Below are 288,358 nucleotides of genomic sequence, written 5' to 3' on the forward strand. Positions count from 1 at the left end.
AGAGCTACCTAATTTCAATAGCTCACATTGTTTGGAAATTATGGGAACATTCTTTTTTATCAATTTAAAAGCTCAAAGGCCGCTTTACACACATCGATATCGCTAGCGATCTCATTAGCGATGTGACATGCCCAGATTGTTGCTACGATTTGACGAAATTGCTCATAGGTCATTTTGTAGCAGTTACACGTACCCATCTCACAAACGACGCTACATCGTTCAGTGATATATTGTTTGACCAAGGCGGTCGTGTGAACACTGTAACACAGCATTCCTCCTCACGTTTCCGGCAACGACAGAGGCGTATAATTGTCCATAGCATACACCCTGGACGGAGGAGGTGTGGAGAATTGCTGGTAATGACACGCCCGCGTCGCTGATGACGGACGCACTAACAATGTTGTTCGTCGTTGGCAGGGTGTCAAACGTAGCAATATGTCTGCTGCGTTCGAAACGCCGAACAATATTTTGAAACTGAACGTGTCAACGATTTTCCCTATTTTTAAGATCGTTCGGAGTCGCTCGTATGTGTCACACGCAACGACGTCGCTAACGACGACGGAAGTGCGTCACGAAAACCGTGACCCCGACGACATATCATTAGATAAATCGTAGCGTGCAACGGGGCCTTTAGATATAATTGTACATCAGATACAAACTTTCTTAAATAGGGTGGTGTCATGTTTGATTTATTGAAAATCTAGCAACCCAGATGAATGATGGGGTATGCATTTTTGACACAAAAGTTCGCAGTCACTCAATTTGACTGCAGACTTTTAAATCCTCACATTGTGCACAGCGCATGCTGTCAGTATTCTTGGTGCCAGTGGCAAAACCAGGCAGTCATGTGACCGCAGGTATGCGATATGCATACTCTCGGCCACAATCCGACTAGACGTGCACAGTTTCGCTTAATACTACCTTCAATCCAGCCTGCCTTTAATGCAAAAAGTAAAATCATGCACCTACATTAGCATATTCTTCAAACCCATCCTTTGTTAAAGTGCATTGTATCAGACTTATCCAAAAATACATTCAGAATGGTTGAACAGTTTAATCTATTAGTTCAAAGTAAAATGTGTGGCTTAGAATATGTGGACTGCACAACAAGACTATATAAACAGTGGTCAAATGATAAAAAAGGATTTATTTTACAAAATATATCCAGACATGCAGCCTGCTGGCAAAACTCCCAATTTTCTGGCTTTCCTGTTGTTCCAATTGACCAAACCCTGACGTCAAATCCCTACAAGCTAAAGACTCTCAAACTAAGAGAAATGCATTGAATTTTTAAACAGAATATTATGGCCTGGTTAATATGAGACAAAAAGCAAGAAAAACCCAGCTTACCGTATTGTTGAAATACAGGAATAAACCACAGGATTCGCAAGGAAAATGCCCTGGCCAGGGCTGCAAAGCTTTTTGGTTAATGGATTTATAAGGAACCTGTCAGAACCCTAAATACTATTAACGTGCAGATATGTGGTTTATCTGGTTAATAGAACTCGGACGCTGTACGGCCACTGCATTGAGAGCCCCACTGCCGGGAGGAAATGAAATTAATTAATGCATTCAGGCTTTCAGTCATAGTGAGTGGCAGTAGGTCAGCGCATAGTGAGTGGCAGTAGATCAGCGCATAGTGAGTGGCAGTAGGTCAGTGCATAGTGAGTGGCAGTAGGTCAGCGCATAGTGAGTGGCAGTAGGTCAGCGCATAGTGAGTGGCAATAGGTCAGCGCATAGTGAGTGGCAATAGGTCAGCGCATAGTGAGTGGCAGTAGGTCAGCGCATAGTGAGTGGCAGTAGGTCAGTGCATAGTGAGTGGCAGTAGGTCAGAGCATAGTGAGTGGCAGTAGGTCAGCGCATAGTGAGTAGTAGTAGGTCAGTGCATAGTGAGTGGCAGTAGGTCAGAGCATAGTGAGTGCAGTAGGTCAGAGCATAGTGAGTGGCAGTAGGTCAGAGCATAGTGAGTGGCAGTAGGTCAGAGCATAGTGAGTGGCAGTAGGTCAGAGCATAGTGAGTGGCAGTAGGTCAGCGCATAGTGAGTGGCAGTAGGTCAGCGCATAGTGAGTGGCAATAGGTCAGCGCATAGTGAGTGGCAGTAGGTCAGGCATAGTGAGTGGCAGTAGGTCAGCGCATAGTGAGTGGCAGTAGGTCAGGCATAGTGAGTGGCAGTAGGTCAGCGCATAGTGAGTGGCAATAGGTCAGCGCATAGTGAGTGGCAGTAGGTCAGGCATAGTGAGTGGCAGTAGGTCAGCGCATAGTGAGTGGCAATAGGTCAGCGCATAGTGAGTGGCAGTAAGTCAGTGCATAGTGAGTGGCAGTAGGTCAGCGCATAGTGAGTGGCAGTAGGTCCATATAAATATCTGTTTCCACATTGGAGACCCTGCCAAAGAAAATCCCATAACTGGAAAAAAAACCCTTTTTTCTAATATGAGAATAAGGGAATTATTAGAATTCAGTATTACAATGAATTATTAAGTGTAGAGTTAAGAAAAATGTATTTACAGTCCACACTACCCAGTACAGAGTGAATCAAAATTTGATTCAGATTCCTTTTGCCGGATTTGACCTAAACATTTAATAAAATTTAGAATAAATCGCAAATTTTAAGAATATGTTAATTATACGGAAAATAAAAAGTTGAACCCCTTAAAAGCTCCCCCTAGTGGTGGCTGCAGATGTCCAGAATGTAAACTTTACCCTCTACATCGGTAAAGTCCAAAGATACACCATGTGGTTTTTATATCCATACATCTAAGCAGTGCTCGTGTATACAAATATTTACTCCTCTTCAGTTCTTAAGAACGAATATGCGTTAGCCAAGAAGATTAGATGACATTATTAGTTTATAAATAATTAATAGCAATTAGCAGTAATTATAATATTTTCATACAAAATGTTATCAGTTAAAAATGCAATTAATCTCAATGTATCTCAGGGCTGATTATTTAAGATTACCTCAACATGACAGCAAAACGGAGCTCTTAACTGATACGATGGCCTATTTTCACCACATGGCAGAGATTAATGAAGTTCTAATGTTTTATTCATTCAGAGGAAAAGCTGCAGATCTCCCGGTGATAAGACGTGATGTGATGAAGAAACGTCACAATGTCAGAACTTCAGGGCTCCATATGTTAGGATAACAGTTTCGACTTTCTCCGTATAATGATGTCAATCTTCTACACTTTATTCACTGCTTTGGTCCCGAAAAACATTTTGGAATCTATTTTAGTTTGTAAATGTTAAATTAGTAAATTTTGTGGCTTTATTTTTTAGACTATTGAAGAAAATAAATCTCACAGTAACCACTAATATACATTGGCCCTGATTCATCAAGACTGGGATTTTGCACCTAAGGGCACTTTGCACAATACGACATCGCAGCTGCGATGTCGGTGGGGTCAAATTGAAATTGACGCACATCCGGCGTCGCACGCGATATTGTAGTGTGTAAAGCCTTTTTGATAAGATTAACGAGCGCAAAATCGTCGTAATCGTATCATCGGTGTAGCGTTGGTCATTTCCATAATTTGGAAATGACCGATGTTACGATGTTGTTCCTCGTTCCAGCGGCATCACACATCGCTGTGTGTGTGAAGCCGCAGGAGCGAGGAATATCTCCTACCTGCGTCCTGCGGCTCACACCAGCTATGCGGAAGGAAGGTGGTGGGCGGGATGTTTACGTCCCGCTCATCTCCGCCCCTCCGCTTCTAGTGGCCGCCTGCCGTGTGACGTCGCTATTACGCCGCATGACCCGCCCCTTAATAAGGAGGCGGGTCGCCAGCCAGCGCGACGTCGCAGGGCAGGTGAGTGCATGTGAAGCTGGCGTAGCGATACTGTTCGCTACGCCAACTATCACCATGATATCGCAGCTGCGACGGGGGCGGGGACTGTCGCGCTCGGCATCGCAAGCATCGGCTTGCGATGTCGTAGTATGCAAAGTGCTCCTAAGTCTTCATGAAGGATGCAACTCTTAATTTTGTGCATCTTTCAACTGTAAGAATTGTACTCAAATCAAGAACTGGAGAACACTTTTGTTAGCTGTACACGCCCACACCCCTTTGACTACACTTTACCCAAATTTTAAAAACAGGAATTAGTCATGCCGGATTGGTGTATCAGTCTCTACAAGGAAAAAAGTTTTCCCTTTAGAGCCCACTATAGCTTCACATAAAGCCAGATCAGATCTCATTCTCTGCACTGACGAGGAGCAATCACCCCGAAATGTGTCTGCAAATTGAGGCTCCGATCTTGTAGAAATCCTAAGTCATATGACAAGCCTTGTTAAAGGGTCACTTTTGACTTTTAGGATTGCTACTTCCAATAGCTGGTGTTCGGTTTGTCTACTTTCTCCCTGAAGAAACAATTTGTAGAAAAATATAAAAACTCGCAAAAGGTTAACGAGTCACAATACACAAGTAATTCCTGTTTTCTACAGCTTGTGTGCTTTTGTGTCCCGCTTGATAGACAGTTTGCCGTTTTCGGCTATAGAATAGTGATGGGCAATCTGGCTCTTTTTGGTGATCCAGCTCACATGGCTCCGTTCACCAAAAAGAACCAGCTCTTTCGGAACCTAAATGGATCTCTATTAAATTTGAGTTCACTCCAGGTGATGTTAGCACAATCAAAACCCCGTCCACCTGTAACTGGCCAATTAAAATGTAGAATGGGCGGGTTTCGTTCAGGTGGGTGAGGTATAAATGAATAAATATTATTATAATATTATTATGTTTTGGGCTCGAATCACCAGAATCACCGGGACTATAGGATGGACAAGGATGGAGAAGGATGGAAGCACTATCATGTTGCCTTCTCTAAAGACAAGGCCGCCCAGTCACAACGCACTTACGATCACCAATTGGAGCAGAGGGGGCGCGGAAAAGGCAATGTAGATGCATGCCTATGTTACTAATCAAGATTTGAATCGTGTTATGTGACAGGGTCCCAGCGACCACCGTATCGTTGCTGTGTTGTTGGGAAGATCTGACTGTTTGACAGCTCACTAGCGACCCTGTAGCGTCGTATCGTGGTTGGAATAGCTGGTACTTTGTTTAGTTAGACAGTGCCCTTACTCTGTGCCGGTGATAGGTCTAACACCCTTAACAAGTCTCCAGTGCAAGCAGTCGACTTGTATTCATCTCTCCCTTGAGTAATCTGTAGATAAATTATTGGTTAATTTCCCCCATGTTATTCCTAATATGTCCTTTAGACCTTAGTGGGATTGACTAAGCACTCATCCCATCCATTCCCTACCTGGGGCCTATTTCAGGGTCAGCCAGGGTCAGATATCCGGCTTGGCGTATAGGTGTGGAACCTATCTAGGGTGGTGAGGGAAGCCAGGGACCAGCAGTAGGCTTGGCCAGGGGTCACCATCTCCCCCTTCACTAGACACAGGGTTTCCCTTCCCTTGGTACTTCACCGTACCTAGTGTGACATTTTGTGTGTAGAATGATGCAGAGTCATCTCACTAATATTAGAGGTAAAGCTTTAATGATAACGCTAATGTATGGCTGAAGGCTTACAAATAAATAATACACATTGCCAGATATAATTTACTCAAAACAATCTGTAAAATAGGAACTGATGGCAAAAACCTATTTAAAGTAAATAAGTCACCAGTATTCACAATACAAACTGCTTAAATATTTTAGACCTGATGAGGCTGATGTACTTACTTTGAAAATCCAGGTCAGACTGGCTGTATAATCCTGATATTAAAAGAAGTCCAGATAAAACTCATCTTAAAAGCAGTGAAGAATATTGGTGCAGTGTGCACTCATACTATAGCGGCAGAGGAAAACAACTGCACTCTCACGACTTCTTTGGATATTTCAGAAAAGATTTTTGCTCGTGTAACAAGCACAATATTGAGGTGAGGGGACATAGGTGATAGAGAAGGAAACGTTTCCACCTGTCCATGGTATTTAAAAGAAAGTGTATAAAAGTAAAATCAAATAAAGTAGCTGGAAAAGGTAAACTGAAATGTAAGATACTTCTTTTATAGAGAAAACTCTGTTCAAGCTAAGAATATATCATTTACTGTAAACTGTTTTCATTCCTATTTCAGAAACCTCCCTGCCCCCAATTTCTCTACTTTAAAGGGATTTTCTGGGACTTTATTTTCCCTATGGGGCTAAGAACATACCGGCAGATAGTTGCTAATGTGATAATCTTTTCGAGGTCAGAGCAGTCACGGACCGCTCATGTGGATGATTCTCCTGCTTCCTTTGACCTCACGTCAACAGAGCAGTTCCTTCTCTTCTGCTCTGCTCTACTGACAGGGCGTCTCCGCCGATGTCATACTGATTGACTGTCAGCTGTGACCTGCCTAACTGCTGGAAGCCAACTCAATCACTATAACATGAGCAATGATGCCTTATCCACAGAGCAGAGTAGAAGAGAAAGATCTGCTATGTAGACGTGAGGTCAAAGGAACCAGGAGAATTGCCGCCTAAGTTGGGAAAGATGTCGCAGGGCAGAACAAGCAAATGTTATCAACTATTTACTCACAGAATCTACCTTAATTTAAATTTTTAAAACAATTCTTTATTCTATATACCTTAAAAACACCAAAAAAACCCTATCCCACACCATAAGCAAATAAACACAAACAAAAAATAGCAATGGACTCTATGACGCCACAATTAATGAACTCGTTTTTTCAAGAGTCATATGGAAAATTATTGTGGCGACTGTCTATTATGGGGCAAAAATACTACATGCACCCTAAACCAGTTCTATCCACTACTTGTCAATGGAGATATAACTTACGTTACACGCACCCTTGGGTTCAACTGGTGCCCCCATTCCATGATGGCTATCCCTCGGAAGCTGCCCCTAATCTCCCTCACTATTTTAGATTTGGGTAGATGAGATCAATAGGTATAAATAATAGTTCACAATAATAGTCACTTATCTTAGATGTATTCACGGCAGCCTCTCCACACTGATTTCATTGGTATATTGGTATACAGTTATACCCAGGCCTTCCATAGACACTATCCAAAAAGAGTCCAAAAACACCCGAAAATCCTTTATTTGAAATAAATGACAAAAAAACCCCCACCCTCTTTCACCACTTTATTCAAGTCCCCAAATACCACTCCAGGTCCGACGTAATCCACAGAGGTCCCACGACGCTCTTAGCTCTGCTACATCAGAAGCTGACAGAGATCGGCCACAGACCACGACCGCTCTCTGTGAGCTCCCCGCAGCGACTGAAGTGAGTCGCGCTATCAGTGAGGACGTCACTCAGGGTACCCGTGGCCACAGATCTCAGCGGGGGGACTTCTGCTGTGGCCGTGGGTAACCTCAGTGACGGCACTGCTGATCGCGCAGATCACTTCTGTCACTCAGGGGATTTGCGGTCACCGGTGAGTCCTTCACCGGTGACTGAAAATCAGGCCATGACACACAGACAGAGCTGCGGGATGACAATGAAGTCTGGTGAAGTTCATCCGACTTCATTCTGATCCCGCGGGTCTGTCTGTGTCTGCTGTCAGCGGCCATTCAGCTCTGCTACATGGCTCTGTCTGTGTCTGCTGTCAGCGGCTATTCAGCTCTGCTACATGGCTCTGTCTGTGTCTGCTGTCAGCGGGCATGTAGCAGAGCTGAATGGCAGATGACATAGTTGCTGAGAATAAAAACGAATCCCATACGGATCACACATGGATTGCACATGGACTACAATCATGAGAAAAATCACAGAATCGCATTGCTGTTGCATTGCACACGGATCAACACTCGGACAGAGCTCATGCTACTTTCTAGCATGAGACTCGGTCCGATTTTACACTCGCAAGTGTGATTCCAACCTTAGAGACTTTCCAGCGATCCCGGCCAGGTCGAGATCGCTGGTGGGATCGCTAGAAGGTCTCAGTGTGTAAAGGGGCCTTAAGGTACGAAGAATAAAGAATTGTTTTAAAAATTTAAAGCAAGGTAAATTCTGTGAGTAAATATTGATATACTGCCTTGTTATAACATTTTTGAAGTCTGTGTATAAAAATGTTATCAACCACCTGCCAGTAAGTTCTTAGGCCCCTAGGAAAACAAAGTCTTGGATAACCCCTTTAACTTCTGTATCCTCAATGTTGAAAAGATTTACATGTGAACGATCTAAGTAGATATTTCCATAATCTGAATTTGTATAAACCGTAAACTGTAGGTTCAGATGTCCTAGAAAGTCTAGTCGATAAATTATTAATTGGACTAAATAATCTATTAGCTGCTGCCTGTGGGAAACAAGTTTTAAGAATTTTTCATTCCCTACATTACAGGCATTTGCTGACCTTTAGAAGTTGTGTGTCCTGACAGTTTGGTCATTAACAATGAAATAAACCCCATTGCTGCTGTGCATATTATACTGTATGTGTCTTTTATATACAGCACTGGTAGTGTAATTGTTAATGCAATGATTTTCCTTGTTCTTTTATGGAACGTGCAAATGTAGAGTCAGACTGAAAGTAGCAAAACCACAAAAGAACTCACATAAAAACAAGAAGTAATGAAACGATCTTGAAACAGACAAGAATATGTTTTTTTGTGAAATGGTCACAGTGTAAATGTGATCTTATTAAAGCATGTATACTAATTTATGCTCCGGCTCATTCTTATTTAGCATCTTTTGTACTTTGTTAAAATAGGAGCACAGTCCCCCTCTCTGAGCTAGAAATTTAGATTCCTATGGATAAGTGGCTTCAGTTGGGCCCCCGTCATGCACTGCCCTTGTTCACATTGATGTCACTGACACAAGGTAGGGTTTTAATATTTAAGATAGGATAGGTGTCATGAGTGTGTCCCGCTCTGGGGACACCTATAGCGAGTCTGGGACCATAAGGTCACAACGCCTTATTAGGCGCAGGTTTATAACTTGAATTTGAGTGAATTCAATTCTTTAAGCGCTGCAGGGGTTAAGGACTGTTTTTTATTTGACTGTCCTTTGTAGCCTTCATCTCAGGTGCAGCTTTATGACCATTCACTTTTGCTATAAAAAGTCACGTGTCTTACCATCTGACGCCTGTTATAGAATCTCATTCTTATGCTAACCACTTTGGAAATAGCTGAGGAGTTGTGACAGTTGCAGCTGTTGTGTTTAGCTGCACTGGAGGAGCTTGGAGTGTTTTCCATTTTGTGTCTCTCTTCCCTCTCATTGTCTCCCTTACCCTTGTGTTGTACTATTGCAGTGGTTAGACTAGTGTTCTCACCAGCCTTTTCACTACACAGGGTGAATTCAGGGCAAGCAAGGGCCTAGGCACATCACGGTGACGGGGGGTAGGAGGGAAAAGAACTCATATAGGGATGTTCGGGAGAGCAGGCTTTAGACTCAGGTGAGTTGGAGGTGGTCCACAAGGGCCTTTCTTCTATACTGTTCACATTTTTAGCTTTTATTGCGCTGCACGCTGAGTGTTCCGGCATGACATTAGGACAGTCCCAGCTGTATACACCTTGTTGCGGTGGGATGGCTTTTTGATCAAACAAGAATATGTGTGAAACCTTAGATTCCTCAAAGTTCTCCTTGTAGTCTGATGATAACTTTAGATGTCATTGTTAGTCTCTCATGCAGTTCTCCTCAGGTCATCACCTGGAATGGCTTTGAATGAACAAATATGCCTCGTCAAGAATTTTTCTGTGGATGGTCACAAGCCTTAAGTGTTTGCCACCATCAGGTGTATTTTACAGAGGCCATGGTGGTACAAATCTCCGTACAACTATGAGCTTATACAACAAATACCCTACAGCCATCATATAGCACAGACAAAAGGGGAAGATACCATATTGTAGTTTCATCCTAATAGATTATATCACAATTCCCATATAGACGGATGTTATGGAATATACTCCAAAGTTAAACTATAAAACTTGTGTAAAACACGTATAGGAGACTCATTCAATTGTAAAAATATTAAATTTTATTATAAATCAACCCGGGTTGAAGGATACTCACCTACCCACCTCTGAACTGCCACTGATAGGCCCTTAGCTTGTACACTATGGGTAAGCCTGAAAACTGTTGTTCTATAGCATGACTGTTTAACCACATGGTGCTCTCCCATTATACTGCACTGGCTGTTTATATACTCTTTATTACTCATTACTTGGGATCATGATGGGTTAAATTTGTGTGGTTCTTTGATGGGTGGGTGTGTAAAGAATCCACCTTACCTCATATCTATATTATATGGAAAATGAATTTTATCCTTTATGGTTGATTTATAATAAAATTTAATAATTTTACAATTGAATGAGTCTCCTATACGTGTTTTACACGAGTTTTATAAATACCCTACAGCCAATGTCATTGTGAACTATCGTCAGTGTACAGAAGAACAAGGAGACTAAAGCTCGCAGTTGGAGATGGTGAAGCAGCAAGCTGAAGTGGACCCACTGGACCACAGGAAGACCCTGGGCCTACCCTAACGTGGAGTAGAGGACCGAGAATGTGACAGCTGACCCCCAGGACAGGTGTGGACACAGGAGCAGATAGGACTGGGTCTCAAGTGCAGACAGGGACCACCAGGGTGGCTCAAATTAGACAGCACAGGCAGGACAGACAGGCAGTCTCTAGCATCAAGAGGGCAGGACAGACAGGCAGAGTCACTAGCAAGGCAGATGGCACAGCCAGGATGGACAGGCAGAGTCATGAACAAGGCAGATGGCATGGCCAGGGCGGACACAGTCAATATTATAAACAAGGCAGGCCGGACTGGGAGCAGATACACGCAGGACAGGACTAGAACCAGGTGCCAACAGGCAGGACGGGCTGGGACCAACTAAAGGTCAGGACAGGACTGGAACCATGTGCCAACATTTAGGACAGGCTGGGACCAGGTACAGGCAGGTGCAGAATTGGACCCAGGTGCAAACAGGAACAGGACTGGACCCAGGTGCAAACAAGCAGGATTAGCTACAGAGACCTAGAAATGATGATATGGCCACTGTATAGCCTTTATCTGAACATCATCCAGTCTGTCTCAGATTACATTAAGAGACTGAAGTTTTTTCAAAAGTCTACATCCACGGAAGATCTGTGGTTAGGTCTTCAAGAAGTCTGGAATAACCTCCCTGCTGACTTCCTTCAAAAACTCTGTGTACAAGTGTAAATAAATATAGAAGAACTGATATACCTATTTTGAAGGCAAATTGGATATCACCCCAAATATTGATTTAGATTGCATTTTTTATGATAAAAAAAAAAAGAGAAAACTATGAAATCTATTATTTTTTAGCACTAATTTGAATTGGTTCTCCTTATTCTGGTATTTGGTGAGGGTCTCTGGGTAGGGAAAAAAAGGTGGGTGGTAATGCAAGACATTGTCATTTTTTTCCCTTTGTTTTTTTAATGTTCTTAAAAAAAAAAAAAAAGGTCAACTTTTTATTGATTCGGGCGATTCTTTCTTTTTTTTCCTATTCATTCACTCCGGGATACCTTCCACGAAAATCTGGTGCTTTAGCAGATGTTGGATCTGTGACAATATTGTCACATTTAGTGGACTGATGGTTTTTTTTTTCGTTTCTCATGGTAGGGATCACAAATAACACATTTTCTGGCAATTCTCCTTTAACGTTCGGTGACCTGCTATAAACACATATGCTGCATTTCTATCCTCATTAAGCTGCCATTTGGGGGTTTGTTTTCTTTTATTCGCTGTATATTCTGGTATTTAAAACTTCACACATCCAACTAGAGTCGGTTTCATGGGATACAATCATCAAAGTAATCTTTCAGGCCAGAAGAACACATTCTGGAATGCAACTCTTAGCGACATTGAACACACAGATATAAAAGCGATTCTTTGGTTTTGGGCAAATTAAACATTTTTATATTGTTTATGCTTTGAAAAGTGTAACAGCTTCAGGGAATAGTTCTGCAGAGAGAAATACAATTGTCAGTGAAGGACAGAAAAACTAAAACATAAAATAATGTGTCAGATACCACAAGGAAAAAAATGTGGTGAGAATTTTCTCCGCATTCTCTTGCTTGAAGAGGGCAGTGCCATTAGGCTGAGGTCAAACGGTGACTACTGCGTGTCCTCGCATGACACTAGGCACACGATCGCAGCACAGCGGGAGCCGAAGGTCATGTGACTGTGGTCAGATTGTGCGATCAGACCACAGCTGCAGAGGGGAGGGCTGACGCTGCGGAAGAGAGGGAGGGATTTATCTCTCTATCTCCTCCGTTGTCGGCTGATGCGAGAATCGCACTGCTCTCGCGGTACACCGTTATAACGCGAGAGCAGTGATATTTCTCTCGCCCCATAGACTTGCATGGGTGCGAGTGGAACAGGATCGCATTCCACTTGCAGGATGCTGAGATTGTGTTCTCGGTCCAACTAGGACTGAGAAAATAATCGCTTCTGGGAGCAGGCCCAGAGAGTAATATTGGTCCGAGTAGTACGCGATTTTTTATCGCATTCAACGAACACCATTTTTCTCGCCATGTTTTCTAGGCCTTAGAGAATACCTCTGCCACAAAGTTGTGTGCAATATTTAGGTAGGTGGTATGTGTCACAATTAATCCATCATTTAGAGGTGGCAATTGGCCCCCTTACCTCCTGGGCCCCTTTGTGGCTGCAGTTTGCCCCAATGATATGTCTGCCCCTGTGTCACATCCACATGCATGTCAAGACCCAAGGTTTCCAATCAGTACATTGCCCGTTACACTGTCTACTGCTTCCTTCTACTCAAGGTACATTGTGATGTGTGACGGGTTCCTTCTCCCATATCAACACAATCAACAGAGCGAGAGATGGATGAACAATCCAAAGCATATTTATTCCATGCAATACAGAATGGCCATCAAATAATCCACCACACAGAGGGTAAAGTTGTCCAGTAATGGCATAAATGTCCACGGGGATGAGTCACAATCCTCCAGCAGTCCTTTTCCAGGCAAATGGGGATTTCTCAACGGCTCTCTGGGGTGCTACCTTCTCCCCCCAGAGGATTAATCCTTCTCTCTTCTCCTACCCAGGCTGACTGACCAATTCTTCAGGTAAGCAGAGAGTTTAGGCGGATCCCAGGCCCCAGCTTTCCGTAGACCTAGGGACAGGAACACTACAGGGGGCGATTACCTACAGACAATAAAATATACACACAAGCAATACAGAAAATGGACAGTGAACCACGCCTAAAATACAAACCTACACAACCCCCCATATTCCACCATCACAACCTCTCCCTACTACTTAACAAGTGAGTATGCCATGAGGTCTACACAGACCTTTGGGTACCTCACTTAAGTCAATGGTAATGTAGAGAAGGAAAGTCGGGCACTGCCGCTATGCTTCCATGCAGTGGAGCCGTACTCACGGTTCAGGAGTGTTCAGCTGTTTTTCTGGACTTCATGATTTCCTGAGCTAATGAAGCCAAACCAAGTGGTGCTCAGCAGACAGTGTGAACAAATTCCAATGGTCCAAAAGAGAAAAGCGGCAGCTCACGAGGTAAGTGGCCAAACAACTTTATTCTGCGGTCGCAGACAAGCTCAGGAACAGTGGGGAGAAGAGGGGTGCAGGGACGCGGAGCGGACGACAGCCTGTTTCGCGCTGTGGATAGCGCTTTGACAAGTCAAATTGAATTGAATGAATTGAAAATAAACAATTTCTTGTCCTTGGGTTACCACAACTCTTAGGAGTTTCCAATATGCTGGATGTATGGGCATGTGATAATAGGCATCCTATAGGTTGATGGTTGCCATGACAAAATCTCTGCCTATTAGCAGGACTGTGGATCTTATAGATTCCATTTTAAACCTTCTGATACGATGATTTAGGCGTTTTAAGTTTATGATGATTCCTAAGGTCCAACTTTTTTTATATATCAAAAATAGGTAGAATAATGGCTCTTGCTCTGTTCTATTTTTGGAAACGAAAAAATTACTCCTGGTGCCTGCTGGTCTTGGAGCCCTGGGATTAAGATCTTCTGTAGTCTTAGAGACAGCAGGGATGATACTTAAAGGGGATTGGAGGAGAACTCAATTTTTGACCCCTCTCTGACAGATTTTAGAATTCTCTGATTTGAAGATATATTCTGCCAATGAATTCTGCCTCCTACTTATTTGGAGTAATTTTAGGTTTTTGATTCTGAAAAATATGTCTTTCCTCTTTGGGGTTAGGCCAGTAACCTGACTTGCCTTTTCCTCTGTACTGCGGGGTCTGAGCCTGTGACAACCAAAGCAATCTTCTCTTGAAGATTTTTGGTTCAGGAACCAACTCCTGCTTTCACCAACAGAACATCTAGAGCTGAACCAAACACGTTCTCCATTGAACCAGATAGAGCAAAGTTTAGACTTCGATACAATTTCTCCACTACACCTTTCAACCAAGGATCTCCTTGTGGTATTTGATAAGACTGAAGATCTTGATGCAATCCTCACCAATTCTGCTGAAGCATCTGCTAGCAATCTAGTTGCCTTCGGAAAGGAAGAGGCACTGAGGCTAGCAGGACTTCTCTAGGGGTGCCACCACTGATATGATGTTCCAGCTACTGCAACCAATGGAACATGGTTATAGGGGGAAACAATTTTTTTTTTTTTCAGAAAGGCCGCAGAGGTCCCCAAAACGTCAACAAACAATCCATCTTTCGATCAAGCGGGTCCTTGAGTTTAGAGAAATATTCAAACGGTAGTTTTCTTAGTTTTCTTTGGTACTTTAGCCACCTGTATATCTCCTTTAGGAATATCTGTCCAACATTTGACTATATCCCCATCTAATGGGAATCTATCCTTTAGTTTTCCTGGGATGTTTGGATGTTTCTCTGGGAACTCCTACTCATCCAGAATTGAACTTTGTATATTATAATGAAGAGGAAAAATCATCTTTCTTCTTGACCTCCGAACATTTCATCCTGGATTGTACGAGTCACTTTTTCCTCTTCTACATCCATTGTATCTCTCACCGCTGATAAGCGCTCCTCCATGTTTTCTGTAGAATAATAGAATTTATCATCTTGGTATAAACTCACAATCGGTGCAAGTTCCCCTTCTTCCAGGCATTCCTCAGGGATGGATACCCTGCTTTTTGCTCCTCATGGTGCCACAGTAAAGGATTGAGAGAAGGAAGCTAGGGAAGATTGAACCTCATGATGCACCATTCCTCTAACATCTTGAATAAGGGAGGGATGCTCCTCTAACAATTTTTCCGTACACTGCTGACAAAGGCTTTTCATAAGAAGAGCTTTTTATTACAAATGGCACATTTGCAATTTGCAGTCTTATCATTAACCTTTCGAGCAGGGTAATTGTCCTATAAGGAAGTGGGAGATGACATGAGACCGCATCCTGTACCTAAGTGGAACCTGCCAATACCATCATTACCTACCGGGCATGGGTTCGCGCTGGGCTCTGAAGATGCAGCTCTAAGGAAAGATACACTTTAAATATTAGAACCTCAGTCCTACCTAAAGGGGTCTTCAGTCAGGGTCAGCTATAGTCCAGAGATCTCCTCCATATGCATGGGTCTCATTGTGATTTAGTGTCTAGATGCAGGACAGGTGTTCCACAATTAAACACTCCCCATGTTATCCTATGGGACATGGGGAGTGCTGTGTCCATGCTGCGGTATGTACGGCTGCGGATGTCCCGCAGCCACACGTAACTGCTGGTCAATTATTCCTGCGGAAAGGAAATATCTGGGAATTCCTGGCCCTCCACTCTGGAAATAGAGGTCGAGACTTCCGCAGGTAAGTCGCACGAATGTCCGCAGGTTTACCGCAGATATTTCGCTGGAATCCTGCAGCTATGTATAGCTGCAGATTCTGGGGAGCTGCTGCGGGAAATTTGCGGACATACCTGCGGATATATCCACGAGTACATTGTCCCGTGGGCACATAGCCTTAGGGAAAAAAAAATACTGAGAATGGAGTGACTATATAACCTCTTTGTGTTTCCTATCCTAATTAGGATGGGGAGGCAACCTCCTGTGGTGCTTTTGCAAAAGGAATCAGAGAAATAACACATTCTCAAGGTGATGCTGATGTACTGAAACAAGGACTGTTTGAAAATTGCCAATCTTTCAAAATTTTTGCTAAATTTCCAATCTTTTCACAAATAAAAACACATTTTAACACCCTACATTTCAGAAAAACAAAGTACGTCTCATAAAACAAAAACAGTCTCTGAATCAAGGCAATATGATGAAGCATTGCAGAATTATTACTACCATACATAAAATGATACTGGTCAAAATTGAAAAATTTGGCCTAGTGAGAAAGATGAAAAAACTGTCAGGAAGACGTTGAATGTTAGGTTATGTTTTTAATTGCCTAACTCTATAATTTAATATATCCAGAGCAGTCTACTCCATCCTAGGAAGCTGAATAGGAGTTTATAAATAAAGTGAAAAAATAAAAAGTTGAGTCTATAAATATCAATTTCAGAAATGATATTATGTAGTCAAAGGAAACATCTATGCACTAAGAATCTCCCGCTTGCACAGTGCGATAAATATAACTAGGACAGGTTCTGGAATCTCGGCAATAGGTTTTAGTCTGCAGAGCAGAAGTCTAATCATCCGTGGAGATGGAATTTCTGAACACGTCTCATTCTAAAAAGAGAATTCCCGTTTCTAATCTCATTTTTTGCATTGGGGGCAGAGGAGATTAAGAATCTTCATTTCCTAGGTGTAATAGAAAAAGAGTTATCTGTAAATGTTTTACTGTTGAGCAGGAATATAGTGATAAATAACTGAACTGGTAACTCCAATATGGACTCACACCTGTCCTTCATGGTGTGTGGTATTGCTCTATGGAGGTGAATGGCGCTGAGCTGAAAAATAGGGCGCAAATCCTGTTGTACCTGCAGTGATCATGACTGCGATCTCACATCTACTTTGGGACATCAGTCTATAATGGAAGCAACATAACGCTCTCCTGGATCAGTAATGCAAAAGAGACCAGTGGTGCTTAAAGGGAACCTGTCCCCAGGTTTTTCCCTTATGAGCTGCGATCACCACCAGTGAGCCCCTATATACAGCATTCCAGAATACTGTATATAAGAGCCCAGGTTGCTCTGTAAAACGTAAAAAACCACCTTTATTATACTCATCTAGGAGGGCGGTCCAATGGATGTCGCTGCTCTTGGTCTGGCACCTCCTATCTTACTTCCATCGAATGTCCTCCTTTTCAGCCCAGTGGGGATAACGAGTCCTACGTCATCCACACAGGCCGGCATTGCTCTCCTGCGCATGTGCACTTTGATCTTCCTGCTGAGGGCAGATCAATGTATTGTAGTGGCAAAGTGCAGGCAGACTTTGACCTTTCCTCACGCCTGCGCATTATAGTACTTTGATCTGCCCTCAGCAGACAGATCAAAGTGCGCCTGTGCAGGACCACAATGCCGGCCTGTGTGGGTGACGTAGGATACCTCATCCACACTGGGCTGAGAAGAAGGGGGACGGCGAACTCAGCAGAGAGGAGGCGCCAGATTGGAGATCAGTGACACCCATCAGATCACTCCCTGGGTGAGTATTAAAAAGGTGTTTTTTACGTTATACACAGCGGCCTGGGCTCTTATATACAGTATTCTGGAATGGCGTATATAAGAGCTCACTGGTGGTGGCCACAGCTTATAAGGAAAAAACCTGGTGACAGGTTCCCTTTAACAGACCAGCCTGACAAAAACAGGTTTTTGCCTTGTCATGCCTATGTTTTGATCTCCAGCCATTCAAAATGAGTCTGCAACAGAGGTTTTGAAATAGAAAATAGATCCGGGAAGACCCAAAGTTTTTCATCTGGTGGTTCTTCTATGGTGAGGACGTTGATTCAAGCACCACACAGTGGATCAGTCACCACCACTCCGACAGAAGCCAAATGTCCCTTTGCGTTGATGTTGATTTTTTTTGCTTTCATACATGATAAGAGGATATATCATATATCCTGCCTCTCAGAAACAGCGCCACCCTTATCAATAGCCTGAGTCTCATATTGCAGCCCTGTTCAGGTGAACTACAATGCCAGACACCGTTCATACAGAATAATAGAGCGGTTTATGGGTTTTTTTGAGACAAAATTGTATGACTCCATTCATCATTTCTGAAAAAGCAGTCTATATTATATATAGCAGTCTATATAGTATATTGTTTCTGTTTCACCCTTACATGTGCATATTTCAAAAAATAAAATTTCCATGAAATTATCCGGGCGTATGGTCGTTTGTCCTCTCTATGTACTCTGTTAATAATTTGCGACTAGCCCTTATTAGTCCTAATCTGCACAATGGTAGTTTGTTGTATATATATCTACTAATCCTATGTACCTTTATGTACCGGGTAGGAGTATATCATATACCATGTGGAGTTGGTTGTTGGTAATTATTTATATGATGGAATACATCAAAAATGGTTATGTGATCGATAATCACTCAAGATGCAGCGACGACACTGGAAGTCAACAGAAGAATAGTTATGAGAAAATCAACAATAAAGTCACTGGACAAGTGTCACTCTAGGTAAGGGGAAGTACCAAGCAAAGTGTGAAAGGGAAGGTGGTGATCCCTGATCAAACCTACCGCTGGTCCCTGGGGTCCTTCACCACCCTAGATCGGCTCAGCGCATAGGTGTGGAACCTTATACCTGACCCTAGGTATCCCAACTGCAAACACACTAGAAGACATAAAGAGCACACACAGGGGAGAAAAGGCATGAACTACTTATCCACAGATGACACAGGTAGAAGTTCAGCAAAGTTTTCAGCCAGAATACCACAAAGGAGTACAAGCCACCTGCTTGTAACCAAGGGTTGTAGGGACTGAAAAATATCACCAGCACTAGTCCAAAGGAAGGAAGGGGTATTTAAATAGCAAGAGAATGCTGATGGTAAGCCGCTGGGTGAAAGGCGAGCTCCTGCTAAGTCCAAATGGGGGAGTGATGAATCCAGCAGGAAAGCTATCTATACCAATGAATACTGACAGCAGGAACAATGGAAAGTCAGGGAGCATCCTGCGCAGCCAAATTCTGTGATCTTCTATGGCCAAAACCCACATGACTGTCACATGTGACCACAAGGTGTTCAAATCGAGGAATATTTCACTGGTGACAAAGACACAGTTTGTACAGTCTGGCCTTTTCCACAGTAACATATGGATGCGAAACCTGGACGATAAAGAAACAAGACAGAAGAAGCATGTACACCTATGACATGTTGTGCTGGAGAAGGATGTTATCAATACCATGGATGGCAAAAAAACCAAAAACAAAGCAATTATAGAACAAAATCAAGCCAGACATGTGACTCGAAGTAAGGATCACCAAGCTATGACTTGCCTAATTTGGACACATCAAATAGTGTAGCTCCCGGGGGGGGGCAGAGGGTGCCGCCCAGCAGCCGGAAGAGCGCTACCGTTAACTATATCGGCAAGCACATTGCGTCGACATAGTTAACCTCTGCGGCAGTGCTGAGGAGGCACAATTTCCCTGCACTGCTACTGATGACAGCCCACATGCAGTACTTCAGCGTCCCAGCGTAGTGACGTCATCGCAAAGCACTGAGACTCTTATGTCTTGGGCGCGCATTGTCCTGCTCGCACTGCACTGCTCAAGACCAGCTGGAGCAGATGAGTATATGATTTTTTTTTTTTAATGCAGAACGGGGGACATATATACCAAGGATGTGGGCCCATATATACCAGCATGGGGTCCAGGCTGGGAGCCCATATATACCACCACAGGGCCTAGGCTAATATCCAGGATGGCCGTTCTCCAGGACCAACGTCTCCCCTTTTGGCCATCTTGGTTGTCCTTATTCTGAAGCAGAGTTGCATGATGCGTCTACATCATACACACAGGACGGCATTGAGGTCCTGCGCAGGCACACTTTGAGTATCGTAGTGCACCTGCGCAGGACCGGCGAGTGTGTATGATGTAGACGTGTTATGCACCGCGTGAGTATTATAAAGTGTTTTTTTATGTTCTACACAGAGGCATGTGCTCTTACATACAGCATATTAGAATGCTGTATATAAGAGCCCAGTGGTGGTGGCCGCAGCTTATAGGCCGAAAAAGTGGTGACAGGTTCCTTTTAAAATCCGAATGTAGCTTACCAGGGGATGGTGAAGAGAGGTCACAGGAGGCAGGTGCAATGCTGTGTGGCTCTGTGCAGTGCTGCTCTGTGCGGAGGGTGCTGAGGCACGACCATTCTGAAGATGTCGGCAGTGAGGGCTTCAAATAATGGTGGCTTGAGTCGGCACGTGCACAGATAGAGCTCTTGACTCAAACTCTCATCTGCGCACACGTTGACAATGGCCACCATTTCTTTGAAGCCTGCACCGCCGACATCTTCAGAATGGCCCGTGCCTAATCGCCTGCTGCACAGAGCACCTTGGTACAGAGCAGCACCGCACAAAGCAGAGCCACGCCGCACTGTGCCGGCACAGAGCAGCCCCCGCACAGAGCAGCCCCCGTACAGAGCAGCCCCCGCACAGAGCAGAGCCCCGCCGCACAGCGCCGGCACAGAGCAGCCCCCGTACAGAGCAGCCCCAGTACAGAGCAGCCCCAGTACAGAGCAGCCCCAGTACAGAGCAGCCCCAGTACATAGTATCATAGTTTTTAAGGTTGAAGGGAGACTCTAAGTCCATCTAGTTCAACCCGTAGCCTAACATGTTGATCCAGAGGAAGGCAAAAAAACCCCAATGTGGCAAACAAGTTCCAATGGGGAAAAAATTTCCTTCCTGACTCCACATCCGGCAATCAGACTAGTTCCCTGGATCAATACCCTGTCATAAAATCTAATATACATAACTGGTAATATTAAATTTTTCAAGAAAGGCGTCCAGGCTCTGCTTAAATGTTAGTAGTGAATCACTCATTACAACATCATGCGGCAGAGAGTTCCATAGTCTCACTGCTCGTACAGTAAAGAATCCTCGTCTGTGATTGTGATTAAACCTTCTTTCCTCAAGACGTAGCGGATGCCCCCGTGTTCCAGTCGCAGGCCTAGGTGTAAAAAGATCTTTGGAAAGGTCTCTGTACTGTCCCCTCATATATTTATACATTGTGATTAGATCCCCCCTAAGCCTTCGTTTTTCCAAACTAAATAACCCCAAGTTTGATAACCTGTCTTGGTATTGCAGCCCACCCATTCCTCTAATAATCTTGGTCGCTCTTCTCTGCACCCTCTCCAGTTCAGCTATGTCCTTCTTATATATCGGTGACCAGAATTGTACACAGTATTCTAAGTGCGGTCGCACTAGTGACTTGTACAGAGGTAGAACTATATATTTTTTTCATGAACACATACCTCTTTTAATACATCCCATTATTTTATTAGCCCTGGCAGCAGCTGCCTGACACTGTCCACTAAAGTGAAGTTTACCATCCACCCATACACCCAAGTCTTTTTCTGTGTCTGTTTTACCCAGTGTTCTACAATTAAGTACATAATCATAAATGTTATTTCCTCTACCCAAGTGCATGACCTTACATTTATCTACATTAAACTTCAATTGCCACTTCTCAGCCCAATCCTCCAATTTACATAAATCTCCCTGTAATATAAAATTATCCTCCTCTGTATTGATTACCCTGCAGAGTTTAGTATCATCTGCAAATATTGAAATTCTACTCCGCATGCCCCCAACAAGGTCATTTATAAATATGTTGAAAAGAAGCGGGCCCAATACTGACCCCTGTGGTACCCCACTATGAACTGAGACCCAGTCCGAGTACGTACCATTAATGACCACCCTTTGTTTCCTATCACTGAGCCAGTTTTTAACCCAGTTACACATATTTTCCCCTATCCCCATTATTCTCATTTTATGTACCAACCTTTTGTGTGGCACCGTATCAAAAGCTTTTGAAAAGTCCATATACACAACATCCACTGCATTTCCCTGGTCCAGGCTTGAACTTACCTCTTCATAGAAGCTGATCAAATTAGCTTGACAGGATCGATCCCTCATAAATCCATGTTGATACTCGGTCATAAGGTTATTTTTCTTGAGATACTCCAGTATAGCATCTCTCAAGAAACCCTCAAGGATTTTACTAACCGTAGAGGTTAAACTTACCGGCCTATAATTTCCCGGCTCAGTTTTTGTCCCCTTTTTGAATATTGGCACCACATTTGCTATGCGCCAGTCCTGCGGTACCGACCCTGTTATTAAGGAATCTGAGAAGATTAAAAATAATGGTCTATCTATCACAGAACTCAATTCCTGTAGTACTCTGGGGTGTATGCCATCCGGGCCCGGAGATTTGTCAACCTTAGTGATTTCGAGGCGGCGGCGTACTTCCTGCTGGGTTAAGCAGGTAATATTCAAGGGTGAATTTATGGTATCACTGGTCATGTCATCTTCCATGGCATTTTCTTGTATAAAAACCGTAGAAAAAAAGTCATTCAGCAGGTTGGCTTTACCCTCATCCCCTTCCACCATTTCACCAAGACTATTTTTAAGGGGGCCAACACTATCGCTTTTCAGTTTTTTACTGTTTATGTAGTTAAAGAATATTTTAGGATTATTTTTACTTTCTCTCGCAATGAGTCTCTCTGTCTCAAACTTAGCTAACTTAATTTGCTTTTTACATATTTTATTTAATTTTCTATAATTATATAATGCCTCATCACTACCTACCCTCTTTAATTCTTTTAAGGCTTTCTGTTTTTCTTTTATTGCTTCCCTTACAGCTCTATTTAGCCATAGGGGTTTCCTTCTAGTTCTAGCATGTTTGTTCCCATAGGGTATATTTTCTGCACAAGCCCTATTCAGGATGCTCATAAAAGTCTCCCATTTGCTTTGTGTACTTTTATTACTTAGTACATCATCCCAGTTTATTGCACTAAGATCATCTCTCAACCGTTTAAAATTTGCTTTCCTGAAGTTAAGTGTCCTTGTAGCCCCTCTACTATACATCTTACTAAAGAATACATGAAAACTTATTATTTTGTGATCACTATTCCCCAAGTAACCCCCAACTTGTATATTTGATATGCGGTCTGGCCTATTGGTTAGTACAAGGTCTAGTAGTGCTCCCCCTCTTGTGGGGTCCTGTACCATTTGTGAAAGGTAATTATCTTTCATTGTTATCAAAAATCTATTTCCTTTGCTGGAACTGCAAGTTTCTGTTCCCCAATTTATATCAGGATAGTTAAAGTCCCCCATAATAATTACCTCTCCGAGACTCGCTGCTTTATCAATTTGCTTTATGAGGAGATTCTCTACCTCTTCCATAATATTCGGCGTCTTATAACACACCCCTGCTTATACAGAGCACACCCCTGCTTATACAGAGCAGCCCCGCACAAAGCAGAGCAGCCCCGCACAAAGCAGAGCCACTCCGCACAGCGCCGGCACAGAGCAGCCCCCGTACAGAGCAGTCCCCGTACAGAGCAGCGCCGCACAGTCCTGGCACAGAGCACAGCGCCGCTGCACGCAGTGAGTATCAGGGCCCCCTTAGCACTGCCCGCAGCATCGCCGTATTATGAAACGGAACTAATTTTTTTTTACCTTTTTTAATCTGGTGCGCCTTATAAAACGAAAAATACGGTATGTGTATAGTTCAACATAAAAAATTTGCTGATCTATTTCCTTTATACCTATATTATCATTAGAACAAGAAAAAAAAAGCAAGAATTTTAAATATTTGTGATTATTAAAATGATGCTACAAACTTTTATTTACAAATTTATTAAAATAATTTTACACTTTTTTTTTCCCCCTTCAGTTTTCAGATCACACTTAAAATAAAATGTGCCCAGTGTATATACTGAGCAACAAACACACCTACCAAAACATCGATATAATACATTTATTTATTGCACAGATGCTACTCCTTTGTTTTTGTGAAATCAAAGGGCTTCCACCACTGTGCAAACTGTAACACCTTCTTCCTCTGATCATCAAAGTTCTCCCGCACAGCCTTCCTCCAGACTCTGGGCTCCAGATCCAACATGCCACCGATGATTTCCTACAAGACACAAACATGTTATCATAAACCGCTAAGCTGTTGACATCCAACTTCAACAAGAACAGCCATCGTTAGACAAGCGGGAGATCTAGCGGTGCGATCACTCACTGATCAGCCATTAGAAAACATTAAAGGGGTGGTCCAAAGTAATTCTCCTCTTAAATCCCTATCCATTTAGTTCCGTAATCTAAGCTATTTTCTAATACATTTAAAGAGGTATTCCCATCTCCAAGATCCTATCCTAATATGTAATAGGAAAAGTAATAATAATATTAGCAAATACCTCCAATTAGATATGTAGTATAGTTCTCCTGATATAGCCATGTCTCTTACCTCATGTGCAGGGCATTGCAGTTAACCTCTCTATGGTTATGTCCACTCATATAGTGACAGTTAGTCGCTTGTGGTTGTTACCAAGACTATAAACTCTTGCTAAATGTTCACAACCAATAGAATATGAAAGCCTGAGAAATGTTCTGTGGTCATGAAGACATAGATACCTTGCCAAAGTAATGTGGGAACTTGTTATGATCTTCAATGATGTGTGCAAAGCCTCCTTGTAGTCCGAAATCCACTGAGAAATACGGCAAACCTTTTGGAACCTTAAAAAAAAAATTATAAAAAAAAACAGTTGTGTGATGATCTTAGATGCAGGGCTACAAAGGCCTTATATGATTGCTGAGAGAAAAAGATTTAAGAGTGATATTTTATTTAATAATTGGTATTAAAGTAGACAGTTGATAATGATATATTTACACACACACACACACACAATATATATATATATATATATATATATATATATATATATATATATGTATATATATATATATATATATATATATATATATATATATATACATATACATACACAAATATACAGTGTGTCCACCCATATCCTGTCCACCGACATTAACTTGAGAGCGGCGGCAGCTATAGGAATAGAAGTGGTGTCTAGGTATAGTAAAGTATCCATGTGCTACGCAATGAAACCACCTATAGCGCCACCTGGTGGAAAACAACGGAGTTAGCATTTTTATCTCGAAAACGGAACAAGATAGAAAAAAAAGTGAATTACAAAGTTGCAGGGCATCATCAATTCAATACGAATCGACACCTCGCATACAGAAATGCTATGATATGAAACCCATGACCCCTCCCCCAAAAACATTGCATGCTGGTCACGCATATGGCGCTCATTTAACTTGATGCTCAAAGTGGCCCCCGTCAGCTGCAATGCACATCTGGACTCTGGACAGCATACTGTATCTTGCTGCACACTGTGCAATATGGTGGGTGACACGTTTGCACAAGCATCTGTGATACGTCGTCGTAGGTCCTGCAATGCTGGTGGAGGGGTCGCATACACCAGTTGTTTGATGTGACCTCACAGAAAGAAGTCCAATGGGGTCTGGTCAGGTGAGCATGGAGGCCAGTCCACACAGCCACCATACCCAATGACTTGTAGGAAGGTCTCCATGAGGTATTGCTTCACATCCGCAGCCTTGTGAGTTTTACACGTTCTAATCATAGCATTTCTGTATGCAAGGTGTCGATTTGTATTGAATTGATGATGCCCTACAACTTTGTAATTCACTTTTTTTTCTTTATCTCGTTCCGTTTGAGATAAAAATGCTAACTCCATTGTTTTCCACCAGGTGGCACTAAAGGTGGCTTCATTGCATAGTGCATGGCTACTTTACTATACCTAGACACCACTTCTTTGCCTATAGCTGCCGCCGTTCTCAAGTTAATGGCGGTGGACAGGATATGGGTGGACACCAAGCCCGGACTGACCATAGGGCAATTCTAGCAAATGCCAGATGGGCCGGTGCCTGTAGTGGGCCGCTGTATCTGCAGTTGCCGCCGCGCTTCTCAGCAGTGTGTGCATGCCGGGCACACTAGCTGCAGCAGGACCAGGAGGCAGTGCGCTGTGCCAGCCCTGCTGTGTGATAGTGTGCCCAACATGCACACACTGCTGAGGAGCGCGGCGGTGGCGGTACTGGTAACCACAGCTTCCTCCTTCTTCCTATTCAAATGTATTTGCGTCTTTCAGACGTAAATACATTTGAACAGTGCGCCGGGACTGAGCCCCGCCCCCGACGTGCAGCAAAGTGATCAGATCAGCGCCTTGCTGAGTTCATCACAGTGCTGCGGGCGCCACACTGGATACATCAGGCAGCGGTAAGCGCTCCATGGAGGAGCGGAAGATGAAAGCTTTAATTAATGGGGATGAGTTGGGCGGGGCTGAGGACACATAACGAGGAACATTTGTGAAGGAACACAGCTTAGCAGAGGGAGAGTACTGTATTCCGAGGGAGGGGGAGGCAGGAGTGTGTAGTGATGGGGTAGTGTCATTTGTGTGTGTAGTGGGTGATGGGGGGTGCATTGTATTATGTCTGGGGAGGGGGTAATGGAGGGTGCATTGTATTGTGTGTGGGGGGAGGGGATAATGGGGGGTGCATTGTATTTCTGTGTGCGTGTAGAGGGTGATGGGGGGTGCATTGTATTTGTGTGTATGTGTAGGTGGTAATGGAGGGTGCATTGTATTGTGTCTGTGGGGGAGAGGGGTAATGGAGGGTGCATTGTATTGTGTGTGTGTGTGTGTTTGTGTAGGAGTAATGGGTGTGCATTGTATTGTGTGTGTGTGTGTGTGTGTGTGTGTGTGTGTAGGGGGAATGAGGGTGCATTGTAGTGTGTGTGTGTGTGTTGGGGGGGATACAAAAGAGCAGATATATAAATAAATATTAATAAAAAAAATAGGCAATATGGGGGAATATTATGGAGAGGGGCAGTGTGGGGGTATATTAAAAAGAGAACAGTGTGGAGGGGACATAATGGAGAGAAGCTGTGTATGGGATCATTATGGAAGGAGGCAGCGTGGGGGTATATTAAGGAGAGAGGCAGTGTGGGAGGTAGTTTGGAAAAGGGCAGTGGGGGGGGATATTTTGTGAAGGAAGCACAGCAATTATTTATTCAGGGGCACAGCATGGGAGATATTTATATTTATGGGGCAGTATAATGATACTTTTATTTTTAAAGGTGCTGTGTGGGGAAGAGCTGCTGAAGAATAAAGAGGGAGGGCTTCAGAGACGAGCGGTGGGCACAAAACCTCATCATGGCGTCTACTGCGTGGATACAAAAAGGATGGGAACGACTCAGAAGATGTCACCTATAAAGGTACCTGGGTATAAATGATTATTTGTGATACTGCCTGCGTCTTATCAGTATTGTGATTCCTGTATGGTCTGCAGTCTGATAACAACAACTCCTAGCATCTCCTTACCATTGTTAAGGACAAGCTGGGAGTTGTAGATTGCGGCATATTCCGAGCCTTCCCATTGATCTGCATTGTAAAATACAGAATATTTTCCGAGTGGAAAACACCAGAAGAATGGAGCGGTCACTTTTTTAATCACTTGGTGGTTTTAGAAACCTGAAGTGAGTAAAAGATGCTCATAAGCCTGAACCTGGGAACAGCGAGTAGATGGATATGGTCATTCGAGTGTTTTTTTTTCATAGTGGTTTCCATGGTGGGATATGCCCCCAAAAAATGTCATTGCACATTCCCTAAGTGGTATGCACCCAAAATTATCACCAGTGAAAGTTACAGCTTCCCTGATCACCTATCTGTAGAATAGGTTATCAATATTAGTTCAGGGGTTCTGATTTTGTATCCCTGCCCATCAGCTATATGACGAGGCCACAGCATTATTTGGAGAGCAGCATCCTCTTCATTATCTGCGAGACCCAGCTCTGTAGGAAAATAGCGGCTTCACCAGATTCTGCAACTAAGAGCAATAAATAGGCCTGAGCTGTAATACTGGACACAGCCGTGACTGCATGTTATATGGTCGTGTTACACAATCTATAAGTGCACAAAGATGTTACACATTCACCACGCGAAAAGTGGCCTGTGCACCGCCAAATGCCAGGGCTGAATTTTAGTCCCAGCCCGGCCCTGGTGGACACTGTGTGTGTGTCTGTGTCTATATATATATATATATATATATATATATATACACACATAGCATATTATATATATATATATATATATATATATATATATATATACATACATATATATATATATATAATATGCTATATATATATATATATATATATATATATATATATATATATATATATAATATGCTATATATATATATATATATATATATATATATATAATATGCTATATATATATATATATATATATATATATATATATATATATATATGTAGGCAAATCTAGTGACAGGTTCTCCTTAAAATATAGTAGGGCAAAAAATAAATCTAGCAGTGTTAAATCCCATAACACATTGTGAGCCATCATACCGTCCCTCACATCTATAAATACTTCTTTTATTTCAGCGAGACTATGGAACGAATGGCTGATGACATGTGAACAGGGAACAAAAAACTCCATATGGTGTCATCTAAAAGGTGAAGAGGTCTCTGAACTCGGGCAGATTAGGAATAAATAAATAAGAAGGCTCAATTCAATCCGGAGCTGGGGAATATTCTTCTTCTTTAATAAGCCACATCAGATCTATCCCTTTTATGTTATTTATAGTCGGAAAAAGAGATCAAAGTAGAGACCTGAGAAAAGACCTTTGAAACCTACGACATTTACTAGTAAGAATTATAAATACATCCTTTTGATCATTTGATCATTTAAAATTTTTCACTTTTTCTTCTATTACTTTAAAAACAAGCTAAAGCCTGACTTACAGTTTAATGTCTTACATTGCTTTACTGGATATAGAAGTGTCTTGCAAGCTGTGAGTGTGTTAAAGATGATTAGCATCAACCTGGCTTCCTGCATGGGCAGCCATCATTTCAGTAAGTACGGTAGCGGTACACAAAGTTTGATCCCTCTCAATTAATCTGTGCCTTCAGAGAGCCTTTTAAATGCTGCTAAAGGAACACAGTACAGACCAAACGTTTCGACACACCTTCTCATTCAAAAGTGTGCAAAAGAGTAATCAAAGCAAAAGGTGGCTACTTTGAAGAACCTAGAATATAAGACATATTTTCAGTTGTTTCACACTTTTTTGTTAAGTATTTCATTCCACATGTTTTAATTCATAGTTTTGATGCCTTCAATGTGAATCTACAATTTTTAGAGTCACGAAAATAAAGAAAACTCTTTGAATGAGAAGGTGTGTCCAAACTTTTGGTCTGTACTGTAGATATATAAATAAAAGATGACCGTGTTGTGGTTACTGGGTTTGCATTGGCAAATACATAAGCTAAATATCTCTTTTTAGCATATTCCTGTAGCAGAAATGCAATGTCAGAGTTCCCTTATTCACTGTTAGCATTTTAGAGTGCAGCTGAATGTATTTTTGTAGTTATATTGTGCTTGCACCTGGCACCTGTTCACACCTTTTGGATGTGTGGGTCAGACTTTTTGATATATATGATTATGTGGCAGATTTGGGGAAAACTTGTATTAGGGTAAGAACGCACTTTGCTTTTTACCTGCTTTTTTGCTGCTTTTTCAACTGCAGCGTTTAATGCCAAAATGGATGTGTTCTGCTTTTCAAGCAAAGTCTATGGGAATTTGGTTTTCTAAACCCCACTATGCAGTTCAAACTGCAGCCTTTTTGTTGCAGAACTTTGGTCAAAAACTCAGCTTTGCAGTGCAAAACCCAAATGGCAAAAACAATTGACATGTCAAAAGGCTGCAGTTTGAACAGCATAGTGCGGTTTAGAAAACCAAATTCCCATAGGCTTTGCTTGAAAAGCAGAACACATCCATTTTGGCATTAAACGCTGCAGTTGAAAAAGCAGGTAAAAAGCAATGTGCGTTCTTACCCTAACTGATTCCCTTTACTTTTTCCCTGCTGAGGTAGTGAGACATTTAGCTAAACTAGCTTTAAAGTCACCCCTCCATTAGATGCGACAATCACAGCACTTTACCCGGCTCTTCCCGAATTGCCCTGGTGCGGTGGCAATCGAGGGAATAAGGGGTTAATTGCAGCTTATAGCTGCGTCTAAGCCCTAGATTGGTAATGGCAGGCGTCTATGAGACACCACCCATCACCAATCTGTAATAAGTGACAAGAAAAACACAAACACCAAAAAAATCATTTATTTGAAATAAAATACAAAAAGCCCCCTCTTTCACCACTTTATTAACCCCCAACACCCTGCAGGTCCGACGTAATCCACACGAGGTCCCACGACGATTCAGCTCTGCTACATCTGAAGATCACAGCGAGCGGCCATAGAAAAGGACAGCCCGCTGTGAGCTCCAAAGAATAAATGAGCCGCAAGATCAGCGGTCACCTCACTCAGCTGATTCCCGGTCACAACTGGCGATACCTGTGGCCATAAATAGCCTGAGTGAGGTCGCCGCTGAATGAGCGGCTCACTCATTCTCTACGCTAGACCCGCAAACTAAGTCTGTGATTGGTTGCAGTCAGATGCTGGGGGCGTGTCTGACTGCAACCAATCACAGATGAAAGCAGTACATATGTAATGAGCGGGGAGCTGGAGGAGCTGTGGAGCGTACAGCCGCGCCAGTGATTCGGTAAAGATACCACGCTTGGGGGGGGCGTGGCCAGCAGGCAGCATGAGCGGTCGCATTTGAGAGCAGCTCCGCAGTCCAATGCTGATATATACTATTAATCCTGCCGAAATTGGTGCCTAAATACACCTCCGGATTACCTGTGGTGCAGTGAGCATCCAGATCGGTATCATGAGCAGAGGTTGCAGCGCAACGGCGGCTGAGAAGCTGAAGAAGTTTGCTCGGGACTCCCAGCAAGATGGCGCCGGCAAGCAGGCAGAGCGGGAATTCAGTGAGGCGGAGAGGGAGGAGAGCATGGAGGCCGGATCCAAGGAATCCCAGGAGCTAACCTTACAGCAGGTTACGTCGCAGTTACTTGCAGCGATCCAGGATTCAAAAGTGTCTCTGACAGGCAAGATCGAGGAGGTTAAGGTTGATGTGGGTCTCCTCTGGCTGGACTTGCAAAACCTGAGAGAGCGGGTAAAGGAGACCGAGCAGCGAATCTCCACGCTGGAAGACAACGCAAGAGCGACGCCGGGCAGACTGTCCTCTCTGGAAAGCGCGGCAAATAACTGGGCGCAGAGGGCTGATGATCTGGAAAATCGCCTGCGTCGCAATAATTTCAGAATTCTGGGGATGCCGGAGAGGGCAGAAGGGAGCGACCCATGTAAGTTCATGGAAAAGTGGCTCTCCGAAACTCTCCCTGATGCGACGCTGTCGGCGGCATTCGCTATAGAAAGAGCTCACCGGGTACCGGCCAGACCTCCTCCTCCGGGAGCGCAGCCTAGACCTCTCCTGGCCCGACTTTTGAGCAGCAGAGATAGAGATGCGATCCTCGGTGCGGCGCGGCGCAAGGGCCCGATTTTACACAACAACGCCACCATATTGATCTTCCCTGATTTCTCGGCGTCGCTCCAGAAAACGAGGGCATCCTTCATCCAGGTGAAAAAACGCCTCAGAGAGCATCATATTGCTTACTCCCATGATCTTTCCAGCCCGTCTCAGAGTGGTCCATCAAGAGCGATCCCTGTTTTTCACTTCTCCTGTGGAAGCGGATGACTGGATCAATACATTGAAGAGAAAACGCTGATGCGTCATGGTCACGGGCGCTGCCTGATGGGTCGCGGTTGTGATGGCGTCGCGGTTCTGATTCACTTATTTCATCCTATCCGGAGCAAGGTCGGTGATGCAACTCCAATCCTTGGGACGTTGTGTTTGAAATCACTGTTGAGATCGCTTCAGGATCATCCTACGTAGGTACTCTGCGTCCCTCGATTCTGAAGGCGCGAAAGATTCCTGTTTGTTTTATCCCTCCTGGCATGCGAGTGGAGCGGGACCGCAATTGCGTTCACGTCTTGATCTTATGTTCCCTGTTGGTTGAGAAGCTAATGATCTTATCCGGAGGCGCAGGTGCGCCTGTGGTCTTCCCAGAGGCATGAGAGTTTTCCGGATGTGTCCATTATTGGTTCCCCATTGAACCAGCCTCCGGGTTTGGCCCTCGTCGGAGGCGGATGGCTTGGGGCCGCGCCTTCGTATGGGACGGCTGCTGCGTTCTCCGGGATCGTTGCTTAGCCCGGTCTGTGCTCCGGATTACTCGTCGCTGATGGGGCCGGACCGAGGTGACACCGGACGGGACATAGGTTAGACCGCTGTTGCGACGCTCTGAACTCCTCCATGCGATCTTGTTTTATCCTATACCTTTTTGGATCCAAATTGGAACTGTACTTTGGGTTCGCAGTATTTGGCAACGCACTCCAGTTCATAATGTTGAATTCTGCTCTATTACTGCTATATTAAGTTTATGAGGTTACCATGTGTTATAATATCCTAAGTCTAAGATTACCTGCCAATCCTCCTCATCTGCTTCACACTCCCACCTCTTCTTCCCCTCTAACCCTCTATCAGTTTATTCCTCATTCCCTTTCATATCGCCCCCCTACCTCCTCATTGTTCTTTTTCCCCCCCTTTCCTCAGCCCCCCCCACTCTCTCTCCTTCTCATATCTCTATATTCCTCCTCTTGCCCCGCTTTATTTCCTATGCTAATCTCTCCCCTTTTCTCTCTTTTCTTCTACCCTATCTCTCTTTCTTTCTCTTTACCTCTTTTTTTTTTTTTTCTCTTCTTCTCTTTTTCTCTTCTTCTCTTTTCCTCCTCTTCTCCTTGTTCTCTATCCTCTTCTCTCTCTTTCTCTCTTACTTCTTTTCCATTTATTCTTGGTCCCTTCACTTATGCGTGATTAAAGGCTTAAGCTGCAGGGTAATTCATCTATTGGACTGCAGGAGGAGAAGCTCAAGTCCTTGTTTGAGGACACCCCCATACCAAGTACACCATCTAGCCACGTTGGTTCACCCTAGTCGTTGCTAGGGAAAATTTCTCCTGGTCGCACTACTGGACTAGTTTTGTCGGTTGTGTGTGCGCAACCGACAATTTGTATTTAAGGGTACGGTTACCCAAGTTCTACTGTAGGTTAAGTTTTTGATATCTTTCTAGCAATTCAGCAAGTGGCATCTCTCCATGGCTTTAAGCTTGATGACATGGAATGTTAGAGGACTGGGCACGTCCAGGAAACGGGCGGCAGTATTTGCTCATATCAAAAAATCCAAAGCTCAGATTGTGTGTTTACAAGAGACCCATTTATTGTTGGATACCACTAGAGTGCTTCAAAAGCCTTGGGTTCAATGGTCAGCTCACTCTGTTCATTCATCATATTCTAGGGGAGTATCGGTACTGGTCCACAAAGCATTGCGGTGGGATCCGGGTAAAATTTTAAAGGATACTGATGGGAGGTATGTGTTTATCCAGGCTCACATCGATGGGGTCATGATAGTGGTCTTAGCCATATACATCCCCCCTGCAATGGGAATCTCGATTCTATATGAGGCGGCTAAGTTTGCCTCACAATTCCCACAAGCCTTAGTGCTCTGCATGGGGGACTTTAATCTGATTAATAACACGGGACTGGATAGATTTAACACCCGACAGGTCCCGATCTCCCCCACGATACAGACTAGATTGAGTATGTTCTTACAGGAAGTGGGATGGTACGATATGTGGCGTTTTTTTAACCCAGTACTGAGAGAATATACATGTTATACTCCAGGGAAAAACTCATTATCTCGAATTGATTACATCTGTGGAAATGAAAGAGTCTGCGCCCATGTACAATCGGTCTGTCATTTGCCTAGATCAGTATCAGATCACTCTCCGGTATTTGTAGGCATTAAATGGGAAGGATGTAAATCTCATAAATTGTCAAGGAAAATTAACCCTTGGTGGCTGTCACTCTTTGGTGCCAATGACAGGATTCCTGATCAGCTTGGGGCATATACGGAAATGAACTCCGTGGAAGAGAATCACTCGGCTTATTGGGACGCGTTTAAGGCGTATCTGAGGGGATGCTGTCACTCCTCTATTTCCTATATCAAGAAACAGGCGGCCAGGGAGGAGGAGGATCTGGCCACCCAAAATAGAGTGCTTGAACATAGATTCACCTCGGACCCCTCTGAGGAAAACAGATCTCAGTGGCTTCAGGCTGGGAGGAAATATCTATTGTATCTGCAAGACAAGGCTAAGAGGCATGTATTCTTCACGAGCCAGAGGTATTTTGAGCAAGGGAACCAATCCAGTAGCTTACTGGCGTTCCTGGTGCGTCAATCCAATAAGCTCACCTGCTGTCCTCAAGATCAGAGACCCTCGTGGAGGAACAGTTACTTCCGTTAATGGTATATTGGAGGTATTTTTGGACTTCTACAGGAACCTGTATGAGTCCAGGCTGACCGTGTCAATGGAGGAGATTGCTGAGTACTTACGAGATCTGGAGTTTCCCAGGTTGACTTTGGCTCAGAGATCGGCCTTGGATGAGCCCATTAGTATGGAAGAGATGGTGGAGGCGATAAAGACCCTCAATAAGGGTAAGGCGTCTGGGCCAGACGGACTCCCGATTGAGATCTTTGACAAATATCAGGGGGAGCTGACCCCAGCCCTCCTGGAAACGATTGAAGCCTCGTTCCGCAAGGGTCGGTTGCCTGATTCCTTTTATGAGGCAACCATTGTCCTGCTATTGAAACCAGATAAGGACCCATTGGATTGTGGCTCGTACAGACCGATCTCTTTGCTGAACTCTGATTACAAAATTCTTACCAAAATTCTAGCAACTAGACTCAATAAAGTGGTCTCCTCTATAGTACATGAGGATCAGTCTGGATTCATCCCGGGTAGGAGTACCTCGGATAATCTGAGGAGGGCGCAGGTGATCTTACAGATGGGCACCAAGTTAGAGGAGGATTGGGCTCTGGTCTCCCTGGATGCAGCCAAAGCCTTCGACTCTATAGAATGGCCATACCTACTGGAGGTGCTGCGGGCATTTGGTTTCGGCAACGAATTTATCAGATGGATAGAGATCATATATAAAGCTCCATCTGCTAATATTCAGGTGGGTGGTGGTGTGTCGCAAACTTTCCCTTTGGGGAGGGGAACCAGACAGGGATGTCCCCTATCCCCTCTTCTGTTCGCTCTTGCCATGGAACCGCTGGCGGTGCGCATTCGGGCGGACCCAGTCTACCGGGGGGTGAGACGTAGTAAGGGAGATGAACGGTTATCTTTTTACGCAGACGACTTGTTACTGTTTGCATCTGATCCGGATTCCTCCATTCCTAGAGCCGTGCAATTGATTGATCGATTTGGGGAGTTCTCCGGTCTGTCAATAAACTGGTCAAAATCGTACCTTCTCTTTCTGTCTCGGAACAGAGAGGAGCTGGCGCACGAACACATATGCAGGGTCCCGGTGGTGGATCATTTCAAATATCTTGGAATTATACTGACAGGAAGTCCTGCGGAGATGATAGCGAGAAATATAGCCCCCTTACTAGCGTACTTCGGGGAGAAATTTAATAGATGGAGCCAACTCCCACTATCAGTGGCGGGAAGGATTAATCTCCTTAAAATGATAGTGCAACCAAAGTGTCTTTATATTACCCAGCATGTATTTGTACAGATTCCTCGCTCTTTCTTCCGGTCCCTGGAATCTTTAATGATTACCTTTGTCTGGGGCTCGTCCAGATCAAGGGTCCAATTGGCCAAATTACAAAGACCCAAGGATATGGGGGGTATGGCCCTCCCTGACCTTTATATGTATTATCTGGCCGGACAAATGAAATACTTGGGGCCATGGACACTTCCCCGGGTTGGGGGTTCTCCGGAGGGACTCCTGGCAGAGTTCACAGGTGTGGACCTCCTCTGGCCGTTACTGATGGATCACAGGAGGGCCCCTGAGGGTCGTGTCCTCCCGATACACAAATTGGGGGCCAGGATCTGGAAAGAGGCTAAAGCCGTATTTGAATTTTGTGATGTACCAACTGAGACGCCCTTATGGGATAACTTGGACCTTCCACATTTTTGTGGGTTGCCGGGGTTTGGTGAATGGAGGAATCGCGGAATAATCTCCCTGGGATCACTGGTCCGGGATGGTGAACTCCGCCCCTTTGCGCAACTGCGGACAGAATTCGACTTGCCGGAAGCTCATGGGTTTCAGTATCTCCAGATTAGGCACGCCTTTCGAGCTCAGTTCTCTGGCCGTGGGGTTAGATTCTCTTCCTTCCCAGTCATTGGAATTATTAGATCACAAGGCCCTGGTGGTCTTGTTTCCAAATTATACTCCTCCCTCATTCGGGCCAAGGCCATGAATAATCCTCTTTCTGTCCGTGAGAGGTGGAGTGCCAGGATCCCTGACATTGATGATGTAGTATGGGACGACATTGTTGAGTCCCACACGTTGGTCTCTCCTGCTGTTAACAATAGACTGATCCAATTATATATAATACACCAAAGTTATATTACTCCCCAGAGACTGAACAAAATGAAAAAACTGAATAACTCGGTGGGGATGGGCTGTCCGAGATGCGGGAGAGACGGTGCTGATTTCTGGCACATGATATGGGATTGCCGGGTCATTCTCTCCTATTGGAGGGAGATTGTAACGACTCTTTCCGCCATATTTCAAAAAGCGGTTGCTATGTGCCCAGTCCTGTGTCTATTTGGGGTGGTAGATGTACACTCCTGGTCCCATGATGAGAATCTATTAATTAAGAAGGTTCTTTTTCTGGCCCGGAAGGGCATTATACTAAATTGGATGAGCACTCATCCTCCAACTAGAGCCTCTTGGATTGCATTGGTAAATGCTATAATCCCGTCTGAACAATTTGTTTATAAGACAAGAGGCTCTTCAATTAAATTTGACAAAATTTGGGGTAGATGGATGAGGTCGCCCTTGACTGGCGGATCTCCTGGTTCTCTTGCTGATAACCTACAATCAGTATTATCGCAGCCAGTAGTGCTCCGGTAGACAAAGAGGAGACACATGTGATTCATGATACGCTGCCTTGAGTTGGATGTGCCTCGCGAGCTAACACCTTTGCTAAGTTTGATGCTCTATGGATATGCTGAGAGTAATGGATGCTGATTTGATTGTTGATACTTTATTATCCTGATGACTAACCAGTTTACATGTACTCTCTGTCTTACTGTACAACTTGCTGATTTATTCTTTAATGTAATGTTTTACTTAACTTTCAATAAAACGAGTTTAAAAAAAAAAGATACCACGCTTGCGCCAATCCCCGAACAAGAAAATGAAACGGGAGGGCACCACCCCTAAGTGGGATCTCCTAGGTACAAAACAACATGTGGGAACAAAAAAGAAAGAAGAGTGTACCTAAAAAATTGGGATCACCACAGAATATAAATACAACCTGATATTTTATTGATGCAAAGTAAACCACACATAATAAACACAATACAAAACACAATGCACAGTAACACCTCTAAAAACCTTTAAAACCAATGACAAAAAATGAAACAAAGGGACTTACTCAGTATGCAATAAATAGAAAAATTCAATGATTAGAAACTCAGTCCATGCATGATAATGTCACCCTTAGTCCCTGAATATATAAAAGAGGGTCCAGTCACATATCCCTGAAAGGCATATAGAAAATAGTGCCAAAAACTAATGATTGAAATATACACTGAATGCAAGAAATGCCAACACTTGCTAGAGAAATCACTTGGTTGAGCTGATCATCACACAAAAAAACCCCCCAAAAAATCAACAACAAATTGGTGTGGTTCAAAGTGTGCCAGGCACTATGATGCAACCATATAGCAAGATAACCTGGCCTTCCTCTCTCTCACCTGACCCTGTAGGGATCCTGGAAAGGGAAGGGGAAGGAGGGGGGAAGGGGAAGGGGAAGGAGAAGGAAGGGGGGGAAGGGGAAGGAGAGGGGGGGGAAGGGGAAGGAGGGGGGGAAGGGGAAGGAGGGGGGGAAGGGGAAGGAGGGGGGGAAGGGGAAGGAGAGGGGAAAGAGGGGGTGAAGGGGAAGGAGAGGGGAAAGAGGGGGGAAGGGGAAGGAGGGGGGGAGGGGAAGGAGAGGGGAAAGAGGGGGGAAGGGGAAGGAGGGGGAAGGGGAAGGAGGGGGAAGGGGAAGGAGGGGGAAGGGGAAGGAGGGGGAAGGGGAAGGAGGGGGAAGGGGAAGGAGGGGGGAAGGGGAAGGAGAAGGAAGGGGGGGAAGGGGAAGGAGAGGGGGGAAGGGGAAGGAGGGGGGAAGGGGAAGGAGGGGGGAAGGGGAAGGAGAGGGGGGGAAGGGGAAGGAGGGGGGGGAGGGGAAGGGGAAGGAGGGGGGGGAAGGGGAAGGAGAGAGGAAAGAGGGGGTGAAGGGGAAGGAGAGGGGAAAGAGAGGGGAAGGAGGGGGGAAGGGAAGGAGAGGGGAAGGGGAAGGAGAGGGGAAGGGGAAGGAGAGGGGAAGGAGAGGGGAAGGGGAGGGGAAGGAGGGAGGAAGGGAAAGGAGTGGGGGGGAAGGGGAAAAGGAGGCAAGAAGGAGAAGGAATTCTCCACAATTAAAGAAAACCTCCCGAGTCTGAGTGCAATCGGACGGATCAGACATGTGCTATCCAAGGCAGGACAGGGTAGGATGGATGGACCTGGAGTGAGTCACAGCCCCACGCGTATCGCCACCTGTGGTGGCTTTCTCAAGGGCAGAGAGTAGTGGCAACAAAACACATGTGGGTGCCATTAAATAATCATGATTAAAAGGTATATACATCACCTGTGAGCAGCTGCTGATGGAGATGGAGCCAGGAGAGCACATGATTAATGAAGCGCCTCTCCATGCTGACAAAGTGAAGATATGCAAAGGTCTAGACAACATCCGACTCTCCATCAGAGCGCCTGCGTGGGGAAAATGACCACATAGGAACACTCACTGAGGCTAACAGAGGTGTAGGGAATTGTGGGAGTAATATTGACTTTCCCCTTCGTGAGTAGATTAGCACGCACGATGGGATACTGCACAGAACCGGTCGTCAAGATAACACCAAGTGATAGTGATGATAATGTCTAAACAAAATCCGACGCTCAGTCAGAGCGCCTGCATGGGAAAAAAAAACAAGCACATGGGGGCACCCACCGATGAGAGGCAGAGGTACAGGGAATTGTGGGAGTGATGTTGATACGGCCCTAAATTTGTAAATCCCCCTATCCCCAGCACCATTTAAGTGCCGGTCAGATACCCTGGAACAGTTCTGGGCCTAACCGGGTTTTTTACTAACCCGGTTAGACCCGCTGATCTATCAAAATATAAAATTAATAAACAATATATTAAATGCCAGAATAAGAAATTGAAATTCTAAAATTGCTGCCAGGACATCCTACAATAAAATGCAAATGAAAAAAAAAGTTATCAAAATGACAATTGTACCTCAAAACGAGATCCATAAAAATAGTTTATTTCCCCACATTTGTAAAATGTTCTTTATGGCAGACTACAGACTATAGCAGTGGTGTGAAAAAGTGATTGCCCCCTTCCTGATTTCTTTTTCTTTTTAATGTTTGTCACACTTAAATGTTTCAGATCACTAAACAAATTTAGATATTAGACAAAGATAACACAAGTAATCACAAAATGCAGTTTATAAATGAAGTTCAAAATAAATCCAAACCAACAGGGATCTTTGGGAAAAAGTGATTGCACTCCCTTTTAAAACATAAATTAATTGTGGTTTATCACATCTTGGGAAGCCGGCCTCAAGTTCCCTAGCCACACCAGCCCGATTACTGCCTCACCTGTTCTCAATAAAGAAATCACTTAAATAGGAACTGCCTGAGAAAGTGAAGTAGACCAAAAGATCCTCAAAACTCTTGACATCATGCCAGCATTCAAAGGAATTTGGGAACAAATGAAAAAAAAAATGTTATTGAGATCTATCAGTTTGGAAAAGGTTATAAAGCCATTTCTAAAGCTTTGGGACTCCAGCAAACCACAAGGAGAGCCATTATCCACAAGTGGCAAACCTTCCCAAGAGTGGCCAGCTGACCAAAATTACCATAAGAGAGCAGCGATGACTCAGAGTTCACAAAAGACCCCACAACAATATCCAAAGAACTGCCAGTCTCATTTGCCTGAGTTCATGACTCCACCATAAGAAAGAGACTGGGTAAAAATGTCTTGAGTTCCAAGACGAAAACCACTGAGCAAAAAGAACATAAAAGCTCATCTCAATGTTACCAGAAAACATCTTGATGATCCCCAAGACTTTTGGAAGAATACTCTGTGGACTAATGAGACAAAAGTTGAACTTTTTTGAATGTGTATGCCCTATTACAACTGGCGTAGAAGTTACACAGCATTTGAGAAAAGGAACTTCATACCGATAGTGAAATATGCTGGTGGTAGTGTGATGGTCTGGGGCTGTTTTGTTGCTTCAGGACCTGGAAGACTGTGTGTAAAATTGAACCATGAATTTTGCAGTCTACCAAAAAATTCTGAAGGAGAATGTCCGGCCATCTGTTAATGACCTTAGGCTGGAGCGCACTTGAGTTATGAAGCAGGACAATGATCCAAAACACACCAGTAAGTCCACCTCTGAATGGCTTAAGAAAAACAAAATTAAGACTTTGGAGTGGCCTAGTCAAAGTCCTGACCTTGATCCATTTGAGATGCTATAGCATGACCTTAAAAGGGTAATGCTCAGAAACCCTCTAATGTGGCTGAATTACAACAATTCTGCAAAGATGAGTGGGCCAAAATTCCTCAAGAACATTGTAAAAGACTCTTTGCCCAGTTTTAGGGCTTTTTCACACAGGGCCCTGTAGGTTTGAATTTATTTTTCCCTTAATAATAATAAAGACCTTTATTTATACACTGTATTTTGTGTTTACTTGTGTTATCCTTGTCATAGATTTAATTTTGCTTGGTGATCTGAAACAATTAAGTGTGACAAACATGCAAAAGAATAAAAAATCAGGAAGGGGGCAAAAAATGTTTTCTAACCACTGTATTTCACCTGCCGGAGTCAGATCGCCTCCGTTTTCGTAGTGTCTGTTGGAGGCAGGGCCTATATGTCTTAAGGAGCTTTTTGATTTGGTTTTTTCAGATTGATGTCTCTGTGTAATAGAGTGTAATTGTGCACCCTGTGTCACCCATGTAGCGATGGCGAGTATAGGCTGTTGTTATTCAGCCCGTATCCTCTCATGTTTGTGTGACCGGACTAATGTACCTTGACACTGACGGTAGTTAGGTACTAGGGCGGAAGTCCATAAGCCATCTAGCTCTTGCCCGCCGCCCCGCATGACGTCTGGGTGCATGGAGCAGATGTTAAAAGGATACGTATCTTCAGGACAGATAAGTATAACCATGTCATGTACCAGTTCTCCCAACACTCCACCTATACTGCTTTCCTGGGGGTGGTGGTTGCCAGTGAATGGCTCCAGGGGAAAGGGGGACGATTATTGTGTAGGGGCCAGTTGCTGCTCATGGCTGTTCTACTTGCCCATCTGAACTCCCCTTGGCCTAAGATGGTTAGCGTTGGTCAGGTCAGGGGGCTAGAGTGGGAACATGCCATGCAGCATCCTGTGTATCCTTGGATATCTCGCACTCTCTCTCTCCGGGCCAGTTGCTAATTATGGCTGTTCTACTTATCCATCTGAACTCCCCTTGGCATGAGATGGTTGGAGTTGGTAAGGTCGGTGAGCTGGATTGGGACCATGCCATACGGCATCCAGTGCAACCGTGGATGTCTCTCTCTTTCTCTCTGTGGGCTGGTTGCTGATGAAGGCTGTTCTACTTACCCATCTGAACTCCCCCTTAGCCTGAGATGGTTGGGGTTGGTCAGATCGGTGGGCTGGAGTGGGACTGTGCCATGTGGCATATTATGTATCCATGGAAGTCTCTCTCATTCTCTATGAGGGCCAGATGGTAGAAGGGCAGACTAACCAAAAATGTATTTGGCCATTTGGAGCAGTCAGAAAATCGGTGAGCTGATTATTTCCAGTCAATCATCGGGCAGGATATTTCCAGGCAGTCAGCAGCCATGTTACTCCTGACCTATCAATGTGGCCATTTTTTTCTTCTAATCACCGGCGGTGTCTCTGCACGCTGGTTTTATGCCCCTCTTTCTCCACCCCTTCCTCCTTACGGTGCATCAGTTTGTAGATGGTGTGGGACACAAAAGCACTTTGGCGTCTTCCTCCTTGTAGCATAGGAGGCTGCCATTGGGAACAGATTCCAGCAATGTGAATGTGATAGGCTGTTGGCTACTGGAGGCTGAGACTTAACACTAAGAGTTTTGTGTCACGGTTTAATGGCCTAGTTGTCAAATCATTAATGGACTTGCTACATAATTTTATTCTGGCTGCAAGCAACAACCACTACCGGGAGATAACGGCAAACATAAATATGCAGCCAGTATAGATTCCCATATTAACTATATACATCTGTATGTGTTGAGCTCCCCCTGGTGGTGCCTGCAGGTACCCATTATGAATGTTTCACAAAATTTTTAAAAAAGCAATGCAGAGCCCCAACCCAACATAGAGCCCTGAGCAGGGACATATTATGCCTGCAAAATTTGACAACAAAAACAACAAAAAACACAACGACAAAAAAACACAAACCAAAAACAAACCCTTAGGCCATGTGCCCACGGGAGCTTTATGCTGCGGAGTTTGCCGCGGAAAACCTGCGGATTTATCTGGATTTTCCAGATAAATCCGCAGGTTCTAGCATGTACAGGCACTCCCCATGTTACCCTATGGGACATGGGGAGTGTCTGTGTCCACGCTGCGGAAAGTGCGGCTGCGGAATCTCCTGCGGAGATCCCTCAGCCTCACCTAACTGCATGTCAATTATTCATGCGGATTTACTTGCGGAGATCCCGGCCCTCCGCTATGGAGATAGAGGCCGGGACGTCCGCAGGTAAATCGCGTGAAACTCCGCATGTTTCCCGCAGCTATTCCGCTGGAAACTCGCAACTAAAAATAGCTGCGGATGCCGGCGGGCAGCTGCGGGAAACATGCGGCCGTACCTGCAAATATATCCGCAGGTACGAGCGTCCCGTGGGCACATGGCCTTGGAAGGTCCCAGAAATTAATACAAAAAAACATGACTATAAGCAAATAATACATAAAATGTCCAGTGATTTATTGATTTGTCATGGAGATATGAGTGATTAACCTATAAAGTATTATACAAGAAATATGAAAGAAATAGATTAAAGTATAAAACTTTGTCTTTGTGAGACGCTGACATTAAATCTGACATTCAAAATGTCACCGAGAGCCCATGGGCTGCTCCAGACATAGTGTGAGATTTGTCATTATATGAAAAGCTACATCTGCAGACAGCTCGACCTCCACAGAAAAGGCGTCTAATGGGCATGAGTGGATAAAGCCAGGCTGGACGTCTACGGCAGATGAATGTCGCGGCATTACCGGCGGATCGCTCCACGGCCTATGTAGATGATGGATGGCATTACTGAAAAACACTGTAATCTATCCTCAGAAATCATCAGATCTCGTATAATCTCGTCAGAGAAAAAAAGGGAGAGAATTACTCTTTGCTCTGAAAATTTCATACAAATTGGAATTAGAGGTAATCTCAAAAGTAGGATAACGATCATCAGAGGAAAATACAGCAAAGCAAGAGGACTGAGAAGTAATACAAAATATAGCATTAAAATGGGGGAAAACAGAGTGCAGGTAGACAGATAGACAAAGTGGCGTTAAAAACGTATTCCCACCCAGTGGACTTTTTCACTTAAACACAAATTGAAATTTATATAATTAGGATTTTATGTGATATACTAACACTAAGTAGCAGGTATTTGTGAAGTGTAAATTAAATTATACACGGTTTTCTAGATATTTGAAAAATATAAATCTGAAAATTGTGATGTGCATTTCTGTTTAGCCTTTCTTGAGTACCGTAGTTATTTTGCAGGACCACCTTTTGCTGCAATAAGTCTTGAGAAATGTCTCTACCAGCTTTGCACATCTAGAGGCTAATATTTTTGCCCATTCTTCGTTGCTAAATAGCTCTAGCTCAGTAAGATTGGATGGAAACTGTTAACAGTCTCGTCACAGATTCTTAATGGGATTTAGGTCTTGACTTTGACTGTGTCATTCACACACTTGAATATGCTTTGATCTAAACCATCCCATTGTAGCTTTGGGGGTACATCTAGGGTCATTGACCTGCTGGGAGGTTAACCTACACTCCAGTCTCAACACTTTTGCAGGCTCTAACAGGATTTCTTCCAGGACTGCCCTGTATTTAGCTCCATACATCTTTCCAACAACTCTGATCAGCTTCCCTGCCCCTGCTGAAGAAAAGTCTCCCCACAGCATGATGCTGCCACAGTCATGTGTGATGGTGGGGATGGTGTTTTCATGCTAATATGCAGTGTTAGTTTTCCATTATTTTCCATTTTGCATTTGTATGAGTTCAACATTGGCCTTATCGGACCAGAGCACCTTTTTCAACATGCTGTGTCCCCTACATGGCATGTGTAAGAAGGTGCTCTGTTCAGATGAGACTATTACTTTTGGTCTAAATAAAAAAATGTTATGTGTAATGGAAAACTAATACTGCACATTATCCTGAAAACACCATCTCCACAGTCACACGTGGTGGTAGCAGCATCATTCTGTGGAGAGGCTTTTCTTCAGCAGGGGCAGGGAAGCTGGTTAGAGTTAATGGGGACATGGATGGTGCTAAATACAGGGTAATCCTGGAAGAATGCCTTTTAGAGGCTACAAAAGACATGAGCTTGGACCCCAGGTTAACTTTCTAGCAGGACAACGACCCTAAAGCCCGCTTTACACGCTTCAATATATCTCACAATCCGTCGTTGGGGTCAAGTTGTAAGTGACGCACATCCGGCATCGTTCGTGACGTATTTGCGTGTGACACCTACGTGCGATCAAGATTGAACGCAAATACGGTGATCGCATACACGTCGTTTATTCCTCATACATTGGACGTTTCGTTGTACGAACCTAGTCAATTGAAACGTGTGACATCCCTCATACGATTTTGATGTCTGAGGCTATGTGCGCAGGTGTGCGCTCTGCACCGCAGCTTATAAAAGGTCCGCTTCAGAGCGCAGCTGAAAAGCTGCGTTCTAAAGCGCCTCACAATGTCTGTCATTCACTAATCTCTGTCAGTCGGTCACTATCTCTGGCCCTCTCTTTCTGTCCATGTCAGTCTATCCCTCTTACCCCCTTCTCTCATACTCACCGATCCCCGGCGCTGCACGGCATTCACACTGCTCCGGCGGCTTTTACTATTTTGAAAAAGCCAGCCGCTCATTAAACAATCTCGTATTCCCTGCTTTCCCCGCCCACCGGCGCCTATGATTGGTTGCAGTGAGACACGCCCCCACGCTGAGTGACCGATGTCTCACTGCACCCAATCACAGCAGCCGGTGGGTGTGTCTATACTGTGCAGTGAAATAAATAATTAAATAATTGAAAAAAACGGCGTGCGGTCCCCCCCAATTTTAAAACCAGTCAGATAAAGCCATACGGCTGAAGGCTGGTATTCTCAGGATGGGGAGCTCCACGTTATGGGGAGCCCCCCAGCCTAACAATATCAGCCAGCAGCCGCCCAGAATTGCCGCATACACCTCCGCTCCTGTCAGCTCCACGCAGCTAATGAAGGGAATAGCGCGATCAGCTGAGCTGTCACTGAGGTTACCCGCGGCCACCGCTGGATCCAGTGTCAGCGGGTAACCTCAGTGACCGCTCAGCTACTCACCTCAGTTGCTGTGTGGAGCTGACAGGAGCGGCGGTGTCTTCTGCAGCTCCAGTCACCTCCATGCAGCAGAGCTGGATGCGACGCCGGACCATCCTGGATTACGCCGGACATGGAGGGCTTTTTCGGGCTTATTAAAGTGGTGAACCAGGGTATATGTTTGTGTTTTTTTATTTCTAATAAAGGATTTTTCAGGTGTGTGTGTGTTTATTTACTGTCACTTACAGATTAATCATGGAAAGTATCTCGTGGAGACGCCTGACATGATTAATCTAGGAGTTATTGGCAGCTATGGGCTGCCAATAACTCCTTATTACCCCGCCAACGCACCAGGGCAAATCGGGAAGAGCCGGGTACAGTCCCAGAACTGTCGCATCTAATGTATGCGGCAATTCTGGGCAGCTGCTGACTGATATTGTTAGGCTGGGGGGCTCCCCATAACGTGGAGCTCCCCATCCTCAGAATACCAGCCTTCAGCTGTATGGCTTTATCTGGCTGGTTTTAAAATTGGGGGGGACCGCTCGCCGTTTTTTTTAATTATTTAATTATTTATTTCACTACACAGTATAGACACGCCCACTCGCTGCTGTGATTGGGTGCAGTGAGACACCTGTCACTCAGCGTGGGGGCGTGTCTCACTGCAACCAATCATAGGCGCCGGTGGGTGGGGAAAGCAGGGAATACGAGATTGTTTAATGACCGGCCGGCTTTTTCAAAATAGTAAAAGCCGCCGGAGCAGTGTGAATGCCGTGCAGCACCGCGCCGGAGATCGGGGATCGGTGAGTATATGAGAGAGGGCTGCTCAATTAAGTTACTCAGGAGTTTAGCGGTCACCGGTGAGTCCTTCACGGGTGACCGTTAATCAGGATGCGACACAGACAGAGCCGCAGCATGACAATGAAGTCGGGTGAAGTTCACCCGAGTTCATTCTGATCGTGTGGCTGTGTCTGTTGCCATTAAGCTCTGCTACATGGCTGTCTGTGTCTGCTGTCAGCGGCCATGTAGCAGAGCTGAATGGCAGATGACATAGTAAAAACACATCCCTACACATTACACACGCTTGGCAAGTCAATAAATTAAAAAAAAAAAAGGGTGCCCAATGCATACGTCACAGAACACATGATCTAAAGGCTCGCACACAAAATTGATCAATTTAACATAGACTACTAACGCATGTGTGACAGCAAATAAACGACCTACGTGCGATCTCATTAGATCACATATGCGATCTGGGCGTGTCACATCGCAAACGTGATTGCACAACAAATTGCAACGTGTAAAGCTGGCTTTAGCCATACTGCCAAAGCCACAATGAATAGTTTAGATCAGTGTTCCCCAACTGCAGATCTCAGGAGCCACCAACAGTGCATATTTTCAGGATTTCCTTAGTATTGCCAGGATTTGGAATCATCACCTGTGATTAAATTAGCACCTGTGCAATAGTAAGGAAATCCTGACAACATGCACTGTTGGTAACTTTTGAGTTCTGGAGTTGAGGAACACTGCTTTTGATCAAAGAATATTCCTGTGTGTAAATGACCCCTATCACAGTCCAGATGGAAATCCCATTGAGAATCTATGAAAAGACTTGAAAATTGCTTGTTCACAGACGTCCAATCTCGCTGAGCTAGAGCCATTTTTGAAAAGAATGGGCAAAAATTACAGCCTCTAGTTGTGAAAAGCTGGTAGAGACATCCTTAAAAGACTTGCAGCAGTAATTACAGCAAAAGGTGGTCCCAAAAAGTATTGACTTGGGGGGGCTGAATATAAATGCACATCACAATATCCAAATTTCTGGTTTTAAAATATTTAGAAAACCCCGTATCATTTCCTTTACTCTTCTTGAATACTTGTTACTTAGTGTTAGTATATCAGATAAAATCCCAATAAAAGACATCTAAGTTTGTGTGTGTAACGTGAAAAGAAATGTGGAAAATTTCACAGGGTATGAATACTATATCAAAGAGCAGTAGATAGATAGATATGGCTCCAACATCCTAATCATTGATTTCAGGATTTCCATTGATTGCCATCGCCCCTGGTGTATAACATCCAGCCCCCCCCCCCACACACACACACCTTGTCGTCTGCCTTTACTAACTTGTGACAGAATGGGTAGTGGTGCGGAGCTCACCGATACCAGCGTGGTCCTGAAATAGGAACCACCGGTGTAACAAGTCATGACACTTCTTCCCTCAAGAGAAGAAGCCATGTAGAGTTTTGAAAAACGTATTAGTAAGATACATTTTATGATATAGGACGATATATCATGTGGGAATGACTGAATGAGGTCTCACGGTTTTCATAAGTGTTATGGAGAGGATTCTCTGACTTTCTCCTGCTCGCTTACCATCTATCATCCTTCTTCTGACTCTTAATACATTTAATCAGGCCTTACCGTGCTTCTGCTTGACACCATTTCACTGATCCTGGTGTCTTCATACTCTAAATTAACCGTGATCTGACCCCTCTCGTCTCCCCCACCTTGGAAGCGACCTGCAGTAATCAGCTTATCCGCTCTTTCCGCATGGCTGTATTCTTTTGATGGAAATTATTTTTAAGGAAAAAGTCATCACTCGGACAGGATTATTATCTAATCTAATTATAGTGGAATCATTTCCAAAATGTATTCATGGAGCGGCCCGAGACTGGGCAACCTCTGCCCATAAACCCGCTCAACAGTATTACAAACACCTATATTCTGCATTAGTGATTGAACCCACAGTTTCTTTCTAATCTCTTTTTCATATTGTCTGACTGTAATTTCTTTGTATTTTCTGTAGCTCTGCAGTCAAGGGGACCAAATGAAACCTGTAGTCTGGAGATGGGCCACTGACATACTCTGCGAGCTGTGTAGAGATCATGGTGCAGGGAGGGGGGAGGAGGCGAGGGGAGCTGTGACCATGATATATTCTAAAGGCCCCGTTACACATAGCGATGCCGTTAGCGAGATAGCTGGAACATCCCAGGTTTTGTGACGCAACAGCAACCTCACTGGCGATCTCGCTATGTGCGACACATAGCAGCGACCGGTCCCCCGCTGTGATATCGCAGATTGGACCTGAACATCCTGGTTCATTTTCTGATCGTTCGTGTCCTGCTGGGCAGCATGCATCGCTGTGTTTGACGACATAACAACGACGAGAAACCTCGTTGGCACGCCTGGGTGGAAACACTACGCCTCTATTGAGGTCTGAGTCATCAGAATAGTTGGTGACAGAGTCCCAACGACCGCCGAGGTCGTTGTACGGATCGCCTTATAGTTGCTGTGTCGTTAATTAGATCTACCTGTTTGCCAGCTCACTCGCCACCAGGTAGCGACGTACCAGCGATCCTGACCAGGTCGTATTGTTGTTAGGATCGCTGGAATGTAGCTACGTGTAACGGGACCCTAAAAGGTGGATCCTTTGCTATCTTTATATAGGTGATATCTTTCATTGTAATCCTGCCTGTGATGACAATGAATCTGCGGAGACATGATCTCTACAGAACAAAAAGTTTAAGGCTATACTGAGGCTCCATGTGGAAACGGCAAGATTTCCTTTTCTAGATACAGATACTTGAAGGTCCATGTGCATTGGTTAGGAGAGGAGAGCATTCACAGTGGCTGACACAATAAGGCGTAAATGAGCATTTCTGTGCAGTCATGAACAGCACAGCATGAATGTACAAAGTAACTCTGCTACAGCTGTAGGTCGATCATAGAAAAATGGAATAAAAACTTACTGAAGTTCTTTTCTACAACACAATTATTTTAAGGCTTATAGATGTCATAGATGAGGAAAGAGTCTTCCGGCACAAGGTCATAATTAAATTGTTGGGTGAATTTGGTGAGGAAGGGTCCAGGACCTCAACCTCTTCGGGATGAACTAGAACGGAGATTGTGAGCTCGGCCTCTCCTCAGCACTAGTGTCTGACCTCACAAATTCTATTCAGGACGATGGGGTAAAAATCTTGTAGTAATCCTTCCCAGAAGCGTGGGACCCGTTATAGCTGCAAAGTGAGATGCAACGCCATATTAATGCCTATGGATGTATTGTGTTTCTCCAAAAATAAAGACACTGTCTTATATTATTTTTTGCCCTGAAAAATGCCCTAAGGCTTATTTTTGGGGAAACACGGGATGGGGTAAGTTTACCCCTAAAAAATGGAAGACACCCCCTAGGAGAATCATACTTACTAGTGATGAGCGAGTATGCTTGTTACTACTCGGTACTCGCACGAGTATCAATGTACTCGGGCTACTCGGCGGGGACCGAGTAATCTCGCGATACTCGTGCTGTACTCGTGGTCTTCATGTTGGCGCTCTTTTTACAGCCATCCCTTATGCAGGGATTGGCTGGCAGACCACTGCAATGCCACAGCCCTGTTGTGGAATTGCAGTGATTGGCCAGCCCGCACAGCGTGACCGTGCCTTTAGCCCGACACTTCCCCGCTCGGCTACGGCCCCTCCCGCACTCCACTCCGCGTGTATATATATATGCACGCTTACACACACACGCACGTTTTTTTTTTTAATTTACAGTTTTATGGTTTCTACATGCTGCCGGGGGTCATTTCAGAATAATACTCGGGTCTCCCATAGGATAACATTGGGCTCGGTGCTCGGGCCGAGTACACGAGTATTTTGAGATGCTCGGCCCGAGCCTCGAGCTCCCGAGCATTTTAGTACTCGCTCATCACTAATACTTACCAGACACCGGACCCCTGCGTCGCTCGCAGATCCTCCTGCGATCCACAGCGTGCACCCCCAACAGGTCCTTGTGTGCTACACAGTGGTACTCCCCTGCTTCCGGCCGGTACACACACACACACACACACACACGTCAGATCGCAGGAATATCATATATATACACAAACACACAGAACCATCCGGTGATACTGTGCTGATTCCGGCCAGCAGCACTGTGGAACATGAGGACCTTCGATGGAACACATGGAGGACCTGTGGTGGAACACAGGTCCTCGATGCGTTCCACTGCATCCCAGATACCCGAAGCAGTATGGTATCATTCGGGGAGTGTGTGTGTATGCATTCCACCGCAGGTCCTTTGTGTGTTCAACAGCGTCCCGTTCGAGGGTCTAGTGAGTAAGATTGCAAGGTCTTCTGTCTTCTTTCTTTTGGGCGTGTCTGCTTTCTTTAATGAAGAGGCCTGCTGGATTCTTTAACTATTTTAGCTGCATGGACATTTCATTATTGAATCATAACTAGGGCTTATTTTCGAGGTAGGGCTTATATTTAAGCTTTACTCTGAGAAGACAGAAAATTCCTACTAGGGCTTATGTTTAGGGTAGGGTTTATTTTCGACGAAACACGGTAGGACAGGAGGGCAGAAAAGCCACATGTGCTAATGAAGCCCACACTTTATCTACTAATGGAGTGCTGGCTCTCTATATTTTTATATATCGGATGGATTATGGGATTAGTAGTCCAGGAGGTTTGCACCATTAGTTTGTTTCCATTTACTGTATTTTTTTTGCTGCTTCAATTACTGGATAGACAGATAGATAGGAGTATATAAAGACATTAAATACGTGTGCACTGTACAGACATAACCTATATGATAGAAATACACTTGCACACACAGATATGACATGGGAGCAGCATATTCGTTCTTCACGCACTTGGAGACATTCCGTCAATGTTCGAGAAGCTTTTCATTCACTCTTGGGATGGAAAAAAAATTTCACTGAAATGATTTTCGCTCCCGGCATAATTAATGTGATAAAAATGAGAGCATGCTGTGCATATTTATTAATGCTGTGCATAAATTACAACGCTAGGCGCATAAGTAGATGTAGCAGATCTATTCCCCGACCTCCTGGTATTCAGATCATGAAATACCAGCACACCAAGGAAAAGACGTCCCCCCGGACGGCACATGGAAAGGTCACTTTTAGACTGTCTTCTACTATCATGTGGGAGATCCTGGGACAATGTTCCTGCTCAGTATTCGTGGTTATTGAGCCACCTGGGCCACAGGACCTTGAAGTCGGGTAATATAGAACAGCAAATAAATAAATGTTAGCGTAGAGCACCCTAATAATCTGAAAAATAGCTGGGTGCACCGGGCCATGAAGCAACCTGCCAAACTGAATGACAGCATCTGGGATTGGTATCTCAACTTTCTAGCTCACATACGGTCTGTATTCTTGGTGGACTTGGGTACCCAGAGACTTAATTTTAGGATCCTTAGTGGAGAGAAGTGTTAAGGTTAAAACTACAGATCTGAGTGTAACAGTAGACAAAGCGTTAAGGTTTCATCTTCCCGCTTCAGTCTTCCACTCATTGTAGTGATATGTGGGATAGAAAGGAACATGTCGGAATCACTTTATGGCAGCAGAAGTCCCTAGGATCAGCAGAGCGGTTCGGGAGAGTTCAGTCTGCTTTTTCAGATAAAAGATGAGGGAGTCTATGCAGGGAATATCTCATGTGCTCCACAGTTGTAATGCTGCTTAGCTTAGAAATAGTCATGGCTTTAGAGACTTTGGATCGTGGATTGAATGGTTTTATTAAAGGGGTAATCTGTACTTGATATCAATGGGGTTTGATGCCACCACGGCTCCAGATATTGTGTGCCCGTGACCGGTATCATGCACCTATGCTACTCATTCTGCTTGTTTCCATATAGGAGGAGCATGTGGCCGGTGATGCCACATGTACAGGTATCTGCTGACTCACTGCACAAGCGCGACGTATCAAAAGCACCAGACTTACGCACACTTTGCGTCCCCAACCCTGTGCACCATCGATGTGTAGGTAATTAGAGTCTAATTACCCCTTTAAGCAATGTTGAACTGAAATTGGCTACATAATGCATCATAACCTTAGACTACGCAAGCATGGAGTAGTACATTTTTTCTCAAATGAAGTCACAGAGTCTTTGGTTGTCAATTTGAAGAAAGGTGATGACAATTACGTAAAAGATACCAGCCCACTTGTGCCAAACTGAGAAAAGTGTCACCATCACCAGCCTAATCCCTACAGGCTTGAGCCAAGCACAACCGTTCAAAGCATCGGAGAAGCTGCTGAGGTTTCATTAATAGGGTATCTGGAAATACGAGACTATGGGTTCCTACAGGCCTAGCTCAACTCAAAGGAGAGATTTGTGCATATTAACTGGGATTGATGGGAACAGGGAAGGAGCAAAGAACTGAATGGGAGAACAAGGAAAGTTTAGATGAGTGGAGATCAAAATAATTGTACATTGGTCACACATTATGTTTCTGTCACATTAAATTTTACACAAACGTCGTCAACTGTCATGGCGGCATTGGGCTCAGTTCAGATTGCAGATTCTGACACTCCACCCAATGGTTTCTCTGGTGTCTGGGATCAACACAAGCAGACTCAGGCGTCGACGTGATGTGTGCCGATTTAAAGGCAGGCAAGCAAGAGTTAATCTCTGCTGGTATGCAAGCTCCTTTGGTCACATGTTGTGGGGAGACCTATCATATATGCCCCCCTCCTATTTATGCTGGTTGAAACCTCACACTCATTCCAGCTATAGTTTATTGTAAGTTGGTCTGTGAGGTGTGGTGTCACAGACTTCGTGGTGAAAGTTGTTCTCAATGCTTGGTGCGGTTGTGTAGTTTACCCCCTGTTATTTTGTAGCTGCCTTCCTGATCTCATTTTTCCTCCTGAACCTCTTATTCTCTTTACCTTTTTGTGTGCGTGCGGTGTGACAGAGTTTTGGCTTTCTCTGGTCTGTCTTTATCTGTGAGGTTTCATCACACTCCTGAGGACAGGGATATCATAGGGTCCCTTAAGCTTGAGGGACAAGTTTCGAGCCTCAGTTTCTCACTATACCATAGTCATTGTGTTGGTTTCCTGGATGCGATTTTTGTAGAGTGGGTTTCAGCTCTTTATTTGGGGCCCCAAACTTACTTGGTATACCATTCAATCACCAACTGGACCATACATGACTTCTTCAAGAGGTACATAACTACTTCTGTTCCAGAGTCAAATCTAACCCGCCAACACTAGATTCATTCTGGAAGCAGGTTGTGACTTTGTGTCATCAGTTCAGTGTAGCACCTCCACCCTCCATGTGTGCACTGCCTCAGATGATGATAGTTGACATTGTGGACCCTACAAATAGGGTCATGGTGGACACTACTGACTGATGAGAGATTAATAAGACTCGCGAGCTACTTACTGATCGTCGAACATCCTTCATAGACAGGTCTATAAGCTTCTTATTCATGGACCATTCCTCATCTGATTCCAGAATTGCTTTCTGTACCAAAAACAGAAACCTTGGTCATCAATGTGGAATGCATTGACTTAAAAGAAAATGGCAAAAACAAACTCCCAAAGTGTTCAGAACAAAGCTTTGTACCCCCTACTTTCGATGTTACAGCATGGTTTCTACATTTTAGCAGCTTATGGCTATGATTGTCACCATTAGACATGTTAACCGAATCAGGAGTTTATTAGCAGCTCCTTCGAAGGTGGGGAAAAAAAACCCAAAAAACTAAAAACCGCTAAAAAGTTAATACTAAAGGGGGCTTCACACGCAGCGATATCGCTAGCGAGCGTACCCGCCCTCGTCATTTGTGTGTCATGGGCAAATCGCTGCCCGTGACGCACAATATCGTTAGGAGCCGTCACACGGACTTACCTGCCTAGCAACGTCGCTGTGGCCGGCAAACCGCCTCCTTTCTAAGGGGGCGGTTTGTGCGGCGTCACAGCGGTGTCACTAAGCGGCCGCCCAATAGAAGCGGAGGGGTGGAGATGAGCGGCAGTAACATCCCGCCCACCTCCTTCCTTCCTCATTGCCGGCGGCCGCAGGTAAGCTGTATTTTGTCGTTCCCGAGGTGTCACACATAGCAATATGTGCTGCCACGGGAATGACGAACAACCTGCGTCCTAAACAATGAACGATTTTTTGAAATTGAACAACGTGTCAACAATGGCCCATTTGGTGAATATTTTCTATCGTTAACGGCCGCTCGTTGGTGTCACACACAATGACGTCGCTAACGATGCCGGATGTGGTCATGGAATCTGTGACCCCGGCGATATATCGTTAGATACGTCGTTGCATGTAACAGGGCCTTAACACGAAGCATTAAGACACAAAATGCAAAAAGCTGGGGAGTATACAGATTTTCTTCAATTTTAATTAGATTTCCTTTTGCACAAAGGAACATGTAGGATGAGGTTTGTGATGAGGTTATACTAGATATATATTACTTTTATCATTTTTATGCTTTATACTTTTCGTATTCCATCGAAAGACAAGATCTATGTATCACCATCTGATACCAAGAACTTTAAATAGCAAGTACTGCTCATGTCACCAGCCAGATATAAAAGAACATCATCTCACATGAAGTCTACGGAATAACACGAGTGGCGGTAAAGGAGCAGGCACGAAGGCCAGCAAGTGTCAAGAGTAAATGTTGTGTCGGCTGTTTTTTGCCTAATGAAATCTCCCCCGGGCTCGGTGTCATTTCAGTGAATGTGTTTCTGGACACTCGGTGACAATTGCTTATTCCGAGTTCCATTTGCAATGTACTTCACCTCTGCGGCAGAACATATCGAGGTGTGATTTATGTCTGCAATAACCTCCTATAAATCTGGGATAATGAGTTTCTACTAGGTGTGCAGGAAATCCCTCCATATGCCGAGCTGTTGACTGAATGAAAAGATGTGATCTTTACGCCGCTCGTTACAAGACTTCATATTACTTCAGGATTTCGTATGGGCTAAAGTTTAATTTTTTATGCTGAAGACTGGAAAATTCAATATTCATATATGGAACAGAAAATTTTCGATTATTGTTTTGGTTTTATTTTTTTACATATTTCTATAAAACTGTAGAAAACTAATACAAAAACTTGTTAAAACAAATCTGGGAATGGCAGACTGGAGAGGAGGCATCGTTCACAGAGAAATTATAGTTGAGTGGTCAGTTTACATTAATCTGGTCTAGCAAAAAAAAAAAAACAAAAACAAAAAACCTGATGCCCAATTAATTTAAGGTTGAGATCTGTCTTGAATAATATTACGCCTGACACAAGTAAGTCCAGTAAGTAATATAGGAGAGTGAAGGAAGAAGAAAAAAGAAAGAAAGAAAGAAGAAAGAGAAAGAAGAAGGAGGAGGGGGAAGAAGAAAGAGAAAGAAGAAGGAGGAGGGGGAAGAAGAAAGAGAAAGAAGAAGGAGGAGGGGGAAGAAGAAACAGAAAGAAGGAGGAGGGGGAAGAAGAAAGAGAAAGAAGGAGGAGGGGGAAGAAGAAAGAGAAAGAAGAAGAAAGAAGAAGAAAGAAGAAGAAAGAAGAAGAAAGAGAAAGAAGAAGGAGGAGGGGGAAGAAGAAAGAGAAAGAAGAAGGAGGAGGGGGAAGAAGAAAGAGAAAGAAGAAGGAGGAGGGGGAAGAAGAAAGAGAAAGAAGAAGGAGGAGGGGGAAGAAGAAAGAGAAAGAAGAAGAAAGAAGAAGAAGAAAGAAGAAAGAAGAAGAAAGAAGAAAGAAGAAGAAGAAAGAAGAAGAAGAAAGAAGAAGAAGAAGAAGAAAGAAGAAGAAAGAAGAAGAAGAAGTAGAAAGAAGAAGAAGAAGAAGAAGAAGAAGAAGAAGAAAATAGAAAGAAGTAGAAGAAGAAGAAGAAGAAGAAGAAGAAGAAGAAAGAAGTAGAAAGAAGAAGAGGAAAAGGAAGAAGAAGAGGAAAAAGAAAGAAGAAGAGGAAGAAGAAGAGAGAAGAAGAAGAAAGAAGTAGAAAGAAGAAGAGGAAAAGGAAGAAGAAAGAAGAAGAGGAAGAAGAGGAAGAAGAAGAATAAGAAGAAGAAAGGAGAAAGGAGGAAGAAGGAGGAAGAAGGAGGAAGAAGGAGGAAGAAGGAGGAGGAGGAAGAAGGAGGAGGAAGAAGGAGGAGGAAGAAGGAGGAGGAAGAAGGAGGAGGAAGAAGGAGGAGGAAGAAGGAGGAGGAAGAAGGAGGAGGAAGAAGGAGGAGGAAGAAGGAGGAAGAAGGAGGAAGAAAGAGGAAGAAAGAGGAAGAAAGAGGAAGAAAGAGGAAGAAAGAGGAAGAAAGAGGAAGAAAGAGGAAGAAAGAGGAAGAAAGAGGAAGAAAGAAGAAGAAGGAGGAAGAAGGAGGAAGAAGAAGGAAGAAAAAGGAAGAAGAAGGAAGAAGAAGGAAGAAGAAGGAGGAAGGGGAGGAGGAGGATGAAACAAGAAGAAGCATCATGAAAAAGATGATAGAACCAGAAGAATGCAGAAGAAAAAAGGAAGAACAAAGTTCAAATTATTTTCACGATTTTACTTCATTTTGAATAATGTAGATTTTTGGTACTAACTGTAAAATCTGTTTCTCTTTAGTCTTCATTGGGGGACACAGAACCTTGGGCTAGTCTGCAGCCACCTGGAGGCTGACACTAAATATTACATAAAAAAATTGTTTCCTCCCCAGCAGACTATACCTTGTATGAAGAGGAAGAGAAAAAGAAAATAAAAAAATTATAGTAATTTGTTAAGGAAAGAACAACATAAATACACGCTATACCGGCAATCAAGGGAGGGAGCTCTGTCCCCCAATGAAGATTAACGAAAAAAAGATTTTAAGGTGAGTATCGAAAAAGTACAATTCTCGGTTGCTTCATTGGGAGACAGAGAACCATGGGACATCCCAAATCTGTACCTAGGGTGGAAAAAATAAAGTAAACATTCTGTTAGCACCACAGAACTTACAGGAAGAACTCAAGCGGACACCTGAGCCACACCTGCCTACCAAAACCTTCCTGCCCAAACTTGCATCTCCCGAAGCAAAGATGTGGATCATGTGAAATTCTGAAAATGTTTGAACTGATGCCCAGGAAGCTCCCACAGCACACGTAGAATATGCCCTGATGAGAAAGGGGGGCGCCCTATTCTTTGAATTATAAGACCGAAAAATGGCTGTCCTAATCCAACATGCAATAGCCGCTTTTGAGGTGGTTTGTCCCCCAATAGGATCATTGAGCAGGCCAAATAAAAAAACAGTTCACCTAAATGGGGAGGTGGACAATTAGTAGCACCGTACGGCCCAGACCACATCCAGACTGTGCAGTCTTTTTTCCACTGGGTGAGACGGAGCAGGGAAGGCAAGACAATGACTTCATTAAGATGAAAAGCAAAAAGAACCTTTGGAAGGTAAATCGGACGCGACCTCAGCACTACTTTATTATTGGAAAGAATGAGGTAAGAAGCATGGCAAGAAAAGGCTGCCAGTTCTGAAACCCTTCTGATGGAAGTAATGACTATAAAGAAAGCTAACTTTTAGAACAGTAGAAGCACCAAAATCTCCTTGATGGGCTCAAAAAGGGGGAAACTGAAGAGCCTCCAAAACCAGGTTAAGATCCCAGGACTCAAAAGGTGGCAAAATAAGGAGGCTTAATATGTGTCACACCCTGGAGAAAAGTCTTGATCTGTGGATTCACTGCTAAGTTCCTAAGTTCCTAAGAATGGACCCTGGGATAAAAGGTCTGGGCATGCCAGAAGGGGCTATGGAACACAGCCCAGAAGATTGAGGACATCCAAATACCAAGCCCTTCGAGGTCAATCTGGGGCTACTAAAATGACTGGAATCTCCTCTCCTCTAACCTTCTTGAGAAACCTGGGAAGAAGAGGTTGTGGTGGAAAGACATATGGCAGCAACAACTGGGACCAGGGAATCACTAGAGCGTCAGCCCCGACCGCCTGAGGGATCGGAGTTCTTGCATCAAATTTCGGAACCTTGCGGTTTAGCTTGGATGCCATTAGATTGGTGTCTAGAATGCCCCAACGCTAAAAGATTTGATCAAACACCGCCTGATGAAGAACTCATTCTCCTGGATCTATTCGCTGTGACATAGAAAGTCTGCCACCCAATTGTCTACATAGGAAATGTGAACCGCTGAGATCAGAGGAATCTTACTTTCTGTCCAATCTAGGTTCCTTGCTACCTGCATCATGACTAACTCACTCCTTGTTCCACTCTGACGGTTAATATAGGCCACCGCTGTGGCAGTGTCTGACTGGACCCTGATTGGAAATCCTAGAAGTAGCTGTTGCCAATAGAGAACAGCTCGATGAATCCCTTGGAGCTCCAGAATGTTTATTGGGAGAAGTCTCTCCTGACTGTTCCATGTTCCCTGGGCTGAAAAACGATGAAATACTGTCCCTTATTCTGTGAGACTGGCAACCAAAGTCAGAACCTGGCACTGAATGGCTCAGAAGAAGCAATCCCAAATAAGAAGGGAAGCGGTTAACCACCACCTGAGGGGTTGAATGAAACTGACCGAATGGGACAGCCTCGAAGGCCACCACCATTTGTCCCAAGACCGTCATGCAAAGCCAGAGAGAACATGTGCCTAGACACCGCAAGATCCAGGTGGAGGACTGATGAGCTAGTCTCTTCTCACTTGGGAGAAATTACAGTGGTCGAGTCTTTCCTAGGGTTTAGACTGCTGTAAATAAACTCCCATCATATCCCTCAACTTTTCAACCTGATAAGGGCATAACACTGATTCCGCACTGTAGCCAGAGTATGATCGCACTGCGGAAGGCCCTCCAAACGAAAAGGAAAAGCCACTGATAGTATATACAGAGAAGGATAAGAGGAAGTAACCCACTGACACTTAGATCGCAGCCAGGACCTACCGAACAGATGAGAAATCACTGGAGGGTCTGATTCACTAGCAGAAGCGGCCAGAACTCCTGGGACTGCCGACGTCATCGGAAAACGTGGCATAATGGTAACCAGTGTCTTTGACACCCTGGTTAGTACAGTGACCTCCTGAGTCAGATCACGAGCCCAGACAGGAGGTGACATTCTGCTCAGAAAATAGAGGACCCAAATCGACATCTGAAAGGGAGGGGGAGGTGTACAGACAGCACAATAAAGTATAGATTGGCTGGTAGCAAACTTGCTGCCGTCCTACACACAGCACAAGCCTAATAGTAAGCAGTGCGGGTTGGGCTGGAGGGTGTCCTCTCTTCACTCTGACGTCTGAAAAACAGAAGGAGCGACATAAGTGGAAAACACACAAGACCGGAGAGCAGAAAGAAACGCCATTGGAGGCCCAAAAAGTCACCTCCCAGATGGGAACAGCCTACACGGTTCGAGGTACGATGAGAAAGCACTCTAATGATGTGTCAGAGCCAGCCGCTAAATCCACCCTGAGGTCTCCTGCAGATGAGAGGAATGTACCCGAGTGTTGCCAGCGTCCACGCCCAAAAACTTGTAAGAGAAAGATGCGCAGCGGAAGAGCGGACTAAAGGGGATGTTACATGCAGCGATATCGCTGGTGAAAGCACCCGCCCCTGTCGCTTGTGCGTCACGGGCATATCGCTGCCTGTGGCGCACAAAATCGTCTGGACCCGTCACACGGACTTACCTGCTTAGCGACATCGCTGTTTCCCGGCGAACCGCCTCCTTTCTAAAGGGGCGTTTCGTTCGGCGCCACAGCGGCGTCACTAAGCGGCCGCCCAATAGAAGTGGAGGGGCGGAGAAGAGCGGGACGCAACATCCTGCCCACCTCCTTCCTTCCTCATTGTGGGCGGCCGCAGGTAAACTGTACTTCGTCGTTCCCGAGGTGTCACACGTAGCGATGTGTGCTGCCTCGGGAACGACGAACAACCTGCGAGCTCAACAATGATTTTTTGAAAAGGAACGACGTGTCAACGATGGACGATAAGGTGAGTATTTACCATCGTTAACAGTCGCACCTTGCTGTCACACGCAACGACGTCGCTAACGATGCCGGATATGCGTCACGGAATCCGTGACCCCGGCGATATATCGTTAGATACGTCGTTGCGTGTAACGGGGCCTTAGGAGGAGCAACTCAGATAGGAGCCTGCCCCGGAATGCCCAGCTACATCAGGTGACCAAGCGGTGCTCTGATTGGACAGAAGCGCCGAGGTGACTGATGGACGAAAACCACACCCCCAGCCTGGGAAAGTGATCACCCAAACTGGCAAGAGAGAAACCGCGGTAATGCTGACTACTGCGCAACCCTCTCCTTCACTCCTGGGGCTCCCCACCAGAACGCCCCGCTAACAGACAGCGGTGGTACTCTGGACATCAAAGGGAAGGAAGGAACGAGACACGACAGGGTAATACTTTACCTGTCCTGAAGGTCGAGTGGGCAGGAGCCAGCTGGCATATAGACCTCCACCCTATACCTAACTTCATGTCAAGTACTTCAGTCATGCCAAAACCTACACAAGAGGACACAGACTGTACTCTCTGTTGCTAAGTGTGTGAAACAGATCGTATGGTTACAATCTGATACCCAAAACGGGTAACACCTAACCTAGTATCAACAGCAAACCTTTCCTCCAAATGACACTAGAAAAAACGGAGGAGGCCGGTGGCTAGCAGACAAGGCATAGCCTGTTGGGAAGGAGACAATTTATTCTGGGTCATACTAGTGTCAGCCTACAGGTGGAGGCAGACTATCCCATGGTTTTGTGTCCCCCAATAAAGGGACAGAGAAATAGCATTTTTACTGACTTTCCCATATATTCCAAGAGTCATAGAACATAAAGGAGATCAATATGTGAAAATTAAATGATAGCTATGCAATACATATGGGTAGTACACCTTGGTGGATGTGATCACAGAGGATCATAACACTGGGGGACACTGTACTGAGATAGTCTTTTCTCCCCAATATAATCAGCTCATAGTTACCATAAGTTTGCATGGTTCTAAAGTAATGAAATATTTGAGGTTTACCCACCTTGAAATAAATGGGTGCCATGTCTCCAATTTCCTTCGGCAGGGGGATACATTCATAGACCAGATGAAAGCGTTTTTTCAGGTTTATGTTTGTTTCAAGAAAGACACAATCCAGTCCTTTATCGGCAAACAGCTTGACCAATGTTTTACGGAACATCTAGAACGATAAGGTCAAATAAACATTAGTAAAGTCCTCTACTGGAGAGAGACAACATTTAAAAAAAACAGGATTTAAAGGGAATCTGTCAATAGTTTTTTTTCTATACAATCAGAGCAGCATGATGTAGGGGCTGAGAAGCTGATTCTAGGGATGAGTCACTTGCAGGGCTGCTTGCTGTAATTTTGATACAATCAATGTTTTCTCTGTGGCAGAACTACCAATTCTCTGGTTGCTGATCACTGTACAACCCCGCCCCCACCACTGATTGGCAGCTTTCTGTCAATGTATATTTGTACACAGAAAGCTGCCAATCACTGGTGGGGGCAGGGTTGTACAGCAATCAGCAACCAGAGAACTGGTAGTTCTGCCACAGAGAAAACAGGGATTGTATCAAAATGACAGCAAGCAGCCTAACAAGTGACTCATCCCTGGAATCAGCTCCCGGGAAGGGGAGGTTTCTAGAACGAGTTGACTAGAAGGCCTGTTGTGAGACTCTCCTGCTGATAAAACACTGATTTAGTTGAAATAGCAAGACACAGTCAAGTAAATGACACCTTATTGTAATCAGTATCTATGCCACTACTTCATACTGCTCTCAGCTTATGGAGCAAAAACCTGCTGACAAATACCCTTTAAGGTAGGAGTTATATATCAATAGTGAGGGACATACGGAATGAGCTAGGGATTACTATGGGTATGAAAACTACAGCTGAATTAATGCATAGTGACAAAAAGGACATGGGTGCATCAGACGGTGTGCTTCCAGCAAGATCTGCTTTATCTTTTCCATAAATATAAATACTACCAAGTAGTGCACAGATACAGCAGCATTGGCATATATTTAGCACGCAATACTCCTATCCAGTGCTCAAATATAACTGAGGTTATGGGCAAATTTCCACATTTGCCACACCTCAACGCTGCCTGGGCCTCCAGTTTTGCAAAGAAGTGGTCTAAGTGTTGTTTGTACATACTGAACCATAACAATAACCTAGATATAAAACATATAGAAAGCATATACAGAGCACACTAGAGATGAAGTTACTAAATCATGAACATTCTGGATGCCTAAAAATTACATGTAGCATATTCCAAAAATAATCCAGACGACACAGAAGAGGATATGAATGTATAACAATGGGTGTCCTCATCAGGCTGTGTGTCCTTTAATTGGATCAATGTTAGGATTATGGATACTTTATAGACTTGTCGGGTTTTTCTCACGCTTGTCAACTAAATCTATGATAATACAGACTACATCACCTGGATTTCATTCCATATGTCTTCATCCAGCAGCGTCGTTGCAGTGTAGTGCTGTAAGGGAACGATCAGACAATGTCCCTCTGTGAGCGAAAGGTGGTTGGGAAGACACAAATATACCTAAAAGAAATAACCAAAAATATAAGAAAAATCATGGCGCAATGGGTCTTAAGAGAACGTACACAGATGAAATGTCATTTTATAGGTCCACCAAGTGCCGTGATATGCATAAAAGGTTTAAAGTAAAAAAGAAACATGACAAATCAATTCACAAAAGCTTTTATGGGTCTTGTAAAATCTTGTAGAGTCACAATGAACCACACCAGCACTGGCCCAGCCAGGAGTGCACTGTGCAATCCTGCCCAAACCCATGATGTGCCATAGCAATCCACACTCGGCTCCAAGCGCAGGATTAAAGGGATTCAGTCAGCAGGTTTTTGCTATGTAATCTGAACACTGCATGCTGTACGGGTTAACACAGTGATTTCAGCTGTGTGCCTCTTATCACAAAGTGTGTTTTTGTTTACTTGCAATTTTAGTTTAAGCTTCAGTAGCTTTATGGACTGAGGAGCACGTGAGCTCAAGTCCGACTCCGACCCCTTTTGGATCAGCAGCTTCTGTCTATAGAAATGTATACCAAAAGCCTGGTGTGGGGGGTGGCAGCTTTTTAAGATCTGCTGCTTTGCTAAAACTAAAATCTTTGATTGTGTCCAAATAGCTGCACCCAGCAATCTAAGTGATACATCTTTGGATTCATGGTCTCTTTGACTACATCATGCTGCTCTCAGATGAGGTAGAAAAAACCTACTGACAGATACCCTTTAAGGCCGGAATCACACTTGCATGTGACTAGCTCGACAATCGAGTCGCATCACCAGGCACAGCCTGCCGCTCTCTGGACGTGAGTAAGCAGCTGCACAGAAATATATACACTCATGCCGTGCCGGGTGATGCAACTCGATCGTCGCATGAGTCACACACAAGTGGTTAACCCAAATTGCAGTTTACAGGCCAAGTTCTTGTTAGCTCTTTTTGTGATTTATTATGTTTTACTTTGGTTGTCTGAGCTTCATAAATCCTGACGACTCCTATGTGGACATCTGTCCCACCTCATAAGCTATGAGCTGTAGACTCATATCTGTCCAGCCCAGTATTTTAATATGTTTTATGGCCCACTGTTTGAGATTATACTTCAAAGAGTTAGCTTACCTTAAGACCCAAGGAGAGAGGAGGGCATTTCAATAATTAACCTATTTCTATTTCAGCACCCCAGTTAATAAATACGCTTTATAGACCCAACTACTATTTACATAAAATACTATCTGAAATTGAAATGCAAATAATGAAAAAAGAAAATATAGTAGGCAACAAAAAAGGAAAACGCCTGTGATTAAGAAAAGAAATGGACGTGCAATCGCATTTCGATGTGTTTGTTTTTTTTACAGGAGATGCAGTATTGGTGCAGGAATTTGGTGTATAAATTTCAGCACCAAATCTGTATCTCTTGGCAAAAAACACGCGGTTTTCTGTCACGAGATAAAGGTCTCATTGAACTGAATGAGTTCACCTGAGGTGAGTTTACCTGCGGTCACAGGTGCAGTACTGTGGAAACCTCCAGCTGTGACCCCAGATAAACTCAGTGATGTCACCACTGACAGCTGTGGCTCAGTGTGTGTGTGTGCCTGAAGCACAGCGAGCGGTCATGTTCTGCAATATACCTGCGCGCTGCGATTTCAGTACGTAGCAGAGTCGGAATCATTGTGGGACCTCATGTGGATTACGTCGGACCTGGGTGTTTGGTGGGATAATAAATTGGAGAAAGAGGGTGTTTTTTTGTATTTTATATAAAATATAGGATTTTTTTGTGTGTGTTTATTACTTTATACTTAACAGGATTAGTAATTGGGGGGGTCCCAAAGATGCCTCCCATTACTTATCTAGGGCTTAGTGGCAGCTGTGACTGTCATTAACCCTTTATATTACCCTGAATGCCAACGCAGGAGGGCAATCGGGATAAGCAGAGTAAAGTGTCGGGATTTTCGCATCTAATGGATGCGATAATTCTGGGCAGCTGAAGGCTGCTATTTTTAGGCTGGGGGGTCTCAATAACCATGGGCCTACCCAGCCTGAGAATACCAGCCTCCAGCTGTCAGCTTTATCATGGCTGGGTATCAAAATTGGGGGGGGTGCAAACCACACACCGTTAAAATAAATAAAAACAAAAAAAAATGAAATGAATTCAAAAAGCTCCATATAGGGTCCCTCTTATTTTGATTCACAACCAAAATAAGCAGAAAGCTGGGGGGCTGCAGCCTGTAGCCGTATGTTTTATCTGTGCGGTGTATCACAATATGGGAGGACCCTACGCTATTTTATTTATTTCTTTTAACCCCACTATAGGAATGAATACAGTGTGTGTGATTCCATCCAATCACATACGCTTACACAAGGTGGAGACGCAAATCAGAGTCGTCGGGGCTGACGGTGGGTGGGGGATGCAGTAAATATATATGAGAGTTAATGATCAGACCCGGAAGTAGTGCTACAGCTGCGCAGAAGGTCGGCAAGTATAACGCTTCTGCCAGATTCTTTGCCTTAGGCCTAAGCCACACGGCATGAAAATCGGAGTGAGTGGAGTGCGATAAAACATTGCATTCGACTCGGACCAATATTACCCTATGTGCCAGCACCCATGAGCGATTATTTTCTCAGCCCTAATCGGACTGAGAAAACAATCGCAGCATGCTGAGGGGGGAATGCGATCCTTGTTTCTCTCGGACCCATTCAAGTCTATGGGGAGAGAGAAATATCGCACTGCACTCGCAGTACACCGGTGTAACGTGAGTGCAGAGTAAGAATGGCAATAGCCAGTCCAACTGCTTTTAAACGGGGAATTGTATTGTGATTGAGACGGACTGTGAACAAGGGTGTCCCCGAAACGCGTCTTGTCCATTTTATTGGATTTTAATGGATCAATAGAATTCGTTTTTTTATGAAGATTCTGTGCCGGATTCCTGAATTTTTGGGTTCTGACATACAGTATATAGTTATCTCCACTCTAAAAAAGGGGGACTTTTCCCAGGATGTGACTATTTCCGTGCCACCATCGCTGCAGACACAGTCATTATCGTGCAAGGCCTTTGAACACCACGTCAGTTTTCATCCTCCCGACGCTCCATGCTGGTTAGATTGCTAGTTCTGAATTTCATTGTACAGCAATTTCATGCTAACCTGATTCACTCCTAGGCTCTCAGCTACAAACTAATCTCGCTGTAATCTGATGGAAAGAAGAAGCGTCATCCTTTGACTTTACTACTTTGTAAATAACCTTTCATTTCTCTGGGGAAAAACTGGTGCACAACGCATTTCACAGTCATCAATGAGCCTTTTTAAGGTTTATCGAGAAGAAGCTACATGGGTTTTAGGAAAAACTTATTAGTAAAATTGATTTTAGGATAACTAAATATGGCCTCATGGTTTTCATAAGTGTTCCGATTAGGATTCTCCGACTTTTTCCTGCTCGCTTAACTTCTCCGTCTATAAACCATCTCAATACAATATACCCATATTGTGTTCCTGATGAAACATAGATCGTGAAATACATTTCTTTCTAATCCTTTATTTTCTCATTGTAGATTTTATATTTATTGGATTTGCTTTAAAGATAATTTGTCGAAAGACTTTTACAATCACATCAAAGGCCGAGACCCCAATTCCAACGATATGTCGCTTACTGGGCTGCTTGCTATAGAGTTTTGATAAAATCTCCATTTCCTCTGCTGATCTTTCAGTTCTCTGAACACTGAGCTCTGTATAACCCTGCCCACACCACTGATTGGCAGGTTTGTTTATACACTCTGCATAGGCAGAAAGATGCCAATCAGTGGTGGGGGCATGGTTATACAGTGATTTTATCAAAACTACAGAAAGCAGCTCAGTAAGTGATATATTGATGGAATCGGGGTCTCTGTCTCTACATCATACTGCTCTCAAATTAGGTTTCAGAAGTTTTTTTAGGCTGAAGGTAGACATAAGTCAATTGAATTCAATCAATTAGTTAACATGTTGGTTCAGAGTAAGGAAAAAAAAAAAAATCAAGAGGCACATGCTAATTGTCTCATATTAGGGAAAAAATCCTTCCCTTGTTCTTCAATGCTGCTCTACATTTGGTTGTTCTTTAAAGCGCTGAATATCCACGCCAGCTATCAGTTGATTGGCAGCAGCTGCCGATCAAAAAGCTGCTCATTTTACAAACTTTACTTGCTCGTGTTTCAAAACCTATACATCCGAGCTGACAACTAAAGGTATGTATAGAATCAGCATGATACTGCCAGTATAGTACACACCAATTTTAATAAGAATTAGAGAATTCAACTGTTAATAGACCGAAAACTGATTACTCTAAAAACAATTTTTATTTATAAACATTAAAATTATAAGTTCAAGCTATATCTCATTGTATGTAGCTATATCGGTCAGTGAACACACATCCAGTCGTGCAGAGCTAGATATACTCTAAGGGGATATCAGACTAGGGAGATTTAGGATAGCCCAGTGAGGTTCTTTTTGATAGAAATCGTAATATCAACTAAGATGTTAAAAAATGGCCAGGTCATAGATCCCTAGTCCTTCACCTTCCTGGCCGCGGAGGTAAACACCATAATGTTTCAGGCGCCCCCGCTCCTCGTCGGCTATCCCTAGTAGGCCCTAGAACTGCCTGTGTGTCAATAATTGACCTAAAGCCCAGAAAGTGTGGTTAGTGCTGAAGTCAGGATTATTCAATCACACTAGGTGCATAGTCAATATGCTAATTAGTATTAAATATATTAGTTGGTCATAGGGGAAATCCCCATACAGAGTAGTTGTAAAAAATGCTCCCCTCAGATGCACTCTAATGGGTGAGAGGGAGTACACAGGTAGCTGTCAAAAATCCGTTACCCAGTGCAGATGACCAACTGCATTAAAGTGGACCTGTAAGAATTAAATCCCAGTAGGGTAATACATGTTGTGGAAAAAATGCCACAAAAGGCAAACATACAAAATCATAATATCCTCTTCATCGGGGCTACACCGGACGAAGGTTGCGACGTGTTGGAAACTGACTCTGACCTTAATGATGTGTATTTAGCTTTATATAAAGCTAGTGAAACTCAATATCTCATTTAGGCCTTTGGGATTGACCGTGTCTAGGAGAAAGGTCCATCTTGCCTCCCTTTGTAAGATTTTCCGGTCCCAGTTACCCCTCCTAACCGGCTTGGGCACTACTTCAATCACCTGAAATCTAATTGAATTAAGATTACCTTGATGTTGTTCGACTACATGCCTAGCTATCGGTGTATCGCGTTTGTGGGAGATGTCCCCCAGATGTTCTCCTATTCGTACCCGTAGCTGTCGCTTCGTCTTGCCTATGTAGCTGAGGGGGCATGTACAGGTACATCTATACACAACTTCTTCCGTACGACAATTCGCAAAGTCCCTAATTTGAAAAATTCTTCCTGTGTGTAAATTGGCAAAGGTCTTGTTTTGATCAATATAGGGACAAAAGCTACATGAGCCGCATTTAAAAGTGCCCACAGGTTTACGATCCAACCATGTACCACTGGATTTTTTTGGAAGGAAATGGCTATGGACCACATGGTCCTTGATAGTTCTCCCTCTCCGATAAGTGATACTCGGATGTGGTGTGACAAAGTCTCTGATATCCGGATCTGCCCTCAGGATATCCCAGTGACGCCTGAATATATTCATAATTTGGTCGTTCTGATCGTCAAATGATCCAATGAGCCTAGTGATTGAATCAGACGTCATCCTGGTTCGGGGTACCAGTAGATCCGTCCTATTGGTGTCATGTGCGGCTTCAAATGCTGTCTCTAGGACAACATTGGGGTATCCCCTGTCTCTAAACCTACCCTTGAGTTGTTCGGCCTGATGATGAAAATCACGTAGGGAGGAACAGTTCCTTCTTAACTGAAGGAACTGTCCCTTCGGTATACCTCTACGTAGTGCCTTGGGGTGGTGGCTCTCCCATCTGAGGAGGCTATTCGTGGCCGTTGGTTTACGAAATATCGTCCCAAGTGAGCCATCCTCATTTATATTGATGGATATATCAAGGAAGTTCAGCCTCTTACCCCCTATTTCAAAGGTAAATTTGAGGCCCAGGGTGTTGTTATTCAAATGTGTCACAAAGTTTTCAAAGGACTTATCATCCCCCGTCCAGAGGACGAGGATGTCATCTATGTATCGCCCCCAATAGGTGATATGGGGGCTCCAGATGACATCCCCGTCCCCAAAGACCACCTTATCCTCCCACCAGCCCAGGAATGCATTAGCATACGTGGGGGCACATGGGCTCCCCATTGCTGTGCCCCTGAGCTGGTGGTAGAACTTGTTGTTAAAGGTGAAGTAATTATGGGTCAGAACAAACGTTAGTAATTTGATGATAAACTGGTTATGTCCCCTGAATTGTATACCCCTGGTGTCCAAATAGTAGCACACTGCTTCCAGTCCCTTCTCATGCGGAATACAGCTATAAAGCTGCTCCACGTCGATAGAGGCCAAAATTGTACCTGGTCCAAGGTGTATGCCTTCCAGTTTACACAGCAAATCCATTGTATCCCTAATATGGGATGGTTGTGCAATAACGAAGGATCGTAACACCTGGTCGAGGTAGATGCTTGGATTTTGTCCTAGGGCATCAATCCCGGCGACTATTGGGCGTCCCCTCAGGGGATATAGCCCCTTGTGGATCTTTGGTACAGAATAAAACGTTGCAATCACTGGAAATTTAGGGTATAGAAAGTCCATTTCATCCTTAGATATCAAAGAGTTGTCAAAGGCCTCATTAATAATTGCCTTTGTGGCATTTTTTCCACAACATGTATTACCCTACTGGGATTTAATTCTTACAGGTCCACTTTAATGCAGTTGGTCATCTGCACTGGGTAACGGATTTTTGACAGCTACCTGTGTACTCCCTCTCACCCATTAAAGTGCATCTGAGGGGAGCATTTTTTACAACTACTCTGTATGGGGATTTCCCCTATGACCAACTAATATATTTAATACTAATTAGCATATTGACTATGCACCTAGTGTGATTGAATAATCCTGACTTCAGCACTAACCACACTTTCTGGGCTTTAGGTCAATTATTGACACACAGGCAGTTCTAGGGCCTACTAGGGATAGCCGACGAGGAGCGGGGGCGCCCGATACATTATGGTGTTTACCTCCGCGGCCAGGAAGGTGAAGGACTAGGGATCTACCTCAACCAGGTGTTACGATCCTTCGTTATTGCACAACCATCCCATATGAGGGATACAATGGATTTGCTGTGTAAACTGGAAGGCATACACCTTGGACCAGGTACAATTTTGGCCTCTATCGACGTGGAGCAGCTTTATAGCTGTATTCCGCATGAGAAGGGACTGGAAGCAGTGCGCTACTATTTGGACACCAGGGGTATACAATTCAGGGGAACATAACCAGTTTATCATCAAATTACTAACGTTTGTTCTGACCCATAATTACTTCACCTTTAACAACAAGTTCTACCACCAGCTCAGGGGCACAGCAATCGGGAGCCCATGTGCCCCCACGTATGCTAATGCGTTCCTGGGCTGGTGGGAGGATAAGGTGGTCTTTGGGGACGGGGATGTCATCTGGAGCCCCCATATCACCTATTGGGGGCGATACATAGATGACATCCTCGTCTTCTGGACGGGGGATGATAAGTCCTTTGAAAACTTTGTGACACATTTGAATAACAACACCCTGGGCCTCAAATTTACCTTTGAAATAGGGGGTAAGAGGCTGAACTTCCTTGATATTATCCATCAATATAAATGAGGATGGCTCACTTGGGACGATATTTCGTAAACCAACGGCCACGAATAGCCTCCTCAGATGGGAGAGCCACCACCACCCAAGGCACTACGTAGAGGTATACCGAAGGGACAGTTCCTTCGGTTAAGAAGGAACTGTTCCTCCCTACGTGATTTTCATCATCAGGCCGAACAACTCAAGGGTAGATTTAGAGACAGGGGATACCCCAATGTTGTCCTAGAGACAGCATTTGAAGCCGCACATGACACCAATAGGACGGATCTACTGGTACCCCGAACCAGGATGACGTCTGATTCAATCACTAGGCTCAATGGATCATTTTGACGATCAGAACGACCAAATTATGAATATATTCAGACATCACTGGGATATCCTGAGGGCAGATCCGGATATCAGAGACTTTGTCACACCACATCCGAGTATCACTTATCGGAGAGGGAGAACTATCAAGGACCATGTGGTCCATAGCCATTTCCTTCCAAAAAAATCCAGTGGTACATGGTTGGATCGTAAACCTGTGGGCACTTTTAAATGCGGCTCATGTAGCTTTTGTCCCTATATTGATCAAAACAAGACTTTTGCCAATTTACACACAGGAAGAATTTTTCAAATTAGGGACTTTGCGAATTGTCGTACGGAAGGAGTTGTGTATAGATGTACCTGTACATGCCCCCTCTCAGCTACATAGGCAAGACGAAGCGACAGCTACGGGTACGAATAGGAGAACATCTGGGGGAACATCTCCCACGAACGCGATACACCGATAGCTAGGCATGTAGTCGAACAACATCAAGGTAATCTTAATTCAATTAGATTTCAGGTGATTGAAGTAGTGCCCAAGCCAGTTTAGGAGGGGTAACTGGGACCAGAAAATCTTACAAAGGGAGGCAAGATGGACCTTTCTCCTAAACACGGTCAATCCCAAACGCCTAAATGAGATATTGAGTTTCACTAGCTTTATATAAAGCTAAATACACATCATTAAGGTCAGAGTCAGTTTCCAACACGTCGCAACCTTCGTCCGGTGTAGCCCCGATGAAGAGGATATTATGATTTTGTATGTTTGCCTTTTGTGGCATTTTTTCTACAATATGTATTACCCTACTGGGATTTAATTCTTACAGGTCCACTTTAATGCAGTTGGTCATCTGCACTGGGTAACGGATTTTTGACAGCTACCTGTGTACTCCCTTCTCACCCATTAGAGTGCATCTGAGGGGAGCATTTTTTACAACTACTCTGTATGGGGATTTCCCCTATGACCAACTAATATATTTAATACTAATTAGCATATTGACTATGCACCTAGTGTGATTGAATAATCCTGACTTCAGCACTAACCACACTTTCTGGGCTTTAGGTCAATTATTGACACACAGGCAGTTCTAGGGCCTACTAGGGATAGCCGACGAGGAGCGGGGGCGCCCGAAACATTATGGTGTTTACCTCCGCGGCCAGGAAGGTGAAGGACTAGGGATCTATGACCTGGCCATTTTTTAACATCTTAGTTGATATTACGATTTCTATCAAAAAGAACCTCACTGGGCTATCCTTAATCTCCCTAGTCTGATATCCCCTTAGAGTATATCTAGCTCTGCACGACTGGATGTGTGTTCACTGACCGATATAGCTACATACAATGAGATATAGCTTGAACTTATAATTTTAATGTTTATAAATAAAAATTATTTTTAGAGTAATCAGTTTTCGGTCTACTGCCAGTATAGCACTGGCTTTAGGTCAGAGGTCTCAAACACGCGGCCCCTCAGGCTGCTTCGTGCGGCCCCCTGGCACGTGCCCCTGTTGACTATCGCGGCCGGTGCAGGGGCCACAGCCACTGTCTGCGCTTTATGTCAGATGGATGTTTTGCCGCCGCTGCGCTCTCAGAGTCCAGCGCTCTGTGCACAACTATTCCTCCAATGGAAACTGCCTGACCTCATCTGCTTACCTCTGATTGGCGGACGGCTAAAGCTGCATTGGAAACGTTGTGCACAGAGCGCTCGACTCTGCGCGCGCAGCGCCGGCAAAACATTCATCTGAGATAAATCGCTAACAGTGGATACTGCCTGTGCAGCGGCCGTGATAGTCAACGGGGGGCACGGGCCCACAGACAGCAAGAAGCAGAGATGAGGCAGCCGCGGGAACGCAGGAGAGGTGAGAAGAATGTTTTTTGTTTTTTTGTGTGGGTATGTGAAGAACAGCACATTAATCCTTTAGTGACTCATGACGTACTGGGTACGTCATGGATCATGTGAGGTTAATCCCCGCCCCCTGCCGTGGGCAGGCCGCGGCGATCCGCGCACATATCAGCTGATCTCAACAGCTGACATGTGTGTCTGCTAGTTGCAAGTGGAATCACTTCCACCTGCGACTATTAATCCCTTACATCTCGCTGCCAAAACCTGGCAGCGAAATGTATATGCGCGCAGCCAATATGACGACCTACCCCGCCCACATCGGAAGTCACGTGGCGTTCTCACGTGACTTCCGGTGGTTGCCATGGTAGCACAGGGTCATGTGATGACGCCTGTAGCTAACATGAGTTACTTTCTCTCAGTGTCGCCATAGTGCCAGCACTGAGCGTAAAGCAGCGTATCTGCAGATCTCGGCTGTGTAGCTGTGATCTGGAGATATGGAAGAGCAATCAGATTGCTGATCCTTATGGTCCCGTAAGAGACCTAGTAAAATAAAAAAAAAATTAAAAAAGTTTTAAAAAATTAAAAAAATTAAAAAAAAAACCTTAAAGTTCAAATTCAATTTTCAGCCCATTGAAAATTAAAGGGTGAAAAAATAAAAAATATACACACATTTGGTATCGCCGCGTTCAGAAACGCTCGATTAAAATATAAAATCAATTAATCTGATCGGTAAATGGCGTAGCGGCAAAAAAATTCCAAATGCCAAAATTAAGTTTTTTCGTCGACACAAATTTTGCGCAAAATGCAATAACTGGCGATCAAAGTGTAGCATCTGCTCAAAATGGTACCATTAAAAATATCAGCTCAAGATGCAAAAAATAAGCCATCACTGAGCCATAGATCCAGAAAAATGAGAACGCTACGGGTTTCGGAAAATGGCGCAAAACGTGCGCCACTTTTTTTGGACAAACTTGTGATTTTTTAACCCCTTAGATACAAGTAAAGCTATTCATGTTTGATGTCTACAAACTCGCACTGACCTCAGACATCACAGCGACACATCAGTTTTACCATATAGTGAACAAAAGGAATAAAATATCCCAAAAACTATTGTGCGATCACACTTTTTTTGCAGTTTTTCCACACTTGAAATTTTTTTTTGCCATTTACCAGTACACTGTATGGTAAAATGTATGGTTTCATTTAAAACTACAACTCGTCCCACAAAAAAAACAAGCCCTTAAATGGCAAAATTGAAGAAAAATAAAAAAGTTACGGCTCTTGTAAGAAAGAGAAAAAAAAAACAAAACGGAAAAATGCAAAATGCCCAGGGGGATATAACTACAAGCAGCGGACCAGGAAAGGGCACATTACTACAAGAAGAGGACCTGCATAGGCAGATTAGTAAAAGGAGACAGTGATGGGACACAATACTACAGGATGGGCACATTACTATAGGATAGGGACAAGGTGGGCACATTACTATAGGATGGGGACAAGGTGAGCACATTACTATAGGATGGGGACAAGGTGAGCACATTACTATAGGATGGGGACAAGGCTGGGGACATTACTATAGGATGGAGAGACAAGGTGGGCACATTACTATAGGATGGGGACAAGGTGGGCACATTACTATAGGATGGGGACATTACTATAGGATTGGCACCTTACTATTAGATGGGAACATTACTACAGGATGGGGACAAAAATGGGCACATTATTACAAGATGGGGACAAAGATGGGCACATTACTATAGGATGGAGACATTACTATAGGATGGGGACTAGGATGGGCACGGTACTACAGGATAGGGACATTACTACAAGGGGACAAGGATGGGGAACATTACTATAGGATGGGGACAAGGTGGGCACATTACTATAGAATGGGGACATTACTATAGGATGTGCTCTTTACTATAGAATGGGGACATTACTACAGGATGCGGACAAACATGGGCACATTATTATAGGATGGGGACATTACTATAGGATGGGCACAGTACTACAGGATAGGGACATTACTACAAGGGGACAAGTATGGGGAACATTACTATAAGATGGGGACAAGGATGGAAACATTACTACAGGATGGGCACATTACTATAGTATGGGGACAAAGATGGGGACATTACTATAGGATGGGGACAAGGTTGGGCACATTACTACAAGATGGGGACAAGGATGGGGCACAATACTACAAGGGGAAAAGGATGGGCACATGACAACAAGATAGGGAACATTACTAAAAGATGTTGGCCAAAATTACTATATGGTGCTAATTGTAACACTATTAGTTATAAAGAAAGGGATAAAATGTTTAAAAAAAATAAAACAATTAAAAATAAGGCATGACTTTTTTTTTTAGCATCAAAAACATTTGTTTTTGTTTTTTATATATTTAAACAAAGAATGTACTTGTTTGCTATAATAAACAAGTGAAAAATGTTCAAAATCAGTGATCCAAAGGTGTGTAAAAAAACAAACAAACTATGGTACCACTAAAAATGTCACTTTGTCCTGCAAAGAATGCGGCTCCCCAAATTATTATTTTTCCTTTCGTCACGACAGCACCCACGAGAGAGGGATCCGCCCCCTTCAGGACAGGAAACCTACAGATAAAAAGGGGCGGTCCCCCTCCCTCATCAGTTGGTTTCCTGTCCTGCAGGGATCGGAACCTACAGTACCTGGGTCCAGTTGAGTCCGTGCGGTCTCCAAGGGAACGGCGGAGCTCAGGATCCAGAAGCACGGTCGGTGGAGCTCCCCTCGTGGACTCTGTCCTCCGGTGCACCTCGTCCTCTTTCTCCTGGTCCGGCTTTGCCTCCAGGGATATGACGCCTGCAGCAGAGCGTGCTTCTACCGGAACGTGTGCGCGGCGGGGGGGGGCCCTGCCGCGTCGGCGCACGCTCCCTGCTGCAGTGACCCGGAAGTGTATACGAGAGCGCTTCCGGGGGAGCGGCCGGGAAGGTTCCTGGTGAAGCCCGTGGTCCCCTCCATCCTGGCCGGACGCGGCGGTGATGGTGAGTTGCTATGGCGGTTGGGCCGGAGCCTCTCCCTGACGCGTGCCTGCGTCTTCACAGCTGCACGGCGTGTGCACGCGGGAGGGGGTGTCCTGGGCCTGCCGCGTCCGCGTTCTGTCTTCTCGACGGTAGCCCGGCAGTGCTCCTGCTTCTGCGGATCGGGGGGGCTCGGCTGTGGATCTCTGCCAGCCCTCTTCCCCCTGCCCTTCTGTCCGGGGTCGGTCCCTTTCTGGGACGGCCCCTCTGCCGTCAGCGTCCCACATGCTGTGGAATTCCTGGCCGCCTCTGTTCTCTGTGGAAGGCGTCCTGGTGGTGTCTGCACTGGGGTGTGCGCTGGGGTGCCCTCTTGGTCTGCGCTCGGTGGCCTCTGTGCCCTCCTGGCCTCTGTGAGCTTCTGGGCCCCTGTGGACTCCTGGCCTCGGTGGCCTCCTGGCCTCGGTGGACTCCTGGCCCCTGTGGACTCCTGGCCCCTGTGGACTCCTGGCCCCTGTGGACTCCTGTGGCCTTCTGTGGCCTCCTGTGGCCTTCTGTGGCCTCCTGGCCTCTGTGGCCTCCTGTGGCCTTCTGTGGCCTCCTGTGGCCTTCTGTGGCCTCCTGTGGCCTTCTGTGGCCTCCTGGCCCCTGTGGACTCCTGGCCCCTGTGGACTCCTGGCCCCTGTGGACTCCTGGCCTCTGTGGCCTCCGGGCCTCTTGGCTTCTGTGGCCTCCGGGCCTCTTGGCTTCTGTGGCCTCCGGGCCTCTTGGCTTCTGTGGCCTCCGGGCCTCTTGGCTTCTGTGGCCTCCGGGCCTCTTGGCTTCTGTGGCCTCCGGGCCTCTTGGCTTCTGTGGCCTTTGGGCTTCTGTGGCTTCTGGGCCTCTTGGCTTCTGTGGCCCCTGGGCCTCTTGGCTTCTGTGGCCTCTGGGCTTCTGTGGCCTCTCGCCTCCTGGCTTCTGTGGCCTCCTGGCTTCTGTGGCCTCTGGGCCTCCTGGCTTCTGTGGCCTCTGGGCCTCCTGGCTTCTGTGGCCTCTGGGCCTCCTGGCTTCTGTGGCCTCTGTGGCCTCTGGGCCTCCTGGCTTCTGTGGCCTCCGGGCCTCTTGGCTTCTGTGGCCTTTGGGCTTCTGTGGCTTCTGGGCCTCTTGGCTTCTGTGGCCCCTGGGCCTCTTGGCTTCTGTGGCCTCTGGGCTTCTGTGGCCTCTCGCCTCCTGGCTTCTGTGGCCTCCTGGCTTCTGTGGCCTCTGGGCCTCCTGGCTTCTGTGGCCTCTGGGCCTCCTGGCTTCTGTGGCCTCTGGGCCTCCTGGCTTCTGTGGCCTCTGGGCCTCCTGGCTTCTGTGGCCTCTGGGCCTGTTGGCCTCTGGGCCTGTTGGCCTCGGTGCCGCTTGGCCTCTGTGCCGCTTGGCCTCGGTGCCTCCGGGCTTCTGTGCTTCGGGGCCCCGGTCCTCTGTGCCTCCTGGCCTCGTGCTTCTTGGCCTCGTGCTTCCTGGCCTCGTGCTTCCTGGCCTCGTGCTTCTTGGCCTCGTGCTTCCTGGCCTCGTGCTCCGGGCCTCGTGATTCCTGGCCTTGTGCTTCCTGGCCTCGTGCCTCTATCCCTCTGTTCCTCCTGGCCTCGGGCCTCTGTGCCTCCTGGCCTCGGGCCTCTGCGCCTCCTGGCCTCGGGCCTCTGTGCCTCCTGGCCTCGGGCCTCTGTGCCTCCTGGCCTCGGGCCTCTGTGCCTCCTGGCCTCGGGCCTCTCTGCCTCCTGGCCTCGGGCTTCTCTCCCTCCTGGCCTTGGTGCCTCCTGGCCTCGGTGCCTCCTGGCCTCGGGCCTCTGTGCCTTGTGCTTCCTGGCCACGTGCCTCTGTTGCCTCCTGGTCTCGTGTCTCCGGCCTCTGTGCTTCCAGGTCTCGTGCTTCCTGGCCTCTGTGCTTCCGGGCCTCGGGCCTCTGTGCCTCCTGGCCTCGGGCCTCTCTGCCTCCTGGCCTCTGGCTTCTCTCCCTCCTGGCCTTGGTGCCTCCTGGCCTCGGTGCCTCCTGCCTAGGTGCCTCCTGGCCTCGGGCCTCTGTGCCTTGTGCTTCCTGGCCACGTGCCTTTGTTGCCTCCTGGTCTCGTGTCTCCGGCCTCTGTGCTTCCAGGTCTTGTGCTTCCTGGCCTCTGTGCTTCCGGGCCTCCTGGCCTCTGTGCTTCCTTGCCTCCTGACCTCCGGCCTTCCTGGTCTCTGGGCCTCCTGGCCTTTGTGGCCTCTGTGGCTTCTTGACCTCTGTGGCTTCCTGGCCTCTGGACCTCCCGGCCTTGGGCCTCCGGACCCTGTGCCTCTGTGCCTCCTGCTTCTGTACCTCCTGGCCTCGGGCCTCTGTGCCTCCTGCCCTCTGTGTTTCCTGGCCTCCTGCCCTCTGTGCCTTCTGCCCTCTGTGGCTCTTGGCCTCTGTGCCTCTTGGCCTCTGTGCCTCTTGGCCTCTGTGCCTCTGTGCCTCTTGGCCTCTGTGCCTCTTGGCCTCTGGCAGTCTGGGCCTCTGGCCCTCTGTGCCTCTGGCCCTCTGTGCCTCTGGCCCTCTGTGCCTCTGGCCCTCTGTGCCTCTGGCCCTCTGTGCGTCTGGCCCTCTGTGCGTCTGGCCCTCTGTGCGTCTGGCCCTCTGTGCGTCTGGCCCTCTGTGCGTCTGGCCCTCTGTGCGTCTGGCCCTCTGTGCGTCTGGCCCTCTGTGCGTCTGGCCCTCTGTGCGTCTGGCCCTCTGTGCGTCTGGCCCTCTGTGCGTCTGGCCCTCTGTGCGTCTGGCCCTCTGTGCGTCTGTACCTCTTGGCCTCTGTGCCTCTTGGCCCCTGTGCCTCTTGGCCTCGGGGCCTCTGTGACTCTTGGCCTTTGGACCGCGGGGGCCTGTGTTCTGGTCTTCCGCCTCTGCCGCCTTGCGCCTCCCTGGCCTTGCGCCGGGCCTGGCGCCTCGGGCTTCATGCTTCGCTTCTGGTGTTCCTTGCTGCTCCCTTCTGGCCCTGCCGTCCCTGGTTCTCTCTCCTGGGTGCCGTGCTTGTTCGAGCGCCCCAAGGTTCTTCCGTCCCGGCCAGCCCTCCTGTCACGGAGTCCCTTCCTTCCCCCCGCGTCACGGAACTCCCCTTGCCGGTGTGTTTTTTGTCGGGGCGTTGCTGCCTTCCCGTCCTTGCTGCGCTGTAGGCCGCCAGTCCCGCACCCAACCTTGTGGTCGGCTGTGGATGCTCTTCCTGCCCTCCCTTCCTACCTCCTCATCTGCTGTATTCCGTTGTCCTCTGTTCTGCCGTTCTCCTGTCGGGAAGGGTTATGGGTCTCTCGGTCGGTCCCCTCCGGGTGCCTGTTTCTGCCCTGGGCGCCTGTTTAAATCCCGTCTTGCGGGTTCTGAGGAGTTGTGCGCTTCCTTCCGGCTGGGGGCCGCTGCCAGCCGGTCCGTATACCGGCTCTCCTCCCTGGGGTCTTGCTCTAGGGTTGGGCGCCCTACCCTTTGCGCCCTTCGAGCCCCTCTCTGTCATGTGCTCTTTCTCCCTTCCTTACTTTCGCGTCCTTGATTGGGGGGGCGCTGTGTCCCCCCCCCTGGGTCGCTCGGCGGCCCCTTGGCGGCTGGATGGGTCTTTTTTTTGTCTTTCAGGGTTCCGGCTGTGCTCCTCTGGTGTCGTGCCGTCTCTTGCCCCGATGGCTGTGGGCTACTGTTTCCCTCGCGTCTGTGGTGCAGCCTGTTCTCCTGTCATCCTCGGTGACGGATCGTTCTCCTGGGAGGTGGCCTCCTACTTGGTGGCTGTGGCGGATGTCTCCTCGACGGTTTTGTAAGGCTGTGACCTGGTCTTCTCCTTCCACTTTTCCGGGCTCTGCCGGCTGGCCTTTGGTTCTTCCACTGACCTTCCATTTGGCAGCTTGGCTCTTCACGTGGTTATCCCCGCCCTCAGTGTCTTCTCTCTAAGTCTCTCGTGGGTGCTGTCGTGACGAAAGGAAAAGACTATATTACGTACCGGTAATGGGATTTTCCTGAGTCCACGACAACACCCTTTACACCCCTGCCCTTTCTTTGTTTGTTTTTTCTCACGCTTCGGTGTCCTGGGATTGGTCTGTGTTATTTACTAATTCTTTGGCGGTTCCTCTCCCGGTCTCTGCAACCAACTGATGAGGGAGGGGGACCGCCCCTTTTTATCTGTAGGTTTCCTGTCCTGAAGGGGGCGGATCCCTCTCTCGTGGGTGCTGTCGTGGATTCAGGAAAATCCCATTACCGGTACGTAATATAGTCTTTTTTTCCTCAGTGCGGCCATACACCCAGCCGAGTTTGAGACCCCTACTTTAGGTTATATAGGTAAATCCTGGTGACAGGTACACTTTAAGGCTGCGTGCCCACTATCAGGGTTCACAGCGTTTTGGACGCAGCATATTTTCGATACATCCAAAATGCTAAGTTGTACAGTATAAGCACAATGGAAGGATTTCTAGAAATCCCATGCCCACTGTGCTTGTTTTCCAGCAATATAAACTGACCTGCGGAGCGGCTTCCTGTCCTGTCAATTTATTGCTGTGGAACCATGAGTGTTCTTCATAGAGAGGACAGACAGAAAGTCGTGACAGTATGGTTGGCGGTAATCAATTGTGGAACTACTGGTCTCAGCAGACTTGATAGCAACATCATTGGATGAAATACACAAGACATTGGAAGAGGATGGTTTCGACATAATACTTCTCTATAGATCATACATCACACACATATGCAGTTTAAAGGGCATTTGTCACAAAAATGTTATTACCTCATCTGAGAGCAGCATTATATAGGAAAAGTTACCCTGATTCCAGCGATGTGTCACTTAGATTACTGGGTGCAGCAGATATTAAAATTTCTAGATGTAACAGCGCTCAGAAAGCTAGTCAAACCCCACACCACAGCTCTATTGAGAGTGAGCTGCTTATCAGTGCTGGGGGTGTGGTTGGACTAGGTGTCAAGCAGGAAGCTAGTCTGGGCAGTGATAATCTCCAGCTGATAAAATAATCATTGTACTGAGACAACAGCACACAGCCTAACAAGTGACAAATCCCTGAAATCAGTGTCTCAACTCCTATCTCAGAATATATAGCGAAAACCTGCAGACAAAATCCCTTTAACATCTAATAACTGGACAACTACTCCCATATCTTTAGCACCAGTTCTGATAACTATTCTTTATTCTCTCTTGTTTATACAAGGACATGCTAGAAATTGTAGCTTTGCAAATGCAAAATGTTCAGAATTATTATTTTTTTATTTTTTTTAATCCTCATATCTTGAGATCCCCATTAACGAGTAATATGATGATGCGCAAATTAGAACTTAATAAAATTGGTGACTCCGATTATGGATTTGCCAAAAAATAATTAAAAAGAGCAATCAGTACAGCGACAATATTCAAAGTATCTGCAGGATTAATTACGTTATACGGGATGTGGGGACCCCCGCTGTCTCCGTAGCACAAGTCATGGAAAGCTGGTGCCAGCGCACCTGTCAAAGAGACAGCTCTAATACTGCACATATTGTACCACAATCCATGTGACCGGTGACAAAACATGGATGTCTGTATGATTTCAGCACTGGCGTCGGGCGAGAAGTGACATTTCACCAGACGTAACCTGGCAATATAATTACATTATCAGAAGACAGGACAGCAGCCATGCAAGATCCTCAGGGCATGACGACACCTGCGTCCACATCTCAGGATCACACGGCACAAAAAATCAGATTGAACGCTTGGTTCTAATAGGAATTCAAGGAATTCAACTCTAAACCTGGAAAATTAAATATCCTACATGGAGCATAATTGCAGCTTCTTTTTTTTTTGTCTGCACCAAAAACAACAGTGCTGGCCGAAAAAAAACACACTGGTTACAAAACGTGCGGTTTTGGACATGTTTATATAATAATAATAATGACTTATAATTGTGAGATTAAAATGGGTTTGATGACCCCAAGCTGTAACATATGTAATCGGTTAGGATCAGGCTGTTGGAGCCATCACCAGCTGTTAGGGGTACTTTGCACACTACGACATCGCAAGCCAATGGTAGCGATGCCGAGCGCGATAGTCCCCCCCCCCCCCCGTCGCAGCTGCGATATCATGTAATTCCTGGCGTAGCGAACATTATCACTACGGCAGCGTCACTCGCACTTACCTGCCCTGCGACGTCACTCTGGCCGGCGACCCACCTCCTTCCTAAGGGGGCGGGTCGTGCGGCGTCACAGCAACGTCACACGGCAGGCGGCCAATAGAAGCAGAGGGGCGAAAATGAGTGGGACGTAAACATCCCGCCCATCTCCTTCCTTCTCATAGCAGCCGGGATGCAAGTGAGGCGATGTTCCTCGCTCCTGCGGCTTCATACACAGCAATGTGTGCTGCCGCAGGAACGAGGAACAACATCGTACCTGTCGCTGTAGCGAAATTATGGAAATGACCGGCACTACACCGATCACACAATTTCGACACTTTTGCGCTCGTTAATTGTAGTAAAAAGGATTCACATACTCAGATATCGACAACGACGCCGGATGTGCGTCACTTTCGATTTGACCCCACCGACATCGCAGCTGCGATGTCGTAGTGTGCAAAGTACCCCTTAGAATCAAGCTCTGTATCAAATTTTTCCTATGCAAAGTTTCACTCCTGAATGCTGAACAGATCTGCACTGGAGGTCTAGCACATCACTGCGGGAGGGGTTAAAAAATTGAGGGGGCGCTGTGCTTAAAGGGAACCAACCAGCAGGATTTTCATATATAAAGTAAAGCCAGTTCTATACAGGCTCTAGGAGGCTGAATGTAAGCAGAGCTTTTGTTCTGAGATTGGATGTTTTATTTCAGAAATATGTGCAAGTTCCAGCAATGCACTGCTATTTGATTGACAGGTGCAACAGGAAGGGAATATGTGGGTCAAGTTATCTATTCCCGCGCTTGTCTGCCTGCCTGTCGCCATTATAGATGTTAATTCCGGTGCAGTCAGACAGACAAGGGCAGGAATAGTACGCTGGAACCCCATATGTCGTGAAAACCTACTGTTTGGGAGGACAGCAGAACTTGAAAGGGAAGGAGCACAACTTGACTTTTGGAAAGCAAAATTGGCTGGAATCGATAGACACAGTGTCACAATTGGAAAGCCTCTGATGTGCCTAATGTAGAGCCCGGTCAGGCAACCCCACAAACTCCTGCTCCCAGGCTGCGGCGGGAGCGCCGCTCTCCTCACCCGCCTGCCAGTTCCATGCGTCCAGTTCTTGCCTCGAATTCCTCTTGCTTCCAGGGCGCACGCAGGCCATCTGGGAGTGAACGTAAGGTGTGTGCATGGCCCCACCCCCTTTCTTAAAGGGGCCGGCGTTCCATTACATGGAAGTGATCCTTGAGGTTAGCTATTACTCTGAAGGTATTTAAGCCTTCTATTTAGGCACCTGAGCAACGTTGCCTATCATTAGTGTTTTGCTAGCTCTCAGGTCCCATACGTGTTACTGTGTCTGACCCTGCGCCCTTGTATTTTGTACCAGTGACTCGTTATTGCTAACTTGTGTCTCTTTCCAGCACCTGTTACCATCTCTACCTCCATGCTGCCATGTTTGAGCTACTATCCCCATACTGCCACATCTAAGCTACTATCGCCGTGCTGTCACGTCCAAGCCTGCACCTCCGTGCTGCCACATCTGAGCACACTTGTATTGGACATCAGTGACTCACCAGTCCGTCAAAGCTTACTACACTGGCACTGGCTGCAGTGCATTTAGGCCCCCTGGGGCTGCACCCAACAATCCCTGTATAGGGGTTAGCTCCAGGTTAGCTACTACCAAGGGGAGTTCGGTGTACAGCCCAGTGGGTCCCACTCCTGGACGCTCGCTGCCCCTCGACGACCCTAACCACTTGAAACCTACCATACGTCATCCCATTTTGGAAACTGCACTCCTCAATGAATTTAATTAGATATGTGGTGAGCATCTTGAACCCACAGGTGCTTAACAGAATTTTATAATGTTGAGCACTAAAAATAAAAAAATACATTTTGCTTCAACCCCAAATGTTTTCATTTTTATAATTGTAACATTACAAAATGGACCACAAATAATTTGTTGTGCAATTTCTCCTGAGCACACCAATACCCCATATGTGGTGGAAAACTACTGTTTGGATGCACGGCAGGGCTCGGAAGGGAAAACGCATTTTTTGAATTTTGGAAGAATGGAGAGCAAATCCAGCGAGCAGGCAAAATGGTTTAGTATATAAAAATACTTAATTTTCAAATCTTCATTAAAAATTCATACAAAAATTGTATATGTGCAGCATTAGCGGTCTGACAAGAGGTGCAGCTGTTCTAATCAAAAATGTTGTGACCTTGAAGAAGGCTTTCAGAAAGCCAAAACGCGTCGTCACGTTAGACATCTACCCCTCGTCAGACCGCAACCTACCCTACCTATGCCCTCTGGTCCGCTAATGATCTTAGACCAACATTCTCCATACTCCGAACCTGCGCCTGTGCCAATTTTTCCTTGTGGTTTTGGTTTCCATTTTATGCACGTTTCATAAATTTTGTGGAAAACAAAACATTTTTTTTCGTTTTTGACCTGTTTTATGATTTTTAGCGCAAAAGGTCAATTGTATCTAAACTGCCTAAATATATCTAAAAGATACATTGGCTTGACGGGAATCTGTTCGCAGGCTTTTGCTATGTAATCTGAGGACAGTATGAGGTAGTGCTGAGACACAGATTTCAGGGATGTGTCACTTATTAGGCTGTGCGCTGCTTCTTCAATTCAATAAGTGTTTAATCAGCAGGAAATTATCACTGCTGGACTACAGCTCACGTGCCTACTAGACCGACCACCACCCCAGCTCACTGTCACTGTACACAACTGTGGTGTGGGCGGAGTTAGCTTTTTCAGCTCTGCTACATGCTACACCTAAAACTCTGATTGTGTCACAACTGCTGCAGCCAGTAATCTAAGTGATACATGACTGGAATCAGGGTTTCTTTCTACATTATGGTGCGCTCAGATGACGTAGCAAAAACCCAGTGACAGATTCCCTTTAAGAAGCTTTCATGTAAAAATCAGAAAACTAACAAAACAAGATAAAACACTAAGAGGGGCAAATCCATTGATTAATTTGTCGCAAATCAAAAAGTGACTAATTGAGAACTATTCATGCTAAAAAACTGACAGTAAGGCAAAGATGAACCGAGCCTAAAGGGGAGACACCCTTTGTCCTACCTTGTCCTATCTTGCATTTTCTGATAGTATTGAGATATTCCTCTATATTTTCTTGTGCTCTATTAGGAGATTTCTCTGCTATTTGGTTTTGGCAAGATTTATACTATTATATAGTTAAGGAATTTAGGTGCCTAAGGGGCCCTTGGTTTATATGGTGGTGTAAATTTTTATGTAATACTGTATGGTTTTAATTATGCACTAATAAAATTTTATAATTTTTATTCATTGAGTGCCATATATTGTCAAGCACTTTTTCTCCCTTGTCTGTTGTCATTGCTTGGCAACTGTGCACCCTTATATCCATTATCACTACTATTGCGGCTGTGCATCCTCCCTCTTTTGCTCGTACCCTTTAAGCCCGGGGCCACACAGGGACTAATGCGATCCTTGCATGACACTCGGGCCAGCGCTGAGGAGGGGAGGGTCGGTGAAGAGGAGGGGAGGGCCGGTGCTATAGAGGGGAGGGAGGGATTTCTCTCCCTCTCTCCTCCGTTGTCGGCTATTGCCATTCTCACGGTACACCGGTGTACCGCGAGTGCAGTGGGATCTTTCTCTCGCCCCATACACTTGAATGGGTGCGAGAGAAATAATGATCGCATTGCACCCACAGCATGCTGCGACTATTTTCTCGGTCCGATTGGGGCCGAGAAAATAATTGCTCATGGGTACTGACACAGAGTAATATTGGTCCGAGTGGAATGCGATGTTTCATCACATTCCACTTGCTCTGGTTTTTATGCCGTGTGTCTTAGGCCTAACTTTCCTGAAAATTGCAGTCTACAACTTCAGTTGCAACAGCCTCCAGGTCCTAGCGACAGATGCTACTTAATATATGACCAGTATTTGATCAGTTTACAAGAGCCGCTCTAATATTTATCCTTGTCAGTAAAAGGTCATTATTCCAAAACACTGGTCCAAAATGAACATGACTCCTCATATCCTCTCCGCCGGCCCCCTGCTTATAGGAGAGATTGTTTTCATATGCTAAACAGAGAAATCCATGTTATGTGCTCCGGCAAACGGGGCTTGTTTAGCAAATGTGGTGAGACAATCCCCTGGTGTCCTGATATTTACACTGGAGAAGAATAGATTACATTAAGATGTCTTTTCTCTGACTCATCTGTTCCTGTGTATTGTCTTTTTGCCGGTTGGCAGCCTCGCTAGGTTCCCAGGCTAAGTCTGCAAAACTTCTCTTGCTCAAACTAGCCCAGAAAAAATAATATAATATATTACATATACATAGAGCAAAAATATAAAACACAACAGTTTTGGGTTTTGCTCCCATGTTTCATAAGCTGAACTTAAAGATCTAAGACTTTTTCTATCTCTCAAATATTGTTCACAAATTTGTCTAAATCTGTTATTGAGCTCTTCTCTTTTGCCGAGATAATCCATCCACCTCACAGGTGCGACATATCAAGATGCTGATTAGGCAGCGTGATTATTACACAGGTGTGCCTTAGGCTGGCCACAATTAAATGTGCAGTTTGATCACACAGCACAATGCCACAGATATCACAGGTTTTGAGGGAGCGTGCAATTTGGCTGCTGACTGCAGGAATGTCCACCAGAGCTGTTGTCCATGAATTGAACGTTTGTCTACTATAAGTTGTCTCCAAAGACATTTTAGAGAGTGTAGCAGAACATCCAACCGGCCTCACAACCGCAGACCACGTGTAACCGCACCAGCCCAGGACCTCCACATCCAGCATCTTCACCTCCAAGATCATCTGAGACCGGCCTCCCGGACAGCGGCTGCAACAATCGGTGCAAAACCAGAGAATTTCTACACAAACTGTCAGAACTGTCTTGGGGAAGCTCCTCTGCTGCTCCTCATCCTCAGCGGGGGTCTCCACCTGACTGTAGGTCATCGTCCTACCCGACTTGAGTGGGTAAATGCTCACATTCGATGTTGTCTGGCACGTTGGAGAGGTTTTCTCTTCACAGATGAATCCTGGTTTTCACTGTACAGGGCAGAGGGCAGACTGAGTGTATGGCTTTCTGTGGGTGAGCAGTTTGATGATGTCAACATTGTGAATCCATTGGCTGTGGGGTTATGGTTTGGGCAGGGGTATGTTATGGACAATGAACACAGGTGCATTTTATTGATGCCACTTTGGATCCACAGAGATATCGTGATGAGATTGTTGTGCCTCATCCACGACCATCACCTCATATTGCAGTATGATGCACGGCGCCATGTTACAAGGATCTTTGCATAATTCCACAAAGCTACAAACAACCCAGTTCTTGGATGGCCGCATACTCACCGGACAGGTCACTCATTGAGCATGTTTGGGATGCTCTGGATCGGAGTATACGACAGTGTGTTCAAGTTCCTGCCAATATCCAGCAACTTCACAGCTACTGAAGAGGAGAGGACCAACATCCCACAGGCCACAATCAACAACCTGATCGACTCTATGCGAAGGAGATGTGTTGCACTACTTAAGGCAAATGGTGGTCGCCACAGATACTGACTGGTTTTCTGACCCCCTTAAAACTATAAAACTGCACATTATAGAGTGGCCTTTTATTTGGCCAGCCTAAGGCACACCTGTGCAATAATCCTGCTGTCAAATCAGATATGTGGTGCTGAAGAATAACACAATGCCCTACACAACCATGTGCCTTTTCTCGGCATGTAGAGTACGTTCCCATGGGAATTATTGGCTCCAGAAAAACAGTGTCAAAATTCGGTGCGGATTTCTTGATGGAGATGCTGAGGATTTGTAGCACATTACTTCCTGTGACATTATGTGTCAATTTCTATAGGGGATTTTACACTGTCCTGCAGTGAATTAAACATCTACAGTGCTGGTTAATTGGCGCTGAGGTGTTTCTCCGCAGCGTGTATGAGTTTTTTTTCAAAATGTCATCTGCCATGCTGCTACACTAACAAATATTGATATATTACCGCAAAATTAAAAAAAAAAAAAATGGAAAGCCGGTGTGCATACGCCCCTAAGGAAACACTGCTAGAAGTCCCATTTGTGATACCTGCGACTGGGGGTAAATCATCACCTCTCACCTTCACGCCTATAGCAATGATCAGATGCTTCGGCAGTTCAGCGTTATCAAAGCAGAAAGGGCATTTCTCCATTCTGGCGGCCAGTCTCCGGTGCTCGGCAATGGCTTGTTGCCTTTCTCTCTCCTCTTCCTCGTTTGCTCGCTCCTTCTTTGCTGCTTTTGAGACAAACATGTCATCCAGGGTGTAGTAATCCTGGTCAGTCTTCTCTCTGAGCTGTGAAAACAAAAATCTCCAACAATTTAGTTCCACAAAGCTGAAATAATTTTTTCCTTTGAAGCTGTGAATATTTTCAATCAAGGTGTGAACCGGCAACATTAGATCTCCAAGTAGAATTCGTAACGATTATGTTCCAGATAATCACATGTGTTAGGATCATATTTATTTTATTAAAGAACTCAGTTTTCATCAAATAAATAAGCCACAGGTACCTTATTCTGGATATACAGATTTATGTGGAAGTAAGCAGAGTTCACCGGCTCCATTCACCAGGTAATAACCCAGTAAGCAGAGCTCACCGGCTCCATTCACCAGGAAATATCCCAGTAAGCAGAGCTCACCGGCTTCATCCACCAGGTAATAACCCAGTAAGCAGAGCTCACCGGCTCCGTCCACCAGGTAAAAGCCCAGTAAGCAGAGCTCACTGGCTCCGTCCATCAGGTAATAGCCCAGTAAGCAGAGCTCACCGGCTCCGTGCACCAGGTAATAGCCCAGTAAGCAGAGCTCACCGACTCCATCCACCAGGTAATAGACCAGTAAGCAGAGCTCACCGGCTCCGTCCACCAGGTAAAAGCCCAGTAAGCAGAGCTCACCGTCTCCGTCCATGAGGTAATAGCCCAGTAAGCAGAGCTCACCGGCTCCGTGCACCAGGTAATAGCCCAGTAAGCAGAGCTCACCGACTCCATCCACCAGGTAATAGCCCAGTAAGCAGAGCTCACCGGCTCCGTCCACCAGGTAATAGCCCAGTAAGCAGAGCTCACCGCTTCCATCCATGAGGTAATAACCCAGTAAGCAGATCTCACTGGCTCTGTCCACGAGGTAATAACCCAGTAAGCAGATCTCACTGGCTCTGTCCACCAGGTAATAGTCCAGTAAGCAGAGCTCACAGGCTCCGTCCACCAGGAAATAGCCCAGTAAGCAGAGCTCACCGGCTCCATCTGCCAGGTAATAGCCCAGTAAGCAGAGCTCACCGACTCCGTCCACCAGGTAAAAGCCCAGTAAGCAGAGCTCACCGTCTCCGTCCATCAGGTAATAGCCCAGTAAGCAGAGCTCACCGGCTCTGCCCACCAGGTAATAGCCCAGTAAGCAGAGCTCACCTGCTACATACACCAGGTAATAACCCAGTAAGCAGAGCTCACTGGCTCCGTCCATCAGGTAATAGCCCAGTAAGCAGAGCTCACCGGCTCCGTGCACCAGGTAATAGCCCAGTAAGCAGAGCTCACCGACTCCATCCACCAGGTAATAGACCAGTAAGCAGAGCTCACCGGCTCCGTCCACCAGGTAAAAGCCCAGTAAGCAGAGCTCACCGTCTCCGTCCATCAGGTAATAGCCCAGTAAGCAGAGCTCACCGGCTCCGTGCACCAGGTAATAGCCCAGTAAGCAGAGCTCACCGACTCCATCCACCAGGTAATAGCCCAGTAAGCAGAGCTCACCGGCTCCGTCCACCAGGTAATAGCCCAGTAAGCAGAGCTCACCGCTTCCATCCATGAGGTAATAACCCAGTAAGCAGATCTCACTGGCTCTGTCCACGAGGTAATAACCCAGTAAGCAGATCTCACTGGCTCTGTCCACCAGGTAATAGTCCAGTAAGCAGAGCTCACAGGCTCCGTCCACCAGGAAATAGCCCAGTAAGCAGAGCTCACCGGCTCCATCTGCCAGGTAATAGCCCAGTAAGCAGAGCTCACCGACTCCGTCCACCAGGTAAAAGCCCAGTAAGCAGAGCTCACCGTCTCCGTCCATCAGGTAATAGCCCAGTAAGCAGAGCTCACCGGCTCTGCCCACCAGGTAATAGCCCAGTAAGCAGAGCTCACCTGCTACATACACCAGGTAATAACCCAGTACTGGTAGAAAAAAAAAGTCCAGCTCATCCCAAAGACCGCTCCAATTGTCGGCAGTAAGAAGCACGAGATCCCGCTTCTGCTCAGCGTCAGGCACAGATGAGAAAAATGAAGTGATCCAGCTTCCACGATACTTGAATAAAACTCCAATTTTAATGAAAAATTCTTTAAAAAAAAAACAACATCCAAATAGAAATGAAATGTGATACAGCAGGTCCGATAATTGCACGACCACCAGTAAACTCACCAAGTTTAAGAGCAAGTGACTTGAAACGCATCTGGTGGTGGTCGTGCAATTATCGGTCCTGCTGTATTATATTTCATTTCTATTTGGATGTTGGTTTTTTAAAGAATTTTTCATTAAAATTGGAGTTTTATTTAAGTATCGTGGAAGCTGGATCACTTAATTTTTCTCAATAATAACCCAGTGCGCAGAGCTCACTGGTTCTGTCCACCAGGTAATAACCCAGTTAGCAGAGCTCACCGGCTACATCCACCAAGTAATAACCCAGTAAGGCTACTTTCACACATCAGGTTTTTCCCATCAGGCACAATCCGGAAAAAAATGGTTAAAATGGATCGGGTACCGGCATCCATTTTATCCCCATTGATTTGTATTGTCGCCGGATTGTGCCTGATGACCTTGCGTTGCATCCGGCTTTTTCCGGATGCGGCTTAATTAATGAATGCGGCAGCCGCACGGAACGTTTCACGCAACGTTTTTTTGTCTCATAAAAAAAACGCACAGCGCCGGGTGCGGCATGGTGCATAATGAAAGTCTATGCACGCCGAATCCGGTGGCATGCATCAAATGCCGGAAGTATGTACCAGATTCGGTTTTTACTTCTGAGCATGCCAAGAAGTGATTCTCTGGCCTAAGAAAATCGGTGCGAGTGGAGTGCGATAAAACATCGCATTCCACTCGGACCAATTCTAGCCTATGTATCAGCACACATGAGCGATTATTTTCTCAGCCCTAATCAGACCGAGAAAACAATCGCAGCATGCTGCACCTGTAATGCGAGACTCTTTTCTCTCGCACCCATTCAAGTGAATGGGGCAAGTGAAAAATCGCACTGCACTCGCGGTACACCGGTGTACCATGCATGCAGAGCGAGAGTCGCAATAGCCGGCTACGGAGGAGAGAGGGAGATAAATCCCACCTTCCCCTCCTCCGTGCCAGCCCGCCACCCCTGCTGAGAGACGGCCCGCCCCCCCGCAGCTGAGGTTCGCTCGCACGGTCGGACCGCAGACGCAGGGACACTAACATGACACTCGGCTCCTGCTATGCTGCCAGCACAAGCAGAGTGTCATGCGAGCATCGCAGTAGTGCCCTGTGTGGCCCCAGCCTCTCTCTCTCTCACACACACACACTCACACTCACTGACTGACTCATTCACTCACTCTCACCCACCGATCACGGGCGCGGTGCTGCACGGCTGTCACACTGCTGTGGCGGCTTCTCCTGATTTGAAAATGGCTGCCGCCAATTATTCAATCTCGTATACACTGCTTTCCCCACCCACCGATGCCTATGATTGGTTGCAGTCAGACACGCCCCCACGCTGAGTGACAGCTGTCTCCCTGCAACCAATCACAGCCGCCAGTGGGCGGGTCTATATCTTGCAGTAAAATAAATAAATAATTAAAAAAAAATGGCGTGCGGTTACCCCAATTTTGATACCCGCCAGGGTAAAGCCACACGGCTGAAGGCTGGTATTCTCAGGATGGGAATCTCCACGTTATGGGGAGCCCCCCAGCCTAACAATATCAGCCAGCAGCCGCCCGGAATTGCCGCATGCATTAGATGCGACAGTCCTTGGACTCTACCCAGCTCATCCTGAATTACCCTGGTGCGGTGGCAATCGGGGTAATAAGGGGTTAATCATGGGAGGCATCTATGAGATACCCCCAATGATTAACCTGTAAGTGAAAGTAAATAAAACACATACACCCAAAAAAATACTTTATTTGGAATAAAGGACAAAAAAAAAAAACACCCTCTTTCACCATTTTATTAAAATCCCCAAATACCCCTCCTGGTCCGACGTAAACCACAGAGGTCCCGCGACGCTTTCAGCTCTGCTACATGAAGCTGACAGGAGCGGCCGTCGAACAACGCTGCTCTCTATCAGTTCCATGCAGCAACTGAGGGAGTCGTGCTGTCAGCGGTGACGTCACTGAGGTAGTGTCGGGGTGTGCGGTGATGATGATGCGTGCGGGAGTGTCGGGGTGTGTGCGGGGATGATGCGTGCGGGAGTGCGGGGATGATGCGTGCGGGAGTGCGGGGTGTGTGCGGGGATGATGCGTGCGGGAGTGTCGGGGTGTATGCGGGGATGATGCGTGCGGGAATGCCGGGGTGTGTGCGGTGATGGTGCGTGCGGGAGTGCTGGGGTGTGTGCGGTGATGACGGGGTCTCTCCCTCTCTCTCAGCTTTGTAAAATGAAAACAAAAAAAAACGGATCCGTTTTTTTACCGGATCCGTCGCATCAGTTTAACACACTCTAACACGGATCCGTTGCATCAGGCACAAACCGGATTGTGCCTGATTGCAAAAAACTGATGTGTGAAATTAGCCTAAGCCGAGTTCACTGGCTCAGTCCACCAGGTAACCCAATAAGCAGAGCTCACTGGTTCCGTACACCAAGTAATAGCCCAGTAAGCGGAGTTCACTGGCTCCGTCCACCAGGTAATAACTCATCCAATACAATAAAGCACCAGGGAATCAGACATTAAGACCCCAGACGTTCATAATACAAGTAGACATTATTACCCACTATTACTCTAGACCAGCAGAGAAGCCAGCTTTAACTCATTTACTAAACTATTCCACTAATGAAGCTGGCAAAAATAAGTTTCTGCTCTAGGCTACTACTCAGAAAAGCTGGTATTAACCTCTCCACTACCCTAGCCCACCAGGGAAATCCTAAACCTATTTTACCTCATTTTCTTCAGTCTAACCTTGCATTTAAGTATGCGTCTATGAATTCACAATGTGTTTGACCCTTAAGCCCTAAACTCAACTGTCTGTACGTCAAGGTTTGACAAGACAATCCCCACACCTACAAGTAAAAGAAGCCTGTGAGCCACATCTTTTTCGAGAGAAGACATGCCTGACAGCCATGGCATTTCCCAGTAAGTGGTACAGAAAACCTCAGGGTTCCCCCTTGAGAGAAAGGCATCTGACCATGACCAATACATGGACCTTCTGGGAGACACAGTTGCTGGTTGATACAAAAGTTGAGGCTTATTTTCTGCACGTTTCCTATATTATTGCACAAAAAGAGACTATAGAAAAGCAGCTGTTATAGATGGAGAACGTGCAATAACGGCTACCGTGTGTCTCTTCATTAAAGGCTTACTCTCATTATTCCTCTGCAGGAGCGCACCGCTCCTCTGCCTCCCTGCATGCTCCTGAGGACTGACCATTCTGGCTGGCAGCATGGGTGACCGCCCTGGACGACTAGTGCGCTCCGATACTGCTCTATAGCGAAGCTCAACTTATTTAGGAAACCGGCCACCTCTGACAGACTACAGAGGTGGCTAATAACCTAGGCATTTTCAGTTTTTTTGGGGTGGAGGATTTGGAGAATCACTGCTCAATTTTGTTGTTTTTACAAGATTAGTAGAAAACCCCCATTTTAATGAAGATCCCAAAATATCATTGTGGAACACAGAATTGAAATCAGATTATCGAAGATCCAGAGACTAATTCTGATTGTTATATTTAGAGTCGGGAGGGAATAGGAGCAGATGCCATGTTCCTCGTATCAGTTTCTGCCTTCTTCAGGATTGATGCTATTTTCTTCTCTATGTGCTTTTATACTTACATGTGTATTATGGCCTCTGTTGGGCCGGTATGTGTCGGCATACACGTTATAACGCTATAGGTACGTAGATAAGACCTTACATTAAAGAGCAACCCTGCATACCTGGATAATTGCAGGTTTTGTCTGTGAAATGGCCGTGGTGTGAAAGTGCTCTTACTAGTGCACATATTCCAACTTGTGCTCCGGCTCATTTTTTTTCCCCTTTCTTCTGTTATTTTTTGTGCTCTATACAAATGGGGGTGTGGTCCCTCTTTCTGAGCTAGGTCCTTCTCTGTCCTTATTGGGGTTCCTGACACAGCGTAAGGTATTTAATACTAGACCAGGACCGACCTGACTGGGTACACCTTTGATCAAGTACCTTATTTTATTTACATGTAGTACTGCTATTTACTTTCTATAGGGTATACGCTCATTTTGCGTTTTTTTTTTATTGAGTTTCTTTGAAATGGCCAGTGTAAACATGCTCCTACTGCACGTATACCAACTTGTGCTCCGGCTCATTTGTTTTCCTTTTTTCTGTATTTTTTTGTGCTCTATACAAATGGGGGCGTGGTCCCTCTTTCTGAGCTAGGCATATCATCTATATAGCTTCCCATGGACAAGAGGCTGTAGCCCTTCTCTGTACTTTTTGAGGTCCCTGACACAGGGTAAGGTTTTTAATAGTAGAGCAGCACTGATGCGACTCCTTTGACCAAATACCCCATGTTATTTACATGTACTACCTATTTATTTTCTATAGAGTATATGGTCATTTTGGTTTTTCTCATGGGTTTTGTCTGAAATGGCCACAGTGTGAAGATGCTCCTATAGCACGTATACCACCTTGTGCTCCGGCTCATTGATTTTCCATTTTTCTGTATTTTTTTTTACGCTCTGTACAAATGGGGATGTGGTCCCTCTCTCTGAGCTAGGCATTTCATCTATATAGCTGCCCATGCACCAGGGCTGCAGTTGGGCCCCCGTCCTTCTCTGTCCTTTCTCACATTGAGGTTACTGACACAGGGTAAGGTTTTTAATACTAGAGTAGGACCAACCCGACTGTGTACACCTTTGATCAAATAGTGCTAACCAAGTACACTATGTTATTTACATGTATTATTACGATTTAGTCATTTACTTTCTATAGGGTATATGCTCATTTTGCGTTTTGTTTTTTTTTCATTTGGGTTTTGTCTGTAAAATGGCCACAATGTGAATGTGCTCTTACTATTGCACCAATACTAATTTATGCGCCGAGTCATTTGTTTTCCTTTTTTCTGTATTTAAAATAAAGGCGTGGTCTCTCCCTCTGAGCTAGGCAATTCATCTATATTGCTTCCCATGGCCAGGTGGCTGCACTTGGGCCCCGTCCTTCATTGTCCTTTTTCACATTGAGATCACTGACACAGGGTAAGGTTTTTAAAACTAGAATACTACTGTCCTGACTGGGCACACCTGTATGCTTTTTGATCAAATAGTGTTAACCAACTACCCAATGTTATTTACATGTACTACTACTATTTACTAACTATAGGGTATATGCTCATTTTGCAGTTTTCTCTTGGGGCTGGTCTGTGAAATGGCCATGGTGTAAACGTGTGCTTACTATTGCATGTATACCAACTTATGTGCCGACTCATTTGTTTTCCTTTCTTTTGTATTTTTTTGTGGTCTGTACAAATGGGGATGTGGTCCCTCTCTCCGAGCTAGGCATTTCATCCATATAGTTTCCTATGGACAGGGGGCTGCAGTTATGCCCACTTCCTTATCTGTCCTTATTCACATTGAGGTCAAAAGGTAGGGACTTTAGTACTGGGGTAGGGCCGTCCGACTGGGTACACCTTGTACACTATTTGATCAAATAGTGTTAACCAAGTATCCTATATGATTTACATACACTGATACTATTTACTTACTATTCTGTATGGTATATGCTCATTTTGTGCTTTGGATGTGAACAGAGAATAAAAATAAAATAAAAAAAAAAACCAAAAAACAGGATTCAAATGATCTGAACCATAAAAGCCGCAGAAACAAAGTGCAGAGAAATGTTACACGAGGCAGGAGGTTAATGTATTGCTTCTACACCTCTCAAGATATATTGACTTTGTAAATGTGATCCCGCGCCCCGCTCCGTGTGTTATTGATCAGGACGGAGCGCTTGTTTTATTCCTTTCCTTCCGTGTTGTGCATTAATATGAATGAAGACTGCTTGTAGTCCCAGAAGTGCCATGGATTATGTAATAATTGGGTGCACAGAGGAGAGTTTGCCCTCCACCTACAGAAGCCAAGCAATAATTACAATCACTTCTCTAATTCTTAATTGGCAGCTTCATTCGTAACTCGCTGCATACGAAGTACAGGGGAAACGCACACTCGGGGCAGCGCTGTAAAACCAGCTTACACTACGAAATACTGTCACCAGGTTTTTGCTCCCCCATATGAGATCAGCATAACATAGGGGCAGAGATCCTGAATCCAGGGATGTGTCACTTACTGGACTGCTTCATTCCTGTTTTATTTGCTGCAGATCTGCCATTTCTTTGAATGCTAAACCCCACCCATGCCAGCTTTCTGTGTACACTTTGCATAGGCAGAAAATGGCCAATCAGTGGTGTAGGCGGAGTTATTCAGAGCTCATGAATATGCTGGACTACCTGGCAGCAGGTTTACTTATCCTACAGTGATAATGTCCTGATGATAAAACATTTATTTTAATCAAAACTACAGAAAACAGCCCAGTAAGTGACATCATTGGAATCAGGGTCTCTGCCCCAAAATATGCTTCTTTCAGATTAGGTGGCAAAAACCTGGTAACCAATTCCCTTTAAATAACTAGTGTTTTAGACCCAGATATGCAGTTCTAGGCATTTTTGTGCTATTGGGGTTGTCCAGAATTAGAAAGACATGGCTACTTTCTTTCAGCTCCTTTTGGGGTAGAGCTACAACAGCAGAGATAACCAGTCAGTTGCAGAGGTTTCTGAAAAAAAGAAGCCATGTTTCTCTAATCGTTGATAACCTCTTTAACTTTTGTATTAGTTGGGCGGCCAAAATAGGTTTTGCAGAATTTAATTCCTGACTACACACTCCATTCATCAAAGGGTCAGCAGTAGAATTCGATCCATCATCCAAAAATAGAAGAAGGAATTTGGCACAACCAGAAACCTACGAAGACATGGCTGTCCACCTGAACTGACATTCTAAGCAAAGAGCGCACAAATTATAGAAGCAGCCAAAAGGCCCAAGGTGAGGTTTGCAGAGGTCCACAGGACAACCATTCGTCATATCTGCTACAAATCTGGTCTTTATGGAAGAGTGGCGAGAAGAAAGTCATTTTGGAAAGCAAGTCATAAGAAGTCCTGTTTGAAAAAAAGCCATGTAGGGGACACACAGTTACACAGGAGGACGATTAGAGAAAAACTAATAACAGCGCTATCGTCTCCCGAGGTCCTCCGGAGAGATGACAAAGCCACAGATGAACAGGCGGCCGGACAGCACAACCTCAGAGGGACACAAAAATAAAAAACACAATTGGATGTGTTCACAGCACACCACCGAGTAGCGGACCTCACCTGTTTACGGCATTGGGAGTCTGAAGGAACACTGACCATGTGCGTAGGGGGCACATCGGGACAATAGAGGCAGCCCAGTTAGCATCACTGAAATGCCACAATATAACTGGAGTAGTAGGACTGGAGCGGGGTAACTGGCCCTGACTGTCCCTTGCCGCGAATCGTGGCGCGACGGGCACCGGACGCCTAACCCTGCCTACTGCCTCCAGTCACACACAACCCTGCCTTGGCGCCGAGGCCACACAAAAGCTGCACTGCTCTACTTAACACCAGAGCTATAATGACGCTCGCGCAGCCATGGACATCGTCCAGGGTCTTTTATAGACTAAGCCCTGCCCCAAGCCAGCACCAGACGGCAATGGTGCTGGCCACAGCCACTCAGGGACCGCCACGTCACCAATAACATCATCAATGGCCAATCAGCGGCTGCCGTGTCATCGGTGATGTCAGCGACGGCCAAGCAGGAGCTGCCGCGTCACTGGTGATGTCACGTGCATGCGCAGTAGTGGGAATCCCGCACTTAGAGCCTAGAGAGGCAGTTGGAACCCGCGCATGTGCGGTAGGGCATAACAAGGACTTAGTCTCAGAACGAACAAAGACCCTGGACACCTGACACCTAGCAGGCAAGTGCCTGTAGCGGTAGACAGGTGGCGCAGGAGAGTCAGCCGACACCACTGCAGGGGATGAGAACGGGGCAGGAGCGGTTTGAGGCTCAGGAGAACTCTGAACCGTAACACACTCCTAGCATGTGGAAGAAAGTGCTTTGGTCAGATGAGACCAAAGTAGAACTTTTTGGCCTACATGCAAAACACTGTGTGGTGGAAAAGGACCCAACAGCAAGGGCAGAATGATAGCGGTCGCAGAGATTGCCACTGCAATCGGGCCCAGGGTTGCAGGGGGCCTCCTGGCCCAAGCACCTGCTTTGGCTAGATGTGCCACCGAGAGCAGAGATTCAGCTCAAAAGCATTGCGGTGTAGAGACCAGTCGGGTCCCTGCACTGCGATACACACTGGCGGCCAAACAGAAGCCAGCAGCTTTCAGAGACGTCCACATGACTGACGGCGGCACATGACAATGACATCATGAGTTGCCATAGCACTGACGCCAATGAAAGCTGCTTGTCACTGTGGGCCGACTATAGAGGAGGACGCCAAACTACGTGAGACCCGGGGAGGGCGAGTACAGTGTATTTATCAGGAGGGGGACAGAATATACCAGGAGAGGTGAAAGAGAGGAACATATATACCAGGAGAGGCCCAGGCCCAGAGGATATACCAGGAGGGGGACAGTATATACCAGGATAGATGTCATATTTACTAGGATGGAAGCCATACCAGGATGGGGAACATATTTACCAGAAAGTAGTCCAGGATGGGGGACATTTACCAAGATCGGGAACATTTACCAGGATGGGGGCCATATTTACCAAGAAGGAGCATAGGATGTGGTACATTAGAGCAGGATGGGGGACAGTACTACATATTGGGGGGAGGGCAACTGGTATGTCTTCCTAGGATTTAGAATGCTAAGTGTATACATTTACATACATCTGACCAATATGCGGGGATAGGGGGCCCCAGGTCCAAATTTTGCACCAGGGCCCAACGTCACTGTTCAACAGCTATGCCATATCGCCTGGCACCTGGCCATCAATGGGTTTAATAAAGGAATCAGCAAGGAAGGAACCAGATCCACGGTGATTAGATGATCTAAGTGGATCAAACGTGAAAGGGATGGTTTTTGATGAGACAACTTCCCATTAATAACAAACTTTATAAGAAAAAAAAATTGTACACATCGATTTCTATTTATCCTATTTAGGTGTATGGATGTCAAAGGGGGAGACCCCATAAAGCAACAGCAGCTGCCACTATGACCGTCCTGGTCCATTTTGCATTTAATCGGCTCTGTGTACTACCATTTTTCACCTGCAGCAAAATGTATAGCTGGCTGCAATGTCTATAGATGAGGTGACCTCCTGCTGATGTCTGTGGGGTTTGAACACCGGGACCCCCATGATCCTGAGAATTGGGGTCCAAAAAGATCCATTATAAAAGTGCTGCATTCACTGTCAATGGGACTGATGCCAAGGACGAGTTACCCCTGACAGACCAAGAGACAATGAATGGGGCAATGTTGTACATGCATGGCCACCTATCAATCCTAATGGATGGATGGCTGGATGAATGCATGGATGGATGGATGGCTGAATGAATGAATGAATGAATGAATGAATGCATGCATGCATGCATGGATGGATGGCTGAATGAATGAATGAATGAATGCATGGATGGATGGATGAATGCATGGATGGATGGATGAATGCATGGATGGATGGATGAATGCATGGATGGATGGATGAATGCATGGATGGATGGATGAATGCATGGATGGATGGATGAATGCATGGATGGATGAATGAATGAATGAATCAATGAATCAATGAACCAATGAATGGATGGATGTGCATGCATAGATGGATGGATGTGCATGCATAGACGGATGGATGTGCATGCATAGATGGATGGATGTGCATGCATAGATGGATGGATGTGCATGCATAGATGGATGGATGTGCATGCATAGATGGATGGATGTGCATGCATAGATGGATGGATGTGCATGCATAGATGGATGGATGTGCATGCATAGATGGATGGATGTGCATGCATAGATGGATGGATGTGCATGCATAGATGGATGGATGTGCATGCATAGATGGATGGATGTGCATGCATAGATGGATGGATGTGCATGCATAGATGGATGGATGTGCATGCATAGATGGATGGATGGATGGATGTGCATGCTTAGATGGATGGAGGTGCATGCATAGATGGATGGATGTGCATGCATAGATGGATGGATGTGCATGCATAGATGGATGGATGTGCATGCTTAGATGGATGGAGGTGCATGCATAGATGGATGGATGTGCATGCTTAGATGGATGGAGGTGCATGCTTAGATGGATGGATGTGCATGCTTAAATGGATGGATGTGCATGCATAGATGGATGGATGTGCATGCATAGATGGATGGAGGTGCATGCATAGATGGATGGATGTGCATGCATAGATGGATGGAGGTGCATGCATAGATGGATGGAGGTACATGCATAGATGGATGGATGTGCATGCATAGATGGATGGATGTGCATGCGTAGATGGATGGATGTGCATGCGTAGATGGATGGATGTGCATGCATAGATGGATGGATGGATGTGCATGCATAGATGGATGGATGTGCATGCGTAGATGGATGGATGTGCATGCATAGATGGATGGATGGATGTGCATGCGTAGATGGATGGATGTGCATGCGTAGATGGATGGATGTGCATGCATAGATGGATGGATGGATGTGCATGCATAGATGGATGGATGTGCATGCGTAGATGGATGGATGTGCATGCATAGATGGATGGATGGATGTGCATGCGTAGATGGATGGATGTGCATGCGTAGATGGATGGATGTGCATGCATAGATGGATGGATGTGCATGCGTAGATGGATGGATGTGCATGCATTGATGGATACATGGATGCATAGCGGGATGCATAGTGGGACGTATAGCAGGATGCACATCGGGATGGATGAATGAATAAATGGATGCATGGATGAATGAATGAATTAATTAATTAATGCATGGATGGATGTGCACGCATAGATAGATGGATGTGCACGCATAGATAGATGGATGGATGGATGTGCATGCATAGATAGATGGATGGATGTGCATGCATAGATGCATAGCGGGATGCACATCGGGATGGATGAATGAATAAATGGATGCATGGATGAATGAATGAATTAATTAATTAATTAATGCATGGATGGATGTGCACGCATAGATAGATGGATGTGCACGCATAGATAGATGGATGGATGGATGTGCATGCATAGATAGATGGATGGATGTGCATGCATAGATGCATAGCGGGATGCACACCGGGATGGATGAATGGATGGATGAATGGATGGATGCATGGATGAATGGATGCATAGATGGACAGATGGATGGTATCCCAGCAGTCAAACCCCCAGTGATCTGCAAGTTATCACCTATGCTATAGACACTGCAGGTCATCACTTCCCCAGTTATGATAAAACGATATAGGTTGGAGCGTTGTACTACACCGCGGCTTAGGTCACGACCAGTGTATGATATTCCCCAGTACGTTTTGCATGGGCAGCCTCAGAAGCAATACCCGGAGACAGCAGCGCAGCACTGAGACATCATCCTATGGAAATAGACACATTGCAAATGACCTTGTGCTCAGAGACTGCTGTCACATGAAGGAGTGGGCGGTGGAAACGGATTATGTTATTAAAAGCTGCACTAAAAGCAATATCTGCAGGAAAAGACGAGCTAAGGAGATGCATCTGTCTTTTCAGTGTCTTTGACAGAGTGTATCCAAGTTACCTGAAACGCGACGTGTCTATTGTCTATACTCCCACACGGATGAACGAGAAAGAAAACTGACAGCGGGAAGAGGAGAGGGATTTTATAGCCTGCAATATTCACCAGCGTGATCCTGCAGTGTCTATGACGGTGCCACCAACCCTTTTAGGAACATAACTGATTAAAAAAAATTATATATTTGGCATTTACGAATTGGGAAAAGAAAAAGACCTGATGCAGACATTAATTTACTTAAACAGTATGGCGCCACCTGGTGTTCAAAGTGCATTACAAGGAGCACGACCACCTAATGGGCGGAGTCCTGGTGGACACACGTGCTCAGTCGCTATCCTTATAGCTCAAGCGCTATATAGTCCTCCTCTCTTCATTGCAAAACAAACAAGAGGAAAAGCTTTCTGCCTGATTGTGCGGGAAGGAGCAAAGACTCAGTATATGAAATATAGTGTCAAAATTATAAAGGGCTATATTGGCAGCTGCCAGAGGGGGAAGGAGACTGATTCTGTCTGAATGAGTTGGTAAGACTGAATTATACAGAGGTTTTAATAATTAATTTGCGCTTGATCAAAAATGTAAATACCAATAAACCGCACACACTAGAGTTGGTCGATCTCTTAGGCAATGAGCTGCAAAAGTGCTCCTTTTTACAAGTGTTTTCCCGCAATATCCATCTATGAAGATGGGAATAAGCCTTTATCTCTGTGTGTCCCCAAATGGCCATTGCAAAAACAGCCAACATCCATATCAGTGACGTTATTTCTAGTGATGAGCGAGTACTAAAAAGCTCGGGTGCTCGAAGCTCGGGCCGAGCCTCCCAAGATACTCGTGTACTCGGCCCGAGCAACGAGCCCAATGTTATCCTATGGGAGACCCGAGTATTTTTGTGAAATGACCCCCCGGCAGCATGGAGAAACCCTAAAAATGTCACAAAAGTCTCAGAAGAGTGCTCAAATGACATGGCAACAGCATGGGGAAGACCCCTTGAAGCATTTATCACTGAAAAGTCACAGCTGTGAACAATTTTGTCCGCGTTTTACGCCATTTTTACGGACTCACCAGAAAACCTTCCAAAATGACCCCAAAATGATTTTTCATGGCGGAAATGTTAAGGGCACATACCCAATAGTGAGATAGAGCTGGTGTATGTTACTTTTTGAGATTAATACATGAAAGATTTTACGTGAAAACATTGTGTGGCACTCCGATGTCCCTGAGAAGAGACGTACATGAAGGCCTCTTGAGTCTAATGTGCCCATTTTGAGGAAGTGAGTCTTTGTAGTATTTTCCTTTGCCAGGGCAGTCCAAAATTGTGAGGTTCACCAATGCCCCTGCATACAGACGTGCATGAGGGCCTGTAAACCTGAAGTGCCCATTGTAAGGAAGTGGGTCTATTGTAGTATAGCCCTTAGGCAGGGCAGCCAAAAATTGGGAGGCTCCACGTTGTCCCTGGGTAGAGACGTGCATGAGGGCCTCAAAACATTAAGTGTCCATTGTCAGGAAGTGGGTGTATTATAGTATAGCCCTTAGGCAGGGCAGCCAAAAATTGGGAGGCTCCACATTGTCCCTGGATAGAGACGTGCATGAGGGCCTGTAAACCTGAAGTGCCCATTGGAAGGAAGTGGGTCTATTGTAGTATAGCCCTTAGGCAAGGCAGCCAAAAATTGGGAGGCTCCACGTTGTCCCTGGGTAGAGACGTGCATGAGGGCCTGTAAACCTGAAGTGCCCATTGGAAGGAAGTGGATCTATTGTAGTATAGCCCTTAGGCAGGGCAGCCAAAAATTGGGAGGCTCCACGTTGTCCCTGGATAGAGACGTGCATGAGGGCCTGTAAACCTGAAGTGCCCATTGGAAGGAAGTGGGTCTATTGTAGTATAGCCCTTAGGCAGGGCAGCCAAAAATTGGGAGGCTCCACGTTGTCCCTGGGTAGAGACGTGCATGAGGGCCTGTAAACCTGAAGTGCCCATTGGAAGGAAGTGGGTCTATTGTAGTATAGCCCTTAGGCAGGGCAGCCAAAAATTGGGAGGCTCCACGTTGTCCCTGGGTAGAGACGTGCATGAGGGCCTGTAAACCTGAAGTGCCCATTGGAAGGAAGTGGGTCTATTGTAGTATAGCCCTTAGGCAGGGCAGCCAAAAATTGGGAGGCTCCACGTTGTCCCTGGGTAGAGACGTGCATGAGGGCCTGTAAACCTGAAGTGCCCATTGGAAGGAAGTGGGTCTATTGTAGTATAGCCCTTAGGCAGGGCAGCCAAAAATTGGGAGGCTCCACGTTGTCCCTGGGTAGAGACGTGCATGAGGGCCTCAAAACATTAAGTGTCCATTGTCAGGAAGTGGGTGTATTATAGTATAGCCCTTAGGCAGGGCAGCCAAAAATTGGGAGGCTCCACGTTGTCCCTGGGTAGAGACGTACATGAGGGCCTCAAAACATTAAGTGTCCATTGTCAGGAAGTGGGTGTATTATAGTATAGCCCTTAGGCAGGGCAGCCAAAAATTGGGAGGCTCCACGTTGTCCCTGGGTAGAGACGTGCATGAGGGCCTCAAAACATTAAGTGTCCATTGTCAGGAAGTGGGTGTATTATAGTATAGCCCTTAGGCAGGGCAGCCAAAAATTGGGAGGCTCCACGTTGTCCCTGGGTAGAGACGTGCATGAGGGCCTCAAAACATTAAGTGTCCATTGTCAGGAAGTGGGTGTATTATAGTATAGCCCTTAGGCAGGGCAGCCAAAAATTGGGAGGCTCCACGTTGTCCCTGGGTAGAGACGTGCATGAGGGCCTCAAAACATTAAGTGTCCATTGTCAGGAAGTGGGTGTATTATAGTATAGCCCTTAGGCAGGGCAGCCAAAAATTGGGAGGCTCCACGTTGTCCCTGGGTAGAGACGTGCATGAGGGCCTCAAAACATTGTTCCCATTGCAAAGGAGCGGGTCTCCTGTCGTTGTAATGTCCATTCTGCAAAGAATGGGCGAAAAAATTTACCACTGGGGGTATACCTGAAACAAAGGCCTAAGTATTGCAATTTGTAACGGTCATCATGGAGGCGCATGAGGAGAAGGAGGAGCAGTCCAGCGATTATCCAAAGTCCAGAAGTGTGTACCCATGGGTGAGTGGAGGTACATGGCAAACTTTAAATTCCGCTCTCATTTGCTGGTGGTGTGGTGAAGTCTGGCCCAATCCAACCCTTGTTCATCTTGATCAGAGTCAGCCTGTCAGCATTTTCAGTTGACAGGCGGGTGCGTTTATCTGTAATGATTCCACCTGCAGCACTAAAAACACGCTCTGACAAAACGCTAGCGGCAGGGCAGGCCAGGACTTCCAAGGCGTAGAGAGCCAATTCATGCCACGTGTCCAGCTTGGATACCCAATAATTGTAAGGCACAGAGGAATGTCGGAGTACAGTTGTTCGATCTGCAAGGTACTCCTTCAGCATCTGGGCAAACTTAGGATATCTTGTGACACCACCCCGCACCTCAGGGGCTGTGGTACGTGAGGGGCTGAGAAAACTGTCCCACATCTTAAAGACTGTTCCCCTACCTCTGGCGGATTGGACTTGTGCCTCTCTCGGCTGTACGCCTCGGTTGTCCACTGATTCCTGACCTATGCCGCTAGCGTTTTGTGAGGGGAATGCTTTGCCTACTTCCGTGACTATGGCCTTCCGGAACTGCTGCATTTTGGTTGACCTCTCCTCCACGGGAATAAGAGACAAAAAGTTCTCCTTGTAGCGTGGGTCTAACAGTGTTACCAACCAGTAATGATTGTCGGCCAAGATGTTCTTAACGCGAGGGTCACGAGACAGGCAGCTTACCATAAAGTCAGCCATGTGCGCCAGACTCTTAACAGCCAGGACTTCAGTAGCCTGACCAACAAGATGACTGAACATGCTGTCCTCCTCCTCCTCCTCATCTACCCTGTCCTCTGGCCAGCCACGCTGAACCGAGGATATGACTGGTGTGCATGTCATATCCTCAATTTGGCCGGAGAGTTGCTCCATGTCTTCATCCTCCTCCTCGTCATAGTCCTCCACTGCACGTTGTGATGAGATGAGGCTGGGCTGTGTGTTATCACCCACACCCACTACTGTTTCTTGCTGCAACTCATCGCGCTCCGCCTGCAATGCATCATGTTTGTTTTTCAGCAGAGACCGTTTTAGAAGGCAGAGTAGCGGTATGGTGACGCTAATAATGGCGTCATCACCACTCACCATCTTGGTGGAGTCCTCAAAGTTTTGGAGGATGGTACATAGGTCTGACATCCATCTCCACTCCTCAGGTGTTATGTGTGGAATTTGAACCATTTCCCGACGGCTTAGATGATGCAGGTACTCAACAACTGCCCTCTTCTGCTCACATATCCTGACCAACATGTGCAGAGTTGAATTCCAACGCGTGGGGACATCACACACCAGTCTGTGAGCCGGAAGATGCAAACTGCGCTGAAAGCCGGCAAGGCCGGCTGAAGCAGTAGGTGACTTTCGAAAATGTGCAGACAGGCGGCGAACTTTTACCAGCAGATCAGACAGCTCTGGGTATGACTTTATAAACCGCTGAACCACGAGGTTGAGCACATGGGCCACACATGGAACATGTGTCAGCTGGCCTCGCCTCAAAGCCGCCACCAGGTTCCGGCCATTGTCACACACGACCTTTCCTGGCTTTAGGTTCAGAGGTGTGAGCCAGTGATCTGCCTGCTGTTTCAGAGCTGTCCACAGCTCTTCTGCATTGTGGGGTTTGTCACCGATGCAGATTAGCTTCAGCACAGCCTGTTGCCGCTTCGCCGAGGCAGTGCTGCAGTGCTTCCAGCTTGGGACTGGTGTGGAGGGTACAGTGGATGAGGATGTGCAGGAGGAGGAGGAGGCTGAAGAGCATGACATTCCTGAGCTGTAGAGTGTGGGTGAAACACTGACTGAGGTAGGGCCTGCAAACCTTGGTGTGGGAAGGACGTGTTCCGTCCCTCGCTCAGACTGGGTCCCAGCTTCCACAATATTAACCCAGTGTGCCGTCAACGAGATGTATCGGCCTTGCCCACAAGCACTTGTCCACGTGTCTGTGGTTAGGTGGACCTTGGGTGAAACAGCGTTGTTCAGGGCACGTGTGATGTTTTGTGACACGTGGTTATGCAACGCGGGGACGGCACACCGGGAGAAATAGTGGCGGCTGGGGACCGAGTAACGTGGGACAGCTGCCGCCATCAGGTCGCGGAATGCTTCTGTCTCCACCAGCCTAAAAGGCAACATTTCCAGCGCAAGCAGTCGCAAAATGTTAGCATTTAGAACTGTGGCATGTGGGGTGTTGGCAGTGTATTTGCGCCTGCGTTCAAAGGTTTGCTGAATGGATAACTGAACGCTGCGCTGGGACAAGGACGTGCTTGATGATGGTGTTCTTTCTGCGTAGGCAACTGCAGGTGCAGGAGTGGAGGAGGCTTGTTCGCAGGCAGCATGGACAGGGGATTGGCTCGCATGCACAACCAGCGAAGAAGTAGCAGTGACATCAGCAAGCACTGCTCCTCGACTCTGTTGTACTTCCCACAAAGTCGGGTGCTTGGCTGACATGTGCCTGATCATGCTGGTGGTGGTCAGGCTGCTAGTTTTGGTACCCCTGCTGATGCTGGCACGGCAGGTGTTGCAAATGGCCTTTTTAGAATCATCTGGAGCCAACTTAAAAAACTGCCAGACTCGGGAAGACCTAACATTTGTACAGGCACCTTGTGTCGTCGTGTTGTTCCGGGGAACGGTTGCCTGACTTCTGCCTGGGGCCACCACCCTGCTTCTTACTGCCTGTTGTGATGCTACGACTCCCTCCCCCTGTGCACTGCTGTCCTCGCTCTGCATATCCTCCTGCCAGGTTGGGTCAGTTACTGGATCATCCACCACGTCGTCTTCCTCTTCCGCACCCTGCTCCTCCTCCTGACTTCCTGACAATTGTGTCTCATCATCGTCCACCACTTGTTGAGACACGTTGCCAACTTCGTGAGAACGTGGCTGCTCAAATATTTGGCCATCTGTACAGACGATCTCCTCATGACCCACTTCAATATGAGCTGGCGAGAGGCCAGAATGTGTGAATGGAAACGTGAACAGCTCTTCCGAGTGTCCAAGTGTGGGATCATTAATGTCCGAGGAGGACGTGTACTCAGCCTGGTGGTAGGAAGGAGGATCAGGTTCAGAAATGTGCGGTGCAGTATCACGGCTACTGACACTTGACCGTGTGTAAGACAGAGTGTTTGTGGTGGTGCCAATCTGACTGGAAGCATTATCTGCTATCCAACTAACAACCTGTTGACACTGGTCTTGGTTCAAGAGCGGTGTACTGCTGCGGTCCCCAAGAATTTGGGACAGGACGTGCGAGCGACTAGATGTGGCCCTTTGTTGTGGCGAAATTAGAGCTTGCCCACGACCTCGGCCTCTGCCTGCACCACCATCACGTCCACTTCCTTGTTCCTTGCCAATGCCCTTGCGCATTTTGCAATGCTGTGCTGACGTGTATTCACTACTTGTGCGTTATATAATAGTTTGGTAAAAACGCACACAAGTGCACCTGTACGCTGCCACCGACAGGCACACACGTGCGGTTTTTAAATGCAAGCACGGACGCACTAAGAACCTAACACAGGTTTTAGGAGCAAAAATTAAGAACTCTGACACTATCAGCCACTGCTGACTGACATGTATTATACACTACACTTGTGCGTTATATAATAGTTTGGTAAAAACGCACACAAGTGCACCTGTACGCTGCCACCGACAGGCACACACGTGCGGTTTTTAAATGCAAGCACGGACGCACTAAGAACCTAACACAGGTTTTAGGAGCAAAAATTAAGAACTCTGACACTATCAGCCACTGCTGACTGACGTGTATTATACACTACACTTGTGCGTTATATAATAGTTTGGTAAAAACGCACACAAGTGCACCTGTACGCTGCCACCGACAGGCACACACGTGCGGTTTTTAAATGCAAGCACGGACGCACTAAGAACCTAACACAGGTTTTAGGAGCAAAAATTAAGAACTCTGATACTATCAGCCACTGCAGATTGACGTGTATTATACACTACACTTGTGCGTTATATAATAGTTTGGTAAAAACGCACACAAGTGCACCTGTACGCTGCCACCGACAGGCACACACGTGCGGTTTTTAAATGCAAGCACGGACGCACTAAGAACCTAACACAGGTTTTAGGAGCAAAAATTAAGAACTCTGATACTATCAGCCACTGCTGACTGACGTGTATTATACACTACACTTGTGCGTTATATAATAGTTTGGTAAAAACGCACACAAGTGCACCTGTACGCTGCCACCGACAGGCACACACGTGCGGTTTTTAAATGCAAGCACGGACGCACTAAGAACCTAACACAGGTTTTAGGAGCAAAAATTAAGAACTCTGACACTATCAGCCACTGCTGACTGACGTGTATTATACACTACACTTGTGCGTTATATAATAGTTTGGTAAAAACGCACACAAGTGCACCTGTACGCTGCCACCGACAGGCACACACGTGCGGTTTTTAAATGCAAGCACGGACGCACTAAGAACCTAACAGGTTTTAGGAGCGACAATTGCTGAGAAGTCTGACACTATCAGGACTGTTTTAGACTGTGTACACCAGCCCCAGATATGATGAAGGCTGGTATACGGTCACCACTAGGAATGGCTATATACCCTGCCTGCCTGCCTGCCTGTATACTGGTACAATAGTCCTGACAAGGACTCTTTTGGTCACTAGCCTGTATTCCAACCTGGCTATACCCTGCCTGTATATAGCAACAATAGTCCTGAGAAGGACTCTGCTACTGTACTCCGACCTGGCTATACCCTGCCTGCCTGTATACAACTAGAATAGTCCTGAGAAGGACTTTTGGTCACACTGTTTGCAGCCCTGCAACTGAAAAAGCTATAAAGGGCCGCAAAGCTTTCCCTGAATCAGCGACACTCTCCCTGCACTCACTGTCTGGATAGCTGTGAGCAGAGCACAGCGCGCCGGCCTTTATAAAGGCTCGGTCACGCTGTGCAGGCCGGCCAATCACTGCAATTCCACAACTAACAGGGCTGTGGCATTGCAGTGGTCTGCCAGCCAATCCCTGCATGAGGGCTGGCTCTCAAAAGAGCGCCAACATGCAGAAATGAAGACCACGAGTACAGCACGAGTATCGCGAGATTACTCGGTCCCCGCCGAGCAGCCCGAGTACAGCGATACTCGTGCGAGTACCGAGTAGTTACAAGCATGCTCGCTCATCACTAGTTATTTCCTTTAAGAAACAGCACCACCCCTGCACACAGGATGTATGCGGTACTGCAGCTCAGCTCTACTAACATATATGGGACCAAGCTGCAATCCAACAAGCATCCTATGCACAGATGTGGCTTTTTCAGAAAGAAAGCAGCTGCATTTTTCTAGCCCTGGACAATGTCAGATTACTGAAAGGAGAAAGTTAATTTTGCAAATTTAAATTAAAAAAAGCCTTAAACACGGGAATCGTTGACTGATCTGAGAGATTCATGAACACGACAGAGCCTGATGTGTTATCGTATTCTGGGCTCACGAGACGACCTGGGTTATTAGGAAAGACGCCTTCACAATTCCTCGCAGGTGGATGACATTTTATGATCAGTTCTGTAATAATCAATTAAAGCCGCTGCGTTCTGCCTGTCTCGTGTCATCTGCGGCTCAGGATTACGTGGTCAGTCTGAAGATCAGTCAGGGTGCGGACGGAGCGCGTTGCTGGAGAAGACATTTAATTTAGTAAGAACCATGCGCCGACCTCGTGACACGTTCCAGTGCATGACAAGCCCGACATCTGTACTCAGTAATGATTTCACGCGCTCAGCATCAGTCAGAAACGATTAGCCAAACCCGGCCGTGATCATAAGCAATAACCACACAGATGCTGCATGATGAGACGCCGGAGTGTGCAAAATCAGTTATATCGTCACCATGCCTTTCTCTGTATTGCTACATTACACCGCCATTATTTTACAGATTGCTTCTTTTTGTGTTTGTTTCCCAGGGCATGAAAACACTAAAAAGGTACAAAAATAGTGATGAGCGAGCACTACCATGCTCAGGTGCTCAGTACTCGTAACTAGTGATGAGCGGACACTACCATGCTCAGGTGCTCAGTACTCGTAACTAGTGATGAGCGGGCACTACCATGCTCGGGTGCTCAGTACTCGTAACTAGTGATGAGCGAGCACTACCATGCGCAGGGCTCGGTCCCCGTAGCTAGCAAGTACTGGGCACCTGCACATGTTAGTGTTCACTCATCACTACTTAAAAGTACTGGGCACCTGAGCATGGTAGTGCCCGCTAATCACTTGTTACGAATACTAAAAACTCGCGCATGGTAGTGCCCACTCATCACTAGTTACAAGTACTGCGCACCCGAGCATGGTAGTGCCCGCTCATCACTAGTTAGGAGTACTGAGCACCTGAGCATGGTAGTGCCCGCTCATCACTAGTTACGAGTACAGAGCACCTGAGCATGGTAGTGTTCGCTCATCCCTAGTTGAGTATCGAGCACCCGAGCATGGCAGTTCCCGCTCATCACTAGTTACGAGTACCGAGCACCCGAGCATGGTAGTGCCCGCTCATCACTAGTTACGAGTACTGAGCACCTGAGCATGGTAGTGCCCGCTCATCACTAGTTACGAGTACTGACCACCTGAGCATGGTAGTGCCCGCTCATCACTAGTTCCGAGTACTGAGCACCTGAGCATGGTAGTGCCCGCTCATCACTAGTTACGAGTACAGAGCACCCAAGCATGGTAGTGCCCGCTCATCACTAGTTACGAGTACTGACCACCTGAGCATGGTAGTGCCCGCTCATCACTAGTTACGAGTACAGAGCACCTGAGCATGGTAGTGCCCGCTCATCACTAGTTAGGAGTACTGAGCACCTGAGCATGGTAGTGTTCGCTCATCACTAGTTAGGAGTACAGAGCACTTGAGCATGGTAGTGTCCGCTCATCACTAGTTAGTACTGAGTATGGTAGTGCCCGCTCATCACTAGTTAGTACTGAGTATGGTAGTGCCTGCTCATCACTAGTTAGTACTGAGTATGGTAGTGCCTGCTCATCACTAGTTAGTACTGAGTATGGTAGTGCCTGCTCATCACTAGTTAGTACTGAGTATGGTAGTGCCTGCTCATCACTAGTTAGTACTGAGTATGGTAGTGCTCGCTCATCACTAGTTAGTACTGAGTATGGTAGTGCCTGCTCATCACTAGTTAGTACTGAGTATGGTAGTGCCTGCTCATCACTAGTTAGTACTGAGTATGGTAGTGCCTGCTCATCACTAGTTAGTACTGAGTATGGTAGTGCCCGCTCATCACTAGTTAGTACTGAGTATGGTAGTGCCTGCTCATCACTAGTTAGTACTGAGTATGGTAGTGCCTGCTCATCACTAGTTAGTACTGAGTATGGTAGTGCCTGCTCATCACTAGTTAGTACTGAGTATGGTAGTGCCTGCTCATCACTAGTTAGTACTGAGTATGGTAGTGCCTGCTCATCACTAGTTAGTACTGAGTATGGTAGTGCTCGCTCATCACTAGTTAGTACTGAGTATGGTAGTGCTCGCTCATCACTAGTTGCAAAACCTTGACTACTGATTACAGAAAGGCAAAATTAAAAAAGGAAAAAATAAAAAACCTCTAATGTGCTCTGCAGTCGTGCATTAAATGTGTTCTCTTTGTGGCTACAAGAAAGCGCCAGACTACAGTAACACTAGATTTTGTGGGGAAATTATAGAAATTTCCATAATATTCCCTCATCCTCTGAAAATGTAAAATCGCTTTTTGAGAGCCATTTACCGAGATGCAGAACAGCGCAAGGTGTCCGCTGCATGTGATGTTGCAGTTTATTCTTGGAAAACTTTGCATGCAATAAATCCGTGTAATACACACAATCTGCCATATGTAGATACAATTTAAAGGGTTACGTACATTTTCTTAAATTACTACAGTAAAGCACTTGGACAATAATGAACGATGCACTACACAGGTATTTTTACTTCACCGTGCAGTTGTTTTTTTTTTTGCTATGGATGCCATATACCGTATATACTGGCGTATAAGACGACTTTTTACCCCCTTAAAATAATGGCTACAGTGGGGGGTCGTCTTATACGCCGGATATAGGGGGGGGGGGTGTGTATGTACACTGCAGCGTCCAGGGGAGGTGGGGGCAGCAGCTCTGGAGCACAGGGGAACGCTGCGGCCTGCATCCTTTGATCTCCTGCACCCGCTCATATAATATGCACAGCCGCTGTCCATCTCCAATGGTGCAGAAATCGCACGCAGTGGGGGCTGGAGCAGCGGTGCATATTCTATGAGCCTGCGTCCCAGTGTGATCGCACATGTCCCCCATGTGTTAGATTTGGCCCCCAGGCTGCTGCTCATTCTAAAATAAAAAAGCTTTACTTACCCCTGCAGCGTTTCTCCCCGTGTCCCTGCTTCCACTGTGATCAGGCAGGCAGAGATCTCAGCCTGCTGTGCCGATCACATGACCGCACTGAGAACCAGGAAGTGGAAGAACAGAAGCACGGAGCCAGACAGGAGGGAGCTCAGCGCTGGAGGAGGTAAGGAAAGAGGGTTTTATTTTACTTTGGGCAGCAGCCTAGGGGCCATATCTGACACAGGGGGACTTGTGCGATCTATAGGGGCCATGGGCAGCACTATGGGGGCGATATCTGACACAGGGGGACTTGTGCGATCTATATAGGGGCCATGGGCAGCACTATGGGGGAGATATCTAACACAGGGGGACTTGTGCCCATTATGGGCCCCGGTGAGCTGCTTCTAACCCCCCAGATGTATGCCCTGCCAATCCCCCCCCCGCCGATGCCGCGGGTGCTGTACCCGCCGAGCCGCGGGTGCAGGCCCCACAGAGCAGCAGAGTTGTGTGTATTTGTCTGTATGTAGCAGAGTTGTATGTGTTTGTCTGTATGTAGCAGAGTTGTACGTGTTTGTCTGTATGTAGCAGAGTTGTACGTGTTTGTCTGTATGTAGCAGAGTTGTATGTGTTTGTCTGTATGTAGCAGAGTTGTATGTGTTTGTCTGTATGTAGCAGAGTTGTATGTGTTTGTCTGTATGTAGCAGAGTTGTATGTGTTTGTCTGTATGTAGCAGAGTTGTGTGTGTTTGTCTGCATGTAGCAGAGTTGTATGTGTTTGTCTGTATGTAGCAGAGTTGTATGTGTTTGTCTGTATGTAGCAGAGTTGTATGTGTTTGTCTGTATGTAGCAGAGTTGTGTGTGTGTGTGTTTGTCTGTATGTAGCAGAGTTGTGTGTGTTTGTCTGTTTGTAGCAGAGTTGTGTGTGTCTGTTTGTAGCAGAGTGTAGTACCATTGTTTCAGTCCAGATGTGGCTTTATACAGCAGGGAGGAGCATTCCTTGCTGTACTAAGTGAACATTGGAGCAATTGATCTGTCAATGGCCCTTTAAAAACATATTGTACGGCTCTCGCGGAATTAAAATTAACATGTTGCAATCAAAGCAGACTTTTTTTCATTTGGGAGCGGGGTAGTCTTATACAGTGAGTATATCCCAAATTCTATATTTTTAGGGCAGAAGTTGGGGGTCGTCTTATACGCCCAGTCGTCTTATACGCCGGCATATACGGTATATGATAATATGTAAGCTCAGGCAGGAAGGGGAAGGGGTCACCTAATAAGAATACTTTTCGTGATTTTCCATCTATAGACCGTACCTTGGCTGCCATTCTCATGTAGAGCTTATTCTGGTCTTCAGCTGTTCCCATCTTCTCCCTCTTGACCAGATCTTGAAGACTCTGATTGTCATCATCATGGAAGTAACGCACCCTCTCCTTGTCCACGTGTGTCTCAACCTGCGGCACAGAGCAATGCACAAACCTCGTAAATCAGTCGCTCTGTATATATGACACATCTTAGTCCAGCGTACAGTACAATAAAAGGTGACTGCATGTATGGTCGTCCGGGAGCCAGAAAGTCAGATCTACTCCACGGGCTGCCAGTGACAGCCACTACAACTCACATCCAGTGAAAATTATAGGTCTGCAGGAGACCAGGCCAAGAAAAAACAAGCAGAGAAAATAGAATTAGTCTTACCGGTAATTCGGTTTCTAGGAACCCTCCACGACAGCACCATAAGTGGAGAGTAACCCTCCTCTGACGTTGTCGTGGAGGGTGACTGGAGAAAATAGAATTAGTCTTACCGGTAATTCGGTTTCTAGAACCCTCCATGACAGCACCATAGGTGGAGAGTAAACCTCCTCTGGCATTGTCGTGGAGGGTGACTGGAGAAAATAGAATTAGTCTTACCGGTAATTCGGTTTCTAGAACCCTCCATGACAGCACCATAGGTGGAGAGTAAACCTCCTCTGGCATTGTCGTGGAGGGTGACTGGAGAAAATAGAATTAGTCTTACCGGTAATTCGGTTTCTAGAACCCTCCACGACACCACCAGAGGCGGTTTACTCTCCACCTATGGTGCTGTCGTGGAGGGTGACTGGAGAATCAAGAGGCACACATTTATGCACAATGAGGTCTGCTCCAAACTTTGCTCCTTTTTTTTCCCACCACTATGCTATCACTGAAAGGGTCTGTCCGGGCTAAATACAATGTTAATTTTTGGCTTTGGTTGTGTGAAAATTAGAAACTCTGATACTCAGCTGCTGTCACCACCGTTGAACCAGCTTTCATCTGTCCTGCGGTCTACGATTGTAGTAGTCAGGTGACTTGACCGGTACGTCATAGAAATATCCAATAATGTGCTGTTCCAAGTCGCATGACCACTACAGCCAAAGGTCCGAGTGGTGCTGTGACAGGTGAAAGGTGACATCACTTATGATGCTTTAAAGCTATTATATTAAATGAAAGCCGCCACATTTTTGTAATATTCCTTAACGGGAACCTGTCACCAAATTTTTGAGGTATAAACCAAAACTAGCACCTTAAGCAGTGCCTGGGCTGCATTCTATAAAAGGTGTATGTTATCCCCGACTCCCCCTGTAGACCCCACAAATGCCTTTAGGAAAATCTCCCGCCATATAGGCTAATTGTTGGTTCCGGTCCAATGGGCATCCTATTTTGCGTCTTGTCTCCTGTCTCTCCTTTCAGCGCTGATCTCCGTCCTCCTTTGATGATCGACGTGGATGACGCCAGAGGCGCCATCCATGTAGCCAGGCAAAATCTCACGCCTGCGTAGAGAACCCGCAATTGTGCAGAGTGATGTGCGCCTGCACAAGCTGGCAATGCCACGAGATTTTGCCTGGCGCCGGAGGAGTCATCCATATCAATCATCAAAGGAGGACAGCGATCAGTGCCGAAAAAAGGGACAGGAGATGCAAAATAGGACACCCATAAAAAACACCCTGAAAATATCCTGCTAATTGTATTTCCTACTTATAGCAGTTTCTAGAAAACCATTATGTTTCCTCTACCCCTGGAATGGTCTTGTATCACCAGGCAGATTTGGTTATTTGTAGGTAAAGGTAATCCCTACTGGGGTCATTGATGTACACAACAGGTCTGGGGCTGATAATGGTGAATGGTGTCAGGTGCACGCATATAAAGCCCTGTGTATTTATGTAGATGTTTATTTTATGGTTCCCATATCAATAAATAATTGACACACTGGCTAAAACCAAAAACATTGCCAGGTTGAATAAGATGTTCACCCAATATAACGGGTGTAGATCTACCATGAGGATACAGCGAGCATGGCGCCTCCGTACACCAGTCGTGCTGCTGGAAAATTTCCCAGGAGATGGACTTTGAATAAATAAAAAATGCTCTCCGATAAAACCAGCGTTAACGTAACACAGTCAATTCTCAAGAGAGTGTGGAAGAAAAATGGATTCCTGTCCTCCCAGGGTCCACCAGGCCCGGAGCCCATCTCCACCAGATTGTGCAATGATGACCCGTGCATGGATAGAAGGGGACTTGTGGAAACCTTGGGTTTTTGAGAGAACAGAACCATTTTTTTTCCTATAATGTCCCTCTTGTCTTATAACTAATGATGTAATAGGGTTCAGCAAACACTGATGGGCGGGGAAGTTTTACATTTCCATTCACGCCCCTATTCTTCCTATTGGTACATAGTTCAGAGGGAGCTTATCTAATAAAGGAGACTTCTTTGAGTGCACCATACTAAGTGTGTGTGCTGTATTGATTCCCAAGAACTCGTAAAACAAATCTTATTAATTTGGAGTTCAGAAAGCATAGAATGAGTGTACTTTGCGCACAGGTTCATCATCAATACTGTACAGGGTCCGAATAGAAGTGGTGTCTAGGTATAGTAAAGTAGCCATACGCTACGCAATGAAACCACCTATAGTGCCACTTGGTGGAAAACAACAGAATTAGCATTATTATTTTGAAAACGGAACGAGATAGAGAAAAAAGTGAATTACAAAGTTGCAGGGCATCATCAATTCAATACGAATCGACACCTTGCATACAGAAATGCTATTAGAACGTGTAAAACTCACAAGGCTGCGGACATGAAGCGATACGTCATGGAGACCTTCCTACAAGTCATTTGGTATGGTGGCTGCGTGGAGTGGCCTCCACCCTCACCTGACCTGTCCCCATTGGACTTCTTTCTGTGAGGTCACATCAAACAGCAGGTGTATGCGAGCCACCCACCAACATTGCAGGACCTACGACGACATATCACAGATGCATGTGCAAACGTGTCACCTACCATATTGCACAACGTGCAGCAAGATACAGTATGCTGTCCAGAGTCCAGATGTGCATTGCAGCTGACGGGGGCCACTTTGAGCATCAAAGTTAAATGAGCGTCACATGCGTGACCAGCATTCAATGTTTTGAGGGGGGGTCATGGGTTTCATATCATAGCATTTCTGTATGCAAGGTGTTAGATTCGTATTGAATTCATGATGCCCTGCAACTTTGTAATTCACTTTTTTTTCTATCTTGTTCCGTTTTTGAAATAAAAATGCTAACTCCATTGTTTTACACCAGGTGGCGCTATAGGTCGTTTCATTGTGTAGTGCATGGCTACTTTACTATACCTAGACACCACATCTATTCCTATAGCTGCCGCCGTTCTCAAGTTAATGGCGGTGGACAGGATATGGGTGGACACACTGTATATCTATCTATCTAATTAAAAAAAAAATGCACCAAATTGAAACTCCACCAAAAACCTGACTCCAGGCAGTAGTGAGGTGTACCCAAAAAGAAAAAAAAAAAAGGATGAAATGATGAGCTGGATATGAGGTTTGGAGGGCAGGTGGGGTACTTACCTGCTTTGTAGATACACTTTATAACAATCCTCAGTCCGAGGGTGTATATCCCCAGGTTTCATTTCAGATCCATCTAACCTGGAAAAATATGGGCTAGAGTCTGCCCACTGACCCCATTTTTTGTTCAACATCGCTGTTGAACCTCTATCTAGACTTTTACAATTGGGAATGAATATACAAGGTATAACATTTTTTTTTTTAAAAAATGAGTAGATGGGGTTGTCATTATTTGCAGTTGATATCATGGTCTTCCAAGCAGATCTGTTCATTGCTGTCCCTCCACCCCCAGTGTGAAATGACTTTGGTAAACAAAAAGATAAAACAAAATTATCCAAATTTTGTGATACGTTCACCCTACTGATGGTCACAGACAAAAAAAAACGACTTGTATGCTGCCGAGGCAATAAAATAATATACACGGCCTTATATCACACCCAAGATCTGACATGTGGGCTCATTAGTCTATATAATACACCTCAGAAATCCAGCTTTTGTGTCCTTCTATCCAGTTACTTTCCTTCGCTCAGTAATGAATTTTTGGCAGCTACACGCTGCTGTCTTATTTTGGAAAGATGGATAGAAAGTTATGGACTTGGACAGACACTTGTGGGAAAACTAACTTGATGTAACAACAATGAAATTGATGAAAACTCAAATTATGGCCACTAGAACAAACACAGTAGGCTAACAATTCATTGATAATTGATGTCATCTGTCAGCTTTGCTGTACACAATGAGACTAGATGAGCAGAGTCATCTCAGGGCAGGTTAATGACAGCTCTATTATACAGCTTTAAGGCTCAGAAAGGCAGAACAATAACACTATATATACACTATATACATAAAAAAGGCTTTCTCTGCAGCTCCCCTGTCACTCGTTCTCCACAATTTTCTATATTTTCTGCCAATTGGCATAACGTAAACACATCCTGATCCACAATAGGGAAGTTTGTGTTTTTGTTTTCTTTTATTAGCTACAACATGAAAAATAACTGAACAAAAAAATATTTTCCTTTAATAGTATTACATCTATTTAGCAACAATGCATTTTCATTTTAGAAGAATGGAGGGAGAACTGACAAGATGAGTCTTTTAGACTTCCCATGTGTAGAGAACTCATGTGTGGAGCTTTTCACATGAGGTGGTCTAGTCACAGGTACCCGTAGACAATTTGGGAGCAGGAGAGCTGTGCAGTGTCTGAGGACGGCCGCACTAACAAGCAGGAGGAGAACCGACAATACTTCTAATAATATTAAGTCCCAAAGAATCAAGTCCCACAAATATTTGTTTAAAAAAAAAAAAGACAACGTTGACATCTTGTTTAAACATCCGAAATTGAATAACCCGTTTAAGGAAAAGAACATAAGGATGAGAAGATCACAAAGCTAGAAACATGCGACATCTGATCCTAAAATACAGAACCTCATGTTACCTTCTGGAGACCAACTCAACAAAAGAATATGGACACTGAATATTTGGGTGCATCAACAGTAAATAATTACCAGTTGTCTTTTTCGCCTTCCTCCCCGCGGCTCTGCAGGACCCACCATGGAGTTGACTGGCCACGCTCTACCAGATAGATCTGTCTTCACCAGCAGAACTTCTTGGTCTTCACCAGCTTCGGATTTCTGCAAAGAAACAAGAAAACAAAGGACCAAATCGTCAGCATCTTCCAAAAGCATCTCGAGGCTCCATTCATACATCTCCCAGCCACGATCCTCCGCCCATTAGCAGCATCAGAGAAGCTTTCCGTTTCCAGAAGCTCATGATAAAACTTTCCAAGGTGTTGGAATAGTTAGAACGAAACATTTGCATGAAGCACTTAAGTGTCAGCGCTGGACTTTTTCTTTGTGAAGTGGATATTAAATTATTCAGATGTGCAGACGGCGTTTAACATTTATTGCTAATGAATCTCGCTGTGTGTTTCTGCCCTTTAACAAAATGATTAGTCTGCTTCGCTCACGAAGGGGTTTTTTTTTATGAGAGTGGAAAGAAATAATTATTAAAACTAAAGTAAAATATAAAACAATAAAGGAGTGAGGACGCGGCCAATAACTTGTGAGGAGTGGAAGATGGTAAGCGCGCAGGGGAAGAGAGACAGCCACGGTTATAGCGAGCTAGTAAGGACACATCAATAGGTCCTCATTATCAATCTGGTGGTCTGGTTAGTTCCTCCACCCATCAGCTGTTTGCCAGTCCAAAGATGGTCGAAAAAAACTGAGCTGTGCCAACTGAGCTGTGCCAACAGAGCATCATTAACTTCTCAGGTACTGCCGCTCAGATCACATTCACTTTACTAGGAGCAGAGCTGCAGTACCCAAGAATAGCCACTATACCATGTACAGAGGTATGGCCACCCAGCTCTGTGGTTAACTATATATAAGTAATAGCAGGATATTTTATGCATGATGCACCAAAACTGGCCCTTTTACACCCCTGGCTCACGCTGACAGCAAACGCCACCCTCCACCTGATAGGGAATATGCATTGTAACACTACTCCTGGATGAAGCTCTTGCATGAAACGCGCGTCGGATGTGGCGGTTCCCTGGTCTTTGACCTTTACACTTATTGCGGCACACTCACTTTCTTGTTATATTACTACTTTATTACTGCACTTTCTTCTCTCCATGAGGTCTTTTGATATTTAATTAACTGCTTTTGACTCGTAGTCTTATCTACTTATACTTTGTAGATACATGTATCTAACAGATTTAAACCTTTTTGTAACTTTTTGCCAACGACGAGACTATTGCAGACTTATGTGTATGCACGTATCAGAGAATACTTTTCTATTTGCTAAATTTCTTTTTTGGTATTATCAGTTAATACCAGGGTACCCTGCCTTTATTCTGTACGTACGTACCTACGTACGTACGTACGTACGTACGTGTGTGTGTGTGTGTATATACACACACACACACACACACATACACACACACACACACACACACACACACACTACAGTTCAAAAGGTTTAGGGTCACTTAGATATTTCCATATTTTTAAAAGAAAAGCACATTTTATTTCAATGAAGCCAACATTAAATGAAACAGAAATACCCTCTATGCATTGTTAATGTGGTAAATGACTATTCTAGCTTCAAACGTCTGGTTTTTAATGCAATATCTACATAGGTGTATAGAGGCCGATTTCCAACAACCACCACTCCAGTGTTCTAATGGTACATTGTGTTTGCTCATTGTGTTAGAAGGCTAATGGATGCTTAGAAAGCCCTTGAAAACCCTTGTGCAAGTATGTAAGCACAGCTAAAAACAGTTTTGCTGATTAAAGAAGCTATAAAACTGACCTTCCTTTGAGCTAGTTGAGAATCTGGAGCATTACATTTGTTGGTTCCATTAAACTCTCAAAATGGCCAGAAAAAGAGAACTTTCATGTGAAACTCAACAGTTTATTCTTGTTCTTAGAAATGAAGGATAGTCCATGCGAGAAATTGCCAAGAAACTGAAGATTTCCTACAACGGTGTGTACTACTCCCTTCAGAGGAGAGCACAAACAGGCTCTAACCAGAGGAGAAAGAGAAGTGTGAGGCCGCGCTGCACAACTGAGCAACAAGACAAGTGCATTAGAGTCTCTAGTTTGAGAAATTGACACCTCCCAGGTCCTCAACTGGCAGCTTCATTAAATATAACCCGCAAAATGCCAGTGTCAACGTCTACAGTGAAGAGGCGACTCTGGGATGCTGGCCTTCAGGGCAGAGTGGCAAAGAAAAAGCCATATCTGAGGCTGGCTAATAAAAGGAAAAGATTAATATAGGCAAAAGAACACAGACATTGGACAGAGGAAGATTGGAAAAAAGCGTTCTGAACAGACGAATCTAAGTTTGCGGTGTTTGGATCACACAGAAGAACATTTCTGAGACGCAGAACAACTGAAAAGATGCTGGAAGAGTGCCTGACGCCATCTGTCAAGCATGGTGGAAGTAATGTGATGGTCTGGGGTTGCTTTGGTGCTGGTAAAGTGGGAGATTTATACAAGGTAAAAGAGATTTTAAATAAGGAAGGCGTTCACTCCATTTTGCAACGCCATGCCATATCCTGTGGACAGCGCTTGATTGGAGCCAATTTCATCCTACAACAGGACAATGGCCCAAAGCACACCTCCAAATTATGCATGAATTATTTAGGGAAGAAGCAGGCAGCTGGTATTCTATCTGTAATGGAGTGGCCAGCCCAGTCACCAGATCTCAACCCTATTGAGCTGTTGTGGGAGCAGCTTGACCGTATGGTGCGCAAAAAGTGCCCATCAAGCCAATCCAACTTGTGGGAGGGAGAAGCATGGGGTGAAATATCTCCAGATTACCTCCACAAATTAACAGCTAGAATGCCAAAGGTCTGCAAAGCTGGAATTTCTGCAAAGGAGCATTCTGTGACGGAGGCAAAGTGTGAAGGAGAAAATTATTATTTCAAGTAAAAATCATTATTTCTAACCTCGTCAATGTCTGGACGATAATCTCTATTCATTATGCAACTCATTTGATAAATAAAAGTATGATTTTTCATGGAAAAGACAAAATTGTCTGGGTGACCCCAAACTTTTGAACTGCAGTGTGTGTGATAGATATAGATAGATAGATATAGATAGTACAGAGTTTGGACACACCTTCTCATTCAAAAAGAGTTTTCTTTATGTCTTATATTCTAGGTTCTTCAAAAGTAGCCACCTTTTGCTTTGATTACTGCTTTGCACACTCTTGGCATTCTCTTGATGAGCTTCAAGAGATAGTCACAGGAAATGGTTTTCCAACAGTCTTGAAGGAGTTCCCAGAGATGCTTACCACTTGCTGGCCCTTTTGCCTTCACTCTGCGGTCCAGCTCACCCCAAACCATCTCGATTGGGTTCAGGTCTGGTGACTGTGGAGACCAGGTCATCTGGCGTAGCACCCCATCACTCTCCTTTTTAGTCAAATAGCCCTTACACAGCCTGGAGGTGTGCTTGGGGTTATTGTCCGGTTGAAAAATAAATGATGGTCCAACTAAAACGCAAACCGGATGGAATAGCATGCCGCTGCAAGATGCTGTGGTAGGCATGCTGGTTCTGTATGCCTTCAATTTTGAATAAATCCCCAACAATGTCACCAGCAAAGCACCCCCACACCATCACACCTCCTCCTCCATGCTTCATGGTGGGAACCAGCCATGTAGAGTCCATCCGTTCACCTCTTCTACAAAGACACGGTGGTTGGATCCAAAGATCTCAAATTTGGACTCATCAGACCAAAGCACAGATTTCCACTGGTCTAATGTCCATTCCTTGTGTTCTTTCGGCCAAACAAGTCTCTTCTGCTTGTTGCCTGTCCTTAGCAGGGGTTTCCAAGCAGCTATTTCACCATGAAGGCCTGCTACACAAAGTCTCCTCTTAACAGTTGTTCTAGAGATGAGGTCTGTCCAAACTTTTGGTCTGTACCACACACACACACACACACACACACACACACACACACATATATATGGGATTGTCAATAAACATATAAACTACATAAACAATAAAAAAATGATACAAGCGCAGATATGGAGCGATGGCTCAGAATTGGGAAAATGGATGAAGTAGTGACAGGTAGCACCTCTGAAGTCGTGAACATCACAGCACTCAGCGGCACGGAGAGTGTTTAGTATGCCGGGAAAGGAGGACGCAGACACAGTCCATGTAATATCACACGGGAGACAAGATACCAGAACACTTGGGAGAAGCCGCAGACAGAGCAATGACAATAGCTGCCGAGATTGCAGAATTATCCGATGAAAACCCCTCTCGCTTTTATTTTATTTCCTAATAACCCGCTGTCCTCCCCGCTGATTCTGTGCAGTTTTCTTCTCTGGAAACTTGTTTTATCAAAAAAAAAAAAAAAAAAGAAACAATAGGGAGGAAAGAACAATAATGCCTTATCTAGAAGAGACAAAAAAAATGAAATTAATTCCAGCAGTTGAACTGCTGCTTGTGACATTGTATTTTATCACGGTGAAAACCCGATAAGACCTCCCCCGGCCGGGAATATTCGTGATTTACATCTCCGATGGTAAAAAAAATCATTAAACGTGAGGTCGCTTATGAACATAACTTTCCGGTTTAGATTTACATCTAACAAACAAGAACTTTCTGAATTAATTTTCTAGCATCAATATTAAGTCTTCTCCCTATCGAGAGCGGAATTTATAATTCTGTTGTGGTGCTGTATGGCCGGCTGGTGTAGTCACACTATAGGAAGAAAATCTAAATCGTCTACATCCTCTATAGTCATTGGGCGTTTGTCGAGCCAACTGTCCTCCTCCCCGCTCCTGGCCAAGTATGTGTGTAATAAACAGGCCGGGTGGAGAAAGCCGCTACCATACGCCTCTAGCGGAGGTTTATTTACCTCTAAAACCAAAGTATCGGGCATGTTGAAATATCTTTTGCCAGCTCCTTTTACCATAAATATCTACTGTTGGTGGAAGAGCCCTGATTCACACAAGATAGTCATTGTATCCCGTTAAAAGTCGATGGCTTCATCTGACTTTGAACTAATGGCTATGGGGGCCCTTAAAGGGATTTTCCAGTTAAAAAAAAAAGTTCCTCACAGCCAGCAATACAGCTTAAAAGAGGTTATCCACTACTTTTACACTGATTGCCTATCCTTAGGATAGGTCATCAAAGTCTGATCAGCTAGATTCCGACACACCGCACTCCCGCGGATCAGCTGTTCTTGGGGACAACGGCGGCCGGAAATGTGGCTGTGACCAGGTACTGCATGTCCTCCTCCTTTTGATATGAATGGGAAGCGGATGTGCAATATCCAGCCGTGGCCACTATCAGAAGACGGAGCAGCTCCAGATCTGAGCATTTCCGACCACCTGCTACAATCATCAGCACCAAGAACAGCTGAGCGGCGGGGTGCCAGGTGTCAGACCACGGCCAAACAGACATTGATGAACAAACCTAAGGACAGGCAATCAATGTAAAAGTAGTGGACAACCCCTTTAATTCAGTTAGTATAGTGCTTTACGAAAGTATTGGCCCCTTTGAATTTTTCAACCTTTTCCCACATTTCAGGCTTCAAACATAACGATAAAAAATGTTAATGTTATGATGAAGAATCAACAACAAGTGGGACACAATTGTGAAGTTGAATGAAATTTATTGCTTATTCTAAACTTTTATAAAAAATAAAAAACTGAAAAGTGGAGGGTGCAATATTATTTGTCCCCTTTAAGTTAATACTTTGTAGCGCCACCTTTTGCTGCGATTACAGCTGCAGTCACTTGGGGTATGTGTCTATCAGTTTTGCACATCGAGAGACTGAAATTCTTGTCCATTCTTCCTTTGTAAACAGCTGGAGCTGAGTGAGGTTGGATGGAGGCGTTTGTGAACAGTAGGTTTCAGCTCTTTCCACAGATTCTCAATTGGATTCAGGTCTGGACTGTGACTGGGCCATTCTAACACCTGGATACGCTTATTTGTGAACTATTCCATTGTAGATTTTGCTTTATGTTTGGGATCATTGTCTTGTTGGAAGAAAAATCTCCGTCCCAGTCTCAGGTCTTTTGCAGACTCCAACAGGTTTTCTTCAGGAATGGTCCTGTATTTGGCTCCATCCATCTTCCCATCAATTTTAACCATCTTCCCTGTCCCTGCTGAAAAAAAGCAGGCCCAAGCCATGATGCTGCCACCACCATGTTTGACAATAGGGATGGGGTGTTCAGGGTGATGAGCTGTGTTGCTTTTACACCAAACATATCATTTGGCATTCGGCCCAAAAAGTTCGATTTTTGTTTCATCTGACCAGAGCACCTTCTTTCACATGTTTGATGTGTCTCCCAGGTGGTTTTTGGCAAACTTTAAATTACACCTTTTATGGATATCTTTGAGAAATGACTTTCTCCTTGCCACTCTTCCATAAAGGCCAGATTTGTGCAGTGTACGACTGATTGTTGTCCTATGGACAGACTCTCCCACCTCAGCTGTAGATCTCTGCAGTTCATCCAGAGTGATCATGGGCCTCTTGGCTGCATCTCTGATCAGTTTCCTCTTTGTTTGAGATGAAATTTGGAGGGACGGCCGGGTCTTGGTAGATTTGCAGTGGTATGATGCTCCTTCCATTTCAATATGATCGCTTGCACAGTGCTTCTTGGGAGGTTTAAAGTTGTGGAAATCTTTTTGTAACCAAATCCAGCTTTAAACTTCTCCACAACAGTATCACAGACCTGCCTGTTGTGTTCCTTGGTCTTCATGATGCTCTCTGCACTTTAAACAGAACACTGAGACTATCACAGAGCAGGTGCATTTATACGGAGACTTGATTACACACAGGGGGCTTATATTTATTATCATCAGTCATTTAGGACAACATTGGATCATTCAGAGATCCTCAATGAACTTCTGGAGGGAGTTTGCTACACTGAAAGTAAAGGGGACGAATAATATTGCACTCCCCCAATTTTCAGTTTAAAGTTTAAAATAAGCAATACATTTCGTTCAACTTCACAATTGTGTCCCACTTGTTGATTCTTCACCATAACATTAAAATTTTTATCTTTACGTTTGAAGCCTGAAATGTGGGAAAAGGTTGAACAATTCAAGTGGGACAAATACTGTCACAAGGCACTGTATATACTAGTCACTGGCCTTCTGTTTAGCTTGACTGCAGAGGTGATGTCCCCTGAATCACATGTGATCTTTTCTGCATTTAACATGACCTCCCCCATTGCCCAAGACAAGGGGGTTGATAAAATGCAACTTAAGATTTTGCTCGGGGTTTGGGATAGAAACGGAAGCCCTCGATAAGCAAAATATAATTGTTCAATCTTAACAAAATTGGTGAATCTGGACTTTGCTATATGGGAGAAATAGAACAAATAGGATCATAGCTAAGATCTTTGTAGGAAGAAGGTCGGCAACGTTATAGATGCATAACAGCCTCAGCAAATTCTGAGCCCACCGGTGAATGTGAATAGACTATACAGTTCGATCTAATGTGAGATTGGTAAAAGGCACAGACAATGGTTCCACATGATCACAAACAACAACACGAGTAATAGACTAATTCCAACGAACAATACACCAATTGTCATCTCATTACAATTTATGAATGAGGTGTCAAAGTAATACATCTGCAAAACACCCAAAAATTGAGTTGGAGCACATGCTGGTATAAGTTCTATGTGTAGGTGCACGTTCACGCTGTGGTCATGAACATCGAAAAATACGAAATGAGCAAATACCTTCCAGAAAGGAAATAGTAATAGTGCAGGTAATGAACATAGGTCCTTCGCTTCTACTATCCTGATCAAAAGTGTGCATAATCGCCCTCCCCGCTCCAGTCACACAGACCTTTTCTGAGCCATGATTCTCGGGATCGGTGGGGTGGGCCTAAGCAATCGGAAAGTTATTCCTGATCCTTTGAATAAGGGGTAACTTTAAAACATGAGACTAATCCTTTAAATTTAGAAACCAATGCCAGGCAGCTGCTACAAAAGGTAAAAGGATCAGAATCAAGGGATGTTTCAAACATTGCTGTACGCTAGATTACTGCTGATAGGTTAGGTAATCCTGTAATTTAAAGGAATTATTATTATAACCCCCAACACTTACAGCTGGTTGAATCTACAAATTTTTGACTACCATCTAATTGGTATGGGCGCCTCCTAAGGCTGTGTGCCCACGGGACAACGTACCTGCAGATTTTGACGCCGAAAACCAGCGGATTTATCTGGATTTTCCAGATAAATCCGCAGGTTTAGGCATGTACAGACACTCCCCATGTTATTCTATGGGATTTGGGGAGTGCTGTATCAATGCTACGGTATGTGCGGCTGCGGAAAATGCTGCAGATGTCCCGCAGCCGCACGTAACTGCATGTCAATTATTCATGCGGAATTATCTGCGGATGTCCAGCCTTTCCACTATGGAGATAGAGGGCGGGACTTCCGCAGGTATTTTTGCACTTGTCCCGTAGGTTTACTGCAACAAAAATGCTCGAATCCCGCCACAATGGATAGCTGCGGATTCCAGGGAGCAGCTGCAGGAAACCTGCGGACAAATCTGCAGCAAAAACAGTGGGTATATAGCCTAACTCTCCCCTGAAATAAGCTGGTGAATAATAACAGATCCATTTATGCCACAGTAAGAAGTCGCTAATACATGAATCAGCTCTCCCAAAACAACATAAAACGGCTCTTGGCGAAGCAAGGCGAAATGCGCGTTGGGGAGCACAGACACACCTGCCCGCAAGGGCTGGACACACGCTCTTTTATTTCTGGATATTGTTTGTAATTTTTGAGTTGTTAATGGTCGCACAAAGCATTCTATAGTTATAGTTAGTTAGATGATGTAGCTGCCGGCCAAAAGATTGCTCAAAGTTACTAATGCAGTTTCCCAGGCAGTAAAAACTTTTAGGACTCTCCCATTTACTGTTGAGTGCAGATGACACTTTGTGGACTCATCACTACCACTTATTAAATGATCAGCCATTCAATGAAAGGGAATCTTTTGCTATGTAAGCAAAGAGCAGCAAGATATACGAGTTGAAAACCCTGATTCCAGTGATGTCACACTTACTGGACTGCTTGTTTTAGCTTCAATGAAATCAGTGTTTTATCAGTAGCAGATTATCACTGCAGGACTAGTTGCCTTGTGCCATGTACTTCTCCTGCTCTGTATAACGTTGCCCCCACCACTCATTGGCAGCTTTCTGATGAATTCCCTTTAAAGTTCCTGCTCACCAGTAGGACCTCAACTACTTATGTGAAAGGGGGTGCGGAGTTTCCTTTCAATGCCTATGGTGTTGAATTAGCAAAGACTAGTAGACAGGTGATAAGTTACATTCTTGGCAGGACAGCTTTAAATGGGCACTGGGTAATACCACCTAAACGAGGGCCGTTTCTCCCTCTTTATCAGCTTATCTCTGGGAAAATTGTTCAAGGGTATATCGGTGGGGGGTGTTTACCCAGTTAAGGGGCACTATTGTCTCTTCCTTTTCTGTGTAGGCAAATGCCATTCTCCCACCTATTGACCAAAATAGGATGAATGTTGGTGGTCTTCGAAGATCATCTCTTCTTTTTCTGGGTAGGCAAATGCTATTTTACCTATCAACAAAAACAGGATGAATGTGGGGGGAGTGGGGGGGGTCTTCGAAGATTCTCTCTTTTTTCCAGTGTAGGCAAATGCCATTTTACCTCTTATTGACCAAAACAGGATGAATGTTGGTGGTCTTCGAAGATTATCTCTTTTTTTCTGTGTAGGTAAATGCCATTTTAACTCCTATCAACCAAAGCGGGATGAATATTCGTGGTCTTCGAAGATCAGCTCTTCAATTTGTGTGTAGGCAAATGCCATTTTACCTCCTATTGACCAAAACAGATTGATGTTGATTGTCTTCAAAGAGGGTCTCTTCTTGTTCTGTGTAGGCAAATGCCATTTTACCTCTTATCGACCAAAACAGGATGAATGTTGGTGGTCTTCAAAGATCGTCTCTTCTTATCCTATGTAGGCAAATGCCATTTTACCTCCTATCAACCAAAACAAGATGAATGTTTGTGGTCTTCGATGATCATCTCTTCTTTTTCTGTGTAGGCAAATGCCATTTTTCCTCCTATTGACCAAAACAGGATGAATGTTGGCGGTCTTCAAAGGGAAGACTATGAAACCCCCCAAAAATATTACGCGAAAGCATGGAAAAACATATACATACGTAAATGATATAAGTAGCTCCATTTCTAAGCAACTATACCGAGCAAGCCTAGTATTTTAAGTCAATATGCAAAAATAAAAATAAGAATGTAAAAAAAATAAATAAAACAAAAAAAGGAAAAAAAAAAAATCTTACTGCTGAAAATAAGCAAAAGAAACAAACAACAAAACAAAACGCTATCAAATACTACAAGCAGTAGCTAGTGATCATGGCTGCCTAAGATTAGGGCCAAAGAAGTTCTCGGTTACTAGGAATTAATTTTCCACATCAATACTCGGCCCGCATTGAGGGTTATAATTTACAGGACCAGTGAGTGAGAAGACCACAGTAAATTACTGCCAGTGATCTGCTAATGGCTTCAGCGCAGGTGACTTATTTTTAGATCCTTCTTAAATGACTTTGTTCGTATCTTGGCGAGCCATGACCACGGCCGATTGCAGAAGATACAAATAAGGAGGATGCAATTAACACCGTGTTCCTCTGAGGTGGAACTTAATTGCCTTCAACGGTAAAAGGAAAACAAGAAATTAATTATCTTTTTTTTTCCGGGAGCAAGAAGCGACTTCTGGGAAGAAGAGAAGAAAACTTTTTTTTTAAAGGGGAGTAAAAAAAATATACGTTTAAAGGATTGGTTCGAAATCTGACGACTGTATTGAAAATTTTAGGGGGTCCGACGTCCACCGATCACAAGTTATACTCGAACACCCACGTTTTCAGAGTTTATAGTAGATATTCTATGACTGGCATCATCTTGGAAATATACGAACCAGACTACGTAGAAGAAGAAGCATCTATTCTGCTTTGCTTCTTCTCTAGTGCCCTTCCAGTCAGTACAGGCTGGGAACAATAGCCAAAGACTAATATTTTATTTATGAGCAAATTCAGATGCGTCTGTGTAAAAAGATGTTAAGTGTGGGCTTTTTTTTTACGAAAAACTAGTCCACCACGTCATGAAAATGCATTTTTTTAAGGACTTTTTGACCTCCCACCCAATTTTTAATGACCATTAAGTTGTAATAATGTTCCATTGTGTAATGTTTAGGTTATTGGTTATTAAACTTTATTAATTATTTTAATAAAATGAAAAAAATCTTAAAATAACAAAAGAAAATATTAAATCTTGTAGTTTTTATTTTGGCCACTGAATAAAAACTCCAGAATTCTAGAGCAAATTGAATAGTTGCAAAATGTTGATGTTTTACACAAGTTTCTTCCAGCTCCTCTAATTCATGAAATCTTGCTCCAGGTTCCAGAAATCTTACTCCAGTTTAGGTCTGGAGTAGGAATTTTGACATTTTCAGAAATCTTTCGCCACCTTCCAGAAATCTTCCTCCGCCTTCCAGAAATCTCACGCCGCCTTCCAGAAATCTTACGCCACCTTCCAGAAATCTTACTCCAGTTTAGTTCTGGAGTAAGAATTTTGGTGGTTTCAGAAATATTACTTAAAGGTTCCAAAAATCTTACTCCAGACCTAAAACTGGAGTAAGAATTCTGGCGTCAGACACTCCAAATTCATGAAGAGGTGTACACATCTCTATGAATCAGGAGTGTATAACTCCACAATGCCCTCTCATAAAGTCCAGGACTGGGTAAAATAAATAAAAGTATACTCACTTACTAGATTGGCTCAGCTACTACACACTTAATATTGTCCCCTGTCAGTCTCAACTGTGGCCTTCACATTTCGTCTGTGCCAGCTTCCTCTACTCAGACGGAAAGTGGAGTTATGAGTCGATTAGCTGACACCGAGTGGCTACAGGGGTAAGGAGATGCCCCGTCCAGATGCTGATGCCGAGACCGGTGGGGGACACAATAGCAATTACAGTCAAATATCAACGGTCCAGGGGAAAAGATTTTTTTTTTCTAACCTTAACCCTGGGCCCATTGATAATAACTTCTAAAATAAGGTAAAACCATCTCAATCATATTCGGTCCCAAATCATAACTCAAGCCCCCTTTGCTCCATTAACGATCTATAAAGTATGTATAGTCTTTAAGTCATGGGGAGTTTAGGAAACTCTTTGGTTGATGGAAGAGGCTTAAGGCCGCTTTACATGCTGCGACATCGCTAGCGATCGCACCCGCCCCCGTCGTTTGTGTGTCACGGGCAAATCGCTGTCCGTGGCGAACAATATCGCAGGTACGCGTCACACGAACTTACCTTCCTAACGACGTTGCTGAGGGCGGCGAACAACCTCTTTTCTAAGGGGGCGGTTCGTGCAGCGTCACAGCGACGTCACACAGCGGGCCACCAATAGAAGCGGAGGGGCGGAGAACAGCCGCATGAACGTCACTCCCACCTTGTTGCCGGAGGACGCAGGTACGCTGTTGTTCGTCCAGAATGAGCAACATGCGTCCAGAATGAGCAACGATATTTGGAAAATGAACGATGTGTCAACGATCAACGATTTTGTGAGTATTTGGGATCATTAGCGATCGCTCGTAAGTGTCACACGCAACAACGTCGCTAACGAGGCGTGATGTGCGTCACGAATTCTGTGATCCCAGCGATATCTCGTTAGCGATGTCGTTGCGTGTAAAGCGTCCTTAGAAAAAGAGGTGGGATGAGCGTGAGTAACCCATCTCCAGTTGAACTTGTAGGCTAAAGACCTGAGATCTTCCATGTGGATGCAGAGATTCCTGCAGACTAAAAATAAAAACTGTAACCCTTTTTTCCCTTTTACATTATTTGGCTTTGTGCCCCTTTAATTGGAGCAGTATTTTTCTTCCTAAAACTTTTCGCAAGTAATGAGCCAGAGAGAACAATGCTTTAAATGCTAATAAATAATGAAATTACAGATGAAAGACAAGTTTAATTGATTCATTAATTTTTTAGCAGGATGAAGCCTCAAGGTAATTATTGTAGAATCTAATTTACAAAAAAAAAACCTGTGACTCATTCGGATGGCAGGAGAAACTTGGAAATTCGGAGTGGGGTACGTGAGGTGAAGCTACTACTTTTAAGGAGTCATCAGCATGTATTATATCGGTCAATATCAAGATATCAAGTGATTGCCGAGATTCGGCTCATTCGGCATCGGAAGTGTAAAAGTTGGCTTGACATGTGGAGAAAGATTTTGGATTTTTACACTAGTTGATCGCTCATATTCCATTGTTGTATACGATGTAATATGGCTGCACTTTTACTTCCATGTGACATCCACAAGCCCAAAGGAGGGGTGGTCGATGAGCCTATGGCTACTAAAGATGACCATACACAGTTATTCCTTCCTTCCTAATCCACCATAGAGATGTATGCTCTGGCCACTAGCTATACCTTCAGACCCCTCCATGCACACACATGCTCAGCAAAGATGAGCATACATGTGTTCTTACTTCTCTCCCTGAGAACAAAGGATCGAACACGCTAAAGTCCAATCCTTCTTTCTCTCGACATATGCCACCGGGGAAGAGTTAGGACACAGATATTTGATGGTCCAGTTGAAAGTGACAACTTTGGCAGAGAATCTTAAGAAGTGTATAGCAACTTTAAAAAAAATTGTTGTCCCAAGTTGTGTTTTTCCACTAATCCTGTGTATATGTGCATTTCTGTAGTGTCATGTATTAATACGGTCACGTGCAAAAGTGTTGGCACCTTTGAAATGATTCCAGAAAATGAAGTATTTCTCCCAGAAAATTATTGCAGTTACATGTTTGTTATACATATGTTTATTTCCTTTGTTTGTATTGGAACAACACAAAAAAAGACAAATTTGCCATAATTTCACACAAAACCCCAAAAATGGGCCAGCACAGGTGTTGGCACCCTCAACTTAATATTTGGTTGCAAAAGCTTTATCCTTTGGCATAAATAACTGCAATCAATCGCTTCCTATACCCGTCCACAAGCTTCTTACACCGCTCCCCTGGAATTTTGGACTCTTCTTTTGTAAACATCTCCAGGTCTCACATTTGAAGGCGTCTTATCCCAACAGCTTAAGATCTCTCCACAGGTGTCAATGGGATTTAGATCCGGACTCATTTCTGCCACTTCAGAACTCAACAGCATTTTGTTTCCATCCATTTCTGGGGGCTTCTTGAAGTATGTTTGGGGTCATTTTCCTACTAGAAGACCCATGACTTAGGACACAAACCCAGCCTTCTGACACTGGGCACTGCATTGCCACCCAAAATCTTTTGGTAATCTTCAAATGTCATGATGCCTTTCACACAGTCAAGACACCCAGTGCCAAAAGCAGCAAAACAACCCCAAAATATCTTTGAACCTCCACCATATTTGACTGTACCTTTACCAAAAAGCTCTATCTTGGTCTCATCTGTCCACAAGACGCTTTCCAAGAAGAATTGTGGCTTACTCACGTACATTTTGGCATTGAGGTCCTCCTGTTTCTCCTCCATAGCTTTTCCTTTCGGTCAGATGTGAAGAGTTCTCGCTAACATGGATATCCCGAGTCTGCAGGACAGCCTGAATTTCTTTAGACCTTGATGGGGGCTGCTTATCCACTATTCAGACTATCCTGCATTGCAACCTTATATCAACTTTTCTCTGCGATCCACATCCACAAAGATTAGCTACAGTGCCATGAGTTATAAACTTCTTGATTATGTTGCGCATCGTGGACAAAGGAACATCAAGATCTTTGGAGATGGACTTGAAACCTTGAGGTTGTTGATATTTTTCAACAATTTTGGTTCTGAAGTCAGACCATTCTCTTCTCCTCCCCTCTTTCTGTTCTCCATGCTTAGTGTGTAACACACAGACACACAATGCAAAGATTCAGGCAACTTCTCCCCTTTTTATCTGGTTTCAGGTGTGATTTTCATATTGCCCACACCTGTTACTTGCCACAAGTAAGTTTGAATGAGCATCACATGCTTGAAACAGAGGTCTTTACCAACATTTTTGTAAAGTTGCAAACAATTTTGCCCAGCCAATTTTGGGGGTTTTGTCTGAACTTATGTCTAATTTTCCTTTTATTCTCTGTTACTTTGTGTCTTTCCAATACACACAAAGGAAACAAACGTGTATAACAAAACATGGGTAATTACAATAATTTTCTTTGGGAAATACTTCAGTTTCTTCAACAATTTCAAGTGACAAGACTTTTGGCCATAACTGTATAATCACTTTCTTCAGGACCCAGGGGCTTTCAGCTCCTTTTCTAAGTGACATCACCAGACTTCAGACTCTGTGGCTTTTACAATATAAATCTATGGAGCATCAGAACCAGGTTCCATACACTTAAATGGTAAAAGACTTTCCACATAGAGAACAGATTTAGCCAGAAGAAGAAGAACACTTAAAAATGGAGCAGAAAGCCCCTGGATCCTGGAGAAAGTGGCAATAGGTGATTAGAAGAGTGGCAACGTCACTGAGAAGAGAAGCAGAACAGCCTAGGCTCCCGGAGAAAGCAACGGTAGGCGAGTATATTAACACAGTCACAATACACACTATACTCATATAAACAGAGATATATATATATAAATAAAATAATATTTATTCATTTATATAGTGCTATTAATTCCATAGCACTTTACATTCATTGGCAACACTGTCCCCATTGGGGCTCACAATCTAAGGTCCCTAACTGTATGTTTTTGGAGTGTGGGAGGAACCCGGAGGAAACGCACGCCCACGCAAACATGGGGAGAACATACAAACTCCTTGCAGATGGTGTCTTTTTTATATATATATATATATATATATATATATATATATAAAACTTTAAATGTTTCTTGAGAGGAGAACAAGCTGGAGCGCAAACTATTGAGATGTAGGGTTTTGCTGTGCCTAATGGCATCCAACATGGTGGAAAGGATTTTTAATGTTAAAAATCCAATTCTTGTCTTTGACGTACGCCATCGGGAACAGTCGGGACAGCCACCGACACATGAGATGGTCCTGATGTGACGTGTATGGCCATGAATCAGTGAGGCTAGTGGTAGAATAGCCCACACAAATCATATAATGACGCACAGGGCGCCCAACTATTATGGGTCATTTTTAGCATTGATCTCCTAATATGGGTCCTTTTTGGGCATCTCCGGCTTCCTTTGCGACTACAAAATCTGCATCCTCTGGTTCTGTTTTTGGCATGAAAAATGATCACAGCAACACAAAAAAATTGGCATGCCCATTCTGGTAATAGCATATGGCAAAATTATGGCTATGAGGTCCTTGTGATCAAGAATGGAGAATTTTGAAAGAAGGAGAAAATTAGTGGACTTCAAACAAAAGAAAAGCTTTACGTCTTACATGCCCTTAACCCACAAGGTCTCGAGGAAACTGTAGGAAGGGCTGTGCCTTATTAGATTTATGCAGAATAATGAGCGCCAATATATGGCCATCGATGCCGCACAGATATTGATAAAACCCAGCCGAGATTGCAAACATTATTCATCCTATCTAACAGGATAATGCGAAAATCAATTGTAATCTGGGAGGATTCGCTTGGTTGGATCCTCAAACAGGAATTCTAATGACCGTGCTCCAAGACCAAGGAGAAAATTAAAAAGTTTTCTGCTACAGAAAAGATTAAAAGTAAAGATTACAAGGAAGGTGCCCGAAATCTGTAGGTTATAGTACAATAATATAGGTCATGTACTTGTACTGCCACCTAGTGGGCCGCATTGTGGGAAAAACACTTACAAAACCACTGCTTTTACAGCAAGGGTCTATTGAGGTGATGGAGTCGCTGCAATTGGGAAAACAAATATCTGTTACGATCTTCTATTTTTGCTTGTATAGCTTGGATTTTTACCACCATAAACTGTCAACCACAAAAAGCCATTCTACTTCCATTTTTCACAGAGAATAAACGGTCAAAACATAGCACTAGTATATCCCGACAGGCCAAAAAGAGCAGGTGCTGGGGATAAGAGTCCTGCCGTGTTTTCCCCAAAATGACCTTCAACCTCTTCAGCTGTTTAGGCAGGTTTCACACGTTCAGGTCCAGACATGCGCACCGATTGCCAGCTCAGTTTACCATTCAGAGCAAAAAGCCTTTCAGTTACCGCCGCTTCCTGAGAATCAACAGTGCACAAATGAAGCTGGGGGTACATGCCAGGTTTGTGGAGTCGGTGTCCATTTTGGTGGAGTCTGAGTCGGTATAAAATGGACCGACTCCTAAAATACATAAATTGGGTCCACCAGTTCAATGTAGTATGTGATGAATAGTATTTGGGAAACTGAAAAGCGTAGCTCTGGCACACCCAAACGAGAAAGAAACAAATATGGTGGTCCAAAAATTATTTTTATTATTATTATAATTCTTCACTCATTTGCAAAATATCAAGTTGTAACCTTCATTCATTTCATGAACGTTTTCGGCATTAAATAGCCTTTATCAAAAAATTAGGTCTGGTAAAACTGGAAATCTGCATATAAATAGAGGCAAAACACCTTATGTGATACAAGAAATACAAGCAGGGCCCTGCTCCAGTGTGGCACCACACTGGAGCAGGGCCCTGCTAGTATTTCTTGTATCACATAAGGTGTTTTGCCTCTATTTATATGCAGATTTCCAGTTTTACCAGACCTAATTTTTTGATAAAGGCTATTTAATGCCGAAAACGTTCATGAAATGAATGAAGGTTACAACTTGATATTTTGCAAATGAGTGAAGAATTATAATAATAATAAAAATAATTTTTGGACCACCATATTTGTTTCTTTCTCGTTTGGGTGTGCCAGAGCTACGCTTTTCAGTATCGCCTCTTTTTCTCTGAGCACCCCTCTACTTGACAGTGAGCAAGATTATCCATTTATAGTATTTGGGAAAGTTATGAAATGTCCTATGAATGTCTGTTCTATTCTTGATTAAAGGATTGAGGATTTTAGTTGAGATGAATCTGTGCTGCACTTTAAGTACATGCTCAGTAGTAAAGCTCCTCCTCTACACATAAGGGTAAAAACACACTGGGAAGAAAAGAACGCATGCACTCATCGCAGAACTGCAAGAGACTCTAGAGTGAACAGGAAAGTAGGAATAAGGCAAGTACGTCTTAAAACAAGTGTAAACTTGCAATAAACCGTGGATAAATCAATAGTCATGTGTGTGTCTGGTGTGTGTGTCTGGTGTGTGTTCTGTCGATCAAGGCACCCGGTGGGGTGGCATTTATCTAATGATTGCATGAGCTGAAACCCTTTCTTATGGGTATGGCCAACCCTTAGGTAACACTAAATGAAGGTCAATGGACACAAGTGGCGAAATTGAAGGAATTGCCTAATCATCCATTTACCGTGACTAAAATATTACAAGCTGAGGATTTAACTTCCAGCATTTTCATAAAGCAATGGAAGAACTTGCTGTTTTTTCCTGTTCCAAAGAGGAGGTTTAATCGCAGATGGCATTGCTGCTTCAATGAAACGGAGAAAGACGCCGATATTATAAAATAAAATTCTTCTGGCAGCTGTGTATGTGGACCCAAGTCATCGTATATTGCTGGATGATCAACAGCTTACTAAAGGAAAATAAGCTCTGATCGAGGTAGCAGTTAGGATGGGTGGGCTACAGGACTGCCCAGAGCAAGAGGACTTGGGTCCTGCAAGTGCTACTCATCCATATCTCCATCCTCATCAGATAAGGAATTGTGTCACCCAGTGCTACTGTTTGCAGATCTTCAGCCTCATCAGAAGAGAAGTTGGATCCTGCCAGTGCTACTGTTGCCATATCTTCAACCTCATCAGATCAGGATTTTAATTTTGAAAAGTATTTGGAGGACATGGAGTAGCAAAGCATTGCCGCATGGAAAAAGATTCCATTCCCATAGCAAACAGATTAACCAAATTTCACCAAATTTCAGCAAAATGTTTTACTTAGTCTCAAATAAGTAGAAGAGTTCAATCGTTTATCAAAACTGACTGTGCATGAGGCAATTCCTTTATACCTTGAGATTGTTAGAGATGTTGTTCGTGCAGTTACCTCTTTGCTACCAACCCAAGTTAGTGTAGAGAAATTGTTCTCTAGCCTTAATATATTTAGATCAGATTTGAGGTCATCTATGAAGGAGGATCTGATGGAGGTGATACTATTTCTCACAACAAATTCATAGACTGCGCAAATGTTATTCAGAACTTTTTTTGTTGAAAACGTTTGTTCCCCACTTACTGCACAGTGTATTGCAGATTTACAATTCATTAAAGTTTTTTGTGTTCTAAGCTTGTATTTTAATAAATATATTTTATGTTGTACCTAAACAGCTTGATTATTTTATCATAATAATGATTAAAAGCCTGATGTCACCATTTTGCTACAGTAAATTTATCACTTAAACATGAGCCATGTATAAGGTAGTGGAAGTCGTGGAGTCAGGAAAATTGAGAAGTCGGAGTCAGTGTGTTTGTCGGAGGTTTGGCTTACTGACTGCACAGCCCTGGTACGTGCATCCTCACGGTGCAAGCCAAAATAGTTAGCACATGTGGCAGATTTGCTCAGTGTGCAGCGCGATATCAGTAATAGCTCGGCCCATCAATCAAACCTGGGTGGCCATAATTAGGGACTCTGAAGATCAGGAATTCTAATAGAATGGAAACAGGTAATTAGCACAAGTGGCACAAATGCAATTAGGGTCATTTGGGCAAGAGCTCATACACACAGTCTGCTTATGAATCCTTAATATGCAATTTGCCAGGTTTCTAATTGGACCCCTTGAGGTTCTAGTGACACCTATAGTCCAGGGTCATAAGACTGTAGATTCTCTCATTTGAGAAAATCAGGATGATTATGCTGCTGACACTCTAATCAATCTCTGATCAGAGTGTCAGCTTATTGTGATCCGATTCCCTCATATGAGAGAATCAGGGCACAAAGTGAGGTGAAGATGGAGAATACAATTTCTCCATCTTCTCCATTGTGCGAGTCTGTGGAAATGAGACTGTACTTCGATTTCATCCGAGTGCAGTCCGATGTTTTCCGCATGTTTTATTGATACCTGGGATTTATCGCTCCTTGCTTTCCCAGATTCTTGCAGTTGATTTTGCTTTTGCTGACGAGCTTCTTCCAGTTGAGTCTTGAGTTTTGCAGCCAGCTCCTGTAAAACACAACACAAAATAAAAATCCAAGTTAAAAGGACTGTAAAGAGAAACACAAAATTAAAAGGTAATTGCTAAATTAATCAAGTTTATTGTCCCTTGCTTGAATTACTGAAAAAAACATCTTCTCTGAGCAGCTATCACCACCAAAGAGATACAAAGGTGGGGAAAACGACCATTAAATGTGTTTTTTTTCTATCCCCTTTCAAAGATCTTAAAAAGGAATTTTGACGAGTATGCGCATATTAAACTGGCCACATCATTGATTTGTGTCTGCAGAGTAGAGTACAGCATCACTTTTTATTTTGTCTGCGTTGCGCAGATATTAGCTTGCAAAATCAGGTTAGAATTTATAAGTTAAAAAGGGTGTTACCAGAGCTTCCTCTTTGGGGGCGTGTATTTTGTTCCTTGTATAAGAGTGGCCAATCATAAGCAGGCAGCAATATATAGGGGAAAAAGAACACGCCCCCACAATAAATCAGTACAGAGTTTATTCTGTGTGTGTGATCTGGAAGCAGAGAAGAAATAAGTCTAATTACAAACACTTCTTCATATTTTACCACACAGCAGTCAGTGAGGAACTTTCACCAGTAAGAGCATGTTAAACTGGCCACATCATGGATTAGTGGCTGCAGAGTAGAGTAAAAAAATCACTTTTTATTTTGTAATTTCTCCTCTCCATTGTGGAGATATTAGCTTGTAAAGTTTAGGTTATAAAATGATGAGAAGTCAAAAGGGGTGTTACCCGAGATTTTTCTCTGGGGGCGTATATTTTTTCCCAAGTAAGACATTGGCCAATCATAAGCAGGCAGCAATATATAGGGGGGAAAAAAAAAAAAAGAATAAGCCCCCAAAATAGGTTAGTACAGGGTTTATACTGTGTGTGTGATCTGGGAGCAGAGAAGAAATCAGTGTAATTACTAACACTTCTTCTTCTTTCACCTAATAGCAGTCAGTGAGGTGGGAGGGCCAGTAAAGCAAAGCTGACAGTGCTGTGAGAAGAAAGCTGCTAGAAGTATTTGTAATGATACAAAGTTCAGCTTTGCTATTATGGCCTACTCAATCACACTGCCTGTTGTGTGATGCAAGCTGAAGAAAGGTTAGGAGCCACAATCTACTCTACGTCCAGCACTCTGCAGCGACATCAGTGAAGAAAGTAGACACTCATTACATGTTTCACACTGAAAAACATGCTATGAGCTATTGTGAGGGGTTGTGTTCTTCTTTCTCCCATATTTTTCTACCTGTTCATGATTGGTTAATCACTTACAAAAGGTACAAGTACACGCCCCCAGGGAAAAATCTGTGGTAACACCCCATTTGGTTTATCATAAATTATAGCCTACATTTTACCAGCTATTATCTCCGCCCTGCAGCCACTATTCCATGATGTGGCCAGTTGAACATGGTAAAAGTTTATCTTTTAATTTAGAAGTCTGAAACCAGCCAGCTATGGAGAGAAGTCTATTACAATAGAAATAATCATAGATGTGATAAGTTGACCTAGTTCTTTAGAGGGAACCTGACAGCTGATACATGCGGAACGATCCACGGGCAGCGCGTATCAGACACTGGCTTCATGATTTCAGTCATATAAGTTAAAGGTAACCTGTCACCGGATTGTTTAGAATACTCACCAAACGGTCGGTGCGAAGCAGACTGGTCGGATGGGCGTCTCCGTTCTCAGAGTCCCGCGTCTCCTCTTTCAGCCATCTTTGTCCCGGCATTGAGGTCCCGCGCAGGCGTAGTACAATATTATGATCTGCCCTGCTCAGGGAAGATCAAAGTGCGCCTGTGCAGGACCTCAATGTCGGCTTGTGTGTATGACGTAGAACGTGTCATGCACTTGGGCTTCAGAAGGAGGACAAAGATGTCCGAAAGAGGAGGCACGAAACCTGGAGAAAGGAGTCACCCATCTGACCAGTGTGCTCCGCACCGACCGTTAGGTGAGTATTACAAACATCCGGTGACAGGTTCCCTTTAACTCTGAAAAACTATGGCGTTTTGGAGATAAATATAGTGTAATAGCCGCTGTGGAAAGAGCTGCATGGGAGACCAGTTGGACAGGAGGGACCCATGCGGCGTCTCCCCACCAACTGCACTGGAATAACAGGTCTCTTCCTGCATGCCTGTATAAAGGAGAGACTTGTCACTCAAAAGGAGCGGGCAGGAAGAAGCCACCGGTCCAATCTCTCCAACTAGTTTCTCGTGTGGCTCTGTTCCTGACAGCTACTAAACTATGGTTTTCTCTGAAACGGGAATTGCATTTCAGAGTTAATATATATGGCTTCTGACACCGGATGCCCGTGGATCGGTCAGCATGTATCAGCTGTCGGTTCCATTTAACATTAGTCAATACTTTAACGTAAGACGGACAAGTGTTTGCAGCTCGAACAAGTATTGTGTATAGAAATCAATGACATGGTAGAAAAAAAAAAAAACAAAAAACACATCTACATTCACTCTTCCAGACAGTGAAAAGAACAAAAACATAATATTAAAGTACTAACTTCAATATGGTTTCAAACAGTAGACACATGAATAAATAACTCAATTACTAGATAAAAGTAAAGTGAAGCATAACACCCCAAATAACGTCAAATTAGGCACAGATTGTTGGGTACATCAGCAGGGGTCCTGCGCCTCTACTCTGCCGCAGAAACATCAGCGGCGGGATTTAATGAAAACTCTATTGAAGCTTTTATCAAAACTGACAGCAAGTAGGAGAACGTTGTCACCCCGCTCTTCCAGAAAACGGTAAATCTGATTATTCAGGGACACGGCTTTCATTCCTGTATTCCTTTTCCGCAGTGTACTAGTCTTTTCGGGAACAGTAATGTCAGCCATAGTAGAGGTTACTCCTCTTTTTAAGAATAGTTGGCACAGTGAATGTATCTTCTCCATAATGATCACTGCTTATTGCACATGAAATAAGACTGCCTGTGACACACAAGCTGCTGCAACGGCGCAGCCTCCAGCCTGTCCTGTGCGTCAGGCCTCGAAAAAGAGGCTCCCAAGATTTCTGCTCAAAACGTGAAATAATCTAAATAAGTATTACTTTTCTGATACATGTGTGACCTACGGGACATGGCTTTATTACAGCTCCTGCATGCCAGATAGATTTCTCTATGTGAGCTCGAATATTCTCTCCTCTTAAAGGGAACCTGTCAGGTGCAATATGCATCCAGAACCACGAGCAGTTCAGGGTGCATATTGCTAATCCCTGTCTAACTGTCCCTGTATCTAGTAGCAAACATAAAGAGCTCTTTAGAAAAAGTATTTCTAAAGATCCTTTATGATATGCTAATGAGGCCAGCGACTAGTCACAAAGGCATTAGTTCCCTTGGCTAGTCGGCCCCCTTAGCAGGTAAGCACGGCCCTGTCGGTATACCAACATGTTAATGAATGCACAGCATCAGAGGATGGTCATTCACCTCTCTGCTGTCACCGCAGCAGAAGCTGGTTTTCATCTCTGTGCACATGATCAGAAGTCCCTGGACTTCCAGTCATGAGAACTATGAAGCCGGGTGCACGCGTCCCAGCTTCAAATTGGTGTAGTGCACATGACCGGAAGTCTGGGGACTTCTGATCATACGCACGGAAACAAAAACAAGCATTGGCCGTAGTGACAGCAAAGAGGTGAACGACCATACCTCTGACACTGCACGTTCATTAGCATGACATGAAGTCCAGCGTTCTGAGACAGTGCAACGGAAACAGGCACGCACGTCACCAACGCTGATGACGCTGGGCATTGAATAGCATGTTAGTACACCCCTGTGGGCATGCTAACATGCTAAGAGGGCTGAACGAGCGCAGGAACTAATGCCCTTGCGACTAGTCCCTGTGCTCATTAGCATATCATCAAGGAAATACTTTTTCTAAAGATCTCTTTATCTATGATACTACATACAGGGACGGTTAGGCAGGGATTAGCAATATACACCCAGAACTGCTCGTGGTTCTGAATGCATATTGGACCCGACAGGTTCTCTTTAAAGAAAGTTAAAGGGTTTGTCCACTTTCAATTAAAGGGAACCAAATCGCTCTAAAATACCTAAACAAACAGGAGTTACTCACTCTTCATAGATCCAGCCACTACTGTTCCGGTTTCAGTATTTTGTTTGCAGCAGTGATGTCATGATAACAGCATGCATCCCCACTGTAGACAATCATTGACCTCAGCAGTTAGTGCCCCCGACTTCGGCACAGCCATTGTGTTCAGTGAGTGGGCTGACAGTCAGCATCACAGACGTATATAATCATTGTGCTCTGCAGTCCACGCCGCCTACCTCGGCCCAGCCACAGAGCACCAGTGACTTGGCTGCAGATGACAGCGGTGACGTCACTTTGACAGAGTGCATCACAGCTGTGTGTCTGAGCTTAGTAGTTGGAATCGTCAACCTTGGCAAAGTCACTGATATCAGTAATCCGACTGCAACGGTGACATCACATCGATAACACCTCTGTAGGCAAACACTGAAACTGAAGCAGAGGTGGACAGATGAGTCAGGACCCAGGAAGGAGAAAACCTGTTGCATTTACAATGGCTCAGTGGTTAGCACTATATCTTGGCTCACTGTTTAGCACTGTTGCTTTGCACCTCTGGTGTCCTGGGGTCAAAACCCCCAAACACAACATCTGCAAGGAGTCTGTATGTTCTCCTCGTGTTTGCGTGGGTTTCCTTCAGGATCTCCGGTTTCCTCCCATACTCCATAGACCATACTGATAGGGAGTTTAGATTGTGAGCCCCAATGTGGAGAGGGTTGCAGATAAATAATAATAAACAGTCCGCTAAACAGGAAGGTTCTGGGTCTGATTTTTATGGCTGCAGTAGTTCTTCTGTAGGGCTCAGATCACATCATGTTTTGATCCCACAATGGGAAGATCTGCCATGTGCCACACTGTGATCCGTGGCTGTCTATGTCACTAGTATGCTCCTGCCGGAAAAGGGAAGTACGTAAACCACATGAAAAGGTATATACACCTGCCCAAAAAGACAGGGTTACTCTGGAGCCCTACGGAGTGCGTGGACCTCAAATAGTAGGCTCTGACCGTGATGTGACGACACTATATTTAAAGGGAACCTGTCACCACTTTTTTGGCGTATAAGCTGCGGCCACCACCACCGGGCTCTTATACACAGCATTCTAACATCCTGTATATAAGAGCCAAATCCACTGTGAGAACATAAAAAACACTTAACAGATACTTAGCTAACAGTTGCGTGGTTGGCCAGATGGGCGTCTCCGTGGTCCGGTGCCGCCTCTTTCGGCCATCTTTGTTCTCCTTCTTCTCTAGCCGCCGTGCATGATGCGTCCAACGTCATCCACACTCGCCGCCATTCAGGTCCTGAGCAGGGCAGATCAAAGTATTGTAGTGCCTGCACAGGACCGGCGAGTGTGTATGATGTAGGACGCGTCATGCACACAGGAGTCAGAAGGACGACGAAGATGGCCGAAAGAGGAGGCGCCGGCACCGGACAACGGAGACGCCCATCTGGCCAACCAAGCGACCGTTAGGTAAGTATTATAAAGTATTTTTAATGTTATACCCCTGGCCTTGGCTCTTATATACAGCATGTTAGAATGCTGTATATAAGAGCCCGGTGGTGGTGGCCGCAGCTTATAGGCCAAAAAAGTGGTGACAGGTTCCCTTTAACAAAATGGCAAAAATACATGACATCTTTATGATCGATTCCATTTACTTTGTCAACAAAATATCTCCACAATTCTCCGATTTATAAAGAAAAAAAAAACAATTTAAATTAATAAAAAACAAACCATAATTTAATTAATATACGAGTCGGATAATCAATCTCCAGACAGATAATTGATATTCTGCAATAATCCAAAAAACCAGATCCACTCGTCGCTGCCAAGTTTGTTATATAATTAAGCGATTAATTTTGCGGTTATGGGCATAGCGTAGCACACATTATTAGTTCACATTGCACCCTGGTGAGGTTTTATTACTGCTTGGAAATAACAACATTAATAAAAGTGCAGAGACCCAAGACAAACAACGTCTGAGTGAATTAATAACTGCGGCTCTCGCCCCCCATGGCCTTAACTTACCGGGCAATCTTCCATAAGAACTGTACTAAAATGAAGGGTAATCCATCCAACAAAGAAGAAGAAAAGTTCAAAAGCAAAAAAGTGTCAGGAAAGAAAACTTCTTGTTTAATATCTTGTAAACGCAGCAAATTGCGCTACAGAAACATTTCGCCATCAGTTACAGTAATCGGAAATGGTTTCCTGTTTGTCGGCCATATTAGCGCTGATGGTCAGAGGTGTTTCGGTCACCTTGTGTCACGTTAGATATGGGGCAATACCAAGCAAAAGGCGAAAAGGGAGGAAGGGAAACCCTGTGTCTAGGGCGGGGAAGATGGTGACCCCTGATCCAACCTTACGCTGGCCCTTGGCTCCCCTGACTACCCGAGCCCATCTATGCACCGAGCAGGATACCTGGCCCTGACTGACCGAAAACTGGGCCCTAGGTAAGGATCGGATGGAATGAAATCATAGTCAACCCCACTAAGCTCTAAAAAAGACACATGGAGCACAAACAGGGGTAAGTGAATGTACAACTTATCGCCACGAAGACTCGGAGAGGAACAGCACCATACAACAAAGTTTCTCCAGATGATTACAAGCTGACTACCTGCACACAAGCCGAATAGTAATTTAACTCTATCACCAGCAAACACCAAGGGGAAAGGTGAGTATTTAAAAACACAAGGGGAAGTGATGATGATTAACAGCTAAAAAGGTGAGGATATCCGCAGAGTCCTAAAAGGAAAGGGATTAACTACAAGCAGAGAAGATCCATAGGATCCCATTTACACCCCAGCAGGAAGAATAGAATGTCAAGGAGCAGTTTGTGTAGCCAAACGTTGCAACCTTCTACAGCCGGACACCACAGGACTGTATTTTCCTTAGATTACAGGGTCATGACTTCTGATAGAACACGCCTGCTCTTCAGCCTCAGGCAATTTTAATTCTCTATTTGCAGATTCCTGACCGCCCATAAATTGTAGGCATTAGTTTGATAGGGACTCAACAAAAATGAGGTCGCCTTGCCGCTGGCTGTTAGGCTCACATAAAATCTGGCCAATTTTGTGTGCTCTCATGTAAAGTATCTCAATTTTTACATGTTTTTCATAGCAGTAATGCAGGACTATATTCCCATAGTCATTGTTCCACATATCTTAGCAGTGCAGAGTACAACTGTTTCCTTTTTTTCTGTCAACCGTGACACCAGGCCACCCAGAGGAACATGCTCTTAGGCTGCTTTCACACTACATTTTTTTAACATGCATCATGAACGTTTTTTTAACGCAAAAATGGATCCAGTGCAAATGTGTTTTCATTTCAATGCATTTGCAATGGACTCGCGTCAACATGCGCTCACATGCGTTTGCGTGCGCTATAGTGAGGATCCAGCGACTTGCAGTTTTTTAACTTTTTTCAAAAACGCTACTTGTAGCATTTTTGAGCTGCGTCCAAATACTGCAAGTCGCTGGATCCTGACTAAACAGCACGTAAACGCATGTGAACACTGGCATGCTGATAGACAGGATCCTGCTTGCTCTACTGAGCATGCCCAGAAACCAGCCTCGGGTGATCAGTCTCTCTCCCCCCCTCCCTCTCCTCCCCTCCCTCGCCTGAGAGCGGCGGACGCTCGTAACCAAGGTAAATATCGGGTAACCAAGCAAAGCACTTCTTAGTTACCCGATGTTTACCTTGGTTACGTGTGCAGGGAGCTGGCTCCTAGCAGCTGCAGACGCTGGTAACCAAGGTAAATATCTGGTATTTAAGCAAAGCACTTCACTTAGTTACCCGATATTTACCTTGGTTACAGCTTACCACAGCTGTCAGAAGCCGGCTCCTAGTCTCACGTTCAGTTCCCCTCACTCCAGATCACATGACTCCAATGCCCGCCCATAAACTTCAAGTGACAGGATCCTGCAAAATAACACATGCGTTTGCATGCGTTTTTCTCTGCAAAAACAGGATCCGCTTTTGCAGCAAAAAAACGTGCATGACGCATGCTACAAAAACGTAGTGTGAAAGCAGCCTTACTAGTTCTGTTGTCCAACATAGTCGCTGATGGATTTTTTTGTTCTGCTCCATTAGGGCAGAGTTCAAATCATTAATATAGTTATCTATTACTGGATTATCCCAACTTGATAGATTCAGAGCTCCAACTAAAATAAACACAATCTATACTCACCTGCAGCAGCAGCGCCATTCCAGCTTTGCCGGCGACGCTTTTCCCTGACGTGACTTGTTCTGTCACTTGCCAGCTGCTGTCAATAAGTGGCCACTTGTCAGCGGCAGCTCACTGATATTCTATTAGGTCGGATGTCAACTCTGATGGAATAATAAAGGTTGTATCCGACGATACTCATCAGTTGCTCATTGGTTGTAGCTGGTACAAGACACAAGTCACATCTGGGAAAAGCAGTACCGACGAAGCTCGAATAGCGCCACTGCTGGAGTTGTCCAGTAGTGGAGAATCCCTTAATCTCCACCTCAGCTGCATAGCAGTGGATCCTTGGATTACGAGCATAATTGGTTCCGGGAGTGTGCTCTTAAACTAAGTTACTCTTATATCAAAGCGAATTTTCCCGTAGGAAATAACTGAAACGCAGACAATTCGTTTCACAGCCCAAAAATACTTACTGTATTTATACAAACCTATTACAGGAATACAAAATAATGTCCTGTATTCAAATACAATTATTACAGTCACTAATACAAAATACTGTACAGTACAGTATAAAACAAATTAACCTGCACATTAGCTTCAAATAGAATTGTTGGTGTGCGGGAGGTGCAGTATAGAGGGAAAAAATGTATACATATGACCAGCTTTATTCTAGTACAATACACAAAAAACACCCCCCAAGTCTATTATTCCCAAAGTAAGGGTAGAACTAAGCCAAATGTGGGGTAGGAACACTGCACTGGCAGATTACAGTATAAGCAATGTGCTGTACTGGTTAGCAGAAAGAAAGTACAATACTGTATCCACAAATGCAAACTGATAGAAATGCTATATAATATATACTGTAATGTGCAATGGTATACAGTATACAGTACATATGTACAGAAAGTTACCGCCAGAGCAGGTCAGAGCGCGGTGAAAGGACAGAGCCGGACGTGTGCACAGTGAGTATTTGCTCTTATTACAAATCATTGCTCTTAAACCAAGTTACACATTTGTATAAAGCTTTGCTTGTTTTGCAAAACGCTCTCAAACCAAGTTACTCTTAATCCAAGGTTCCCCTGTATAAGAAACATTGTAAGATATCATAAGATAAATATGCTTCTTGCTCCATTTATGAGCCACTGAACTCATAATATACAGCTAAAATGTATTTTGCGCAAGACAATAAAAACTATTAGTTCACTTAGAGATCAGATTACAGCTGCCTGTTGCAGTTTATGGACAAAGAAGGCGGATGGAGGAACAGACTGAGGCAGAGAGAAACACAGACTCCTGCTGCTATTCTCAAGTAAGGGGTACTTTACACGCTGTGACATCGCTAGCCGATGATAGCGATGCCGAGCGCGATAGTCCCCGCCCCGTCACGCATGCGATATCTTGTGATAGCTGCCGTAGCGAACATTATTCCTACGGCAGCTTCACACGCACTTACATGCCCTGCGACGTCGCTCTGGCCGTTGACCCACCTCCTTCCTAAGGGAGTGGCTCATGCGGCGTCACAGCAATGTCACACGGCAGGCGGCCAATAGAAGTGGAGGGGCGGAGATGAGCCGGAGGTAAACATCCCGCCCACTTCCTTCCTTCCGCATAGACGGTGGAGGTAGGTAAGGAGATGTTCCTCGCTTCTGCGGTGTCACACACAGTGATGTGTGCTGCCGCAGGAACGAGGAACAACATCATTTCTCCTATTGGTGCGACATTATGAAAATGACAGACACTACACAGATCACCGATTTTCGATGCTTTTGCAATCGTTTATCGGCACATCTAGGCTTTACACGTTGCGACGTCATTACCGGTGCCGGATGTGCGTCACTTTCGATTTCACCCCGACGATATCGCAGTAGCGATGTCGCAACGTGCAATGTACCTCTAAGTGTTCATCTCACTGCTGGATGCACAGCTACACTGCGCAGTACTGTTGTATAACATTCTCCATGCTGATGCATCTGACCATGTGCTAGATAGACAATCGACGCCAAAAATAAAGCTCTACGAGTGTGCAGGGTATGGGAGACATCATAGCAGCTAGTCCTTACCCACTAGTTCAGAGGCAACTGAAAATGAGAGAAAGACTGCAAAGAGGACAATTGTTTAAAAACAAAATGCCACTCTGAAGAGACAGCTATAGGCTTACCACGTTCCCCATTATTTCCGCCTTTACAATCTTGGCTCCGAGCTTGTTCATCTCTTCCTCACTGAGTATTTGGACAGGTTGGGGTCTTGCTTCAGGTCTGTATAAAACAATACATAAATCAGAACATAAATGTCCACCTAGTAAGCAGATATCTGTAAATATAATTCTAAGCTTAACATAAGTAAAGGGTTTTCCAAAATCTTAAAACATGATAGGATGCTAGAGGTCGTTTTGATCCGGAGAATGGAGGTGGCAGTGTTGGTGTGTCTGGACTTTTCTCTGCACAGTAGTGCCTGACTATCTGCTGTGCGGGGACCTACAGCCGGCCCCATACATGTAAATGGAGCAGTAATTCCCTGAACAGAGGGTGATGAAGGCACCGCTGTGCAGGGGAAACCACAACAATAGCATTGTGCCTCCTTCCTTTTTGGAATCAGTGAAGGTCCCAGATATTGGACACTAGAGATGAGCGGACCTGAGGTTTGGGGTTCGGAAACAGAGTTCCAAAAAAATAAAGTTCCACTTTGAAGTTTCAGTGAGCAGCGCTGTGCTTGGCTATGAGTGATGCTCAGCCCTGGGCTCGGGTATGAGTGATGCTCAGCCCTGGGCTCGGGTATGAGTGATGCTCAGCCCTGGGCTCGGGTATGAGTGATGCTCAGCCCTGGGCTCGGGTATGAGTGATGCTCAGCCCTGGGCTCGGGTATGAGTGATGCTCAGCGGCTTTGCAATGCAATCCTGTTTTTAAGGTAGCAAAAGTGAGCTTAGACTTAGGCTTTATGACGGCAGTTTCTATACGACTTGTAGTATAAATGCAGCTAAGACAACGCACCGCCTACACCACTATGTGTAGTGCAACTACGCCCCGCCCCAACAACTTCCTGTAGATCCTCTGCGCCCTGCCCCCCCACTTCCTGTAGAGCAACTACGCCCCGCCCCAACCACTTCCTGTAGGGCAATAACGCCCCACCTCCCCACTTCCTGTAGGGCAATAACGCCCCACCTCTCCACTTCCTGTCGGGCAATAACGCCCCACCTCTCCACTTCCTGTCGGGCAATAACGCCCCACCTCTCCACTTCCTGTCTGGCAATAACGCCCCACCTCCCCACTTCCTGTAGGGCAATAATGCCCCACATTTCCATTTCCTGTAGGGCAATAACGCCCCTCCTCCCCACTTCCTGTGGCTGCAAAGCCCCGCCCCCACTTCCAGTAAAGCAAATCCTACCCCAACTTTTCTATAATCCCTCTAAATGTCTCTGCTGATAAGATACAGATTACATTTAAACAGGGAGTAGACAGCAAGTATGTAATGAGAACAAGTTGTCTGAGACCATAATAGAAGGCGGTCACTATTCTCACCATGGACACACAGAACGTTCTGTCCCAGCAGGAATCATAAATTAGTAGTTGGGGACCCCCGACACGATCTGTCTGATGGGAGACCAAAATGGAGCCATCAGTACAGAGGTGATCTGAGCACATGCGACCAGTACAGACTGAATATGGGAAAAACTCGCCATTAAGAGTGTATAGAAATACCGCAAGATGCTGCAAACAAATTAGTGTCTAATGAATCTGTGTCACCCACCATCATGGGACTGTCTGCGGCCGGCAAGCTACCTAAATGGGTATTATTAGCTGAAAATCACAAGGTTAATGGCTCGGCTAACAGCGGATTATTTAAGAAGCACCATCTTACACGCGGCGCTATACAGAAAATCTGTATGTGACAGCACAGTACCGTATACATAGCATCGGGACTGTATTATAGCAGAGCCCTCCTCACTGAGCTCCAATTATACACAATGAAAACCAATAATACACAAAGTCTAATAATCTTACACTATTATCTACCTCTTCAGACTAAATATATAGATAAAATATACATATAAATGCAACACAGGTCCAAAGCACAATCCAGATTTTGCTGCATTATCCCTGCAGACTGAGCATGCACTACTCTGAGATCTGAGTGGATGTGGCCGTATATACACAGTTACAGTATTGGGCTTTGTGCCTAATATCACTACCCCTTAAGGTCCCTCACTGGACATATCACAAAAGAATTTTTGCCAGTGTTCCTTTAAATTGGACCTGTCACCTGTATAAATTATAACGCTTTCCTAGACCTGATGAGGCTGTTGTACTTACTATGAAAATCCATGTCAGAATCACTTTATAACTCCATCTTCACACACCTAGTCTGATAGACAACTTTTGTGTCCTACTTTTTGCTGCTGCTGAGATCGCAGGGGAGAGGCCCGTCAGCCCAGGGCAGCGGGCGGGGAAAGACTTGTCAGGCCCAGGGCAGCGAGCGGGGAAAGGCCCATCAGGCCCAGAGCAGCGGGCGGGGAGAGGCCCATCAGGCCCAGAGCAGCGGGCGGGGAGAGGCCAGTCAGGCCCAGGGCAGCGGGCGGGGAGAGGCCCGTCAGGCCCAAGGCAGCGGGCGGGGAGAGGCCCGTCAGGCCCAAGGCAGCGGGCGGGGAGAGGCCCGTCAGGCCCAAGGCAGCGGGTGGGGAGAGGCCCGTCAGGCCCAAGGCAGCGGGCGGGGAGAGGCCCGTCAGGCCCAGGGCAGCGGGCAGGGAAAGGCCCGTCAGGCCCAGGGCAGCGAGCGGGGAGAGGCCCGTCAGGCCCAGGGCAGTGGGCGGGGAGAGGCCCGTCAGGCCCAGGGCAGCGGGCGGGGAGAAGCCCGTCAGGCCCAAGGCAGCGGGCGGGGAGAGGCCCGTCAGGCCCAAGGCAGCAGGCGGGGAGAGGCCTGTCAGGCCCAGGGCAGCGGGCGGGGAGAGGTCCATCAGCCCAGGGCAGCGGGCGGGGAGAGGTCCATCAGCCCAGGGTCTCTCCCACAGCGCCCCAAATGTCACAGGGGTTCGGGAACATTTTTTCACATTTTCTGGAATTTAGGATAGGGAAACTGGGCCCAAGTGGTTCAGTCCATACACGAACACTTGCTTTTTGAATGCATTAAAAACTCCAAAAAAAAAAAATGAAATAAGTGGAAATACATATAAGAAAAACAAATATGAAGCAAAAAAGTTTGGAGTAAAACCTGCATGAAAAATGTACTTTACACTGCCTTAGGATGCTCAGCATCCAAGAAAAAAAATAAAAAAAGATTTTTCCACAATTTATTGCTGGCACACCAAAAAATTAGTCAGAAAAAATATGTAATACTTTAATAAAGAATTGCTTTATTAATAAATCACTGACCTTCATATATTAAAGTGAAGCCATTATTCTGGAATCCACATAGGGTAATGGTTGAGCGGCCACAGATGAGTATTATAAATGCATTCATGGTATAATCCCATTAATCATTTATAAATCTCACACAGTATTATAATAAATGTAAAAAAAATGATATACATATATATATATATACACACACACACACACACACACACACACACATATACATACAGTTAGGTCCAGAAATATTTGGACAGTGACACAATTTTCGCGAGTTGGGCTCTGCATGCCACCACATTGGATTTGAAATGAAACCTCTACAACAGAATTCAAGTGCAGATTGTAACGTTTAATTTGAAGGTTTGAACAAAAATATCTGATAGAAATTGTAGGAATTGTACACATTTCTTTACAAACACTCCACATTTTAGGAGGTCAAAAGTAATTGGACAAATAAACCAAACCCAAACAAAATATTTTTATTTTCAATATTTTGTTGCGAATCCTTTGGAGGCAATCACTGCCTTAAGTCTGAAACCCATGGACATCACCAAACGCTGGGTTTCCTCCTTCTTAATGCTTTGCCAGGCCTTTACAGCCGCAGCCTTCAGGTCTTGCTTGTTTGTGGGTCTTTCCGTCTTAAGTCTGGATTTGAGCAAGTGAAATGCATGCTCAATTGGGTTAAGATCTGGTGATTGACTTGGCCATTGCAGAATGTTCCACTTTTTTGCACTCATGAACTCCTGGGTAGCTTTGGCTGTATGCTTGGGGTCATTGTCCATCTGTACTATGAAGCGCCGTCCGATCAACTTTGCGGCATTTGGCTGAATCTGGGCTGAAAGTATATCCCAGTACACTTCAGAATTCATCCGGCTACTCTTGTCTGCTGTTATGTCATCAATAAACACAAGTGACCCAGTGCCATTGAAAGCCATGCATGCCCATGCCATCACGTTGCCTCCACCATGTTTTACAGAGGATGTGGTGTACCTTGGATCATGTGCCGTTCCCTTTCTTCTCCAAACTTTTTTCTTCCCATCATTCTGGTACAGGTTGATCTTTGTCTCATCTGTCCATAGAATACTTTTCCAGAACTGAGCTGGCTTCATGAGGTGTTTTTCAGCAAATTTAACTCTGGCCTGTCTATTTTTGGAATTGATGAATGGTTTGCATCTAGATGTGAACCCTTTGTATTTACTTTCATGGAGTCTTCTCTTTACTGTTGACTTAGAGACAGATACACCTACTTCACTGAGAGTGTTCTGGACTTCAGTTGATGTTGTGAACGGGTTCTTCTTCACCAAAGAAAGTATGCGGTGATCATCCACCACTGTTGTCATCCGTGGACGCCCAGGCCTTTTTGAGTTCCCAAGCTCACCAGTCAATTCCTTTTTTCTCAGAATGTACCCGACTGTTGATTTTGCTACTCCAAGCATGTCTGCTATCTCTCTGATGGATTTTTTCTTTTTTTTCAGCCTCAGGATGTTCTGCTTCACCTCAATTGAGAGTTCCTTAGACCGCATGTTGTCTGGTCACAGCAACAGCTTCCAAATGCAAAACCACACACCTGTAATCAACCCCAGACCTTTTAACTACTTCATTGATTACAGGTTAACGAGGGAGACGCCTTCAGAGTTAATTGCAGCCCTTAGAGTCCCTTGTCCAATTACTTTTGGTCCCTTGAAAAAGAGGAGGCTATGCATTACAGAGCTATGATTCCTAAACCCTTTCTCCGATTTGGATGTGAAAACTCTCATATTGCAGCTGGGAGTGTGCACTTTCAGCCCATATTATATATATAATTGTATTTCTGAACATGTTTTTGTAAACAGCTAAAATAACAAAACTTGTGTCACTGTCCAAATATTTCTGGACCTGACTGTACATACATACATACATACATACATACATACATGCACATATACCTGGGCCACCAAAAGTGGCGTGATGAAAATGGCCAAGCGCAGCCACGCTGTTCCCATCACACTATCTTGGGTGTCCAGGACCTAGTAGTAGCTGTTACTCCAATCCAAAATTTCCACAAAAATATTTGCCTTATTGGACAATAACTCATCAGGGTAAAAAGCAGCAAGATTTTTGTGGATGTAAATGCCAAGGAGTAACCCCACTAACTGACAGGCAGATACTTATCCATCAATGTAATACCACCAGGGAGGGGTCTGATGGCTCCAAATTTATTCTGCAGCAAGAAAACGACCCCAAACATCCAGCCAATGTCATTTCAACTATCTTTAGAGTAAACAACTGAAGAAGAGAACATGAGAGGAGTCCTGGAAGAAATCATACGGGAGAGCCCTGATTTCAACATCATCCAGTCTGTCTGGTATTACATGACGAGACACAAGGATTTGCACAAGCTTCATCCACAAAAGATCTGTGGTTAGTTGTCCCAGATGTTTGGATCAACCTACCTGCCTGTATACATGTCATGAGTGTATCCCTTCTGGTGAGATGCCTGGTGTGTCTGGGACTAGAAAGTTACAACACCTTATTATGCACAGGTCTACAACTTGTATTTGAGTGAATTTACTTTCTTTTAGGACTCTTTCCAATCAGGTTGTCCTTTGTAGCCTTAATCTCAGGTGCAGTTCTTTGGTGACCACTTCCCTTCACTATAAAAAGTCACGTGTCTTACCATCTGTCGCTGGGTAGATTCTCATTCTATGCTGACACTTTGAAAGGAGCCTGTCTGGAAGAAGCTGAGGAGTTGTGACTATTGCAGCTGTGATGTTTAGCTGCATTAAAGGAGCTTGGAGCATTTTCCTGTTTGTGTCTATATTCCCTCTGTCTGGCTCCCTTACCTTGTGTTGTATTATTGCAGTGGTGAGATTAGTGCTCTCGCTGGCCTTCTCACTAGCCAGGGTGAGTTCAGGGCAAGCGAGGGCCTAGGCACGTGACAGTGGTAGAGGGGGAGACCCCTATAGGGACGTTAGGAAGCATAGGTTGAAGACTATCACCAGGACCTTCTATCTATACCATTCATGTTGTTGCCCTTGCGTTGCGCTGTATGCGGAGTGTCTGTACGCTCAGGCATGACAGAACAAGTGTATCTAGAAAAGCTGATAAAGGCAACATGGTGGTAACACCAAATATTTATTCAATTTACATTTCTCTTTTGTAGATTCACTTTGCATTTTGTTAAGGCTACTTTCACACATCAGTTTTTTTATCAGGCACAATCCGGAAAAAAAACGGATAAAACGGATCCAGCGATGGATCCGTTTTATCCCCATTGATTTGTATTAGCGCCGGATTGTGCCTGATGGCCTTGCGTTGCATCCGGCTTTTGCCGGATCCGTCGTAATTGGCTTATGCGGCGGCCGGATGGAACGTCTCTTGTAACGTTTTTTGTCTCTGACAAAAAACGCATTGCACCAGATCCGGCGTGATTTGCAATGGAAGCCTATGGGCGCTGGATCCAGCGTAATGTGGCAAAAAACGGATGTGGACGCTGGATTCGTTTCTGTAAACTGAGCATGCTCCAATGTATTGAAAAAAACAGATCCAGCAAAAAACGGACAAATCGGATGCAAAACCGGATGCGCCGGATCCGTTTTTTGACAGATCAGGTATACCGGATCCGTCAAAAAAAAAAGGATCCGATGCATCCGTTTTTGCATATTCTGCGCCGGATTCGTTGCATCAGCCACACGCCGGATTGTGTCTGATGCCAAAAAACTGATGTGTGAAAGTAGCCTAATTGACAAAATATAAATTACTAGCTTTTCTACTTCTGACAGTATTCTTACTTTGCTGCATTTCTTCCGCATCTGCCTAAAACCTGTGGTTGGGAGAACGATGATGAACCGGAATGACAGCAAGAAGGGCACAGAGGCGACTTTCTGCACAACTGGATCACCTAATCAGAAGAAAAACAGCGACTAGTGATCCATTTTGTACTGCAAGCCTTACGTAGACCATCAAGAAGCGTTTGCACAACAATGGGCTACGATTCCAACATCCAGTTGCAGGTGTCCAGTGACCTCGCGCCACCGTTCTCAAAGGCTATTATGGTGCAGAGCAAGATGGCAATGGAGACTGGAACTGAGGTCTATCGTTATCAGCGATGAGTCCTGCTTTTGTCTTGGGCACAAGGATAGCCAAAAAATAGTCTAAAAACCACGTGGATGAGATGAAGAGGCCTTCACAAGAGAACCTCACACCACTCCTCCCAGGATTATGGGGTGAAGGGCATAAATTACGATAGCCGGATCCCTCTAGTCTTCATGCACAGCTCAGAGTTACCTTGGTTTGTTGGTGGAACCAGTTTTACAGCCATTTCTCCATGGTGTCCCACGAACAGTTTTTCAATATGACACCACCAGGTTGCATGCTGCTGGTGCTACTGTGAGCATCCTCCGTGGCCTAAATGGGCTACTATGGCCTCCAGCATCATTGAACTTGTTTTCAATTGAGCACCTGTGGAACGTCATTGGTCGGCAATTACAAAAAGGAGCTGCCAGCAGTGGATCTTGATTATTTGCCCACGTGTATTCATAACCTCACTGATAGACAAGCCGTGAAAGTGCGGAGACTTATGCCAGCGTCACACGGTACGATATATCGGGCGATATGTTGTCGGGGTCACGTCAGTAGTGACGCACATCCGGCATCGTCTGATATATCGTAGCGTGTGACAGCTACGTGCGACGGTGAATGAGCAGAAATACTTACCTTCTCGTTCATCGTTGACACGTCGCACAGTTTAAGAAAAAAAAAAAAAAATCGACCGTCCGGTTGTTCATTGTTCCCGAGGCAGCACACGTCGCTCCATGTGACACCCCAGGAACGTTGAACACAGCTTACCTGCGTCCTGCAGCTCCCACCGTCAATGCGGAAGGAAGGAGGTGGGCGGGATGTTTACGTCCCGCTCATCTCCGCCCCTCCGCTTCTATTGGCCGGCCGCTGTGTGACGTTGCTGTGACGCCGAACGTCCCTCCCCCTTCAGGAAGTGGATGTTCGCCGCCCACAGCGACTTCATCCGGGAGGTAAGTCCGTGTGACGGGGGGTTAACGACTTTCTGCGACACGGGCAACTAATTGCCCGTGACGCACAAACGATGGGGGCGGGTGCGATCGCTCGTGCAATCGCACGATAGATCGTCTCGTGTGAAGCCCGTATTATACTCATACTTGATACTGAATAAATCGAGATGTGTTGAAAGTTTTGGTTCCATTTTCTTAATCATTTCCATATCATTAATTTGTCTATCCTGTGGTTTTTAAAGTTTACAAGAGCCAGACAATTTTGAGGAGGAAATTATGACTATTGTTTGTGGCGTAAGGTCAAAGTTTGTGGAGCTGGCATAAAAACAGGGTCACAAAAAACCCTGTTTGATGAATTGGGGCCACGCGTTTCCAGACTGTATAACAAATAAAAATAAATCCTGGATTGTGTTAGGTGTCCATTACTGGGACGGTGAGGAGACGACTCGCCATTACACGCCGTCCCCCCGTCACTAATATCAGAGGAGCGGTCTAGCTGTGCGAGCCGCACATGCACGGAGAAGAAAAGACCAAATCTTAATAGATCTGCTCTGCTGAGCCGCAGGAAACTGGGAAGCAAAAGAAGCCGGAAGGTTTGATAGGGGAAGTATAAAAAACATGTGTATTTCCTCGCTGCCGGTTTCTGAGGCTTGGGCTTGCAAAACCAGTGGGAGCAGCGGGGGGTTATCAATTAGGAAAGCTTTCAGCTCCACTTCTCTTTTATGCTGTTTTCTTAACCTATTCAGAACATGGCAGGTCTTAAAAGAGAACTCCCTGACCTCTGCCGCACGCTGGAAAGCGCGGATTAATGGAGGTGCTTTGTACCTAAATTATTCCAAACAACGGTAGAAAAACTGGCGCTAAGATAAAAATAAGGAGAGATGAGAAATAAATAAAACGAGCCGTGTTAACAGAGGCGCGCTCCACGCATTAATAACCTGCTACGTGAGCGGACTGCAGGACGCCGGACGGGGAAGGTGCGAAACGTATCACATGCCCAACCGGGGAAAGAGAGTCAGGACTTCAAAAATCTTTCTGGAAATACACATTGGCCCCAGGGGTCGGACCATATACTGATCAATTTATATCCTTGAGAACACCAGAGTTATTATTATCAGTCAAATGCATATGTATCTGGAGACATGAAATAGTGGATAGCGGTCAGGATGACCATGGAATAGTGGGGAACCGGGGCTCTTAAGCTGTCCCTCAAGCTAGGGAGCCCTATGCCATCTCTAACCTTAGGGATACTCCTGATGGTGGAGATGTCTGAGTCTTCTTCTTGGTCCTGCTCCGATTCCCCCTCCCCTTCCCATCAGGGAGGGACGGGACAGGAGAGTGATGAATCCCACAGACAGGGGAAAACCAAAACTCTGTCATACAGTGAACACTCACTCACACACACACACACACACACACACACACACGAGCAGGAAAGAAGTATAAAACAACAGGGGTAAACTCCACAGCCACACCAAGCACTGAGCACAATCAGATAATCTGGGACACCACACCTCACAGACCAACATAGAATACACTATAGCTGGCAGTGGCATGGGTGGAAGGTTTCCACCAGTATAAATAGGAGGGGAACAGATGTGATAGGCCTCCCCACAACATGTGACCAAAGCAGCAAGCAGACTAGAACAGATTAACTCTTGCTAGCCTGCCTATGAATCAGCACACAGCAGGTTGATGCCTGAGTCTGCCTGTATTGATCCCAGGCACCAGAGAAACCATCAGGCGGAGTGTCAGAATCTGCAATGTGAACAGCGCCCAATGCCACCATGACAGTCAGCAAAGTAGGTGCAAAACTCTGTGTGCCAATAACAAAAGAACAATAGATGAACAGCAGACAGCATTAATTACTATATACTTTGAAGATGGCATGGTAACATATAATCAGAGAGGAGACTAGTCCGGCTCTGCCCCTTACTGAATCTTCCCAGCGCCACTGCAGGTGATGACAGGTCTCGCCCTTTCGTGTACATCCAAAATAATGCACTAACCCTTCTTGATAAAGGTGGATAAAGCAATACTGATGAGACAACCACTCACAACCTACCAATTCATTTGTGTACATAGGATTGAGAGCGCTGCTGTCAATCACCTCTAGTAGCGCTGGGATCTTTAAAGAATTTTTTTCTGAAACAGTGGAAAGTTTCAGCGTATAATACACCTGGCTGCAATGGTGCAGGCACGCTGCGATTCATACTGCCCGTGGTTTGGGCGGCATGCATTGCTTGACATGTTTTCTTTAAAGGGAATGTGCCATCAGAAAATGATCAATTGTTTAAATTAGGCAAGGTCACGTAAATCAAGGCAGGACAGCGATTAAAGGAACAGTGGAGTCGCCGAGCACGGACAGCGACACTCATCAAACCGGACCGCGCTGATTGGTAGAAGATGTGGGAGGATTTTAAAAAGTCATTTTCTTTGATATATGGGGGAGCTGGGACCTTATAAAATGGTCATGAGTGCTGTTCTCTACAACTTAAAGGGAACCTGTCAGGTCCAATAAGCACAACCACGAGCAGTTCTGGGTGCATATTGCTAATCCCTGCCTATCCGTCCCTGTATCTAGTAACATCGATAAAGAGATCTTTAGAAAAAGTATTTATAAAGATCCTTTATGATATGCTAATGAGGCCAGGGACTAGTCGCAAGGGTGTTACTTCCCCTGACTAGTTCACGCTCTTAGCACACACAGGGGAAGCTGAGGCTGTTTAAACTCACATTTCCTGTTCTGCATAGAATACTTTTCAGCAGTCTCATTATCATCACAGACAGAACTTCAATAACAATTAAACACCTCTATACACAATTGAAAACACAGAATCCATAATTCACAAAAGTCGATGTCATGGCTTTCCCTGCTCCTCTCTCCACAATAACCTTTACATGAGTTAATTTATCAATTAACAAAACATCTTTGTGAACCAACCCTAAGTTTTGGGCGCATGTAGCTCTGGGCGCATGTAGGTCCGAGTGTATGAAGCTCTGCGTATGAAGCTCTGGGCGTATGAAGCTCTGTGCGCATGTAGCTCTGAGTGTATGTAGCTGTGCGCATGAAGCTCTGTGCGCATGTCGCTCTGTGCGCATGTCGCTCTGTGCGCCTGTAGCTTTGCACAAGTCTTCAATGCTAAGAAGTACAGGCCTTGAAAAAGTATTCCTACCCCATGAACTTTTCCACATCTTTTCACGTTACACTCAAACTTAAATGTATTTTATGTGATATACAAACACTAAGTAGCACGTTTTTGTGATGTATGAAGGAAATGATACCTGGTTTTCCAAAAATTAAAAAAATACAAATCTGAAAATTGTGATGTGCATTAGTATTCAGCCCCCAGTAGTTTGATACCCCTAAATAAGATCCTGAGCGACCAATCCACATCCAGAAGTCACATAAATTAGAAAATCGAGTCCACCTGTGTATTTATTCTCATATAAGGCTATGTTCACACATTGCATTTTTCATACGTTTAACACAGATTAAAATCGGCTTTTTACAGTACCAGAAAAATTTCAGAAATCTCATGCACACGATTACTTTTTTTTCCTGACTGAAATGGAAAACTGCTGTTTTTGAAAGAAGCAGTGTTTCAGTTCTGTGATTTTTGCAGCTTTTTTCCACTATTGAAAGCCGAGAGAAAGTGCAAAAATGCAAGAAAAAAGCAACCGCTGCATTTTTGCTGCTTTTGTAGTGAATGACAGTCACTTTATTAAACATGTACTGCAGACAAACGACTCAGAAGAAACCAGCAAAACCTGATTTTTGGAAGCCTTTTTTTTATTTTTTTTTTAGTTTTACTGCCAAAGAGAGGTTTTGGCTGCAGAAAAAAAAGGAACAAAATTGGAACGTGTAACGCCTAACTACACATGTTCTGTGAAGAACTCAGAGGCTTGATTGAGAACATTAGGAATTAAGAAGCATCAAAGCAAGAAACACACCAGACAAGTCAAGGATAAAGTTGTGGAGAAGAAAAAAAAGCAGGGTTAGGTTATTAAAAAAAAAATAGCCCAAGCTCTGAACGTCTCACTGAGTACTGTTCAATCCATCATCGAAAAATGGAAGTAGTATGGCAAAACTGCAATCCTACCAAGACATGGCCGCCCACCGACACAGACAACGGACATTCCAAGCAAGGAAAGCACTAAGCAGCCAAGGGGCCCATGATCACTGGAGGAGCTGCAGAGATCCACAGCTCAGGTGGAGAATCTGTCCACAGGACAATTATTTGTTATATTAGCCACAAATCTGGTTTTATGGAAGAGTGGCAAGAAGAAAGACATTTTTGAAAGCAAGCTATAAGAAGTCCCGTTTGCAGTTCGTTAAAAAGCCATGTGGAAGAAGGTGCTTTGGTCGGATGAGAACAAAGTAGAAATTTTGGTGCAAAATGCAAAACGCTAGGTGCGGTGAAAAACTAACAGCACATCACCCTGAAAACACAATCCTCACCGTCACACATGGTGGTGGCTGCATCATGCTGTGGGGAGACTTCTCTTCAGCAGGGGCATGGAAGGTTGTTGGAATCGATGGGAAGATCGATGGAGCTAAATACAGGGCAATCCTGGAGGAAACCTGTCAGAAGCTGCAAAAGACTTAAGACGGGATAGGTTCACCTTCCAGCAGGACAATGAGCCGAAACATCCTCCAAGATCTACAATGGAGGGTTTAGATCACAGAATATTCATGTGTGTGAACGGCCCAGTCACAGTCCAGACCTTAATCCCATGGAGAATCTGTGACAAGACTTGAAAATTGCTGATCACAGACGTCTCCATCCAATTTCACTGAGCGAGAGCGACTGGGCAAAGAAGAATGGACAAATATTTCAACTTCTAGATGTGTAAAGCTGGTAGAGACTAACCTCAAAAGAGTTGCAGCAGTAATTGCAGTGAAAGGTGATGCTACAATGTATTAACACAGGGTTCTAAATACAAATGCATGTCACTATTTTCAGATTTATATTTTTAAAATATTTAGAAAACCAGGTTATCATTTCCTTTACACTTCACAAATGCTTGCTACTTCGTGTTAGTACATCAGATAAAATCCCAATAAAATACTTTTAAGTTTATGGGTGTAAAGTGAAAAAATGTGGATAAAATGACATTTTTGTGTACTCACCGTAAAATGTCTTCCTTGGAGCCTTTCATTGGGGGGACACAGACAGTGGGCATTATGGGAGGCATGACACGAGATTGAAAAAGTTTTAGCTCCTCCCCCCACAGCATATACCCCAGCTAGGCAGGAAACTAGCTCAGTTTGGTGTAAAAGCAGTAGGAGAAGGACAACCAAAACCACAAGGGTGAGAACTGTGTCCCCCAATGAAAGGCTCCAAGGAAGACATTTTACGGTGAGTACACAAAAATGTCATTTCCTTTCTCGCCTTTTCATTGGGGGACACAGACAGTGGGACGTCCCAAAGCAGTCCCTGGGTGGGAACTGAACTATTAACAGTGTATAACATCAGACTAAGAGCTGACTAACAACTGCAGTGAACACATATCAAAACACTGTCAGAAAACCGAGCAGTGACCACTTATAAATGGGCCACTGCCGCCTAAAGGACTTGTCTTCCAAGAGCAGCATCCGCGGAGGCATGCGTATGCACGCTGTAGAATTTTGTAAACGTGTGCAAACTGGACCAGGTAGCGGCCTTGCAGAGTTGGGCTGCCAAAGCCTGATGGCGGATAGCCCAGGAAGCACCCACTGCTCGCGTAGAGTGGGCCCGCACAGATTGAGGGGCAACAAAACCTCGTGTTTTGTATGCCTCACAGATGGCAGTCCTGATCCATCGAGAAATCGTGGATTTAGAAGCCTGGTTGCCCTTTTTGTGTCCTTCTGAGAGGACGAAGAGGGCATCGGACTTGCGCAACGGCGCTGTTCTGGAGATGTAGATCCGCAGAGCCCTGACAAGATCTAGCGTGTGAAGGGCTTTTTCAAAGGAGTGGACCGGGGCCGGGCAGAATGACGGCAACACAATGTCCTCGTTTAAGTGGAAAAAAGATACGATCTTCGGAAGAAAGGCGGGGGAAGGCCGAAGGACCACCTTATCATGATGGAATATCAGGTAAGGTGAACGACAGGAAAGGGCCGCCAGTTCGCACACTCGCCTGATAGAGGTAATGGCGACTAAAAAGGCAACCTTCCAAGACAGTCGTTGAAGAGAGATTTCTCTCAGAGGTTCGAAGGTAGGAAGCTGAAGAGCTCCAAGAACCAGATTCAGATCCCAGGGATCTAAGGGGTGGCGATAAGGAGGGACTTCGCTACCCCTTGAAGAAAGGTACGGACCTGAGGACGAGAAGCCAGCTGCTTCTGGAAGAATATTGACAAGGAAGAAACTTGTCCCTTAAGGGTACTGAGAGCCAGTCCCGAGTCCAGACTGTCTTGCAGAAAGGCAAGAACATTAGGGATTGAAAAGTCAAGGGGCGACCGATTATGACGGTCACACCAGGAAATATAGGTCTTCCAGGTCCTGTGAGATACTGGCGGAGGAGGGCTTCCGAGCATTAAGCATGGTATGAACTACCTTAGAAGAAAGACCTGACTTGGCTAGAATCAAGGATTCAAGTGCCACGCCGTCAAATGGAGCTGTGCTGTATTCTGGTGGAATATTGGACCTTGCGACAAAAGATCCGGGCGGTCAGGAAGACACCAGGGAGTGTCACCGAGAAATTGGAGAAGCTCTGGGTACCAGGCTCTCCTGGGCCAATCCGGGGCCACGAGGAACACCAGGATTCCCTCCGCTTTGATTTTCTTGATTACTCTCGGAATGAGAGGAAATGGAGGGAAGATGTAGGGTAGGCGAAACTGCGCCCACGGAAAGACTAGAGCGTCGTAGCCAATCGCTAGCTGGTCTCTCGACCGGGATATGAAGGGATGTATTTTGGCGTTCATCCGAGACGCCATGAGGTCCACATCTGGGAGTCCCCAACGAAGAGTGATCTGATGGAACACTTCGTCGTGGAGTGACCATTCCCCTGCCGCTAGACCTTGCCTGCTGAGAAAGACGGCGGCCCAGTTGTCTACCCCCGGAATATGGACAGCTGAAATAATGGGGATGTGCTTCTCTGCCCAAAGAAGAATCCTGGATACTTCTTTCATCGCTGCCTTGCTGCGAGTTCCTCCCTGACGGTTGATGTAAGCCACAGCCGTGGCATTGTCTGACTGGATCCGAACAGGGAGGCCCAATAGTAAGGGCTGAAAGTTCTGAAGGGCCAAAAATATGGCTCTGATCTCTAGAACATTGATGTGCAGGGAGCACTCGGAAGGAGACCAGCGTCAGTGAACAGTGTGGTGGAGAAACACCGCCCCCAGCCTATCAGGCTGGCATCCGTCGTGAATACTTGCCAGTGGACAGAGCGGAAGGATTTCCCTTGAGATAGGGATGAGACTTGAGTCCACGAGACGAGGGAGCTGAGCGCAGTCCGAGATAGGCGGACTGACCGGTCTAGAGAAGCTGGATTCTTGTCCCAGGAGGATAGAAGATCTAGTTGTAGAGGGCGCAGATGGAATTGGGCAAAGGACACGGCTTCCATGACTGCCACCATCTTGCCTAACACTCTCATTCCATTCCGAAGGGTTGTGTAACGGCGAGAGCGGAGGGATTGGGCGGCCCGGATCAGGGAAGACCTTCTGTCTTCTGGAAGAAAAACCCGGGACTGAGCCGTGTCTATCAGCATACCTAAAAAGGTGATGCGCTGATGAGGAATGAGGGATGACTTGTTGAAGTTGATAAGCCACCCTAGCCTTGACAGCGTATCTAGGCAAATCTGCACGCTTTCTGAGCAAACTTGAAGAGAGCTCCCTTTGCCAAGAAGGTCGTCCAAATAGGTAACGACCAGGACACCTCTGTAGTGTAAAATGGAAATGATGGCCGCCATGACCTTTGTGAAGACCCGAGGCGCGGTGGCCAGCCCAAAGGGGAGGGCCCTGAATTGGAAATGACGGTGTCCTACGGCAAAACTAAGGAACCGTTGATGAGATACACATATGGGAATGTGTAAATAAGAATCTTGAACGTCTATAGAAGCTAGGAATTCTCTCGGTTCCATGGCGGCTAGCACTGCTCTCAATGATTCCATTCGGAAGGTCCGAATCCGTACGAATCTGTTCAGCCTTTTGAGGTCCAAGATAGGGCGGACCAAGCCATCTTTTTTGGGAACGACAAAAAGGTTTGAATAGAAACCTTTGCCGCGCTGTTCCAGGGGCACTGGAATGATAACGATTGCCCTCTGTAAAGAGGCTATGGCCTGAAATAATGCCTGGCTTTGCGTTTTGGACTTTGGAAGACGAGAACGCAGAAACCTGTTGGCCAGCAGGGAATGGAAATCAATCTTGTAACCCAAGATGACGATTTCTCGAACCCAAGAATCGTGAGTGTGGTCTAGCCAGGTATCCCGAAAAAGCAGAAGCCGCCCTCCAACAGGAGTCGGATCTGAGGGATACCTGGCGTCATGCTGAGGGGGCCTGTACAGGGCGAGGTCCTTTGGGTTTAGGTTGCTTGGAGTGGGAACGCCAGGAAGAGCCCCTTGAGGGACCGGATCCTCGATCTGAGCGTTGGGACGATCCTTGGGCTGATGGTTTTTGGGGGGCAGGCCGAAAGGGCTACCTGCGCCAAGGAGATTTTTTAAAATTCCTGGATACAGGCCGCTTTTGTGGTAGAATGCTACTTTTACCACCCGTCGTCTCAGATACGAGTTTGTCCACGGATTCTCCAAACAGACGAAGGCCATGGAAGGGGAGTGTGGACATGGATTTCTTGGAGGCACTGTCCGCATTCCATATCTTTAGCCAAAGGACTCTGCGGGCAAAGACAGCATTGGCTGCCGTTAGGGCTGACAAACTAGCTGCATCTAGGGAGCCGTGAAGAAAATAATTAGAGGCTAGAGAGAACAAATCAAGGATCTCAAAAGCCTCCGGAGGAATATTACAAGAGCGAAGCATCCTGCGCAGGTTCTTACTCCACACACCCATAGCTCTCGCGACCCATGTCAAGGCAAACAGGGGGCGAAGAGAGGAGCCCGAAGCCTGAAAAATAGATTTGACCGCAGCATCAACTGCGCGGTCGGACGAGTCCTTGAGAGACGCGTTGTCTGAAACAGACATGACCGTGTGTTTAGCCAGTCTGGATACTGGCGGATCCACAATGGGGGTACTGACCAGGTCTTAACCATTTCAGACGGAAAGGGATAAGCGAATGAAGAGAAGGGTTTTTTATTAAACCTTCTATCAGGGTGATCCCACCATTTAGATATAATTTGACGACAAACCGGATCCTGGGCAAAGGACTTAGGAGGCTTCTTGGCCCGCTTGCCGACTGATTAGTCGGGTCCGGAGGCTGATCAGAAATCGACAGAGAGTGATTGACAGCCGAAATTAGTGTGTCTTCTATATGCCTAGACTCAGAAAGGACATCTGAATCAGAGTCTTGAGAATCGTCACTACTAAAAGTCACGGAACCTCGGTCAGACTGACCATCGTCCGAGTCGGATGAGGCGTAGAGGTCGCAATGGTGCCTTTTGGAAACAGCCTTTTTACGTTCTGCGGAAGAGGGACCAGACGATGCAGGGGGACTCCTGTGAGGGAGCTGAGCCGGGGGAAGGCTGTGGGAGCCTGAGGACGGCTGGGATATCTGAGCAGCAAGGTCATCTATCCTTTTAGACATTAGAAGAGCCCATGCAGGAAGAACGTCATCAGACGGGGGTGCTGCCTGGCCGGTGTCCGGAGCAGAATCCAAAGACTGCACGGCATCCTGGTCCGGCAACGGGGTCTGTTGTGACACGGTAGCAGGGGCATCGCAGCCCCGGCATAGTGGATAGCTTCGGCCATTAGAAAACGAGCGTCCACAGGTGGTACAGGCATAGTACAGGTCCGTAGAGGATGCCTGGGAAGGTTTATCACCCTTGCGGTTACGCATGTCAGCAATAGAGTCCTACAGCCCTATAGGGATAGAGTTATGCTGCTGTTATATGAGTGAGGAGCCACTAGCAGTATTATAAAGTGACTGCTATGCACAGCCGGTATATACCGATAGCAAAATGGCATATACTGTCAAACAGTCGGCATATACCTGCAGGCAGAGCCAGTATATACCGCTAATAGCTGATATACACCACTAGCCAGCAGGCACACACCGCTAGAGAGACAGCGATATACCACTGAGCAGAGCGGTATATAGCGCTACAGAAGTGCAGAGCCAAGGAGGCGATCTCACCCGTGTCTGCTCCTCACGTGGAAAATGGCGTCCAGCGTTCCTGGCAGCATGGAGGGGAGAGACGGCCCCTGGAGGCTGATTGGTCCAAGGGCTGGGACTAAGGGTGGCTTTGCACGTTGCAACATCGCACGTGCGATGTCGGTGGGGTCAAATCGAAAGTGACGCACATCCGGCGTCACTTTCGACATCGTTGTGTGTAAATCCTAGATGATACGATTAACGAGCGCAAAAGCGTCGTTATCGTATCATCGGTGCAGGCTCCGACTTTTTCATAATTACGCTGCCGCGACAGGTCCGATGTTGTTCCTCGTTCCTGCGGGAGCACACATTGCTGTGTGTAAAGCCGCAGGAGCGAGGAACATCTCCTTACCTGCCGCCGGCGGCTATACGGAAGGAAGGAGGTGGGCGGGATGTTTACATCCTGCTCATCTCTGCCCCTCCGCCGCTATTGGCCGCCTGCCGTGTGACGTCGCTATGACGCCGCACGACCCGCCCCCTTAGGAAGGAGGCAGGTCACCGGCCAGAGCAACGGTCACAGGGCAGGTGAGTGCATGTGAAGCTGGCGTAGCGATAATTTTCGCTACGCCAGCTATCACAAGATATCGTACCTGCGACGGCGCGGGGACTATCGCGTGCGACATCGCAGCATCGGCTTGCGATGTCGCAACATGCAAAGCCCGCCTAAACGTGACACCCAATCAGAAGGAGAGCTTCTGCGACTGAGGGAGCGGCTTCCAGAGCAGTGAGAGGGGGCGTTGCTAGAATGCAGGCCGACGCCGGTGGCTAAATTAATGAGGCTCCCCGGGATCACGGCCTGCATCGCCCCACCGGCGCCTTTTCAGGCAGCGGTTTGGATGCAGGGGACAGAGGACTCGTCATCTCCCTACCTGCTCCTGGCTCCGTCTGAAGATGCGTCTGTGATGGATGCGGGGATCTCAGGGACGCATCTTCGGCTCACAGCTGAAGCAGGTCCTCGGCTCTGCTTAGTCCTCTGGAGCTACCTTGGTGTGAGGTGCTTCCAGGGAGCCTGGAGGGGTACGCAGACCCGACCACTTGGGCGCGAGGGAAGACTGACGGCTTGTGCACGCCAGGTTTCCTCTGCCCATACGCGGGGGGAACGAGGATGGCAAGGCACCTTGGTATTGCCCCATAATCAAAAATAGAATGAATAGAAAAAACAAAATAAACTGGCCTAAGGCAACTGGTAGGGCTCAGGCCAGACATGTCAGCCTCCCTGCTGACACTAGAAAAAAAAAACTGAGCTAGTTTCTGGCCTAGCTAGGGTATATGCTGTGGGGGAGGAGCTAACAGTTTTTTCAAATCTAGTGTCACGCCTCCCTGGAGACATCATAATACCCACTGTCTGTGTCACCCAATGAAAAGGCGAGAAAGGAATTCACATGGCGTGAGTACTTTTTCAAGGCATGGTACCCATCACGCAACAGCATCCAAGGGACATCTGTCACAAATTTATTCTGAAAAAAAGAAAAATGACCCCAAATATACAGCCAATGTCTTCAAAAACTATCTTCAGTGTAAAAATTGATGAAAAATGGATGCGGTTCTTAAGGAATAGAGCGGTCACACCAAACATTGATTTGATTTAGGTTCCTCTTTTGTTCATTCACTTTCTATTTTATTAATTGATCAAGGTAAACTATTAGCACTTCTATCTTTCAACCCATTCATACTTTGCAGGATTTTTCCACACTTGCCTAAAACCTTTGCACAGCACTGTACACAACATACCGTATTTTTCGTTTTATAAGACGCACCAAAAAAAAAAAAAAAAAAAAAACGGTAAAAAAAATAAAAATGGGGTCAGTCTTATACTCCGGTGTTGTGTTACCAGAGGGGGGGCGGTAGTAGTGGAGGCAGAGGTTGTGCTGGCGGCAGCAGCGGCGGGTCTGTGGTGTCAGTGGCGGCAGCAGGTCTGTGGTGTCAGTGGCGGCGGGTCTGTGGTGTCAGTGGCGGCAGCGGGTCTGTGGTGTCAGTAGCGGCGGGTAATTAGTTGAGCAGGCCGGTGCAGTGAGTGTCCCAGTGTCCGCAGTTCCGGTTCAAATGATGGTGCCTGGCGCGGCGCATGCGCCTCTCATAAAAGGGCTCCATCTGCGCACGCGCTGATTACCGGTGCCATCATTTGAACTGGGACATTCACCGCACAGCCATTGCAGTCCGCACAGCCATCTGCCCACCCGCCCGTACCGAGTGGCAGCCAACAGGCCGCCGATCCCACCTGCACAGAGAGGCAGCCAGCCTCCAGTGACATAGAGGGAGCTGGCACCAACAGGCACCCGGCCGCCCGCACGCAGCCACAGGCACCCCACAGCCCAAACGCACCTGGTCACCGCACATGCAGCCCACCCCCCGGTAAGCTATATTCGGATTTTAAGATGTACTCCTCATTTTCCTCCCAAATTTTTGGGAGAAAAAGTGCGTCTTATCCGAAAAATACGGTAAATATATTTAAAAAGGTCGTTTTATGTTGAAACATTGGCTTTAAAAAAGTTACTACATTCTATTAATCTGCTAAAATCAATAGCATCATGTTACAGTACTGCTGAAAATGCATTGGGATGATGAGCGCAGTCAGTGGTTGGTGCAGGTGATCATGTTGATCATCTTTTGACTAAAGGCCGCTTTACACGCTACGATTTCGCTACAGCGATCTCGTTGGGGGTAACGGATTTTGTGACGCACATCCGGCCGCTGTAGCGATCTCGTTGTGTGTGACTCCTAGGAGTCATTTTGGATCGTTGCAAAAACGGCCAAAATCGCTCCTCGTTGACATGGGGGTCCTCTCCCAATTATCGCTGCTGTCACTGGGGCGAAGTTGATCCTCGTCCCTGCGGCAGCACACATCGCTACATGTGACGCCGCAGGAACGAGGAACCTCTCCTTACCTGCCACACGCCAGCAATGAGGAAGGAAGAAGGTGGGCGGGATGTTCGTCCCGCTCATCTCCGCCCCTTCGCTTTGATTGGGCGGCCGCTTAGTGACGTCGCTGTGACGCCGCACGACCCACCCCCTTAGAAAGGAGGCGGTTCGCCGGTCACATTGACGTCGCCGAGCAGGTAAGTCCGTATGACGCTGCTGTAGCGATAATGTTCGCTACGGCAGCGATCTCCACATATCGGCATAACGATAGGGGCGGGTGCTATTACGCTCGCCATCGCTAGCATCAGCTACCGATGTCGCAGCGTGTAAAGCCCGCTTAAATGTACAGCAGTTACCGTATTTTTCGGATTATAAGGCTAGGTTCACATTTCCGTTGTTTTAAAACAGTCAGGTCCGTCAGCAACGAATCAGTTGTTTTTAGATATCAAGTGACGCAACGGATGTGGTTTTCACAGGATTCCTTTCACAGGAATCCTGTGAAAAAACTGATCCGTCGCGTCCGTTACATCCACTATGTGTCCTTTTTTGACGGATCAGTCATGATCCGTTTGTGTTTGGGACAGCCCAGTGGGTGTGCCAAACATGCTGGGCATGCTCAGTAGAGCATGATGGAATCCAGCGCTGGATTCAGTCATAAGACGGATTACAACGGAATCCAGCACCATAGACATCCATTACAAGCGTGACGGATGGCGACTGATTGCTGCGCGGTGCGTTAATTTTGACAGCCCGAAAAACGTTACATTCTGCTTTGCTCCTGCCCGGCGGTCAGTCAAAAAACGACTGACCGCGACACAGCGGATGTAACGCAAGGTCATCAGTCGCAATCCGCCACTAATACAAGTCTATGGGACACAACGAAATCCGCTAAACGGATTGCGTAGTTTACCATAGCCGCGGATTGTGACTGATATATTTTAACGGAAATGTGAACCTAGCCCAAGACGTCCACTTCTTCCCAAACATTTTGAAGGAAAATGAGAGGTGCGTCTTATAATGCAAATGTACTTTACCAGGGGGTGGTGGAGAAAGGTGACAGGAGGCAGGGGCGATGCTGTGTGCTTCTGGGGCAGTGAGGCGGGTGGCGCTGTTCTGTGCAGCGGGCAGTAAGACAGGGGTCATCCTGAAGACATCGGCGGTGCGGGCTTCAAATAATGGCGCCCAGAGTTGGCATGTGCGCAAATGGAGCTCTCAGCTCCAGATCTCATCTGCACATGCGCTGCCTCCGGCCCACTGATGTCCCAGCAGCGGACTTAAGGAAAATGGCGCCCGGAGGTGGTGCGTGATGAGATCTCGGTATGTCATTGAGCCGATAACTCAATCTGCGCAGAAGCCCGCACCGCTGACAGTTCCTGGATGTTTTCTTTGCCTCACAGTGCCGCACAGCATCTGGGACACCAGTCGCACCGCCCATAGCATCACCCTGCTCCATGACCACCCCTGCTCCAACGCCGCCCCCCACCTCACTGGCAAGACATCACCGGATTAGACAACTGACTCCTTTTTTTTTTCCTCCAAATTTGGGGTGCGTCTTATAATCCGATGCATCTTATAAAACAACAAATACGGTACTTAGGACAGACCATGGCATCCCATGACGAGCGCCAGGACTGACCACTATTACTAGAACACACACATTCAGAGAAGGTCTGAGGATTTACCGTGAGGATGATGGTGGGCTTTCTTTAGACGTCTGTGGCTCTTTGTCTTCAGATTCTTCACATTTTGTATTGAGATCTCGGTCTTCTCCACTAGATCCCAGACTCTCCTCCCTGGATCGATTTGTAGCCACCCTCTTCCATATTGGTGCAGGTTCACCCTCTGCAGGTTTTAAGAAGCGACTTTTGGTCAAGATTTGAGGAGAAGAGTCCGGGTTATTTCTCTGTCTCGATGGGTTGGCGCTGGACTCCTCCATATTGTCAGATGGTTTCAAGAACTGGTGCTTCAGCCTGGAGGAGGCACTCTTTCCATCAGTAGCTTCTTCCAAGCGTCTTGCTAGATATTCTCTACGACCAGTTTCCGGCCTGTTCCTCGTGAAGTCTCTTTCCTCTTCATTATTTTTGTCTGAACTATATTCTCGGCTTGGCCTATAAGAAGACTGCTCAGATCTGTGTCGGTCACTTGATTCTTCGGGATATCTTCTGGAGTCTTGGTCGTGATATTTTGATTTCCTCCACCTTTCCCTTCTGTCATCCTGTTCTCCCTTAACATTTTGTGTCACCGCTTTTTCTGCAACTTCCATTTTACTTTGGAAGATTTCCATGGACTGGGAAGGAAAAAAAAAGGAAAAACTTAAAATTTTGGGTGCCAGTTAAAAGGGAACCCGTTACCAGATTTGGGTTTTATAAGCTGCAGCCACCACCAGTGGGCTCTTATATATAGCATGCTAACATACTGTATATAAGAGCCCAGGCCGCTGTTTAGAACGTAAAAATAACTTTATAACACTCTCATAAATGGTCGGTGCGGAGCAGATGGGCGTCTCCGTTCTCCGGTATCGGTGCCTCCTCTTTCGGACATCTTTGTCCTTAGTCTTCTGAAGCTAGTATGGATGAAGCGTCCTACGTCATCCACACAAGCAGACACTGGGGTCCTGAGCAAGGCAGATCAAAGTATTGTAGTGCGCATGCACGGAACCTCAATGATATCCTATGTGCTTGACATAGGACGCATCATGCACACAGGCTTCAGAAGAAGGAGGACAAAGATGGCCGAAAGAGAAGGTGCCGCACCCGGAGAACGGAGATACCCATCTGCTTCGCACCGACCGTTTAGTTAAGTATTATAAAGTATTTTTTATGTTCTACACAGCGGCCTGGGTTCTTATATACAGCATGTTAGAATGCTGTATATAAGAGCCCACTAGTGGTGGCAGAAGCTTATAGGCCCCAAATCTGCTGACAGGTTCCCTTTAAGGAGTTATCTAGCGCCTCCTTTTGTCGCTCACTTCTCCTTCAGATGCGAGTGCTGCTGATCACATTGAGACCCCACACACACACATGCAAAGACCGGGGGTCGTAATGTCTTCAGTCCCGCTCACTTATGAAGAAGGAACGTGCCGGATTATCATTTTAAAAGGGTTGTTCTCAAGTTTGGAAGTTATCCCCTATATTTACAAATGGCTTGGAACCCCATAGATACACATCTCTAATATACAGAAAAGAGCAGGTCGTAAAGGAAAATAAATACGAGACCCTCCTGCGCCTTCACTCTGCATGATCGGGTGATGTTACCCCCCCCTGCAGATAATCAGTATTATCCTCACCCCGTATCTCTCGGCCACGATGTCCTCCAGACTCCGCTTCTCCCGCTCCGACTGCTCCTTCATCCTCTGCAGAGACTTCTTCAGCCAGCTCAGCCCTCCGTCCGCCACAAGCTGAACTGCAGGAAGATACACACAATAGTGACACAGCTCTGTACATTACTAGGCGATCGCTATACATGATCCTTTTTATTACTTGGCCATGTGGCAATGTTTGGTATTACTACATATTCAGTACCAGACGCCACCCACAGGGGGCGCTGCTGCCGTGGACATTGCATTGAGGGTGCTGTGCTGCTCTGCAGAGAACATGCTCGTTTTACAGATCAGCGAGTGTGTACTCATTATGTCCCTCACTCTATGCTTAAGAGTCAAGTGGGCGGTGCTAATGACTGATTTTACATGCAGAGATAGCAGTCATACAGGAAAGGCTGTCAATCACCACGTAGAACCGCCCACTGGACTCCTCCTGCTCTATACCATGCTGCCAGGAGGTCACACACTATACAGTTGTGAAGTAATAAGTTGAGAAGTGGGCTTTACCATCTCCTCTTAGCAGGTCATGTCCTCACAGAGTCAAATATTAGAGAACAATAGAGGAAAATAGGGTTTTTTTGAGCCGCGCCAATGATCACTTCTCAGGTATTCAGATTAATGGATCTTTATTTTGCACAGGTCTACGCGTTTCTGGAGTCTCAGCTCCCTTCCTCAGGACCATCAGGCATAAGAACACATCAAATTTGAGATTTGATGTGTTCTTATGCCTGATGGTCCTGAGGAAGGGAGCTGAGACTCCAGAAACGCGTAGACCTGTGCAAAATAAAGATCCATTAATCTGAATACCTGAGAAGTGATCATTGGCGCGGCTCAAAAAAACCCTATTTTCCTCTATTGTTCTCTGTTATCTGCAGTCTGGGTTGCTGCTGCCTTGATCAGAACTTTCCATGCCTGCATAGTAGTTGTGACTTTCACAACTTCACTTGGTGAGTATTACTGCTCCCTGTCTCTACCCCGTGTGTTATTGGGGTAAAACCCTATTGCGCTTCTTCTCCACAGCTTTTTACTCAGAGTCAAATATTGTCACAGCACATGGGGACATGCCCACTTGACATGAGAAATGGAAGCGCACACTTTTTAATTAAAGGGATTGTCCACAAGTAGTTAATGTCTTCTGAAATACTCCACTTCACATCAAAGTAAAAACAAAAACCTGCTTATTTATTCCCCAAACAAGTGTTGTTCCTTAGTCGTAACCCTATGTTCCTCTCTTGCCAGAACGTAAGGGCGCAAGTAACAACAGGAATGGTACAAAAGGAAGGCCCTAGCAATAGGGAGAGGGGTCACCTCCTGCAACTCACCTGAGTCTGTACCCCAAGCTTCCAAACGTATTTATAAGGGTCCTTCACCCCATCGTTGTCATGTGCCGAGACCCTTGCTTACCCTGAACTAACCCTGGCTAGTGACAAGGCCATCGAGCACACTAGTCTCACTACTGCACTAGTGTCAATGTTGCAATAATGAAACACTAGGTAAGGGAGACAAAAATAGAGATGATAGACACAAAAAACGAAAACCATTCCAAGCTCCTCCAATGCAGCTAAACAACAAAGCTGCAATAGTCACGACTCCTCAGCTTCTTCCAGAGACAGGCTCCTTTCAAAGTGGTCAGCATAAGAAAAGTTCTATAACCGCCGTCAGTTGGTAAAGACACGTGATTTTTTTTATAGCGAAGGGCAGTGATCACAAGGAGCTTAAGGCTACAAAGGACAGCCAGAAGGGGAAGAGTTCTTAACCCCTACAGCATTAAAAGAAAATAGATTCAGTCAAATACAAGTTATAATAAATGCATACAGTCGCACACTGAAAAAGCCAAAAATGAACAAGGGAAAATATGGCACTGCATTACTGCAAAAGAGAGATATTTAGTTTATGTATTGGCCAATGCATGTAAGCCCGGAGACCAACGGCAAGGTAGATCTCTGTAATCCGGGAACCTAACTTAAAATGCCACTATCTAGGTTAAAAACATCCTTATATGGGCAAAATGCCACTATTTGGACTACAAACCTCCATGTATGGGCAGCTAGGCTCCTGCTATAATGGTTATGAACACAGCCAGGTCTTAGGGCGGAGTGCTCAGTCAGAAAAAGACTCACTAGAAATATCAAAAAACTGACCCGCACATCCAACAAATGTGAACAGGTGCTAACTGAAAAAACATAGTAACTATAAATGCATACAGTCGCACACTGAAAAAGCCAAAAATGAACAAGGGAAAATATGGCACTGCATTACTGCAAAAGAGAGATATTTAGTTTATGTATTGGCCAATGCATGTAAGCCCGGAGACCAACGGCAAGGTATATCTCTGTCAGTTTTTTGATATTTCTAGTGAGTCTTTTTCTGACTGAGCACTCCGCCCTAAGACCTGGCTGTGTTCATAACCATTATAGCAGGAGCCTAGCTGCCCATACATGGAGGTTTGTAGCCCAAATAGTGGCATTTTGCCCAGATAAGGATGTTTTTAACCTAGATAGTGGCATTTTAAGTTAGGTTCCCGGATTACAGAGATATACCTTGCCGTTGGTCTCCGGGCTTACATGCATTGGCCAATACATAAACTAAATATCTCTCTTTTGCAGTAATGCAGTGCCATATTTTCCCTTGTTCATTTTTGGCTTTTTCAGTGTGCGACTGTATGCATTTATAGTTACTATGTTTTTTCAGTTAGCACCTGTTCACATTTGTTGGATGTGCGGGTCAGTTTTTTGATATTTCTAAATACAACTTATAGACCTGAGCCTAATAAAGTTGTTGTGATCGTCTGGTACCAGACTCGCCGAAGGTCTCCTCACAGCAGGACGCACATGACAGTATCCCAGCGATTAACCTATATAATTTGACTCCTGCAGCCAATCAATATTCTATGAGCGCCGACTTCCTCCTACCAACATCATGTGACCGTCGGGAAACAGCGCTGTGTTCAGAGTAACAGTGCTTTTTATTATATAATAGTAATTTTATTTATATAGCACCAACATATTCTGCAGGGACATATTCTGATAATAAAGGCTTTACAAAGTAACACATAGTTCAACAGTTACAGGAGGATAGAGGACCCTGCTCACAAGATTACAATCTGTAAGGAAATGGGGGGACACAAGGTAAAACATGCGGGTCATGAACGGTCCTGCCTCACTATAATAGGGGGTTTCATATAAAGCTGCATGATTAGGTCATCAGCCGGTATTTGTTTAATGCAGTTTCCACATGATACTGGGCATGGAGGATGTGGAGATAGATGAATAGGAGGGAGAAGATTATGATGAATATTTAGAAAGAGAAAACAGAGGAGTATCACACTTGTCTAAAGAGAGGTGTTTTTAAAGCACACTTAAGAACGTGGGGGCTAGGTAATAATTGGATCACTTGAGGTAGTACATTCCACAACACTGGCGCAGCACAAGAAAAGGCTTGGAAACAGAGGTGCAAGGATCGAATTATGGATCTTATTCTTAGATCAATTGCAAAATGGAAAGCATGTGTTGGGTGATAGAGTTGAGACAGGAGATATAGGGCGGCACGGTGGCTCAGTGGTTAGCACTGCAGTCTTGCAGCGCTGGGGTCCTGGGTTCGAATCCCACCAAGGCCACCATCTGCAAAGGAGTTTGTATGTTCTCCCCGTGTTTGCGTGGCTTTCCTTCGGGTACTCCGGTTTCTTCCCACGCTCCAAAGACATACAGATAGGGAATTTAGATTGTGAGCCCCGATGGGGACAGTATTGCTGATGTATGTAAAGCGCTGCGGAATATGTTAGCGCTAAATAAATATAAAGTTTTTTATATAGGGTGGTGCAGAACTGTGGAGAGGTTTGCAGGTGAGAAAGATAACTTTGTATTGTATTCTGTAGCGGATGGGCAACCAGTGTAATGACTGGCACAGAGTGGAGGCATAAGTGAAACAGCTGGACAAACATGACCCTGTCAACAGCATTCAGGATGGATTGAAGACGATAAAGTCTGGTTAGAGGGAGAGACTGATCAATAGAGAGTTGCAGTGGATCTAAGAAATTGTCCAGATATGGAATCTATTTACCGTATATGCCGGCGTATAAGACGACTGGGCGTATAAGACGACCCCCAACTTCTGCCCTAAAAATATAGAATTTGGGATATACTCACTGTATAAGACTACCCCGCTCCCAAATGAAAAAAAGTCTGCTTTGATTGCAACATGTTAATTTTAATTCCGCGAGAGCCGTACAATATGTTTTTAAAGGGCCATTGACAGATCAATCGCTCCAATGTTCACTTAGTACAGCAAGGAATGCTCCTCCCTGCTGTATAAAGCCACAACTGGACTGAAACAATGGTACTACACTCTGCTACAAACAGACACACACAACTCTGCTACAAACAGACAAACACACACACAACTCTGCTACATACAGACAAACACACACACACAACTCTGCTACATACAGACAAACACATACAACTCTGCTACATACAGACAAACACATACAACTCTGCTACATACAGACAAATACACACAACTCTGCTGCTCTGTGGGGCCTGCACCCGCGGCTCGGCGGGTACAGCACCCGCGGCATCGGCGGGGGGGGGGGATTGGCAGGGCATACATCTGGGGGGTTAGAAGCAGCTCACCGGGGCCCATAATGGGGAGGCGGGGAGGGCATTTACCCGATTAGGTCACGGTGGAGAGGGGGCCCACACAGCGCCGGACAGAAGCTCGCCTCCTTCATCTGTGGGACTGAGAAGGCGGTAGCTCCGCCCACAGATGAAATTCAAAACAGGATGTCTGCGCGCCTTAAAGTGACGGCGCCGCAGATTGCTGCCGAGGACTGCGGTCCCCGGAACTCGGCCGGGGGCAGCAGAACTATAAAGGCGAGTGGGCCCCGGCCAAGGGACAGGAGAACTGACGAGGCCGAGTGGGCCCCCCCGGCTCTCCAGGGCCCCGGCATTTGCCCATAGACAGGTAGGAGCCCTGTCTGCGAGCCAGATACGGCCATCAAAAGAGCCATATCTGGCTCGCGAGCCATAGGTTCCCGACCCCTGCTGTATGATATATACCGTATTTTTCGCTTTATAAGACGCACCTGATTATAAGACGCACCCCCAAATTTGGTGAAGGAAAAGAGATTTTTTTTTTTTTAATGTTAAATGGGGTCCATCTTATAATGCCAGTGTCCCTCTAACAAATCATATAGGGTATATGTCCCTCATAGCCCCCCATCCTAAAATTAGCCCCCTTAATCTGGATATGGCCCCCTTATATTGAATATAGCCCCCTTGTGATGGCACACGTTCCCCTGTGCTGCCTATGGTCCCCTATGGATTGCACACGTTCCCGTGTTAGATAACGCCCCCATGCTGCTGCCCATGGCCCCTATAGATCGCACAAGTCCCCCTGTGTTAGATATCGCCCCCATAGTGCTGCCCATGGCTCCTATATAGATCGCACAAGTCCCCCTGTGTTATATATCGCCCCCATAGTGCTGCCCATGGTCCCTATAGATCGTACAAGTCCCCCTGTGTTAGATATCTCCCCCATAGTGCTGCCCATGGTCCCTATAGATCGCACAAGTCCCCCTGTGTTAAATATCGCCCCCATAGTGCTCCCCATGGCCCCTATATAGATCGCACAAGTCCCCCTGTGTTAGATATCTCCCCCATAGTGCTGCCCATGGCCCCTATATAGATCGCACAAGTCCCCCTGTGTCAGATATCGCCCCCATAGTGCTGCCCATGGCCCCTATAGATCGCACAAGTCCCCCTGTGTCAGATATGGCCCCTAGGCTGCTGCCCAAAGTAAAATAAAACCCTAATCCTTATCTCCTCCAGCGCTGAGCTCCCTCCTGTCTGGCTCCGTGCTTCTGTTCTTCCACTTCCTGGTTCTCAGTGCGGTCATGTGATCGGCACAGCAGGCTGAGCTCTCTGCCTGCCTGATCACAGTGGAAGCAGGGACACGGGGAGAAACGCTGCAGGGGTAAGTAAAGCTTTTTTATTTTAGAATGAGCAGCAGCCTGGGGGCCAAATCTAACACAGGGGTGGGCATGTGCCATCACACTGGGACGCAGGCTCATATAATATGCACCGCTGCCCCAGCCCCTCACTGCGTGCGATTTCAGCACCATTGGAGATGGACAGCGGCTGTGCATATTATATGAGCGGGTGCAGGAGATCAAAGGCTGCAGCCCGCAGCGTTCCCCTGTGCTCCAGAGCTGCTGCCCCCACCTCCCCTGGACGCTGCAGTGTACATATATATATACACACACACACACACCCCCCCCCGTATATCCGGCGTATAAGACGACCCCCCACTGTAGCCATTATTTTAAGGGGGTAAAAAGTCGTCTTATACGCCAGTATATACGGTATTATGTATAATTCCCAGAAGAATAACAAAGGGGCAGCACAATGCAAAGATATAAGAAAAAGATGTTACGATGGTGTTATTTTATGGATTAGAAGTATTTGCAAAACAATCAGATGTGTTAGCAGAAGAGAGAGGACATCTTGAAAATAAAAATGGAAATTGGTGCAACATCTCAACAATATCGTCAATCCCTTGGAGCAGATTTACTAAAAAGGTCTCGTACTTTTAGAAAGAGCAAACTGGTCAGTCTTAAAAAGCATCGCATCTCTCACGCAGGTTGGTAAATCTGTACTATCTATCCTAAGTTTATACTATTTGTTAGTTGGCTTACTTTGTTCCACAATTTTGGGCACAATTTTAAAGAACGGGATACAACTTTCTAATTAAAAAGGGTGTTGAATGTATCATCTTCAAACACTTCCCCTGCTTCTCAAGCATAAAGATATTGTCCAGCTAAATAGAGCTTTTTCACACTTCATTTGGAGGGGGAAACGCCCTCGTATAGGGCTTAAGAAGTTGATGGCATCTAAGGTTCATGGAGGTCTGAGTTTGCCGAACATTCGGGGTTACAATATAGCCTGTTTGACTAGATATATATTGGATTGGATTAAAGGCTCTAGGCATTATTCAGCGTTGGAGCTTGAGAGAGACTATGCACAGCCTTGGGATCTGGTGGCATTGCTTCATACTAGGCAGGCTAATCTCCCAGTGAAAATCAAGCACTCTTCCTTATTTAAAGATACGATTGCAGCATGGAAGGCGTTGAGGAAAAATTACAAACTTCCCTATAAAATATCCAAATACTTGCCTATATGGGGGAATCCGGAGTTTGTGCAGGGGACAAGCAATAAGCTGTTTGAAGAGTGGAAGGTGAGGGGTATAAGGACTGTTGCTCATCTCTTGCACACCTCAGAGCCTAGATGGTTGAGTAGAGACGAAATTATAGCGCAGTATGGCTTGGGGCCTAACCAACTAATCCAATATGACCAAGTGAGATATAGTATTAGGACTCAGTTGCATGATGTGACCCAGGAGGTAGTATTTAACTCTTTCGATTGTCTGGTAAAGAACTCAATAACTTCATCATCTATCTCTTTTCTTTATGGAGCCATACGTGATCTACTAATAGGACAGCACCCGGAAGGTTTATTTAAATCTTGGGAAAAACAATTTGAGGACCCGTCTATGGGGGTAAAAATTAGGGGAGGGTGGAATGCTCTTCGTAAATCAATTTTAAATGAGCATTGGCAAGAAACCCAATTTAGAATTATGCACAAGGCAATTTATGGTTTTAATCTCCCTCCATCAGCAACAAAGCCAGACAGGCTTACCTTATGCCCTAAATGTAAGAGTAGTGGAAGTGATCTCCTTCACGGGTTGTGGTCCTGCCCCCATTTGAGTCCATTATGGTCACAGATCAAAAGTTGTATACAAAAGGTGTGGGGTCTTGAAGTTCGGCTCTCACCTGGGTTCGCTATTTTTCACCATTGGGAGGAGGGGAACGATACTAAAGGGAAGATGACTAACCCACCCAGACTTATACATGTGATACTTCTGGCAGCCAAGAGAGCGATACTTAAAAATTGGTTGGAGTCTAGGGTCCCCACGATTGAAGACATCTTGGATCAGCTCATGCATCTTCTTGAAATAGGACTGGATGCAGAAAGGAGGGCGGATAGAATACGACAGCACTTTAACAAATGGAAGAAATTCATACTGGCCTATTGTACTCGGGAGGAGATAGTCCGGATTATGTCACCTTTCAAGGACACAGTCTGGTATCATACTGAAAAATTGAAGGATACATTGGATGGCTTGGAAGTGGGGGAGGAAAGGCCGAAAGGTGACTAAAAGGAGAGGGGGAAATAACCGATGTGAGTGGGACTTCTTTATTGTATGTCATTACCATGTTCACAAGGGTTCAATGGGGGGAATGATAAGAATGTTGGGTTAAGGGGTCGCTGCTTTCCTTTGCTTTATCTTGCCATGTTACGGTTATTGATTCTAAAAACTTTTATGGAATTTGAGATGATCAAACATGACAATGTAATGTTTTTGAATTGAATTTTCAATGCTGAATTCGCTTATGCCAGTGTTATATGTTATTGAAAAATTTGAATAAAAATAGTTAAAAAAAAAAAGGGTGTTGTCCGATATAGAATATGAACTATTTTTTAAGTCATGAATACATTTATGATCACAAAAAAAAAAAAACAAAAAAAAGAAGAAAAAAACACAACAAAAACCACAGTGGCATAAACAGCTCCTAGTGGCCCTGGAGAAACAGCACAGGCCTTTCTGCTCGCCAGAAGCGATGCACCTGTGATTGGCTGCAGCGGTCAGATGTGTATGAGAGCGTCAGAGAAACATTTGATGATGTGCTCTTCTAGTCACCTCTAATCAGAGCCTGCGCATTACAGTACTTTGATCTTCCCTCAGCAGGGCAGACCAAAGCGCGTTTGCACAGGACCACAATGTCGGCTTGTGTGGATGACAGAAGTGTCATCCGTACTGGGCTGGGTAGGAGGACAACAGCAATCGCGGAAGAGAGGAGGCGCCGGACCAGAGAGCAGCGACACCCATCGGACTAGACTGCCCCCTAGGTGAGTATTATATAAGTATTTTTATGTTATACAGAGCGGCTTAGGCACTTTTACAGTACCGTACTCTTAAGCACTTATACAGCACTCTTAGGCACTTATATAGTACAGAACTCTTAGGCACATACAGTATAGTACTCCAAAGCACATACAGTACTCTTAGGCCCTTATACAGTACAGTACTCTTAGGCACATACAGTACAGTACTCTTAGGCACATACAGTACAGTACTCTTAGGCACATACAGTACAGTACTCTTAGGCATTTATACAGTACAGTACTCAGGCATTTATACAGTACAGTACTCTTAGGCACTTGTACAGCACTCTTAGGCACTTATATAGTACAGAACTCTTAGGCACTTATATAGTACAGAACTCTTAGGCACATACAGTACAGAACTCTTAGGCACATACAGTACAGCACTCTTAGGCACATACAGTACAGCACTCTTAGGCACTTGTACAGCACTCTTAGGCACTTGTACAGCACTCTTAGGCACTTGTACAGCACTCTTAGGCACTTGTACAGCACTCTTAGGCACTTGTACAGCACTCTTAGGCACTTGTACAGCACTCTTAGGCACTTGTACAGCACTCTTAGGCACTTGTACAGCACTCTTAGGCACTTGTACAGCACTCTTAGGCACTTGTACAGCACTCTTAGGCACTTGTACAGCACTCTTAGGCACTTGTACAGCACTCTTAGGCATTTATACAGTACAGTACTCAGGCATTTATACAGTACAGTACTCTTAGGCATTTATACAGCACTCTTAGGCACTTATATAGTACAGAACTCTTAAGCACATACAGTACAGTACTGTTAGGCACTTACACCGTATTCTAGAATGCTGTATATAAGAGCTCACTGGTGGACAACAGCAATCGCGGAAGAGAGGAGGCGCCGGACCAGAGAGCAGCGACACCCATCGGACTAGACTGCCCCCTAGGTGAGTATTATATAAGTGTTTTTATGTTATACAGAGCGGCTTAGGCACTTATACAGTACAGTACTCTTAGGCATTTATACAGCACTCTTAGGCACTTAAATAGTACAGAACTCTTAAGCACATACAGTACAGTACTGTTAGGCACTTACACCGTATTCTAGAATGCTGTATATAAGAGCTCACTGGTGGTGGCCACAGCTTATAGTCACCAAATCTGGTGACAGGTTCCCTTAAAAATAAAAAAGTTTTTTTTGTATATCAGACAACCTTTTCAATCTTAGGAAATCATCCCCAACTGTTATTTACAATGCGTAAAAAAAAAAAAAAAAAAAAAGTTTTATATAAAATCAGATTTATCAGCACTTATGTTATTTTTTTGTTTTTTTTTTCGAAATTTCACACATTTTTTACATCAATTTAGCAATTAAAATAGATGACAATGCCAATGTCTCCAGAATGGACGGGACGATATAATGAAATACAGTGTGCCGCTTGTGGAAGACGTCAGAATCCGGCTCCTGATTAATACGCTTATGTTAATGAGCTGTACGGCTGATGAGGACACGCACAAAAGGATGAGAGCGCTAACGAACGATGACAAATGTCAGCGCTACCTTTCCTATGGCAGGAAATGCAATTTCTATTCTTTCAAGGCTCCTGTGGATCTGCGGTGTGACAGTGACATATGCGGACAGACAGCTCCGTACTGGAAGCCGCTTCCACGGAAAATTGCTTTTACCTTTTTTAACTGAGGTGACATCCCCCTCCTCTGGTGGCAATCCTGAACCGCCGTCCTTCCAGAAGGGGTTCAACTCCCGGGCCTGCAGCTTCTCCTGCAAAACATGGGCAAGAATGTCACATACAAAGCATTAGGGAAAGAGACGTCGGGAAATCTACACCTATATGTGCAAAAAATAATTTTATATATATATATATTATATATATATATATATATATATATATATATATATATATATATATATATATATATATATATATATATATATATATATATATATATATATATATATATATATATATATATATTTATATATTTATATTTTTTTTTTTTTTTTTTTTTTTTTTTTTTTTTTATTTATTTATGTTTTTACTTATTTTTTCGGGGTAACATACTTTGCTATTTATGAGGATTTGCAGCACGAACGCATTGAATTCAGTAGGATCTAAGTGAGATACAATCCATGGGCGGGTGTGTTGGTCATTTTGTAACTTCTAAAGTTTTTCTAATTCTGGAAATCCCCTTTAAGATCTCCATTTACAGTTATATTGCTGGATTGTGGCCTCCTAGCTATAACAACCTTCGAGCCAACATGTCACCAGATTTCCCAAATTCAGACTGCATGTTATTACAAGAATATCTTAGACCTGATGGGGCTGGGTGGGTTACTGTGACAATTTCACATGAGAACTGCAGTAAAATATTTAATGAAAGGTGACTCTCAATCACCACATAAATGGGTTCTCCAGGAAGAGAAAAAAAAAATAAATAAATAACTAAGCTAAATGTGATTACAAATAATTTCCTAAATACACTTAATTAGCAAATTGCAACCATTTTGCCTAAAAAACTAATCACTATAGAGTTAAAATGGCCACCGACTCGTTACCGTGACTGAAATCTATGCTAGAAAAGCAGGACAGAAGCCTGTGAGCGTGTGCAGTACAACCCAACGTTTTCTTTAGTTATTTAATATATTCTATGTCCTGGAGAACCTCTTAAATTATCTTGATTGACAGCTCCTCAATGTCCCCCTCCCTGCTGCTGAATTTACGTGTACCTAGCCTGTCAGCTCCTCACTGTCCCTCCTCCCTGCTGCTGTATCTCAGCCTGACTGACAGCTTTTAAGTGTCCTTCTCCATGCTGCTGCTGAATCTCCGCCTAATCTAACCTGACTCCTCTCCTCACTGTCCTCCTCTCTGCTGCTACTGCTGAATCTCCGCCTACCTAGCCCGACTGTCAGCTCCTCACTGTCCCTCCTACCTGCTGCTGTATCTCAGCCTGACTGACAGCTTTTAAGTGTCCTTCTCCATGCTGCTGCTGAATCTCCATCTAATCTAACCTGACTCCTCTCCTCACTGTCCTCCTCTCTGCTGCTACTGCTGAATCTCCGCCTACCTAGCCCGACTGTCAGCTCCTCACTGTCCCTCCTCCCTGCTGCATCTCAGCCTGACTGACAGCTTTTCAGTGTCCTTCTCTATGCTGCTGCATCGCCGCCTAATCTAACCTGACTCCGTTCCTCACTGTCCCCCTCCCTGCTGCTTCTGAATCTCCGCCTACCTAGCCCGACTGTCAGCTCCTCACTGTCCCTCCTACCTGCTGCTGTATCTCAGCCTGACTGACAGCTTTTAAGTGTCCTTCTCCATGCTGCTGCTGAATCTCCGTCTAATCTAACCTGCCTCCGTTCCTCACTGTCCTCCTCTCTGCTGCTGCTGCTGAATCTCCGCCTACCTAGCCCGAATGTCAGCTCCTCACTGTCCCTCCTACCTGCTGCTGTATCTCAGCCTGACTGACAGCTTTTAAGTGTCCTTCTCCATGCTGCTGCTGAATCTCCGTCTAATCTAACCTGCCTCCGTTCCTCACTGTCCTCCTCTCTGCTGCTGCTGCTGAATCTCCGCCTACCTAGCCCGACTGTCAGCTCCTCACTGTCCCTCCTACCTGCTGCTGTATCTCAGCCTGACTGACAGCTTTTCAGTGTCCTTCTCCATGCTACTGCTGAATCTCCGCCTAATCTAACCTGACTCCTCTCCTCACTGTCCTCCTCTCTGCTTCTACTGCTGAATCTCCGCCTACCTAGCCTGACTGTCAGCTCCTCACTGTCCCTCCTCCCTGCTGCTGTATCTCCCCCTAATCTAACCTGACTCCGTTCCTCACTGTTCCCCTCCCTGCTGCTGCTGAATCTCCGCCTACCTAGCCTGACTGTCAGCTCCTCACTGTCCCTCCTACCTGCTGCTGTATCTCCCCCTAATCTAACCTGACTCCGTTCCTCACTGTTCCCCTCCCTGCTGCTTCTGAATCTCCGCCTACCTAGCCTGACTGTCAGCTCCTCACTGTCCCTCCTATCTGCTGCTGTATCTCAGCCTGACAGCTTTTAAGTGTCCTTCTCCATGCTGCTGCTGAATCTCCGTCTAATCTAACCTGCCTCCGTTCCTCACTGTCCTCCTCTCTGCTGCTGCTGAATCTCCGCCTACCTAGCCCGACTGTCAGCTCCTCACTGTCCCTCCTACCTGCTGCTGTATCTCAGCCTGACAGCTTTTCAGTGTCCTTCTCCATGCTACTGCTGAATCTCCGCCTAATCTAACCTGACTCCTCTCCTCACTGTCCTCCTCTCTGCAGCTACTGCTGAATCTCCGCCTACCTAGCCTGACTGTCAGCTCCTCACTGTCCCTCCTACCTGCTGCTGTATCTCAGCCTGACAGCTTTTCAGTGTCCTTCTCCATGCTACTGCTGAATCTCCGCCTAATCTAACCTGACTCCTCTCCTCACTGTCCTCCTCTCTGCTGCTGCTACTGAATCTACGCCTACCTAGCCTGACTGTCAGCTCCTCACTGTCCCTCCTCCCTGCTGCTGTATCTCAGCCTGACAGCTTTTCAGTGTCCTTCTCTATGCTGCTGCTGTATCTCCGCCTAATCTAACCTGACTCCGTTCCTCACTGTTCCCCTCCCTGCTGCTGCTGAATCTCCGCCTACCTAGCTTGTCAGCTCCTGTCCTCTTCCCTGCTGCTATATCTCCACACACTTAGCCTGACTGATAGTTTTTCAGTGTCCTCCTCCCTGCTGCTGTATCTCAGCCCACCTAACTTGACAGCTCCTCAATGTCTTCTTCTCTGCATACTACTGAAATTCTGCCTACTCTGCCAGAGTGACAGCCCCTCAGCGTCCCTCCTCTGGTAATATCTCTACACTGCTCAGTACAAGCTGCAGCCGTCAGTCCGGCTGGGTGGGAAGCGGATGAATACATTAGACTCCTTAGCTCTTGTACTCCACAGCTGGTCTCATGAAATGCACATTTTCTAAGCAGGAGGATACAGACATCCTGATATGGATTGTCAACGTAAGTACACCAACATCATCAGGTGTAAGAAATCAGATCTGCTGTGACGGCCAAAGCTCTCAAGGGCCCGATTTAGCTGATCATTCCTGACATATTAAAGGTGCGGTGTATGATGACACGCCACCGTATTATATACCATGAATATACATCTTTTGATGACGCTTGGAATTTCGGTAGATTCGATGGTCAACACAAATGGAGCAGATAACACCAGCCTAAACATCCCTTTCTACATCCATCAGTCTACGAGGCGAGAACTGCAGCAACGACAAGGAAGGAATAAGATACTCCACAAATCATCCAGAATATCTAATAACCCTCGTCCTCCTGTAACCGCGGCTTCTCCCCCGGCCCGGGGCACTGGTGAGTAATCTGATGAATGATGGGGGGAGGGGAGAGTGGCTGTGGGGCCTCCTCCCTGTTGTACGACCAACTTTTGCCAAAATTTGCCCAGTGCAGAATTAGAGGTTTAAAAAAAAAAATAAAATACTACATAAAAGCAAAAAATATCAGAGTTATCAATTTTTGCTTTCATTTTATTTTTTCATCCGTATAAATTACTTTTTGAAAGGCAACAGGAGTGTATCCTGCGGTGCTGGCGATGTATCCGCAGGCACAGGACCACGCACAGAGGGATGATTTCTGCCGGTGATATCGGAGCTGTGCAATGTATGACATTGCAGGAACCACACTGAGAAACAAATATTGTCAGCACGAATATTAGAGAAATGAAGGGGAGGTTAACTCCAAATACTGTGCCCAAGTCATATTTATAGTCAGAGGCAAACAATATTCAGCATCATGGTGCAGGAACAGATGATGACCAAGAGCGGGAAGCAGAGGATGGCCGGAGAAGGGGAAGCAGATGATGGCCAGGAGGAGGAAGCAGATGATGGCCAGGAGGAGGAAGCAGATGATGGCCAGGAGGAGAAAGCAGATGATGGCCAGGAGGAGGAAGCAGATGATGGCCAGGAGGAGGAAGCAGATGATGGCCAGGAGGAGGAAGCAGATGATGGCCAGGAGGAGGAAGCAGATGATGGCCAGGAGGAGGAAGCAGATGATGGCCAGGAGGAGGAAGCAGATGATGGCCAGGAGGAGGAAGCAGATGATGGCCAGGAGGAGGAAGCAGAGGATGGCCAGGAGGAGGAAGCAGATGATGGCCAGGAGGAGGAAGCAGATGATGGCCAGGAGAAGGAAGCAGATTATGGACAGAGAAGGGAAAGCAGATGATGGCCAGAGAAGGGGAAGCAGATGATGGCCAAAGAAGGGGAAGCAGATGATAGCCAGAGAAGGGCAAGCAGATGATGGCCAAAGAAGGGGAAGCAGATGATGGCCAGAGAAGGGCAAGCAGATGATGGCCAAAGAAGGGGAAGCAGATGATGGCCAAAGAAGGGGAAGCAGATGATGGCCAAAGAAGGGGAAGCAGATGATGGCCAAAGGAGGGGAAGCAGATGATGGCCAGAGAAGGAGAAGCAGATGATGGCCAGAGAAGGGGAAGCAGATGATGGCCAGAAAAGGGGAAGCAGATGATGGCTAGAGAAGGGGAAGCAGATGATGGCCAGAGAAGGGGAAGCAGATGAAGGCCAAGAGGAGGAAGCAGATGATGGCCAGGAGGAGGAAGCAGAGGATGGCCAGGAGAGGAAGCAGAGGATGGCCAGGAGGAGGAAGCAGAGGATGGCCAGGAAAAGGAAGCAGATGATGGCCAGGAGGAGGAAGCAGAGGATGGCCAGGAGGAGAAAGCAGAGGATGGCCAGGAGAGGAAGCAGAGGATGGCCAGGAGGAGGAAGCAGAGGATGGCCGGAGAAGGGAAAGCAGATGATGGCCAGAAAAGGGGAAGCAGATGATGGCTAGAGAAGGGGAAGCAGATGATGGCCAGAGAAGGGGAAGCAGATGAAGGCCAAGAGGAGGAAGCAGATGATGGCCAGGAGGAGGAAGCAGAGGATGGCCAGGAGGAGGAAGCAGAGGATGGCCAGGAGGAGGAAGCAGAGGATGGCCAGGAAAAGGAAGCAGATGATGGCCAGGAGGAGGAAGCAGAGGATGGCCAGGAGGAGAAAGCAGAGGATGGCCAGGAGGAGGAAGCAGAGGATGGCCAGGAGGAGGAAGCAGAGGATGGCCAGGAGGAGGAAGCAGAGGATGGCCAGGAGGAGGAAGGCAGATGATGGCCAGGAGGAGGGAAGCAGATGATGGCCAGGAGGAAGCAGATGATGGCCAGGAGGAGGAAGCAGATGATGGCCAGGAGGAGGAAGCAGATGATGGCCAGGAGGAGGAAGCAGATGATGGCCAGGAGGAGGAAGCAGATGATGGCCAGGAGGAGGAAGCAGATGATGGCCAGGAGGAGGAAGCAGAGGATGGCCAGGAGGAGGAAGCAGATGATGGCCAGGAGGAGGAAGCAGATGATGGCCAGGAGGAGGAAGCAGATGATGGCCAGGAGGAGAAGCAGATGATGGCCAGGAGGAGAAGCAGATGATGGCCAGGAGGAGGAAGCAGATGATGGCCAGGAGGAGGAAGCAGATGATGGCCAGGAGGAGGAAGCAGATGATGGCCAGGAGGAGGAAGCAGATGATGGCCAGGAGGAGGAAGCAGATGATGGCCAGGAGGAGGAAGCAGATGATGGCCAGGAGGAGGAAGCAGATGATGGCCAGGAGGAGGAAGCAGATGATGGCCAAGAGGAGAAAGCAGATGATGGCCAAGAGGAGAAAGCAGATGATGGTCAGGAGGAGAAAGCAGATGATGGCCTGGAGGAGAAAGCAGATGATGGCCAGGAGGAGAAAGCAGATGATGGCCAGAGAAGGGGGAAGCAGATGATGGCCAGAGAAGGGGAAGCAGATGATGGCCAGAGAAGGGGAAGCAGATGATGGCTAGAGAAGGGGAAGCAGATGATGGCCAGGAGGAGAAAGCAGAAAATGGCCAGGAGGAGGAAGCAGAGGATGGCCAGGAGGAGGAAGCAGAGGATGGCCAGGAGGAGGAAGCAGAGGATGCCAGGAGGAGGAAGCAGATGATGGCCAGGAGAAGGAAGCAGATTATGGACAGAGAAGGGGAAGCAGATGATGGCCAGAGAAGGGCAAGCAGATGATGGCCAAAGAAGGGGAAGCAGATGATGGCCAAAGAAGGGGAAGCAGATGATGGCCAAAGAAGGGGAAGCAGATGATGGCCAAAGAAGGGGAAGCAGATGATGGCCAAAGGAGGGGAAGCAGATGATGGCCAGAGAAGGAGAAGCAGATGATGGCCAGAGAAGGGGAAGCAGATGATGGCCAAGAGGAGAAAGCAGATGATGGCCAGGAGGAGAAAGCAGATGATGGCCTGGAGGAGAAAGCAGATGATGGCCAGGAGGAGAAAGTAGATGATGGCCAGGAGGAGAAAGCAGATGATGGCCAGGAGGAGAAAACAGATGATGGCCAGGAGAAGAAAGCAGATTATGGCCAGGAGGAGGAAGCAGATGATGGCCACGAGGAGGAAGCAGATGATGGCCAGGAGAAGGAAGCAGATTATGGACAGAGAAGGGGAAGCAGATGATGGCCAAAGAAGGGGAAGCAGATGATGGCCAAAGAAGGGGAAGCAGATGATGGCCAAAGAAGGGGAAGCAGATGATGGCCAAGAAATGGGGAAGCAGATGATGGCCAGAGAAGGGCAAGCAGATGATGGCCAAAGAAGGGGAAGCAGATGATGGCCAGAGAAGGGAGAAGCAGATGATGGCCAGAGAAGGGGAAGCAGATGATGGCCAGAGAAGGGGAAGCAGATGATGGCCAGAGAAGGGGAAGCAGATGATGGCCAGAAAAGGGGAAGCAGATGATGGCTAGGAGGAAGAGGGGGAAGCAGATGATGGCCCAGAGAAGGGGAAGCAGAGAAGGCCAAGAGGAGGAAGCAGATGATGGCCAGGAGGAGGAAGCAGAGGATGGCCAGGAGGAGGAAGCAGAGGATGGCCAGGAGGAGGAAGCAGAGGATGGCCAGGAGGAGGAAGCAGAGGATGGCCAGGAGGAGGAAGCAGAGGATGGCCAGGAGGAGGAAGCAGATGATGGCCAGGAGGAAGCAGATGATGGCCAGGAGGAGGAAGCAGATGATGGCCAGGAGGAGGAAGCAGATGATGGCGAGGAGGAGGAAGCAGATGATGGCCAGGAGGAGAAAACAGATGATGGCCCAAAGAAGGGGAAGCAGATGATGGCCAAAGAAGGGGAAGCAGATGATGGCCAGAGAAGGCAAGCAGATGATGACCAAAGAAGGGGAAGCAGATGATGGCCAAAGAAGGGGAAGCAGATGATGGCCAGGAGGAGGAAGCAGATGATGGCCAGAGAGGAAGCAGACAGAAGATGGCTGGAGAGGGGAAGCAGATGGCGGCTGGAGAGGGAGAAGCAGATGGCGGCTGGAGAGGGGGAAGCAGATGGCGGCTGGAGAGGGGGAAGCAGATGGCGGCTGGAGAGGGGGAAGCAGATGGCGGCTGGAGAGGGGGAAGCAGAGCGAAGATGGCGGCTGGAGAGGGGGAAGCAGATGGCGGCTGGAGAGGGGGAAGCAGATGGCGGCTGAAAAGAGGAAACAGTGGATGGCCTGAGGAAAGGGAGATACAGAGGATGGTTGAAGGATTGAGGGGGAGTAGGCAGTGGGGAGCAGAGAATGGCCGGGAAGAGGAGAGGAGGCAGAGGACAGACGGAGAAAGGGACAAAGGATGGAAAGCAAGGCAGAGGACAGCGAGGGGAGGATGGTAAAGGATGGCAGGGAGGGGAGGGACCAAGGATGGCCAGGGGGAGGGGGTGGGGGAACAGAGGGCAGGAGAAAGGAGCAGGGACAACAAACGACGGCAAGAAAAGGGGGGGCAGCTGATAATCTACCAGATATTTGTTAAAGTGAACGTGTCAGGCCTTCTTAGGCCAGAAGTGGTCCGGTGGGGTGTCCCTTCCCTTAAACGAGTTCAACTCGTAGGTGGATTGACGTCCTCTTTATAAAATTATACATTCAGACTGTTGGATTGACATCCTCCCCACAAGCTCCGATACCTTTTGCACATATGTGTGCCTTTCTGCCTACTTGTGCATGTGCACTGCAGCAAGGAAGTCAGGATCAGTACATCCGGCTTTGTTTTGCACACACAGACAGGCTAGAAAGGCACAGTCCAAAATTATCGTAGCCTAAAGACATTATAACCTCGAAGGAGGTCGACAATCACACCCCTAGGAGTGATTACCAGATCTGAGCCCCTAATACTCTGGTAGAAGGCGATGTCCCTGCAGACCAGTGCTGGCTAAATAGCGTAACATGAGCAGAGGAGATAAGTTGAGTTTTTGGAGATAGAAATATCTGGTAGGACATGACGCACTAGGTTATATTGGTGTATTTTTTGCTATGGTGGTTTTCACATAAATCATCAAAGCAATTGTAAAAGGACCATAAAGGCTGCTAGTATATAAAACAAAAAAAAACACACCTGACATAACATCGCTAAACTGCAAATATGTGAGAAAAAGAATTGGGGGGGGGTGGAAATCACTTATCTGCCCACCATACAACCCTAAATCCAGCTGCTAGAGATGTGCTCAGGACCCCAGAAAGCACTCCCCCCTCGGAGAGCACAAGCCCCCGTACACCGCAGGCCTGCAGCACGTTACTCCCCCGGCACAGACCTGCAATGTGATTCACACGCAGCGCACGCTCTCAGATGAACGACTCGTTACCTTCTCTACAGCTTCGGCTCGTTCACGCTCCACTGTTCTCTCCTTCTGTCTTTCGGCTCTTAATGCGGATGCTGACGTCGCTTTCAGAGACATAAAGTCTAAGGTCATCCACTCGTCCCTCTGAAATGGAAGCATGGGTTCATTTAGCATCACAAAACAGCCAGGCAATCTCCAGGCTTATGGGGAAAAGGCTTTAGCGGACACCAAGAAACTGTCAGGTACCTAAATGGCAGGCGGACACGGTGTGCATCCTAAGCCTGGCTCTGTGCAAATAACAGGGAAAATAAGGGGAAAATGGAGCAAAGCGCACAAGAAAAACCTTTAAATACCTAGTAAATATGTAGATAACAGACCTGGAGAATTATTTACTACACCCATGTTGTACATCAATTTTCTGATAATTAAAACCATGTTGTCAGAGCTTCTGGTATCAACACCAACAGACTGAATCACAGCAATCTGGAAAGGACTTCTATAGGAGACTGTTGTAGGCATGCTCTTTTGAGGATAAGAATTAAGTAACCAAAAATACTTAATTCAGCCATTTCATAGACTCAGGTATACAGTTAGGTCCAGAAATATTTGGACAGTGACACAATTTTCGCGAGTTGGGCTCTGCATGCCACCACATTGGATTTGAAATGAAACCTCTACAACAGAATTCAAGTGCAGATTGTAACGTTTAATTTGAAGGTTTGAACAAAAATATCTGATAGAAATTGTAGGAATTGTACACATTTCTTTACAAACACTCCACATTTTAGGAGGTCAAAAGTAATTGGACAAATAAACCAAACCCAAACAAAATATTTTTAGTTTCAATATTTTGTTGCGAATCCTTTGGAGGCAATCACTGCCTTAAGTCTGGAACCCATGGACATCACCAAACGCTGGGTTTCCTCCTTCTTAATGCTTTGCCAGGCCTTTACAGCCGCAGCCTTCAGGTCTTGCTTGTTTGTGGGTCTTTCCGTCTTAAGTCTGGATTTGAGTACGTGAAATGCATGCTCAATTGGGTTAAGATCTGGTGATTGACTTGGCCATTGCAGAATGTTCCACTTTTTTGCACTCATGAACTCCTGGGTAGCTTTGGCTGTATGCTTGGGGTCATTGTCCATCTGTACTATGAAGCGCCGTCCGATCAACTTTGCGGCATTTGGCTGAATCTGGGCTGAAAGTATATCCCGGTACACTTCAGAATTCATCCGGCTACTCTTGTCTGCTGTTATGTCATCAATAAACACAAGTGACCCAGTGCCATTGAAAGCCATGCATGCCCATGCCATCACGTTGCCTCCACCATGTTTTACAGAGGATGTGGTGTGCCTTGGATCATGTGCCGTTCCCTTTCTTCTCCAAACTTTTTTCTTCCCATCATTCTGGTACAGGTTGATCTTTGTCTCATCTGTCCATAGAATACTTTTCCAGAACTGAGCTGGCTTCATGAGGTGCTTTTCAGCAAATGTAACTCTGGCCTGTCTATTTTTGGAATTGATGAATGGTTTGCATCTAGATGTGAACCCTTTGTATTTACTTTCATGGAGTCTTCTCTTTACTGTTGACTTAGAGACAGATACAGCTACTTCACTGAGAGTGTTCTGGACTTCAGTTGATGTTGTGAACGGGTTCTTCTTCACCAAAGAAAGTATGCGGCGATCATCCACCACTGTTGTCATCCGTGGACGCCCAGGCCTTTTTGAGTTCCCAAGCTCACCAGTCAATTCCTTTCTTCTCAGAATGTACCCGACTGTTGATTTTGCTACTGCAAGCATGTCTGCTATCTCTCTGATGGATTTTTTCTTTTTTTTCTGCCTCAGGAGGTTCTGCTTCACCTCAATTGAGAGTTCCTTAGACCGCATGTTGTCTGGTCACAGCAACAGCTTCCAAATGCAAAACCACACACCTGTAATCAACCCCAGACCTTTTAACTACTTCATTGATTACAGGTTAACGAGGGAGATGCCTTCAGAGTTAATTGCAGCCCTTAGAGTCCCTTGTCCAATTACTTTTGGTCCCTTGAAAAAGAGGAGGCTATGCATTACAGAGCTATGATTCCTAAACCCTTTCTCCAATTTGGATGTGAAAACTCTCATATTGCAGCTGGGAGTGTGCACTTTCAGCCCATATTATATATATAATTGTATTTCTGAACATGTTTTTGTAAACAGCTAAAATAACAAAACTTGTGTCACTGTCCAAATATTTCTGGACCTAACTGTATAGTCTAGTACATGTAAACTAACACACAAATTTATGAATGCTTTTGTTTCTTACTAACACGTATATATATGTATATAGCATATTTAGTGATTTTTCTTAACACAGTATATACCAGCACATGTAATTTTAAAGATGGCTACTGCATCCTGGACAACTCCCAAAGAAGTTAAAGAACAAAGAAATTCCTAAAGTTTTGACTGACCAATCCAGCAGAGACTATGCTAATTCTTATACGTCCTGACTTCAGCCTGCGATACTTGATTGGACTGTATTTTGTCTACACCCTTACTTCTCCTGAACTGTATAAAGTATCAAACAATAAAGAGAGGCAGTTGCTCAGCGTCCGTCATGGAGAAGGTCCATAACAGAACGATAACAGACACTATATCTTTCTCGTGTGCACACATGACATTATAATTTGGAAAAGCAGTCAGATCCCGAGAGACCGCTTGAGTCTCATCATCATTTCAACACTCTGTGACCTGTGCAGAGATAACTGTGCAGGGAGGGGGGAGGAGGTGAGCTGTGCCCATCACCTATTGTGAATAGTGAGTGGTTCCTAAATATAGGTGATCTCTTTTGATGTTATCCTGTCTGTGATGATAATGAAATGACTGAAAAGGAAGTGCAGGCTCAGAAGCCAGAGTGACAACTGAAGGGTTTTTTTTTTATTTCATGATAGATGGATACACTGGAGATCAAACTTAGAGAACAATATATGATTACTTGCTTTTTTTTCAGAAATACAGTGGGATCTTGGATTACGAGCAGAATTGGTTCCGGGAGTGTGCTCTTAAACCAAGTTACTTTTATATCAAAGCAAATTTTCCCATAGGAAATAACTGAAACGCAGACAATTTGTTCCACAACCCAAAATTATTTACTGCATTTATACAAACGTATTACAGTAATATAAAATAACGTCCTGTATTCATATAAAATTATTACAGCACACTAATATAAAATAGTGTACAGTAAAAAACAAAACAAATTAAACTGCACTTTAGCTTACAATAGAATTGTTGGTGTGCGGGAGGTGCAGCATAAGCAATGTGCTGCGCTGATTAGCAATAAGTACAATACTGTATCCACAAATGCAAATTGATAGAAATGCTGTATAGTATATACTGTACTGTACAATGGTATACTGTATACAGTACATATGTACAGAAAGTTACCTCCAGAGCGGGTCAGAGCGCGGTGAAAGGACAGAACCGGACGTGTGCACGGTGAGTATTTGCTCTTATTGCAAAGCATTGCTCTTAAACCAAGTTACAGATTGTAAAAAGCTTTGCTTGTCTTGTAACACGCTCTCAAACCAAGTTACTCTTAATCCAAGGTTCCACTGTAATGTAATCTACATTGATGAACATTTGCAGGTTTTTGTAAGGTGTGCACCATGCCACTAGAACAGTGTTTTATTAAAGATCCAAAGTTTATCAACAAAAAAAACCTTTATTTTGCCCAAAACGTGATGGTGATAATTAGAGAACAGCAATGACTGTAGCACAGAGAAAGATTATAAGTACATTTTCTGTAGGTAACAACAGTCACAATCAGTAGGACGTGTACACGTCTTTGCTTTGAATGACTTCAGCACATCTGCGGCCACAGGACATCACTAGTCTCTCACACTGCTCTGGTGGGATTTTGGTCCACTCTTCTTCCAGTCGCTTCCACAGTTCTCTGACTGTTGTGGGTTTCTTGGAAATAACTTTATCAGCAAGGATTTTCCCGAGGTTTTCTATTGAATTTAGATCAGGATTCTGGGCTGTGGCCATTTCATTGTTTCAATGTTTTCCGTTTCTAGGAACTGCTTTGCCCATTTTGATGTGTGACGAAACCATTGTCCTGCCTGAAAATTGCTGCTGATTGAGTGATGAACACAAGTAAGGAACCACGTGTTGTGAAGAAGGTTCTGATCCACTCTTGCATTCACTCTGCCATGTAGCTGTATGAGAAGTCCAACTCCTGCTGCAGAAAACATTCCCCAAACCATGACACTTCCTCCACCAACTTTCATTGACTTCTTAACACACTTTGGGTTCAGTCTTTTCCCAGTTTTTCAACAAACATAATGTTTCCCATCAGACCTAAATAAATTACACTTGCTTTCATCACTAAAATGAACTATGAACCACTTCTCTGTCCACACAACATGCTCCTCACCAAAGAGGAGTCTAGCCTTGTAATTCTCTTAATGAGAGGATTGGTCACTGTGGAGTGGGCTTTCAGTCCAAATGCTCTTAAACATCGTGACACTGTATAATGAGACAGATCCTTACCATGTTCAGTGCTGAACTGCCGAACAATTCCAGTTGCAGTGTGGAAATGATTACCCATGGAGATTCCTCGCATTATCCTGTCCTCTCTTACATTTGTCTTTGAGAGCGACCAGCCTTCTTGGGGGACTTGAAAGAGTTTGTGATGTTGTAAAGATGGAATATTCTCAAAATCACAGACTTGGAACAACCAACTTCTCTTGCTATGGCTGATAGGGTCACCTCTTTGGCCTTCATCTGGACAACCTGCTGCCGGAGGGTTTCAGTCACTTTAGAACAGCAAATCAGTGCAAACTGGAAAGTTAGGCTGCAGTTACATAGGGTTTGACAGATAATTAAGGAAATTCGCACCAGGTGCGAGATTAACACCAATAGCTTGCAGGTATCTGAAAGTGTTCTCTAATTTTGATCTGTGTCTTTTTCATTTATCTCATTTACATTTTTATTATGTGCTTTACAATAAATTCAATTTATGATATAAGGTAAAAATACTGCGAGTCTCCTCATGTTAGGATATAATCACATAGGACGACACAATGATCGCAACATTTAGGAACTGTTTGTTCTCCAATTTTGATCTCCAGTGTAGATAGATAACCCAGGGCGCAGGTCACGTGCTGGAAGCAATTTATGCATTCAGTGCAATCGTCTTGTACACTTTACAGCCCGGACCAGGAACAACCCGGGCAAATTGCTTCTTCCATACATATTTCATTTCCCGAGGGATAAGACATAAAATCCGAGCGGCTTCTACACTAAACCCTATGTGACAGGAGAGGTTTACAGATGAAGCTCGTGTGATTTTTCACCAAGAGTTTACAATTTAATTTTTTTATTATTATTTATAGGAAGGAAAATCTTAAAATATTTCATAAGGAATAATGGATATTTGTTTTGCATTCTTATATAGCGCCAACATATTCCATAGCGCTGTACAGAGATAGCCATCATTTACATCCATCTCTGCTAACGATTTAACCTCCTTATCTCATGTATGAATTAATTTAAATTAGGTTTTTGTTTTAAAATGTATTTTTTTTTGGGGGGGGGCCTTTTAGTTTTATTTCCATATTACAATCTGTACTAAAATATAATAAAAAAAAAATTGATAAAAAAAAAAGAAGATAATCTTGCACTTTTCACACTGGCCACTGGGGATTTTTTTTTTTTGTTTGTTTGTTTGTTTGTTTTTTTAAGACTAACTTCCTTTTATTTCAGGAAACAACACATGTACATTAGCCACAATGGTCAGCCCCCGACCATATATTTTTATAGAAGCTTCTAATGAGCGTGTGCGAAGGGAAGGGAGCAGGGTCAGCCGTGATATCACCTATTGTGATTGCTGGATCCTGTGTTATCAGCAGTGATATAGGTGTTACCTGTCAATGTAAACCTTTCTGTGATGATGAGAAAACTGCGGTAAACTCCTCCTGAGAATGAAGGAAGTAGGAGTCTAAAATAAAGCTAGTGGCCAGTGTGCAAATTGAAAAATATGATTCGTTTTTTATTATTTTTTTTTTTGTTTTTACTAAGGAATGGGTTACCTTTTAATGATAGCTTCCCTTTAACCCCTTCACAACCGGCCGATTTTGTGCTTTGCGGTTTTATTTTTTTGCCATTCTTCTGAGAGACGTAACCTTTTTGTTTCTTAGTCAATATGGTCATGTGAGGGCTTGTTTTTTTGGCGGAACGAGCTGTAGTTTTAAATGGAACTATGAGTTTTACCATATAGTGTACTGGAAAATGGAAAAAAAAAATTCCAAATGCGGGAAAATTGCAAAAAAAACAAGTGCGATAGCACTATGGTTTTTGAGATATTTTATTCACTGTGTTCACTATATGGTAAAACTGATGTGTGGGGGTACCGCAGGTCGGTGCGAGTTCATAGACATCAAACATTAGTAGGTTTACTTTTATCTAAGGGGGTTAAAAAAAAAATCAAAAGTTTGTCCGAAAAAAGTGGCGCACGTTTTCCACCATTTTCCGCAACCCGCAGCGTTCTCATTTTTTGGGATCTATGGCTCAGTGACAGCTTATTTTTTGCGTCTCGAGCTGATGTTTTTAACCCGTACCAGTTTTGTGCAGATGCTACGTTTTGATTGCCTGTTATTGCATTTTGCGCAAAATTTGTGGGGACCAGAAAACGTAATTTTAGCGTTTGGTAAATGGTGTAGCGGCAAAAAAGTTCCAATCTGATTACCGTATTTTCGCTTTATAAGACGCACCTAATTATAAGACGCACCCCCAAATTTGGTGAAGGAATAGAGAATTTTTTTAATAAATTGGGTCTGTCTTATAATGCCAGTGTCCGTCTAACAAATCATATAGGGTATGTGTCCCTCATAGCCCCCCATCCTAAAATTAGCCCCCTTAATCTGGATATGGCCACCTTATATTGAATATAGCCCCCTTGTGCTGGCACACGTCCCCCAGTGGTGCCACATGTCCCGTATTGCTGGCACACGGCCCACTGTGGCTGCACACACGGCCCCCCCTGTGGCTGCACACACGCCCCCCCCTGTGGCTGCACACACGGCCCCCCCCTGTGGCTGCACACACGGCCCCCCCGTGGCTGCACACACGGCCCCCCCCCCCCCCCCGTGGCTGCACACACGGCCCCCCCCCTGTGGCTGCACACACGCCCCCCCCCCCTGTGGCTGCACACACTGCCCCCCCCCTGTGGCTGCACACACGGCCCCCCCTGTGGCTGCACACACGGCCCCCCTGTGGCTGCACACACGGCTCCCCCTGTGGCTGCACACACAGCCCCCCCCCCCCGTGGCTGCACACACGGCCCCCCCCCCTGTGGCTGCACACACGGCCCCCCCCTTGTGGCTGCACACACGGCCCCCCCCCCTGTGGCTGCACACACGGCCCCCCCCCCCTGTGGCTGCACACACGGCCCCCCCCCCCTGTGGCTGCACACACGGCCCCCCCCCCCTGTGGCTGCACACACGCCCCCCCCCCCCCCCCGTGGCTGCACACACGGCCCCCCCCCCCCCCGTGGCTGCACACACGGCCCCCCCCCCCCCCCCTGTGGCTGCACACACGGCTCCCCCTGTGGCTGCACACACGCCCCCCCCCCCTGTGGCTGCACACACTGCCCCCCCCTGTGGCTGCACACACGCCCCCCCCCCCTGTGGCTGCACACACTGCCCCCCCCCTGTGGCTGCACACACGGCCCCCCCCTGTGGCTGCACACACGGCTCCCCCTGTGGCTGCACACACTGCTCCCCCTGTGGCTGCACACACAGCCCCCCCCCCCCCCCCCGTGGCTGCACACACGGCCCCCCCCCTGTGGCTGCACACACGGCCCCCCCCTTGTGGCTGCACACACGGCCCCCCCCCCTGTGGCTGCACACACGGCCCCCCCCCCTGTGGCTGCACACACGGCCCCCCCCCCCGTGGCTGCACACACGGCCCCCCCCCCCCCGTGGCTGCACACACGGCCCCCCCCCCCCCCTGTGGCTGCACACACGGCTCCCCCTGTGGCTGCACACACGCCCCCCCCCCCCCCCTGTGGCTGCACAAATGCTGCTGCTTTTAGTAAAATAAACTCTTTCCTTGCCTTCTCCAGCACTGTCCTGTCTCGTGACTCCCTCCTCGGGGTTGAGCTCCGGCCTCCTGCATTTCCTGGTTCTCGGCCGGTCATGTGATCAGCACAGCAGAGTGATATCATCTATGCGTACATGATCACAGCGGCAGCAGCAGGAGACCGGAGATCAGCGCTGGAGGAGGTGAGTAAAGTGTTTTATTTTACGGGCAGCAGTATGGGGGCGATATTTAACACAGGGGGGGGCATGTGCCATCAAAGGAGGGTGCAGGCAGATATAATATGCGCGCTGCCCCAGCCCATCGCCGTAGTGCAGTTTCAGCACCACAGCTATGGACAGCGGCTGTGCATATTATATGAGCGGGAGCAGGAGATCAAACGCTGCCGCCCGCAGCTGTCACCTGCCCCCAGCACCGCTCCAGAGTTGCCACCACCTCCCCTGGACTCTGTAGTGTGTGTATGTATGTGTATGTATATATATATATATATATATATATTATATATATGTATGTATGTATGTATGTATGTATGTATGTATGTATGTATGTATGTATGTATGTATGTGTGTGTGTGTGTGTGTATGTATGTATGTATGTATGTATGTATGTATGTATGTATGTATGTATGTATGTATGTATGTATATATATATGTATACATATATACATACATATATGCATACATATATACATACACACACACCCCCCCCCGTATATTCGTATTATAAGACGCACCCCCTAATTTCCCCCAAAACAAAAGTGTGTCTTATAAAGCGAATAATACGGTAATTGATTTTATATTTTGATAGAGCTTTTTTGAACTCGGCGATACCAAATGTGTATTTTTTATTTTTGTAACCCTTTAATTTTCAATGGGGTGAATGGAGGGGATTAGAAGTTTTATTTTTTTTTTATTTTTTTAATATAGCAAAACATTTTTTTGAACTTTTTTTTATTATTTTACTAGGTCCCCTAGGGGACTATAATGATCAGCTGTCTGATCGCTCATTCATTTCTCCCGATCAGAGAAGCACCGCTCAGACTGGGAGAAATGATCATTTCTTGTAACAAGCAGCACTCAGCTGCTTCTTACAGGATCTGAGTCATGTGAGCACAGGAGTCATCACATGACCCTGTGCTACCATGACAACAACCGGATCCACATGATCACGCCACGTGGCTTCCGGTATCGGCCTGTGAGTAACGTTATAGCGCACTCGCCATTATAATGGAGTTGTCACATATTGACAGCGCCATTTAACGTGTTAAAAGACACGGGCAGATAGCAATTCAGCTTGTGCCTAGCAGGCACACTTGTCAGCTGATTTATACAGCTGACATGTACGCCGATCTCCCCCGACTGCCGGCAGCAGCGGGGGGGAATTAACACTATGACCGCTATGACGTTATTTTACTGCCCACGGTCGTTAAGGTCCTACACATCATCTGTTGGGTAAGAGAACGATCAGGGGACATTAGTGGCTCCCCTACCAGCGGCTTTCTCCTCTATTGTCGTCGGCTATACGGAGTGGTCTCGTGTATGGGTGGGTGAGGACAGATAGCCGCCGGCCATGCACACATCATCAGACAGCTATCTTATGCGGCTGGCCATCTTAGGAAAGTTATTAATCCTATCAAAAACTTTGACTGTGATAAGCCGGCGAATCAAGAGAAGAGCAATGGACCCATAAGCATCCGGATTTAAAGGGTTGTACCCTACATCGATATTAATGACTTATTCATTATTATTGAACCCCTTTAAATCATTCAGAATGGAAAACTATATTGGCTTGCTACTACATAGATGTGGAAAGTCAAACAATTCTCATGGTTAAAACCCCTTCCCGACATGCTATGTTGTCATATGTCTGACTGCAGTCTGTAATGCGGGCTCAGGAGCTGAGACTGCACCTTTCCTGGTAGATGATAGATCTTAATCATCTGCCTCTAACATCAGTGTCGTCTGCTGCTGTTAACCACTTAAATGCTGCAATCAGTCTCTGAAAGCACTTGACACATGCCATCCCACGCATCTATCCATATTCCTGCAACACAATTGTAGGGTGCTGATGAGCCACCATGCACTCTGGAGACTTTTGCAAGAAAAAGAGGAGGAAAAAATTAAAGCTCAATTCTCATGGTCAAAACCATTTCTCGACATACTATGTCATCATATGTCTGATCCACATCTTTGATGCAGGCTCAGGAGCTGAGCCTGAACATTTCCTGGCACATAATCATCATCATCTGCCTTTAACATCAGTGAGCGCAGCTCAGCTTTGTCAGCTGCTGTTAACCATTTAAATGCTGCAATCAGTTTTTGAAAGTGCTCAAACAGTGGTGACATCCCGTCCCATGCACCTATCCGTATTCCCAACAATACAATTGTAGAGTGCTGATGGGCTGCTGTGCAAGCTGGGGACTTTTGCAAGAAAGGGATGAGAAAAAATGAAAGGTCAATTCCCATGGTCAAAACCACTAACCGACATACTATGTCGTTATATGTCTGATCCCCGTCTTTGATGCGGGATCAGGAGCTGAGCCTGCACCTTTCCTGACAGAGGATAATCATCATATTCCTCTAATATCAGTGAGCGGAGCTCCGCTTCGTCTGCTGCTGTTAAGCCTGCTTTACATGTTCCGATTCTGCATACGATATCATATGTGATCGTAACCGCCCCCATCGTATGTGTGGCACGTTCAATTTTGTTGAATGTGCCGCACAAACGATTAACCCCCATCACACGTACTTACCCGTCCATACGACCTCAATGTGGGCGGCGAACGTCCACTTCCTGAAGTGGGAGGGACGTTCGACATCACATCGACGTCATGTGGCAGCTGGCCAATAGAAGCGGAGGGGGCGGAGCTGAGTTGGACGTAAACATCCCGCCCACCTCCTTCCTTCCGCATTGCCGGCAGGAGCCGCAGGACACAGGTAAGATCTGTTCATCGTTCTCGGGGTGTCACACACTGCGATGTGTGCTACCCCGGATACGATGAACAACCTGACGTTCAATTTATGAGGAATGAACGACGTGCGTGCGATGAACGTTTTACCGTTCAATCGCAATCGCACGTAGCTGTCACACACTGCAATGTACTTACAATGCCGGATGTGCGTCACTTACGACGTGACCCCGCCGACACATTGTAAGATACATTGTAGTGTGTAAAGCGGCCTTTAACCACTTAAATGCTGCAATCAGTCTCTGAAAGCGCTTGAACTGTGGAGACATGCCATCCCACGCACCTATCTGTATTCCCGCAATACAATTGTACGGTGCTGATGGGCTGCCATGTAAGCTGGGGACTTTTGCAAGAAAGGAATGTGAAAAAAATGAAAGGTGCAATAATGGAAAAATGCAATGTCGAGTAGGGTTTAAAGCAACTGTGCAGAGCCTGTGGCCTGTGATGTGCGGCTCACGGACATTTCTCAGAGACGCATGGGACTCTCACATTAAGAAAGGTTTGGGATCACTGATTTAAAGGGATTATCCCAGAAATTGTGTTTGGCTGTTGAGTAGAGCCATAGAGTAAGATAAATAGCAAGAAGCATTAATTTTATTAAAAAATAAAAAAGTACTAAAAATAAAAATCGTAAAAGTTTCTCCACCATTTCTTGCCTAATTTGAGCTATGTCCGTCCCTGATATCTGTGAGGAAGCCTCTTCTCTGCCCATCAGGTTAGGTGTCGGCCATTGCATCTGTTCAGGTGCGCCTCTAATAAGCATAGAAGATGCTACAGAATCAGGGGGGGTTCACCCTGAAGATCCCCCAACATCCTCGACAGGAGACACATGATATGAACATGCTTTTCCACTAACAGCGGTAATAAAAACTTCAAAACAGCAGGTGGCGCTAAGCATCCTGAAAATGATGAGCGAGTCTTCTACTCTGTAATTGGGGCTCGTATTGATGTTCCTGTGACGCGAAAAAAAATGTACAGTAAAAAGCAAAATATGTCCCCGGAGAGCTATTCTGACATTTTAGGTGCAAATGATGTCCGGGACCTGTAGGGGGCGGTCCACTTCTTGGGAGAGGCTCTTCTTAAATGAAACCCTATGCCATGTAAAATAAAGGCGGGCAGGTGCCATTCCAGCGCTGGGCGAGTGACGTCAGTGCTGCTGGTCACCAGCCAGAATTTTTCACTGACGTGGCTGCATGTGGGTTTGTTTTATACGGCACAAGTAGCTGGTAGATCTGATTTGGGTCTGCGAGGACCCAGCACCTCTGCTATTCTGGGCAAACAAGCAGGGGTCATGTGACCAGAGGGTCCAATGGAAGCACTGGCGGCACCGATTCCTCTATTACACCGTGTACAGAATTATTAGGCAAGTTGTATTTTAGAGGATTTTTTTTTTTATTATTGATCAACAACTATGTTCTCAATCAACCCAAAAGACTCAAATATCAAAGCTGAATATTTTTGGAAGTTGGAGTGGGTTTTTTTTTTTTTTTTAGATCTGGCTATCTTAGGAGGATATCTGTTTGTGCAGGTAACTATTACTGTGCAGAATTATTAGGCAACTTAATAAAAACCAAATATATTTCCATCTCACTTGTTTATTTTCACCAGGTAAACCAATATAACTGCACAAAATTTAGAAATAAACATTTCTGACATGCAAAAACAAAACCCCAAAAAATTAGTGACCAATATAGCCACCTTTCTTTATAATGACACTCAACAGCCGACCATCCATAGATTCTGTCAGTTGCTTGATCTGTTTACGATCAACATTGCATGCAGCAGCCACCATAGCCTCCAGACACTGTTCCGAGAGGTGTACTGTTTTCCCTCCCTGTAAATCTCACATTTTATGAGGGACCACAGGTTCTCTATGGGGTTCAGATCAGGTGAGCAAGGGGGCCATGTCATTATTTTTTCATCTTTTAGACCTTTACTGGCCAGCCTCGCTGTGGAGTAGTTGGATGCATGTGATGGAGAATTGTCCTTCATGAAAATCACGTTTTTCTTGAACGATACCGACTTCTTCCTGTACCACGGCTTGAAAAAGTTGTCTTCCAGATACTGGCAGTAGGTCTGGGAGTTGAGCTTCACTCCATCCTCAACCCGAAAAGGTCCCACAAGTTCATCTGTGATGATACCAGCCCATACCAGTACCCCACCTCCACCTTGCTGGCATCTGAGTCGGAGTGGAGCTCTCTGTCCTTTACTGATCCAGCCTCTGGCCCAGCCTCCGGCCCATCAAGAGTCACTCTCATTTCATCAGTCCATAAAACCTTTGAAAAATCAGTCTTAAGATATTTCTTGACCCAGTCTTGACGTTTAATCTTATGTTTCTTGTTCAAAGGTGGTCGTTTTTCAGCCTTCCTTACCTTGGTCATGTCCCTGAGTATGGCACACCTTGTGCTTTGTGATACTCCAGTAACGTTGCAGCTCTGAAATATGGCGAAACTGGTGGCAAATGGCATCTTGGCAGCTTCACGCTTGATTTTCCTCAATTCATGGGCAGTTATTTTGCTCCTTTTTTGCCCAACACGCTTCTTGCGACCCCGTTGGCTATTTGCCATGAAACGCTTGATTGTTTGGTGATCACGCTTCAAAAGTTTGGCAATTTCAAGACTGCTGCATCCCTCTGCAAGACATCTCACAATTTTGGACTTTTCAGAGCCCGTCAAATCTCTCTTCTGACCCATAGCACACCTTATATAGGATGTTGATGTCATTACACCGCACCCCTCCTCATTACAGAGATGCACATCACCTGATTTACTTAATTGGTAGTTGGCTCTCAGCCTATACAGCTTGCAGTGGGACAACATGTATAAAAAGTATCATGTGATCAAAATACTCATTTGCCTAATAATTCTGCACGCAGTGTACATTACGTTAAACGCCATGCAAGCGGCAGAAGCGGGTGAGGAAGGCTCCGTGTCCTACACCCAGAGACCTGACCTGCTCTTCCTGGACTACAAACCCATGATGTACATTTACAATGTTGTGGGATTATAGCCTAGGACCAAGTGACGCAAAATTATGGCAAAAGTTCTCCTACCCCACCTGTCATTTCTTGAGAAAAACAAGGTTTGATGACCCCGCCGGGGACCACAGAAAAGACCAGACTAGTGCGGTGCTGCCCCCTGGGGTGTAGGTGATTGTCAGGTCACTCCTGATGTTCACACATGGAGGAGATCTATCAGCCAACTAGAGCGATGCTGGAAAAAACAGGAAAGGGGGCAGCACCGGACTAATGGGGTCTCTCCTTTTATTCCCCGGCCAGATCATTAAGCCATATTTCTCTGAAACACCGGAGAGAATAATATAGCTGTCGGCAATCGTGCAGCCAGGCTCCGAATCATGCTGCCTTTGGATTCGGCAGAATGAATCGACTGACAGGTCCTTTTAGTCTGGGACATTTAAGGGTTAAAGAGACACGTTTTACTGAAATCATAAATAGGTAAAAATAAAAATCCATAATTTAATTTTTAAAATAAAAACGTTAATTGTCAATGACGAGAGCTTTATACAGTGACATACCTGAACATCTGACTCCGTTTCCCCCACAGGCGACTCTTTTTGGATCTTCCAAGCCTTCTTGTCACTGGCCAGTGGAGTAGGAGCGGCCTCAACCCAATCACCGCCAGAATCCTGCGCGGAAGAAAATAACCAATATACATGTAAACGGACTGAACAATAGAGATGGGATAATTCAATTTAAAACATGGGATAATATTTTAAAACAAAAAACGTGGGTTCCCCCCCAAATTGGATCACCAGCCAGGATAAAGCAGACAGCTGTGGTCTGGTATTCTCAGACTAGGGAGGTCCATTGTTATTGGACACTCCCCAGCCTAAAAACAGCAGGCCACAGCTGCCCCAGAAGTGGCGCATCCATTAGACATGCCAATCCTGGCGCTATGCCCCAAATCATCCCGTTGCCCTGGTGTGGTGGCAAACGGGGTAATATATGGGGTTGATGCCAGATGTGTAATGTCACCTGGCATCAGGCCCTGGGGTTAGTGAAATAAAAACCTCAAAAACGAAGATAAAGGCATCTCCCATAATCACAACTTATCTAATATCGGCAGGATATGCTCACCGATCATAGGAATGGAGATCCCAGGTTCCGTGTGTCAGTGAGCGGGAGAGGACACCTGTGATCTTACCGAACATTGCACTCCGCTATCGCCATCAGCCCCATAGACCGTGAATATAGCGATGGTAACATAAAAGAACTATCGCTCCGGTCACACATGGGACTCACGAGCCTCCACTCTCGTGTCCGCAGGGGTCCCAGGACATTACATTATAAAATGATATTCCTAACCAATGTTGTGTTGCAAACAATTCATAAAGGCCGATCATTCATCTATTATCAGATTTCATATAAACCCTTTCCTGACATCCACCATATAGGTGTGGTGTATGTGCATGGGGCGGGTGTGGAAGCAAAACCTGCTCCATACATGAGGGGTGCTAGCTGTGTAATACAGCCAGCATCTGCCTGCAACAGCAGTGATCAGAGCTAGCCCCGAACACTGGAGTTTAACAACCAAAATACTATTATCAATCAGTGGCCAAAGCATTTACAGGGGTTCATACTACTCGGACAACCTCTTCTCAATCACTACGTTTCCTCCCAGTAAAATAATAACTATACACCTCTCCCGAGTCGGCGCTGTCCCAGCACTGCCGGCGCTGTCTCTCCTGGGGCTCACTTGACATTATGTCACGTGATCCCTCAAGTCAATCAGTTCTAGCTTCACTCTCCCCTACTTCACACAAATCAGGCAGAAGTAAGAGCAGTCGCAACTCTTGCTTCCTCCATACGTCAATTACGTTTAAACAAGGGAAGAGTGAAGAGGCTGCTGATTGTTATGTTACACAATCACTGTGGTCAATGCCACCTGAGCTCTGGGAGAGCCCACACCGCTGGAACAGCACCAACACCAGAGAGGAGTATAAGGGGTACTTTGCACGTTGCGACATCGCGACTGCGATATCGTCGGGATCAAATCGAAAGTGACGCACATCCGGCGCCGGTAACGACGTCGCAACGTGTAAAGCCTAGATGCGCCGATAAAGGATCGCAAAAGCGTCGTAAATCGGTGATCTGTGTAGTGTCGGTAATTGTCATAATGTCACACCAATAGGAGATACGATGTTGTTCCTCGTTCCTGTGGCAGCACACATCGCTGTGTATGAAGCCGCAGGAGCGAGGAACATTGCCTTACCTGCCTCCAACGTCTATGCGGAAGGAGGGAGGTGGGCGGGATGTTTACGTCCCGCTCATCTCCGCCTCTCCGCTTCTATTGGCCGCCTGCCGTGTGATGTTGCTGGGACGCCGCACGACCCGCCTACCTAGGAAGGAGGCAGGTCGCCGGCCAGAGCGACGTCGCAGGGCAGGTAAGTGCGTGTGAAGCTGCCATAGCAATAATGTTCGCTACGGCAGCTATCACAAGATATCGCATCTGCGACGGGGGCGGGTACTATCGCGCTCAGGATCGCTATCATCGGCTAGCGATGTCGCAGCGTGCAAAGTACCCCTAAGTGTCATTATTTTAGTGGGGGGGAAACAGAGAAGGAAAAGTGGTTGCCCAAGTAGTGGACAACCCCAAGTGTCACAATATCACTATAAACTGTAATAATGAAGTATTGTAGCATATAGTGGAGGTGATGAAACAATCTCAGGTTTAAGTGCCCCCAAAGGGACTAAAAATAAGGAAAAACGTACCGTATTTTTCGCTTTATAATACGCACTTTTGTTTCCCCAAATTTTGGGGAAAAGTAGGGGGTGCGTCTTATAATCCGAACATACGGATTATATACTGCAGGGCCCAGGGGAGGTGGGGGCAGCTCTGGAGCGGTGCTGGAGGCTGGTGGAGGCTGCAGGAGGCAGCAGGAGATGTCCTGCTCCCGCTCATATAATATGCAGTGCCGCTGTCTATCACCGTGGTGCTGAAACCAGCCAGCACAAGGGGGCTATATTCAATATAAGGGGGCCATATCCAGATTAAGGGGGCTAATTTTAGGATTGGGGGGGGCTACGAGGGACACATACCCTATATGATTTGTTAGACGGACACTGGCATTATAAAACGGACCCCATTTAACATTAAAAAAAAAAAATCTCTTTTCCTTCACCAAATTTGGGGGTGCGTCTTATAATCAGGTGCGTCTTATAAAGCGAAAAATACGGTAATTAAAAGGGAAAAAAAAATACATATACATTTTATCATCTCCCCCTTTTTTCCCCATTTCAAAAATAAAGACATTCAGGGTAGTGCACACAATCAGTGTTTTTGCTGCGTTGTACAGTACTAGCACAGTGGATGGGATTTATAGACATCTCCTGCCCACTGTGCTCGTCTTAGATGCTCCATAAACTGACCTCTGGCTTTTCGAATGTCAATTTATCCTTGCAGACACTAGAGTGTTCTCAATGGGAGAACACAGCAAAAATCCACTGTGTCATTAAAGGGAACCTGTCAGAGGTCCCCTCTGCTCTCCAACCCAGCAGCACTGATACCTGTATGCCCATATTCCCTCTCTAACCAGCCCTGTATAACGCTATTCGCTAATATGAAGCTTTAAACAAATTACTTATAAACTACGCTGTTCCTATGATAATTTGGGCCTTGACAAGTTGCGGGGGCGTTAGTTCCCCAGACTAGTTGGCCCTCTTTCCATTTCATCCCGTGCCTGTGGGCGTGATAACATAATTTCCACACACCAGCGTCACCCTCAGCTCCTGGAAATCTCACGCATGCACGTGGCTCATTACAGTCATGTCAGTGCACATGAGAAACAGGACGTACGCCTCCTGTATAATGTGCATGACTGGAAGTTCAGAAGATGTGTACATGAGCCGTCTTCTGAACTTATGAAGCCGAGAAGTGGACACCCTGCTTTTGAGGTACAATGACGTGGCCGAAATGAGTTGCGCGCCTGTGCAAGATTTCCATTCGCTTGAGATGACGCTAGATTGTGGAAATCATGTTATCACAGAGGGCAGACTAGCTTGAGGAAACACCGCCCCCCGCGGCTAGCCCGGGGAAAACACCGCCCCCCCCGCCGGCTAGCCCGGGGAAAACACCCCCCCCCCCACGGCTAGCCCGGGGAAAACACCGCCCCCCCCCGCCGGCTAGCCCGGGGAAAACACCGCCCCCCCCGCCGGCTAGCCCGGGGAAAACAACGCCAGTGTGGCTAGCCTGGGGAAACACCGCCCCTGCCACTAGTCACAGTCCTAATTAGCATAGGGAAAGCGAGGTTTATAAGTCTTTTTTTAAACAATAATATTAGTGTATAACATTCTACAGGCCTGGTTAGCAGGGAATTTGGCCATACAGGTATCAATGCTGCTGGGTTGGAGGGGACCTAAAGGGTTCCCTTTAATCCGGATCGTGTGCACGGACAGCGCGTTCTCCCGCACAGACCACTAGTGTCTCCGCAACAGAAACCACGCTGTGTACAGAACGCTGCCACTCCTGATCGTGTGCACACACCCTTATAAAAAAAAAAAAATGGAAAGACAAGCATAGGTAACATCACCCCGTCTACTAAAGTCCAAATGATTCCATTAACCCTTAAAAGCCGTAATGAAGAAAAAAAAAAAAAAAAAAAGACTGCTTATAAGTTACCGCCCCTCCCACCCGAAAGTGCAGCAAAAGTTATGGAGACATCAAACGCTTCCCAAAACATCAGTAAAAACAACACATGGAAAAGCATTGACAAAAAAAAATAAATAAATAATAAATAAATAAATGATAACTCTTGGAAGGAAAAATAAAAAGGCAAAAAATAAAAATTAGCCGCAGAGGGAAGGGGTGAGAGGAATTTCACTGTAGATGTAGAGGAGAGTAAGACCCTCATATATGGCCGAGATATTCCATCCCTATGGAATGGAATAAATTATCAGAACATGAAGCCGATCGAGGATGAGGATGAACGTGAAGGTTAATTGGCGGAGACAAGGTCGTGCGCTCGCAGTGTTACCGGAACGTAGATGTGGCGCACAGGCAGATAAATAATCTATTTAATGGAGGTCTGTGAGCGGCTCTTCCAGGACTGCGCCTTCCTATGTATTCAGGACTCATCTGTCACAATAGGATTAATGGCGCTGGAAGGAGAAGTTACAGCAGGATAATGGCGGCTCTCACAGAAAATAACCGCGCAGTCTACAGCGAGGAACCAACAGGGCCGCTCCCGCTTACCGTGGCGGAACTACCTGACGAGTCTTCATGTTTCTCAGATTGTGTTTTTTTGCTCTTTTTCTTCTTTTCTTTCTTGGACTTTTTCTCCTTTTTCTTTTTCTTCTTCTTTCCTGAATTCTCCTATAACAAGAATTAGTACAAGAATGACGATGGGTTCTGTAGTACATCACGGTGGCGTGCAATGCTAGGACTCCATTCTGACAGGATACAGCCCTAGAAACAAACTAAAAAGTAATCCCGAAATGTCCATACAATTGGTTCGGAGATTGGGCCGCAGTGCGCGGCTGGGCCGGGGTCTCCCATCCACCGATAGCGACAGCCACATAGAAATATATGGAGTTATCACGCTCCGGTCGGGAGACCTGCGGCCCAGCCGTGCGCTGTGGTCCGATCTCACACCGGATTTGTATAATCTGAATGCGCCCATAGATTCAGATCCTCCCACGTAATAATAACAGCAGGACGGCCATTTGTTGGCTTACAAATGATGTCATTTCAGCTATTTGTCATTTTTGTGCTTTCCTTTTTTTCCTTCCCCTTCTTCCAAGATCCAACTTTTTTTTTATTTTTAGTTACCATAGGAGACTTGAACAATCTGAACAATCTTCCATAAAGTCCAGCTAAAAAATAAAAATGCAAAGATGCCATTGACAGATGCCATGAGTAGGTGCTATCGGCGGCCCGGGACTCTGTGAATGCATCGGCAATCACAACCATATAAATGCCAGAGTTACAGGTTAACAGTGGCATCTAAATGGTTGACCGGCAGCAATCAGAGCCAGCTCTAGTCGCTGCTGTTCGAGACAGGAGGTGCCGGCTGTATAACACAATCAGCATCCGCTGTGCAGGCTGTGACCTCAGCTCCATACAACCGCACCTGCCGGAGGACATGCATGTAAGTCTTTCTTCAGAAAGGGGTCAGCTACATCTGCCATGCCTATAGATAAAAGGAATAAGGCCTTAATTCCACTTGCGTTTTGCACAGATGAGTGCAATCAGATAAAACATCGGATTGCACTTGCACCAGTGTAAACTATTGGGTAGTGTCCATCTGTGATTGATTTCTTATTCCATATCGGCATGCGGAATGAATCGCAGCATGCTGCGTTTTGCAGCGAGTCTAGAGTCACGCATTCACATACAAGTCTATGGGAGCGTGTAAAACATTGCACTGCACTCGCATGTCATCCAACCACAGTGTGAAGTACGCAAAGACAGACAGCGGAGGAGATGGGTAGAAAGTGCTCCCTCCCTCATCTCCGCAGCTGTGATCTGATCACAAGATCGGATCACAGTCACATGACCCTCGGCTCAAGCTCGCAGCAGAGGGTCATTAGCATATCACTTCCAATGCTCTCACATATGAAGCTATGGAAATAAAAAACGTCTGTGGAGCCTCTGTTAGGAGTTTCAACACAGAAAACAGCCAGATATCCCTCCGGGAAGGACCTAGCCAACAAGACCTAGCCAAGTAGACCAACAAGACAAAACAATCACTGATCTCGGGGAGACCAGCCATAGAAAACACTTCCGGCAGCCAACGAGTTGGATATTGACTAAAAGGACCACTTAATATGGTGGTTATGGTGGTCTCCTAAAAAGAGCCACTCCTTGGCTAAGTCCTTCCCGGAGGGATATCTGGCTAGTTTCTGTGTTGAGACTCCTAACAGAGGCTCAACAGACGTTTTTGATTTGCATATTTCCCAGGGGGCAATGCACCTAGGATTTCACTGTTCTGAGCGCCCTCGTTGGCTGCCGGCAGTGTTTTCTCTGGCTGGTCTTCCCAATATGAAGCTATGCGCAAGTGGAACCGAGGCCTACGGTCCAATACAGGGACAGCGGTGCACCGTTCTCAAGCCATGATCTCAGGATCACTGGGGTTTGAACTGTTGGGACAATAATGTATCCTACTCCATGAAGAGTTTACAGTTTTGGATATAACCCTATAAGTGATCATTGCCAGTTTGGGTTCTGAAGCCCTCACTGATCAGCAGATATAAGCAGAGGAGGTTGCAGCCTGTTATACATTTGCCTTAGGCCCCTTCACACATCCGTGATAAAAAAAAAAAACACGTTTTTCACGGTCCGTGTTGAGGGTGCATATGGCCATCCGTGTGCCGTGATTTTTAGCACACGTGTGTTCTCCATGTGCTAAACTCCCCTGTCCTCGGCACTGTTGTCTCCAGCAATGCTGCTTCTTGGCCCATGGTGCAGTGAATATTCATGAGCATAATGAGCGGGCCCGGAAGCAAGTGACAGCAGCGCCGGAGACAGGGGAGTATAGAAAGTCATTTTATTTCAAAGACACGTGTATTCTCCGATACGTGTCACAGTGATTTCACACCACTGTGCAGTCCGTGTGACATCCGTGATGCCCGAGAAACACAGACTTGTCTCCGTGCAGAACACACAGACATGCGTGTGTGGAACTGTGCGCAGACACATTGATTTTAAAGGGTCTCTGTTTGTCCGTGTCTCTGGTTCGTAAGAAAACTGACGTCATACTTACCGGAATCACTGACGTGTGAAGGGGCCTTATATAGGACATCACAGAGATCTAATCCAAGTCAATCCAGTGCTTACCCCCTCACTACAGCTTAGGTAAACTCTGCTTATCAGGACAACGTACCTTTTTTTATATGATTAAATATTATTTCATGGCGATTTTTAAAGGGGATTTTACATTGATGGCCTATGTCATCAATATCTGACTTGTGGGGGTGCGACACTCAGCAACCCCGCTGATCAGCAGTTCCCAGTGGAGGCTGGAAGTGCTAAGTTACGGATCTGCACATAGTAGCCGCGGCTGGGTATTATATATTTATATCAATAGGGGGCAGATGTGCAGTACCCGGCCATGAATAATATGAAGCCAGAAATAGGGAAATCCCACTGAACGAATTCTTTATGCCCCAAATCTCACTCCAGTCCACAACTGGAGTAAGATGTGCAGCGCAGCACAGGGAGGTGCAGCATACTCCTGATTCACTAGGAGGCGGGTACATCCTAATAGATTGGGAGCCTCTGACCTCAGCAGCCTCCTCAGCAATGCCGCTCCTAATGAATGGGAGCCTTAGTATTCTGGGGCTGTGCAGAGGATACAAAAGTGGATCCGTTAACAGATAAACATCCATAAGGGGTCGTCCATTGCTTTTACATTGATGGCGTATTCTTAGGGGTGCTTTGCACGCTGCGACATCGTTAGCCGATGCATGCGATGCCAAGCGCGATAGTCCCCGCCCCCGTTGCACATGCGATATCTTGTGATAGCTGCCGTAGCGAACATTATCGCTAAGGCAGCTTCACACGCACTTATCTGCCCTGCGACGTCGCTGTGACTGACAAACAATCCCTCCTTCCTAAGGGGGCGGGTCGTGCGGCGTCACAGCGACAACACACGGCAGGCGGCCAATAGAAGCGGAGGGGCGGAGATGAGCGGGACGTAAACATCCCGCCCACCTCCTTCCTTCCCCATAGCCGGTGGAGGCAGGTAAGGAGATGTTCCTCGCTTCATACACAGTGATGTGTGCTGCCGCAGGAATGACGAACTACATCGTACCTGTCGCTAAAGCGAAATTATGGAAATGACCGACACTACACCGATCACCGACGCTTTTGCAATCGTTTATTGGTGCATCTAGGCTTTACACGTTGTGACGTCGTTACCGGCGCCGGATGTGCGTCACTTTCGATTTGACCCCGACGACATCGCAGTAGCGATGTCGCAACGTGCAAAGTACCCCTTAGGATAAGCCACTAATGTTTTATCGGTTGGGGTCTGACGCCCTGCACATCAGCTGTTCCCGGTGTCGGCAGCGGCTGGTGCTGATCAGTTGAGGCGCTGCATAGCTATGACTAAGCTATAGCGGCCGTGTACCACATACCCACCCCTATTCAAGTCATTAGGGGTGGATGTGCAGTACCTGGCCGCAACCACCATTCAGTCAATGGAGCTGTGCAGTGCCTCAACTGATCAGTTCCAGCCGACATCTGGAATATCTGATCGGCGGGGGTGCGGGGAGTAACACCTCCATCGATCAGACATTGATGACCTAGCCTAAGGATATTAAAGCAGTGCACAACCTTTTTAAGGTTTAAAAAAATAAATAAATAAATCATTTTTGGGTCATTCAAAGCTGGGATCTTGTACCAGAAGGTTTTATTTCCATCTTTATCATCTGAAAGCAGAAATATAAACTGTTGGTGTGAACAGAGCCCGATGGTCCCCTGCGCAGCGCCGGTGTCACCTGTTCTATCTGCTCCAGGCGCTCGGTCACATCGCTCAGCATCCAGGTGTCCTCCCCCCGCAGGCGCCGCTGCTCCTTCTTTCTCTCTTTCTTTTCATAGTCTTCTTTAGCCTTTATTAAGAACAAAAGGAAAATATTTCTTTTTAGACATCAACACTCGGCAAATACCGAAAAGCTCAGCTCTGAAAAAAAGGCTCCAGAAGTTACTGTACGAAGGAAAACCTGGAAGACCCAGAGGAAAGGAATAAGAACGTGGACATTGCCTCCACTCTCTGGAATGAAACACGGCCGACGCGTCACATATGGAGCCTTCGGAGCCCCAGCGGGGGCAGGTGCGTCCTCCTTAACAAATCGGAGACACAAAGCCTGTGTGTTTCCATCTCTGAGGCAAAATGTATATTTGAGTTGGACGGTGTTGCCACAAAAAACATAACTTTATTTCCAAACATTAGGGGAGATTTTTAATTTTAACCCCCTAACTTTTTTATATTTCCGTCCCCTCAGACGTATGAGGGATTGTTGGCCACCATTCATTCTACCACACAGCGTACTAAAAAAGTGTGAAAAAAAAATAAACTAGGCAGTGAATAGGTTAAAAATATATATATATTTTTTATTGTAAAAATGTATTCAGATTTTAGTGGCTATAAACTATTCAGGACTATAAGAAAACCGGCACAGGGTGATCCCCGCTCCTCGCAACCGGCACAGGGTGATCCCCGCTCCTCGCAACCGGCACAGGGTGATCCCCGCTCCTCGCAACCGGCACAGGGAGGGCCCCGCTCCTCGCAACCGGCACAGGGTGATCCACGCTCTGCGCAACCGGCACAGGGAGGGCCACGCTCCTCGCAACCGGCACAGGGAGGGCCACGCTCCGCGCAACCGGCACAGGGAGGGCCACGCTCCGCGCAACCGGCACAGGGAGGGCCACGCTCCGCGCAACCGGCACAGGGAGGGCCACGCTCCGCGCAACCGGCACAGGGAGGGCCACGCTCCGCGCAACCGGCACAGGGAGGGCCACGCTCCGCGCAACCGGCACAGGGTGATCCACGCTCCGCGCAACCGGCACAGGGAGGGCCACGCTCCGCGCAACCGGCACAGGGAGGGCCACGCTCCGCGCAACCGGCACACGGAGGGCCACGCTCCGCGCAACCGGCACACGGAGGGCCCCGCTCCGCGCAACCGGCACACGGAGGGCCACGCTCCGCGCAACCGGCACACGGAGGGCCACGCGCCGCGCAACCGGCACAGGGAGGGCCACGCTCCGCACAACCGCCGTTTTCTACCTACAGTGATGGGTCATGTGACCACTGTAGCAGCCAAACACTCCTGTGTCGGGACGTCATCGCTGTAAAGAAGACACAGGTGACCGGGCAGAATTATGCCGCAGTCATGTGACATGGCACAGGTTAAGAGGCACATACACAATATAAAGCGTAATGTCAGTACGCTGTGACTGTAGCTGGGCAGGGACAGGGCACACAGTGATTACTGACATCACTCCAGGTCACTGCGCCATTACCTGTGACAGCAGCTCCTCCCGGGCTCGTCTCTTACTCTCCTTTTTCTGCTCTATACTTTTCACGCTTTCAAAACTGCTCCCGTAGGCCGCCATTATTCTGCAGCCGTAAAACTAAAAAGCAGATCGTTTCCCTGCCGGCAATCCAGGTGACACGCAGAACTGTGCGTTCCAAACAGCATAGACGCTAGACTGTATGGGCTCCTGGTAGGTATGACGTCACTTCCGTCACTTGTTGTGGGCGTGTTCTGGTTTGCTCCGGAGCGCAGCATTCTCTCCGCGCCAGTGAGAAGCTGCAGAGGACGCGGCTGCTGGCGTCAGGGGGTGCAGAGTTGTGGCGAGCTGAGGAGGGGAGCGCAGCGGTCCGTGCCCACGATCAGGATTCGGGCTCCTGTGGATTTTCTTTCTGCAGAGATCACTCGCGGCTCCGCAGCATACACTGACAGCTGCAGAGAATGCCAGCATAGTATGGGATTTCTATAAGGCTATGTGTACACGTTGCTTTTTTTATGTGCTTCTTTTATTGCATGTTTTAGGCCCTGTGCGCACTTACCGGATTTTCCGCGGATTTGCTGCATGTTTCGCTGCAGAAAATGTTCATAACATCTCTGCGGGATTCCCGCAGCAAAAACAAGTGCATGTCACTTCTTTTCTGCACGTCGCTGCGGCATTTCACTCCATTGACTCCAATGTAATTGTGAAATCCCGCAGGGAATAACGCAGGCAGCAAAATCTGTGCGGTTCACTGCGTTTTCCTGCGTTATTCCCTGCGGTATTTCGCGGTTTACCTCCGATAATGTACATTGCTTGCCTGCGGTTTTGCAGGGAAGTGATGTCATTACAGGAAGAGGAAGTGGAGCAGAGAGTAAACACACACACATCACACACACACACACACACACACACACACAGACATCACAGACATATAGAACACACATAGAAATCAAACGGAAATATAGAAAAAAAAACACGTGGGCTCCGCTGCATATTTACCGTCCAGCCGAGGTAAGCACACAGCGGCGGCCCGGTATTCTCAGGCTGGGGAGGGCGATTGGCAAGGTTAATGTCCCCCGCCTCACTCCCCCTCCCGCAGCCGAGAATATCAGCCGCAGCTGCCCCGGGACTGTCACATGCATTATGCGACAGTACCGGCGTGTCCCCGGCTCTTCCTGCTGCCGTGTAGCAGTGGCAGTCAGGGTAATACAAGGAGTTAATGGTGGCGGATCACCGCCATTAACTCCAGGCTCGATCATGGCAGCGTCTATGTGACAGCTGACATGATCAACCCGTAAGTAAAGTGAATAAAACACACCGAAAAATCCTTTATTTTAAATAAAACACAAACAAGCCTCGTTCACCCTTTTATTAACCCCTCCCAAAACAAAGCTCCGGCGTAATCCACAGCTCCGGCGTCCTGCGAGGCTTGCATCCAGCCGCGACTGACATAGTGCTGAATGCAGCCTCGCAGCGAGACAGCAGAAGTAACTCCAGGGCATTTCCCACGGCCGGTAATGTGAACTCACTGCCGACCGTGAGAAATGCAGCGTGTGCTCACAGGGTCTCTATCTATCCCTCTATCTATCATCCTTCTATCTATCCCTCTGTCTGTCTATCTATCCCTCTATCCATCCCTCTGTCTGTCTATCTATTCTTCTATCTATTCTTCTGTCTATTTCTCTATATCAGAATGAAATGACTTTTTTTTTTCTTTTTTCAATGTGCTTTATTACATTGAATGCAATAAAGCACATACCAACCCGCACGCGGTAAAACCGCAGCAAACCGCATGCGGTTTTCGGGTGCGGTTTGCTGCGTTTTTTTACCGCGGGTGCGGTAATCTTTGAATACCTGCGGAATTTTCTTGAGAAAATTCCATTCTCCAGTGCGCACAGGGCCTTAGCAGGAAAAATTCTCATTTTTTTTAATTGTGTTTGCGCGTTTTTCCTGCTTTTTGGGTGGGTTGTTTTTTTTTGTCATGATGATTGCAGGGGGTTCAGGTGCTGTACCCTCGCAATTGACACGCCCAGGGCCTTAGGTGATACTTGGAACCAGGCCGGACTAGTCCGGGGATGTCAGTGGTGGCGGTACCCAGCTCTGTGACCCTGGCGGTGAAGATGGAAGTTGTATTTTTAGAGATTTTAAGGCCCTGTGCGCACTTGCCGTTTTTTGCCGCGGATTTCCTGCGGTTTTGCTGCATGATTCGCTGCAGAAAATGTTCATAACATCTCTGCAGTGATTCACCAGCAAAACCTATGGAGAAAAAAAATCCTGTGCGCACTATGTGGATTTTGACAGCTGCATGTTTTCCTGCGGGATTCCCGCAGCAAAAACAATTGCATGTCACTTCTTTCCGCACGTCGCTGCGGGATTTCACTCCATTGACTGCCATGTAATCGTGATATCTCGCAGGGAATAACGCAGGCAGCAAATTCTGTGCGGTTCATTACGTTTTCCTGTATTATTCCCTCCGGTATTTCGTGGTTTGCGGGGAAGTGATGTCATTATGACAGGAAGAGGAAGCGGAGCAGAGAGTAAAAACACACACATCACAGACATAGAATACACACACATCACACTCACACACAGACATAGAATACACATAGAAAGCAAACGGAAATATAGGAAAAAAAAACACGTGGGCTCCGCTGTATTTTTACCGGCCAGCCGAGGTAAACGCACAGCGGCGGCCCGGTATTCTCAGGCTGGGGAGGGCGAGGGGCAGGGTTAATGCCCTCCCCCCCCTCCCGCAGCCGAGAATATCAGCCCGCAGCTGCCCCGGGACTGTCGCATCCATTATGCGGCAGTACCGGAGTGTGCCCAGCTCTTCCTGTTGCCGTGATGCGGTCGCAGACAGGGTAATAAGGAGTTAATGGCGGCGGATCGCCGCCACTAAGTCCAGGCTTGATCATGGCAGCGTCTATGAGACAGCTGACATGATCAACCCGTAACTAAAGTGAAAAAACACATACACCGAAAAATCCTTTATTTTAAATAAAACACAAATAAGCCTCCTCGTTCACCCTTTTATTAACCCCCCCGAAACACACAGCTCCGGCGTAATCCACGTCCTGCAATGCTGGCATCCAGCCGCGACTGACAGTGATACACTGCTGAATGCAGCGTCGCAGCAAGCCTGCAGAGGTAACCACAGGGCATTTCCCACGGCCGGTAATGTGAACTCACTACCGCACGGGAGAAATGCAGCGATCTGTCCTCTATCTGTCTATTTGTCTATTTATCAATCTGTCTACTATCTCAGAAGGAAATTTTTTTTTTTCTTTTTTTTTTTCTTCAATGTGCTTTATTGCATTGAATGCAATAAAACACGTACCAACCCGCACGCCGCAATACCGCAAACAATACTGCGGGCAAACTGCATGCGGTTTTCGGGTGCGGTTTGCCGCGTTTTTTTTTACCGAGGGTGCGGTAATCTTTCAGATCCTGCGGAATTTTCTTAAGAAAATTCCGTTTTCCAGTGCGCGCACAGGGCCTTAAAGTTCATGACGCCACCTGTGGTTTTGCGGCTATGTGAGCCGCCACGGCGCGTTCCCCGGGGTAGGTGAAGATGGCGCATCTGAGATAATCTTGCTACCCACAGATGGAGCGGGACCCCAGGGCGACCGCTGGAAATATGAAAAGTCTTTGATGATAGGGAGAGACGCGGGAGGAATGGAGACGACACCAGGGCTTTGCAATAATTCTTTTGATCACTGTATCGGTTCTCAATTAACAGCCAGATTAGTCCACCACGGTATGTTGGGAACCCCAGTGATGGGCATCCGCCGATCCCGAGTAAGTCCGAGGACAGTACCGATTCTCCTTTGTTTGCCTTTGCTGGTCGTCTCGTCTGCGCTGACTCTCCCGCTGGTCCTGCGCCTCCACACACAGTGCCCTGAGCCAGGGGTCACAGACCCTCAAAGGGACTTCTGCCTACCTGGCTCCCTGATCCTCTGTGACCGCCTTCCAGCAGATTCGTGTGCTGCTTGTGGCTCAAAGGTGCATACAGCCACCCTGGCCTACGGTGTTTCTACAAAGTCCTAAAATCTCTTCCTAACCTAGGACCGGGACCCTGTTTGCGACCAAATCCCTCCACCGGGAGATGTTGCTTGTGGAACAAGACTTTAGGGGAGTCTGACACCCCTCTCCTAATTCTCTAGGATTCTCTCTTCAACGTCACCAGGGTTGAGGAAGACCCCCAGGGTCCGGACCCCTAGTCAGTCTCCTCCCCACTCCTGACTGACTCTGTCAACTTTTAAACTTAGCTCCGCCCATTTTACCTCAGACAGCTCACCCACTAAGCTCCACCCCCTGGCTGGTTCAAGAGACAGTGCATGGGGCTTAAGTGCCATAACCAAACTACTGGTCGCTAAGCATTAATGGGACCTGCCCGTGCCCTGATCTGATATGTGAGCTAACAATTGTGTGTCTGCAGGTTTTTAGTGCGTGAACCAGTAGTTGACCCACTTCTTACCCAAGATGGGCACCACAGCTCTGGCTGAGGTGCAGTACCTCTGTGGTGACTGTAGCCTCAGGGGTGCCACACAATCACCACCGGGTCTCTGGCTAATGTCACAACCGGGATCCGGCTGACGCTGCCTGGAGCATTTTTGCTCCCAGCAGTAAAACTCCCTAAATGCTGCGATCAGTGTGATTGCAGCATTCGCTTACCTCTCCCTGACGATTGGGTCCCTGTAATCCCGGGTCATCACCATGACGACCCCGGGTTACCGAGATACGAGAGCCTCATACACCATGCTGTATACACGCAGTGTGAGGCAAAGTGCTGTGGTATAATCCATTGTAGTGATGAAGCATTGCAGAGGATTACAGAAATGCAGAAACAATTGTCTTGATGTTTCTTTTTTCAGCAACAAAATCTACAAGGAAAAAAGAAGCAGCGTGTGCACAGCAAGTCAGGATTGTCATAGACTTTGCTGGGATGCTTTTTCGTTGCTTTTATTGATAAAAAAAGAAAGGAAAAATGCACTGTGTGCACATAGGCTCACTCCATCCACTGCGCTTGTACTGTAGGACCTGTCTCTTCACCAGTGAACTGGCTAGAAAGTATGCGCTATAGAGAGGACCTGCCAAGAGCCTATAAATACCTAGTAGTAGCCCATACATTCTAGTCTCTTCACTAATCAATAGTCTAGAACAGAAGTGGGTAAAGTACAGCCCGCGGGCCACATTTGGCTCTTTGGCCTTCCCAGTCTGGCCCATGGACCGAGTCAGAGGGCTGTGAGCCACACAATGTCATCTCTATCCGCATCCTCAGGATACAGACAGCAGTGAATACATTGGCAGAAGTGCATGAGACAGCAGACACAATGACGTCACATTATCATGTCTGCTGTCTAAAGACTGCGTTCGGGAACGAAAGCCATGTTTGTATGTGGGGTTTTTTTTTTTAATGTGTATGGGATGTTTGCATGTATTTAGGAGGGTAGGTGCGGGCTCATATTCTATATAGGCGGCAAGGTGAGGGCTCATACTGTATATAGGAGGCTAGGTGAGGGCTCATATTGTATATAGGAGGCTAGATGCGGGCTCATATTGTATATAGGCGGCTAGGTGAGGGCTCATACTGTATATAGGAGGCTAGGTGAGGGCTCATATTGTATATAGGAGGCTAGATGCGGGCTCATATTGTATATAGGAGGCTAGGTGCGGGCTCATACTGTATATAGGAGGCTAGGTGAGGGCTTATACTGTATATAGGAGGCTAGGTGCGGGCTCATATTGTATATAGGAGGCTAGGTGCGGGCTCATATTGTATATAAGAGGCTAGGTGCGGGCTCATATTGTATATAAGAGGCTAGGTGCGGGCTCATATTGTATATAGGAGGCTAGGTGTGGGCTCATACTGTATATAGGAGGCTAGGTGAGGGTTCATACTGTATATAGGAGGCTAGGTGAGGGTTCATACTGTATATAGGAGGCTAGGTGCGGGCTCATATTGTATATAGGAGGCTAGGTGCGGGCTCATATTGTATATAGGAGGCTAGGTGCGGGCTCATATTGTATATAAGAGGCTAGGTGCGGGCTCATATTGTATATAGGAGGCTAGGTGTGGGCTCATACTGTATATAGGCTAGGTGAGGGCTCATATTGTATATAGGAGGCTAGGTGAGGGTTCATACTGTATATAGGAGGCTAGGTGCGGGCTCATATTGTATATAGGAGGCTAGGTGCGGGCTCATATTGTATATAGGAGGCTAGGTGTGGGCTCATATTGTATATAGGAGGCTAGGTGCGGGCTCATATTGTATATAGGAGGCTAGGTGCGGGCTCATATTGTATATAGGAGGCTAGGTGAGGGTTCATACTGTATATAGGAGGCTAGGTGAGGCCTCATACTGTATATAGGAGGATATACAAGGGTGTGTCCAGCTCACCTCACTGCTTTAGGAGACCACAATCTCACCGTGCAGGGATCCATTTGGAGTCAGCCAGCTCCCTTGGTATCCAGAATTCCATGCAAAAAGTCGATCCAGCACAGTTCCAGTAATTTAAAAATAAAAATCCTTTATTGAAGAAGTATTAAAAATCCATCATGCCATGTTAGGAGGACGCGTTTCGGACTAGTTGTCCTTACTCAGTCTCAACACATCTCACAATGAATCCAGACTAAAAACATATGGCACAGGACATGTCACCAATCAATACAAAATTTAAATATGCAAATATCCAATTCATCCATGTTTATAAATGCAACCAAATCAATGAGCAACAAATAAATTCTCAATAAAAATACATTATATCATTTCTTATATTTAGTCCTGTAGGAACCCTTGTTTCCATCTCAAAAAATCCATTTTATCTCTTTATGTTGTAACATTCTTTTTATATCTCCTCCCCTCCTAGGTAGCAGTATTTTCTCTATGCCGCTCACCTGCAAGCTACTTAAATCACCCCCGATGTCTTAAATCAACCAGGAGTCCTTCAGGAGCCTCCCAGCATTTTCTCAGTGTTCATGGGGGTGATTTAAGTAGCTTGCAGGTGAGCGGCATAGAGAAAATACTGCTACCTAGGAGGGGAGGAGATATAAAAAGAAAAAATGGATTTTTGAGATGGAAACAAGGGTTCTTACAGGACTAAATATAAGAAATGATATAATGTATTTTCTTCGGCGCTCTATTGGGAGACCCAGACGATTGGGTGTATAGCTACTGCCTCCGGAGGCCACACAAAGCATTACACTAAAAAGTGTAAGGCCCCTCCCCTTCTGGCTATACACCCCCAGTGGGATCACTGGCTCACCAGTTTTCTGCTTTGTGCGAAGGAGGTCAGACATCCACGCATAGCTCCACTGTTTAGTCAGCAGTAGCTGCTGACTATATCGGATGGAAGAAAAGAGGGCCCATATAGGGCCCCCAGCATGCTCCCTTCTCACCCCGCTTGTGGTTTGTAAGGTTGAGGTACCTATTGCTGGTACGGCGGCTGGAGCCCACATGCTGTTTTCCTTCCACATCCCCCTGAGGGGCTCTGAGGAAGTGGGATCTTACCGGCCCCAAAGCCCTGAGGCCGGGCTCCATCCACAGACCCATTGAACCTGCTGGATACGGAGCTGGGTACCGTTCAGGGACATGGCCCTGCACCATTCAGGTACTCTGTGTCCCCGTACACACAGGCACAGCACACTCCAGACTTGCTGGGTGTGCTAGTGCGCCGGGGACAGTAAAGGGTTACAGTCACTGCAGCCTAGCTGAGTGACTTTATGTATGGGGAACTACCGCGCCGGACGCTCCGGGAGCGGCGGCGCGGCTGGGACTTGTAGTGCGCCGGGGACTTAGCGCCGACCGCGCTTTTACGGCGGCGGCGCTTATAAATCCAGTCCCCGGCTTTTGCGGCCTAGCTCCGCTTCGTTCCCGCCCCCACCCTGTCAATCAGGGTAGGGGAGAGACGCTGTACAATCAGCAGCGCCGAGGGCTGGAGCCTTATTTACATGCTCCAGCCCTCTCACTGGACACTGTGGGACGCCGGTTTCCCGCTCTGACTTGGGGGCACGCCCACGGCCCGCCCCTACTCACACGAGCTGGAGAAGGACGCCGGCAGCCATTCCTGCAGTCCGAGCTGAGAGATCGGACTCTGGGCGACCAGGCACAGGACTAGGGCGACCACACACCCGCTTATAGGCGGGCGGTAAGCGGCACCTGAAGTGCTGACCCCACTAAATACCGCAGTTGTCCATTTGTATTTTTATGCTTACACTGCATAGGTCGCTATTTTTGGCTATATGCCCTCTTAGATGGCGACACATCAGCAGCAGGAAAGCAGGGGTGCTAAGGCACAGGCTTTCTATGCTGCTTGTATTGCATGTACTGAAGTGTTCATGTGTATTTATGCTTGTATGCTATACACTGCACTGTACGGTCGCTAGTCTGGGCTATTTTCGCCTAGAATGACTAGACTACAGCAGCAGAAAAGCAGGGGTGCTGAGGCACAGGTTTTTTCTATGCTGCTTGTATTGCAGGGGTTGCAGTGTTCATTTGTACTTATGCTTGTATGCTATACATTGCACTGTATGGTCGATATTCTGGGCTATATTCCCCTAGATGGCTAGTCTACAGCAGCAGAAAAGCAGGGGTGCCAAGGCACAGGCTTTCTATGCTGCTTGTATTGCATGTGCTGCAGTGTTCATTGTACTTTATGCTTGTATGCTATACATTGCATTGTACGGTCGCCATTCTTGGCTCTATGTCCTAGATGGCTAGTCGGCAGCAGCATATAAGCAACACAGGCTTTCGATGCTGCTTTTACTGCATGTGACACTGTTCCACGGCACTGAACCCCATTGTGTGCAATGCTCCCCTGGAGCACTTGGTCAGCCGGGGTCTCTACTAGACGTGGCCAAAGGAACCACCTGTCAACCCTGTCCAAGGACAGGGATGGAGTTGCATTGGGATAGAGACTTGCAGTCCGGACAGGCCATGGGCAAATCATTGCTCCCTGGCCACCCTCATTGGGAATAAAATCAGTTCCCCGGGGGGGTCCCAGGAGGCTCTCTGTATGATGAGGCAGACGTAGCTCATCAGGACTTTGATCCTGACAACGCTCTCAATCCGGATACACCGGATGGTGACGCCATAAGGAATGATCCTATTGCGTCCATCAATGGAATGTTGGATCTTTCTCCCTCAGCTCCCCCAGCGGAGGAGTCAGCTTCACAGCAGGAGAAGTCCCATTTCAGTAGCTCAAACGTATTTTGAGTTTTTTTCTGGCCACGCTGACTTCAGAGAAGCAGTCCAGGAACACCACGCTTACCAGATAAGCGTTTTCTCCAAACGTATTAAGGATACACGTTATCCTTTTCCCCCTGACGTGGTCAAGCGCGGGACCCAGGGTCCAAAGGTGGATTCTCCAATCTCCAGGCTTGCGGCTAGAGCTATAGTTGCAGTGGAGATGGGACTTCACTTAAAGATGCCAGACAGATAGACTGTGGTTGAAATCTGTCTATGAGGCTATCGGCGTGTCGGTTGCTCCGGCATTTACAGCCGTATGGGCACCCTAAGCTTTTCAGCTGTCCTTGCACAGCTGGTCTTGAGCATATGTACATTGGTGCCGCAGGGGCGTCCGTATCCTCGCAATGTCTGCATTGCGACTTACCCTATTAATGCTGTCCTGGAAGGACAGTCGAGGTTTCGGTCCTTCCCAAGCTCGGGCAGGTCCCAATTGTCCTCGTCCAAAAGAGCTGAAAATCCTCAGAGGGGCTCAGTTTCCGGGGGCTCAATCACGCCCAAGGAAGGCAGCCGGAGGAACCGCTACCAAGGCGGTCTCCTCATGACTCTCAGCTCTCTCATCTCTCCGCATCCGCGGTTGATGGCAGACTCGCTCGCCTTTGGCGACATTTAGCTGCCACAGGTCACAGACCGGTGGGTGAGGGACATTGTGCCCACGTGCACAGGACAGAGTTCTGTTCTCGTCCTCCGACTCGATTCTTCAGAACGTCCCCACCTCCCCACCGAGCCGATGCTCTTCTGCAGGCAGAAGGAGTGGTAATCCCTGTTCCTCTTCAGGAACAAGACACGGTTTTCCTCCAATCTGGTTGTGGTGCCAAAAAAGGATGGCTCTTTCCGTTCCGTTCTGGACCTAAAACTGCTCAACAAGCACGTGGAGGCCAGGCGGTTCCGGATGAAACCCTCCGCTCCGTCATTGCCTCAATGTCTCAAGGATATTTCCTAGCATCAATAGACATCAAAGATGCTTATCTCCACGTGCCGATTGCTACAGAGCACCAATGTTTTCTACGTTTCGTGATGGGAGACGACCATCTTCAGTTCGTAGCTCTGCCATTCGGTCTGGCGACAACCCCACGGGTGTTCACCAAGGTCATGGCGGCAGTGGTAGCAGTCTTGCACTCACAGGGACACTCTGTGATCCCTTACTTGGACGATCTACTTGTCAAGGCACCCTCGCAAGAGGCATGCCAATTCAGCCTGAATGTTGCGCTGGAGACTCTCCAGACGTTCGGGTGGATCATCGACTTCTCAAAGTCAAACCTGTCACCGACCCAATCACTACAGACTGGGGTGCAGACTCTCCGTCAAGGTCAGTCGCACTCCTTAAGACGCCTCATGCACTTCCTCGGGAAGATGGTGGCGGCAATGGAGGCGGTTCCGTTTGCGCAGTTTCATCTGCGTCCTCTTATTGGGACATTCTCCGCCAATGGGACGGGAAGTCAACATCCCTGAACAGGAAAGTCTCCTTTTCACAGAAGGACTCTCTGCAATGGTGGCTTCTTCCCACCTCATTATCACAGGGAAGATCCTTCCTACCACCGTCTTGGGCGGTAGTCACGACAGGCGCGAGTCTGTCAGGGTGGGGAGCAGTTTTTTCTCCACCACAGGGCTCAGGGTACGTGGACTCAGCAGGAGTCCACCCTTCAGATCCATGTTCTGGAAATCAGAGCAGTGTATCTTGCCCTACTAGCCTTCCAGCAGTGGCTGGAAGGAAAGCAGATCCGAATTCAGTCGGACAACTCCACAGCGGTGGCATACATCAATCACCAAGGAGGGACACGCAGTCGGCAAGCCTTCCAGGAAGTCCGGCGGATTCTGACGTGGGTGGAAGCCACGGCCTCCACCGTATCCGCAGTTCACATCCCCGGCGTAGAAAACTGGGAAGCAGACTTCCTCAGCCGCTAGGGCATGGACGCAGGGGAATGGTCCCTTCGCCCGGACGTGTTTCAGGAAATCTGTAGCCGCTGGGGAAGGCCGGACGTCGACCTAATGGCGTCCAGGCACAACAACAAGGTCCCAACCTTCATAGCACGGTCTCGCGATCACAGAACTCTGGCGGCAGACGCCTTAGTGCAAGATTGGTCGCAGTTCCGGCTCCCTTATGTGTTTCCACCTCTGGCACTCTTGCCCAGAGTGCTACGCAAGATCAGATCCGACTGCAGCCGCGTCATACTCGTCGCCCCAGACTGGCCAAGGAGGGCGTGGTATCCGGATCTGTGGCATCTCACGGTCGGCCAACCGTCGGCACTACCAGACCGACCAGACTTACTGTCCCAAGGGCCGTTTTTCCATCGGAATTCTGCGGCCCTGAACCTGACTGTGTGGCCATTGAGTCCTGGATCCTAGGGTCTTCAGGATTATCCCAAGGGGTCGTTGCCACCATGAGACAGGCTAGGAAGCCCACGTCCGCTAAGATCTACCACAGAACGTGGAGGATATTCTTATCCTGGTGCTCTGCTCAGGGAGTGTCTCCCTGGCCTTTTGCATTGCCTACCTTTTTTTTCTTTCCTGCAATCTGGGTTAGAAAAAGGTTTGTCGCTCGGCTCCCTTAAAGGGCAAGTCTCGGCGCTATCCGTCTTTTTTTCAAAAGCGTCTAGCACGACTTCCTAAGGTGCGCACGTTCCTGCAGGGGGTTTGTCATATTGTACCCCCGTACAAGCGGCCGTTAGATCCATGGGATCTGAACAGGGTACTAGTTGCCCTCCAGAAGCCGCCCTTCGAGCCTCTGAGGGAGGTTTCACTTTCTAGACTATCACAGAAAGTGGTTTTTCTGGTAGCGATCACATCTCTTCGGAGAGTGTCTGAGCTGGCAGCGCTGTCATCCAAGGCTCCTTTCCTGGTCTTCCACCAGGACAAGGTAGTGCTGCGCCCCATTCAGGAGTTTCTCCCGAAGGTGGTATCCTCTTTTCATCTTAATCAGGATATCTCTTTGCCTTCGTTTTATCCTCATGCAGTTCATCGGTATGAGAAGGATTTACATTTGTTAGATCTGGTGAGAGCACTCAGAATCTACATTTCCCGCACGGCGCCCTTGCGCCGTTCGGATGCACTCTTTGTCCTTGTCGCTGGTAAGCGCAAAGGGTCGCAGGCTTCTAAGGCCACCCTGGCTCGATGGATCAAAGAACCAATTCTTGAAGCCTACCGTTCTGCTGGGCTTCCGGTTCCATCAGGGCTGAAGGCCCATTCTACCAGAGCCGTGGGTGCATCCTGGGCATTACGACACCAGGCTACGGCTCAACAGGTGTGCCAGGCAGCTACCTGGTCGAGTCTGCACACTTTCACCAAACATTATCAGGTGCATACCTATGCTTCGGCGGACGCCAGCCTAGGTAGAAGAGTCCTGCAGGCGGCAGTTGCCTCCCCGTAGGGGAGGGCTGTCTTGCAGCTCTAACATGAGGTATTTCTTTACCCACCCAGGGACAGCTTTTGGACGTCCCAATCGTCTGGGTCTCCCAATAGAGCGCCGAAGAAGAAGGGAATTTTGTTACTTACCGTAAATTCCTTTTCTTCTAGCTCTTATTGGGAGACCCAGCACCCGCCCTGTTGTCCTTTGGGATTTTTGGGTTTTTTTCGGGTACACATGTTGTTCATGTTGAACGGTTTTTCAGTTCTCCGATGTTACTCGGAGTGAATTTGTTTAACCAAGTTATTGGCTTTCCTCCTTCTTGCTTTTGCACTAAAACTGGTGAGCCAGTGATCCCACTGGGGGTGTATAGCCAGAAGGGGAGGGGCCTTACACTTTTTAGTGTAATGCTTTGTGTGGCCTCCGGAGGCAGTAGCTATACACCCAATCGTCTGGGTCTCCCAATAAGAGCTAGAAGAAAAGGAATTTACGGTAAGTAACAAAATTCCCTTCTTTATTGAGAATTTATTTGTTGCTCATTAATTTGGTTGCATTTATAAACGTGGATGAATTGGATTTGTGCATATTTAAATTTTGTATTGATTGCTGACATCATATCCTGTGCCATATGATTTTAGTCTGGATTCATTGTGAGATGTGTTGAGACTGAGTAAGGACAACTAGTCCGAAACGCGTCCTCCTAACATGGAATGATGGATTTTTAATACTTCTTCAATAAAGGATTTTTATTTTTAAATTACTGGAACTGTGCTGGATCGACTTTTTGCATGGAATTCTGGATACCAAGGGAGCTGGCTGACTCCAAATGGATCCCTGCATGGTGAGATTGTTGTCTCCTAAAGCAGTGAGGTGAGCTGGACACACCCTTGTATATGCTCTAGTTGCAGTTTTATACAGCCACAGATTCCTTGCTCCCTCTATTATTTAAGCGGTGAACCTGGAATTGTTTTGTACATTAAGGTGATATTAAAAACCGCTATAATGGAGAACACCAATATTATTACGGAATTGAATATTGGTCCTGTCGATGAATTTTTTAATGTCAACAGTAAGCAACGGCTGGATAAGGCAGCCAGAATTTTTTCAGGAAAGAAAAACTGCAACCAAATGGTGGAACAGAGTGATTTAAATGGAATCATGTGGGATCTGGAAAAAACTATGGCATCACGTATTAGAACATGGTGGGACAATAAACCCTTACATGCTTACCTGGATGCCGATATGGTACCAAGAGGGCTTAGAATCAAAAAGAGACCCACCACAGAATTCAATGAGATATTTATAAACCAATGGAATGCCGTGTTATCTGAATGCTCAAAAAAACTGATTTTATTAATTGTTGAGCAGGAACAAATTAAACTAACTGAATTGGATAACAAAGTTAAGGAATTGGAGAATGCATATATTGAGTTTAAAGAACTGGATTCATATAATTCCATGAAAGAAAAAATTGATATGAACCTTAATAAATTGGAGGATTCTATAACCGCAACAAAGGAAGATAAATTCCAGAGGGATCTCATGGACTATAAGCAGGATAGAATCTACACCTGGCATCATTACCGACGGAATTTCCCTAGATCTATCATGAGGAAAAAAGGAAAAAACAAATGGGGAGAAAATAAAGTAAGTTTTTCTTCTACAGAACCTGAAACATCTGATGGCAATACGGACTTATCAGAGACTGAAATAACTATGCCATCTACCTCTGCCCTATCGCCAAAAAACGTTTTCTCCAGTTTAAAAAAATCAAGAAAAAAACAAGAAGGGCTGGCAGGAAACACCCAAATAGAACGAAACTACCAGCACGGATATTACACCAGGAGGCAGAAAATATATCTTCATTAATTAGTTTGTCTGCTACTATTCTTAATACACATGAAATTAAGATATTGGAAAAAGGCTTATCTTTTGTGCCTGATACAAAATTCAACTTGCTGGAAACAATATTTGACGTGAATCATTTTGTAAGGAGATTGACTGTAAAGAAACATTTCTATGATGAAAATGAAAGTGCATTGCCAATCATGTGTCAAGATGATTTAACCGATGGCATTACAAAATTTGCGAGATTTGGGAGATAATGACGTAACTGATGGGGATATAAAAAATAGAGATGCATGCAATAGAGTACCTAATCCATCTTTCTACCCCACCCAGACACGTTGTCAACAGATGGAGGATTTCCAAAACCTTGTAGAGAAAGAGTTAACTAAATTAAATAAATCTAACAATCTAATGTCCCATAATTTAACATCAGGGGAAAGAAGGGCTCTAAAAACCCTTAAAAATAACAATATAATAATAAAAAACTCTGACAAGGGGGGATCAATTGTAATTATGGATGTGGGGTTATATGAAAAGGAGGTACAGGGAATGTTCAAGGATAGTAATATCTATAAAAAAATATCCCATAACCCCATAAATGAGATTAAAAAGGCATTGGGAGGTTTGTTGGAAGGAGTTTCACTGGGTTTGATTGACCAGAAACAGAAGGATTATTTTAACCCTTTACACCCAATGACACCCCTTCTGCATGCACTACCTAAATCCCACAAAAATCAGTTCCCACCAAGTTTTCGCCCCATTATTTCAGGCATAGGGTCTGTCACTGAACATCTCTCGGAGTGGCTGGATAAGCATCTCCAGTTCTTGGCCAAAGCCTCGCTGAGTTTTGTTCAGGACAGTAAACATGTGCTTAATGTTTTGAATGGCATGGAGTGGCGGGATGATAATTGTTGGGTAACGTACGACGTGTGTACATTATACACGTCCATCCCACACTACCTTGCCATTATGGCACTGAAAACGCAGATGGAAAAATATTCCGATTTTTCTTGTGATTTACAGCAGTATATATTGGATGTAACTTTTTTTCTGTTAAAAAACAATTACTTCACTTTTTTGGGGGATTTTTATTTAGAGACACAAGGTTGTTCAATGGGTTCACATTTTTCACCATCTCTGGCGAATATTTATATGTTTTGGTGGGAGGAGGAGTTTATTTTTAACTTAAAAAATCCTTTCAGCCCAAACATATTCATTTTCCAAAGATTTATTGATGATATTTTGATCATATGGAAAAATGGAGACGAAAAAATGGAAAATTTTATTTCATTTATTAACAACAATCCCTATAATTTACGGTTTACATATCAAAGTAATCCTTCACAAATCAATTTTTTGGATATGATTTTGATGGGAAATAAAGAAAAAAATGTTGTTGATTGCAAGCTATTTCGTAAGCCCTCAGCAGGAAATTCTATCCTGCATGCGTCTAGCTGTCATCCCAGGTTCGTAGTAGAAAACATCCCCACTGGGGAATATATAAGGGCAAAACGCTGTTGCACAAAAATGTCAGATCTAGAACAGGAGTATGAAGAAATAGATAGGAGATTATTCCCATAAAAACCTTGAAAAATCTAAAATAAAAGTGCACTCCAAAACTAGGGAGCAGTATTTGAAACAGGGCAGGGGGGAAACTTCTCACAATGTGCAACCACTTTTTTCAACTAAATTCAGTAGGAATTACTATGACATAGTGCACATTGTGAGGAGATTCCTACCGGTTTTGACTGCGGATGAAACCTTGAATTGCATATTGGAGGGAGGTGTCAAATTTGTTTCAAAGAAAAATACCACACTGGGTGCGTTATTATCCCCCAGCGATCATAAAAATAAATCAAAGAAAATGGATAAATCGAACTGGTTATCAGTGAATGGTTCATATAAATGTGGTGGAAGAACCTGTGGTTTATGTAAATATGTCAGTAATACAAAGAATGTTTTATCGTATACTAATGGGTAACAATTTGACATCCGAACAATGATAAATTGCAGTTCTACAAATGTTGTGTATGTAATCTCCTGCACTATGTGCAGACTGCAGTACATAGGTCACACCACTAGGACACTGAGAAAAAGAATATCGGAACATGTGTACGATGTCCTAAATAAATCAACCAGGAGTCCTTCAGGAGCCTCCCAGCATTTTCTCAGTGTCCACGGGGGTGATTTGAGTAGCTTGCAGGTGAGCGGCATAGAGAAAATACTGCTACCTAGGAGGGGAGGAGATATAAAAAGAATGTTACAACATAAAGAGATAAAATGGATTTTTGAGATGGAAACAAGGGTTCCTACAGGACTAAATATAAGAAATGATATAATGTATTTTTATTGAGAATTTATTTGTTGCTCATTGATTTGGTTGCATTTATAAACATGGATGAATTGGATTTTTGCATATTTAAATTTTGTATTGATTGGTGACATGTCCTGTGCCATATGTTTTTAGTCTGGATTCATTGTGAGATGTGTTGAGACTGAGTAAGGACAACTAGTCCGAAACGCGTCCTCCTAACATGGCATGATGGATTTTTAATACTTCTTCAATAAAGGATTTTTATTTTTAAATTACTGGAACTGTGCTGGATCGACTTTTTGCATGGAATTCTGTATATAGGAGGCTAGGTGAGGGCTCATACTGTATATAGGAGGCTAGGTGAGGGCACATACTGTATATAGGAGGCTAGGTGCGGGCTCATACTGTATATAGGAGGCTAGGTGAGGGCTCATATTGTATATAGGAGGCTAGGTGAGGGCTCATACTGTATATAGGAGGCTAGGTGAGGGCACATACTGTATATAGGAGGCTAGGTGCGGGCTCATACTGTATATAGGAGGCTAGGTGAGGGCTCATATTGTATATAGGAGGCAAGGTGAGGGCTCATATTGTATATAGGAGGCTAGGTGAGGGCTCATATTGTATATAGGTGGCTAGGTGAGGGCTCATACTGTATATAGGAGGCTAGGTGCGGGCTCATACTGTATATAGGAGGCTAGGTGCGGGCTCACACTGTATATAGGAGGCTAGGTGCGGGCTCACACTGTATATAGGAGGCTAGGTGCGGGCTCACACTGTATATAGGGTCATTCCATGTCAAGTGGACCAGTGGTCCCTACTCGACCTTCTTCGATTTTGCTGAAAATTTATAAGGATGTATGTGACGCCCTGGGCAAGTCAGGGGTCACAGGTCACAACATCACATGCACCCCGCATTCCCGGCAGGTACACCTAGGCTAACCTAAAATCCTTGTTGCCTTCCTCCAGGGGCTGATGTCCACACCAGGGGGTGGGCCAGGCGGTTGGCTCCGCCCACCGAGGAGTTCACAGCCCTGGAGGCGGGAAAACCAGGCAGTTGAGCTCCGGCAGAGCTTGAGTGAGAAGCAAGTTAAGCTAGGGAAGTGAAGGAGTAAACAGTGAGAGTAGAGACAGTGAAAAGGAACAGTTAAGAAAGCCTGAAGTTGGTCCGGGTGTGTGCCCCGGACTGAGACGGCAAGGTCGGCAGACGGCGGTGATAGTCTGCAGGGGGACTCCTTGGAGGTTGCTGGAGGGACCGCGGACGGGTGGTGACCCGGCGGTACCGGAGCAGTATACGAAGAACAGTCAGCACCAGGGCAGGGGCCTTTCGGATCCCGGCAAGGCTAGGAGTCGCCATAGTTTGCCGGGTCCGTCGGTGAAGGGGACCTCTGTCTCCTAACAGCCAAGTCCCGATTGAAGGCAACGGTCCGACCGTTAAGGGGGGACACCGCCACCGCCAAGGCACTAGTTTCCCAGGGCCAGCGCCTGCGGGCAAGAGAGGGGCTCCTCCGGCCGGGGAGCGGGTAACCGGTGGGAACCCATCGCTACCAAAAAGACTTTACAAAGGTGCAGGGAAGAGACTGTCACCGCTAACTGCAGGGAACATCAGCACCGTAACCGTCCGAGGGACCCGTCCAACCAGCCATTTGTTTACCGAGAACTGTGTCGTGTTTACTGGCTGAGTGAGTAGCGCTGTCCCTGCGCCCCTGCACCTCCACAGGCCCCATACCCGCCTGTCCACCATACCAACCCCATCACTGGGCTCCGGGACCACCAAACCCCCTACCCACGGAGGGGCAAATCAACAACTGGCTGCTCCATACCATCACTCCCGGGCTCCCCAGACAGAGCAGCGGTGGTGTCCACTTAATCACCACAACCGTGGGTGGCGTCACGGACAATAAACTATCCCAAATCCCAATCCCCTTTCACTCACGGGCGAGGAGCGCCGCTCGAGTCCCCGGGATCCGGGCCATCGCTTGAGCCACCGAGCAGTAGCCGCAGCGGCAGCCGGACCCGGGCAGTGGGAGAGCGCGGCGTCCCCTCCTCCGCCCGCGACATGTACATGTATGTTTGAAAAGAGGTTCTGTAAATTTTTAGGGCCAGATCTCAAATACATTGGGCACTGTTGACCTTTCACTGGAGGTCCCACCAAGCAGCCGGCTTCAGCTAAGAGGATTTTGCAAACTGTGGCACATAGCCAGTATAAAACTCTAATGGCTATGATGCTGAAATTTGGCATACCAGCTCAACTTTTGCTGCTAAACACGATTAAATTATTACTGGCTATGACAAAACAATATTTTGGCCGCAATTTTGTGTCAAAGTAGCTTGTAAAACGTGTCGCATAAAATTTATGCCTAACTTTGCCCATATAACTAAAGACCAAAAACTAATAGTAACTGGTGCTTTGCCCTGTACACCCAACATCTACATGACTTTGTATTGCTGCAATATCACGGTCAAAGCATATGTATTTGTGGAAATATTCACACCCACACATGACAAACTTTAAAAAAGCAAATTTTACCTATTTTTAGGTCAAATTTCTCAAAAAGGGTACCCCTAAAATATATTAATTCTGATATCATTAGAAAGAGCACATTTTTCTATACAAGGATCATTGGAGGTTTTTTTCGGAGTCTCTCAGTTTAAGAAAATAAAAATGCCACTGAACATGGTGTTATTTATTAATACGCAATGAATGGTAACTGCACTATTTAAACCCTTGCATTGGTCCATGGTGGTTATACCACAACCAATTCCCTAAGAATTGGTCTTATAATCCTATTAAGAATTGTAATAATGCTGTCTTTCGAGAATTGGCAGCCCCATCGCCTAGGAGCCATGGCCGATAGCCATGCAAGACCAGCCGCGGGCGGTCTCTTTGTCGCAGGTTCCGAAGCCTGAGGGTGGGTGTCTTTGCCTAGGATCTCAAGCCTAATATTGGGTATCTTTTGTTGGTTCCCAAGCCATAATGTTCAGTCTAAGTGGTCTGGAATTGTTGCTTCAGCGATGGATCTGAAGCCCAGTACAAAAATTTCAAAAATTTTCTCAACTTGTGCCACCACAATGCTGATTTCAATATCAGCGCTGAATGGAATTTTTTTGGTACCAGTCATGGAAAGTCGCCCTGTGATGGGATTGGAGGGATAGCAAAGCAAAGAGGTTGGCAGCTCGTGCCAGTCTTCAACGCCCAACTGAAAACCAAATACTGACCCCGGTGGATTTATTCAACTTTTGCAACGAGAAACTGCATGGAATCAAGGTTTTTTTTTTGTTCCAAAAGAAAAAATTGATGAAATACGGGTAGTTCAAGAGGAAAGGTTCAAAGATGGACATAAAATTGCTGGAACAAGAGAAAATCACCAGTTTGTGCCAATTGATGACAAAGATTCGCATTTCAAGGGTGTCAAATGACCCACCATCTTTCATTGCCCATGTAGATAGATCTGTCAGATCAGAAATGCCTCTTGTGCCAATTGCGAACCTCCTGCCAGGGCAATACATTTCCTGCATTTACGATAGGAACTGGTGGATTGGAAATATTTCTGAAATTTCAGTCGACGACCATGATGCATTAATAAATTTTATGCATCCTCATGGACCAGCTAGCTTCTTTCACTGGCCTGTGAGAAATGATACATGCTGGATTCCCGAGCAGTCAATCATTGCAATAATTCCAGCACCAGCTGCAACAGCAATGGGCCGACAATACAGCTTCTCTGAACCCATTATGTTGCAAATTCAGCAACAATTCCAGACCACTTAGACTGAACATTATGGCTTGGGAACCAACAAAAGATTCCCAATATTAGGCTTTGGATCCTAGGCAAAGACACCCACCCTCAGGCTTTGGAACCTGCGATAAAGAGACCGCCCGCGGCTGGCCTTGCACGGCTATCAGCCATGGCTCCTAGGTGATGGGGCTGCCAATTCTCGAAAGACAGCATTATTACAATTCTTAATAGGATTATAAGACCGATTCTTAGTGAATTGGTTGTGGTATAACCACCATGGACCAACGCAAGGGTTTGAATAGTGCAGTTACCATTCATTGCGTATTAATAAATAACACCATGTTCAGTGGCATTTTTCTTTTCTTAAACTGAGAGACTCCAAAAAAAACCCCAATGATCCTTGTATAGAAAAATGTGCTCTTTCTAATGATATCAGAATTAATATATTTTAGGGGTACCCTTTTTGAGAAATTTGACCTAAAAATAGGTAAAATTTGTTTTTTTAAAGTTTGTCATCATATGTGGGTGTGAATATTTCCACAAATACATATGCTTTGACCGTAATATTGCAGCAATGCAAAGTCATGTAGATGTTTGGTGTACAGGGCAAACCACCAGTTACTATTGGTTTTTGGTCTTGAGTTATATATGGGCAAAGTTAGGCATAAATTTTATGCGAGGTGTTTTACAAGCTACTTTGACACAAAATTGCGGGCGAAATATTTTTTTGTCATAGCCGGTAATAATTTTATCGTGTTTAGCAGCAAAGCTGCAAGCTAGTATGCCACATTTCAGCATCATAGCCAGTATAGAACTCTAATGGCTCTGTGCCAAAGTTTGCAAAATCCTCTTAGCTGAAGCCGCAGGCTTGGTGGAACCTCCAGTGAAAGGTCAACAGTGCCCAATGTATTTGAGATCTGGCCCTAAAAATTCACAGAACCTCTTTTCAAACATACATGTACATCCTTATAAATTTTCAGTAAAATCGGAGAAGGTCGAGTGGGGACGATTTTTAAAACTGGTCCACTTGACATGGAATGACCCTATAGGAGGCTAGGTGCGGGCTCACACTGTATATAGGAGGCTAGGTGAGGGCTCATACTATGTATAGGAGGCTAGGTGAGTGCTCATACTGTGTATAGGAGGCTAGGTGAGGGCTCATACTATGTATAGGAGGCTAGGTGAGTGCTCATACTGTGTATAGGAGGCTAGGTGAGGGCTCATACTGTGTACAGGAGGCTAGGTGAGGGCTCATACTGTGCATAGGAGGCTAGGTGAGGGCTCATACTGTGCATAGGAGGCTAGGTGAGGGCTCATACTGTGTATAGGAGGCTATTTGTGGTGCTCATTGTATATAGGGAGACTGTGTTTGGGCTCATATGGTATATAGGGGGGTGTCAGCATACTCATTTCTGTTCATTATTAAGTGATATAATTATTATTAAAAAAACAATAATTAGAATGCATATATTAATATTGAGCAGAATTATTTTATTGGGCCTTCCACACCAGTTACGGTTTCTCATGTGGCCCTTAATTTCCCACCCCTGGACTAGAATATATGGGCTGCAGAGAGAATCTAACAGAAGCCAATACATTCTACACTTAACCTTTCCAATCGAGTAATGAGCACAACTATATCCGTACACTCAGAAGAAATCTTGCAGATGCCATATTACAAGGAATGGACTGCGCATGTCTGAAACCAGGCGCTCAGTGATTGTACATATATGATACTGGTGTCGATCACTGACTGTAATATGTGTATCGATCACTGTACAGACAACATATCACATCAACCACACAGCTCTGAACCCGGTTCATTGTGAAAGGCAGGGGAAATGATCGCAGTGGCACAGGGCGTGGACCAGTCTTATTTGAGAAGAGAGACTAACAATACTAGCTCTTATTTCAGCTGGATGTGCGTCCAAGGACACACATTCAGCTGAACTGTATTGCAGTGCAGAGACCTGTCGGGTACCTGAACAGCAATACAATCCACCAGCCAATCAGAGGCCAGCACCTGACGTCGGTGAGCCTGTTACAGGTGGCACATGGCAATAATGTTATGCGCTTATGTGGCTGGGATGCCAAAGTTAGCTGCCAGCCTCTTCACCGGATATGGAGGACGCTGCATATCTTGGTAGTGGGGTAAGGTGAGAATAATTGTTTAATTTTTTCAATGTATTGTAAAAGAGGAGCAGAATAGTGGATATTATAGCAAGGGGTCCAGCGTAGGGGACATTTCTTACAGGATGCGGGCCCAGAATGAGGACATTTATAATAGGAAGAGGCACAGGATGAAGGACAATAATTACAAGCTGCAGCGCAAGATGGTTACATAATAGGAAGGGGCCCAGGAAGAGGACATTATTACAGAAAGCGGTCAGGATGTGGCCCAGTATGAAGAAGATTATTACAGTAAGGGGTCCAGGATGGGGGATATTGTTATAGCAAGGCGCCCAGGATAAGGACATTATTACAGGAATGGGTCAGGATGGGGAACATTTCATATAGGATGTGGCCCAGCATGGGGAAGATTACAGTAATGAGTCCGGGATGGAGGACATTTCTTACAGGATGGTTACATTATTACAGGAAGGGGTCAAGATGGGGGACATTTCTTACAGGATGTGTCGCAGTATGGGGAAGATTATTACAGAAAGGGCTCCAGGATGGGACATATAATAGTAAGAGGCCCAGGATGGAGGACATTTCTTACAGGATGGTGGCCAGGACACAGGACATTATTACAGAAAGTGACCCCATGATGGGGGACATGAATAGAGGAAGGGACCAGGACAGAGAACATCATTACATGGAGGTTGTACACATCTTTGCAGGATCTAAAATGCTGCAAGGGCCCATACATCTGACCAACATGCAATTTGCGGCAAAGGTTCAAATTTTACACTGTGGTACATTGGGATCTAGTTATGATACCAGTCCCTGCTAACATTGAGGGAAACTGGATCAATCCTATCACTAAGTACGTTAACTGGTATCACTTGTACGTGGTATAAAGGGGACAGTAGCCATGGTTGGTAACCATCCAGAAATTCCAGGCCAGTCCATAAAAATAGTGCTGTTCCGGTAAGAAAAAAAAATTGAAGTTATCAGTGATTTTTTTTTTTTCTTTTTAAGCTCAAGACTTATACAGATTATTTTGACCGTAATTATCATTTTACAGTGAATGCAGCTGATTTTTTCCACATCAGAATTATGGGCTGGAGACTTACTGTATTTTACGGCGTACAAGACGACCCCCAACTTTTCTAGTTTAATTATAGAGTTTGGGATATACTCGCCGTAAAAGACTACCCCTCTGTATATGGTACCCAGTAAAAAACAGCCAGTCAATCACGGCATGCGATGTACGGTACCTTACCGGGGATTGGCTGGTTGTTGTATACAAATCCTGCTTGGATTGGTCAGCTCTCCCTAACTCTAATGCCTGCTTTACACGAGACGATCTATCGTGCGATAGATCGTCCGGGTCACGGATTTTGTGACACACATCCGGAATCACTTGCGACATCAGCCTGTGTGACACCTCCTAGCGACGCAGTATCGCTCACAAATCGTGAGTCGTGTACTCGTCGCTAGGTTTCATAAAATCGTTTATGAAACATGGCGCCGGTTGTTCATCGTTCCCGTGGCAGCACACGTTGCTCCGTGTGACACCACGGGAACGATGAACATCGCCTTACCTGCATCCTGCGGCTCCCGCCGGCTATGTGGAAGGAAGGAGGTGGGCGGGATGTTTACATCCCGCTCATCTCCGCTTTTATTGGCCGGCCGCCGTGTGACTTCGCTGTGACGCCGAACATCCCTCCCACTTCAGGAAGAGGATGTTCGCCGCCCTCAGCGACGTCGCACGGGAGGTAAGTACGTGTGACGGGGAGTTTACGACTCAATTGCCCGTGATGCACAAACAACAGGGGGCGGGTACGATCGATCGTGAAATCGCACGATCGGTCGTCCCGTGTAAAGCAGGCTTTAGACTATCAGAGTGGCAGCGCATCTCTCTGGCCCGCCCTCGTATCCTATTACCTCCTCTGCCTTTCAGATTTCGCACATGCACGCCTGCGCCGCTTCACTGCAGTCCTCAGGAGCGAGGGCGGTGCCGCTCTTTTTTTTTTTTTTTTCACACCCTGGGCGTCCTGGATGCCTGCAGCTTGCTTCACTCACACCTTCCCGGTGTAGTGCCACCTCACCTCGTCACTGCAGAGAAGGAGGTAATAAGATACAACGGCGGGCCAGAGGGATGCGCTACTGCTCTGATAGTCTTGGAGACAGGGAAGACTTATAAATTACCGTATCTTTCATTTTATACGATGCACCGGATTATAAGACACCCGAAATTTGGAGAAAAGAAAAAGGTAAAAAAAAAAAAAATGGGGTCCGTATTATGAATTGGTGGTGTCTTACCAGGGAGGGGGGTCGGCAGCGAAGTGGGGGTGGGTCACAGGAGGCAGAGGCGGTACTGGAGTACAGCGATGCTGCGAGTAATACAGAGGGGGGCCCAGATACTCACGCGCTGCTCTGTACCGGGGCTATGAACGCAGCGCTGCTCTGTGCCGGGTCTGCTCTGCTCTGTGCCGGGGCTGCTCTGCTCTGTGCCGGGGCTGCTCTGCTCTGTGCCGGGGCTGCTCTGCTCTGTGCCGGGGCTGCTCTGCTCAGCGGGCTTTGAGTCATGGTTCTTCAAATAATGGTAGTCGGAGCATGCGCAGATGAGCGCTTCAGCTGAGGGCTCCGTCTGTGCACACGACGATTTTAGGTGCCATTATTTGAAAAAGCCCTCACCGCTGACATCTTCAGAATGGCCCGTGACTTGCAACCCCATACAGAGTACAGCAGCCCGGCACAGTGCCGCAGCGCACAGAGCAGGGCCGGCAGCACAGCATCGCCCCTGCCTTCTTTGATGCCTCTTCTCCACCCCCTCCCGGTAACCTAAATTCGGATTTTAAGATGCACCCCTCATTTTCCTCCCAAATGTTTGGGAGGATATGTGCGTTTTATAAACCGCAAAATACGGTACCTAATTATGCGCCCTATAAGATGACACCCAACTTTTGAGAAGATTTTCAGGGGTTAAAAAGTCGTCTTATACGCCAGAAAATATGGTATCACTTAATGATTTATTATAATTTTACAATGTGTCCATAAAAAATATTTTTCACTGATTTTTTTCAATAAGCTGTTGAGTTGGCAACCCTGACAGTAATGTTCCATCCATTAGTGTCACACAGGGCAGAGAGACATACTGTGAAATCCCCTGTAGACCTTTCATAATGTCAAACTCTGTGCTCTTATATTCTGCCCGCAGTTTCTCATGTATTGTACCTGTTGTGCCTCCATATATTCTGCCCTGTGTCCCCCCCATGTATTGTACCTGTTGTGCCTCCATATATTCTGCCCTGTGTCCCCCCATGTATTGTGCCTCCAGGTATTCTGCCATGAGTCCCCCCCCATGTATTGTGCCTGTAGCACCCACGGGGCAGGGGTTAAATTACTCGTTGCCGGGCCTGGTGATGTCGGGTCTGGGGATGTCACGGTGTGGCCCTTTCGCCTAGTTTCAAGGCCCCGAGGTGTACAATAAAGGAGGGGGTGGTAATGGAGGTTTGAGTTCGTGACGCCACCTGCGGTATGCGGCCAGGGAATAGCTGCCGCTGCTGTTGCTGTCCTCCAGGGCAGATGAAAGTTGGCAGCCGGGATGTTTCTGCTCCCCACTGGTGGAGCGGGCCCCAGGGAGATGATGGGGGTAGTATTGGTGCGTTGGGGTGCAGAGCTGAGGGCGCTAACATAACCAGACAACACAGATTGGTAGATCCTTTTAGCCTTTACTGTTAGTAGGTTTTAGTCCTGAGATTACCGCGGTCCAGTCAGCCTGGTAGCAGGGAGTAATGTCTCTATGCCAGGTATGTTGGAGAGGCCTTCCTTTATGCGCTTTGGATGCCCATGGCTTGCAGCCACTTGGGTGCCCTGGTTCTTGGTTGCTTAGTGCTATGTACCTCTGACGGGCAACGCGAGCCGGATATGGGGCTCGCGTGTTCCTCCACGGACCCGGGCTCTATTTTGCTACTTCGCCTTAGGGCTTTGTTGGTGGGCCAGGAAACATGGAATCTCCTGCCCTCCGGGTTTTACTACTGAGCCTTTAGTACCCAGTAATTTAGGACTCCGATGTCTTGTACAATGCGCTCGGTCCTGGAAAGCTTGTAGACAGTTCTCTTACAGCGCTGGTCTCCTTCCTCTCCTCCAGGGTTCTGAGGCTCCTCTTCCTCTGACTAACCCCTTCCCGTTCCAGAATGTACAGGGGAGGCTCGTCCCAACCAGGACTTGAGCTCGCCCTTCTGGTCTGAGTCAGGAAGTGTTGTGTGCCATGGTACCTGACATTGAAATCTTCCCCGCTGCTTCCAGGCATAGCACTGCTCCCCAGGTAAAGAGAACAATGCCACTGTGGCTCCCATGACCACTGAGGTGCCACTTGCCTGCTGTGTCTCCATATATTCTGCCCTGTGTCCCCCCCCATGTATCGTGCCTGCTGTGCCTCCATATATTCTGCCCTGTGTCCCACCCCCTCCCCCATGTATCCTGCCTGTTGTGCCTCTGTGTCGCCCCGGTGTTTGTCGGGCTGCTCGGATTTGGGATCATGGCTCGAGGGGGGTCCGGACCCGGCTTTGCAGACACTTTGATCCTTATAAAAGGTGGGTCGTTTACAGGGGATAAGTTTGTGACGCCACCTGCGGGTTACGCTAATGGGAGTACCGCCGCTGCTTGAATGAGTACCGGGGCAGATGGTGTTACGCAGCCAGATGTCAGTCCCTCCGCAGCTAGGCCCCGGGGCTCAGGAGTGGGTAGGAGAGCAGGGATCAGGGTACTCACTGCGGGTAGTCGTGCTCGATGAAGTTTATAAAGGAGACCCACACGCTGCAGGTAAACCAAAGTCTCTGTGTACAGCTGCTGCTGCCGAGAGCCCGTCCAAATACCCGGTCCCACCGATGTCACTTAGTGATCCGTAGCCCGTCTCCATGCACAAGTTATGGTCCGTTGGTGGTCCTTGTGGCTTGAAGCTGTTGGGGGCTCTGCTCACTATGTGTAGTGTAGCTGTGCTCTTGAGGGCTGGCACGTGGGACTTTAATGGGTTACTGTGTCTCAATACACCCTTGTCCCACTCGTTGTGCTGATGCCCTCAACCTCTGAGCTCATAGGGAAGTCCTTGAAGAACCTCTCCCCTTCAGGTGAATTGCCAGGACATTGAATTGGCTCCTGACCTAGGTTCCTGTACCCCGTCTTGTTCGGTACCGGTCAGTTCTTTTGGGCTTTCTGATGCTGACAGTCCTCCAACACTACGTCCGTCACACACTTGTCCAATGTGCTATCGGTCCCCGACTCCTCTGGACCCAGATCACCGCTTGCAACCCAACCAGTGTCCCTAGCTCCCCAGGAGCGCACTCTCCCAGCTTCTCTCTCCTTGGAGCCTACTTCTGTTCTGTCTCCCTCTCACAGTCTACTCAGTCCCCCAGTGGCCGGCCCATTTCTAGTTTGTCCAACCCCCCCTGGTGTGTCTGGCAGTGACCGCTGTGAGGTGATTGGGTTTTGGTGCAGATGGAAGTGACATCGGTTTCTTGGGTACCTGGAACCATGGGGGGCAGGCCCTGCAACCTGGGTAAGGATGCAGTTCCCTGTGGCACCCTGATGTATTCAGGGGCGCCACAACTCCATATATTCCACCATGTGTCTCCCCCACGTATTGTGCCTGCTGTGCCTCTATATATTCTGCGCTGTGTCCCCCCCCCATGTATTGTGCCTGCTGTGCCTCAATATACTCTGCCCTGTGTCCCCCCATATATTTTGCCTGCTGTGCCTCAATATATTCTGCCCTGTGTCCCCCCATGTATTGTGCCTGCTGTGCCTCCATATATTCTGCTTTGTGCCCTCCATGTATTGTGCCTCCAGGTATTCTGCCCTGTGCCCCCCCCCCCCATGTATTGTGCCTGCTGTGCCTCCATATATTCTGCCCTGTGTGCATGCTGTGCCTCCATATGTTCTGCGCTGTGCCCCCCCCCCATGTATTCTGCCCTGTGTCCCCCCATGTATTGTACCTGCTGTGCCTCCAGGTATTGTGCTTTTCCCTCTGGTACACAGATTTTCTTTATACAACTCTGAGATCCTTCAAGATGGTTAGATAGGTTCTCAGACTCACTTTTTACAGAATAAACTTAAAAAAAATTGCAATCTCTTTTAACATTTTAGGATAAATTCCTTAAAAATCTTAAGACCCATATAACCAGATCCTATACAGACATCTCACACATGTTCCTCATACAGGAGTCCGGGACGGTACAGGCTGAAGGATAATAATAGTAGATCTGCAGGACTTGGGTCAAGTGCAATGGAGGAGAAAATGATTCTGTGACATCCAGGAGACGGCAGCTCCAAGTGAATGGGGGATATTGAAGGCAGTAATTGTAGGGAAGAAGAGCCCTGGTAAGATTTTTTTCATCCGTCTGCCAGATGTCAGTGGCACTGTGATATAAATGGCGGCATAGGAAGGCCCGTCATCACCGCGGTAGTGTAAATGCTGCTAGGTAATGCCCTGGTTATTGCACTCATCTCCCAGGAATGGAAGAAAGTGATGTTCCTCTGATAAATCAAGGTCACAAAATGCTGTGAAAATAACGAAAGCGAATGAGAAATCAATAGCGGCTTTACTTTTGTGAAGGAAACCTGGGAAGCTTCTTAGGAATGTCTTGCACTTCAGCATCAAACCTAAAACCCGGTCATTACCCCGGACCTTGGCGGCTGTGAGACATCAAAGACAAGATTTCTAACCAGAGACACAATGTGAAGTCCTAAATGGAAAATCTGTGACAGACCACCCCCTGCCAGCAAAAAGACTGGCACTAATAGTGAGAAGAAGCTGTCACGGGTGTTACACAGTCATGTGGTTTCTGGCCATAGACTTTCACAGCGTCTGGCTGCACAGAATGCTCCCTCACTTTCCATTGTTCTGCTGTCAGTCATCATTGGTATAGATAGCTTTTCCTGCTGGATTCATCTCTCCCTTTTGGACTCAGCAGGAGGTCGACTTCCACCCAGCTGCTGATCATCAGTATTCCCTTGATGTTTAACTAACCCTTCCTTCCTTTGGACTGGTGCTGGTGATATTTTTTTTAGTTTTTTCAAGCCCTGTTTGCAAGCAGGTGGCTTCTACTTTTCTGTGGTGTCGTTGCTGAAAACTCTCCTGCTGAACTTCTGAGTAATTAATGTGTGTCCTCCTTGTGTCTTCTATATTGTTTCGTGGGGGATGACAAAGAACTCATCCCATCCATTTTCTAGGGATACTTAGGGTCAGGTATCCGGCTCGGCGCATAAGTGCAGTACCTATCTAGGGTGGTGAGGGACCCCAGGGACCAGCAGTAGGTTCGGTTAGGAGTCACCATCTTCCTTTTCCTAGACACAGGGTTTCCCTTCCCTTTCGCTGTGTGCTTGGTACTTCCCCGTACCTAGCGTGACAGAAGCTCTAGGAGCTGGTGCCCCTCTAATTTAGAACATGCGTTAGGACAAGATTTTAGCAAACGTCAACAAAAAAATACTGATCTGTAAATGTGTCGCCCTGGGCAAGCCAGGGGACACAGGTCACACACCCTACATCCCAGGTAGGAACATCTAAGCTAACCAAAAATCCTTGTTGCCTTCCTCCAGAGGCTGATGATTCACACCAGGGGGTGGGCCAGGCGGTTGGCTCCGCCCACCGAGGAGGACACAGCTCTGGAGGCAGGAAGTACCAGGCAGATTAGCCCAGGCAGGGCTTGAGTGAAGTGTAGTCTAGTCAGGGAGGAGGAAGTGGAAGGAGTGGAGGAGTAGCCCAGACAGGGCTAAAGTAAAGAGCTAAGTGAAAGTGAAGAAAGAAAAGTAGTAAAGGAGGAAAGCAAGAGTGGTGACAGAACAGAAGGAGTGTGCAAAAGCCTGAGGTGGTCCAGCTGTGTGCAGGACAGGTCAGCAAGGTCAGCAACGGCGGTGACTGTCTGGAGGGGGACCGTTTGGAAGTTCCTGGAAGGACCCCGTAGGCTGTGTGCCCGGCGGTCTGGAGCAGTGTTCCGAAGGACAGTCAGCACCCGGGCAGGGGCCTCTCGGACCCCGGCAAGGCTTGGAGTCGCCATAATTTGCCGAATCCGTCAGTGAAGGGGACGTAGATCCCCCAACAACCAAGTCCCGATTGAAGGCAACAGCCCAGCCAGTGTAAGAGAGACACCGCCACCGCCAAGGCACCAGTTTCTTAGGGCCAGCGCCTGCGGGCAAAGAGTAGAGCTCCTCCGGTCCAGCTTGAAGCCGGGGAGCGGGTTACCGGTGGGGACCCATCGCAACCAACAAGTACACCAAGGTGCTAGGAAAAGGGACATCACCGTCACCTACCGGGAGAGCAAGTGCAGCCGTCCGTGGGACCGTCTTACCAGCCGTTTGGTTTACCGTAAAAACTGTGTCCACGTCTCAGGCTGAGTGAGTACCACAGTGCCGCAAGGCACAGCGCTGCCCCCGCGTCCCTGCGCCCACCAGGCCCTGCACCTCCCAAGCCATCACCGGGCCCCGGGATCACCAACCCCTACCCACGGAGGGGCAACACAACACCTGGCTGCTCCGCATCACCATCCCCGGGATCCCCATATAGAGCAGCGGTGGTGCAATCACCACAACCGTGGGTGGCGTCACGGACAATAAACAATCCCCACACCCAACCAATCCCTTTCACTCACGGACGAGGAGTGCCGCTCGAGAACCCCCCCCCGGGATCCGGCCTACAGCTCGAGCCACCACTGAGCAGCGGCCGCCGGACCCGAGCAGAAGGGGGTGAGCGTAGTGTGCTGACACCCTCCTCCCCGCCCGCGACATAAACTTTTCCACTTTGCTAATACTCGAAACAAGTTTTAAGATTCTTTCAGGAGAGTAACACTGACTAATTTGAGGGGATATTTATGGGTGAGATCAGCTCGACAGCTAATGTGTATGGGAGGCTGCCATGTGATCTTTTATTCTGCAGGCAGATAAGGCACTGGTACATGAGTCTGGCAATGACTTACTCCACTCTCCCCATAGAGAACATAGAGATGTTTGGCCAAGCTGAACATTCATGTGTATGGAGGAGTTGGGTAAAATGGCTTCTTCATTTTTTTTCCGCGATGATTAGTTGATTAATTTTTGTTTGTAGCCGTAAAATATCTTCTTAACCGTTTCTTTAGTGGTTAAATATAATCATCAAATGAGGCTCAAAATCACTAGGCAAGCCTAAACAGAAATCCTGGGTTCACACTTGTATTTGGTGCAGATTCCTGGTCCCACAGCAGAATACATTTAAAAGGGCTTTAGTTTACAACTGGTAAATAATTTTTTTTGTTGGCCTGTTTGGGTGGATTGCAGGCCTCCCTCCCCCAGACATAGAGACAAAAACCCAGCAGGGGGTGATTAACCTGCAAACAGGACAATGTACACAAAATGGACAGAACACCACGCCTAAAATACGAACCTACAAAAAACTATACACAACCCCCCATATTCCACAATCATAACCTGTGGGAAACAATAAGGATGGTGGAACGGCAGCAGAGGACATCCTAAATGTCTCATGATCAAGGAGCTGCGGCCCCTAAACTTTGGAAACCTATGATTGGTGCAGGAAATATTTTGTGAAAATACAAAACCAAAGAAGTTTGTTTTTTTCCTATGGATAGGATTAACCATAAATGTTTGATTGGGGGAGAGTGTCCACTAATGCACAAAGGTGCAGTGAATGATAAACGATCTGCATCAGGGTTTAGCCATCTTGCTTGCTCAAAAAAAGTGTCATGAGGTTTTTGCAAGCATTGCATGAGACTCCCACCACCATGCCTGACTGTAGGCAAAGACACTTGTTTTTGTCGTCCTCACTTGGTTGCCGCCACACACGCTTGACACCATTTGAACCTAATAAGTTTATCTTGGCCTCATCAGACCACAGGACATGGTTCTATTAATCCATGTCCTTACTCGGCTTGTCTTCAGCAAACCATTTGCGGGGTTTCTTGTGCATCTGAATTAGAATAGGCTTCCTTCTGGGATGACAGTCATACAGACCAATTTGATGCAGTGTATTGTCTGAGCACTGACAGGTGTACACCCACCCACCCCTTTAACCTCTGCTCACTCGTACATTTATTTTGAAAATACGTCTGGATATGACGCTGAGCATGTGCACTCAACTTCTGTGCTCGACCATGGCGAGACCTGTTCTGGGTGGAACCTGTCTTGTTAAACCGCTGTATGGTCTTGGCCATGGTGCTGCAGCTCAGATTCAGGGTGTTGGCAATTTTCTTATAGCCTTGGAATTCTTTTATTCAGATCCTCAGAGAATTATTTGCCATGAGGAGCCATGTTGAACTTCCAGTGCCCAGTATGAGAGAGTGTGTGAGCAATAACACCAGATTTAAAACACCTGCTCCACATTCACACCTGAGATCTTGTAACATTAATGAGTTATATGACACCGGGGAGGGAAAATTGCTAATTGGGCACAATTTAGCTATTTTCACTTAAAAATGTACTCACGTTAGTTGTCAGTGGTTTAGACATTACACAATGTTCCAAATTATTATGCAAATTGTATTTAAGTGTCATAGCAATTATTTTTTTTTCTTTCAATGAAACTCATGGATGGTATTGTGTCTCAGGGCTCTATGGATCACTGAAATCAATCTCAGATACCTGTGATAATTAGTTTGCCAGATGAGCCCAATAAAAGGAAAACTGGATGTTCCACAATATTAGGCTATGTGCACACACTGCGTTTTTTTGACGCTGCGTTTTTGTGCATTTTTTAGCACTAAAAACGCACAGAAACGCAGCGTCTTTAAAAAACGCATGAATGAAAACGCATGCGTTTTTACCGCGTTTTGGTGCGTTTTTGGCTGCGTTTTTGCAAACTGCGTTTTTCTGCGTTTTTTTTATCAGTGAACATTTCCATTAAAGATTGTTGAAAAGAAAAAAAAAAAAGGTCTGATTTCATTTCCTTCTTCCATATGTTCTTCATTCTCCACCAGTGTATGCAGGAGAGCAGACAGCTGCAGAACTACAGCTCAGCATGCTCCATCCAGGACTGTATGCTTTAGGGAGAGTCAGGGGGAGCAGACCTACAAGGCTCAGCATACTCCATCCACTAGTGGATGCAGGAGAGCAGACAGCAGCTGCAGAACTACAAGGTTCAGCATCCTCCATCCAATAGTGTATGCAGGAGAGCAGACAGCAGCTGTCGAACTACAAGGCTCAGCATCCTCCTTCCAGGACTGTATGCAGGATTTCTGTGCCCCCCCAAACAAAAAAAATGACGTGGATTTCGCCATATTTTTGTATGCCAGCCAGGTACAGCAGGCAGGTACGGGCTGCCCCCAACCCCCAGCTGCCTATTTGTACCCAGCTGGGAACCAAAAATATAGGGAAGCCCTTTTTTTCTTTCTTTTTTTTAATTTCATGAATTTCAAGAAATAATTAAAAAAAAAAGGTCTGATTTCATTAACTTCTTCCATATGTTCTTCATTCTCCACTAGTGTATGCATGAGAGCAGACAGCTGCAGAACTACAATGCTCAGCATGCTCCATCCAGGACTGTATGCTAGAGGGAGAGTCAGTGGGAGCAGACCTACAAGGCTCAGCATCCTCCATCCAATAGTGTATGCAGGAGAGCAGACAGCATCCTCCTTCCAGGACTGTATGCAGGATTTCTTTGCCCCCCCCAAACAAAAAAAAATTACGTGGGCTTCGCCATATTTTTGTATGCTAGCCAGGTACAGCAGGCAGGTACTGGCTGCCCCCAACCCCCAGCTGCCTATTTGTACCTGGCTGGGAACCAAAAATATAGGGAAGCCCTTTTTTTTTTTCTTTTTTTTAATTTCATGAATTTCAAGAAATAATTAAAAAAAAATACGTGGGCTTCGCCCAATTTTTTAGTCCAGCCAGGTATAACTAGGCAGCTGGGGATTGGAATCCACAGTGCAGGGTGCCCATGCTTTCTGGGCACCCCTGCTTCGGATTGCAGTCCGCAGCCACCCCAGAAAATGGCTCTTTCATAGAAGTGCCATCTTCTGGCGCTGTATCCAACTCCTCCAACTGCCCTGGTGACGGGTGGCTTGCTGGGTAATAATGGGGTTCGGGCTAGCTGTATATTATCAGCTGGTTCTAAGCCCGAAATTCATGGTGTCACGCCAATATTAGACATGGCCACCATGAATTTCTAGTAAAGATAAAAAAAACACAACACACAGAAAAATATTTTTATTAGAAATAAAACACAACACAATTAGTGACTCCATCTTTATTGAAATAAAGAACCCCCCTCTACAGAAATCCTGGGTCAAGGGTCCCGAGCCGTCCAATCCGGATCCAATATCATCTGATCGGTTTTTCGTCAGGTGACCGCATCAGGTAATCAGCGCCAGGTCCTGCAGCTATCGGAGGTGTCCCGGCCGTCTGCACACAGCCAGAGCTGCGGTACCGGGAGAGGAGCTGGGAGCAGACATGGCACTGGGAGTCTGCAGACAGGTGAGTATGACATTTTTTTATCTACTGTTCACTTTTGTTTTCACAGCTGCCTCCACCTCCCGTCCAGACATGGCGCCGCACGGGAGCTGACATGCACAGGACGGGAGGTGGACGCAGCGGTGACGGTACCGGGAGGATTCACGCTTCTGTATTTACTGACAAGGAATCCTCTTCCTGTACATGTCACTTTACTGCCCACCCCTTGCGTTTATAGCTGCGTTTTTAGTTATAGAAACGCACTAAGACACAGCTATAGGGTAAGTTCACACAGTGCGTTTTTGCGCGTTTTTCGGGTGCGTTTTTGCTCAGAAAACTGCATGACTTTGCTTCCCCAGCAAAGTCTATGAGTTTTCATTTTTGTGTCTGCACAAAGCGTTTTTTTTAGCTGCGTTTTTGTGGTGCCCACAAAAACGCAGCATGTCAATTATTTTAGTGTTTTTCACTGCGTTTTCCACCCATTGAGTTCAATGAGATGTTCAAAAACGCAATGAAAACAGCAAATCGCAAATTTAGCTGCATTTTAGTGCGTTTCTATGACTAAAAACGCAGCTATAAACGCAAGGGGTGGGCAGTAAAGTGACATGTACAGGAAGAGGATTCCTTCTGTCAGTAAATACAGAAGCGTGAATCCTCCCGGTAGCGTCACCGCTGCGTCCACCTCCAGTCCTGTGCATGTCAGCTCCCGTGCCACGCCATGTCTGGGCGGGAGGTGGAGGCAGCTGCGAAAACAAAAGTGAAGTGTAGAAAAAAAAATGTCATGCTCACCTGTCTGCAGACTCCCGCTGCCATGTCTGCTCCCAGCTCTTCTCCAGGTACCGTTGCTCCGGCTGTGTGCAGACGGCCGGGACACATCCGATAGCTGCAGGACCTGGCGATGGATCACCTGATGCAGTCACCTGACGCGTCAGCTGATCGTAAGTCTCGCGGTGACGCTGGCGCCCGGCCGGCTTAACCTGTCAGCGGATGCCGTCAGGAGACTTCATCCCTAATTACCGGCAGCTCCTGCAGCGATCGGACGGGATCAAACTCCGCTCCAAGACCTGCCAGTAATCAGCACATAAGTGAGTATTTTTTTTTGCACTGATGCATCATCTGATTGTATAAAAGCCGTTTATACAATCAGCTGATGTGTGATGTGATTCACATCCTAGAACCTGACACATCATCTGATCGCTTTGTCTTCCAGCAAACCGATCAGATGATATTGGATCCGGATTGGACGGCGCGGGACCCTTGACCCAGGATTACTGCGGAGGGGGGTTCTTTATTTCAATAAAGATGGAGTCACTAATTGTGTTGTGTTTTATTTCTAATAAAAATATTTTTCTGTGTGTTGTGGTTTTTTTTATCTTTACTAGAAATTCATGGTGGCCATGTCTAATATTGGCGTGACACCATGAATTTCGGGCTTAGGGCAAGCTGATAATATACAGCTAGCCCTAACCCCATTATTACCCAGCGAGCCACCCGTCACCAGGGCAGCTGGAGGAGTTGGATTCAGCGCCAGAAGATGGTGCTTCTATGAAAGCGCCATTTTCTGGGGTGGCTGCAGACTGCAATTTGCAGCAGGGGTGCCCAGAAAGCATGGGCACCCTGCACTGTGGATTCCAATCCCCAGCTGCCTAGTTGTACCTGGTTGGACTCAAAAATTGGGCGAAGCCCACGTAATTTTTTTTAATTATTTCTTGAAATTCATGAAATTAAAAAAAAGAAAAAAAAAAGGGATTCCCTATATTTTTGGTTCCCAGCCGGGTACAAATAGGCAGCTGGGGGTTGGGGCAGCCAGTACCTGCTTGCTGTACCTGGCTAGCATACAAAAATATGGCGAAGCCCACGTCATTTTTTTTTGTTTGGGGGGGGCAAAGAAATCCTGCATACAGTCCTGGAAGGAGGATGCTGTCTGCTCTCCTGCATACACTATTGGATGGAGGATGCTGAGCCTTGTAGGTCTGCTCCCCCTGACTCTCCCTCCAGCATACAGTCCTGGATGGAGCATGCTGAGCATTGTAGTTCTGCAGATGTCTGCTCTCCTGCATACACTAGTGTAGAATGAAGAACATATGGAAGAAGGAAATGAAATCAGACCTTTTTTTTTTTTTTTCAACAATCTTTAATGGCAATGTTCACTGATAAAAAAAAAAAACGCAGTGAGCAAAAACGCAGCCAAAAACGCATGCGTTTTTAAAGACGCTGCGTTTCTGTGCATTTTTAGCGCTAAAAAAATGCACAAAAACGCAGCGTCAAAAAACGCAGTGTGTGCACATAGCCATATTTGCAATTTGCTGTTTTCATTGCGTTTTTGAACATCTCATTGAACTCAATGGGTGGAAAATGCAGTGAAAAATGCAAAAATAATTCACATGCTGCGTTTTTGTGGGCACCACAAAAACGCAGCTAAAAAAAATGCTGTGTGCAGACAGCAAAAATGAAAACTCATAGACTTTGCTGGGGAAGTAAAGTCATGCAGTTTTCTGAGCAAAAACGCGCAAAAACGCCGCGAAAAACGCACTGTGTGAACTTACCCTTAAGCAGGTCACAGTTTTCAAGTAAGCTGGGAAAGAAAAAGGATCTTTCTGCTGCCGAAAAGCATCAAATAGTGCAATGTCTTAGACGGGATAAAAACATTAGATATTTCAGGAAAACTTAAGCATGATCATCGTACAGTGAAGAGATTTGTGGCTGATTCAGAGCACATACGTGTTCGTGCTGATAAAGGCAGAATGAGGAAGGTTTCTGCAAGGCAAGTCCATCGGATTAAGAAAGCAATTACAAACCAGCAAACAGATTTTTGAAGCTGCTGGTGCCTCTGGAATCCCTCGAACCTCAAGGTGTAGGATCCTTCAAAGGCTTGCTGTAGTAAATAAACCTATTATTTGGCCACCCCTAACCAGTGCTCACAAGCAGAAATGGTGGCAGTGGGCCCAGACATACATGAAGACTAATTTTCAAACAGTCTTCTTTAAGCGTGCTTTACACGCTACGACATCGCTCAAGTGATCTCGTTGGGATCACAGAATTTGTGACGCACATCCGGTCGCTTTAGCGATGCCGTTGCGTGTGACACCAATGAGCGATTACATCATCGCAAAAACGTGCAAAATCGCTCATCGGTGACTTGGGGGTCCATTCACTGCAGCAGTGACGAAGTTGTTCCTCGTTCCTGCGGCAGCACACATCGCTCCATGTAACACCGCAGGAACGAGGAAGCTCTCCTTACCTGCCTCCTGGCCACAATGCGGAAGGAAGGAGGTGGGCGGGATGTTCGTCCCGCTCATCTCCGCCCCTCCGCTTCTATTGGGCGGCGGTTCTATGACGCTGAACGAACCGCCCCCTTTGAAAGGAGGCGGTTCGCCGGTCACAGCGATGTCGCAGGGAAGGTAAGTCTGTGTGACGGGTCCTGGCGATGTTGTGCGACATGGGCAAAGATTTGCCCATGTCGCACAACCGGTGGGGGCGGGTACACACGCTGGCGATATCGGTACCGATATCGCAGTGTGTAAAGCGGCCTTTACTGATGAGTGTTGATCAACCCTGGATGGTCCAGATGGATGGAGTAGTGGATGGTTGGTGGATGGACACCATGTCTCAACAAGGATGCAACGTCAGCAAGGAGGTGAAGGAGTCATGTTTTGGGCCGGAATCATGGAGAGACAGCTGGTAGGCCCCTTTAGGTGTGAAAGGTGTGAAAATTACCTCTGCAAATTATATAAAGTTTCTGACTGACAACTTTCTTCCAGGGTACAAAAAGCATAAACGTGCCTTCAGAAGCAAAATCATCTTCATGCATGACAATGCACCATCTCATGCTGCAAAGAATACCTCTGTGTCATTGGCTGCTAAGGGCATAAAAGGCGATAAACTCATGGTGTGACCACCATCTTCCCCTGACTTCAACCCTATAGAGAACCTTTGGAGTATCATCAAGCAAAAGATCTATGAGGGTGAGAGGCAGTTCACATCAAAACAGCAGCTCTGGGAGGCTAATCTGACATCATGCAAAGATATTCAAGCAGAAACATTCCAAAAACTCACAAGTTCAATGAATGCAAGAATTGTGAAGGTGATATCAAAGAAGGGTTCCTATGTTAACATGTAACTTGGCCTGTTAGGATGTTTTGGATTTAAATAGCTTTTTATTTCAGTGAATGTGACCTCCTAATGCTGCAAATTCCACAAATGATCATTTTCAGTTCTTTAAAACATAAAATGTTTAGAAATTCTACTGGACCTAATAATTTGAGCGGTGCATTTTGAGGTTTTTTTTTAATTTTGAAGATTATACTGTTATCATTGGGAGGTTTCATCAATAAAATTCGATGTATACTCTAACGGGTGATGACTTTTATTAGACTGATTGTCATTTGCACCAACCATTTAGGAAAATCAGAGAAAAATATAATTTGCATAATAATTTGGAACATTGTGTAATGGCTGTGTGAGTTTTTTAGAGGGCATCACATTTACACTACTGACTACTTTACAAAGTAGTATCAAAGTGTCAGATCAAAAGTGTTTTCTAATGAAAAGATATAATACAAAATGTTCAAAAATGTAATGGGGTGTACTCACTTATATAATATACTGTATGTTTCGTTACTTTAGATAGAAAACAAAACCTACGCACACACAAAAGGTAAAATTTCCCATTTGCAGACAACTGTTTCAGGGTTCTTGTCTAACAGTACTAAATAGGGGACTGTTTACCGGAGTTAAAGGCTTTCAAGGGGGAGTTTAGGAGATAAAGTTTCTCCTTTACACACTGCAACATCGCTAGCGATATCGCTGTAACGTCACTGGTTTTCTGACGTAATATCGACCTCCCCAGCGACATTGCAGTGTGTGACACACATCAGCGACCTGGCCCCCACTGTGAGGTCACTGATCGCTACAAGTCGTTCAGGACCATTCTTTGGTCCTTTGTTTCCCGCTTCGCAGCATGTATCAGTGTGTTTGACACCGTTACGATATCATTAGCGACCCAGCCCATAGGCGTGCTAGTGTTCCCTTTCCAGTGAGGTCGTTCTGCAGGTCCGTATCGCTGCTGTGTTGTTGTCCAGATCTGCCTGTTTGACAGCTCACCAGCGTCTCACCAGAGACTTTCGAGCGATTCCAGCCAGGTTGAGATCGCTGGTGGGATCACTAGAAAGTCTCCGTGTGTAAAGGGGCCTTAAGAAGGACACCAAGCTGACCTAGAGAGACATAGGTCATACAATGCTCCAAGTGAAATAAAATAGGTACACAGGCCCTTTAGAGAAGAGGAAATGAAACAAGAACACAGAATCAACAGTATGGAAATTAAGGTATTTTCCGATAGGAGACGATTCTAGTCATGTTGACCTCTTAAGCTGGGTTCACACATAGCGACAGCGACGTCGCTGTTACGTCACCATTTTCTGTGACGCAACAGTGACCTTGTAAGTCGCTGTTATGATCGCTGCTTAGCAGAAGCAGCAGCGATCATAACGATACGTGTCGCTGTGCTACATGTGCAGAGAACAGGGAGCCGCGCACACTGCTTAGCACTGGCTCCCTGCACTCCTAGCTACAGTACACATTGGGTTAATTACCCAATGTGTACTGCAGCTACATGTGCAGAGAGCCGCGCTCACTGCTTAGCGCTGGCTCCCTGCACTCCTAGCTACAGTACACATCGGGTTAATTACCCGATGTGTACTGCACCTACATGTGCAGAGAGCAGGGAGCCGGCACTGGCGGCGGACGCTGGTAACGAAGGTAAATATCGGGTAACCAGGGAAAGGTCTTCCCTTGGTTACCCGATGTTTACCCTGGTTACAGCTTACCGCAGCTGTCAGATGCCGGCTCCTGCTCGCTTCATTTTGTCGCTCTCTCGCTGTCACACACAGCGATGTGTGCGTCACAGCGGGAGAGCGACGACCAAAAAATGAAGCTGGACATTCAGCAACGACCAGCGACCTCACAGCAGGGGCCAGGTCATTGCCGGATGTCACACACAGCGACAGCGACGGGACGTCGCTGCAACATCACAGAACATGGTGACGTAGCAGCGACGTCGTTGTCGTCGTCGCTGTGTGTGACACCACCCTTACCAAGCCAAAAAGTCTCCTAATCTGCACGCATAAGTGGCAAGAACACCAAAACAACTGTCTGCAAATGGAGGTCTTTATGCTTTTGGAGAACACCCTGGCTTTGCTTTATATCCTACGTCATGAGTTATGGCTCTTTAATTGGTCAATATTAGAGTATAAATTTGCAGGAACCTGGTCCAGAAGCCAGGCTAGTATTCCAGCTCCTGTTTCAATTAGCCGGCCTAACACTGACGTGTGTGTGTGTGTGTGTTACACCACAACGATAATATCATTGAAGGCCACATAATCAAAATAGGATCCAGGTATGGCAGCAGGGAGGAGGTAGCTTGCAATTCAAAGGGTATGGACTTACCTGCCAGACCAAGGATCCTGCAAATCGATCCACTCATTTCTAGTTAATATTGACTTTTAGGATGGCTACGTGTAGTGTTCGGTAGGATGCGGTCATGACTATTCTTTTCTGAGGTTAATGACCACTCTGAAGTAGAGATGAGTGAACCCGAACTGTAAAGTTCGGGGTTTGTACTGAACAGTGGCTGTCCGGGTCTCGGACTTAACACAGTCTTTTTTTTTTTAAACAAAGTATATGTCCGAGTTCAGGTGCTGTTCGCATGCTAACCACTTGATCGAGCATTGCTGTGCTCGGTTATGCTCAGTGCTCGGCCCAGTGAAAGCCACTTGCAGTGAATATCTCTCACTGGGGGTAAAACCAAAATTTAGGGATGCCATGTCTGAAAAAAAAAACCCTCCTTCCATTGGAAATGCTCTCTTTATGGCTGACTGGATGTGGGCAGAGAGCCAAACTGAACGTTTAACTAAAATGTCACGGCAGACTGTCAATCCAGTGGCAGCGAGTGTTAGAAAATCTCAGAGATTGACAGCACGTGTTGTTATCTGACAGTTCCCTGTTTCTGCAGCAGCAGACTCTATGACCCTGGGACACTGTCAGTATTTCCTCTCAGTTGCCAGCCTCTGACTTCCATTATAAACCTCACCTTGGGGTGGTTTGGGTGCGGTTTATAGTTGTTCCTGGCTGTGGTCTGCAGCGGTTGTCTCCTCTTGTTGTTCCAGAGACTTTTGTGGTAGCTGCTCCTAAGATAAGTGTTTGACTTTTGCTATCTACTTGGGCTCAGGAGGTAGCATTTGTGTTTCACCTGTATTGTTTCCTTTTATCTCTCTTAGCGTTAGTGGTGTTGACAAGCACTCATACCCGCCATCCTTACTTAGGCTCCAGATCTGGGTTTGCCTATGGTGAGGTATTCCTGCTCGGTCGACAGGTGTGGAACCTGTATAGGGTTGGTGAAGGTGAGCTGCAGGTTGTTGTTGTTAGGGGTCACAACTTCCACCTTTCCCTAGTGATAAAGCATTCATTTGCCCTTACCTTTGTATTGTACTATACAGCCTGTATAGCTTCTATCCGCCTCCTCCTGGACCTGTCCTCTGCCTTCAACACAGTAGACCACTCCCTCCTACTACATATTCTCTCATATCTGGGCATCACAGACTTGATGCTATCTTGGATCTCCTCATACCTAACCGACCGAACTTTCAGCGTCTCCCACTCTCACACCACCTCATCATCTCACCCCCTCTCTGTCAGTGTCACCCAAGGTTCAGTTCCTGGACCACTGCTGTTCTCCATCTACACCTTTTGGCCTGGGACCGTGCATAGAGTCCCACGGCTTTCAGTATCATCTATACACTGATGATACGCAGATCTCCTTCTCTGGGTCTCACATCACCTCCCTACTAACCAAAATCCCACAATGTCTGTCTGATGTTTCATCCTTTTTTTCTGCTCAATTTCTGAAACTGGACATAGACAAAACAGAATTCATTATCTTTCCTCCTCCTCACTCAACCCCCCAACTGACCTATCCATCTAAGTTAATGGCTACTCACTCTCCCCAGTCCAATGTGCTCGCTGCCTGGGAGTAACTCTAGACTCTGCTCTCTCTTTCAAGCCACAAATCCAAGCCCTCTTCACCTCCTGCCACCTTCAACTCCAAAATATTTCCTGGATTCGTACATTCCTTTCCCAAGAAGCTGCAAAAACCTAGTACATGCCCTTATCTCTTGCCTGGACTATTGCAACCTCCTGCTCTCTGGCCTCCCTTCTAACAGTCTCCCATCCCTATAATCTATTTTACACTATGCTGCCCGACTAATCCACCTGTCCCCCCGCTACTTTCCGATCTCCCCTCTATGCCAATCCCTTCACTGGCTTCCCATTGCCCAACGACTCCAATTCAAAACCCTAACTATGACCTAAAAGGCCATTCATAATCTCTCTCCACCTTACATCTGTGACAGTTTCCCAGTACTTACCCACACGTAACCTTTGATCCTCACAAGATATCCTTCTCTACTCCCCTCTCATCTCCTCTTCCACCACCGCATCGAAGATTTCTTCCGTGTATCCCACATACTCTGGAATGCTCTTCCACAACATATCAGACTCTCGCCTACCTTGACAAGCTTAAAAAGGAATCTGAAGACCCACCTCTTCCGACAAGCCTACAACCTGCTGTAACCCTCAGTCCGCTTAAGCACCCCATGACCATCTCTACCAACACCTACTGTATTTTCACTCATCCCTTGAAGATTGTGAGCCCTCACGGGCAGGGTTCTCTCTCCTCCTGTATCAGTCTGTGCCTTGTTTTGTTAATGATTAGTGTACCTGTCCCTATTATGTATACCCCTTTTCACATGTTAAGCGCCATGGAATAAATGGCGCTATAATAATAAATAATAATAATAATCCCTGGCCATGACCTAAAGTCTGGCTGAACTCAGCAAACCCAAACTTCCTCAGTTCTGCTCATCCCTACTCTTAAGTCATCCATAGTAATCTTGCATTCACAGGCAACATAAGGACCATGCCACCATACAGCTGGTCCTTAAGCTTCCACCACCCTATGGTAATAATTGGTATAGGACCCCTTCCCACCAACGAAATCCAGGACCGTTTTCGATCAGCTCCATTAGAAAAGTAGAGCATGCAACGTCAGAGCAGACTAAATGAGTTCCAGCGGTGGTGACACGACACAATGAGGATACCTGAGATTGCCATTCACCGGCACAATGTGCTCATTAGCTTTGTGCTGACAGCGGCCGCGCTACTTGTCAGAATAAATTACTTCTTTCTTTTTTTTTCTCGCCAGCAACGTAACTTCACTTAATATTCAAAACATATCAGACCACAATCGACGTCTCAGTCCCCGAACCGAGGAATCTCATTACATTTTCAACTAATCCATGAAATCGCGACGCAGCCCCGTGCACAGGTCCTCTCCGTAATCCATAGGCGCAGTCCGTTGGCTATTACGGAAATGACAGAATGCACAGGAGAGAAGCTTCCATTGAATTGCTGAATAATGAAGCAAATAGCTCTGTCATTGAACAATTTCCTTTAAGAATCAAATATTTCTCCAGACTTTCAAGATAAGTGATTTTTATCAGATCTTTTGTGTGTAAAGCGTTTTCTTTCAATCTTTCCCATTCTCTTTTTTTTACCCTTTGATTTCAAGCTGCGCGATCGAACAATTTGAGGATCATTAGCCAGAAATGCAGATAAAAACACCATTTTCTCCGGATAAAAGGACACTTTAGACTTAATACATCACTTTTTACGGCCACCTCTAAATCTGCTCGGTGCAATCAATAAAGTCGTCACCTTTGAGAAATCCTTCCTTCTACATCAGATCACACGTTCTGTGGGGCTTTTTTTTTTCCTCTCCCTCTGGACGTCACTGAGAACATGAAGCTGAATAACAGAATTTTATGAAAAAGGCTAAAACATTAGGAATTGTATATTTCAGAATCCAATTAAAAAGTAAGAGAAAAGTTTCCAAAATGGTAAAATAACTCTAAGGGCGGCTTTTGCACACTACGACATCGCAGGTGCGATGTCGGTGGGGTCAAATTGAAAGTGACGCACATCCGGCATCGCATGCGATATCGTAGTGTGTAAAGCCTTGATGGTACGATTAACGAACGCAAAATCGTCGTAATCGTATCATCGTTGCAGCGTCGGCGTAATTCATAATTACGCTGACGCGACAGTCCGATGTTGTTCCTCGCTCCTGCGGCAGCACACATCGCTGTGTGTGAAGCCGCAGGAGCGAGGAACATCTCCTACCGGCGTCACTGCGGCTTCCGTAGGATATGCGGAAGGAAGGAGCTGGGCAGGATGTTTACATCTCCGCCCCTCCGCTCCTATTGGCCGCCTGCCGTGTGACGCCGCACGACCCGCCCCCTTAGGAAGGAGGCGGGTCGCCGGCCAGAGCGACGGTCGCAGGGCAGGTGAGTGCGTGTGAAGCTGATGTAGCGATAGTTTTCGCTACGCCAACTATCACACGATATCGTACCTGCGACGGGGGCGGGCACTATCGCGTGCGACATCGCAGCATCGGCCTGCGATGTCGCAACGTGCAAAGCCCGCCAAAATGTCATGAAGGTCTAAGTCAACCCAAGGAGGATCTATCATGAGGCAAAAACATTTAATAATAAAGTATAATAAAAGAACACATCCATTCAAAATAAAGAAAATTATACTTTTAAATAAAAAAATGGATTAAAGGGGGTCTGACAGTCCAATCTAAATATATAGCCTTGTAGGGGATATAGCCTCTATCCAAGTGCTCTAATCACTGCTTTCGTTTAATCATATTTGCTAATTATGGTGATCCGTACCCCCTTGATGTAGCCTAGAGGCTCAGTGCTCTGTTCTGCTCATTTGCTTTGCATGCCCTCACTGGTGATTGATAGCACAGGTCTCCCTGAGCTTTTTCTGAAGACAGTGCTCGCTCCTGGTAAGCCAGGGCTGTCAGTCACCGGTGAGGGAAGAGGGGCCTGGAAAACCGCTGTAGGAAACGGTGCGCTGAGCCTCACCAAGAAAGACACATTCTCAGAATCGGGGGGGTCCCAGTGGTCGGACTCATCCCCATTTATATGTATGTTGTCACCTATCCTTTGATAGGTTATGACTTTCAATGTTGGGAATAACCCTTTACGTTGTAATGCACACAAATCTGGCACTATTTTCTACATATACCACTATATATCAGTTGTTTTATTCCCTGCGGCATAATAGTGAAATGCTGAAGCAAAACTGATCTTATAGATTTCGACGCACACGTTGCATCCGAAAACATTGTTTTAACCCCCCATTGAGAGCCATTTAGAGACTGTGAATGGCTCTCCCTGGAGTGCTTGCATAGATGAAGTGAAGCGAACCAGTGCTTTGTGTTTGTTGTTTCACGAACGAAACATCCAAGCACTCACGATACTCGTCCGTGCTCCACAACTATCCGGGTGCCCCGATGCTTGACTGCATATTCAGCAGTGGGGGGGAACGCTCGCTCGCTCATCACTAGTTAACATTTATAGAGGAAAATCAGTGCCAATAAGGCATAAGACGGATCATCATGTCACTTACAGCATAAACAAACCTTGCAAAAATATGTTATTAAAAAGTAGTACAGAATCTTTCATAAGAAGTCATTGAAGAAACTTCCTGGCACTACCTGAAAGCCGCATATACTGTATGGTGAATGAGCTGCACAGTGACGGCAGGATATTGTGGTGCTATGCTTGTAAAAGTCCTTGGTATTTCAGGATAGTAGAAAATCAAGCAGCTTTCATCATCCCTAAAATGTTCTTTCTTCAATCCTTTTAAAACATGTAGGGAGAGACCAGGTTGTGTGTTGGACGAAGGCTGTTTGACAGTTACATACGCTTCAATGGGCCCCAATACCAAATAGTATACCCAATGGGACCTGTTACTGTTTAGTGTGTTACTGATAGTAGCCTTTGTTATGGTGGTCCCAGCTATACGCAGGTCATTCACTAGGTCCCCCCGTGTGGTTCTTGGATTTTTGCTCACTGTTCTTGTGATCATTTTGACCCTATCAGGTGAGATCTTGCATGGAGCCCCAGATCGAGGGAGATTATCAGTGGTCTTGTGTGTCTTCCATTTTCTTATTATTGCTCCCACAGTTGATTTCATGACACCAAGCTGCTTGCCTATTGCAGATACAGTCTTTCCAGCCCGGTGCAGAGCTACAATTTTGTTTCTGGTGTCCTTTGACAGCTCTTTGGTCTTCACCATAGTGGAGTTTGGAGTGTGACTGTTTGAGGTTGTGGAAAGGTGTCTTTTATACTGATAACACGTTGAAACAGGACAGGTAATGAGTGGAGGACAGAGGAGCCTCTTAAAGAAGAACTTACAGGTCTGTGAGATCCAGAAATCATGCATGTTTTTAGATCAGTGTTTCTCAACTCCAGTCCTCAGGACCCACCAACAGATCATGTTTTCAAGTTTTCCTCATCAGGTATTCCTTAATGTTTCACAGGTGATGGAATTATTCCCTGTCTAACATTGAGGAAAACCTGAAAACATGATCTGTTGGTGGGTCCTGAGGGACTGGAGTTGAGAAACACTGTTTTAGATGAACAAATGCTTATTTTCCACCATCATTTGCAAAAAAAATCTTAATCAGACAAGGTGATTTTATGGAATTGTTTTCTTATTTTGTCTCTCATAGTTGTGGTCTACCTATGATGTCAATTACAGGCCGACCTCATCTTTTTAAGTGGGAGACCTTGCACAATTGGTGACTGACTACATACTTTTTTTTTCTTCCACTGTAGTTTATTTAATTTCCGCTGTCCTGCAGTTAACCATTTGCTGATTGCACACATCTCAGTCATTAACCATTTGTTTACTGCAAGTCCCATATTGACTAAACATCTGTGTCAGTGTATATTCGTAGTCCTGGATCACTTTCAGGTGGTGAGTTTTGCTCTGCTTGTCATTTTCATGTCCTACTTTTCTAGTCCTCCCTGTTCCTTATACCATCCTGAAGACTCACTCCGCTGCACCATTGCCTCTGATATGTGAGGCTTAGAGACTTCATCTCACATGGTGAGCCATAATAGTTGATTGGACAAACCAAGGCTCCCACTACCTTTAGCAAAATCCAAACCTTTCCTTCCCAAAAACACTGATCTTAGAATGCTGAAGTCTGAACCCCAGCCTTGTGATGGATAAAACTACCATCCTCCAAGACTTTACCAAGACAAACAATACTAATGCACTAATTTGGACACATGTAACTCCCCAAAGGATAAATAGTCCTCAAAAGTCACATGCTATAATCAAAACAGTAAATGTGATCAATACCAGTAATATTCAGTGGGTACGGAAAGTATTGAGACCCCTTTACATTTTTCACTCTTTGTTTCATTGCAGCCATTTGGTAAATTCAAAAAAGTCAAATTTTTATCATTAATGTACACTCTGCATCCCATCTTGATAGAAAAAAAAAAACAAATGTAGAGATTTCTGCAAATTTATTAAATAAGAAAAACTGAAATATCACATGGTCATAAGTTTTCAGACCCTTTGCTCAGTGTTTTGTAGAAGCGCCCTTCTGAGCTAGTACAGCCATGAGTCTTCATGGGACTGATGCAACCAGTTTTTCACACGTGGATTTGGGGATCCTCTGCCATTCTTCCTTGCAGATCCTCTCAAGTTCTGTCAGGTGGATGGTGAACATTGGTGGACAGCCATTTTCAGGTCTCTCAAGAGATGCTCAATTGGGTTTAGGTCAGAGCTCTGGGTGGGGCAGTCAAAAATGGTCACAGTGTTGTTCTGAAGCCACTCTTCTGTTATTTTAGCTCTTTGCTTAGAGTCATTGTCTTGTTGGAAGGTGAACCTTTGGCCAAGTCTGAGGTCCAGAGCACTCTGGAATAGGTTTTCTTCCAGGATATCTCTGTACTTGGCCGCATTCATCTTTCCTTCAATTGCATCCAGTTGTCCTATCCCTGCAGCTGAAAAACACTGCCATAGCATGATGCTGCCACCACCATGTTTCACTGTTGGGATTGTACTGGGCAGGTGATGAGCAGTGCCTGGCTTTCTCCACACAAACCGCTTAGAATTATCACCAAAAAGTCCTATTTTCGTCTCATCAGACCAGAGAATCTTATTTCTTATAGTAGGGCAGTCCTTCATCTGTTTTTTTTTCAAACTCTATGCAAGTTTTCATATGTCTTGCACTGAGGAGAGGCTTCCGTTGGGCCACTCTGCCATGAAGGCCCGACTGGTGGAGGGTTGCAGTGATAGTTGACTTTGTGAAACTTTCTCCCATCTCCCTACTGCATCTCCGGAGCTCAGTCACCGTGATCTTGGGGTTCTTCTTTACCTCTAACACGAAGTTTCTTCCCCCAAGATTGTTCAGTTTGGCAGGATGGTCAGGTCTAGGAAAGTTCTAGTGGTCCAAAACTTCTTCCCTTTAAGGATTATGGAGGCCACTTTGCTCTTAAGAACCTTGAGTACTGCAGAAATTCTTTTGCAACCGTGACCAGATCTATGCCTTGCCACAAGTCTGTCTCTGAGCTCTTTGGACAGTTCCTTTGACCTCATGATTTTCATTTGGTCTGACATGCACTGTAAGCTGTGAGGTCTTATATAGACAGGTGTGTGTCTTTCCAAATTAAGTCCTATCAGTTTAATTAAATACAGCTGGACTCCAATGAAGGACTAGAACCATCTCAAGGAGGATCACAAGGAAATTGACAGCATGTGACTTAAATATGAGTGTCTGAGCAAAGAATCTGAATACTTATGACCATGTGACATTTCAGCTTTTTTTGTTTAATACATTTGCAAAAATGTCTACAATTCTGTTTTTTTTCTGTCAAGATGGGATGCAGAGTGAACATTAATGAGAAAATAATGAACTTTTTTGAATTTACCAGAAGGCTGTAATGAAACAAAAAGTGACATTTAAAGGGATCTGAATACTTTCCGTACCCACTCTACTACAAGCCTTGTTTAATGCCGTTAAAGATTTTTCTTCCATCACTATGATATGCAATCCCAACAAGCCTCATTAGTGCTTGGTTTGCTCATCCATCCTAGTAGAATCTTATAGAGTGCTTGCGCCTTCTCGCCTTTTGGAAGAGATGCACCAACTCAGCTTTTATTGGTCATCAACGGTAATGGATACCTTTGGCACTCATTTCAGAAAGATATGTAAAAGTCATTGTCTTGCAAAAACCACAAATCCTTTATTATACAGGCCAACATAGGAAAACAGAAGAAACCAAAGTTTCAGCTCCCATGAGCTTTACTCAAGGTAATTATCTATATGAAGACCAGCCGTGAATGTCAGGACGTGATTTAGGGCAGTAAAATGGTCATTTACATACATCTTGGATGATAAAATTGCTTTACAGCTACTTGTCTCTTGATAATGTACCTGTCTTTGGGTAGGTGATTTAAGATGTATCTTCAGAAACGATGTCAGGAGGACCCAAACTATTTTGATCACCCCCCAGAAGTAACTGTCCAGCATTCATTTTCCCTGTAGCCATGCTGTAGTAGAAATGAAGCATTACATGGTTCCAATGAGGATCCATCAATACCCAGTTTTAGAAAAGTTCACCGTAAATACTTGAACATTTTTATTTACTATCCTTAAAGGGAAGGTGCCATAAAAAAAATGATAACTGAAGACATGTAAAGTATTAATGTTTTGTTTAAATATTATCATTTATTTTTAATTGAGCAAAATATGAAAAATAATTTAAAAAGTTTGATTATTTCCACTCTTAAACACTAGGGGCAGCAGCTGCTGAAAACCTAATGTACAATTTGCTCAAATTACAACTGCAGTAAAAGTGGGCAGAATCTGCTTTCTTGTGTCTTATGTCACGCCTCCCCTCCCCTTCTGGGTGTTTGCAAACGGATAAGTGAGGTTGAAGTTTAGGATCACAGTGTGGAGCCATTTTGTTGGTGACTGCAAAGTGATCCTAAACTACGGTAAGAGTCACTGAGGTCTGCTGGCATAATGCTCCACTGTATACTGTGCCCCACTGTATACTCTGCCCCATTGTATACTCTACCACCATATTACTGTGCTCCCATATTACTGTGCTACCTCCAATCCCAGGAGCTCCTGTCTGGGGTGAGGATATGCAGCAAGGAGCGGTGGTGATCTGCAGCCTGAGCCTGGTATTGTACTATAGATGTCATGCTGCAATCACTACTCCCCCCTCCCCGCATGTTATTCACCTTGGTAGTTCCTCCTGTTATCACACAGATTGGTGACAGGAGGAACTGCCAGGAGCGGAGGACCAAGGTGAGTTACATGTAGGAGGGGAGGAGTGATTGCAGCGTGACATCTATAGTACAATACCAGGCTGCAGATCACCGCTCTGGGGGAAAGTATATGCTGTGGGCTCCACAAAGATGGCGGCGGTCTCCTCCTAGAGCTGTGATAGGACAGTCCAGCGGGTGTATCCAGGTCACAGCACGGAGCAGCCACAGTGCAGGAGATAGGGTCGGAGCCCGACTATTATCTCCTATACAAAGGGGCTGCCGTATCTGAGGTCACTGTCGTTACACACAGCAAATCCAAGATGGCAGCCCCCAGTGTTTGAGTAAAAATAGAATGAAATAAAAACTAAATAAACAATGAATTTCATTTTCTATTAAAACTAATTGATTCCTTAATCAGTAATTATTAATACAAAATTACAATCATGGCACCTTCCCTTTAAGTCAGAAACAATATATTTCATCTACAATTTCTTTTAATTTCTTCTTTCCCACTAGGTCTATGACAGCAGAAAGTCGACCATTAATCCTCAGTTCTTCCAAAAACAAAAATTCAGCAAAACAATCTAAAACCCAGCAGAAAGGCCTCCGATTGCGATTACATGCCTGAGAGAAAAATAATATATTGTAAAAAAAAACACAAAATAAACACACTTGTTATTTCAGGAAAAATCATTCACAGCGACGTTTTTCCACCAGCTATCCAATATTCATTGCGGGCTATTGGTGTGACCTGTCGTTGACTCCTGCACATAACAGTTTCCATTAAGTGAGCAATTTCCACTGATCACAGGCTGGTTTTATAACAGCCCAATATGTTTTGCCACAAATAAATAATTCAAGTTTTACAGAAGGCTCCCGATTATTACAGTGAGAAACGAAGCTGAAAGTTGTTCTTTGTAACCACAAACGCGGCGGTTTTGTTGTGCAGAACTAATGTCAGACACGTGCCACAGAGGTAGTACATGGAGCCATTACCTATTCTCAATAATTGAGAAAAATGTATTAAAGGCATTGCCCAAGATTTTTTTTTCCGGGATAGTAATCAATATCAGATCAGTAGGGGTTTGACTTTCAGCAAACCCACTGATCAAAAGTGCTATGGAGCACCGGATGGGGAGCATCGGATGGGGAGCCCCGGATGGGGAGCACTAGATGGGGCACAGCTCCGTATGGTATATGGTGGCTGAAAGTGGTATTGCAGTCCTCTCCTATATAAGTGAGTAAGAGAGGTCTTGCAGGACCATTCACAGCCACAACATGAGGATCTTGGGTTAGCCGATACATATAAGGCCCCTTATAAATATTTGTCTTTAACCAATAACCACTTTTTTAGCTTGCTTTATTATAAAATTCCCTATACTGATAATCCTATATATGATTTTTTATATATATATATATATATATATACATATATATATATATATATATATATGTGATCAGAAGGGACGGGGCCTCAGCCAACATAACAATGTTGCTTCATGGTATCTGTTTTGATGGCTAGGCCCCGCCACTTCTGATCACATGGGTATGACCTCACACAGGTCCTGCAAGTGAAATAGTGAATTGTTTATAAATTTCACTTTCTTCGATTTCAAAGCCTAAACATCTGAGCTGACCACTACAGGTATGTATAAAATCAGCCTGATGGTGCCAGTATAGCACTGGGTTTAGATTATATGTGAATATCCTGGTGATTGGTTCTCTTTAAGTCCCCTATATAGTTTAAATGTTTAATTTGAGTATCGACGATGACAGATGCTTTTCATCATTATTTACTGGGAACATCTTTAGGGCATCACGCTGTGGGAGAGACAGTTGAAGCATAACAATGTATTTTGTGGGCACTGTAGAGGCATCTGTAGCACCGACATCTCTGCACTACTCCACCTCTCCCCATCAGGGACGCCGACTCACTCACCGCCACAGCCCGACTGCGTCTTCCCCCCACTCCCACGGTTGTTTACATGTGCTCCTGTTCCCTCCTCCCGGGGCCTGTGCATGCACCACAGGTCCCCAGGGAGTAAACTTAAGGCACCCGCATGCACACCTTCCCTCCTCTTAAAGAGTGTTAAAAAATATACCCTTAAATATATTTTTCTTCAAATAGGTGATAAGCGCATGAAAGACGAAACTTCAAAAGAATATAAAAAAATAGATGTATTTTATATCTAATAAATTGGTTGCCAAAAGTCAGTTACAGAAAGGAGAAAAATACTATTCTTTGTTAGCTTACATAAAGAGTTCAATAATAGTCCATATCTTTAAATAAATCAAAAGAAATCTTCATCCATCTTTCCTTGGTTCCTGAATGGACGGCAAGGATGATATGCTGTAGGCCTTACAGCAAGTTACTTCATCTTGGAGGGATGGATGGATCTGCTTCAGCAGACTGGCGACACATGCCCGAGTGAGTCGCCCCCCCTCCCTCCATGTCCATATATATGGCAGCTGTCCAAACCATATAGGGAAATTCTGCTGGATGCATGTTACACATGACGCAATCCTCTGCACTGGAAAGATCCATATATATATATATATATATATATATATATATACAGTTAGGTCCAGAAATATTTGGACAGTGACACAATTTTCGCGAGTTGGGCTCTGCATGCCACCATATTGGATTTGAAATGAAACCTCTACAACAGAATTCAAGTGCAGATTGTAACGTTTAATTTGAAGGTTTGAACAAAAATATCTGATAGAAATTGTAGGAATTGTACACATTTCTTTAGAAACTCTCCACGTTTTAGGAGGTCAAAAGTAATTGGACAAATAAACCAAACCCAAAAAAAAAATTTTTATTTTCAATATTTTGTTGCGAATCCTTTGGAGGCAATCACTGCCTTAAGTCTGGAACCCATGGACATCACCAAACGCTGGGTTTCCTCCTTCTTAATGCTTTGCCAGGCCTTTACAGCCGCAGCCTTCAGGTCTTGCTTGTTTGTGGGTCTTTCCGTCTTAAGTCTGGATTTGAGCAAGTGAAATGCATGCTCAATTGGGTTAAGATCTGGTGATTGACTTGGCCATTGCAGAATGTTCCACTTTTTTGCACTCATGAACTCCAGGGTAGCTTTGTCTGTATGCTTGGGGTCATTGTCCATCTGTACTATGAAGCGCCGTCCGATCAACTTTGTGGCATTTGGCTGAATCTGGGCTGAAAGTATATCCCGGTACACTTCAGAATTCATCCGGCTACTCTTGTCTGCTGTTATGTCATCAATAAACACAAGTGACCCAGTGCCATTGAAAGCCATGCATGCCCATGCCATCACGTTGCCTCCACCATGTTTTACAGAGGATGTGGTGTGCCTTGGATCATGTGCCGTTCCCTTTCTTCTCCAAACTTTTTTCTTCCCATCATTCTGGTACAGGTTGATCTTGGTCTCATCTGTCCATAGAATACTTTTCCAGAACTGAGCTGGCTTCATAAGGTGTTTTTCAGCAAATTTAACTCTGGCCTGTCTATTTTTGGAATTGATGAATGGTTTGCATCTAGATGTGAACCCTTTGTATTTACTTTCATGGAGTCTTCTCTTTACTGTTGACTTAGAGACAGATACACCTACTCCACTGAGAGTGTTCTGGACTTCAGTTGATGTTGTGAACGGGTTCTTCTTCACCAAAGAAAGTATGCGGCGATCATCCACCACTGTTGTCATCCGTGGACGCCCAGGCCTTTTTGAGTTCCCAAGCTCACCAGTCAATTCCTTTTTTCTCAGAATGTACCCGACTGTTGATTTTGCTACTCCAAGCATGTCTGCTATCTCTCTGATGGATTTTTTCTTTTTTTTCAGCCTCAGGATGTTCTGCTTCACCTCAATTGAGAGTTCCTTAGACCGCATATTGTCTGGTCACAGCAACAGCTTCCAAATGCAAAACCACACACCTGTAATCAACCCCAGACCTTTTAACTACTTCATTGATTACAGGTTAACAAGGGAGACGCCTTCAGAGTTAATTGCAGCCCTTAGAGTCCCTTGTCCAATTACTTTTGGTCCCTTGAAAAAGAGGAGGCTATGCATTACAGAGCTATGATTCCTAAACCCTTTCTCCGATTTGGATGTGAAAACTCTCATATTGCAGCTGGGAGTGTGCACTTTCAGCCCGTATTATATATATAATTGTATTTCTGAACATGTTTTTGTAAACAGCTAAAATAACAAAACTTGTGTCACTGTCCAAATATTTCTGGACCTAACTGTATATATATACCATACTATGTCAGCACTTATCTATATTCAATACAGACACCTTAACAGTTCTTATAAGGAATAAATATTATCAATAAGCTATGCCTTCCAATATAGACAGAATTGTGAACATATATAATATGTTCTATTAAAAAAGTGTTTGATAACTAGATGTATTAATTTTAATGTTTTTACAAAGAGCCAGAGTGCTATTTCCCAAAAATGCCTCTCAGCCTTTGGCTGAGAGGCACTAGGTACTTAAGGCATCCTCCTACTTGGGGAAGTGCCTGTGCAATGTCTTTAGTTAGTCTACTGTCTGCTAGCTAGTTGTCAGGTCCAGTGCTCCTGTCCCGTTACTTATTCCTGAGTCCACCTTCCCATAGCTACCTGTTCCAGCTGTGTCCACCATACCTGTCCGTACCTGCCTTTCTGTCTGCTTCAGTCATACTGCCTGTACCTGCTTGCAACTGTGTCAATATCTGAGTCCAACTCCTGTCCTGGGGGTCAGTGCCACAGTCACGGTAACTGCTCTGGGAATGGCACTTAGTTAAGGCCCTGCTACTAAAAAAATAAGCCCGGGTCCCACCTATGGACTAGTGGGTCAACTCTTGCTTGCCGCCCCAACACCATCGGTGAGAGTTACAGCATCACTGTATTGGGGAGCACTCTATGGGCATCATAGAGTATTGGGGCATTGGTGGCTCATTATACTATAATGGGGGCATTGCACATTGGGAGCACTACAGTGGCAAAATGTGTGGGGGGAATTCACTGTGTGGCCATCATATTGTGTGGAGTGCCATCATGTGGGCATCACACTGCATTTGGGAGGCATAACACCTTGTTGATTCCATGAGAGGGGTATGGTAGTGACACTAAGGAATTTTACTAGGGGAAATTATTCAGTGGACTCATGAGGGGAGGCATAAATTCAGACTATTGCTAAGGGGCCCAATGATCACCATTATAAATAATTGGTAGTGAATGAGTTTAACATTACTTATAAATATGGAATTCTATTTCATCTTAAAGATGTCATTTAAACCCCGTGCAATGTATCTGTTTCGGCCCTGATGTTTTATTACACCTCTGTAGAGGTGATCTCCACCAGCAGTACTCTGAACATAAGGAGCAGCAGGTTCCCAGGCTTTGGTCTGCAATCAGTCTAAGGAAAGGTCGTTCATACTTATTTTCTCCCTCCATTTTTTTTCTCCACAAGGCACCATTCAAAAAGAATAACAAGTTATGTCAGCGGGATCTGGCAAAGAATTACAAAAGATTACAAAGAAGTGTAAAAGGCAAAGTCAATTTAGCCATCACAGAGTAGACAATAACATAGATATACTCCTGTACCAAAAATAGAAGAAATCATTCTGAACACATACAATCGAAAGTAAGCTCTGGAAATAGCTGCTTTAAAATCCATAGCAAAAAAACAGTGTGCACTTAGCGTTACGGTATGTGCACATGATGTATTTTTGAAGCATGTTCCGTCTTATGTCACTTCATTTATTAACCGCTTTAAAAGAAGTGACATGCTCATTCTTCAGGTGGCTCAGGGGTCGACTGTTCTTCATACTTAAAGAGGGTTGGCCACTATTTTACATTGATGGCCTATCCTTAGGATAGGTCATCAGCATCCGATACCCTGCCCTCCCACCAATCAGCTGTTTTTGATGCCGGCGGTGGCCATAAATGCTCAGTTCCAGAGCTACCCCGTATTCTGATAGCGGCCACTGCCGGTTAATGCACATCCACCTCCTATTGATTTGAATAAGAGGCGGATGTGCAGTATCCAGATGTACCCTCTATCAACTGACGGGGCATTTCCGGTTGCCTCCTCCCTACGCCGGCACCGAGAACAGCTGATCAGCGGTGGTATTGTTTGTCATACCCCAGCCGATCAGACATTGATGATGTCACAGTCATCTGTCTGTTTTTGGAGACTAGTGACAGCTTCTAGACTGCAGCCTCTCTACCTGGTTATCCACATTTAAATGTGGTTTAATTTACTTTGGTGCCTAAATGGTTAATGTCAGTTTTACTGCTGGTAGCTTCTCCAGCAGTCTCCAGCTGAGTGCTTCAGCTGCAGTAGCTTTGTAGTCATGCCCTTCAGGTTTAAATAGAGGTGTTACCCAGTAATCCCTGCTGAAGATAAAAACTTATCTGTATACTGGCCCCATTGGTGGAGCATTCCAAGAAGCCAACTTATATCCTTTTGTGTTGTGGTATTTCCTCTGTATGTTTTCCTTCTCTTATGTTTCCTTATTGTAGTCACGACTCTAGTGAACTCTTCGGCCTACTCACTAGGCAGGGTGAGTTGAGGGCCCAAGATATCCAGCTCGCTGACAGGTTTAAAGAACCTGTATAGGAACGCTAGGGAACTCTCGAGGCAGCTTGAGGTGAGTTCAGGAGATGTCCTCACACCCTTCTCCCTAGAGGCAGGGACCTCCATTGTATTGCATCCCCGGTATCGCCCCACCCCCCCCCAGTTTGTGGTGTTGTTTTAGTTGTTTATTCATTGTGTGTCAGACATTGGTCAGTCTAAACACGCTCACCCCACCCGTAGCGTGACAGATGACCTCTTCTAAGGATAGTCCATCAATTGTAAAAGCGATGGACAACCTCTTTAACACTATAGAGAGAGAGACACTGACAAAGCTGCCCCAGGAAAACGATCACCGGGCAAGAAGCTTCCCTGGGGAAAATTAATCTAGAAGACCAAAAAATAGGCATTGCTGTCCTAACTCATGCCTCCCCATTTTAATTAGCAATATCAATAAAAACAATTGAATCACAAAACTAGACATGGAATTTGCACCTTAATCATGTCAGTGTTCATAACATACAAATATAGCCTAATAATATATAATTATTATATATATTATAATAATATAATAACCATTGCTGTGGAGCTGAGGCTTTTTTAGAATGATTGCTTTCCAAGCCACAGTTCTCTTGCATACTGCAGCAGGTGATCCTCCTTTTATCAATTTGCTTCCTTGTTTTTTACTCTCCACCTTTACTAATGTTGCTGGGTCTGCAGTAGGTATGTACACTCAGTGCGTGAAGCTGCCATTAACATTATTTACAAGGTGGACAAATTTGACAATTTTTTCAAGTGAAAACAGCTTTAGAAAACACTTCTTTTTCGGGGAAAATTTTATTTTCTTGCATTGGTTTTGAAGGATTTCTGAAGAGTTTTGGAAGAGTCTCCTTTTTTTCAGTATGTCTTACAGCTTTTTGATTCGATAGGGCCTAGATTAAAGCAGATTCCAAGGACACACGTCATAAAAAATGACATACGTGGATTTTTTGCCAGGCATTTTTAAAAACTTTTCAGTACAAAAAAATGAACAGTGAGATATTTTAAGAGTTGTTTTTTACAGTGGTATTTTTTTCAGAGGATGTTGGAGCAGTTCTGCGTAATAAAAAACCTCACAAACTCACATAGCCTAATGCAGGGGTGAGGAACCTTTTTCTACCTGGAGTCATTTGGAAATTTATATCATCATTCACGGACCGGTTTATTTGCTCAAATATTTTATTAACTTGCCCCTAATGTGGCTAGATGGAGCTTTTTCTTTTTGTTGAGGAGTGTGATGTTATGTAGTATTGATATAGTTGCCTCTTGCAACTGCTTTTCCAGATTTGCACCATTTAATCTGGAGCGCAGTCCTCACTTTGCATTGATAAGTTTTGAAATAACCAACTCGCAGCACTAAGTTGTCCCAAAAACACAGACATATATTACACTGCATGTCTTTTCACAGTGAGAGATTTATCATTGTTCACATTACATTTATAGAACTCAAGCAGTGGGAGGTCATCAGTATATATCACATGTTAGACTCCAAGACAGCTATATACATCACATAGAGTTGAAACCAGACGTTTACATCCACTATCTAAAAAGACACATCTGCAGGTTTTTCTCACCATCTGACACAAAATCAGAATAAACCTTTCCCGTTTTAGGTCAATTAGGAAACAAAATTATTTATATTTGCCAAATGCCAGAATAATGAGAGAGAGAGAATGTTTTAAGGCATTTTTATTACTTTCTGCAAAGTCAAAAGTTTACATATACCAAGAGTACTATGCCTTTAAACAATATGGGACAGCCCGTATGATGATGTCATGCCTTTGGAAGCTTCTGATAGGTTTATTGGCAACATCTGAGTTAATTAGAGACACACCTATGGATGTGTTTTAATGCACACCTGAAACACACTGCTTCTTTGTGTAGCTTCATGGGAAAGTAAAAAAAATCAGCCAAGATCTCAGGAAGAGAATTGTGGACTTGCACAAGTCTGGTTCATCCCTGGGTGCAATTTCCAGATACTTGAAGGTGCCTCGTTCATGTGTACAAACAAGATGGGAATGTCCAGCCATCATGCCTCTCAGGAAGGAGTCTGGTTCTGTGTACGAGAGATGAACATGCTTTGGTCAGATATGTGCATATCAACTCAAGAACAAAAGCAAAAGACCTTGTGAAGATGCTGGCAGAAGCTGGTAAGATTGTGTTATTATACACAGTGACACGAGTACTGTATCAACATGGGCTGAATGGCCACTCTGCCAGGAAGAAGGCATTACTGCAAATGAACAATATGAAAGCCAGATTAATGTTTGCAAATATACACAGGAACAAAGACCTCAATTTTTGGAGACATGTCCTGTGCTCTGATGAAACTAAAATTTAACTGTTTGGCCATAATGACCATCGTTATACTTGGAGAAAAATGAGAGAAGCTTTGAATCCTAAGAACACCATCCAAACTGTGGAACACGGGGGTGTCAGCATCATGTTGTGGGGTTGTTTTGCTGCAGGAGGGACTGGTGTACGTCACAAAATAGATGGCATCATGAGGAAAGAAGATTATGTGGCAATACTGAAGCAACATCTCAAGAGATCAGCCAGAAACTTAAAGCTTAGGCGGAAATATGTCTTCCAAACGGACAATGACCTGAAGCATACTGCCAAACTGGTTATAAAGTGGCCTAAGGGTAACAAAGTCAATGTTTTGGAGTGGCCATCACAAAGTCCTGATCTCAATCCTATTGAAAATGTATGGGCAAAGCTAGAAAGGCCAGTGTGAGCAAGGCGACCTACAAACATGGCTCAGTTACACCAGGTATGTCAAGAGGAATGGGCCCAAGTTCCTACCAACTATTGTGAGAAGCTTGTGGAAGGAGATCCAAAATGTTTGACCCAAGTCATACAGCCTAATGGCAATGGTACCAAATACTGAAAGGTTTATTCTGATTTCATGTCAGATAGTGAGAAAAAACTGCAGTGTGTCTTTTTAGATAATGTATGTAAACTACTGGTTGCAACTGTAGATTTAAAACAAGCAGGTTGCCACACAATGATGCCCTGAACACTTTTACTTGGTCCAAACAGTCATTCTGCACGCACAGAGTTCCTTTAAAAGAAGTAGACTGTTATTCAGGAGATTTCCATTGTAAAGATGCTCTATATTTTATAACACAAGGCAAGGAGATGGCTTAAAAAAATTGCTGACAACCCCAAAAAATGATAAAAAGTGCTTAAAAAATTATAAGAAAAAAATACAAAAAAGTTAAATCAGGAATGAAGCATTTTCCTCTTAGATAACTCAGCAGATTAGACCATGAGTAAAAGACGTCTTGTGCACATATCCTAAGGAAGTTTTATTGAGGCAATTCGCTAAAATAAAATTCTAAAAAAAATCTGTCTGAACATAGCCTCAAAGGTGAGAGTGCTGAAATAGAGACCCTGCCTGAATTAAAGCCAAAATATCCTATGACATAGATTTTGCTACAGGAAGACGGTTCAGGAAAACATCTACGAACATTTTTCTTGAAGCGTCTTTTTTTTAACCTCTTTCTAAAGTCTTCTTCTGTAGCGGCCTCGTCCCCAATGTTTCTTTTTCCACTTCTAGGTATAAAATAGTGAGCGGCTACCAAGCGGAATTTTCCTGAAGAATGGGGCCGGGTCACTTCTTTTAACTTCTTCACGACTTTTGAAGTGTAAAGTGGTAAGAAAAAAAATACAGATCGAAATATGGAACATGTGCACACGTCATTTGTTACATCACACATTCAATTTTTTCACAAGTGAGAAATGTTTGATGAAAGGCTTTAAAGACGAATATCAGGGATAATAAGAAATTCTAAAGAAGCGATAGCACCTAATGTATAGTGTCCACCCATATCCTGTCCACCGCCATTAACTTGAGAACAGCGGCAGCTATAGGCATAGAAGTGGTGTCTAGATATAGTAAAGTATCCATGTGCTACGCAATGAAACCACCTATAGCGCCACCTGGTGGAAAACAACGGAGTTAGCATTTTTATCTCAAAAACAGAACGAGATAGAGAAATAAGTGAATTACAAAGTTGTGGGGCAGCATCAATTCAATACAAATCGACACCTTGCATTCAGAAATGCTATAATTAGAACGTGTAAAACTCACAAGGCTGCGGACGTGAAGCGATACCTCATGGAGACCTTCCTACAAGTCATTGGGTATGGTGGCTGCGTGGAGTGGCCTCCACGCTCATCTGACCTGACCCCATTGGACTTCTTTCTGTGAGGTCACATCAAACAGCAGGTGTATGCGACCCCTCCACCAACATTGCAGGACCTACGACGACGTATCACAGATGCTTGTGCAAACGTATCACCTACCATATTGCACAACGTGCAGCAAGATACAGTATGCTGTCCAGAGTCCAGATGTGCATTGCAGCTGACGGTGGCCACTTTGAGCATCAAAGTTAAATTAGCGCATTATGCGTGACCAGCATTCACTATTTTGGGGGGGTCATGGGTGTCATATCATAGCATTTCTGTATGCAAAGTGTCGATTCGTATTGAATTGATGATGCCTACAATTTTTTAATTCACTTTTTTTCTCTATCTCGTTCCGTTTCGAGATAAAAATGCTAACTTGTTTTCCACCAGGTGGCGCTATAGGTGGTTTCATTGCGTAGCGCATGGCTACTTTACTATACCTAGACACCACTTCTATGCCTATAGCTGCCGCCGTTCTCAAGTTGATGGCGGTGGACAGGATATGGGTGGATACACTGTATCTGTTTCATGCAAAAAACTAGTCTATTTTCAAACCATGAGAGCAATAGTTGTGTAAAGTTTAAATTAGGGAGAAATTTTCAATTTTGGAAGCACTTGAATAGTTATGATATTATAGTTAATAGTTGGGTATCGTAAAACAACCACAAATGTAACAATATATCAAGATCATTCTTGCACCGTCCAAGTGTTTGATGACATATTCAACAAAAACCTTTTTAACAGAGTTAACTTTGCTGCAACTTGTATGTCTCTTGAATGATTGCTGCTATCGGTTTTCATGCTGCTTATATGGCAATAAAATTCCAATGATGGCAGTCTTCCTATTAGTTATACCGATTGCATTTTCAGCTTTCTTTTTACATATTTAGCTTATCTAAAGAATATAAGGAAAATTATATATAATGTTACTTTATTACTGTAAAAGTTCCTTTGTAAGCCGTGTATTGCAGAAAAAAAAAACAGATGTGACTTGAGAACGAATCTGATTTTTAGATTCAGCACAGTAAGATTCATGAAGATCACATGTTATCTTGGAGTCAGCAAAACTGATGTAGAGCGTGGTTATCATTTGATGCTAAGGAGAAACTTCCACTTGGCTATAGCGCCTAGTCCCGGTTCCAGAGTGGTGTCTACGAGTGCCCCCGCTTCAAGACTCCAGCAGGGGCGTCCCTCAGCTTTACAGCTTCCGGTCCTAGCGAGGTATCTTCACGCGTCCCCGCTCACCTGTCCAGTGGCTCCATTCGCCCCTCTACTGTCCCGAAGTCTGCTGCAACCTCTTCTTGCTTCCAGGCCATGTCCCCTTTCTTAAAGAGCCATCGTCTCATTACCTGGAAACAATACCTGAGGTCAACTATTACCCTAAAGGTATTTAAGACTGCTTCCCCTGACAGGAAGTGCCTAAGCAACGTTGCTTATAGTGCATTGCTAGTTCTCAAGTCCCCATATGTTACTGTGTCTAGTCCCAGTACCAGTTTCCTGTTGCTAACATCTGTCTCGTCCTAGAGCCTGCTCTCCACTATTGCCAGTGTGCCACCACGTCTGAGCCTATACTAGAGTGCCGCCACACCTGAGCCATCTCATTGGAACCATCACCACAGTGCCGCCTCATCTCAGCCTCTACCTCTGTGATGCCACATCTGTGCACTTGACATTGAAACTTTAACCATCTGCAGAGTCTCTCACCTCCAGTCCATGGCTGCCATGCATATCGGCCTTGCGTTGGAAGCACCACACAATCCCTGTATAGGGGTTCGCTGCTGGTTGCTCCTTCGGGGGAGTCCGGTGCACGGTCCAATAAGTCCACCCCCGGACAGACGCTGCCTTTCGGTGACCGTAACATTGTCATTTTGCTTAATTTTTTATTCAAAAACATGTAAATAATAAACTTAAAAAAAAAAAATATATATATACAGTGTATATATACCATGTTTCCCGAAAATAAGACCTCCCCCGATAATAAGACCTAGCAGGAGTTTTCAGGGATGCTTAAATATAAGACATCCCCTGAAAATAAGACCTAGTCGCGGTCAATAATGAAGTGTCATGCAGCGGTGAAAAAGTTAAAGACACTGCAGGACACTTCATTATAGACAGAGGACACCCCCTAAAGAAAGAAGACCCCCCGATCATACTCACCAGACGCCGGAGCAGGTGAGCGCATCAAGGTCCTGCGGCGGAATACACACATCACACACATCAGATCACATACACACACACACATCAGATCACATACACACAGACGACAGATCGCATCCACACACTCACCACATCCAGCGATATCGCTTGCTTCTCGGCGGCGATACTGTGCAGTGCAGGTGACCTTCCAGGACCTGCCGGAGGATCACTTGACCGGAAGCATGTGGTATCACTGGATGTGGTGACTGTGCGCGCGATTGTACCTGTATGTGCGATATCGTGAGTGTGTGTGATCGGATGTGTGCGTGTGTGTGAGTGTAATGTGATCGGATCTGTGAGTGTCTGCAGGATGCAGAGGAGGACGGCGTGCTGCACAGTTGCTGGAAGCAATCACCGGAGAGCACATGGAGGAATGATGTGAAAGCTGTGTGTGTGTGTGTGTTGTGTGTGTGTGTGTGTGACTATGTTCTGATGTGTGAGTGTCGGCCAGTCGCAGGGCAGGACAACTGCTGGGAGATTACAGGGAGGAATGATGTGGAATCTGATGTGTGTGTGTCTATATGAGTATGAGTGTTACGGTTGCTGCGAGCACTGGAGACTATGTCCAGATTTCTTGCTACTGCACATGTGCGAGCGCTGGAGACTAAGTCCAGATTTCTTGCTACTGCACATGTGCGAGCGCCGGAGACTAAGTCCTATCTTGGAGCCATTGCACATGTGCGGGTGACATCATCGCTGACACGAGGTCACATGTCTCTGACACCTTCTATGCCGATTGGTCGCTGGTCATGTGCTTGTGACGCCTTGCTCGGTGATAGGCCAGCATGACGTCACTCCTGTCGTTCTGGCAGCGGATTGGCTCTGGTGTCCTCCATCTTGGATGAGGCACAGAGTCTATATAAGACCCTGACACACGCCGCATGGCGCTCAGTCCTCTTGGTTCATGCATAAGAGTAGATGCTCTGTGCGCGTTCCTCTAGGCATTCCTCTGTCTATGCTAGGTGAGCGCTACCGTCAGGGTAGCGTTCTTATATCTTACAGCTTCGGCTGCTGTCCGTATCCTTACCTCTTAGGGGAGCGGACATAGGCAGGTGCCTGAGGCACATGGTCTGGCTGGGCCTTGTGATTCGACTCGTAGGTGGACGTTGCCGCTAGGGTAACGTTCCTTATACTGCGTCTGGCAGTTGTTCGTATCCTCGCACACTAGGGGAGCGAACAGAGGTAGGAGCTTTGTGCGGCTTACGCTGCTGTTCATCTCTTTTGCACCACTAGAAGAGCGGACCTAGGCAGGTGCCATATCTAGTGGTTCGTGTCCTCGCACACTAGTGGAGCGAACGCAGGTAGGAGCTTTGTGCGGCTTATGCTGCTGTTCGTCTCTTTTGCACCACTAGAAGAGCGGACCTAGGTAGGTGCCATTTCGCACACATTGCCTTTGTCTCTGTGATTATTAACAGAGATCATTCCACACACCCTCCAAGTAAGGGAGGAATTGCTTTACTTACTTATTATATCCTTCTGTGAGTTAACAGAGGTATTGCACTCTGCCATCGTCTGCAGCAAAGTCTTTGCACGGTGGACCCTGACTGTCTGATACTCCTTTAGGTTATTATCAGACAGCCCCCCGTAACATTAGGACTGAGCCAAGGGTCTGGCAGTTATGGCAGAATATCAGCAGTTACATCGTTACATACAAGTACTTGAGTCACGGCTCAAGAGTATAGAGGATAAACCTCAGACCATGGTGACAGCTGCACATGATCCTCGACTTGCTCTGCCAAACAGATATTCTGGCGATGCCAGATCATGTCGTGGTTTCATTAGTCAGTGTCAGATACACCTAGAGGTCAACTCTTCTCGCTTCTCTACGGAGAGGTCCAGAGTAGACTTTATCATCTCCTTACTTCAGGACAAAGCCTTAGAATGGGCGACTCCCCTATGGGAGCGCTCTGATGTGGTATTGGTGGCCACACTTAGCCAGCCAAGTCAAGAGATATGTCGGTTCCTGCTACTCGTGTGCTCGCAACCGTCCATTACGGCAGAGACCGGCTGGGCTCTTGCATCCTTTACCAGTGCCAGATAGACCATGGGAGGTGGTAGGCATGGACTTTGTGGGTGATCTTCCATGTTCACAGGGACATAGATTTGTGTGGGTCATTACGGACCATTTCTCCCGGATGGTTCATCTCGTACCGTTATCAAGAATCCCATCTTCCAGGGTACTAGCCAAACTATTCCTCAAGCATGTCTTTAGGCTTCACGGGATGCCAGATCGTATCATTTGTGATAGAGGCCCGCAATTTACTTCCCGTTTCTGGCGAGATCTTTGTAGCCTTCTGCAAATTGAGTTGACTCTCTCTTCGGCATACCATCCGGAGACCAATGGTTTGGTTGAACGTACCAATCAATCTATGATTATATACCTTCGACACTTTGTTGCTGAGAACCACGATAACTGGTCCTCCCTCCTACCCTGGGCAGAATTTGCCCTTAACAATTCGCTGGCTGAGGCCACTGGGCAGACACCGTTCGTACTCAATAATGGGCAACACCCTAGGGTACCGGTACCGTTTCCCGCTGCTGCACCTCCTCCTCTTGTGGCCGACTGGGCAACTAATGCCAGAGAGGTTTGGGATCGGACTCAAGAGTCGATCCAAGCAGCTAAGGACCGTATGAAGACGGTGTCCGATCGGTTTCGTCGCCCGGCTCCTGTCTTTTCTCCAGGGGACTTTGTGTGGCTCTCTGCAAAACACGTGAGACTTAGAGTGAGCTCTGTCAAATTTGCTCCTCGCTTCCTGGGTCCTTATGAGGTTCTTCGACAGGTAAATCCTGTAGTCTACCAATTGAAGTTACCTATCCATCTTAGGATTCATGACAAATTCCATGTCTCACTGCTAAAGCCGGTAAGTCCAAGAGGGTCTGGCTCACTGTAAGTGCTCAGGAAAATAACAATATATAGTAGAAAAAATAAGTATCATTAAGTTTATCTTATTTTATTTGAGGTCCGTCTTATCTGTGCTGTTTTCTATACCGACACATCATTATTCTGATATTTCAGATTATTTCCGTGTGTCTTCATATACCCTTGTGATGTATTTCTCACCATTTTGTAAGCATATTAAACCCACTCTTGCTGTTTAATTAAATGCCGTATATCTAATGATATGATATTGCTTCTTTGACATGTAATTTTACTTCTTTCCCCTCTTTCCTATAGTTACGCTGACGCTCACCGCCATCTCCATGGAAGTTTTTGGGTCCTCCTTTCTCTGTTTCTCCTGTTTTCTCTTTTTTTTTTTTTCTATTCCATCTTCAGGAAATTGCTTCAATTGTCCCGCCCTTCCCCTTTATAAACCCTCTCTGTCAGTTCACTCTACTCACTCCACCGCTGATCACCCTGGACACAGGTAACACTGCTTTGCTCTCCAGCTTATCCAATGGGCCTTTTTGCTTTGTATTGTCTTATTGTTAGTAAGGTGTTCTAAACTTCCTTTTTTCTACTCTTATTATTTCCCAGCTTTCCACATAGCGGTATTATACCCTTATACACTGGATTTCACTTAATGTCTTCTATCCCTTTTCAGGTAAAAAAACCCTTATTACTTTATTCTCTTGTACTCTTTTTGGCCCTTGGAATTTTGTTCCCTTATGTGATTCATATAATATGTTCTTTATATTTTTGGGCATATACACCTTATTGTATAGTTCTTATGATATGTCTTTTTCAATTAATGGACCCTCCTTTTTCTTGATGTCTGTCACAGGATAATCCATCAAGATTCCTATATTGAGAGAATTATCTGTTATATACCATATAGGTATTTTTTCTTTGTTGTATTTTCTATATATTATAATGAGTTGACATAGTATGGTACTAATACATGTATGTATATATTTTTTTCCTTTGTCTAGTTGAATTTTGATGAAGGCTAAAATTGCCGAAACGTCAATTTCAATCAAAATAAACTCTAGTTTGAACACAAATTAATTGTTTCTTATCACTGCTAAAGCCGGCTATTTTACCTCACGCTCGTGAAGTGCACTCTCCTGCCTCTGATTCCTCTCGCTCTAGCTATGAGGTACGAGCCATAGTTGGTTCTAAGATGGTTAGAGGGCGCAGGTTCTTCTTGATAGATTGGGAGGGCTATGGCCCGGAACATCGCTCTTGGGAGCCTGAGGAGGCTGTCCATGCTCCCGACTTAGTTGCCGATTACCTGCGTCGTCGGGAGGGGGGCCCTTGAGGGGGAGGTACTGTTACGTTTGCTGCGAGCACTGGAGACTATGTCCAGATTTCTTGCTACTGCACATGTGCGAGCACTGGAGACTATGTCCAGATTTCTTGCTACTGCACATGTGCGAGCGCTGGAGACTAAGTCCAGATTTCTTGCTACTGCACATGTGCGAGTGCCGGAGACTAAGTCCTATCTTGGAGCCATTGCACATGTGCGGGTGACATCATCGCTGACACGAGGTCACATGTCTGACACCTTCTATGCTGATTGGTCGCTGGTCATGTGCTTGTGACGCCTTGCTCGGTGATAGGCCAGCATGACGTCACTCCTGTCGTTCTGGCAGTGGATTGGCTCTGGTGTCCTCCATCTTGGATGAGGCACAGAGTCTATATAAGACCCTGACACACGCCGCATGGCGCTCAGTCCTCTTGGTTCATGCATAAGAGTAGACGCTCTGTGCGCGTTCCTCTAGGCATTCCTCTGTCTATGCTAGGTGAGTGCTACCGGCAGGGTAGCGTTCTTATACCTTACAGCTTCGGCTGCTGTCCGTATCCTTACCTCTTAGGGGAGCAGACATAGGCAGGTGCCTGAGGCACATGGTCTGGCTGGGCCTTGTGATTCGACTCGTAGGTGGACGTTGCCGCTAGGGTAACGTTCCTTATACTGCGTCTGGCAGTTGTTCGTATCCTCGCACACTAGGGGAGCGAACAGAGGTAGGAGCTTTGTGCGGCTTACGCTGCTGCTCGT

The 288,358-nt window shown here is 45.8% G+C and overlaps 1 protein-coding gene across 1 annotated transcript; it reads right to left on the reverse strand.

The window, feature by feature from the left end:
• Positions 1-23,594: 23,594 nt before the first annotated feature.
• CWF19L2 (CWF19 like cell cycle control factor 2) lies at positions 23,595-219,437 on the reverse strand. Its single transcript, XM_075331313.1, has 18 exons — positions 219,219-219,437; positions 217,697-217,807; positions 213,450-213,569; positions 208,774-208,884; positions 194,221-194,340; positions 185,228-185,321; positions 174,541-174,656; positions 172,937-173,541; positions 149,962-150,058; positions 139,490-139,588; positions 119,416-119,541; positions 114,368-114,505; positions 87,801-88,013; positions 62,615-62,731; positions 61,193-61,348; positions 53,656-53,736; positions 24,398-24,499; positions 23,595-23,897 (listed from the first exon to the last, which is right to left on the reverse strand). The coding sequence occupies exons 1-18, from the start codon at positions 219,309-219,311 to the stop codon at positions 23,757-23,759; spliced, it is 2,640 nt and encodes an 879-aa protein (XP_075187428.1). The 5' UTR covers positions 219,312-219,437; the 3' UTR covers positions 23,595-23,756.
• Between the last annotated feature and the right edge of the window lie 68,921 nt (positions 219,438-288,358).

The sequence above is a fragment of the Anomaloglossus baeobatrachus genome (genome assembly GCF_048569485.1).
Source record: "Anomaloglossus baeobatrachus isolate aAnoBae1 chromosome 2 unlocalized genomic scaffold, aAnoBae1.hap1 SUPER_2_unloc_1, whole genome shotgun sequence".
NCBI classification, from domain to species: domain Eukaryota; kingdom Metazoa; phylum Chordata; class Amphibia; order Anura; family Aromobatidae; genus Anomaloglossus; species Anomaloglossus baeobatrachus.

What these genes read in the sequence shown, in the direction of transcription:
- CWF19L2 (XM_075331313.1), bottom strand. Translation starts at nt 219,311, where the DNA reads ATGGCGGCCTACGGGAGCAGTTTTGAAAGCGTGAAAAGTATAGAGCAG. An exon ending in TGTCACCTCAGTTAAAAAAG is followed by an intron (nt 174,657 to 185,227) that starts GTAAAAGCAATT and finishes ATCTTCCTGCAG; the next exon opens with TTCAGCTTGTGGCGGACGGA. An exon ending in ACATGAGAATGGCAGCCAAG is followed by an intron (nt 88,014 to 114,367) that starts GTACGGTCTATA and finishes TTGTTTTCACAG; the next exon opens with CTCAGAGAGAAGACTGACCA.